This window comes from Phacochoerus africanus, chromosome 2, assembly GCF_016906955.1.
Source record: "Phacochoerus africanus isolate WHEZ1 chromosome 2, ROS_Pafr_v1, whole genome shotgun sequence".
NCBI classification, from domain to species: domain Eukaryota; kingdom Metazoa; phylum Chordata; class Mammalia; order Artiodactyla; family Suidae; genus Phacochoerus; species Phacochoerus africanus.
In genome coordinates, this window is record NC_062545.1 from 198,100,905 (window position 1) to 198,344,697 (window position 243,793).

The 243,793-nt window shown below is 38.7% G+C and overlaps 5 protein-coding genes across 8 annotated transcripts; 4 read left to right on the forward strand and 1 right to left on the reverse strand.

Annotated features, from left to right (window-relative positions):
- Window positions 1–28,277: 28,277 nt before the first annotated feature.
- LOC125120800 (spermatogenesis-associated protein 31A6-like) lies at window positions 28,278–34,825 on the forward strand. The gene is made up of 5 exons (XM_047769220.1): window positions 28,278–28,408; window positions 28,498–28,696; window positions 29,934–30,045; window positions 30,111–30,213; window positions 30,871–34,825. The coding sequence occupies exons 1-5, from the start codon at window positions 28,278–28,280 to the stop codon at window positions 34,823–34,825; spliced, it is 4,500 nt and encodes a 1,499-aa protein (XP_047625176.1).
- Window positions 34,826–59,305: 24,480 nt separating this feature from the next.
- Window positions 59,306–73,611, forward strand: EQTN (equatorin). The gene is given in 8 exon segments (XM_047769221.1): window positions 59,306–59,381; window positions 59,612–59,737; window positions 62,637–62,723; window positions 66,936–66,986; window positions 68,195–68,251; window positions 71,202–71,355; window positions 71,809–72,039; window positions 73,437–73,611. Coding segments are annotated over 8 exon segments (957 nt in total).
- Window positions 73,612–89,569: 15,958 nt separating this feature from the next.
- On the forward strand, window positions 89,570–107,407 carry LOC125120802 (RNA exonuclease 1 homolog). Its single transcript, XM_047769222.1, has 6 exons — window positions 89,570–89,581; window positions 91,865–91,961; window positions 94,684–94,746; window positions 96,350–96,499; window positions 97,897–98,100; window positions 107,256–107,407. The coding sequence occupies exons 1-6, from the start codon at window positions 89,570–89,572 to the stop codon at window positions 107,405–107,407; spliced, it is 678 nt and encodes a 225-aa protein (XP_047625178.1).
- A 3,979-nt stretch (window positions 107,408–111,386) lies between these two features.
- On the forward strand, window positions 111,387–116,255 carry LOC125119933 (putative exonuclease GOR). Its single transcript, XM_047767539.1, has 3 exons — window positions 111,387–111,625; window positions 113,855–113,975; window positions 116,169–116,255. Exons 1-3 carry the CDS (start codon window positions 111,461–111,463, stop codon window positions 116,249–116,251), a joined length of 369 nt encoding a protein of 122 aa, XP_047623495.1. The 5' UTR covers window positions 111,387–111,460; the 3' UTR covers window positions 116,252–116,255.
- Window positions 116,256–116,381: 126 nt separating this feature from the next.
- Window positions 116,382–234,482, reverse strand: TEK (TEK receptor tyrosine kinase). 4 transcript variants are annotated; one of them, XM_047767535.1, is made up of 23 exons: window positions 233,983–234,399; window positions 190,675–190,986; window positions 183,882–183,992; window positions 182,892–183,044; window positions 169,195–169,326; window positions 168,401–168,541; window positions 165,871–165,999; window positions 162,689–162,840; window positions 161,331–161,475; window positions 145,853–146,014; window positions 143,924–144,058; window positions 139,825–140,112; window positions 138,091–138,390; window positions 135,972–136,126; window positions 134,104–134,314; window positions 130,842–130,952; window positions 127,698–127,888; window positions 127,050–127,163; window positions 122,602–122,672; window positions 122,297–122,337; window positions 121,157–121,253; window positions 119,511–119,610; window positions 116,382–118,788 (listed from the first exon to the last, which is right to left on the reverse strand). In XM_047767535.1, exons 1-23 carry the CDS (start codon window positions 234,032–234,034, stop codon window positions 118,714–118,716), a joined length of 3,378 nt encoding a protein of 1,125 aa, XP_047623491.1. In that variant the 5' UTR covers window positions 234,035–234,399; the 3' UTR covers window positions 116,382–118,713. The 4 variants fall into 4 exon arrangements, with proteins under 4 accessions (XP_047623491.1, XP_047623492.1, XP_047623493.1 ...); XM_047767536.1 differs by having other exon boundaries at window positions 135,975–136,126; window positions 233,983–234,384; XM_047767537.1 differs by lacking the exon at window positions 165,871–165,999 and having other exon boundaries at window positions 233,983–234,482.
- Window positions 234,483–243,793: the final 9,311 nt, after the last annotated feature.

Below are 243,793 nucleotides of genomic sequence, written 5' to 3' on the forward strand. Positions count from 1 at the left end.
AAGCTGCGCCACCGTGGCTTGTGGGGTGGTTGCTGCCCAACCCGATGCTGAGGGAACCCCACCAGTCGCAGAAGATTAGAGAGCACTGCCCTATGCCCCTGCCCGATTGCGCGCTTGAAGGAAGGGGGAGACATGGAAGGAAAGACCACCCGTTGAGGGTCCGGAAGACTCTGGGCTGGAGTTGGCTCCAGGGGCACCGGTAGCCGGCGGGTGTGGCCTGAGCTGGAGCCACGGGCTGGGCTTCAGACACAGTAGCACCTCCCACCAACACCTAATGGTGGTTTTTTAATGCCTACAAGATACATAAATGATCCAAGCAAACCGCTGCAAACGTGTGGCAAAAGCAGCTCCTTACTGCAGAGGTGAGCTGGTCTGCTGTGCTGATGCCATGGGGTCAGGGAGCTGGGTGTGAATGTCTGGAAGGGTGTCCTTACAGTACGCTGCCAGACTGCAGTGCTGCTGGATGGAGAGCCCTTTCCCTCTGCCTTCCTGAGAGAGGCTGGTTGTGGACTTTAAAAAAAAAAAAAAAAAAAAAAAAAAAAAAAAAAAACTAAAAGTTGAGAGTTAAGTTTTATTTGGGGCAAAATGATGATTTAAGCCTGGCAGGCAGCATCTCAGGTAACCCTGAGAAACCCGTTCAAGAAGGTGAGGGGCAAGTTGGCATATACAGGAGTTTTTGTAACAAAGGGCAGATAGTAGCTTACTTCTAATAACAGAAAACCAGATATCTTAATTTAAAGAATTTAGTGCTTTTCTATGGGAAGATGCAAAGGTCTGGGCTCACTGAAATCAGCACCTCAGTTATCTGGGGCCAGTATCTTCTGTTTTCACAGCCTGAGTTTCCTCAGGTCTCTCTGTTAGGAGTGATTGCAGTCTGTTGGCTGCTAGATGGCAGGTATTCTTTGTTTCCTTCCTGAGTTCCCTCAGAGCTCACCAGCTCACCCTTGAGGTGGCAGCACTTGCTAATGACTGTGGCATCCTTTGTTAAAAACAAAAACAAAAAACCTCAGGTGCTATTATCAGATAGCCTCTGCCTTCTATAAAACTAGCTTAACTGTCGTGATAGTTTGATGAGAGTTAAAATTCAGAGTGGCCAGGCACTGCCTTGGTGATGTAAACAGGAGGTGTATTTTTTTAGGAAATGGGATACAATATTCTGTTGTGACATAATGTTGTGTCATGTAAAATATTAGTCTTAGAAATATTAATTGTTTTAGGTGCAGTGCATTTGTACAACCACATTTTTTAAAAAGAGTTGCTAAACTGAATGGACATTTGGGAAATTTAAAAATTAAATAAATCATTAGAAAAATTTGAAAAGTGTCAGTAATGCACCAAAAGTCCAAAATCAATGTAAAATTTAGTCTTCCTACTTAGGACAGATTTAAACGACATTTGTTAACTACTGTGGCGCTGCAATTTGTTAGGCACACTTAAATACTTAAAATATTAAGTATTTAAATACTTAAAATATTTAAGTATTTAAATACTTAAAATACTTAAGTTTTTAAATACTTAAAAACTCATGAACATAAAAAGTCTTTAAGCCAGAGATATTTTGTCTGTTGTAAAACTGTCTGGAATAAATTTTTAAATCTTCAGTTTTTAGAAAAATTCTTTATGCAAAAAAATCTAACATTGATAAGAGTTCCCTGGTGGCCTAGTAGTTGGTTCAGTATTGTCATTGCTGTGGTTTGGGTTCCTTCCTTGGCCTGGAAACTTCTTCAGGTCACAAGCACAGCCAAAAAAAAAAGAAAAAAGAAAGAAAAGGGAAAAGGAAATCTAACAGTGCTGGGCCTTGTAAGGTCTGCTGAAAGGACAAGATCCGAGTTCAGGCATAAAAGACTTTATTAGCAGGGTATACTGCCAGACCGACTCACAAAGGGAGGTCAGCAGCCAGCCATTCGAGGAAGCAGGTTATATGTGAGCACCAAGAAAGGGGGTTTCTGTGCAGAAGCTGATTGGCCATTTCTTATGTAAATAGGGTGAAAAGGAACAGACCAATCGGTTTGGGAGAATTGTTAGTAGGATATGAACAGAAGTTTAGACATTCTCCTGGGTAGTGCGGTAGTCTTTAAGATTGGGTCACATGGAGTTCCCGTCGTGGCGCAGTGGTTAACGAATCCGACTAGGAACCATGAGGTTGCGGGTTCGGTCCCTGCCCTTGCTCAGTGGGTTAATGATCCGGCGTTGCCGTGAGCTGTGGTGTAGGTTGCAGACGCAGCTCGGATCCCGCATTTCTGTGGCCCTGGCGTAGGCTGGTGGCTACAGCTCCGATTTGACCCCTAGCCTGGGAACCTCCATATGCCGTGGGAGCGGCCCAAGAAATGGCAAAAAGACAAAAAAAAAAAAAAAAGATTGGGTCACATGATTTGGGGGAAGACTTAGTCATGTCTTAGTCATGTGTCTGGAGACTAGTGAGAGCCTAGAGTTAAGTCTTGTTTCTCCCGGGACAAACCTAACATGTCTGTTCAGGCTAATCTTAATATTTTATAGTAAAATAATAGAATAACACAAATGAATAGAACTATAAAATCACTTCTTATACATAGGACAAAACATCCAAGAATTAAACTAGATTATGAAAACTGAGGGTAAAAGTTAGAAAAACAGATATATAGTTTTCTATTACCACTACAAAAGTATTAAGTGACAAGGCTAAACATTAATGGTGGGAGAGGCAATAAATTTAAGGTTTAAGAAAACCTGCCTCAACAACCAGCCCAATCAAAATCACAGATTTAGAACAAAACATTATATAATTATTTTCCTTAATGTTAGAAAAAAGAGCTAAGATAGAACTTCACAGTAAAAACAGTCAAAAATGTTAAAACCTTGCAACTAAAGATAGATGAATAAACAAATTCAATACTGTTAGGGCTGCATGGGGACTCATTGTTAAAATGGCTCATTATGCTGACCCATGAGACTGACCACCTTGCTCAAGAGACATCCTGTTTTCGCTGCTGGTGCTGACTTTCCCAAGACTACGAGACCGAGACCCTTCCCCCCTTCACCGTGGGACACCACACACCTCCAGCTTTCTCAAGATTACGAGACCATCCTACCATGAGACACCTCCGACTTTCTCATGACTACATGACCACCAGAGTTCAGGTGCAGGCGAAAGATGAACTAAACTCCCCCTGCCTCAGGGAATCCAATTTCCCACCCTCAGGTTATAAGAAGGCCCCTGGAGAAGGGGGCGGGGGGGGGGGGCTGGCTCTTCTCGAGGATCAGTCACCCTCTCTTTTTCCCTCTAATAAATTTTCTTCTCTTTGCCTGAACACCTGGGTCATTCTCTTTTTCTCTGCACTCACCTTAAAAATGCTAATGTCATTTTTAACATTTTACTTGCTAGAACCACAGCTAAAAACCTTTAGAAATCTATTGTTTGGTAACACCCTATCCAAAACCCACCCCTTTCTATCATTTTAGACAGAATGTTAAAACCTCTCATAGTATTATTTTTAAGTTTTCCTAGTAAGAATCATTATATCCTCTGCAATTCTAGAAGGCGCCTTCTTTCTGTAAGTCTAAGAATTCCATAAACAATACCTGTATGAGAACTCTTTTAAGGCATATACTGTCTGTAGTGATTATGGAGACATCTCGCATCTTGATGGAGTGTTTTTTACTCTCTCTGTTTTTTTTGTCTTTTGTCTTTTTAGGGCTGCACCCACGGCATATGAAGGTTCCCAGGCTAGGGGTCTAATCAGAGCTACAGCTGCCAGCCTACACCATAGCCACAGCAACACCATATCCAAGCCGCATCTGCAGCCTACACCACAGCTCATGGCAACGCCAGATCCTTAACCCACTGAGCGAGGCCAGGGATTGAACCAGCAATCTCATGTTTCCCAGTTGAATTCGTTTCCGCTGCACCACAATGGGAACTCCTACTCTCTCTTATTAAACCCAGCATGATTTGTCAAGGCAAGGCCCCACAAGAGAGTTATGGAAATTTCAGAACTACAACACTGAGTTTAAAATAAACTGTTTTTTAATTTAAATAGAAATACTAAAATATGAACACATCTTTCATCCAAAAAAATTAAAGGCAAAAAAATTTCTCAGCAATTTTCTCTTGCATTATTTCTGCCTTCTGCATTCATACCCTCTTTCATCTTCATTTTGTAAAATGATACATATTCTGATTTTTTTTTTTTTGGTGACAGCTAACGAGAATATTTTATGTTTGCATCATGCTTAGCAACCGAGAGAAGTGTATGAGATGAATTTCCTTTTTGTAAATTAGAGTCCAGTTTCATGACTCTGAAGTACTCTGAAGTACTTAGAACCAATTTAGCTGTATCACTAAGAAACCTTAGCTTTGCTCTTCTATGATTTATTGAGACATGATGCCAAGTGAGAAAACAGGTTGAAACATCATTTAAAAAAGTCCATGCTACTTTTCTCTACATCAAGATCATGAAAACACCCTCAAAACCATTAACCCATGTGCACTGATTAAAGTGGATATTTTAATAGCATTGATACACAATGAAAACTAGTTGTAATTTGGAGTTCCCATCATGGCTCAGTGGTTAATGAATCCGATTAGAAACCATGAGGTTTCAGATTCGATCCCTGGCCTTGCTCAGTGGGTTAAGGATCTGGCATTGCCATGAGCTGTGGAGTAGGTCACAGATGCAGGTCCCTTGTTGCTGTGGCTGTGGCCGGCGTCTACAGCTCCAATTAGACCCCTAGCCTGGGAATCTCCATAGGTCGAAGGAGCGGCCCTAGAAAAGGCCAAAAAAAAAAGACCAAAAAAAAAAAATCTAGTTGTAATTTAAAGACTCCCCATCATTACCATCTTAGTCATCATTCATCCAAGTCATGGCAAGACAAAGACATAAGTGAACTTCATTTAAAAAGTTTAAATATTTGCTTTATTTAACTACATATTTAGAAATGTTCTACAATTGCTCAACAAGATATTTTATAAAAATTGAAATTAAAATTCTATAAGTAAGAGAGCAACTAAGGATGTACTCTCATGTAAGAAAACAACAAAATTTTTAATTTACATGCAGAAATGAGGGAGTTCCTGCTTTGGCACAACAGGATAGGTGGTGTCTCTGCAATGCCAGGACTCAGGTTTGATCCCAGGCTCCCACAGTGGGTTAAATGATCTGCATTTCTACAGCTGCAGAGTAGGTCCCCACTATGGCTCAGAGCTGATCCCTGGCCTGGAAACTCCATATGCCACAGTATGCCAAAAACAAAAACAAAAAAGGAGAAATGAATCACTTATTTTATTTATTTTTATAGCTGTACCCATGGTATATAGAAGTTTCCAGGCTAGGGCTCAGAGCTGCAGCTAAGGCCTACACCACAACCATGGCAACACCAGATACAAGCCACCTCTATGACCTGCGTTGCAGCTTGCTGCAACACTTGATCCTGAACCCACAGAGCAAGGCCAGGAACCCACATCCTCTTTTAATCCTTTAATTTAGTGTTATAAGTTTATTTGACCTTGAAACCAGAGGAATTCATCTAAATCTGCAAGGCAAAATTTCTGACAAGCCTTTAACATGACTCCTAGAACTGAGAGGTCTTTAAAGCTCAGTGTGAAATTCCTTATAAAAGTTCTAGCAAAGCCAATTTTTTTTTCAGAAAATCCTATATGATCAATTATATTTATACAAATCATCAGGCCAAGCTTGTTGAGACCAGACTCAATTGGAAAATAAATTAGTCTTGGTTTGGCTATATTTGATAAAAATGAGAGTAATTTTAAAAGAAAGATGTTTCAATGGATACCTGTTAATCTGATTCTGTTAACTCTGGTCCGTATTTACTAAGACTTCCTAGGTAGTTCTTTGCTATTATGTTATATTGCTCCGAAGTTTAATTCAGCTCCTAAAAGGACATTCTAAACTTGTTTCAAAAATTTATTCCAATGATCTATTTTCAGATGAAGATCAGATGCCACAGACACTATAACCAGGGGATTATACATACTGGAAAAAACATAATTTAAAGGACTATTTCCAAGCTAGATGGAAAGGTCCTCATCAGGTATTCTTACCTAGCTCATGTGCAACAAAACTAAAGGGAATTGACTTTTGGATTCATATTTTCCTACTTAAAAAAGACCCCTGTACCAGACTGGCCTATGGAGAGGACTGATGGCCTCAAAATCATCTTAAAACAATCCTCACATGGAGAAGAAAACACACTAGGATAAGAAGACTACATCAGAAGAAGAGAGCTGACCCAACATGCTGGACCTTACCATATGATGACTTTAATGATTTATTGACTCCTTGAACTTTTACATATGAATCAAATGTTTTTCCATCAGGAGGATGATCCTGTGCTAATTTTAAAAATCAATCAAATTTTTAGATCTGTGACCACTTACCTGTGTCTAGTACTTCTGGGTTATCTTGGTGGATTTCTCCCTTCCAAAGTTCTGATTTGATAGCCATTAGGGAATTATTTTATTACTGGATGGGATTTTCTCAGCTGACCAATAAATGATCACTGCTCTGACCCTGACCATAACTATGAATTGTCTTTTAGGGTCACTCAAACTCAGAGCAATGAGCTAAGTCTCAATCAAAAACTGTAACCTCCTGCTTATTATGGGATGGATTTATATAGTTAACACCTGACTATGGCCATTAAAGTTTAAAGGCTTCCCTATGTTGGAAACAATTAAATTATACTAAAAGTGATCAGCCTAGCCTCCTAACATTAGGAAATTAGACTGGGCACCTTATGAAAAATGCCTACGTATTATTACCTTTAGAGATGGTGGCTGGTATGGAACAGACTGAGTCAGATGACCAGAGATTCACTGGGTCAGACCTAATGGAATTCAGTGGATTTGTGGCACAAATTTATGGCTTTGGGTTTCCACCAGGATAGATAGGAAAATGTACTTTAGGATTCCCTAGGACTCAAGGCTATATATGCAACATTCTAAAGATAACCCCAACCAATCTATCACTGATACAAGCCAAATGGGTTGAGAGATATGTATTAACTTAGTATGATAATTTACCAGCAATTTTTGTACTTTCAATAGGATTGGAATATCTATCAGTCATGTCAAAGCCTTAACAAAGTTTATGCAACAGATTTAAATGATAGTAACCAGGCTATTAGTATACTAAATTCTGAGGTCTATATACTGCTCTAAGTGACCCACTTCCTAGTCTTGATGACATCTTCAGAACTGGTTTGGTGTGAGATCCTCCTGGCTTAAATATTACTTACAACCCTATTAATATTATGAGCTATATTGTTTGTATTTTGTCTTTTTTTACCAGGTTATTGTTTTTTGTATTACCAAATGTATAACTGAGCCTCCAACAAAATAATCATGACTAAGAGATTTTAAACAGTTAACTATTCTTTACCAGACCAATGAGTGTAATAGAGTAACTCTAGATATGGAAAGATGTAACAAGAGGGAATATTTTCCTGCACCTTAACAAATTAGTAAGACAGATGATCCAGAAAATTTTAATGACTTTTCTTTTTTCCATTATAGCTTGTTTACAGTGTTCTGTCAATTTTCTACTATACAGCAAAATGACTCAGTCATACATACACATATACATACCTTTTCTCACATTATTATGCTCAATCATAAGTGACTATAGTTCCCAGTGCTATATAGCAGGATCTCATTGCTTATCCTTTCCGAAGGCAATGGTGTGCATCTATTAACCCAAGATTCCCAGTCCATCCCACTCCCTCCCCCTCCCCCTTGGCAACCATAAATCTGTTCTCCATGTCCACGATTTTCCTTTCTGTGGAAAGGTTCATTTGTGCCATATATTCGATTCCAGATATAAGTGATATCATATGGTATTTGTCTATCCCTTTCTGACTTATTTCACTTAGTATGAGAGTCTCTAGTTCCATCCGTGTTGCTGCAAATGGCATTATTTTGTTCTTTTCAGAGACTTGCAGCTACTGTTAATAAGGCCTAGTCCAGTGAAAACACATTGACTGGCCTACCAATGAAATCTTTGCCAGAACTGGAAATGAGCATTCCTAATACCATGGGATGAAATGGTGGTGAAATGCCTCCCAAAACTATGGTCAAATTTATGACCATGGGGGAGCACTGTGAATTGAAGTTTGGCACTTGCCATCACCTTCTACATGGATTAAATTATGAGCCACTGCAGCTGCTGACCCACAACACATCAGGGGTGAGGTACTCTGTGCTCTGGGAAAACTGGAAGAACAATTCTTCAGATACTCAGATATTTTTAGGAGATTTTATGTGCCCAATTCTTGTATATCCTCATATCTAGCAAAACACTAAAATCCTTCATGGTGATGCTCCTTGTGACTGGTGGTAACCTTCACAAGATCAGCAACAAATTTTGTAAAATGTGTGTATGCTACATGCACCTCCCCCTCACCTTTATCATATCCTGATGTTCCACATTTTCCTCCTTGTGTGGTATTTCAGCCCTGTCTATAGTTAAGGATGAAGAATGTTACCATCAATAGTGAATGCAGTCACATCCTAGAGTGAGAGCCAGTGAGTCCTGCAGGCTGTGAAAACTCAGGATTCTGGCCCTGATAGTGGAGGTGCAAATCAAAGGAATGATTTTGGTTAACCCAGGCTTCTTTTGTTCCAGCTCCCTGCCCTTTGATGCAAAAACTCATATATCCTAACTCCTCCCTCACTGCCTTGGAGCAGTTTCTCAGGGCTACCTGAAATTCTGTCTCCCAGGCTTCAGTCCTAATTTTGCCCCCAATAAAACTTAACTTTCAACTTTTAGGTTGTGCATTCTTTTTTAAGTCAACACTTGTGAATTGCCTGTGGGTTAAAGATTACTAGTACATGATGTTTTTCAGGAACTTTCCTAGTTCTAGTCTCTGACCAGTATGCTTTTTTTTTTTTTTTGTCTTCTTTTTTAGGCCCACACCCAGAGCATGTGGAAATTCTGAGGCTAGGGATCGAATTGGAGCTACAGCTGCTGGCCTATGCCATTGTCACAGCAACTCAGAATCTGAGCCATGTCTGCAACCTACACCATAGCTCATGGCAATGCCAGATATTTAACCCAGTGAGAGAGGCCAAGGATCGAACCCACATCCTCATGGATACTAGTTGGATTCTTAATCTGCTGAGCCACAAAGAGAACTCCAGAAATCAGCTTTTATATAGTTTTACACTAACATCCGCATCAGTGCTTCTCTACTTGGCTTAGAATGAGCAGAGACTATAAACTATATATCTTATTTCAAAACAAATTACAAGATAAATTTAATTATCAAGTGGTATTAAAGACATACTATCAGTAATAATAAGGACAATTTCATTTATAATCTGTAGATTTCTCAAACTAGTAATGGGAGAAAATCATCTTGCTTTCATCTAATATGAAATTAATGTAATCATACACAAAAATAAACTCAAAATGGATTAAATACCTAAATTTAAGACTACATACTATAAGACTCCTAGAGGAAAATATTAACACAGCACTCTTTGACATGAATCACAGCAATAATTTTTTGGATTTTTACCACTAAACATATAAACATATACTACAAGCCTTCACCAGGAGTGAGGCAGAATATTAACTCAGGTAGTCAATGTAGGAACATGGGCTTTGATGCATTTTTTTTCATATGGCTATTGACTAAAATTTATAGTTTAAGGGCTCCAGAAAATAATTCCCCACAGGCCTTGTTTACTACAGAAAATGTGCCTTCCTCCAGATAGACCTTAATCTCTAACCCACTCCTCAACTAGCAGAAAAGAAATAATAGGAATGGTGACTTAGTCTAAGGAAAGAGAAGGTCAAAGAAACCATAAAACTTACGGTACATTTTCATACCTAAAACCCCTTTTGGACTAGGACTGATGGAGGTAACCAGGCAAGGCCAATGGGAGAAAACCACATCTTCCTGGACCTCACATTGGCACGCCACCCCCCCACAACACCTTTAAGGAATTAAAAACCCCTCTACGACAATAGAGAAGGGGGCTCTTCTCCCCACTCCCAGGAGCCCTGGGAGCTATTTGCTTTCCTTTAACAAAGACTTTGTTTGCTTGCTGCCTATGTGTTCGCAGAGTTCATTCTTGAACTGCCATGAACAAGAACCCAGATTCTGGTAACATCTTTCTGGTATCAGGGCTTCTGCGTGTCATGTGATCTAGCTATGACATTAACACCCAAACGGTGATTACTTTCAAGATTAGAATTCTTTTTTTTTTTTTTGCAATTTCTTGGGCAAAAACAGAAAAAAAAAAAGATTAGAATTCTTTATTGAGAAAAAGTTAAGGAAGCCAAGACAAAAGCAGTGAGGCAGAGCAAAAGGAGATTGAGAGGTGATGATGGCTTAAACTAGAGGGCTGGCAGTGGAAATGGTGAGACATCATCAGATTCTGAATCATGTTGAAGTTAGAGCCAACAGAATTTACTGTGAATTGAATGTGAGATATGAGAGGAGGAGGAGATTCTGACACAACTACAGAGTTTTTGGTCTAACTGGCTAAGTAATAATTTTGAATAAGCCGATATAAGAAATAGCTCTGTTTGGGTTATGTCAAGTTTGAAACATAGTCTATCAGGCATCCAAGTACAGATTTGGAGAAGCAGTTAGATATATGACTCTGGAAGCCATATTATAGACTCTATCTCTCTTGCATATAACAGCAACAGTAACAACAACAATAAAATATCTGTGCTAATAGTGACCTCGGTAGAAAAAATACACACACACATATATATAAATATATATCTATATCTCTCTATAACTATATCATCTATATCTATATCTACATAAAATTGTTTTCCTCTTGTCCAACATCCAGTCCAGGATCACGCATTGCATTTATTTTTCAAGTCTTTTCAGTGTCCTTCATTTTGGAACAGACTGCTTCTGTCTTTTCTTGTCTTTCACGACTATGAGATTTTTGAATTAATTTTTAGTGGAGTTGTAAAATGTTCCTCTATTTAGATTTGTCTGATACTCTTCATTAGATTCATGCTATACTTTTTTTTTTGTCTTTTGTCTTTTTAGGGCTGCACCCACGGCATACGGAGGTTCCCAGGCTAGGGGTCTAATTGGAGCTGTTGCTGCCAGCCTACGCCAGAGCCACAGCAATGCCAGATTTGAGCCGCGTCTGCGACCTACACCACAGTTGACAGCAACACTGGATCCTTAACCCACTGAGTAAGGCCAGGGATTGAACCTGCAACCTCATGTTTCCTAGTAGAATTTGTTTCCGCAGCACCAAGACAGGAACTCCTGCATTTCTACCAAAAATACCACCATAGGTGTTCCTACCTGGCACAATGGGATTGACAGCATCTCAGGAGCACTGGGATGCAGGTTTGATTCCTGGCCCCACATAGTGGATCTGGCACTGCCACAGCTGTGGCATAGGTCACAACTGTGGCTCAGATCTGATCCCTGGCCTGGACCTCCATATGCCATGGGGTAGCCAACAAAGGAAAAAAAAAATACTACATCATATTAGGAGGTACATAGTGACGATTAGTCCCGTGGCTGGTCATGTTAAATCTGATTGCTTTGTGAAGTAGTGTACCTGGCTTTGTAAAGTGGCTTTTTTCACATGAAGCTATTATTTTTTTCTTTGTATTCCATACATATTTTGAGGGCAGGCCCTTTGGAGCTATGAAAACATAGCCTTACCCACTTTTTCAAAATTTAATCACTGGTTTTAGCACTCATTGGTGGTTCTTGACTGAATTGACAATGACAACGATGATGTTTGCCAAAGATAATATTCTTGTATCTGTCATTTCTTCTCCATCATTGGTTGATATTCCTCTCCCTCAGGAAGAGTGTTTCTCTTGACTATTTATTTTCCTGTGGTGTAGGCCGGCAGCCGCAGCTCTGATTCAACCCCTAGCCTGGGAATTTCCATATGCCGCGGGTGAGGCCTTGAAAAGACAAAAAAAAAAAAAATCATCCCGAGCAATCCTTTCATTTGGGGGGAAATGGGAAATGGAGAGCTCATGTGAAATGGAAGAGGGGAAATCATCTCAAGAAAAAAATCTGAAAAGAACAAAGTTCTTACATGCTTATGTTTGATATCAGAATCTCAACAGACAAAAAGAAAAATAAAGTTCAAATTTATAGGGGTTAATAGTCAATTGTGGGAATAATCTTAAACTCGTGAATACCAGATAATTTTAAAAAATAAATTATAAGAGATTTCATTTTATGTTATTTTTATTTTTTGGCTGCACCCATGGCATGGGGAAGTTCCTGGGCCAGGGATGGAACCTGTGCCACGGTGGCAACCCGAACCACAGCATTGGCAATTCCAGAGCTTTAACATGCTGAGCCACTGGAGAACTCCTATAAGAGATTTTAAAGATAAAATTAAAGAGACTCAAATGAGATAATCTCAGAAATAAAAGATAAATCAGAAATGTCTAGAAATTGAATAAATATAGTTTATATCAAGTAACTGACACTGAGGAAAAGCTTGAGGTAATCACACTAAAATGCAGAGAGGACTAAGAGATTAAAGCAAGGAGAGAAAAAATGTTAAATGTATGGAGGATGAAAGAAGACAAGTTAACATAAAGTCCTAGATGCAGAAAACCCAACAAATAAAACAAAAAATATCTTAAAAGCATTTTTTTTTCTTAAAAGAAGACAGAACTTAAGTTTTTAAAGGCAAATTTTGTTTTAGGAAAACTTAATGGAATGATTACAAACAGCGTATTCTGGACAGGTTTTAGAAACCTGAAGGTAAAACATCTGTTAAAAACTGCGAAGAGTCTAAAATATCGTCCTTCTTGCCAGCTGACAGTTTAGCTTGTCACAGTTTCTGAATGCTGATAGAAAACATTAGACTTGTAGGTCACAGTCGAAGGTCTCACAGCACAGCAAGCAACATAAGCATCAGCACGTTTGCCTTGGTTGCCTTCCCCACAAATCTCACTGGGTCATGCAATGGGCCCAAGTGGCTGCTACATACACAGTGGACATGCATCTCAGATGAGGAATGGAGGGACGAGAGACCAGATATTTTGAGCAAGCAGTAAACAAGCCAGCCCCCTCTCTGAGGAGTGAGCAGTCTGCGGTATTGATGTTGCACTGTCCTGGACCAACTTATTTGCTGTAGAAACTGCTGGGCACTAGGGATGAGGAGAACTTTCATTCTGCACACTCAGCAAGAACATGCAGGGATGAGCAAGGTACATGCTGGACTAACTTTCACCACAGAATTCTCAGAATACCAAGGTATAAAAGTCAATCAAAAAATTAAGTTTTGTCTCAGACTTCCCCATAGCAACATACTATGACAGTGTATAAAGAGTATCACAAAAATTTTCTCAAGGAAAGATTTTTATCAATTTTTTTCCATTATAATGATTTTTCTTTCTTCCATTATAGCTGGTTTACAGTGTTCTGTCAATTTTCTACTGTACAGCAAGGTGACCCAGTTACACATACATGTATACATTCTTTTTCTCACATTATCATGCTATGTCTAAGTGACTAGACATAGCTGCCAGTGCTATAAAGCAGGATCCCATTGCTTATCATTCCAAAGGCAATAGTTTGCATCTATTAACCCCAAATTCCCAGTCCCTCCCACTCCCTTCTGCTCCCCCTTGGCAACCACAATCTGTTCTCCACGTCCATGATTTTCTTTTCTGTGGAAGGGTTCATTTGTGCCATATATTAGATTCCAGATATAAGCGATATCATATGGTATTTGTCTTTTTCTGACTGACTTCACTTAGTATAAGAGTCTCTAGTTCCATCCATGTTGCTGCAAATGGCAATATTTAGTTCTTTTTATGGCTGAATATGATTCCATTGTGTATATATACCACGTCTTCTTAATCCATTCATCTGTCAATGGACATTTGGGTTGTTTCCATGTCTTGGCTATTGTGAATAGTGCTGCAATGAACATGTGGGTGCATATGTCTTTTTCAAGGAAAGTTTTGTCTGGATATATGCCCAAGAGTAGGATAGCTGGGTCATATGGTAATTCTATGTTTAATTTTTTGAGGTATGTCCATACTGTTTTCCATAGTGGTTGTACCAGCTTACATTCCCACCAACAGTGCAGGAGGGTTCCCTTTTCTCCACACCCTCTCCAGCATTTGTTGTTTGTTGACTTACTAATGATGGCCATTCTGACTGGTGTGAGGTGGTACCTCATGGTAGTTTTGATTTGCATTTCTCTAATAATCAGGGATGTTGAGCATTTTTTCATGTGCTTGTTGGCCATCTGTATATCTTCTTTGGAGAAATGTCTATTCAGGTCTTTTGCCCAATTTTCAATTGGGTTGTGGGGTTTTTTTGCTGTTGAGTTGTATAATCAAGGAAAGATTTTTATACCTAGCTTAGTTGATGTTCATGTACTAGGGCAACAGGTAGACCTTTGCAGACTTGAAAGGATGCTGCAAATTTAGTGTCACTAAGTCTGGGTGAGTGAGGGAAAGCTTGACCATGTAATTCACTCATGAATGAAAAAACTGCAGTAAAAAAGACCGCTATAATATACAATGCCAAGCCAAAGTATATACAAATATCAAGGGGAAAAAAGTGTGATCCAATAATTTTGTACTTATCAAATTATCCTGAGTGAGTATATGGACAATGAATAAATATTCCCAAACATTCATGAACTGAGAAAATATTGCACTTAAGGACAGTTTTAGAAGAAAAACAACAAACTGACAGTAGATCAGGCCATCATATAATCAGTTTTTCAAAGATAATCCATTCTATATAAATTGATGAAATACAGATCATCAGTACATAGTACTTTTACAATAACTGTTTTTTCTTATATAGATCTTAATCTCAACTGTCTATAATTTTCTTCCTGGCCAAAATAAGGGCACTTTGTCTATTCTTTTGCAACCAAAATGTATTATCATGAAAAGAAAGATTTTTTTTCTTACCATTATTTACTGTTCCACTGGGAAGAGCAGAGGCCCCAATATATAAGCTGCTTCAGAATGTAGTTGGCCTGGACCTGTCATCCCAGGTGGTCCTTATGAGAAAGAACTTCTATATTGCTGGCCCTAGAAAAGAACAACAAAAAGACTTAAAATTAATTAATTTACAGGCAGAATTAATTATGACCTCTTAAAGAACTTTGCTGAACACATGAATACATTTTTCAATATTTTGAGAGCACAGAGACTACTCTTAACCTAAATCAGGGATTAGCAAATCTTTTCTGTAGAGGGCCGTATTGTATATGATTTTAGCTTTAAAGACCATACAGCCTGTGTAGCAACTACTCAACTCTGCCACCATAGTTGGAAAGCAGCCACACATGGGCATGCCTGTGTTGTAGTAAAAATTTATGTGTTTTTTGGACATCTGTATGTCTTCTTTAAAGAAATGTCTGTAAAGATCTTCTGCCCATTTTTTTAATTGGTTTTTACATTTCTTTGATATAAAGCTCCATGAGATGTTTATGTATTTTGGAAATTAATCCCTTGTTAGTCACTTGGTTTACAAAGATTTTCTCCCATTCTGTGGGTTGTCTTTTTATTTATTTATTTATTTTAATGGATTCCTTTGCTGTGAAAAAGCTTTTAAGTTTAATTAGCTCCCATATACAGTGGAATATTATTCATCCATTAAAAAAGAATGAAACAATGTTATTTGCAACAACAAGGATATGTAGCAATTATTGTACTGAAGTAAGTCAGAGAAAGACAAATACATATCACTTATATGTGTAATCTAATAAAATGATACAAAATAACTTATTTAAAGAACAGAAACAAACACAAATTTCAAAACCAATCTTATAGTTACCATAGGCGAAACCATTGGTAAGGAAGAATTGGTATGGTGGGAATAACACATATATACAACCACATAAAGTAGGTGATTAACGAGAAACTACTGTACAGCACAAGAAAATATACTCAATAGTTCATAATAACCTATATGGAGGGAATGGATAAATTAATATGTATGACTGATTCACTTTGCTATACACCTGAAACTAATACAGTATTGGACATCAACTTAAAAAAGCAAAACCAAAAATAGGCTACTCGGCAATTGCATGTTTTTGCCACTAGAGGGTGCTCTCTAGAATTTTTTTTTTTTTTTTCATTTTTAGGCCAACCCCAAGGTAGTTTACATGTTTGAAAACATGAAACTCTAATGTTATTTCAAGTTAAAATGACCATGAGCTTTATTAATTTAAATGTATGGTAGAATAAACTTCATGTAATCTTAAATGTTCTCTTAGTAACTGGGGTATTCTCAGTGCTCTTGGCCTACTATTTTCAGCTTGATTTCTCTAAGTCTAGAATATGTATGTAGATGGAATAAAATAAAAGTCTGAAGACATACTCATTCCTTTGAAAAAATTACGGATAATGAAGTTTAAATTTCATGCAAATTCTATCCATCAGAAAAATATTCTTCTCTATTTTTTCAACATTTAAAAAATCCAAAAATCATTACTATTCATGTGCTGTACAAAAATCTGCATCAGGGAGTTCCTGCTGTGGTGCAGTGGGTTAAAAATCTGACTGAAGCACCTCTGGTCTCGCTGAAGATGTGAGGGTTCCATCCCTGGGCAGGCGCAATGGGTTAAAATTTCTGTTGTAGCTGCGGCTTTGGCTTGGATTCAATCCCTGGTAGGGGAACTTCCATGTCATGGGTGCAACCATAAAATTAAAAAAAAAAATCTGCAGCAGTCTGAATATGAACCATAAACCATAGTTTGCCAACTCCTGATCTAAATAACCACAGAGAAGAAAGAGACAAATTAAGAACAGGAGTAGTGATTTGTGCACGCATGAGACAGTATTTTCAAGATAATTAACCATGTAACTTCTTTTCTAAAATCAGTATCAGGATAATATTTAAATGATCATTAATACAAATATAAACAGTAACACAATATTTAGATATTCATTTCGCAGAATTTTATCATTAATTAAAAAAATCCTTTCATGGTATTTATTTCCTTGTTAACTTCATAAATTGAAAAACCACAGGTTCAAAATCAAAATAAAGGATATATTTTAATAGAATATCCTTATTAGTAATACAAGGACTGATGCCTGTGAAAGAGCCCTGTGTAATGCTGTCTTCAGTCAAGTAATGTTCACCTTTTTTTTTTTTTTTTTTTATTTTCTCACTGTACAGCAAGGGGGTCAGGTTATCCTTACATGTATACATTACAATTACATTTTTCCCCCAGCCTTTCTTCTGTTGCAACATGAGTATCTAGACAAAGTTCTCAATGCTATTCAGCAGGATCTCCTTCTAAATCTATTCTAAGTTGTGTCTGATAAGCCCAAGCTCCCGATCCCTCCCACTCCCTCCCCCTCCCATCAGGCAGCCGCAAGTCTCTTCTCCAAGTCCATGATTTTCTTTTCTGAGGAGATGTTCATTTGTGCAGGATATTAGATTCCAGTTATAAGTGATTTCATATGGTATTTGTCTTTGTCTTTCTGGCTCATTTCACTCAGTATGAGATTCTCTAGCTCCATCCATGTTGCTGCAAATGGCATGATGTCATTCCTTTTTATGGCTGAGTAGTATTCCATTGTGTATATCTACCACCTCTTCCGAATCCAATCATCTGTCGATGGACATTTGGGTTGTTTCCATGTCCTGGCTATTGTGAATAGTGCTGCAATGAACATGCAGGTGCATGTGTCTCTTTTAAGTAGAGTTTTGTCCGGATAGATGCCCAAGAGTGGGATTGTGGGGTCATATGGAAGTTCTATGTATAGATTTCTAAGGTCTCTCCAAACTGTTCTCCATAGTGGCTGTACCAGTTTACATTCCCACCAACAGTGTAGGAGGGTTCCCTTTTCTCCACAGCCCCTCCAGCACTTGTTATTTGTGGATTTACTAATGCTGGCCATTCTGACTGGTGTGAGGTGGTATCTCATGGTAGTTTTGATTTGCATTTCTCTTATAACCAGCGATGTTGAGCATTTTTTCATGTGTTTGCTGGCCATCTGTATATCTTCTTTGGAGAAATGTCTATTCAGGTCTTTTGCCCATTTTTCCATTGATTGATTGGCTTTTTTGCTGTTGGGTTGTATAAGTTGTTTATATATTCTAGAGATTAAGCCCTTGTCGGTTGCATCATTTGAAACTATTTTCTCCCATTCTGTAAGTTGTCTTTTTGTTTTCTTTTGGGTTTCCTTTGCTGTGCAAGAGCTTTTCAGTTTGATGAGGTCCTATGGGTTTATTTTTGCTCTAATTTCTATTGCTTTGGGAGACTGACCTGAGAAAATATTCATGATGTTGATGTCAGAGAGTGTTTTGCCTATGTTGTCTTCTAGGAGTTTGATGGTGTCCTGTCGTATATTGAAGTCTTTCAGCCATTTTGAGTTTATGTTTGTGCATGGTGTGAGGGTGTGTTCTAGTCTCATTGCTTTGCATGCAGCTGTCCAGGTTTCCCACCAATGCCTGCTGAATAGACTTTCTTCTTCCCATTTTATATTCTTGCCTCCCTTGTCAAAGATTAATTGACCCTAGGTGTCAGGGTTTATTTCCGGGTTCTCTCTTCTGTTCCATTGGTCTGTCTGTCTGTTTTGATACGAGTACCACACTGTTTTGATGACTAGGGCTTTGTAGTATTTCTTGAAGTCTGGGAGAGTTATGCCTCCTGCTTGGTTTTTGTTTCTCAGGATTGCTTTGGCGATTCTGGGTCTTTTGTTGTTCCATAGAAATGTTTGGATTGTTTGTTCTAGTTCTGTGAACAATGTCATGGGTCATTGGATAGGGATTGCCTTGAATCTGCAGATTGCTTTGGGTAGTATGGCCATTTTTACAATATTGATTTTCCCAATCCAGGAACATGGAATATCTTTACATTTCTTTACATCTTCTTTGATTTCTTTGATTAAAGTTTTATAGTTCTCAGCATATAGGTCCTTTACCTCCTTGGTCAGGTGTATTCCGAGGTATTTGATTTTGTGAGGTGCAATTTTAAAAGGTATCGTGTTTTTGTATCCCTTTTCTAATATTTCATTGCTGGTATACATAAATGCAACTGACTTCTGAATGTTAATCTTATATCCTGCTACTTTGCTGAATTTATTAATCAGTTCAAGTAATTTTGGGGTTGAGTCCTTAGGGTTTTCTATGTATAGTATCATGTCATCTGCATACAGTGACAGTTGGATCTCTTCTCTTCCTATATGGATGCCTTTTATTTCTTTGGTTTGTCTAATTGCTGTGGCTAGGACTTCCAAAACCATGTTGAAGAGCAGTGGTGAGAGTGGGCATCCCTGTCTTGTTCCAGATTTGAGGGAGAAGGCTTTCAGTTTTTCCCCATTGAGTATTATATTTGCTGTGGGTTTATCATAAATGGCTTTGATTATATTCAGGAATGTTCCCTCTATACCCACTTTGGCGAGGGTCTTGATCATGAATGGATGTTGGACTTTGTCAAATGCTTTTCCTGCGTCTATTGAGATGATCATATGATTTTTGACTTTATTTTTGTTAATGTGGTGTATGATGCTGATTGATTTGCGTATGTTGAACCATCCTTGTAAACCTGGGATGAACCCAACCTGGTCATGGTGTATAATTTTTTTGGTATGTTGTTGGATTCGGTTGGCTAAGATTTTGTTGAGAATTTTTGCATCTCTATTCATCAATGATATTGGGCGATAGTTTCCTTTTTTGGTGGTATCTCGGTCTGGTTTTGGAATGAGGGTGATGGTAGCATCATAGAATGTCTTTGGGAGTATTCCTTCTTCTTCAACCTTTTGAAAGAGTTTCAGGAGGATGGGCACCAATTCCTCTTTATAGGTTTGATAAAATTCACCTGTGAAGCCATCTGGTCCTGGACTTTTATTTGTAGGGAGTGATTTTATGACCTCTTCCATTTCATTTCTAGTGATCGGTCTGTTCAGTTGGTCTGTTTCTTCTTGATTCAGTTTTGGCAGGCTGTAAGATTCTAGAAAATTGTCCATTTCTTCCAGATTGTCAACCTTGTTGCCATAGAGTTGTTCATAGTATTCTCTTATGGTTTTTTGTATTTCTGCTGTATCCGTTGTGATTTCCCCTTTTTCATTTATAATTTTGGTTATTTGGGTTCTTTCTCTCCTCTTTTTAGTGAGTCTGGCCAGAGGTTTGTCAATTTTGTTGACCTTTTCAAAGAACCAGCTCTTGGTTTTATTAATTTTCTCTATTGTTTTTTGAGTCTCTATTTTTATTGATTTCTTCTTTGATCTTTATAATTTCCTTCCTTCTGCTACATTAGGACTTTTTTGTTCTTCTTTTTCTAATTCATTTAGGTGGAGGGTTAAGTTGTCCATTTGGGATCTTTCTTCTTTTTTGAGAAAGGCCTGTATTGCCATAAATTTCCCTCTGAGCACTGCTTTCGCAGCATCCCATAGATTTTGAGCGGTTGTGTCTTCATTATCATTTGTGTCAAGGTAGTTTTTAATTTCCTTCTTGATTTCCTCATTGACCCATTGGTTTTTTAGTAGCATGTTGTTTAGTCTCCATGCAGTAGGTTTTTTCTCTTTCCTTTTCCGATGGTTGATTTCTAATTTCATGGCATTGTGATCAGAGAAGATACTTGAGATAATTTCTATGCTCCTAAATTTATTGAGATTCGCTTTGTGTCCCAATATGTGGTCGATTCTTGAGAGTGTTCCATGAGCATTTGAGAAGAATGTGTATTCTGCTTTTTTTTGGATGTAGTGTCCTGAAAATATCAATGAAGTGTAACTTTTCTATTGTTTCCTTTAGGATCTCTGTTGCTTTATTGGTTTTCTGTCTAGAGGATCTGTCCATTGATGTGAGGGGGGTATTAAGGTCTCCTACTATGATTGCATTCTCATCAATATCTCCCTTTATGTCTGTTAATATTTGTTGTATGTATCTGGGTGCTCCTGTATTTGGGGCATATATGTTGACAATAGTAACATCCTCTCCTTGGATGGATCCCTTAATCATTAAGTAGTGTCCTTCTTTGTCTTTCTTTATGTCTTTTGTTTTAAAGTCTATTTTGTCTGATATGAGCATTGCGACTCCTGCTTTTCTGTCATGTCTATTGGCGTGAAATATTTTTCCCCACCCTTTCACTTTCAATCTATATGTATCTTTTGTCCTAAGGTGAGTTTCCTGTAGGCAGCATATTGAAGGTTTTTGCCTTTTTATCCACTCAGCCATTCTGTGTCTTTTGATTGGGGCGTTCAGCCCATTGACATTTAAGGTGATAATTGATAGATGATTATTTATTGCCATTTGAACCTCGTGTTCCAGTTGATTCTATGGTTCTCCATTCTTCATTTCTTTCTGTTTTTTTTTTTTTTTTTTGGTTGGATGGTCTCCTGTTATTATCTGCTTGAGTGTATTTTTTTTTTCATTTTTTGCAAATGCAATATTTGGTTTTGGCTTGTGGTTGCCCTGTTTTTTAAGTATGCTAACCCCTTCCCATAATTGTGTGTTTTAGCCTGATGGTCCTGTAAGTTCAAACACTTCATTACTATATTAAAATTAAGAAGAGAAACATACAAACAAACAAACAAAAAGGGTTATTTATTTCCTAACATCCCTTGCCCACATTTTATGGTTTTGATGACTTTTTTATTTTTTTCTTTTTAATTTTATTTTGTTTGAGGCCTGTTCATGATTAAATCTGTATGCTGGCTTATTTGAGTGACTGCTCTCTGATTGCCATTTCCTCAGTCCTAGTTCTTCCTCTTCTTCTTTTTTTTTTTTCTTTTCTTTTTTCTTCCCTTTCCTTCCTTTCTTTTTGGTTTAGAGAAGCCCTTTCAATATTTCCTTTAACCTGGGTTTTGTGTTGCAGTATTCTTTAAGTTTTTGTTTGTTGGAAAAAATTTTTATTTCCCCTTCTATTTTAAATGATATTCTTGCTGGATAGAGTATTCTAGGTTGCAGATTTTTTCCTTTTAGCACTTTAAATATCTCCTGCCATTCCCTCCTGGCCTGTAGTGTTTCTGTAGAGAAGTCAGCTGATATTCTTATGGGGGTTCCCTTGTAGGTAACATTCTGTTTTTCTCTTGCTGCCTTTAGGATCCTCTCTTTATCACTAACTTTTGCCATTTTTATTATGATGTGTCTTGCTGTGGGTCTGTTTGGGTTCAGTTTGTTTGGGGCCCTCTGTGCTTCTTGTATCTTGAACCCAGTATCCTTTAGATGTGGGAAGTTTCCATCGATAATTTGTTCAAATATATTTTCCATCCCCTTATCTTTTTCTACTCCTTCTGGAATTCCTATTCAGCGTAGATTGGCCCGCTTTATATTATCCCATAGGTCTCTTAGCTTGCTTTCCAGTTTTTTGATTCGGTTTTCTGTCTGTTGACCGGATTGAGTGATTTCCATTATTCTATCTTCCATATCACTGATTCGTTCTTCTGCATTATTCATTCTGGTTTTTACTGCCCTTAGTTCAGTTTGCATCTCTGCAAATGAATGTTCTAGTTTTTCTTGGCTCCTCCTTATCTTTTCTAGTTCCTTTCTGAGGGTATCAGCATTACTGTTCATATCTTCTCTTAATTCCTTCAGTATTTTCACTACTTCTCTTTTGAACTCCAGGTCTGTCAGACTGCAGAGATCTGTTTCATTGTTGACTGTTTTAGGTGAGTTCTCCTGTTGGTTTGACTGGGGGTGGTTTCTCAGCTTCTTCATCTTGCTTGTTGTTTTCTTTCTCCTGAGGGAGTTGTACTCTCCGTTATCGGGCAGTGTTTGCCTTGTCACTGCTGTGGAATATTTCCTGAGGGCTGGCATTGTTGGCCAATCTTTGTTGAGGCAGTGTGGCTTTTCTGGAGTGTTTATGGGGCTAACAGTGTTTCTTTGAAGCAAAGGAGGACTTCCTGAGGGCAGACAGGACTGGGAGGTCCACACCACGATGGTAGCAGATTTCACTTGGTCATGCAGAGCTTGCTCTGGTGTTTTTAGGCTGTGGGGTTCTTGCAGGGGGTTGGTGGTGTTGGGCAGCTGTTCCTCAGGAGTGCAGCAACCCCTGGGGGCTGGAGCAGCTATCTGGGTCACTGAGAACCTAAGAGGCTCTTCCCTAGGGCAGCCCAACTCAGAAGGCTGGCCTGCGAATGTAGGCAGATCTTTTCACAGTCTGGCCAAGCTTGTTGCAGCTTTTCTGGGCTGCAGGGGCTCTTCTAGGGGGCTGGTGGTGCTGAGCAGCTATTCCGTGGGAGTGGGGCACCCCCTAGGGGCTTGGGCGGGTAGCAGGGCCACTAGAAACCCAAGAGGCTCCTCCCCAGGGCAGCCCGACTCAGAAAGACCATCTGAGTTCTCTTCCTGGCTTGGCCAGGCTTGTTGCAACTTTTCTGGGCTGTAGGGGGTCCTGCCTGGAGCTGGCAGTCCTATACAGCTGATCCACTAGGGCACCCCCTGGGGGCTTGGGCAGGTAGAAGGGCCGTTGGAAACCGAAGAGGCTCCTCCCCGGGGCAGCCTGACTCAGAAAAACCGTCCGGGAATTAGGCAGATCTATTCACTGCCTGGCTAGGCTTGTTCTAGTTTTTCTGGGCTGCAGGCCTTTTCTCGGGGGCTGGTGGTGTTTGGTGCTACTCTGCAGAAGGGTAGCCCCTCCAAAGGCAAGCAGGCCTGTGCAGGGACAGCCCCTGCAGTGGTAGGCTTCAGGCAATTGTTGAGGCCAGCCCTCCTGGATGGCAGGCAGCCCCAGGTTCGGTGAGAGCGTAGGGGGTGGCGGGGGTGGGGTGAGGGGATGCACTGGGAAGCACAGCTTTCATCTAGCTAGCAGGCCTGTAAGCTTGCTGTGGCGTGGGGGGTATTCTATGGGGACCCACCCCTTCTTCTCTCCCCTCCCCAGCACGGGCGCAGACCAGGCTCTTTTCCCAGGTTCCCTCTAATGCGGCTTTCCACTTCCCCGCCCCTAGAGTATTGCTCCCTTCCTCTGCGACAGCTTTGTTTTCTAGTCTCCCAGGCAGTCTCTGCCCCGTCAAATGGTTTCTAGACCTCCCAAGCAGTTTCCGCTCCGCCCCGCCCCCCCAGCCTGGGGACTAACCTCTGGAGCCTAGGTCTCGGTGCCCAGCCCCCACCCAGGCATCCCCCAGCCCTTTCTCGGGGACCAACCTTTGGAGGTGACGTCTTGGTGCCCAGCCCCCACCCAGGCGTCCCCCCGGCCCTTTCTCGGGGACTAACCTCTGGAGCCGAGGATTCGGTGCCCAGCCCCCACCCAGGCGTCTCAGTTTTTGGTGACTATGCCCGTAGTTTGGATGGTCCCTTCGGTTCTTGATCGGCTTTTCCGTACTCCAACTTACTGCTACACTCTTCTCTGCATCTGGAGATTCCTCCGGTTCGTTTGATCTTTCCCCCGTGTAGGTGACTTTCCAGGGTACGGGATCCCTTTCTCCTCCGCAGTTCCCTTTTGGGAGGGCCGTCCCGCTCGGATTCACCTTCTCTCACTCTCCTCTTTTCTCCCGTTCTGCCCCGTAATGTCACGAACTTCTTGCCATTATTGGAGTTTAGGTTCTTCTGCCAGCGATTGGTTGCTGTTCTGTGCGAGTCATTTATTCTGTAGATGTGCTTTTTTTTGTTGTGTTTGTGGGAGAGGGTGAGCGTGTCCCCCTACTCCTCCGCCATCTTGTCCTCTCCTCCACCTTCCTTTTCACAGGTGCTGTGCTGGGCATTTGGGACACAGAGTAAAAAAATGTAGCAACCTACTGAATAATAGTTATTAATGTTGTCTTTATTGCCAACACTAGCAACTACGTTCCACATATGAGTGTGAAAAATTTATATCTCTGGGTCCAATATAAAAAGGCTTAGAGGAGAAGCCAGGAAACCTGGGTCTTGGTTCTAGCTGTGTCACTAATTTCCTCTTCTACCAACATAAAGGCATTTTCTACTATTTTCAATTTGCTATTTTTATTGTACTATACTCATCAATAGCATATGTATTTCTGGTTTATAGGCAAAACATTCAATCTAGTGTCTGCTTCTGGTATAATGAATCTCTATAGAGTCTAGTAAATACTACTGTAATTTGATTGCTAAATTCCCAGACTTTTCTTTGTATGGATTTGCAGCAAAAGATATGAATGACTAATATTAGGCATCACAATCCTACAGCGTTTGAAAAATAAAATTTTCTGAATTTTTTTTTTAAAATGCAGGTATCAAAGTTTGAAACTTGAAAAGATAAAACTAAAATAAAATGGCTAAGAATGTCATTCTTTAAAAAAAAAAGAAGAAACCTGTAATGGATATAAGAAGATACAAATTAACATGAATTAAATAATCTGGAAAATAAGATGAAAGATTATATCTAAAATTTGGGACTGAAATCCCACTGCCGTACCTAATTAAGACTCCTTTTGGAAAGATCAGAGCATGAGTTCTCTAAAGGCAGCAGGGTAGACAAGCTATAAATATCCCCCTAGGGAATAGGATAAATCACTTGGGGGATTTTTTTGTTGTTGTTAATGTGTTAGGCACCAAAAACACCACTACAACTTCTGTGATTGTTATTTTGGCAAGAAAGTTTAGTAGGGAAAATGTCATTTTATTAGTTATTCATAGGACACACTTGAATTTTAAAGAAACATTTTGCAGAAAGCTGCCAGTCTCATTCCATTTTTTAACACTGATAGTGTGTGCAAAATGCTGAGAATGAATAAGGGGAAATAAGAGCTCATTTCAATTGCATTAGGGCAGCTACTATACTAAAATGTCTTTTTCTTTCATTTGTTTTGGAAAGCACAGTGTTCCTAATCTGAGGGTAAGGATGGCCAATATTTTCCTCTAATTTCTTAGTAGCATAGGCAGATCCCAACTTTTGCAGATTTATGTAGAATACCAAAGGTCTGCTATAGTTACAAGATTCCTCAAATTTTTCTAATTAATAGGGACATCTTTTTTTTCCCTCTTCTCCTTGTTTTTTTTTTTTTCTGAACTTTATACCATAGTCTAAATTTGGAAATAGAACTTTTTTAGTTGCAATCATTTCTGACAGCAATCTTAAAAAATTCAGTAAGAGAACTTACAAAGACTTTTTGCTTAAAAGTTCTTATTACTCTAGAAGTTATACTTTCCTAAAAACTGTGATATCTGAAAGCTACAACTCACTGTTTGCCAGAGGACTTTATTTGAAACACAGTAGAGCTATAGGAGTTCCCATTGTGGCACAGCAGAAACCAATCCAACTAGCATCCATGAGGATGTGGGTCAATCCCCGGCCTTGCTCATTGGGTTGGGGATCCGGCATTGCCTTGAGCTATGGTGTAGTTCACAGACACGGCTCAGATCCCACGTTGCAGTGGCTGTAGTGTAGGCCAGCAGCTATATCTCTGATTCGACCCCTAGCCTGGGAACATCCACAGTGCAGCCCTAAAAAAGCAAAAAAATAAAATAAAATAAAATAAAATAAAATAGTAGAGCTATAAATCTTTGAAATTGTTAAGAAAGCTAAAAGGGAAAAATGTGGAGTCACCTTTAACTTTTAATCACTGTGGGGAGTAGGTCAGTTATTACCTAATCATTAACCCATTGAAATGATTTCTATGCTATTTCTGTTTAATCTGTGTACCTGTCTATTGCTTGGCCAATTCAACCTACATTAATTACATCAATACAATACCTTTATACTTTGTTTTTTCCATCTTTAAAATTGTCTTGATTATTTCACACTTAGTTTCCATAAAAATTTTAAAATCAGCTTGTCCCAAAACATGCAAATAAATAAAACACTTGTCATTTGTTTGGAATGTCCTATTTATAGACTTTATTTGAAGAGAATTATATCTTTAAAAGAGGATTCCTTAACAGCAGCACTTTAGATATTTTGAACTGGATTTTTTTTATAATCTAAGTATAGTTTTGACCTATAATATTATTTTCAGGTGTATAGTATAGTGATTTGAATTTTTTATAGATATTACCCCATATAAAGTCATCATAAAACATTAGCTGCTCTATACATTACATTCTTATATCTTATTTATTTTGTACCTAGTAGGTTTGTACATTTTAATCCCCATTCCCTATACTGCCCCTCCACTTACCTCCAGGAGATAGGTGGGCTCCAGGCTAGACATGTTCAACTAGCCTTCAGTTTATACTTCGAGATAGAAATAACAAAGGAACAGAGTAAATAGCTGGACTTTGTCTCCTGTGGACACTTAAAATAATGATAATAGCAGGGGCAGAGAGCGGCTAAGCCCTCCTTGGGTAAAAGATCAGGAGATCACATATTTATCATCCTTGGGGTCAAGGAGACCTCCACTACACATGCGCAGAAAGGCTACTCCATGGTGGGGGGTCAAAAAGAGAGGGAGTGCTACCCCATAACAGGTGTTGTCACTATTCCCATAAATCCCCACACTGGAATCCATTATGCACACGTGTTTTGGGGAGGACCCTAGGTTTGCTCAGGTGTGATAAATAAAGCAAGATAGTTGGCCAGAGGAAAACAAAGACCTGGAAGAATTGCCCCCATATAAGCGATTTAACTCACCCGTTGGAATCCTCCTCACTAGTGGGGACATACACATGCCTTTCTGATTGTGCTGTTTTACTGCTAAACTGCTTCCCTGTGTGTCCTCCCACATGTACTATGTTTACAATAATAAACTTTGTGCCTATTTTTACAATTTTTGCCTCCTGGGAACAGTCTTGCTTTTAACAGAGGCAAGAATGAAGGCAACTCTTCTTTTAGACTCTAGCTCCTGGTGGTCTAACAACTAAGATTCCTGGTTTTCACTCAGGCTGCCCAAGTTTAATTCCTGAGAAGGAAATTAAGATCTCACTTCAAGCCTTTACTCACTTCTGTCTCCCCCAAATCAGAAGAATGGGAGTGTGTGTGTGTGTGTGTGTGTGTGTGTGTGTCTGTCTGTCTGTCTGTCTCTCTGTGTCTATGTTTAGTATGTCTCAAAAGTCTTCCTACAGTTTAAACTTTACTAACTCCAGAATTATATATGCTACAAATGTACAAAAATGCCATTTGAAATTTTTATTACATATAATTCTTTCATAGTTAATTTTGAAAAATAATTTTGCTTTGTGTGTAGGTCCCTCTGAGAGAAGATGGGACAAAATACACACTATTCAAATTTTACAAAACTAAGTAAGTGTAAAAGAAATTTAAATTTTTTGCCTAGCTTGACACAAACATGACATGCAGAAGTTGGAGTTAAGGACAAAGGAAATCTTGAGTGTAAAAATCCCTGGGAAACAGCCAACTTCTAGAGTCAACTTCAGATTTTCAAAAGTTATAAAATAAGTGGGCCTTGGGTCGAGATCTCTAATAACAAAGGAGCCGGGTAACATCCAGGCTCCAGATGGAATGAACAGAAAATTGGCTAGTATCTCTCTACAGCATGAGAGTAGTTGGAAGGAGGGATCTAGAAGCCCAGGAGGGTGCAGGGACCTGGGGGCTGGATGGTGGGGAATGGACAGTGGTTCAGCCTATTCCTCTTCTCGCCCCTCCCCCCACCCTTCGGCGCCCTTTGTGAGGCCACAGCTCTGTGATGTAGGCCTGTGATGTAGGCCTGGGTTCTACCTGTAAGTGATCTCCAGTACTCTGTTGTTTGAGTGCAGCAGTGCAGTTCAGATGATGGAGAATCTCTTTGATTTGAAAAGCGTTATTGAGACTTGGCTGACATCCAGCCAGACTTCCTGGGTGGTTGACACCATCCTCGCATTCCTGTGTGGACTGGGGATCTTCCTCCTGTTACTTCCTTGCTTCCAGAGTAATCCATCCTTACCACCACCTAGAAAACTTAGAAACAGCAGGAAGGTAAGAAACATTTGGCTCAGTCTCAACAGAGATTATTTAGTTTTATCTTTTTTTTTTTTTTTTGTCTTTTTGCTATTTCTTGGGCCACTTGGGCCCAAGGCTAGGGGTTCCCAGGCTAGGGGTCAAATCGGAGCTGTAGCCGCAGGCCTACACCAGGCTAGGGGTCAAATCGGAGCTGTAGCCGCAGGCCTACACCAGAGCCACAGCAATGCAGGATCCGAGCTGTGTCTGCAACCTACACCACAGCTCACGGCAACGCCGGATCGTTAACCCACTGAGTAAGGGCAGGGACCGAACCCGCAACCTCATGGTTCCTAGTCGGATTCGTTAACCACTACGCCATGAACGGGAACTCCTTCTCTTATTCTTATTTCAAGTTTTCTAAATTTCCTGGAGAGACTCCTGAGACAGGAACTCTCAGGAAAGCATAGAATATCATCCTTCTAGAGACAACCCAGGAGAAACAGGGGTTAAAGTGGGCCTGAGGATTTCTAGCCCAAGATCTCAGACCAGGAGTCCAAGTATGATGGAAGGCCCCAGGAAAAGACTAGTGGCCAAGGACTGGATTACTAAGAGTTCAATTTCTGCCGGAAGACTGACCCAGGAGCACTGGTTCACCAGCCACCTTCTCATGGCAGGTGTCTCAAGAGAGTCTTTCTTCTGTGTTGAACTGAGAGCAGTGCTGAGCCCCTGAGAGCAACAGAGCAGTGGTTAGCACGGTGTTCTGGCCTTGGGAGGAAGAATGCTATCTGACAAATCTCACATGGACATTTAGGTCTGAGAATGTGTGTGTTTCTTGATCAGAGGAACAGTGACATAAGAAATCTGTGGTTGGAGTTCCCACCATGGTACAGCAGAGTAGAAACCTGACTAGTATCCATAAGGGTATGGGTTTGATTACTGCCTGGCTCACTAGCATTTCTGTGAGCTGAGGTGTAAGTCACAGCTGTGGCTCAGATCTGGCATTGCTGTGACTGTGGTGTAAGCTGGCATCTGTTGTTCTGATTCAACCCATAGCCTGAGAACTTACATATGCTGTGGGTACAGCTCTAAAAAAAAAGAAAGAAATCCATGGTGAATGTCACTTAGAAAAGCCTTTTTTGCATTCTTCAAAGAAGAAAAACTGAAAATATTGTTATTCATTTTACAAATAAGTAAAATTACAAACAAAATCACAGAGGTCCAATAGTAGAAATTCATTTTGTTCATGAACACTGAGCATCTGCAGTCTGTTTAGAAAGAGAAGAGTGAGAATCGGGTGCCAGACCCTCATTCTTTTCTCATCTGTCAGCATCAGGTGGAGCCAAGGGGGAGGAGCCGGAGTAGGAAGAAAAGTGGAGCTTTAAAAGGTAAGGCCCTGCCATTCAGCCCTGCATGCCCCTGAGAGTTAGCTTCTATTGCATCTGTCCCTCAGGCCCAGCTCCACAGTCTCTGAGGAGGCCCATTCCTCAGAGGCAGAGCCCAGTCTTCAAGAAACAGAACTTTGGGGAGGCCCCTGGGAAGGAGATCAGAGCCCAGTAATTTGTGCTCAGAATTAAGCCATGAAGAGCCTTGAAATGGAGTGTATGGGCTGTAGTGGACTCTCCTGAGTTGGGAGATAGGAACTTCAGGTTATTTAACTTTACTCCAATTGCAGTTTTAAGGGCCACAAGGGGTAATGACAGTGGAAGCACTTTGCAAAGGACAAACCCTTGTAAAGTGAGCCTTGCCATCACTGTCAGGGACACATGTCCTTTGACACTGATGCTTGGGCTCCAGAGTCTACTCCCCCAAAGTTTTCCCTTAAAGGGACATTGCACTCAGCCTCCTAAAAGACTCTTAGGCCTCTGCATTCACTGCCATGACCCAGTCTCTCCTATTTCCAGCTTGCAGAGATTGCCTGAAAGAACTGGAGGAGACTCATAGCCTGGTTTCACTTCTGCAAAGGTAAAGAATCTTTCCCCTTCTCTCCTGGGACCTCTTTTTCCCAGAGCTTCTGAGGCAACCCCACCATGGGACTGGGAGCCATGGAAGGGTGTGGCTAACGCCCAAGGGTGAGGGACAGCAGGAGCATTAAGTCAGTGTGGGGGCAGAGGAGGGATCCTGTGCCTCAGGTGCCCACCCCTGTCTGGCCTGCCCAGCCCTCCTGGCCTCATCCACTCCTGGCTGCAGCTTCTTTCTCCCATCTCCTACAGCCACCTGGGGAGGCTCCCTGACAAGGGCAGTTTTCATCCGCTCTCATGTCAAGAACCCCCTGGTGAGACGTGTGAAGCAGTGCCTGCTGGAGTCTGCCAGCCTTGTGGGGAGCCTGTAGAAGATGCTGCTCCTGCCATGCCCCCATTGGCTCCTCTGAGCAAGCACCCTCCACCACTGGCCTCCACCCTTTTACCAGGCCCGACGACCTCCTCAGCATCTGTTCATTCACACACATCCCTGAATGCCTCTCAGCCACCAGAGCCTTCTGTTCCCCTGACCAGCCTTTCACCCTGGCCACTTGATCTTTCCTCTCCCCCACCATGTCCACCTGATTCAGAGGCTTGCCCTCCACCTCCAACAGCCTCCTCTGCCCCCACACCACAAGATTCTACTCCAACTCTTACTCAGGGTGATCCCTCAATGGAACTACCGCTGGGCACTGTTCCACAGAACTTATCTCCACACAACCCTGGGTCAACATCTCTCGCCCCAGCCATCTCAGGCTTTGGTCGCTCAGGTTGTCCCCCTTCAGCTCTGTCCCGGTGGCAGGCAGCAGCCAAAGCCTTGTGCCTCTCAAGATCATCACAGGGAAAGTCCCAGGAAAAGCACCTTTCTTACCACCCACCAGATGCCTCATTCTCAGTAGGCCCCTCAGACAGAGAGATGGAGGCTAGTAGCCCCTCTTTGCTCAGCTCTGATGACCAGAAGCTCCTAGAGATACAAATGACAAAGACAGTCGAGATCAAGATTTGGAAGGAGAAAGAAAAAGATGGATCAAATCTAAAACAAATGAGCCCAGACTGCCACCTGGATTCCTTGGGGAATATGTTGAAAGCACTGGGTGCTGATCAAAACACCACGACTGCCCAAATTTTCTGGAACACAAAAGACAAACCAGAGCAGCTGCCTTGTCCTCAGCAGCTCTCATATCCCAACCATCTACAGCAGGAATATAACCAGCTTTTCTGGGGTCTCCCTTCTTTGCACAGTGAATCCTTGGTGGCTACTGCCTGGATCTCTGAGAGCCCTTCAGCACCCCAATCTCCTTCTTTCTTATTCAACAGAATTCCAAACGCCAGCCCAGTTCAAATGCAAGCTAAAATATCTCCACTGCTTTCCCAGTTCCAGCCCCTATCCCATCTGGAGTTCCAATCTCAACCTTTTATTCCAACAATACCTCAATTCCAGCTCACACCTCTGGCTCAGGTCCAAACACAGGCCCCGCTCAAACCTTCTCTCCCAATTGAAACACCTTCTTCTCCACCCCAGATTAGAGCCTGTGGAATACGTTGCCCTTTAGCCCCGAATAAGCCACAATCTCTCACTCCAACTGAGATTCCACATTCAGAACAGTCCTTCTTGCTGAAGCAACTAGAAAATGCATGGGATTTATCCTCTGAGGTCAAAAGATCTCAGGAAGTCTCTAGTGTCTTCACGTCCAAATTTCCTGAGGACAGCTGGGTAGGCTCCATCCTTCCTGAGAATTTTCCAATCAGTCCTGAGCTCCGGAAACAACTGGAACAACATCTCCAAAAATGGCTCATCCAACACCGGTGGGAGCTTCCCCAAAGGATCCAAGAGTCTTTAGAGATAAGTCAGCTTCAAGAAGAATTTCCAAGGACACGGCAAGCAAAGGCCAAGCATGGACCCTCACGGCCCTCTTCATTTACAGGTGAAAGCAGCAAGGATGCACAGAAGGTGGGGTTCCGGCTAAGCCAGGACCTGGGTAAGGGCCTGGGGCATATTCTGGGGAAGGTCCCAAAAGATCTGTTTGGGAGCTCAGAAAGCTCCCTAGTGAGGTTTCAGGAGGAGGATCCTGAGGAGTCAGAAAGTGACTTGAGTCTCCTGAGGAATGATTTAGGAATTAATTCACTAAGGAGCTTAGACAAGGATCTAGAAAAAATCCTGAAAGGCCATTTGGTCAGGAAGCTGGGACAGGTTGCCAAGGATTTGATTCCTAGAGATGTGAATCAATCCCGGCTCACTGTCAGTCATGCTTCTCTCAAGTCTGACACTCACATGGAAACCAGGAATCTGGGAATCCTGAAGAGTTGGGCACCCTGTGTGAACACCTCCCATAGGGTTTCCTTCCTTGATCCAGACACTCGAGATAGGCTAGAAGCACATATCATAAGGTTTCGGGTAAAGCATAGGTGGGGCTTACCCCTCAAGGTCCTCAAGCCCATAAATCTCTTTAAGTTGAAAAAAGCTCAACCCTCACCCATTCAGCAGTTTTCCTTTTGCCCCTCAGCCACCTATGTATCTGGGGCCCGTTCAACAGTCAGATTTGCAGAGTTCCTTGGAAAGCCCCCTCAGGCCCATTCAAGGGAGAGGGTGATAACAAAAGAGTCAGCTCCCACCCTGGTGAGGCCTCTCCTTGGCCCCTCACCTGTGAGTGAGGAAGCCCAGAGGGTCCTGGGAAGGATCCCAGCTGGTGAGTACCATGGGCCCTCCAAGGCTTCTCTGACTGGACAGGAGGCCAGGCCACCTTCTCGGTCCCTCACAGTCAGCCTTATGGGCAGAACCTGGAAGAGCGAGACTGTGGAGTGGGCCAAGAGGGACAGCCTAGAGCCACATTCAAGTTCAACATTGGCCTGGAATGAGCCAAGAGAAGAGAGGGATTGCCAGGCTTCACAAGACACCAGCCAGGGGATACCAATTCTGGAAGTGAACTTAGGAATGCAGTCTTTGAGAGCTGAAGAGGCCAGGGAGGCAGTGGAGCCTAAGGAGTCCTCTGCTCTTAAACCACAGTCTAGAGTTATCTTGGGAACCAAAATGCTGACAAAATGCCAAACCACAAATGTACACATGACGAGTTTAAGGGCTCCAGGAACCAGTAAAATCTCCCTGCTCCCTAGAATGTCTGCTTTCCAACATCCAGGTGAGCCATGCCTTAACACAGAGGTCGCTCATGAGTTTAAGTCCAAAGTGAAGCTACAGTCAGATAACCAGCTTCAAGGCTGTCCCAAACACATGTTTCTTGCTGCAAGAAACTTGTCTTCTCGGGTGTCCCAATACCCTCCCCCAAAAGTGCCCACTGGAGATAGGTTAGCTTCCCAGGCATTAAGCGGACCCATGGCAGCCCCAAGGAGCAGGCTAGGGCAGCAGGAGCCCCAAACTTCAAAACTTCAGGACTCATGGAAGAGCCAGAGCAAGATGATTGCCACTATTTCTAAGAGAAGGGACTGTAGGGGACCTAAACCAGGAGAACATGAAGAAAGTTTTAATGAATTAGGGACTTCTCAAGCTGGAAATATGAGCCACCCTTCCCAAGGCAGGGGAATAATAGGCTCTGTTGGGAGCAAATGTCCCCATCCCATGCCGGAGAAGAAACAGGGTCCTCCAGAAAGCCCCTTCCGAAAAAGAATGAGGCTATTGTTTGAGTGGATTTTCCCCAGTAAAAAAGTCAAAAGTCAGGACGCTTTGCAAAAAGGCAAGCCTGCCTCAGCTATTACCGAAAGCCAAGGACCAATCAAAAGCAAATCTATCTTGAAGAGTGAGACTGCTGAGGCTCGGGCACTCATGACAGCTGTTGGTCATATTCTAGAAGAAAAAATGGCAATTCACCATGGACATCATGCCACAAAGTTAAATGACCACAGACAGGAATTCCAAGCTTCAGTATGTGGGTGTTCCTGCTACCACAGGTTTCTCTTCTACCCAGAGCAAGGGAGAATGATGGGTTATAGAGCCTGTAGTCACCAAGCCAACTTCAAGGACCAGAGTTGTTCTTTCAGGGAAAGGGAAGTCAGACATCAACAGTCCTCAAAAAGTGTAAGATTCAACGATGAGCTGACAGGCCTTAGGCAACCCCCCACCTTATCACCCAAGAAGACTTTGTCTCCAGTCAGTCCCTGCCAGCATGGGTCAAGGATGCCAGGTGCCCTAGCCCGCCATCAACACTGTCCAAGGCACTGTTGTCTTCGGGGAGGTGTCTTGCCTAGCAAACCATAAATTGCTTCTCTAGTCTTTGCTTTAGTAGGAAAACATGTCTCCAAGAAAAAATTTAGTTCATGTAAAGAAAATGTTTTTCTCATTAATTCATACAAGGTGTGTAATGTTTCCCAATACATATACATTTTTCCCCCTCATAAAACATAGTATAATGGCTTTCGTGTGCTGTGTGCTTTGTCTTCTAGAATGTGGGGGGGGGCATGGAAGGAGGCTGACATTATAAGCTCTTTCCTTATCTTGAGTCCCTACATTGTACCTTATAATACTGTTATTATACAAATAAAAACTACTCCAAAAACGAGATGGGAAATATCTATGAAGACCACACCCCAGGATCTGGTTTAATCAGTCTTTCTTCTGCTTCTACCCCATTTTGAAGCTTGAGAGTTTACAGAGCTATATGGTTTACAGAGGCATGGTAGGGCTGAGCTTTCCAACTCGGGCTCCAGAAAGTGTTAGAGCCAAGTGGATGGAAGATTGTGGGGAATGGGGTACTGGGCCCTGAGTTCAGAAACAGGAGAAACCTGCCCCTGGATCTCTCAGTAGGGGATATAAAATATCTGCCCTTTAAGAGCTCCTTCTCTCCCTGATGAAGGGTGAAACTGAGATGTGCCCTTGTGAACCCCTTAGCTTAGCCTTAAAAAAATGTACATCATCATCCTTCCCACCTGTTTTTCCCACACTTTAGAGCAGCAAGGATGGCACTTCCACCTCCGTGTGTGTATATGGGGGAGTGTCAGGGAGGTTGCTGTGGGCTGTGTGGACCCCTGCCCCAAATACATGAATGTCTATGTTCATGGGTCGCCTACCTTCCCCTTTCTGTTAACCCCAGAGGAGGAGTGCTGGATGAATGGAACAGGGGTGTGATGGTGTGTATTAACTTATCTGATGGCCAAACACTGAATCTAGGGTGGATATAAGTGAAGAAAAAAGGATTGGATCCAAGGAAGGAGGCAAATTGGCACCAGGTGACCATAAATGTGCGGGAATCCCCTGACATACCACTACCATCTAAAGGCCCAGAGGGGAGGAAAAGTTAAGAGTTCAATAGCTCAACATAGCCTCACCCCAGGACTCTCCCTTGTTCCTACTCTAAGAACACACACAGACCTAGAGAAGCCACCTCCTAGGTCAACAGAAGGTCAAACTTGTAGAAGTAAAGCAAATTAGGAAGGTTAATCTCTTAATACAAAATTTATTAAGTTTACACAGGATCACCACTTGAATACTAGAAAGGATGATTTAACAATGAGTCTAAAAATCCAGGACTAGGGAACTTAGGGTGTGACTCCCAGACTGGTGACCCTCACATAAACACATGTCCCAAGGACTGCTCCGGGGGGAAGTGGGGACTTAGGCAGAGAGACTGGCTTGCCATTCCACAGTAAGCTCTACCTGGCTCCCAGTCCTTGCTAACCCCAGAGCCTGGTGGGAGAAAAAGTAATCAGACAGAATTTGTCACAGAATGGTGGTGGTGATCCAACCAAAGTAGGGAGATGGGTACAATCCAAGAGTGTTTCAATTCTCTGCTTTTTGCACAAATGTCCTTGTCCCCTGGCCCCATACATATGGGAAAGCAGGGAGATGAGGAACTATTTGTCTAGAATGATCTCATGCCTGCTGCCACGTGTAGGGTACACAGTGGGCACAGCGCCAGGGGGCATCTCTCCCATTGTGGAGCCCTGCTCTAGCTAATGCCCCTGATCCAGATGACAACAGAAATGGACCCCATCCCCCATACCACCAGGCCCCTCAACAGGCAAAACACAAAAATGCTCACACCCCTGCTTTCTCCCTGGAGTCAGGTCTTGCCTCTGGGCCTCAATTCTCAAGGCAGCCTGCAGAGTAGGCAGAGCCCTAAGAGGGGAGCCAGGACTTGTGGCTACGACCCTGAGCCTGGCTGCTGCTCTGTCCTCTCAGGGATACCCAGAAGTGAGTGCTGGCAGGATGGTGGAACCTCCAGTGTTCCTGCCAGGAGAAGTGACACAGGCAAGCGAGGCTGATGGAACAGCCAGGAAACAGAAAGAAGCAAGTCCCTGTGCCCTTCTTTCACTGCTCAGTCTTCCATAAGGTACAATAAGACCAGAAATGGGGACAACCACACAAAGACAATATACAAAGACTTCACAGAGACACCTCTCAGGAGAGACTTCACACACAGTCACCCTCCACAGAGATCACATACTGAGACCTTACACTGCATCTTAGACCCTCAGACAGAAACCTAGCGCAGATTTAACAAAGACTTCCCAGAGATACCTTCCAAAGGGACTTCATACAGAGACTTCACACAGAGACTTTACCCAGACACCTCATATAGAAACCTCACTGAGTGTTCATTTAGAGACAGTACACAGATAGGTCCTCTGCCCCCAAGATACTTCTCACCACACCCTTACACAGATAACCCACAGACACCCTCTTCAGAACCCTGAGAAGTCACCTATTGACAAGTCCTTCTTAGCGAATACGAATCTACTTAGCAAACTGGAAGCATGAGAAGGGCATTATCAGTTGCGTCCTCCTTGAGATCCACCAGACAAGTCAGAGATTATCAGCATTACTCTAAGTGGGGTTCTCTACTTGGGGAAATGCTTAGGAAGTTCTGTTTTTTGGTAATGCCATTGCCACTGAACAAAATAATTGCACATTCCACATGTAGATTTGCAAAATTAATTCACAGGAGTTCATTCACTTGAAAGTCACCAAGTTTAAACAAAACAAAACATGGTCAGTCTCCAATGAGAGAAAGTATTGGTTCAATTTTAGTTATTATTCAGTTAAATGTATCTATCGCATTTTTTATTGTACTGGGAACAAGACCTGAACCTGAGATGACTTACTTGCTTTCTTTGAAAACCTAAGAAAAACCTGCAACAAATGGACTCTCAGAATGAAATAAACCAAGAAAGAAGCACCAGGACTCACATTCACTTCCTAGAGGGCTGTGTAACTAACACATTATTTTTCGCATAATAATAATGTTTGCTTTAGATTTGTGGGATTTGCTTTATTTTTTTAATTTTTCAATGATTTTTATTTTTTCCACTATATTTGGTTTACAGTGTTCTGTCAATTTTCTACCGTACAGCAAAGTGACCCAGTCACACATACATATATACATTCTTTTTCTCACATTATCCTCCATCATGCTCCATCACAAGTGACTAGATATAGTTCCCAGTGGGTTTGCTTTATTTTTTAACAAGCCAATAATTGAGGATTTTTTACAAGTAAAATTCTTAGTTATTAATATTCTTAGTATATAATCTGACAAGATTATGCTTCTTAATATTATTTATTTTTTAAAATGTAGCAATACTCTAAAATTACACAATCCTAGAGTTCAGCTAACATACTTTAAAGGATTGATTATTAAGGATTTATTTTTAAATCTATGAAATGCAAATTTTCAAAGACAGGCAGTTGGTATCCATTTTATATTCATTATAGTGTTAAAAACACATTGTTTTAAAAAATTTTTGAAGTATTATAAAATACATTACTTAGCCTATGCATAAGATTATATATGTGGCCTAATGCAATTACTAGGAAAGGGATACCTTCATATTTGAATTAAAGATAGTGTACATTTAATCAGCATTTGGTTTATAATAAAGAATAGTGAGAATCTTCATTTATTATATATCCCTTCCCTGATTAGCAATTGTTTGAACTCAGGGAAGATCAAGGAGGCTGAATGAGGCCTATTTCCTAGAAATCTATGTGGGGCATAGGCTTTTGTGCCCAGAAGCCCCACAGGGCCCTGCTCAGTTATATCACTGGTTAAGTTTCTCAGACCATCCACTGATATTACAGCATCACAGTCCTGTCTCTAAGAGGAATAGAGTTGACATGAGGGCTCTTTTGACTTTCTCTCTCTCTCTTTTTTTTTTTTTGGTCTTTTTAGGGCCACACCTGGAGGTTCCCAGGCTAGGGGTCGAAATGGAGCTGCAGCTGCAAGCCACAGCCACAGCCACAGCAACGTGGGATACAGCTCACAGCAATGCCAGATCCTTAATCCATGGATCAAGGCCAGGCATTGGAACTTGTGTCCTCATGGATGCTAGTCAGATTTGTTTCTGCTGAGCCACGACGGGAACTCCCTGACATTTATTTCAACAAGAAATTTAGTTTTTCTATTCTCTTAATTTAAAAATGTATAATTATTATGCCAGAAAGAAATTAATTAAAATGTATAATTATTAGTGTTTCTACTATACTCTTTTATGATATCACTGAATCAGAAAACAATGGAATATGGTCATGTATGTCATCTAATATGCTATCAGATCATTTTTTTAAATACTGCCATTTATGCAGGTAAGTTCACTGATCAGAACAAAATGGAATCAATTAGGAACAATTTTATAAAGGAAAATTTCCTTTTCAAGTTTCAGTTTTAACATGGTTAAGATAAGTGATTATTCTTTAATCCTCTGAGCTAAAGTTGCTCGGGGTGACCAAAAAATTCTGAAACATGAAAAATGTCCATAAAAGCAGTTTACTGCTATAACATATTGAATGTGTTGTCCTTCAATATTAATTCATACTTTATTAAGTTGCGCAAAATTATCATGACCAATGTGCATTGCAGCCAATATTACCATCAATCATTTGCCACATTGCCTCAGATGATTTGTATGTCCAATTTTTATGGGACAAATTGTACTTTTATCCCAGAATAAGAAATTGAGGGGGCTCAATCTATTAAAAAGATATGAATATTCCCAGGCTCTGTGGCCATCTCTATTTTGTTTTTAGTAAGATTCACCTAGTGCAAATCATATAAATATTTTTACCAATTTATATGCCCAGACAAAATGGATACAAAAATTTGATAACAGAGAAAACAACAAAAACAGATCCACTTTATTTTCAAAAACTTTTACATCAAAACATTTTGCTGAAAATGAAGTGATTTTTTTTAATCTACACTTAAAAGGTGCTCTATAATGATATTTAATACATATTACAAATTTGGATTTTACATATAGATTTTCATTCAAAATGGGTCTTACACTGATTTCAATAAGCCAGGTATTCTAGAATAAATGTTGAGGGAGGGCAATTATGTAATGATTTCATAATTCTCCATGGCATAAAGATTTTTTCCAAATTAGTTCATCTGCAATGTTAACCCTTAAGATAGTTTATGTTGACAGGTTTCAATATTATTTTCTGTTTCACACACTTTTTATAACTAATTCCACCATGAAGATATTTCCGAAAATGTTCCCAGATTCACAGAGTCACACTTTCTGTAATGGTCACATTATGGACACAGTAGGGAACATCCAGATCCTGAGGCTTCATAATCTGATGATCCAGAGGCTTCATAACCACCTCTTTGAGGCCGGTCAGAATCAGAATCATTCTCAGAACAGGATCATTTTCTACAGATGTGCCCCTAGCCATGCAAATTGCTGCATTTCTCAAACAGAGGCAAGTCGTCTTCCTAACTCAGATGTACTGAGGCGCCACTCAACTGTGGTAACCAGAAGAGCCCGCTGCCCTCCAGGACGCACAATCCATGCTCTCCACAGACACATCGTACTATGGATATACAAGTGGTGCTGATGAAACTGCCAGAAACCTGTAAAATAAATAATGCACAGTAGACATGATAGATGAGGATTTAGAAAATGCTAGTATCTATTGTAGGAAATATAAGAATGAAATAAATATGATTTTATAAAATTTGTATAGCTAGGCAACTGAAAAAAAATTCAACGGTGAAGATACCATTTTTGTTTATTTTTTTCATTTGTGTACTTACTTTTATAATAAACCCTTATTATTGCACAGGAAAAAAAGAAATTTTGTTCCTTGGAAAACCTCAGCCTTAAGAATTTACTAAGTTAAAGCTTAGCACATTAGAGCTGAGGGTAACCTTATCTTTTTTTAATGATGATTTTCCTGATACGGGTTAAAAAAAAAAAAGCTTAGGAACAGAAGCAAATTGAAAATTAAAATCCAAAAAATTGACATGAAGTTTGTGGGAACAGTTTCTGTGTGGAGAGGACGGCTTCTAGGCACCTCAGAGAAACCAGCAGGACAGCATTGAGAATAGCCAGCACCTTGATGGGCTTCTCATAGAAATGCTTTAATGCAAAGAAGTGACCTGATTTCACAGGGAGACCAGGGAGAGGATGCAGAGATGATTAAATCACATTCAAGCATCTGATTACCTGAATGGTGAGTTCCTTGTGGATCAGATACTGTTTGAGGGGACACTGTTGAAGGAGCAGGTATTGGGAGGATAAACTCTTTCCTGAGTAATTTTCAACCATAAAAGTTTATCCCAACAGGGAGATTAAAAAAAAAATTTCTCCTGGTAGGGCATGTCCAATATGATCTTTTGGGACAAAAATATGTATTTGGAAAAATATTTTCACGAAAGAGCAGTACAGAGGAAATTATTCATCTGGACCTGGCTAGTAATATTCTGCCCTCATAGTTTTGTTGTGGGCTCCCCAGGCTTGGTGTGACTGCTTAGGGACCTGGTCTCCAAGCCATGGCCCTCTTTGTCATGCTCATAGCAACCCAGGAAGCTACTTGTCTGAAGGCAGACAAGGTACTTCCTCCCATTCTTGTCCCTTTGCTGTCCAGATGGAACATGGCAGCATCTACACTTGAGAGCTGTTTGTTAACTAGCTTTGGTTCAAAGGACATAATTCATATACTCTATAGTAATATTTATCACTGCCTTTTATAATCTCAAGGCAAGAAATAATCAGAGTTAAAAGCATTCTACTTGAGGGAGTTCCCGTAGTGGCTCAGTGGTTAACGAAGCCAACTAGCAACTGTGAGGACTCAGGTTCGATTCCTGGTCTCTCTCTCAGTGGGTTGGGGAATCTGGTGTTGCCATGAGCTGTGGTGCCATGAGTCGTGGTGTGCTACAGACGCGGCTCAGATCCTGCCGTGGCTATGGCATAGACCAGTGGCTACAGCTCCGATTGGACCCCTAGCCTGGGAACCTCCACATGTCACAGGAGTGGCCCCAGAAAGACAAAAAATTTAAAAAATTTTTAAAAATCGGAGTTTCTGTCATGGCACAACGGAAACAAATCCAACTAGGAACAATGAGGTTGCTGGTTCTGTTCCTGGCCTCGCTCAGTGGGTTAAGGATCCAGTGTTGCTCTGAGCTGTGGTGTAGGTCACAGACGCGGCTCAGATCTGGTGTTGCTATTGCTGTGGCTGTGGTGTAGACAAGCTGCTTCAGCTCAGATAGGACCCCCAGCCTGGGAGCCTCCATATGCTGCAGGTGAGGCCCTGAAAAGACAAAAGACAAAAAAAGAAAAAAAATCATTCTACTTGAATAACAAAGCACATGATTTCCAACCCCCACCTCCACCCCATCCCCATTAGTGGTTATTTTAGTTTGCTAGGGCTGCCATAACAAAATACTACACTAGCCACTAGGTGGCTTAAATAACAGACATGTATTTTCTCATAGTTCAGGAGGCTAGAAGTCTAAGATCAAAGTATTAGGTGTAGTTTCTTTGAGGCCTCTCTCTATTGCTTGCAAATGGTGACCTTCTTGCTGTGTCCTTACATAGGCGACCCTCAGTCCATGTCTGTCTGTGTCCTAACATTCTCCTCTTATAAGAACACCAGTCATATTAGATTAGGGTCCATCCATATGATCATTTCACATTAATTCTTTCAAGGTCTTATTTTCAAATACAAGTTAGGCTTATTTTGCAACAATCAAGTATTCAATACAAGGCATTTCTATGGAGACAAAAAACAATGGTTAATAACTGGAACAAATTTTAAATCAGTTTTTGATTTCTGAGGGCAGTTAATAAGATTTCTAAATTTCATCATTGAGAACATCTTTTGTAGTTCGAATATCTCTGATCATGTTTAGGTAAACTTTCTAAGTTCTATATAGGAGTTCCCATTATGGCTCAGCAGTAATGAACCTGAACTAGTATCCATGAGGATGCAGGTTTGATCCCTGGCCTTTCTCAGTGGGTTAAGGATCTGGTGTTGTCATAAGCTGGGATGTAGGTTGCAGATGTGGCTTGGATTTCATATGCCGTGGGTGCAGCCCTAGTTTGGGGTTTGCGGGGACAGGCACAAGCCATCTATCTCCTTGCATGGCCCTGCAATAAACCCTTTTTTGCTCCAAACGCATTTCAGTTTTGTTTTGTCTTACTGTATGTTGCACTAACCCCCAAAGCCAAGTTTAGATATCATGCAGAATAGATATCATGGTACTCACTTGTAGTAACGTTTAAATTGGAAAAATGTCTAGTGCTACATGTAGCTAATGTACATTGTTCAGCAAGTATCAGTTCCCATCCTCTTCTGTTCCTCTTGATTATTAGCCTGCACAGGAACCAAGAGGGAGTTGCCCATTTGCATTGTAATCACATGTTCTACAATGAATTCAGAGCTGGCTACTAAATAAGAATTACTTGTGAAGAATTTTTTAAATAGAGATACATGTTTCCCACTTTAGCAATTACAATTTATAATCTGGAAAGGCAGTCAGGAATATCTGTTTTTAAATGTCTCCCTGTTCAGGTGATTGTGCTACACTCTTGGGATCAGGAATTACTGCTCTGATAATACTAGATATTACCAATATTCACTCTAATTTAAGTGTTTTTTGACATCTATTTGGGGAAGAGTTGAATAAAGACTGTTAATGCAGAAAATGATTAAAAAGTGCCATATATTCTGGATTAGTTTAGTTAAATTGAAAAAAATCATGAATTTTAGTGTCTTATTTTCCCTTCAGAGTCATATGGAACTTAGAGATACTTTTGGAAGTTGCATGCTTAAATGCAATCTCTTGATTCACTGCTTAGTCTTTAAATATTTAAAATCTGTTCAGACAAATCCTGATCCTATCCTTCATATAAATCGTTGCTACTATGGACTGTTATCTCTTTCAAACACCACGGGGTATGTTATGATCATTAATGGGGATACAGACAACTCAAATGGATGGACACAAGGATAAGAGTTAATAAAGAAAATGGTGCAATAATCATTTAATGAAGTTTTTGTGTTTGATTTCCCAGACTATCATTATTAAATGCATCTTAATGCTAAAATACACACAGACACACCAGACAAATATATTAATATTCATTACTTTTTAAAGTCCTCTGACCCCATAACTATTAATAACTTAGGAGCGTATAACAAAGGAAAAAGAAAAGGCACCATTTATTGAAAGCCTGCTACTTTCCAGGCAATATGCAAATAAATTTATGTATGTTATATCTAATGCAAGAAACAAATGTGGGAGGTAGGAACTACTATTTATATTTTACCAAAAAAATATACAATGTATAGCAGGCTTGGAAAAGTTAACTCACTTGCCCGAGATGTGTCTAGTAAGTAGCATTCATATGAAGATCTGACTCCTAAAGAATCTGAACCAATAAAAGATGAAGAGTAAAGTGAATTCTGCCACAAGCCTAGGGAATTTTAAACTATTGACAAGACTCTCTCCATGACAGATGACAAGGAGATATATGGAAGCCATCCATGCAGTAAAAAGGAAACGTGAGTAGAAAGGAATTAAAAAACAAGATATCTTTTAGTTAGGGCCCTTTAGTTAAAAGGAACAGACACTGACTGACTAACCAGAGTAGGAAGAAGGATTTATTAGAAATTAGGTAACATTAGTGTCAAATGATGAGTCTGCATTTATATCAATTGGGATAGGGTTGGGCTTGGGGATAACAGATTGACAAACTCACCAGAACCCCAATAACTGAGAGGAGGGAAGTTCTCCCAGAGAGGAAAGCTGTGCAAAAGGAGGGGGGAAAGGAATACTGATTCTCAAAAACAATACAAGAAGGGAAATATTTCTAGAAGTAAAAAAAAAAAAAAAAAGAAGAAGAAGAAGAAGAAGAATATTGGATAGCCTGAACTAGCTGCCTGTCTGTTCAACTCAAGGGAAAAACGTGGTTTATTATTTTGGAGAGGAAAATAAAATAAGGAGAATGTACCAGGAAATGTAAGTGAAATAAATCAAACCAAATGAATGTATTCTTGAATCTACTTAGGTCTCCTCCCCCACCTTAGGTGCCCAGGCACCTGTTCTCAGGATCTGAAATAGGAGATAAGACCCCTAAACCCAAAGCGCTCCCAGTCCAGCAATGCAGTGTGGAACATCCCTCTTCTGGTTCCTCACTGGGTGCCGAGCTTCTTGCTGAGGGTTTTAAAAGCATTATCTTGTTTAATTCTCCAAGTGCACTTTGAGGCAAGTCTTACTGTGACCTCCACTGTGTAATGCCACTAAGAGAAGCAAGAGAACCAATCTCTAGCTAGGAGCAGGTGAGACAGAGCAGGCTTCAGCTCTGCTCGGTTTGGCTGCAGAGCCTGGACTCCAGTTACTGGTCTGTATTGCCTGTCTTAGTAAATAGAAGAGGAGAAAGAAAACGGAGTCAGGCAGAAGGGAAGTAAGCTCAGCTCTTTGGTGTCTCCCATTATTGACTAGTTCACTGAGCACTTTAATGTTTAGGAAATTGACTCACATTCACTCCCTATTGAAACCTACAATAAGTTATTAAGGACAGCCATGGACAGTCTGTGCCCAAGAGCAGGCTGGCCACGACTCCAAAGCAGGACAGAACCTGCCTCTCACTCTGGGGCAGGCCAATGGATCAATGGTCTTTCTGTGCTGAGCTTCTACAAGATGGTATCCTGACTTACATGACTCCACAGATGAGTCAGTAAGTTTCAATGCAAAACACCCAAAGTTCAGATTTCAAGTCTAAAATATCCTTAGTCAGACTAAAAATGTTATTGTCCCTTCTGGGCCTGAACTTGTTTATCGGCAGTGACTAGGCAGTGATGATACTTCCAGGGATTGTTTGGGTTTGACAAAATAGCAGTGGTGATAGGGCTAGAGTAGGCACAGGTGGCTGTAGAACTCCCAATAGGGGATCATAGATAAAAAGGGAAACCTGGGGGATGCCGGGAGATCACTGTAAGTTCAAGAAAAGGCAGGCTTTCTTAACTAGTGGAGGTTCGAGATTTGCCTCAGGTCATTGGGTGGATGGCATGAGGCCTGCATTCAGATTCAGACCTAGGGCAGGAGTTTGAGGACCACCCTTCTGCGGATTTGAATACACACCTTACCAGATACTAAGGAGGAACTACTACTCCCAGAAAGGAAGAGGTGGGCCTTTCCAACCCCCACTCCCCTAGTATGATAAACTGTGGCCCATTGGATCCTCAGTCAGATCTTCCTTTCCTGCCTGTTTGCACCTCTTACAGGAGTCCTGTCCTAATAATTTGCTTCTCGATGAATTCCTTCTGCACAGAAGCATAAAGAATCTGAGGCTTGGTGAGTCTAGACACTGGGTGAGTAAGTCAAATTTAAAACCATGGGTTTAAGTCCCAATCTGGCTTAGGTTGGGTTCGAGTCCCAGCACGTGTGTTCAAGTCGCAATCTTTGTTCTGGCTAGGTTCAGGCCATTAGTGCTGTCAGTTTCAGCTGGTGGAGAGAAGTAGTTAAGAATGTAGTAGTGCATTTTGTTGTTGTTTCTCAGTAGAAAAAAATAATAATAATGTATTGGGGAAGTAGTGCATTTTAATGTAATAGTGATGAAAGAATAAATCAACAACTCTGATTCCAGTTCATTATACATAATGTGTTATAGCCATTTGGGGCTGCCACGGGAGGCATGAAATCTTTCTTGGTCCAAACTAAGAAAGGGCCTACTGTCTAGGCACCATGACTTTCTGTGTTGATCTAATCCAGCCAAACAATGCTTGCTTTGTATTTTGTCAATGTGTCCCAGAGTTCTTTTGTAGTGCAGCAGGTTAAGGATCCAGTATTGTCACTGCAGCGGCTCAGGTCATTGCTGTGATGTTGGTTCAATCCCTGGCCTGGCCACATGCTGCAGATGTGGGGGAAAAAAAAAAAAAGTTGTCGCACGGAATCCAAATGCTGCAACCACTCTCCATATTGTTGTGCTTTGATCGACAACAAACATAACTTTTTTTTTTCCTTCCTAAGTAATGTTGAGAGGACAAGATACACAAATATTTTTCTCAGCATGACTTTTGGCTGAAAGAATATCTGATTGTCCTAAGAATCCAGAGAACAGAAAAATGAGCCCCTCTTCCCAACTTATGCAATATGCAGTGAATGCCACATGGAAGTGCTGAACAGTGGGACAGAGAAGTGACAGCACAGAGCCCAGGCCTGGGAGGAACTCTGAATCTCTGCACAATGGAAAACACAGGAGTTTTGCATTAAAAAGTTGACTGTGTTCCTGCATTTCGACAATGAAATGGATGAAATTTCCTTTGCATGGTTTCTGGGCTCTGAAGACTCCTGTTATGAATTCTTTCGAAGGTTATTTTCTAGTAACTGTGCATATAAAATTCCCACTGAATTAAAAAATTCAGATTTTTTTTAAACTTCTTAGAACAGTTTCCTCCTGGTTATATTGCTCACTGCACTGCACTAATCAGCCCTTCTAGGATATGTGCTGGCAGATCACTCATTTTTTAATTATAGGTTGTTCCTATTCCTGCAGAACTTTAGCAAATTCTAAAGAAAATCATTATGGTGACTTTTTATCTCTTTAGCCTGAATTACATCCTAAGTCCATGTCCTGGCAGCCCTCAGGCATCTCCTGTGCTCTGGGTCTGAGATTGCTCCTTGCTTCTTCCTTCTAACCTGGCTGGCTCTCCCTCATTTCCCACTATTTTTTTTAATTGAGTAATAAATGTATCCATGAATTTTTGGGGGGAAACATCAAATTATAAATTTCAAAACAAAATTACAATGAGCATCCATATACCTTAGTTGTCATTCTCTGTAGTTAATGGATTACAGTCCTTCTTTTATGTATGCATGATTGGGGTGTGTGTGTGTGTGTGTCTTTCATGACACTGACATTAAAGAGTTTAGACTAGTTTGTCTATAGAATGTCCCACAATCTGCAATTTTTTTTTCTGATTGTTTCCTCATTATTAGATTCAGGTTAAACTTTTTTTTACAAGAATCCTACATAGGTGATGTTTCTTTCCTTTGCATCACACCAGGAAGCATGTAATGTCTAGTTGTCTCTTTTTATGATAAATAGGAAGCTTGATTAGTGGGTTGAGGTGTTATCTGCCTAATTCATTCATTAGAAAATTCCATAATTCATTATAAAGCTCTTAAATTTAGTCTGCATACATTTTATAGAGTATGAGGTTGTGCATATGTGCTTTCCTTTCTTAATATCCTCAGAGAGTTTCAGGATCTCTAAAAGATTACAGCCATTGCAGTAAGATGATACAGCAATGACAAACAATTCATCTCTTCCCATTTAACAGAGGGAAGGGGAAGCAAGAAGTTTCCCTCTGCAGTCAATGCATGAGTATGCTGGCTAGTGAGAATTTTTATGGTTTCCCTGAAGCCAGAGTAAAAATACATAATTTTTTCTCCCACCCTCATGACCTCCCATTCAGACCAATGGTTTATTTTAGAGAGCACAAATTTTTATTAAAGACGATTGCCCAAGGGTGCAAAAATTGATTTGCATGTAGAAGAAATCTTAGATATAACACTGGGCCATGGCCTTCCCAAGGACCACAATACATGAATAGATAAAAAGCATGCATGTAGTACTGAAATTCCATGGGGGTAGGGATATGATTAGGAATAAAATGTCTAAAAAGACTCTTTCAGAGGATGATAATGAAAAAAATAGTTTGATAAATACTCATCTGGAGTGAGTTTCTGTTTCTGAGATTGTTCATTTTCTCTTTCTGAGATGTTTTCTCATTTCTGAGGGCCAGGAACAACTGTGAGAGATTTCTTAAGCTATTCCTTCTACTCTCCCAAACCATATAAGTAACATTCATTCCATGTGATAAACCAATTCTCTCCTCAACAATCATCAGGCAAAGAAATTCTGCAGGATCCTCTGATATTACTCACTGACCTGTTTGCATCTGAAATCCTTTCACTCAGCTTGCATGAAACTAATATCTTTGAGTTTCAGCTCACCTTTTCTAGTACCACACATTAAGAAAGATCCAAAAACTATGTAAGCAAAAATATACTAAATGAGATTTTTCCCCCCTGGGGCGGTATATAGAGGTTCCCAGGCTAGGGGTCAAATCGGAGCTGTAGCTGCCGGCCTAGCCACAGCCAAAGTAACGTGTGATCCAACCTGTGCCTGCAACCTACACCACAGCTCAGGACAACACCTGATTCTTAACCTACTGAGCAAGGGCAGGGATTGAACCAGTGTCCTTGTGGATGCTAGTCAGATCTGTTTCTGCTGAGCCACAATGGGAACTCGCTAAATGAGATTTTTATTTGCATATCCATTAACTAGTTGAAAACTGTTGCCGTTGTCCTTCAGCCTTCCAGCACTCATCGTCTCCCATTGTCAGAATTCCCTTGGAAGTCTTGTTGCCATATTGGTAACATTTCTGTACTTCAACCTGAGACCTTCCCAAATCTCTCCCTCTCACTGTGTACTGTGGAAGTAAACAGCAGTGAACACGTAAGAAATCATTGCAAGCTTTCTCCAAACTATATTGTGTCTTTGCCAAATCTTGGCTTGATTCTATACATTAATAAATTTTCTTTTCTATTACATTAATTCACTCTCAGTCCTTATAAATAATTCTATTCCAACCTTTTATCTTCTTGAGCTTCCTTCCTTTCTACATTTACCATTCCTCATGAAATTATACTGTGTTGTTTTGTTTTAATCACCTCTTTAATTGGCAAAGCATTAGGTGACTTGGATAGAGTTTCTCTCATCTCTTGTGGAGATCATGCTCATTTGTCATTTCAGTCTCTGAAGAAAGCACATTTCCAGTGGTCTCTAATGTTATATCCCCTCCACATCCCCATGGGTATCACACTGTGAGAAAAAGAAATATTATAGGAAAAGTACAGCTGTGTCTTCAGTACATATGTACAAAGGTAAAATCACTGAAAGGAGTTTGATGTGTCATTTAGTTAATACTGTTTTCCTTTGTGCTTGGATCATTTTAGTCCTTGAAAAAATAAGTGATGCTCTCCTAGAATCAGCCAAACAAAACACGTTTTGGAAATAATTGGGGTTTTTTTTCCTTGCTTTAAAAAACATAACAAAAAAAATTTATAACAGGCTATTTCCCCCTGCGCAGTTATTAATTCTGGATAAGAATTTTTCAATGATTAATAAGGATTTTTGCAACTTTCAGAAGGAGTCCATTTCTAATTTGACAATTAAGTTATTTTACTAGCTTTTAGGGTTCTAATTTCAAAGTTTCTCAGTATCTTTCCCCCTTTTTTTTAGAGTATAGTTGATTTACAGTATTGTGTCAGTTTCTGCTGTATAGCACAGCGGCAGTCATATATATATATATATATATATATATATATATATTCTCAGTATCTTTTCTAATTGCATCAGAAAAAAGATTTAGCATATTTTTTAGTTCTATTTGAGATTAAATTAATGGTTTGTTATAAGAACAGATTAATTAAAAACAATTAAAAATGCAAGATAAAAGTAAAGGATATTTATGAAATTCTGTGTGAACTTCAGGATTTAAATAATATAAGTGAAAGACATATAACCATCATCTATTATGGCTTCTTTTGTCTTCTGTTTTTTGTTTGTTTGTTTTATTTTTAGTGCCTAACTGCAGCATTCCAAGTTAGGAATCAAATTGGAGCTATAGCTGCTAGCCTATGCTATAACCACAGCCATACTACTCAGGATCCCAGGCACGTCTGCAAATACCACAGCTCAGGGCAATGCCGGATCCTTAACCCACTGAGCAAAGCCAGAGATGGAATTTACGTCCTCATGGATACTAGTTGGGTTCGTTAACCACTGAGCCACAGCAGGAACTCCATATTCTGTCTTTTTATGTGTTCAATTTATTTCTTTAACAAGTATATTCTTCATCTTGCAATGATCCTGGAAGAGATAAATAAAAAGAAAGGTTAATTCTACAAAAAACTAATTCAAAATTTATTTTAGAACATATGCACATGTTTGTGTTTTAGCAGAAATTCCTTTATTCTATTACAGATATTCCCAGGAGGATGTCATACATATTGGGTAGTTTATCAACAGATTAGTATTGAACACCTTTTCTCCTGCAGTAGGGGTCAGTATTAAGTCTGGTAATAGCCTGGCATATAACGGTAATAAGTCCAGATAGAAAGCTCATCAATCAGAGTAAACTTGAGGCTTAATCTCAGGTTTGCCATTACCACATTTGTGTGACCTTGAGTAGTATATTTAATTGTACTGCATCTCAGATTTCAGAACTGCAGCTGGGCTTACAGATTTGTTCCTATGTAACATTATTATTATTATTATTATTATTGTTATTATTACTGTCATTTGACACTAATATAAGATTAAAATATTAACATATTTCAAGTTCCCATTGTGGCTAAGCAGAAATGAACCTGACCAGTATCCATGAGGATGCAGGTTTGATCCCTGGCCCCTCTCAGTGGGTTAAGGATCTGACATTACCGTGAGTATGGTGTAGGTCACAGATGGGGCTCTGATCTGGCATTCCTATGGCTGTGGCATAGGCTGGCAGCTGCAGCTATGATTCGACCCCTAGCCTGGAGAACTTCCATATGCCACACCTGCAGCCCTAAAAATATTTTATTAAAATAATAAAAAATATTAACATATTTGAAAAAGTATCAATATGTAAATTCTGTATACTTAGGTATTATTAATACATTTACAGTCACTATGTAATAATTATAAATGACTCCCACCTGTTCCTAATAGCAACACTAGAATACTATGTCTGACAAAAACTATTTGTCATGAGGTGATTTTTAGACACAGAGTGGTGAGGAATGAGACTTCTTGCACTCAATCACAAATATGAAGAGTTCCTTTGAGTCTCAGTTCCATTGTCTGAAGTGTACATCAAGATGTGACAAAGAGGTAGGCTATGGACTGACTTTGTCCTGGAGGCATGTTTTGTTGAAACTACATCAATAAGTGTTGTTGTTTAACAGGCTAGCAACATTTTTAAAAATGGAAAATTTGACAGATAACAGTCAGAATTTCTGGCTTCTCTTTCTGAATCAGAAGATCTGGCAACACGAGGCTTTTGTTTTTTAAGTGGCAGGAATTGGCTGAGAAGGGGTTGACACATTTAGATGGATTGCCTCTCCAGGTTACCACAGTTCTCACCACTCCCTGTTGCTGCCCAGATGTGGCTGGTTATCAATTACTATTGTCCTCTTAGCTGGGATGTTTCACTCATGTACATTTCTTGTCATTCCTCAGAAGGCATATCAGGTCACAACCCCTGCTCTGCCATGTCTAGAGAGGCCACTAAGGAAACCACTGTTTTAATTTTCAAACTAATCCCCATGCACATGGAGTATCTGCTGTATTATTATATTCTCTCTAGTAACCTACATCGTATTAATGATAATAATGGAAAATAATCTTAGAAGACAATAAATTCAAACAGGATGCCTTTAGTCCTTTCTCCCAACAGCAGCAAAAATTGATACTCCCATAAGAAACTTACTTCCCATGGAAGCTAAGCTGATCATTAAATCTATTCAACTTTTCAATATTCTAAATTCTTAAGTTTCACCTCTCCTTCTAAGAAGACTACATTGATCAAAATGATTAAGAACGGTCACTGGGAAGTTCCCGTCATGGGAACTTTATGAGAACATGGGTTTGATCCCTGGCCTTGCTCAGTGGGTTAAGGATCCTGCATTGCTTTGAGCTGTGGTGTAGGTGGCAGACACAGCTCAGATCCTGCATTGCTGTGGCTGCGGTGCAGGCCAGCAGCTACAGCTTCGATTTGACCCCTAGCCTGAGAATTTCCATATGCCACAGGTGCAGCCCTAAAAAGACACACACACGCACAAAACCTATCAATGGAAAGAAATCATAGTGTCATATATAATAATTATAATTTTATCTGATTTTTCTTCTATTTCATTGTGAAGTAGATGTTAACAGAACAAATTATTTTAACAGAAACTTCTCCTTGTATGAGTGCACCATTCATCATCTGAGTTTTCATGAAGACAAAAATCCGCAGTACTTAATAAATTAAAACCTAAATGAATAAATCCAGTTCAATATAATTAAACATGATTGAGCTTATAATATATTACTACATATTAGATTTAGTTGAATATCTGCTCCATAAGAAATCACATCACATAATTGAGATGTGACTTCATCTATAAGCAAATCAGCAAAGGATAAGAGTTAGTCTAGACATTTTTTCAAGAAACACATAAAACAAGGGGGAAAAGGCATCAACAGATTCCTGTATTTATCAACCCAGAAGCAATACCATGGATACCTATTTCTCCATAATTGTGCATATAATATCTCTACAATGATGTATTTAGTACTGAAAACTACATGCTGACATCTATAAGAAGTAGAAGCATTTAGAAAAGTAATTCTGACTTTATCTAAAGGCTAATTATTTCACTCAGGGCTTGTCTTAATCAGACATATAGTCACTTGAAGGTACAGTTGAGATCTTTGGCTCACATGTCTGTGGTTAAGGCAAAACCTTGATAAAGATGCTAATGCCTTTTAGACAAGATGCAGTGTGATGGGAGAAGTTCACGCTGGCAGCTCATGAAAAGCCCTTTTCCTCCATTTGCTTGGCCTCTGGGTCTCTTTCCTCCAGATCATCTCTCCCTTCCCACTCTTCACAAACTGAAGCCAGGCTGCTCTATCAGGTCCAGACCTGGCTGCGCCCCCTGTCCCCACTGCTCAGAACCCTTCCCTGGTAGCCCACCCCCACCTGTGTGAACCAAACTCTCTTTAGCGAGGGCCCAGGGTAGGCTTCTCACAGGTTAGAAAGAATGGCCAGAAGGCCTGGCATTTTCTTGGCCTAGAAAGTTTAAAGTTAAAAAATCAAGTGTGATTTACAGATGGTCTCATCACCATCACTCCTCACCTTTATTTCATGGAAGAAAGGACCTTTCAACACCAAAAGAGTAGAAAGAGTAGATCTCAAAATAGAAGCCTGTCCTTCAGGGTCCCCCGGAGTAATTAAAAGCATCTACACCTACAGCAACACACTGGATGATGCACCTGCGTCGTAATGCAGGTGTCTGAAAGAGCCACATGCTGTTTTGATGACTTTGGTGCTGGTGGTGGCAGGTTTTCCTGGGGAGCCTTGTACGCCTAGAGGCACTTGACTGCTTGGTCAGTATAGCTTTTCAATACCTGCTAACTCCTTGTGATGCTGCCTGCCTGATCATCTGTAAAAGGGAGGGCGGGGAGTCCACTCTCCAGGACAGCCTAGGGGAACAAGAACACACTCTGCCTGAGCAACTGTCACTGTCTCCATGTGATCTGAAGACAGAACTGCTGGGACCACCACTAGGGTAAGAAATGACTCCCTCTTGATTCCCTCAAAATTAGTGATATTTCTCCACCCTCCCTTCTCTCATTCTCTGTTACTAGCCCAACCTGGCCTAGAGGACTGAGAACTAGACTCACCAAACCTCCTCTTTGGCTAAGGACCCACCCCCACCTCCTCCAGCTTCCTCCAGCTAGGTGGTCTCAGCTGGAAGGTAGGCAGCAATAAAGAGAGCTTGCCTGCTAGCCAGGATCTGTGTTTCTGTCTAAAGTTTCCTAGGGGAACAGATATTTTGCTCCATCCCTGGAACTAGATAAGGAGACCTTAGTCAGAATAATATTCATAGGATCGAAGCTGGATATAGAAGTTAAGAGAGGAGGGAGCAGCTGGATGGGAATAAACTGAGAGGAATGGGAATGAGATCCCCATTTGGCAGAAGAACAAGGATGGCAGGAGATTTTGAATTAGAGAGCTGCCAGGGGAGAAGATTGTGCTCAGAGAGTAATCTCTTTAAATTTAAGACTCCAATTTTATTTATTGCTGCCTAAGGATATACACCAAAACTTAGGAATTTAAAACAACACTTATCAGATCTCATGACTTTTCGGGTCATGAATTCAGGCAAGCCTCAGCTGGGTGATTTCTTCTGCCTCACATGATGGCAGTTATTTGATGAGGTTCAGCTGGTGGCTGGGTTGCTGGATGGGGCCAGGATAGTGTCAATCACATGCCTGGTGTTTCACAGGATTGGCCAGAAGACTGGGCTCGGCTGGCTCCTTTTTCCTCTCCATGTAGTCCCTCTCCATGAGCAGTCACCAATAAGGTACCCTTTCTACGGCATGTTAGGTCTTACAAGCTAGTATATTCCAAGAGACAGGGGTGAAGCTGTCATTGCAATACATAGTGTTATGTGTTCCCTTTTCATGGCCACTTTATGAGACTTCACTAAAGGCACATCTTATCTTACAAATTTCTATTAAGACATCAGATGTCAGAGTTCCCATCGTGGCTCAGCAGAAATGAATATGACTAGCATCTATGAGGATGCAGGTTCGATCCCTGGCCTTGCTCAATGGGTTAAAGATCCGGTGTTGCCATGAGCTGTGGTGTAGGTCGCAGATGTGGCTCAGATCTGGAGTTTCTCTGGCTGTGGTGTAGGCCAGTGGCTACAGCTCTGATTCAACCCCTACCCTGGGAACCTCCATATGCCACGGGTGCACATTATTCTGTAGTGTTGATCTGGAGGGGCATTTCTTACATTGGAAGAAGGGAGTACATTAATGTTAGTAGGAATTTTTGTTCTTGATTTTGTGCTGACATTTAATTGATTTACAATGTTGTGTTAGGTTCATGTGTATAGCAAAGTGAGTCAGTTTATATATATGTATGTACATGTGTATTCTTTCAGATTAATTTTTATTATAGGTTATTACAAGATACGATGCTATACAGTAGGTCCTTGTTGATTATATATTTTATATTTAGTAACTCCTGATTTATCTCTTCCTCCTTCTCCTTTGATAATCATAAGTTCATCTTCTATGTCTGTGAGTCTATTTCTGTTATGTAAGTTAATTTGCCTCATTTTTTAAGAATCCACATATTATTAATCTCCTATGATATTTGCTTTTCTCTGACTTATTTCACTTACTATGATAATCTCTTGGTCCATCCATGTTTCTGTAAATGGCATTATTTCATTCTTTTTTTTGGCTGAGTAGTATTCCATTATAGATATGTATATACCATATCTTCTTTATCAGTTTCTCTGCTGATGGACATTTATGTTGCCTCCATGTCTTGGTTATTGTAAGTAATGCTTCAGTGAATATTGGGGTGCATATATCTTTTTGAATTAGAGTTTTCTTCAGATATATGCCCAGGAGAGGGATAACTGGATCAAATGATACTTAGTAGAAATTTATAAAGTAAATTAATTCAGAGGCATGAGTATTTGTCATCAGAGAACAGAAAAAAAAAAGACAGGGAGACTATAGAATATTAACTTCCTTGCAAACCCACAAGTGAGGAGAGCCAAGAGTAAATGGGTATCTGAAGTCTCAGTAGAGCCAGAACTGAGCAAGCACTGTCCTTTGTTGCTCTGACAATGGGACACCTTTCCATTATAATATTATTATCATGTGGAATAGTATTCAGTAAATCAGTGCAGAGCAAAAGTATCAGAGAGGGGGTTGGGGGAGGTTCAGAGGATCAGACCATAAAGGAAAGAATTTTATTTATGTTTTGAAAAGTTGATGTTTTTAGGATATTTTGAGTTCTGCAGACCTGTCATGTAGGATTCTCTCAGTAATAAACTATGATAAATTTATACACCTGTGGTTTTATGTTTCATCACCTCTCCTGCCTGATGCCCTCACTGCATAGAAAGACAACCCCCAAAAGCAGAGTGGGCAGGTCTATATGAGCTATGTACAAATGTCCATTTGCAGGCTCTTTGTTCCATTGGTGGGATAGTGCTGGGAGATAGAGAAAAGATGGGCCAGCATAATCCTGCCAGGTCTTTAATGTGTTCCCCATGAGTTCATATTAGGTTGGTCTTTTGACAACACCCACTATTTAGTCTCCAAATTGCTCAGGCCTTTAGCTTATAAAATGGGTTGCTATAAGAAACAGTCCTGGAGTTCTCATCGTGGCTCAGTGGTTAACGAACTCGACCAGTATCCACGAGAACGTGGGTTCAATCTGTGGCCTTAGTGGGTTAAGGATCTGGTGTTGCCGTGAGCTGTGGTGTAGGTCGAAGATGCAGCTCAGATCCCAAGTTGCTGTGGCTGTGGCATAGGCTGGCAGCTGCAGCTCCAATTCAACCCCTAGCCTGGAAACGTCCATATGCCATGGCTGCAGCCCTCCCCCCCCAAAAAAATAGATGTGAACAAGGCATTACTTCAAGTTGAAAGAGCAGATATAAGATAGGAGAGAAAGGAAATAGAACAGGATTTGGGGCAAAGAGATCAAACATCTCACTTAAGGTCAAGCTAGTAATTAGTGAAAGAACAGAAATGCAAACCTATATCACCAGATCACAGTACTAAGACAAAAGGAGAATTGGACACAGACACACATATAGACACAAACACACAGAGAATGCCATGTGAAGTTGAAAGCAGAGATGGAGATGATGGAGAGGAAATCAAAGAACAACAAATGTCCTATTGGCAGTACTCAGAAGTTCTGAATGTTCCTGAGTCCACTAAATTTGAAAATAATGACATTGTCACTTCCCACTTCATTTTCCTGAAAATTCCCTTCCCAAAACTTTAGGTAGGGTCAGTCACAGTAGACATCTGTGCAATGGTTGGGGGAAGAGAGCCATATGGCCCAGGGTGGGGTGTCAGAGCTCAAGCAGGATGATAAGGAATTTTGAGTAGGAGGAGTGATACTGGATACAGTATCAGAGCCAAGGCAGGATCATCCATGATGTAGCAGAGTGGGAGGAGTGGCTTGGCATGGGTATTGGAGCCCAAGAGAAATGAGGAGGGCATCTGTGTAGGAGGGCTGCCTACATGAGGTGGCAGAGGCCAATAGGACATTTGCTGTTCTTTGATTTCCGCTCCATCATCTCCATCTCTGCTTTCAACTTCACATGGCATTCTCTGTGTGTTTGTGTCTATATGTGTGTCTGTGTCCAATTCTCCTTTTGTTTATAAGAATAGCAGTCATGCACAAAAAATAAACTTATGGTTACCAAAAGGGATAGCAGGGTTTTGTGGAGAGATACATCAGGAGTTTGGGATTATCATACCTACACTACTATATATAAAATAGGTAAACAACAAGGACCAACTGTATAGCACAGGGAACTATACTCAATATCTTGTAATTACCTATAAAGGAAAAGAATTTGAAAAAGTATATAAATATATATGTGTGTTATGTGTATATAACTGAATCACTTTGCTGTACACTTGAAGCTAACGGCATTGCATAATAACTATGCTTCGAACTACTTTGAATAGCAGTCGTGTTATATTAGGGACCCACACTATTTTTGTATTGCTCCATCTTAACTAATTTTGTCTGTAATGACCCCGTCTCAGAGTCACATTCTGAGTGAGGTACTAGGGGGTTAGCTGTGCAGTGGTTCAGGGCAGCCAGGGGCACGCTTTCCTCTCCTCTTCTATGTTGCCCTCTGTGAGGGAAATGCCAAAGTAAAGCACTCCAGAGGCCTGCTAGTTCTTAATCACATCTCCTCTCCACCTCCCAGCACTTGGCAGAAGAACGGGCAGGAGGGTCTGATAGAAAAACTGTGCTATGCACAGAGCCACTTCCCTTTGGTTGAGCAGGGATGTGATCCTGACTCTGTTTTCCTTTAGGATAAGTCCTCTCTGCTTCCTCTCACCCTCTTACACAATTAGACTCCTGCCAAGTTCACTCTTTAGTTTCTCAGATATGCCCAGCTGAAACCACACTGGCTGGACTTCATCTGTGAGTCGTCATTACATTGAAAAAAAAAAAAAAACCTTCTTTTTAAATGCATATGCTTTTTTTCCTGATGCTTATGTCATTTTAATACAAATATTCTCCAGAGCTGAGAGGCTATCTGTCAATATTAAAATGGATGGAGAGCAGGTTAGGTGATCCTTTAATATGAAGAGCAATATTGGTGGCATTGTCCATTTGATTTCTTGCCTTTATTATTATATGAGTCATCATAGGATAAACACATAGATAATTTTATATGCCTAAGTCCTATTCTGACTTAGTTTTAGATAATTTTCTATATCTGTATGTGAGGTAAAAGACCAGTTTCACTGATAAAAATGTTTTTAGTAAAACAAAAGTTTGTATTTCATAAAGCAAATGCATCCTAAAACCCCTGCTCTCATTTTTCTATCAACAATTGTAATATTTCTTTAAAATACAGGGACTAATATTTTACATTATTTCATGAAAACATACCTCTTAATTTTGAAAGAAAATCTTATGATAGTTTATTTGAAAAAAACAAAAACTAAAAACTAAAAACCATCACAGGACCAAAGATAAAGACAGCAGACTAAGTCACAAAGCTTTTAGAAATTCCTCCCTGGCATTCTGACCTCCATCTGGCAGTGACATCATAATGTCCCAGCTGGTTATAGGACCTGCTGGGCAACAGACACAGTAGATCACTGGATAAATCACGTCATTTTCACAATGAATTTTATATTGTTTATTGTTTTATATGGGGTGTTTTCCCCAGAGATTAGTGGTATGGATCCCACTTATGAAGGTGAGAAAGCATTTAAAACTTTCACTGAAATAGCAGATAAGGGGTCCCCTTATCCCAGAAAACTGGTCCATGGCAATTTTCTGTAGGGTTATATAGTTTATTGGTGGAAATATGGCATAACATATTTTAATCTCTGCCTCAAATCCTTTGTGAAAAAAAAATAAGTTAGGAAAAGAAAGTAGTCCAAAAAATCAACATATTTTTGATCTGTGGTCATCTTTTTTTTTCAGGGCCTTATATAACACCTGTAGATGAACAGCCAAAGACTGAACAACCACATACAAAGGAAGAAGAAATTAAGGAGAATATCCCTGCTAATGACAAAACTGACGATTATTATAAAAATACAAAACAATGTAAGATTTTAAAGTTAATAGCAATATATATACAGAAGCTAATTATACTAGTTTGATTTAACTCTTTCTAAAACTCCTATAATAATTTTATCTCCTACTTGAAATTTAATTTACCTTGTAGATGTCTCAGTGTATAAAATGAAATTCTTATTTCCTACAACTTTTTTCATGATATGTTATGAAGTTTAAGATTCTTTTGGTATTTATCTATAATTAATACAGGGCTTATCATAGAAGTATGGTTATTCACATTAGTAACAATTGACCTAATTTTACGGTGAGTTAATTGAAATTTATTTAGAGGTGTGTTTCAGTTTCCTCTAGGGCTTCTTGAAACAAACTTCCACAGATTGGAGGGCTCAAAGCAAAGTATTTCTTCTCTCACAGTTCTCATAGAAGCCAGAAACCCAAAATCAAAGTTTTGGCCACTCCCTGCTGTGGCTAAAGCCTCTAGGGGACTTAACTTCCCTGCTCTTCTAGCTTCCAGTATCCCCAGACATCCTTGGCTTGTAGCAGCAGAACCCCAGTCTCTGTCTTCACAAGTTCTTCCTGTGTCTCCATATCCAAATTTCCCTCTTCTTAATGAGGACACCATTTTGGATAAGGAGCCCACCGACTCCATTGTGACTTCATTCTAACTAATTAAATATTTATGACCCTATTTCCAAATTGGGCCACATTTTAAGGTACTGAGGGTTAGGACTTCACATATGTTTTTTGAGGTGAAGAAAATTCAACCCATAACAAGACGATTTTGATATGTTTGGAAGGTCCACTAAACTTCAGTTTATTCACCATCTCTCTTAAGGGCTTTCTTTACATGTCCTTATAAAGTCTACCATTCTAAAATGTGAAAAAGTCCTAAGAAACTCTTGTTAAAATTCAAAAATAATTAAATCTAATTATTGTGGAATCTTTAATAATATTAATCAAAGAAAAATAGAAATACAACAAACAAAGATATATATCAACATGTATGTACACACACACACACACACACACACACACACACACACACACGCACACACACCCTATGCAGGTACTTTGAAAACTATAATACATAAGTTGTATTTTTTTTTTCATGAATCACTACCCTCTTTTGTAGGTTAAAAAAAATCCCTGATGCTCTGAGAGGTCAATTGCCAGGTTTCATAGCTACAAGGAAGCAGTGCCAGAAGTGGTGTCTTATCTATCCACCACAGGTTGCCTCTACTGTATGCAAAATGATGCACTCATTTCCTTTCCAGGATGTACCTCTATTTTTAATTAACCAGAGGGTAAATAAGTCATGAATCTGATTATTATTTTGATTAAAGAAAAAAACTTTCTTAAACACACACACATACAAAAAACATAAATGGTGCTACACTAAAGAATCTCATTATGACTTGCTTTACTGATTTAACAACTCCTAAGCTCTTTTCACAACTACCTCATTATTTTTATGGATGTAGAGTACCATAAAATGATGTCCCATAATTTATCTACTACCTTATTAAAAATTAGATTATGTGCAATTTTTCCCCTTGTGCATTCTTCTCATATACACTTGGGTATATGTTTCTTTGGATAGATACCTGGTATTGGGATTTCTGAATCAAGGATAAATCTTTTAAAAAATTTATAAATACCGCCAAATTACCCTCTAAATTGTGTCTACCAATTTACCTCCCCAAAGAATGCTTTACAATATCACATACAATGAATATTATTTATCATATTTTGTGAATAAGTGAGAATTTTTCATTACTGTTTAATTTGCACTCTGATTACCTGTGAGGCTGAGAATTTTTTCTGAGTTTACTGGGCATTTTAATGTGTACTGTGATTTACCTGTTCATATCCTTGGCCCATTTTTCCATTATGTTGTATTTTCATTTATTTGTAGGGGTTCTTTTTACACTTAAGTCTTTTCTCTAGGGTAAAAGTAACAAATATTTTCTCCCAGGCTGTTGCTTATCTTTAAACCTGTTTGATTATCAAATTCATAGAAATTTCAGAGAAAATTTACAATTTTATAACATAAATTCTTAATTATAATTTCTTCATTTTTATCTTGTTTAGAAAGGCCCTATCCAATCTAAGACATTAAATTATTTTCCAATTATTTAAATAATTTCATAGTTTTTAACTCGGGTCTAAACACAGTTTTGTATATAGTGTAAAATAGGCATAAAATGTTATATTTTTCAATGAAGATTGTCAATTGTCTAGAACTAATTCCTCACTGTTATGAAGTTCACATTTAATATAATCTAAATTCCACTTGAAATTAGTTCAATTGCTACCTTTGTATTGTTTCTTTGATCTGTCTTTCCTTGCAAAAATACCACAGTATTTTAATTTTATACTTTCATAACTCATAAAATGAATATTGGGTTGTGATTCCTTTTATTTCTCCATATTTCTAGCTCAGAAATTCTTCAAAATTATGATACATTGATGGCACTGTGTGTGTGTGTGTCCCCAACTCTCCCTTTTTTATAAGAATAGCAGTCATGCATAGAAAACAAACTTCTGATTACAAGGGCAAATGAATGCTTCTTAGTTGGCTAAAATTTGACAATGCTTATAAAATAGGGATAATATTACATATCTAAAAATCTATTTCAGTACCGATTATGCACTTACTTTTTTTTTGTATTTCTTTGATCATTTCTCTTCAGAAAGAGTCATTTAGCATAAGGATACTAGTTTGGCTTTTTCCCCATGAATTTTATTTTTGACCCTTGCCCCATTCATTATCTTGTAGATGAAGAATATCTCAAATACTTTATTATTCTTTTCTTGGAATTAGTCAATGCATATGTTTTAAGGGAAAAAATCAGGCAAGGAATGATGTAAAGGAATAAGAAATAACTTAGCTAGCTGCTGAAAAGTTTTGATCTTATGTTTTCAGATGTGTTCACAACACAAAATCCAAATGGCACTCAGTCTGAAATAACTGTGAGAGCAACAACTGACCTGAATTTTTCTCTGAGAAACTGTAAGTACTGAAAGGTACCATTGAAAATATGAAGAACCCTTAAAGTGAGATTTCAAAACAGCACCAGAGAGTATTGTATAGGAAAATGGTGTTGGTGGAGTTAATGTCATCAGGGAGTCTTAGTTCCTAAAATGAGCTTCTACTATGCCATTGCACTGATAAATTCATAATGCAAGGAGGTTCTTACATTTCTTAATCCCTCCCCCCTCCTTTTTTTTTTTTTTTTTTGCTTTGCAGGGAACAAAAAATAAAATAACTAAATTTAGGACTCAAGAAAATTGTTTTTTCTTAAACTCATATTTTTACTTCTTTCTGCTTTAAATTTTCAACTTCAAATGTTCTTATTTCCTTTTTGCATTTTCCCACCATGTGTAACTACTGATAGAAAAAAACTGTTGCCAGCATGTGACTTTGGAGGGCATTACAAATCTCTAAACTATGTATACCACATCTTTCACCTGAAGTATCAACAGCTCATATTTTTGAAACACAAAAATAAAACAGAATACAAAGAAAAGAGGACGAAAGTAAATAGGCAAAAGAGAATGTTTCTGGCTATGACAATATTCAATACAGGGAAAAGCTAGACTCAGTAATTCCTAGTTATTAATAAAGCAACTTCATAATAATGAACTATTTTGAGCAGTTCCAAACCTTGGGACATAAATGAGATAGGGATACTTCAAGGGAATACAATAATAGGACAAATCACTCATGGGAATTTTGCTGTACACAGCAGACAACATCTTGAGTTGTTTGGGACAAGACACACAGAGGCAATTCTTAAACCAACCAGGTATCTGAAATTCCCTTAGGAGATGGATTATTGAGGACCACAGGACCCACGGAAGAAATTCCAAAACTGTACCTTCTCTTCCCACAATTCAGGTCCCCAAGGGATTGTCAAAGTTGAGTTGGGATAGGAAATTTTGCCATTTTCTAACAGAAGGAGAAATGTTGACATAGTAAACATCTTAGAGGAGCAAGCTCCCCAAGGAGATGGAAATCTTCAGGATAATTTTGACTAACAATTCTTTTAGTCCCTAAAACTACCAGGGCAAGGCAGTAGTTAGGCAATCCAGATATTTTTCTCCAAAGTCAAGTATGAGGGTTTCATAACAGAGTTTAAGGATTACTTACCAGTTGTTCCAGTCTTGCCTGAATCAGTGTCAACTCTGGTAACATATTCTTTTTTCCATTCTTGTCAATAAGATCCCTATAAAAGTGCTGATTGTAGGCTCCATAGAAATATTCCTATAGTAGGATTGCTTCTACTTCATATGGGACTTTATTGACTCTTGTATTAAGCAAATTAACTGAAATAGTCAACCTCATGGGCTGGCAGGGATCAGGGGGTGGGGAGGAATGGTCCTCCAATCAAAGTTGTTCCCAGATACACTCCAGACAGACACAATGTAGACCGAGATGTGTACTAAATCAGGCCTGAAAATCCTTGATTTGTAGCCCCAAATCTTCATGGCCAAAGCTCTATTTTGAGTAGTTAACATGCATATATATTTTCAGTTTACAAGGACATTGATGTTAACTCCCTCTTTCATGTCATTACACTGAGCAACGAAGTTGTCCTGGGCCAGTGTCACTTCAAGGCCTAAACTGGGAACCATGTGAAGCCAATGTTCCTCACCCCATAGATCTTCCTAACCACCAGAGGAGGCCTGTGGGCCCATACTCTCAGTTTTTCCTCCTGCTTGCACATTATAGGCATATTAATCCCACCTCAGGCAACCCATTATCACACAAATTTTATTTTTCAATGCCTTCTTCTTTCCCTTCTTTGAAGGTATCTCAGGAAAATGTCAACATCCTTCTCTTCACTTTTTTATTCTGTTTTTTAAGCTGGGAAAAAATGTATAATTACAAATGTTGAGTCAACATTTTTATCTGCTGATAATCCATTATCCTTTTTTCTAGATAAACTCATCAATGAAACAACTACATTGCCACCTCCTGAAAGAACTGAAAATGAAGAAGAAAGTAAAGAATCTATTGAAAAAAATATTCACAGTATTAAAGCTACAACACTGTAGTCAGACCTGGAGCATATCATTATATGACTGAAAACTTTAACTTTCATTACTCTGAGTATTTCATAAAGTAATAGCATGCTTAAAGACTTTGTACTACTATAATTTAAAGTCGCTCTAAAATCTTTTACATGGTGAAAAACCAAAAACCAATTTTGAGATTTACTTGAAAAGGAACAGGAAGTGAGGTCTTTTTAAGATACAGTTTTAGGACTTCCCACTGTGGCAGAGTGGGATTAGCAGCGTCTCTGCAGTGCCAGGATGCAGGTTTGCTCCCCAGCCTGACACTGTGGGTTAAATGATCTGGTGTTGCTGCAGCATAGTTAGCAACTGTGGCTTGAATCTGATCCCTGACTGGGGAATTCCATGTGCTGTGGGGCAACCAAAAAAAAAAAGATTCATTTTAGTAAAATGTGTTGCATTTATATTTATATAAAGTATTTTATATAAAATATATACACATGCATATACTTTATATAATATACTTAATATATTAATATAATTTTAAAATAATGTAACAATCACATGCTTGAGAAATAAACTTGTCTCTGCTCAGAGTTAATCATTAGTGTTTCCTACGACTACTAGGCAGGGAAAGTTCAGAGTGAGGGTTTGCAAAATTAAAATCATCATTTGAGTTTTCTGACAAGAATATATATTTTTTCATTTCCAAAGAGTTTTGCTTTTTATTAAGATTTTTATTTTTTCTATTATAGTTGATTTACAATGTTCTGTCAATTTCTGCTGTACAGGAAAGTGACCCAGTCATACATATATATCTATATATGTACATTCATTTTCTCACATTATTCTCCATCGTGTTCCATCACAAGTGACTAGACACAGTTCCCTGTGCTATATAGCAGGATCTCATTGCTTACCTACTCCAAATGCAATAGTTTTCATCTACTAACCCCAAACTCACAGTCCATCCCACTCCCTCCCAATCCACCTTGACCACCACAAGTTTGTTCTCCAAGCCCATGAGTTCATATCTTTTCTGTAGATAGGTTCATTTGTGCCATACATTGAATATTGATTTTTTATAAATTACTTATTAAAATATAATGACCCAGTATGGTTCTCCATTTTTTTTTTTTTTTTAGGGCTGCACCTCAGCGTAGAGAGTTCCCAGGCTAGAAGTTATATCAGAGCTGCAGCTGCTTCCAGCCTATATCACAACCACAGCAATGTGGGATCCAAGTCGTGTCTGTGAAATACACCACAGCTCAAGGCAATGCCAGATCCTTTACCTAGTGAGGGAGGCCAGGGATCAAATCTGCATCCTCATGGGTACTGGTTGCACTCATTACCACTGAGCCACAAGGGGAGCTCCCTGATCTCCTTCATCTTAAATGATAAGTGGTCTAAATGAAGACAGTGGCCCTGTCCTTACATGAACCCTATATTCTCCAGTTCATGCACTCCAAGTATGTTTCTAATGTGATTACTCTGAGTTAGTTTGCATCATTATCACTACTAAGAAAAAAAAAAACTTTTTTGATACATTTAAAAATAGAGATATGATCATAGTGGTATACCCCTTCTTAAATATCTTCAGTAATTTACTAGTAGGTTTGGGGTCATGTTCTAAATTCTTAAGGAGGTTTTCAAGTGTGAAATGAACTGATCATTAAAGAACTTTCCAGTCTCTTCTCTGGTCACATTCCCCACCCACATTCTTCACTCCAGACTTCCTAAAGCTCTCAGAGCTTACCGAATGTGCTCATGACAACCTGAGTTTACTCACAATGGAATGGCCTCTCTCTCACCTAGTTTGCCTGGCAAACAATTTCTGGTTCTTTGAGCCTATACTGGAACCTCAGCTCCCTCTGGAAGTGTTTCCGGCCCTTGCATGTTGAATTAGATCCCTCTGTGCATAACACCTGTGCATTGCTATTAAAGCCCTCATTACCCTGCAACACAAATAACAGTGATTCTTGTCAGCTTCCAAAGTTGAGAGTGTGTTCCTTGAGCTAATAAAGCCTGTGTCTTGTTCATTTCTGTAGCTTTAATGCCAACCACAGGGTTTGGCACATGATACAAGCTCAAGGTATAACTGCTAAGTGAATAAACCAACAAACAAGTGAATGACTGTTCTATCAAAATTTTACTAATGCCAAATGACCTTATTTTGTTATCCTGTTATATTTTGTTTTTTAAACAGAAACAACCCAGGGTCCAAATGAGCCTGCATTTTGGACAATGTTAGCTAAAGGTAAACTCATAATAGTTAGGTAGCTTGGAAAATGTTTCAGTTTTCTAAAGTCTTCTGTAAGAAACCCAAGATCAAAGTAAATACTTCTAATACTAAGAATTACTAAGTCAATATTTTTCTGCCATCCTCACAGGTAATAGCAATTACAAAACACATTTTCTGATTCTCCCCACAAAAGATTTATCCTCCTACAAATGTTGCAATCTAGTCATTTAATTTATGATTAAAATTTTTAAATAAGGCTCTTGCTCAATATAAGCCCTCTTTGTATTTGGGATAATATGCACATAAGCACATGGAGATGCCTGAATGAATGCAAAGTATATAGCAAAATGTATGCATGCATAAAAGTATATAGCACAAATGTACAAGCATGCATGTATAAATGTAACATGCATATCATCTATAGATGCATACATGTATAAATGTAATTCATGTATCACACATATATGCATGTTATTTTTATAAATGTGAAATATATACCATATTAAATAGATCCTCATTTACAGATTCTATATTTGTGAATTTACCTACATTTAAAATTTATTTGGAAACCTCCAAATCAATTCTTGCAGAATTTTCCTCGTCATTTGCAGATATGTGCAAAGTAGCAAAAAAAAAAAAAAATTGCCTGATGCTCTTGTTCCTAGCTGAGGTAAAACAAAGGCCTTCTTTTTTTGAGCTCTCATACTGTAAATTGTCTTTCTTGTGGTCTATTCAGTGCTAGGTGTTTTGCATTTTTGTGCTTTCCATTGGTGATTTTGCTCTTTTAAGTGGCTCCCACGTATATAGTATTACAGTGCTGTTTAGTGTTGCTAAACTCAAGAAGCTGTGATGTATCTTAGGAAGAAAAATGTATTAGATAAGCTTCATATAGCTGTAAGTTATAATGCCATTTACCATGAGCCTGATGTTAATCAGCAATATATAAAAAATGAAGTGTCTGTAAACAGAAACACACATAAAACAAGGTTATATATGGATTGGTTGATAAAAATGTTGTGACCAGAGGCTCACAGGAAACTAACACTGTATTTCCATTAGGGACAATGGTGGTTCAGTATTCACAACTTCAATGCTCACATAATGTAGAGCATAACTACCCTAAACAGTGAGAATAAACTCTGTACAGTATACACATACATACATACACACAATTTTAGTAAATGAATTTTATTTACCATAACACCAATTTATTGTTTTAACAGCTATAAATGCAACCACTGAGGACAACCAACGAGATCAATTTTTTCACCCAATTCCAAGTAAGAACAAAATACTTCAATTAAATGCATACATAAATACTTGCATACATTTAAGTGTCTGCATGGTGATACTGTTTTCGCCAGTAAGGTGTAGTATAGGTAAGAGGGTAGCATGGTGGCTGACATCATACCAGAGAAGACATTTACTGTTTTAGGAAAGTTGCAGTTCCTGAACAGTGTTCTTCAATGACCGTATTGCAGATGGCTGTTTTCATTTTCCTGTTTTGTAACTTCTATTCCTGAAACAGTAAGCTAAATGGAGGAGTAAGCAAGTGAACAAGACATATGATGCAGTTTTTTTTTTAATTGATAGACTTTAATTTTAGAGCACTAAAAAATATTTTTAGGCTTATAGAAAAATTGAATAGAAAGTACAGAGTTGTCATATATTCCCTCTGCTCAATATCCTGTTATTAACATCTTCCATTGGTGTGGTGTGTTTTTTTTTAATAATTATAATATTGATACACTATTAATTAAACTTCGTAGTTTACATTAGTGTCCTCTCTTTGTGTCATACAATTCTATGTATTTTGACAAATGCATAATATCTTGTGTCCACCATTACAATCATACAGTGTAGCCTCACTGCCCTAAAAATCCCGTGATTTGATTTAGCCATCCTTTCCTTCCCCAATTCTTGGTAATTACTGATCTTTTCACTGTCTTTAGAGTTTTGCCTTTTTCAGAATGTCAGAGTTGGAAACATACAGTATGTAGCCTTTTCTGATGGGTTTCTTTTGCTTAGTACTATGCATTTAAGAATCCTACATGTCTTTTTGTGGCTTGATAATTTCTTTTCATCACTGAATAATATTCCCTTGTGTGGATGGACCAGTTTATTTATCCACTCACCTACTGAAGGGCATCTTGGTTTTTTCCACATTTTGGCAATTATAAATAAAGCTGCTACAAACATTCATTTGTAGGTTTTTGTGTAGACATAAGTTTTCAACTAATTTAGGTAAATACAAGGATTGTGATTGCTGGATCATATGGTAAGACCATATTTAGATTTGTAAGAAACTACAAACTGTCTTCCAAAGTGGTTTTGCTTTCCCACCAGCAATGAATGAGAGAATTCCAGCTGCTGAATATAGTTTTCATTAATGGATTAATTTTATTTATATAACTTGATGGAAAATTCCACAAGGCAATATATTAATTTCTTCCAAACCTCTTTCCCACAAAAAAATACATTGAAAAAGAAATAGTATCTGGCAATACGTCTAAGGCCTGTCACCTCAACTCTTTACTGAATAATTTGACAGGTACATCCACTTGCCTTTCAGTGCTTCAAGAAAATGGAGTCAGTCTTCTTTGTTTAGAAAAATGTTATATAGGAATGACAAATGATTTAGAAATATTTTGTCTTGGAGTTCCCATAGTGGCTCAATGGTTAACGAATCCGACTAGGAACCATGAGGTTGCGAGTTCGATCCCTGGCGTTGCCGTGAGCTGTGGTGTAGGTTGCAGATGTGGCTTGGATCCCACATTGCTGTGGCTCTGGCGTAGGCTGGCAGCTACAGCTCCGATTAGACCCCTAGCCTGGGAACCTCCATATGCCGCGGGAGCGACCCTAAAAATGGCAAAAAGACAAAAAGACAAAAAAAAATTGTCTTTTCAAGTAATTACATTGAGAATTATCTTCTATTATGTATTGAGCACATCCTACACTTTACATGCATTATTACATCAGCCCACACAGCAACTCCTTCATGGGGTTCAACCGACTTTCATAGTTGGTATTATCTCCATTACACCAATTAGGAAACCGAGGCTGAGGGGGGGGAAAAAAAAAAACACTGTCCAAACTTGTAATTAGCTTTTCTATAATTTTGACCATCACCTTGATGAAATGTACTACAAGCACACCTCTTTACAAACACCCTTTTAAGGAGTAGCAAAGCAATTCAGGAGCACAGCCCATTTTAACGTAATTTGATTATTCCCAAAGTAATCTGCCTCAAAGTCAACATATCAGTCATTGACAACTGCACACATTTTATTCCACTTACTCTAGCCTTGCACTTTGAAAATTACAATTTTTTAAATATCAGAGGGTATAGACATGGGAGCTTGTCATTGCCTATTACCAAAACATCATTACATAGAGAATAATGAAAACCCTTGGAACTTTTGGGTGAGAGGAGGTTGGGGGAAAGGGGAGAAATATCAACATGGTCATTTAAAGTCACTATTTAAATGTCTGTTAAGTCAGACATATATTCAGCAAGATATAAAATTTGGCAGTAAAGATATATTTTCATTATTTTAGTAAAAAGACTTTTGGCATTTCTGTATCCTGGAATGATTTTTATTACATAATTTATTTTAGAAAGTTAACTAAGTTCCGTATCTTTAACATCAAGATGCTGCTAGATTTGATCACAGTAATAAAATGGCAAATTCAGTTCTTATGCCATGGAGAAAGCATCATCATCCTTTTAGCTTAAAAGAAAAACTAATGCATGTCCCAATGGTAGAATTGCATCTTTCTTTCCTGAAGGACTAACCCCTCGTATATAATTTCACTACATTTTTAATAGTAATCTCTTCAGAGTCTTGAAATGGTTTTTATTTTGCTGGGGGGTTGGCTGATACATATGCATTTTAACATTTGGTAACCTGGGTTTGATACCAGATTTTGACACTACGAGACAAGGGCAAACCCATAAACTGTGGTCCTGGAAAATGGAGTGAATGAAGTGAAGGATAGCTCCTCCAAGATTATTGTGAAGGTGAAAGGTAAAAAATTTAAGAGTACTTAGCCATAGGGTGTGGCCTCAAGCCTTCTTTGCATTGTGTGGGGGTAGAGGTGTGAGAGCAGTGAAGAAGGCTTCCAGATGATGAAGGCTTCTCTTCAGTTGCTTTGTTATTTTTATTCTTCTGTGAAAACAAGCAGAACAGTGTCACTCTTTTCCATTGCATTTTCTTTCTTTCCTCTCAGGTTCTGATTTAAACCCTGCAAATGAAGACAACCTGGCAAAACTACGGGAAGCCAAATTAAAATTAATGCTGGGCATCTCGTTGATGACCCTATTTCTTTTTGTCATCATTTTGGCAGTCTCTAGTGCCATGCTGTACAAAATGAAGACAATGAAGTAAGTCTACAGTCATCCAGAGTCTTTATAACATGCGTGGCTGGAAACTCTTTAGTTGATTGCTAGGAAAACATAACTCCCAAATTTATAAGATATTCAGTTTGGCTCCATTTTCCTTATAGGGGTTGTCTCTCAAGAAATATCCCACCTGAGCTTTTTCCCAATATTTTAAATTGTCATCTAGAGATAGAAAATACCCTAGTCAATTGGAAAGGGTATAGAGAACCTAGAAATGCATTCTTTTTAAATAGCCTTAAAACAAAAGTGTTATGAATTCTCTTTGAAATAGCACATCTGTATAGGGCCTGATGTTTTTCATTGATTTATACAGCATTATAATAACCAATATATTGGACAGAATTCACATAACATTTTAAGATGCCTTTCTAAGTTAGGTTGAACTGCAGATGTACACAATTAAAAACAAGTCTTGATGTATGTTTTCTTTTTCAGATATGAAAAATCATGTGAGAGTGGTGAATACTCTGTCAACCCAGAGCTGGCAACTCTGTCTTACTTTCATCCATCAGAAGGTGTATCAGACACATCTTTTTCTAAGAGTGCTGAAAGCAGCACATTTTGGGGCACCACTTCTTCAGAATTAAAGAACTCAGACACTAAGTCAAAGTCTAGGACAACAGATGTGATTTCCACAGTCTCAGATGAGACAGGCATGAATGAAGAGTCAGACTTAATTCAGAGTGAGGAACCGAGCGAGGAACTGGAGGAACTGAGCGAGGAACCCACTGATGAATAGACACTTTTTTTGTCATAAAAAAAAAAATCTTTGTGACATTCCTATAATGGTTTGGAAACTGCTGCGACCTTCACATTTTCTGGTGTCTTAAAGGGCCAACGTATTCAATAAAATTCTTTCATCTACAAAAATTACTTAACGGAAAAAATACCATGAAATAAGGTGTGGAAATCTTCATCAAGTAAAAACGATCCTGGAAAGTGACTGATGGAAAGTATTCACTCTAGGCTGGCTGATTTTTAAATGAGAACATTTAGACATTTACCTTACTTGGGGGCATTTTGAGGGCTTTCAAGGTAATCAACACTAACTACACCCCTCCCCACCACCAAAGCAAAAAGAACACACCTGTTCATGTTTTACTGGCAAAACAGCTGTGCTGTATCAAGAGACAAAACTAGTACTAGAGACTCCTAGCGTTCTTAAATTGTTTCAAAGTCATCTACAGGGCTGCTCTCACAGGACAGTAAGAATTAGAAAAAAAATATTTCCATCTCTAAGGTATCCACAATCATTTGAAATATCATGATGTTCCAGAAGAAGAGAAAGGAAGAAGGGATCCCATCATGTAATTTCCTAGAGGGGGATTCACACACCCTTCCTTCTCTCTTCCTCCAAGCACCCAGCTCAGTATGCATTATTAGAAGAAAAGCAAAGATCTCAAACACTAATTCAATTTATTAGTGACTTATGAAGCCATCTATCCTAGGAGTATTTCTGTTTACAAAGACCAATAGAATAGGAATACTATTTCCCTTTTAGGAATCAGTTTCAACTGGAAGGATTTTAGGGACATGTATTGGGTCCTATGTGGTCATGTATGTATGACAGGGATGGGAAGAACTTAGGACAGGTTTTATCGTCCTTTTAAATTCTCACCTACTTTATTCTGGGCACTCTGATACATTATAGAACACTGAACCCTATGAAAGCCAAGTTTCCTTTACAGATCAAGAAATGAGAACTCATGTTGTTAGATACCTTGCCTAAGATTGCCTGCCCAAGAGAGGCAAAGTTCAGATGTGCTTTGACACTGAAGTTCTCTCCATGATCCATGACGGTAAACAGTCAAGCTTACAACAAAAGTCAAAGGGTTTTGTTTAGGAGCAAGGTAGGCATCTTAAGGCAGGAGATTCCTTAATCCAAAGGCTCTATCAGCTCTTGTGGAATTGTTTTGCCTATGTGTAGCTTAGGTCTTCATGGGCCTTCTTTCCCTTGGAGCGCAGACACACACATTACACTCACTACATTACACTCACCTGTCACAGGCCTACCATCCAATCAGAGTCATTCCCTCACATCCCATTTTCTCCGCTGACGCCAGCTTCAGCCTCCCTATTGGCTGGGAAAGCTACGAAGCTCCACCTTCCAGTAGCAAGGACTATATAAGGCGTTACCCTGCCGGGGAAAGTGGTAGCAGGGCTACTGTTTATATCTGCCTGGTGTTGTCAGTAGTACCCGCAGTTTTGGAGCCAGAGGAGGTGGTCTTGAGCAGTTAGCCCATGCTACCCTCTGCAGGTTACTTTTGCCATTTTCCGTGCCCTTTTGACAGCCCCGAGAGTCCGTGCCAGCGTTTATACTGCCAGTTCAAGCACCAGGAAATGCGGCGGGAACTGAGTGAGTCAAGTGATTGCAGCAGCTTGGAGGTGCTCCGGGTGCAGAGGAGCCACGTCGAATCCATAGGTGAGAAAGGGCTTGTGGGAAGAATGTCAGGTGGGTTTGGGGAGGGGTTAGCTATCAATTACTCCAGCCTTTATCCTCCACCTACCCTTGGAAAGGACCACAAATTTTCTTGATTGGAAATAGGTGTAAGGGTTATTTTTGAGTCACACAACTTGTCTCCAGTCCTGAAGTACTGTGGTGTGAGAAAGTTAATGTAGCATTACTTGACGAAAACGGCCAAAAGAGATGATGTCAATTATATTTTAAAATTTTGGTTTCTTATCCTCAGTTGGCATAACTTGCAGATACCACTGTAGATATCATTGTAAATTGCAGTCAAGTTTTCCGGGAGGAGCAAGCAGAGTATTAAATAGTTCTTACTGATGTCCACTTTCTTCTACCCCTTCTCCCAGTCTAGAAGTCAGGAGAGGGTCTTAGAGCCCAGGCTGGTGTGTATGTGTGTTGGGAGGGGGAATGTCTTCACACTTGTCCCCTGCTGATCCTGCATGTCATCACTAAACTTGGATTTCCTAAACAGGTTGTCTGGACCTCTGATCTGTTTCCTCTGAAAGGAAGTAATAAAACCATTTCCTTTTTAACTTGTCTCTCTCCCATTCCAAAACACCCTCGCATTTCCTTTCTCTGAAGCCTATAATCTTCCTCTTCTCCAGTCCTCAGAGAGGACTGTTTACCCTCACCTTAGCTACTTCAGGACAGTTCCTATAGAGTGGATGTTCTTGGCAAGAGAAAAACAAGCATTGGCCTTCAAGGAGAAACCAAGTTGTTAGAGACCCCAAGAATAAATCTTCCCAGCATTGCATACCTAGGATCAGGAAAATTAAATTGCTTGTTTATCTCTCCTACATAAAGTATGTTCGAGATATACCAAGCAATGAGGGTGCTATGGAAATTTTGAGCGTGTTTTTCATGTGGTCACACAGTTCCTGAAACTGGGGTTGAGGGCATCTTAGTGACATTCGGGAAGATAGTTGGCGTGGGCTGGTCATTTGAAAAGAACCTGCCCCGGTGACCGAAGGCTCAGCTTGCGGCCCCACTCTACACCCGCCGCCCGGCTTTATAGACCGCACCAGCTGCTCCGGTGGGTGGGTGGGGCGGGGCCAAGGTCATGTGGTCAAGACGGTAGTGGGCGGGGCGAGGAGCACGCAGTGGGCAGGCGTGTGAAGGCTGGTGGTTGCCAGCTGGTGGGGACGTTGGATCCTAGAAAGGAACGTACAGGTTTGCTGGTTTTCAGAGGCTTGTGAGTGTTCCTTGCTCCCTGACCGCCGTCCCCAATGTGAAATTACTCTAAGGAGTTTCTTATGCTCTGGTGAAAGGCAGTGGGTAGGAAGGGGCTCCGGTTGTGGCTAGGAGTATTTACAAATCAGAAGGAGCTGTTCCCATCACGTCTAACCTGATTAAAGATTAAGTTTGCCTCAAAGTGTTTAAGTTTGCCTTCCAAATCTAGTTTCTGATGGAGGAAAAAAAAAAAATTTAACTTGTGACATAGAGAGTATAATCTCTTTCTTTCTCTCTTTTTTTAAGCCCCCTCAACGCACTGCTTAAACAGCCTTTCCTGAATCATGGCAACCGAATAAAACCCAGCTTATGCCAGAATGCTGTTCTAGTTGGTAACCCAGAGTTTACTCCCCTTGACAAGTTTACTTAAAGAGAAATCAGAGTGGTTTATGTTTGTAGAATAATTCTCGTTCTTGTGCCTGCCCTTCGCCTTTTTTCTTCTCCATCAAAACGTCATACACCTTTATCACACATGTTGTTTTGGATTTCAATAGAGTTAATTTCTTAATAGAAAATGAATGGTAAATTGAAAGGCTAGTGAGCCAAGAGAAAGTTCATTGTGTAAAGAGGAAGCATGTGTGTCTTACCAAAACATTTAGTTTATCTAAAGTAAATTCAGAGATTTAAAAAGTATAATTTGGATGGTATTTCATATCTGAAATCTCTTGTTTGGAGAAAGGAGAAGTGTGTAAACTATCTCATAACTGACATAGGAAAGCATATCTTGGAAAGAGGGAGGGGTTGTGATTTCCTTAGTAAAAAATCAGGAAGGAGCTGCCAGGTGTTGGGAACAGCCATGACTGCCAAGCCTTATCTTTTGTCACTGTCCTGGGTTTCCTCAGGAGTGTGGATCCAGCTGCTCTCGAGTTTTGTTTGGTTTATTTTTTTTTAATGGATGTTCATGGAAGGGTATGTTTTTCTTAACTTTGTGTTTGAGGCATTTTGTAGAACACCAGGGACCCTACTGAGAATGTTAAGAACCACTAAATTAAGACTAGCATTTTAAATACTTCTTACTCATGGCAGAGGATATGTATTGGAGTATAAGACTAAGTACAGTTCTGTGTAAGTGGCGTTCAACTATTTAAACTGTTTCCAAATTATCACTTGTTGGTAAATAATAAGACAAATAGAGTATGTCCAAACCATGTCATGTTTGACACCTTAATAATTGTGTATAAACGTGGCCTGTCCCACCGATGTAGTCACTCTAGTAAGAAGACATGAATGTACTTTAATCAGTCATGTGAATGAACTACACATTTGAAGGACTGAATCAGTGATAGTCATTGACTTCTCATTCTCATTCCAAGAACTGACTGGTTACTCCACAATTCCTTGTTTTTAAGGCTGGGTTTGGAAGAGTTAATGTCCTTGTGATAGGAAACTGCTTGTTCAGGATGTTATGGAGTCTGTATCTTATATTAAGTGATTTTAAAGGTAAAATAAACTCCTCTTCCATTAACACTAGGCACAACTATGGAAGAACTGGAAAGAATCAACAAAGAAATTGAATCAGTCAAGAGTGAAGTTGAAGAAAATCAGAAGAGACTCTCCAGGTTTACTTTAGCACTTGAAGAGCTGTCACAAAGCCCTGTGGCCTCCTTGAGTGACACAAATGTGAGACAAGATTTTCCTGAAAATAGCCTGATTTCAAAAGAGAAGTGGAATGAACCATCAAAGAACAGAGAGAATCAGCCTAGAAAATATGTGTTGGACAACAAATGTCCAGCAACTGACCTTGAATATGACCCATTGCTCAATTATTCTGCAGGGCTGCTTGGGTCATCTAGAGCAAGACAGAGTGAGACTGATATTCAGCACTCCTGCTACTGGAAGAAATCTGTGGGTGGAAATTACCACAAGTCCCTGGAGAGTCCATATGTTTCACCAATAAGAATTAAAATAAATCTTCAAGATTCCGATGAAGATGATCTTGTAATGGATGTACCTCCAATCGTTCCTTCTTCTAAGAAATCTAAACCATTTAGAGGCTTTAAATATCAGAATATGGCTGAAAAGTTACAAGTAATACCCCCAAAGGAAAGAAATCTTCAAATCAGAGGCATAGAAGAGGGAAAAGTAGACAAGACCCAGCTAACCACACAAAGAGATGGTGACAGTAACAGATCAGAACCACCAAAATCACTTACGAAAACCTCACTAGATAATAAAACTAACATAAACTTGTGTGGTGTTAAAAACCACGTTTCTAAGATGGGAAGCTTCAACAGTGAGAAAAAGTATGTCTATATTTCAGAAGAAAGTACATCTTGTGCACTTCTCAGTGACAAAGAAATACAGAAGGAGCATCATAATGAAAGTTATCCAAATAGCAGGAGACATGTAAAAACATGTTATGATACTCAAAACATGGAATGGCGATATTCACCAAGTCAACCCCAATTCTCATATTCAGATGATCACATACAAGAAAAGGTTTTGAGAGTACAAAATGATAGTCAAGACTTAAATACTTTTGAAAACAGAAAATTAATTGAATTTGATTTTGATAAGGAATGTACTGAAGACGACACACTCTCTGATTCTGATAAGACTATGAAGGAATGTCTTCAAATTTTCAGTGAGTTCACACAAACCAAAGCTCATAAGAGAGAAATGACTAAGCAGGTTAGTCAGTTCCCTTTTTTTTAATCCTTATTTTCCAAAATCTAAAGGAGTTTCCCTTAAATAACATTCTCTATATCATAAACTTTATATAATATCTGTAATATGTATTTCTAATATTTATGATTATTAGCATATTAGAATGACAAGGCAAAAACCTTGATAATTGGCCAGCCATGATGTTTTGCAGACTTGACAGTTTCCAGAGGCCATGGTATTAGATGTAGTAACTTATAGTTGATCTCTCAAATTAGAGGAATCTTTTATAGGAACTATGCATGTCAGATTATCCAAATTAATTATTTTGTGAATTATTTTAAATAATTTGCCCACTATTTTGTAGTTTTACTCCTGTGGCTCTTCAGGAAACATGATAAATTTGCCACTACCACACTGAAATTGGATGATTCTTATCTTTTTCCATCTAGGTTTCAGAAGAGCAAATGGAATTAGATATGTTATATTACCAAAATATTTCCAAACCAAAAAAGAGAATTGCACACACTGCCAAGTTTGATGTGAGTCATTTTGATTCTCTTACCCTCACGCCCTCCTTCTGTCCCCCCTACCCCCACCCCTTCAGCAGACACATTATGAAGTACATACCATTTAGAGCTTCAAGTATGTTCTAGTAGTTATTGTCTTGTTATCCACCAGGGGGCACAAGTGGTAAGTCAGTAAATTGATTCTTTTTAAGCATTTTCCAAATCCTTCATTTTTCCCTCATTATCTAACATTTCCATTAAAAACAGGTATGTTGTATAAACTTTTAATGATAAATTAATATAGGTAGTCCTCATTATTTGCAGATTCTGTATTCGCAAACCCTATTCAGTAAACTTAATTTATAACAAAATCAAGACATGCTTTTTTTGGTCCTCTTGTAGACATGTGCTACGGCAAAAAAATAAATAAATAAATAAGGGAATTGCCTGACATGCACATGCACATTCCCAGCTAAGGTGCGGCTTTGTAGGGCCGCACCTGCTGCATGTGGAGGTTCCCAGGATAGGGGTTGGATCAGAGCTATAGCTACTGGCCAGTGCCACAGCCACAGCAATGCCAGATCCGAGCCATGTCTGTGACCTACACCACAACTCACAGCAAAGCCGGATCCTTAACCCACTGAGTGAGGCCAGGGATTGAGCCCAAGTCCTCATGGGTACTAGTCAGGTTCGTTACCACTGAGCCATGATGGGAACTACCACAACACTGCTTTCTTGTTCACTGTCACACTGTTGACCAGTGTACTTATCTCAGTCTATTTAGTGCCATGTTTTCTGCATTTTTGTGTGTTTTCTTAATGAATCTGTTAATTTAAAATGGTCCCCAAGTATAGTGCTGTCTGGTGTTTCTTGAAGCAAGCAGGCTGTGATGTGCCTACAGAGAAAATATGTGTGTTAACTTTGTTCAGGCATGACTTATAGTGCTGGTGACTAAAAATTCATTGTTAATGAATGAGCAGTATATACTAAATAAAGCATCTTTAAATGGAAACACACATAAAACAAGGTTATGTGTTGATTGGTTGATGAAACTGCTGAAACCAGATGCTCACCTGTGCCTAGGAGCATGGTTCAGTATTCACTAATTCATTGTGGGACTCTATAAGACTTAACTAGTGGGAATAAGGAGAATGGACTGTAGTTTTTCAAAGTAGTTTGAACCTCTTGTAAATATATTATAAATGCTGAAGATCTCTTGCAACATATAAAGAAGCTGAAGACTCATTGCAGCAAATAGTATTCCTTTAACACTTTGTGTTTAAAAAATGCTATTGGAAGTTCCCATCATGGCTCAGCAGAAATGAGTCTGACTAGTATCCATGAGGACACAGGTTCAATCCCTAGCCTTGCTCAGAGGGTTAAGGATCCAATGTTGCCATGAGCTGTGGTATAGGTTGCAGACACGTCTCGGATCCGGTGTGGCTGTGGCTGTGGCGTAGGCCAGCAGCTGTTGTTCTAATTCAACCCCTAGCCTGGAACCTCGATATGAAAAAGAAAGTATTATTGAACAAAAACAGTTAGTTCTCTGCTCTAGTCTTTACATTATTTGTACGTGGTATGAACTGACAGCAGAATCTTCTGCATGGCTCGGAGTTCCCGTAGTGGCTCAGTGGTTAATGAATCCGACTAGGAACCATGAGGTTGTGGGTTCTATCCCTGGCTTGCTCAGTGGGTTAAGGATCTGGCGTTGCCGTGAGCTGTGGTGTAGGTCGCAGACGCAGCTTGGATCCCGTGTTGCTGTGGCGTAGGCTGGTGGCTACAGCTCCGATTCGACCCCCTAGCCTGGGAACCATATGCCTCGGGAGCAGCCCAAGAAAATGGCAGAAAGACCAAAAAAAAAAAAAAAGAATCTTCTGCAGGGCATAAAAAGAGTTTATGCTCCCAAGTCATACATAACAGCCTGAATTCCAGTTCTTCACAGGATGGTTGAATGTTCTTGAGCAAATTATTTAATTTCTCTCTTTCATTTTCCATGTTTGTGAAATGGAGATAGTGAAATGCCTGCCTATCCCAGGGTCAGATATTATAGATATTTACTAAACTAGTTCTCTCCCCTTTTCTCTTTCTTATGAAAAAAAATTTTTGGAGGCTAACTTTATATTCCTTTAATTGCAAATGCTGTGGTGTTCATAGTTTTCATTTTACTATGCTATGTATTTTCTCCCCAAATTCTTTTTTTTAGGGTGCACCCGTGGCATAAGGAGGTTCCCAGGCTAGGGGTGCAACTGGAACTATAGCCACCGTCCTGTGCCAGAGCCACAGCAACGCGGGATCCAATCCACATCTGCGACCTACACCACAGCTCATGGCAATACGAGATCCTTAACCCACTGAGCGAGGCCAAGGATAGAACCCGAATCCACATCATGGATGCTAGTCGGGTTCACTAACTGCTGAGCCATGACAGGAACTCCCCCAAATTCGTATATTTAAATAAGTGTTGGTATCGTCAGCAATTTTTTCCTTAAAATAAATTCTCACAAATGGAAGTAACTGGACAAAAGATAGGTAAAAATTTATTATGATTTTAAAAATATGACACATTGCCTTCCAAAAAGATTGTGGTAATTTATAGTCTTACACAGTGTTTCAGGGTTCCCTTCTCACAAACCTTACAAAAAATGGGTATTACAATTTTTTTAACCTGTAAATTTGAGTGAAATTCTGTTTCCTTGTTTTATATTATATTTGTTTGGTTACTAGTGAAGCTGAACATTTTTTCATATGTTCCCTTCTCTTCTAGTAGTGAATATTGCTGTGGAGAAGTCAGCTGCTAGCCTATTTCTCCCTGTGTGGGTCACCTGATACTTTTGCCTCATTACCTAAAGGATTCTTTCCTTAAATTTGAATTCTGGTGACTTTAGTAGGATATGTCTTATTAACATTTTAACTGCAAATAAAGTGTCAGTTTCATATAAAATTTAATTTCCTCATATTTCAAGAAAATTTTCTTAAATTATATGCTGAAATTGTTGTTTGGTTTTATTGTCTCAGTTTATTTCAGGAGTACTCCAATTATGTGTACTGGATCAATTATGTGTGTATTTGGATCTCATGTAGTCAATTCTGAGGAGCTTTTGTGCAAAAGGAAAGTGAAATTATCCATCTTAACAATTTTTAAAATCATCTATGTTTTATACTGATGCTTTATAGGTTCCAACCAGTAAAGAGATGATTAGCCCATTCAGGGGACCAGGCCCACCACTGGTTAGTCACACTAGACTCCTCCAGGCCCAGAAACAGGCAGTGCAGATAATGGCTGCCATTAAGGGTGGGCAGGCTTTTGTTAGTCTCACTTCAGAAGAGAAGAAAAATACAGTTGCATGTCCAGCCTCTCAGATCCAAAGGAAAGCCTCAGGAGGTATGAGGAAAATCTTTTTTTTAGTTACTTATTTAATAAATGGGGTTATACTTTGTTTTTAAAAATGTTTCCTATGAAACCCATATATTCCCAGTTATCATTAAGTCAATTACATAAAGCTTTACATGAAATAATAAGATTAGCATATTTACATCATTTATCCCCTATATGGTAGCAATAAATGGTAGTATTTTGCACACATTCTTACATGGAGCAAATTGCTTTATAAATTACTTAATTTTGTTCTTCTAGGTTATACTGGAATTGGTTATTGGGATTCTTTTGTGTTTGCATTTTGTTTTCTTCAAGAAAAAATATGTATTTTTTAATCAAGCTTATAAATAAAGTGTTGTAAAATTTTGAATTAATGATGGAAATAAACTCAAATCATCTGAGACTAATGACATTAACATTTACCTTTTCCTTTTTCTCTTGTTCTCTGAAATGTCTTAGAAAATTCACGTACATCAAACAGCCTTCACATGGATATAGTTCTTTCGAAGGAAAGTCCAACTGCAAAGCCAAACAGAGCACATGTTCCTGTGAAAAGTATTCCTTATTTTCCTGTGAAGGTACTATGAACTCAATCTGAAGACCAGAATTTTATTCCTAATAACCATCATGTTCTAACGACATTAGGGCCCCTTGGAGAGTGACTATGTTTTTCTCTCTCTGAAGACCCCTTATTCAGAAAAATGCCAAACCTACTGCTGAGATATATTGTCAAGCTTTTTTTGGTTACTATTAGATAGTTATTTTCATTTTATCATGGGATTTGTGTGTGTCACTTTCAGTTAATTTGTTTTTCTTATTATTGGAAATATTAGGCATTTTTTCAGACCTAAAACATCTGTGGCTATAATTAATTTAAGCCTCATCAGTTTTTTCAGAGAAAAGTTGTACATTATGTCTTTCAGGCCATATCTGGTGAGGGGTATATCTGTTTAAGTATGTGAGAGACAGAGAGACCATGAGGAAATAACGGCCATGAGTAATGTGATAGTACAACCTTCTTCAGTCATTTTTCCCCTCCTTGTGTCAATGATTTTTTTTTCTCTTTACCATGTATTCTTTGACAGAAAACAACCTGTCAGTGTTAAGTCTTTATCCCTCCCTAAAAGTAGGGAGATTAACTCATCCTAGAATTGTCTTTTTTAAGCCCTTCAAAAGGAATGCTAAACTTGTTTCTAGCTCAGATCATTTAAATATTGAATATGCACAGATCTGTCATAAATTTTATTTAAGCCTAAGGCTTTTTCTTAGTCAAATGATAACCAAAAGGCATTGGTAAGCCCAAGGCTTTTTCTTAGTCAAATGATAACTGAAAGGCATTGGGACATATATTTGTTTTAAGAATTGTTTTGAGAAACTTTGCTATATGCTGATCAGAGGACCAAGTCATGGCTCTTTGAATCTGGATGTGGAAACAGTTGAGTGATTAGACAGGTAATCAAATCAGCCTTGATAATGGCAGACATAAGGCAGCAGTCTCATTTCTCCCTTTTGTGAGTGTAGATAATTTTATTTCTCACATTTTTTCTACTCTTAATGAATCTAATACTTGAAATTATTTTTAATTTAATTTTTGTATCAACTTACCTAAGATAGTTTTACTGCTTTCATACACATAGTAAGAATGTTAAACAGAAAATGCATGTATTCTCTTTTCTAATCAATGATCTTATGTTTAACAAGATGTTGAAATATAAAGTGGCTCATCAGAAGCGGGCTGTAGGAACATCAGAATCCTTGTCCAAAGTACCTGATGAAGTAAGACAACGCTATGTCAACCTCTTTTTTGAGAAATATTTGAGATTTTGCAAAACAGATGATGATGCTTTTAACAAGGTCAGTACTAAATAATGTAATTTACCGTAAAACACACACACACACACAATAACCATTACAATGAATATAGAACTCATGCGGCACAATTAGCAAACAATTTTGTTCAGTTTTTCTCCTCTGTTTTTTTTTGAAACCAGGCAATGGGCCTGTTTTTTTTCTCCCTATCCAATCACTTTTCTGGTCTTAAGTTGGAAAGTACTCTGATTACTTTTAGAAAAGTACTCTGATTACTTTTAAAAACTGTCTTAAGGGTGTTCCCATTGTGGTGCAACAGATAACGAATCCAACTAGTGTCCATGAGGATACGGGTTTGATCCCTGGCCTCGCTCAGTGGGTTAAGGATCTGGTGTTGCCATGTGCTGTGGTGTAGGTCACAGATGTGGCTCGGATCTGGTATGGCTGTAGCATAGGCTGGCAGCTACAGCTCCGATTGGACACCTAGCCTGGGAACCTCCACACATTGCAAGTGCAGCCCTGAAAAAGACAAATATATCTTAGGCCTGTGATTTCATATCCAGGCCAGGAGTATATTAATCTGAGTAGTGTCTTCCCCTTTATATACTGTCTAGTGAGCCACTGTCTCCACCGCTCCCTATTACACACATCTACTATGCTCATTTATAAGCCATGTCTTGTCCTTTGGCAGCACCTGTGTATGCAGGTTCTACTCAAAACTTTTTTTTCCAAATTGCAATCTTTCAAATCAGTGGCAATAACTTTAGCTCCCACCCCATGAATATCTTCAAAATCCAGTGTGGAATGGTGATGACTGTGGCTTATTTGACAGGCTAGGTCCCACCTGAAAGCCGACAGACTCTTCTCAGCTCTGATTATTGCAGTTTGGAAATTCAAGTCTAAGATTTAAAACTCTATCAGACAAACACATGTCTAAGTACTAGATTTGGGTTTTGTGCTTCTCTTCCTCTGATTAAGGCTAATTCAGGTGACTCTGAAGGTTATTATAAAAGACCACAGGTGGATTCAGCAAGAGGCAGATTTCAGATCACTATGAAAAAGACCTTTGTAATTAATAAGCTGTCCATAAAGCAGCTATTCACAAAACAGTAAACTGCCAGTTGCTGAAAGTGTTTGACTAAAAGCTAGATTATCATCATAACAGGAGATTCATGCATCAGCTGTGAGGAAGAGCCAATTTAAGGATTCTTTATACCACACAGTTTTATTGAGATGTAATTCACAAACCCTGCAATTCTTCCATTTAATGTATATAGTTTAGAAGCTAGCATATTCATAGTTGTGCAACCGCTACCACAATCAATTTTAAAACATTTTCAGCATCCCCAAAAGACACCCTCTACACTTCATCTGTCACTCCCCCACTCCTCCATATCTCTCAGCCCTAGGAAACCACTAATTTACTTTCCATTTCTATTGATCTGCCTATTTCATACATTTAATAAAAATGGAATCATGTGCTTTTTTGTGACTGGCTTAAAGTTTCCCTTAGCATAGTGTCAGGGTTCATCCATGTTATAGCATGTATCATTACTGCATTTCCTTTTTTTTTTTTTTTTGTCTTTTTAGGGCCGCATCTGTGGCATATGGAGATTCCCAGGCTAGGGGTTCAGTCGGAGCTGTAGATGCCGGTCTATGCCACAGCCACGGCAATGCAGGATCCAAGCCATGTTTGTGACTTACACCATAGCTCACAGCAAAGCCGGATCCTTAACCCACTGAGTGAGGCCAGGAATTGAACCTGCATCCTCATGGATACTAGTCGGGTTTGTTAACCGCTTAGCCACAATTGGAACTCCTGCATTTCTTTTTATTGCTGAATAATATTCTGCAAAAATAATATTCTAAAAAATACACTTTTTTTTATTCATTAGTTGATGGACATTTGGATTATTTCCATTTGGGGACTATTATAAATAATGAACACTTGTACACAATGTTTATTTGTGCACAACTTTTTGTGTGGACTGATGGTTACATTTCCATTGAGCATATTTCCAGGGTTATATGCTAATTCTATATTTATCTTTTTGTGAAATTACAAAACAGCTTTACAAAGTGACTGTACCACTTTACATTCCCACCAGCAACTTACAGGGGTTCCAATTTCTCCACATCTTCACCAACAGTTGTTATTTTCTGTCTTTTTATAGGGCCATCTTAATGGGTATGAAGTTGTGGCTCACTTGTAGCTTTGATATGCATTTCCCTAACAACTCATGATATAGAACATATTTTCATGTACCTGTTGGTCATTTGTATATCTTCTTGAAGAAATATCTGTTCAAATCCTTGGCCCATATTTTGAGTTACTTGCCCTTTTTTTTTTTTTTTTCTCCTGAGTTGTAGGGGTTCTTTACATATTCTGGATACAAGTCTCTTAGCAGATAAAACATAATTTTTTTCTGTGGGTTGTTGTCTCATTTCTTGATTGTATAAGTTGCAGCACAATGTTTTTTATCTTGATGTAGTCACAATTTATTTTGTTGTTGTTGCCTGTGCTCTTGGTATCATATCTAATAAAATTAGGTCACAAAGATTTATTCCTATGTTTTTTTCTAATAGTTTTAACAGTTTTCATTCTTATATTTAGGTATATGATCTGGTTTGAGTTGAGTTTTGCATAAGGTGTGAGGTAGGGGTCAAGTTTAATTCTTTTGAATGTGGATATCCAGCTGCTGTAGCACCATTTGTTGAAAAGATTATTTTTTTTCCTTTCATTATCTCACCATTTTTTGTCAAGAATCAGTTGTAAATATAAGTGACCATAAATTCTGGGCTCTGATTCTATTCCATTGATCTCTATTTCTGTCCTTATGCCAGAACTACACAGTCTTAATTACTGTACCTTTGTAGTAAGTACTGAAATTTGAAATATGACTTTTTCAAATTTGTTCTTTTTCAAGACTGTTTTAGTCCCTGCTATATCCGTATAACTTTTAAGATCAGCTTATATTTTCTGCAAAAATATCCAGTTAGGATTTTGGTAGAGATTGTTTTGAATCTATAGGTCAATTTGTGGAGTACTGGAACTTCTGCTGTGGCACGATGGGATCAGCGGTGTCTCTGGAGCTCTGGCACACAGTTTTGATCCTCTGCCAGGAGCAGTGGGTTAAGGATGTGGAGTTGCCATAGCTGTGAAGTAGGTTTCAGCTGTAGCTCAGATCTGATCCCTGCCCAGGAGCTCTGTATGCCATGGGACAGCTGAAAAAGAAAAAGAAATTTTTGTGGCGTATTACCATTTTTAAGTCTTGTGAACCACGAACATCTATTTATTTAGATCATCGTTAATGCCTTTTAACAGTTTTGTCATTTTCAGTGTACAAGTCTTAAACTTCTTTTGTTAAATTTATTCCTAGGTATTTTAATCATTTTAATGCTATTGTAAGTGGAATTGCTTTTATAATTTCATTTTCAAATTGGTGTAAGTATATAAAAATTGATTTTTTAGCTTATATCTTGCAATCTTGCTAAACTTGTTTATTCTAATAGTTTTTAGTGAATTCCTTGGGATTTGCTTTATAAAAGATTATGTAATCTGAAATAGATATGACTTTACTTCTTTTTTTCCAATCAGAATACTTTTAATGTAATTTTTTTCCTAATTTCTCTAGGCACAAGCCTCCAGTGCAATAGAAGTGATGTTAGAGTGATATGAGGAGACATGCTTATCTTGTTCCTCTCTTTTTCGCTTTTTTTTTTAGGGCAGCACCCATGGCATATGGAGATTCCCAGGCTAGGGGTCGAATCAGAGCTACAGCTGCTGGCCTACAACACAGCCACAGCAACACAGGATCCGAGCTGCATCTGTAACTTAAACCAAAGCTCACAGCAGTTCCTTAACCCAATGAGCAAGGGCAGGGAAAGAACCTGCAACCTCATGGTTCCTAGTCAGATTCATTTCTGCTGTGCCACGACAGGAATTTCATCTTGTTCCTCTTATTAGAGGGAAAGCTTTGTCTTTCTTCATTAAGTACAATAGTAACTGTGGATTTTTTGTACATTTCTCTGTTTCATCTAAATTTTCTACTTTGGGCATATAGTTGCTCACAGTACTTCTTTATAATTTTTTTATTTCTGTAAGTTACGTGGTAATGTCTTTTTTATTATTTAATAATTTGAGCCTTCTCTCTTCTTGGTCAATCCAGAAAAACTTTTTATCAATTTTGTTGATCTTTTCAAGGAATCAACTTTTAGTTTTGTTGATTATCTCAGTTTTTAATTCTTTATTTCAGTTATTTCCACTCTAGTCTTTATTATTTTATTCCTTTCACTTTATTTTGATTTAGTTTCCTATTAAAATTCTAGTTTCTTAAGGTGGAAGGCAAAGTTATTGACTTGAAATCTTTGTAATACAGCCATTTACAATATGAATTTTACTCAGCACTGCTTTAGTTGGATCCTATAAGCTATGTGTGCTTCCATTTTCATTCATCTCCAAGAATTTTTAAATGTCCCTTCTGTTTCTTCTTTGACCCATTGGTTATTTAGGAATGTGTGATTTAATTTACATATTTGTGAATTTCTCAAATAACCTGTTGTTGATTTATAATGTAATACCATTATAGTCAGAGAACATCCTTTTGTGATTTGTCATTTCAAATTTATTGAAAATTGTTTTATGACCTAACATAGAATCTTTCCAAGAAAATGTTCCATGTGTACTTGCAAAGTATATGTATTCTGCTCTTGTGTGGAGTGTTCCATCAATGTCTATTAGGTATAATTGTTTCTTAGTTTTGTTGAAGTACTCCATTTTCTTCTTGATCTTCTGACTTGTATCCATTATTTGACATGTAATATTGAAGTCACCAGTTCATTTCTGAGTTGTTATTTCCCCAATTCTGTCAGTTTTTGCTTTGTGTATTTTGGTACTCAGATATAAGATACTTATTTCTTTATAATCGTTATGTCTTCCTGATGGATTGACCCTCTTCTCATTATAAAATATCTTTCTTTGTCAATAGTAACAACTTTTGTTTTAAAGACTATATTTTCTGATACTAATGTAGCTACTCCACTGTCTTTTGGTTAGTGCTTATGAAGTTCCTCTCTTTTCTTCCCTTGAATTTAGTATATGTCTTGAAGACAGCACTCACTTGACTCACACTTCCCCCCAAATGTTTAATCCATTTACATATAATGCAATGAATAATAACTAATAAAATAGAATTTATGTCATTTTGCTATCTGATTTTTATATCTTGTCTTTTTATTTCCTTTATGATTGCTTTTTTTGTGTTAAATATTTTCCAGTATAGCATTTAAATGCCTATGTCATTTCTTTGATTATGTATTTCAATTGTTTTCTTACTGTTTGCCCTGGGATTACAATTACCATCTTAATTTGTGCCAATCTAATTCAGGTTAAAGCTACCTTAATTTCAATAGTATACGAAACAATTATTCCAGTATACCTGCCTTGCTAACCCCGCCTTTCTAGCATTACTGTCGTATAATCATTATGTTTATAAACCCATAGTTAACTTTTATAATTCTTGCTTCATGCTATTATCTCTTAAAATAGAAGAAGTAGATTACAAATGAGAACATATTTATTATCTTTTTCTTATGAAGTTATATTTACCAGTGTTCTCTATTTGTTCATGTGGATTCAAACTAGCATCTAATGTCCTTTTCAGACTGAAGGAATCCCTTTAGCATTTCTTGCAGGATAGATCTGCTAGTAACAGATTCCCTTGGAGTTTATCTGGGAATGTTTTAATTTATCCTTCATTTTAAAGAAGATTTTAGCTGTATATAGAATTCTTGGTTAACAGTCTTTTTCTCTCAACACTTTGAGATGTCAGTCCACTGTTTCCATGGTTTCTGGTGAAAAATTAACTTTTAATCTTATTAAAGGTATTTTATAAATGATGTCATTTTTCTCTTACTACTTTCAAGGTTCTTTATCTTTGACTCTCATCAGTTTGTGACATGTCCAGGTATGACTTTTGGTGAATAAATTCTACTTAGAGTTTATTGAATTTCATGGATTATAGATTAATATTTTACACACTATTTGGGAAATTTTGGCAATTCTTTCTTTTTTTAATGATTTTTATGTTTTCTGTTATAGTTGGTTTAGATTGTTGTGGCTCACAGCATAACTACTCAGCAATTATTTCTTTAATATTTTTTTCTGCTTTCTATTTCTCCTTTTCCTGTGAAACTCACATTATGCGTATGTTGGTATGTATGACGGTGTTCTGCAGGTCTGAGGCTCTGACCATTTTTCCTTGTTCTTTTTTCTCCTCTTCAAACTGAATAATCTCTGCTGATCTTCATGCTCACTAATTAGTTATGTGCTATCTCATATCTGTTGGGCCTGTACAGTGAATTTTTCATAAAATTTTTGTGCTTTTTAAACTCCAGAACCTCTATTCTGTTTTTACAGTTTCTCTTTATTGATAGTATCAAGTTGATGAAATATAAAATAATGCCTCCTTTAATTCTCTAGATATTGTTCCATTAATTTTTTAAACATATTTACAGGGAGTTCCCATTGTGGCTCAGTGGTAAGGAAACTGACTAGTATCCATGAGGATGCAGGTTTGATCCCTGGCCTTGTTCAGTGGGTTAAGTATCTGGCATTACCATGAGCTGTGGTATAGGTTGCAGATGTGGCTCAGATCCTGCATTGCTGTGGCTGTGGCATAGGCTGGCAGCTGCAGCTCCGACTTGACCCCTAGCCTGGGAACTTCCATAGCCACATGAGTGGCAAAGAAAAAAAAACAAAAACATACTTTTACAATAGGTGATTTAAAGTTTGTGTCTACTAAGTCCCAAATCGGGACTTTCTCAGGAGCATTTTCTCTTGGTTACTTTTTACTGTTTGTGGTATGCTTTGCCATTTCTTTACAGGTCTCATGACTTTTTGTAGACAACTATATAGTTAAATAATACATTGTAGCAACTCTTTTGTCATATTTATGTTTTGTTGCTAGGTTTTTTTCATTTTTCTGAACTAATTCTATAGATTCTGTATTGCTTCCAGTGTATGCCTGCTGAGTTCTCTGGTGACATTTTTAAAGTTATTTTTTATTTTAAGGATGACTTCATAGGAGTCACCCTGTGTTAGTGCAATTTAGTAGTCAGCCAGTGAATGATTAGAAAGGTTTCTAACCTTGTCTGTCCATCTCCCACCCCTTTCCTCCCTTCCACAAAGGATCTATATGAGAAGGCATGCCTTCAAACTTATTCCAGTTTATAAGACAGCTTTAGCTTTGACTTTCTGTTTGTGCAGTGTTTCAAGGTCAACCACTAGTGAGTTAATGGGATCTTAATATCTTAACTCACCATTTATCCGCTAAGAATGTCAGAGCTTTTCAGAGTTCCTTGTGGTCATCTAGTTCTCCAGATTTCTCTTTTAAATTCCTAGCCAAATTCTTGTTTACCCAACTGAAATCATAGCCTTAGGTAGCTGCCATATTGCCACTGAGTTGCTATTGCTTTGATAATGCTATGGGGATAGGTTTTCCCATGAGCTGAGCTCTAAGTCAAATCAAATACTCACTGCACCCTAGAGAGTTTCCAGGGAGCTGCTCTTTCAGATAAAATATTGATGGTGCTCTGGGGATGATGTTTTTAATGGAGCTCTGAAAGAAGTCTGTCCTTTGAGTTGTCGACCAGGCTGCCAATATTTTGCAGCTATAATGTCACTAAACTGGGGAGGAAGAGGGCATGGGGATAGCCTCAAAATAAAATGGTATAGACCTCCACTGTATTACCATGGTTCAGTAGTTTGTCCTGGACAATTTTCAGTTTTTTCTGTGACTTTGGTTAATTTTCATAGGTTTTAGATAGTTGGTTTTTGTTGTTTTGTCAGTATTTTTGTTTTTGTGGGATAGTTCATGAAGGTTCTTCTCCTGCCATTCCAGAATTCTGTCTCTTCTAGGACTCTGTACAAGTTAAAGAATAATGACAAAGCAAAGAGAAACAAAAAATGAACCTCTTAGAAAGAAATGTTACCCATTTTCTTCCAGCTTTGTCTTTTTCAGCATCTCTGTCTTGTCTTCTGCACTCTCTCCCAACCCCTCATGGCGTTCTCTCTGTGATGGTTTAGTGTAGTGAGGAGAGTCTTGGCTTTGGCATTTAGGCACAGCTGGATTCAATGATTTGCTTTACAACAGTAAGCACAATGCTGACTTTTCTTGAGCCTCAGTGTCCTCATGTAAATTGGAGGCTTTCTACTGTGCACTCTCTACAAACATAAGTGGTCTTTAGTTTGTGAAGATAAGTGTCTAGTTCTTGGGTTAGATTCCCAGGATTAAGTTTACTTTTTCTTTCTTTCTTTCTCAAAAAGCATAAACACAAAATGTAAAATAAGTTGCTTTTTATTTTGTGGCACCAATTTCATCCCATCCCTTGAGATAGATAAATGTTTTGCCATGTTTCCATTATGTTGCAAATGTTGTTTATTATTCATAGACTTTAGACCTAATATTTTCTTTAATTATGCATTTTGTGATCTAGGCTAAAATAGAAGAAAAGGCCATTTATGAACGCTGTGGAAATCGAAATATGTATGTGAACATAGCAATAAATACTCTTAAGATGTTGAGAGACCAAGGTAATTTCTTTTCAATTAATGAAGTGATGAAGTGATAAGATAAACTTGATTAACACCTGAAATTGAATATGTTTTCTTCAGTAGCAGGGTTGTTTTTATTCTATTCTATTCTATTCTATTCTATTTTAGTCTTTTTAGGGCTGAACCCATGGCATACAGAGGTTCCTAGACTAGAAGTCAAGTCAGTTCTTTAGCCATTGGCCTGTTACAACCACAGCAACAGCAGATCCGAGCCGCATCTGCGACCTACACCGCAGCTCATGGCAATGCCAGATCCTTAACCCACTGAGCAAGGGCAAGGATCGAACCTACGTCCTCATGGGTACTAGTCAGATTTGTTTGCACTGAGACACGACAGGAACTCCAGTAAGGTTGTTTTTAGATATGCAATAAAATGTGTGTTTTAAAATATTCTCTTGAATAAAATATGTAAGTGGCAATTTTTGTTGTTGAAAATAAATTGAAATTGGACATACAAATATAACCTCATGGGGAGAGGTTATCACTGATATATTTAAATTTGATTTCTGATTGTAAAAGTAACTTAGCTCCTTGTAGAATAGTACTTATTAATTTTTTAAAAAGTGATTTTTATCCCCTAGGAAATCTTTTTAGACACTGTTTTTTCTACCTCCCCCCTCCCAATAAAATTAAGTACTAAAGGATAATGTTTTGTCAGGTAAGGTTGAGTTATGGAAAGTCACACGCCTCTGTAATATCTTAAATTTTTTTTTATTAAGACCCAGCTTTGCTCCCTTGAGGGCAATACCATGCCCATTGAGAGTACATGGCATGAATTCAAATAATACAGAAAAACATTTTTTAAAAAAGCAGCTAAAGACAATTCACTTCCACATCTCTTTCATAGACCCTTCCTTACATGCAAATGTGTATTTAATATTAATAAATAGAATCATTATATATAGTGTGTCTAACTTTTTTCAGTTAATAAAGTATCATAGAAGTCATTAGTCGGTTAATCTAGAATCTATATTAATGTCTAGTTCTATAACATACTTTTTAATGACTATTGTATGGAATCTATAATATAGATGAAACAAAAGCATTTGAGTATTTAGATCACTCATATTTTTTCAAATATAAATTCTGTGATAAATGTTAACTCCTGTTACATTTCCTTAAACTTGAACATATGTATTATTTCCATAAATTCCTGTACACAGATAAGTTAGCAGAAGGGGTATGCTTGTTTAAAATTGGTCAGTATTAACTGGCCCTGCAAAGAGTCCATTTATGTCTCCCACTGGTAATGTAGGCATGTATATGCTTTTTCTCACACCTTGCCAAACTTTATCATTTACCCTCTTTCAGGGTATGATGGTATATATAAGAACTAAGGTTATTTTAGGATTTTTGGTGGGGTTTTTTTGTTTTCTGCTATGAAGTTGTAGATCTTTCTTTTTTCTCTTTTTGAACTCCCTGTTTGCATCTTTCTGCCCCTTTTAAAATTGACCTGTTCATTTGGGACAGCCTTTTCCATATATCCTCTTAATATACTGCAAGTATTTCCTTCAGTTTGTCACTTGTGCCTCAATATTATTTATAAGATTATTATATTTTTTTGTCTTTTTAGAGACACACCGGGGCACATGGATGTTCCCAGGGTAAAAGTTGAATCCCACAGCAACATGGGATCCAAGCCACATCTGCAACCTACACCATACATAGCTCACATCAATGCCAGGTCCCTAACCCACTGAGCGAGGCCAGAGATCAAACCCATGTCCTCATGGGTACTAGTTGGGTTTGTTAACTGCTGAGCCACAACGGGAACTCCAATAGTTTTTTTGTTTTTTTTTTTAATAATATAGAAGTTATTTTCGAAATACAATATTTTCTTTATAGTTTTTTTGTTTTGTTGTTGTTGTTGTTTGTTTTTGCTTTTTAGGGCTGCACCCACAGCATATGAAAGTTCCCAGGCTAGGGGTCAAATCAGAGCTGTAGCTGCTGGCCTATGCCAAAGCCACAGCAACAGTGGATTCGAGCTGCATCTGTGATTTACACCACAGCTCATGGCAACGCCAGATCCTTAATCCATTGAGGAAGACCAGGGATTGAACACGCATCCTCACGGATTCTGGTCAAGATTGTTAACTGCTAAACCACGAAGGGAACTCTCTCTTTGTAGTTTCTGAGTTTTTTTGTCATGCTTTGAAAGGCTGTTCCATTTTCAGGAATATAAAAAAATCATCTGTAATTTCTTTATGGCATTTTTTATGTATAACACTTTAAGTAGACTTAAATACATGTAATAAAATATATGAGATCTCTTGGGTTAGTATTTTCATAGTATTCTAGTTTTCTTCTCTTTTGCTCATATTAGATATAGCACATAGAATAGAGCATGTAGGTCTAAGTATATATTTTAAACATTCTCAGTGAAAATAGAAATGGTTTGCAAGCTGTTAGAGTTGTGGTAAATGATAAAAACCCACTGATTCAAATTTAAACACACCGTATCCAATAGTCAAAGTGTATTAGTTTTAGCAAATATGAAATCTTGATGTTTTTTGTAGTTCAATAGGTTTACCTTTTTCCCAACTTGGAGTTGGTTATGAAGATGTTTGCCCTTACAGGTTGGGTAGCTGTTTTAAAATAAAAAATATTTTGCCATGTTAATAGACCTTTTTATGTTCTACATGTTTTTATGAAGTAGTGAAAAAATAATTCATCTCAGAAGAAAATTTCTTGTATGTTTTAGATGTGTCTGGAATCAGTAATGATGATGAGACAACTGAATTGAAAAAGAATGAAAAGAAAAATGGTAAGCTTACTGTAATATTGATAGGCCCTTGTAACTGTGACTTAAAGGAGAAATAAATTTGGTAGAATGAAACCATAAAAACTGTTGTGTTTGTGAAGGATCAGCTGCATACTTTGTACATGTGATAGCCTTTTCAAAATTACTATAAATTGGATATGAAGAAATGGACTTCAAGTAATATTTGTATTGAATTATCAACATCTATCTAGTCAACAAGAGTAGAGCTGCTCAAACTTTCAAACTTTACATGCATTGGAATTACCTGGAAATCTTGTTTTAAAATAAAGATTCTGATTCCATAGGTCTTGGAATAGCCTCAAAGTCTGAATTTATAACAAGAAAGAAGGTAAAGAAAAGGAGTTATTTGAATTTTGTTGTATTTGAATAAAGGTGGATGATTGTAGCGATGCTTTGGGAATCTCCTAATACTTCCCATAACAAATTCTTTCTATTTACAAAAGGATTTGTTAAAGAGTGTCCAGAAAATTCTGCTAGAGTTCTTAATAATACATTAGAGAAACTTTCTTAGAATTTCATTAGAATGAGGAGATCTGGGACTGGGTTGCTGAGGTTGAAAATGATCCTTGAACTTGAGCTCTTCTGCCCTTGTAAAATCATCGTTTCCCATCGTTCCCTGCTTGTAAGCTTTTATATGATTCTTATCTGAGTGTTAAACATTGTTAAGAAATATTTGGAACCAGAAGTCTTGGGTCTCTGTATCAACTGCTGTGCAGCTTTGGTCATGGGATGCTTACTTTTCTGATCCTCATTTTCCTCATCTTTAAAATGAAGTCAGTTCTCTTATCATTCTGGATTAATGTAAAGTTTATTCTTTAATTTTATTGGAGTATTGTTGATTTACAAGGTTGGTTTAGCTTCAGATGTACAACAAAGTGAATCAGTTATAAATATATTATTTTTCAGATTCTTTTCCTATGGGGGCCACCAGAGAGTATTGAAAAAAAATGCTTCTACTTTTTAAAATTTTTTATTAGAGTATAGTTGATTTATAGTGTTGGGTCAATTTTTGCTGCACAGCAAATTTATTTTTTTATTTCATTTTTATTGCATTTTCTATTGCATTTTATTTATTTATTTGTCTTTTTGTCCTTTTACGGCCATACCTGCAGCATACGGAGGTTCCCAGGCTAAGGGTCTAATCAAAGCTGTAGCCGCCAGCCTACACCAGAGCCACAGCAACGCCAGATACGAGCCACATCTGTGACCCACACCACAGGTCACAGCAATGCCGGATCCCTAACCCACTGAGCAAGGCCAGGGATCAAACCTACAACCAACATCCTTAGAACAGTTTGTGGCATGCTTACTATGTACCTACCAGCTATTTCCAATAGAATCCTTACTTTCTCTTTTTTCACTCAAAGCGCAAGATGTCATGTGGTCCAGGGAATAATACTGATTTTTTTGTTGCTGTTGTTGAAGGATATGAAGAGTTGGATTCTTTTAGGATACTGTCTTACTTAACGTTGATCGAAATCCTAGCATTTCATATCTAGGGTTAGTAGACTAACTTTACCACTGCTTTAAAAAGGAAAAAATGCTATTTGAATGTTATTGAACAGCTTTTCTTTTTTTCTTTTAGCGCTCACCGGGATTATTCTTTACAGACATCTTAAAGACTACCTTCTAACTGAAGAACAGTTACATGAAAATAACTACCCCCAACCTAACCCTGACAAACCAGGAAGTGTTCTTTTAAACCCAGGCACAACAACCACACTTGTAAATGATCGTAAGTATATAGGACTGAAAATGTTCATTTCTACGTGCTAAGACTGGTGCCCTAGAAGGCCCAGTGTTCTGATATTTTCTAACAGAAACAAGATTTGTGGCCAGCATAATTAGACTACAAATAAAAGCATTACTGCATTTCATGTGATTTCCCTTTCTATTTCATTTGTAGTATCTAAGTGCTTTTTTTACATCATCAATTTTATTAAATCTTGTGAGCACCTATTTCAGGTAAGTACTGTTACCACCTCCATGTACACAGATGAGGAAACTAAGGCTCAGACAGGTCAAATAATTTATCAAAGATCACTCAGAAAATAGACAGTAGAGCCAGGATTTGAACCCAGGGAGTCTGACTCTGGAGCTCCAACTCTGACCACTGTTACAGACATAGGCAATGGCATGTTTTGTATATTTCCCCTTTCAATAGGAATTCTTATAAAAAGACTTAGAGTTGGTCTTATTTTGCATTTTCTCCAAATACTGGGCATAGTTGGTTAATATCTTTATCTCCTCCCCCTAAAAAAGAGACAGAAAGCAAGAGAGTGTTTAACTGTCAAATCTTAGATCCATCAGAGTTTAAACTATAGTTACAGAAGGACTAGAAAATATTTATCTTTTGCATCTTTATACCTACTTTCTGAGGATTATATTCACTATTTGCTTTACCTTTTTTTTTAAATGCTCCTAGTGGAAGGCAGTACACTTAGCAGTTAAGAACATGAGCTCTGAGGGAGAAAATCGGGCAAATCTGGGTTGAGATGCTGGATCAGTCATTTACTCCTTCCAGCCTAGGTTTTCCCACTCTGAATAATGAGGCGATGGTAGCTATCCCATCAGGTTGTTATGAGAACCAGTTAAAATAGTGCTTATGAAGTGATTGACACAATGCCTGCCTCAGAATCTTATAACAGACACTTAAATGAGAGTTGTTACCATTATCATCCTCAGAATCAGTTTGAGGATTATTCATAAAAAAGCAAGTATTCATAAATGGGTCTAGTGAAAAGCCCAGATATAATCTCAACGGCTTAATAAACAGAACACTCTATATCTAAAAAGACATGGGTTCTAATTCAGAATTTACTATGTACTAGAGCAGGTGACTAATCAAGTAGCTGTCAAATTGTAGTGCTAAAGCTTCAGTTACCTGGCACTGGTCTGACTCAGGTGGCAGGCTGGGGAATGCCTGATTGAGCAGTGACAGCCCTGATGCAAAAGCAGCCCCTTCATGTCCTCCTTTGCTTAATTGTGTTCTTTTTCCTGTTACTTGGTGATCACACTGGGTACATGCTTGCAACAGGATCAGGAATGCAAAGGCAAGTCCCTGCATCCAGGTCTTCATTCCCCCCTCCCCTTATCTGTTCAGGAATAATTCTACTTTCTGTTCTGTTTCAGCTTCTAAGAAGATGTGCTGTCGATGTGGGAAAATCTATGGTGTGACTCCGGAAGGCAAACACAGTAGCGTAGAGGAGTGTAACTACCACTTTGGTCGATTGTTGAGTCAAAAAGGCACGTATCTGGTAGTTCTGTTTCATTTATTTGATGAGCCAGTACCAAAGCAGTTGAGAGAGGAGTGGAATAAAATATGTAGTTCAATGTGTATTTGTTAAATACAGTCCAGGAAAGAGAAACTGTGGATTCAAAAATTTCCGTTACAAACCTCATCACTTTTTTAAATTATATATTTTTATGTTTATTCTTTTTATTTCCCCAATAAATTTTTTTTTTTTTGGAGCTTGCTGGCTTAAGAGGTATGTCTGTGAAAACCCTTCTGCCTTGTTAAGACTTCAGATCAGTCAGTTACCTCCTGACTTCCCTGCTTTTTATATAGGCCAGCATCATAATAATTTCTTTGATAGCTTCAGTTTCTTGCCCCCTGCCCTGCACTGAGTGAGGATGACAACATTTGCTTCCTCACCCCCACCCCATTCCAGCACCCATTTATTCTTCAGCACAGTAAATTCCTTACAGTCCACTCACATGGGTTTTTTTTTTTTTCCTACTCAAACCAAAATACCTAGGTACCACCGTCATCGTCTCTCTTTGGTGCACCCAGTGGTTCTACCTCAAAAGTATATCCCAAACTTGTCCCTGCTCCTCTGATGCCACCAGCGGAGCCATACCACTCTAAACTACTGAAGCTCCTCCCAGTCTCACTGCTTCTACTCTGCCTTTTCCTCTCTCCATCCCCCAAACCTATTTCTCACCGCTAGAATAATTTTAAAGTCAGATTTCCTTTTATATCACTTCTCTGCTTTAATTAAAACTCTTCACTTACTTTGTGGACCCTGCCAAATTTGGCCTCTCCCCACCCCAGCTGTCTTGTAGCCTTTCCATAGTTAACTTCATACTACACTAGCCATGTTTCTGATAGCCTTCTTACCTGCTGCTCTGTCTCCTTTATGCTTGGCTGGTTCTTTCTCATCCATTAGGGGTCTGCTTAAATATGACCTCAAGGTTCTCTCCTGACCCCATGATCTAAATAGTTCCTCCCTATTCTATTGTAGCTGAGCTTTGACAGCATCTAACTTACATAATGATTTAGTAGTTTAACTGCCACCTCCAAAAGAATGCAACCTTTTGGAGGGATCATCCATATTTTTCTCCCCAGTGTCTCTCCAGCACTTATCATGATACCTAATACATTCAGGCTGCCAAAATCTGCTTGAATAGATGAGTGAACATGTGACTTATTTATATAGATGTGGGCATAAAGATGAATGATATAGTAATAAATGCTATGAAGAAAATAGAGGGGCAGAGGAAGTAGAGAAGATATGGATATGATTGAATTACAGAATAAATACATAAATTGGACAACTTTTACCTGAGTGTTTAAAGCATGGAGGGATTAATTTTGCAGGAGCAGCTATAAATTGCAAAAGAAAAGAAAAATAGGAAGAGACTGAAGAAAAATAAGACTAGCAGACTAACTATTGTGTGGAATAACTAGACCATACAGCATAACAAATAGAATGGGACTTTGGAGGCAGCAGACCTGTGATTTGGGGCTGTTTCACCACTTACTTTCTCTGAGATCATGGGCAAGTTTCTTAAGCTCTCTAAGCTTTTGTTTCCATATTCATGGAATGAGCCCTATGTGCCATTTAGTGAGCTATTGTGTTCAGTTCTTGGCTTATAACAGATGCTCTGTTAATGCTGGTTCTCAACCTCCCTTTCCCATCACAAGTGAAAGTAAGGTAAAGCCATTAGATGTCAAGATTGGATGTGCCCATATATACCACATCTTCCTAATCCAATCATCTATCAATGGACATTTGGGTTGTTGCCATGTCTTAGCTATTGTGAATAGTGCTGCAATGAACATGCAGGTGCATGTGTCTTTTTTAAGGAAAGTTTTGTCCACACATATGCCCAAGAGTGGGATTGCTGGGCCAGGTGGTAGTTCTATGTATAGTTTTCTAAGGCACCTCCATACTGTTCTCCATAGTGTTGTACCAGCTTACATTCCCACCAACAGTGAAGGAGGGTTCCCTTTTCTCCATACCCTGTCCAGCATTTGTTATTTGTGGACTTATTAATGATGGCCTTTCCTTATATCTGGAATCTAATATATGGCACAAATGAAATTTCCACAGAAAAGAAAATCATGGACTTGGAGAATAGACTTGTGGTTGCCAAGGGGCAGGGGGATGGAGTGGGATGGAGTGGGATGGATTGGGAGCTTGGGGCTAATAGATGCAAACTATTGCTTTTGGAATAGATTAGCAATGGGATCCTGCTTTGCAGCACTGCGAACAATGTCTAGTCACTTATGATGGAGCATGATGATGGTAGAAAAAAATGTATAGATATATATGTAACTAGGTCACCATGCTGTACTGTAGAAAAAAAAATGTATTGAGGAAATAACAATAAAAAATTTAAAAATAAAATATGCACCCATGTTTCTCTAACAAAAAATCAAAGATTGGATGTGTAATATAAGGTTGGTCAAGCAAGAACCTTCAGTGCCAGCCTGATAAATTTGCATTTGATTAGTCATGCACAGGTAAAGCATTTGAGGAATGTGACCTAATGAAAATGTGCTTGTGGAAGATTAATCTAACCACATCTTACAGGAGAACTGATGCAGAAACCACTGTAGGCAGAGAGATTTGTAGGAAACATTTGGGAGAACATTACCTTGGGGCAGAGGGAAGAAGGGCTTAGAGTGGATAAGTGTACAGATGAGATGGAAGATGGGAGTGAAAAAAGAAAAGAGAGATGAAGGCTTGGGATTGTTGCTGTGAAAATGTAACAAGTGTCTGGCCAAGGATGTGGAAGAAGAGGGTGTTGGGATTTTGAAGGTCCAGCCAAGACTGGGGACATCATCTGTGTTAATAGTCTCAGTCTCTGTAACTGGTAACTGAGTAACATTCTTATTTTTTTATAATTACTCAAATGAATTTCTCACATCTGTAGTTGTATAATGATCATGACAATCTGATTTCAGAGGATTTCCATCCCACAGCCCAAGCACATCCCCCCACCCCCCAAACTGTCTCCTCCGGAAACCATAAGTTTTTCAATGTCTGTGAGTCAGCATCTGTTCTGCAAAGAAGTTCCGTCTATCCTTTTTTCAGATTCCACATGTCAGTGAAAGCATTTGATGTTGGTGTCTCATTGTATGGCTGACTTCATTTAGCATGATAGTTTCTAGGTCCATCCATGTTGCAAAAAATTCTGGTATTTCGTTCTTTTAATGGCTGAGTAATATTCCATTATGTATATGTACCACATCTTCTTGATCCACTCCTCTGTCGATGGACATTTAGATTGTTTCCATGTCTTGGCTATTGTAAATAGTGCTGCAATGAACATTGGAGTACATGTGTCTTTGTGAGTCGTGGTTTTCTCTGGATAGATGCCCAGGAGTGGGGTTGCTGGATCAAATGGTAGTTCTATGTTTAGTTCTCTGAGGAATCTCCATCTTGTTTTCCACAGTGGTTGCACCACTTTACAATCCCACCAACAGTGTACTAGGGTTCCTTTTTCTCCACACCCTCTGCAGTGCTTATTGTGTGTAGACTTTTGGATGATGGCCATTCTGGCTGGTATAAGGTGGTACCTCATAGTGGTTTTGATTTGCATCTCTCTAATAATGAGTGAGGTTAAACATCTTTTCATGCATTTCTTGGCCATCTGTATGTCTTCTTATAGAACTGTCTGTTTAGATCTTCTGCCCATTTTTTGATGGTGTTGTTTGTTTTTTTTGGTATGGAACTGTAGAAGGTGTTTGTAAATTTTGGAGATTAATCCCTTGTCCATCGATTCACTTGCAAAGATTTTCTCCCATTCTGTGGGTTGTCTTTTTGTGTTGTTTAGGGTTTCCTTTGCTGGGCAGAAACTTTTATGTTTAATTAAGTCCCATTTGTTTATTTTTGTTTTTGTTGTCAATACTCTGAGAGGGGGATCTGAGAGGATGTTGCTGTCGATTATGCCAGAGAGTGTCTGGCCTATATTTTCCTCCAAGAGTTTTATAGTGTCTGGACTTATATCTAGGTCTTGAATCCATTTGGAGTTTATTTTTGTGTATGGTGTTAGGGAGTGTTCTAATTTCATTCTTTGACATGTGGCTGTCCAGTTTTCTCAGCACCACTTATTGAACAGGTTGTCCTTTCTCCATTGTATAGTCTTGCCTCCTTTGTCATAGATTAGTTGGCTATAGGTGCGTGGGCTTAATTCTGGGCTTTCTATCCTGTTCCACTGATCTATATTTCTGTCTTTGTGCCAGTACCTTGTGGTTTTGATGATTGTTGCTTTGTAGTATAGTCTGAAGTCAGGGAGCCTGATTCCTCCAGCTCTGTTTTTCTTTTTCAGGATGTCTTTGGCGATTCTGGGTCTTTTGTGCTTCCAAACAAACTTTAAAATATTTTGTTCGAGTTCTGTGAAAATGTCCTTGGTAGTTTGATAGGGATTGCATTGAATCTGTAGATTGTCTTAGGTAGCATAGTCATTTTGATAATATTAAATCTTCCAATCCATGAGCATGGTATGACTTTCCATCTATTTGTGTCGTCTTTGATTTCTTTCATCAGTGGCTTATAGTTTTCAGAGTACAGGTCTTTTGTCTCTTTAGGTAGGTTGACTCCCAGGTATTTTATTCATTTGGATGTGATGGTAAATGGGATTGCTTCCCTAATTTGTTTTTCTGCTCTTTCATTGTTAGTGTATAGAAATGCCATTGATTTCTGTGTATTAATTTTGTATCCTGTGACTTTGCCAAATTCATGGATGAGCTCTACCAGTTTTCTGGTAGAGTCTTTAGGATTCTCTAGGTATAGTATCATGTCATCTGCAAATAGTGATAGTTTTATGTCTTCCATTATGATTTGGATTCCGTTAATTTCCTTTACTTCTCTGATTGCTGTGGCTAGGACTTCCAGAACTATGTTGAAGAGTAGTGGCGAGAGTGGACACCCTTGTCTTGTTCCTGATCTCAGCGGGAATTCTTTCAGCTTTTCACCATTGAGAATGATGTTCGCTGTGGGTTTGTCATATATGGCCTTTATCATGTTGAGGTAGGTTCCCGTTATGCCCGCTTTCTGAAGGGTTTTTATCAGAAATGGGTGTTGGATTTTGTCAAAGGCTTTTTCCGCGTCTATTGAGAGGATCATATGGTTTTTATTCTTCAGTTTGTTAATGTGGTATATCACACTGATTGATTTGTGGATATTGAAGAACCCTTGCATCCCTGAGATAAATCCCACTTGATGATGATGTACAATCCTTTTAATGTATTGTTGGATGCGGTTTGCTAGTATTTTGTTGAGGATTTTTGCATCGATGTTCATCAGTGAAATTGGCCTGTCGTTTTCTCTTTTTGTGGCATCTTTGTCTGGTTTTGGTACCAGGGTGATCGTGGCCTCATAGAATGAGTTTGGGAATATCCCTTCCTCAGCAATTTTTTGAAATAGTTTCGGAGGATAGGTGTTAGCTCTTCTCTAAATGTTTGGTAGAATTCGCCTGTGAAGCCATCTGGTTCTGGATTTTTGTTTGTTGGATGTTTTTTAATCACAGTTTCAATTTCAGTTCTTGTGATTGGTCCATTCTTCTTTTCTCTTTCATCTTGGATTAGTCTTGAAAGATTGTATTTTCCTAAGAATTTGTCCATTTCTTCTAGGTTTTCCACTTTCTTGGCATATAGTTGCATATAATAGTCTCTTATGATCCTTTGTATTTCTATGTTGTCTGTTGTTACTTCTCCTTTTTCATTTCTAATGTTATTGATTTGAGTCCTCTCTCTTTTTTTCTTGATAAGTCTGGCTAGGGGTTTATCAATTTTGTTGATCTTTTCAAAGAACCAGCTTTTTGTTTCATGGATCTTTTCTATGGTATTCTTCATTTCTATTTCATTGATTTCTGCTCTGATCTTTATAATTTCTTTCCTTCTACTAACTTTAGGTCTTGTTTGTTCTTCTCTCTCGAGCTGCTTTAGATGTAAAGTTAGCTTGTTTATTTGAGCTTTTTCTTGTTTCCTGAGGTGGGCTTGTACTGCTATAAACTTTCCTCTTAGAATGGCTTTTGCTGCATCCCATAGGTTTTGGAGTGTCGTATCTTCATTGTCATTTGCTGCCAGGTATTTTTTAATTTCCTCTTTGATTTCTTCAGTGATCCATTGGTTGTTTAGTAGCATGTTGTTTAGTCTCCACATGTTTGTGTTTTCTGCAGTTTTTTTCTTCTTGTTGATTTCCAGTCATATAGCGTTGTGGTCAGAAAGATGCTTGATATGATTTCAATTTTCTTAAAGTTACCAAGGTTGGCTTTGTAGCCCAGGATATGATCAATCTTAGAGAATATTCCAAGTGCACTTGAGAAGAATGTGTATTCTGCTGCTTTTGGATGGATGTCCTATAAATATCTATTAAGTCCATCTGGTTTAATGCATCATTCAGGGCCTCTGTTTCCTTATTGATTTTCTGTCTGGTTATTCTGTCCATTGCTGTAAGTGGGGTGTTAAAGTCCCCCACTATGATTGTGTTATTGTCAATTTTCCTTTTAAGATTGTTATCAGTTGCCTTATATATTGTGGTGAATCTGTGTTGGGTGCGTAGATATTTAAAATTGTTATATCATCTTCTTGGATTGATCCTTTGATCATTATGTAATGTCCTTCTTTGTCCCTTAAAATATTCTTCATTTTAAAGTCTATTTTGTCTGATATGAGTATTGCTACTCCAGCTTTCTTTTGATCCCCATTTGCATGAAATATTTTCTTCCATCCTCTCACTTTCTATATGTATGTGTCCCTAGAAGTGAAGTGGGTCTGTTGAAGACAGCATATATATGGGTCTTGTTTTTGCATCCATTCAGCCATCCTGTGTCTTTTGGTTGGGGCATTTAGTCCATTAACATTTAAGGTAATTATTGATATGTATGTTTTATTTATTGCTTTGGATTTGTTTTTGCTGCTCTTTTTTCTTCTTCTCTTGTTCTTTTCTGCCTATAGAAGTTCCTTCAGTATTTGTTGTAAGGCTGGTTTAGTGTTGCTGAATTCTCTCAGCTTTTGCTTATCTCTGAAGGTTTTGATTTCTCCTTCAAATCTGAGAGCCTTGCTGGGTAGAGTAATCCTGGTTGGAGGTTTTTTCCTTTCATCACGTTAAGTATATCATGCCACTCCCTTCTGGCCTGCAGAGTTTCTGCTGAAAAATCTTCCAATAACCTTATTGGGGTTCCCTTGTATGTTACTTGTTTCTTTTCCCTAGCTGTTTTCAAGATTTTCTCTTGTCTTTAATTTTGGTCAGTTTGATTAATATGTGTCTTGGGGTTTCCTCCTTGGGTTTATTTTATATGGTACTCGTTGTGCTTCCTGGATTTGAGTGAGTGATTCCTTCCCCATGTGAGGGAAGTTCTCAGCTATTATCTCTTGGAATATTTTTCCTGTCTCCTTCTCTCTCTCTTCTCCTTCTGGCACCCCTATAATATGGATGTTGGTGTGTTTGACGTTGTCCCAGAGTTCTCTGAGAATCTCTTCATTTGCTTTCAATCTTTTTTCTCTTTTCTGTTCTGCATCCATAATTTCCACTAATCTGTCCTCCACCTCGCTTATTCATTCTTCTGCCTCCTGTATTCTGCTGTTAGCTGCTTCTAGTGAATTTTTTATTTCAGTTATTGTATTTTGCATCTCTTCTTATTTAAGTTTTATATCTTGTATCTCTTTGCTCAGTGTTTCCTGTATGTTATCCATCTTTGCCTCCAGTTTATTTCCAATGTCTTGCACCATCTTCAGCATCAACAATCTAAAGTCTTTTTCCTGGAAGCTAAGAATCTCCTTGCTTAGCTGATTTTCTGGGGTTTTTCCTTTCTCCCTCATCTGAGTTATAGTTCTCTGTCTTTTTATTTTTATAGGTTTTTAGTGTTGTGACCTTTTTACAGATAATAGAGTTGTAGCCTCTCTTACTTCTGATGTCTGCCCCCCTTGTGGCTGAAGTCAGTATGGGGGCTTGGTGTAGGCTTTCTGCTAGGAGGGGCTGATGCCTGCCCCTTGGTAGGTGGAGCCGATTCTAATCCCTCTGGTGGGTGGGGCTTAGTCTCTGGATGGGATTAGAGGCAGCTGTGTGCATGAGGGGTCTTTAGGTAACCTGTTTACTGAGGGGTGGGGCTGTGATCCCACCTGGATTGTTGTTTGCCCTGGGGCTTCTCAGCAGCTGACTGATGGGTGGGGCCAGATTTTCCCAAAATGGCCACCTCCAGAGAAAGGCAGGGCTGCTGAATGTTCCTGAGAGATTTCCTTTCAATGTCCTTCCCTCACAACAAGCCATGTTCATCCCTTTTTTCCCAGGATGTCCTCCAAGAACTGCAGTCAGGTTTGATCCAGATTCCCATGGAGACTTTGCTTTGCCCTGGGATCCAGTGTACATGAAAGTCTGTGTGCGCCTTTTAAGAATGGGGTCTCTGTTTCCCCCAGTCCTGTGGAGCTCCTTCACACAAGCCCCACTGGCCTTCAATGCCAGATGCTCCGGGGCTCTTTCTCCCCATGCCAGATCCCCACACGTGAGAGTTTGATGTGTGGCTCAGAACTCTCACCCCTGTAGGTGAGTCTCTGTGAACCAGTTAGTTTCCAGTCTGTGGAGTTTCCCACCCAGGAGGTATGGGGTTGTTTATATCACAAAATCGCCCCTCCTACCTCTTGATGTGTCCTCCTCTTTTTCTTCTGGAGTAGGGTAACTTTTTTAAGGTTTCCAGTCCATTTGAGTGAAGAATGCTCAGTCTTTAGTTGTGCAGTTTGTTTTTAGGAGAGAAGTTGAGCTCCAGTCCTTCTATTCTGCCATCTTAATCTCGTCTTCCTGGGTAACATTCTTGAGTCAGATCAACAACTCAGATTCAAGAAAGGAGAAGGTGGTAGTGGTTGGAGCCAGTCATCTAGGGTACTCCAACAAAGATCAGGGAATAAGAGGAGATGTTGAGAGGATGACTGAGGTAGAGTCAAAGCAGGATAAGGAAATGATACCAGGAGGGGAGCTGAGGACAAAGGATGAGAAAGAGAGAGGAGAAGAAGGGGGGAAAGGTGTTCAGGACATTGGCAATTATAATTCACCTTCAAAATGTAACCCATGAGAACTCTGCTTCTAGGTGTTGGGTTTTTCCTGTTGGTTACATAATAGTTAGAAAAGTAACTGCAAAGTTGTAAATATTAGATCATTTGCATGGTACGGTCTTAAAGGTCTTTGAGGGTAAGATGTTCTGGGAGTTAGCTACTCTACCTTGTCAAGCTTGCTTGTTTTGATTTTTGTTTTTTATGTGGTTTTCAGTCCTTGGTGGCTTAGAAACATGGTACAGCTGTTGTGAAGGTGTCATTGGATCCCCTGGATGTCAGGTCGCCAAGGTAGGGCTTGTCTTCCAGAACACTGCTTGTTTCAGAACCAGAGTTGCTACCCCCAGCACAGACCTTGGGTGTCAATAAGCCTTTCATATCATTAATTCACTTATTTTCAGTTGATAAAATTTTTATGAGCTTAATTTGTCTTGCCAAAATACACAGTAACTTATTTGACAGTGTTCGTTGCAGCTTCATGTTCATGACCAAAAAGAAAACCTAGAGGGCTTTGTGAAGACTTTTGTTAAGTTCCCACCCCCTGATGGAAATCACAGGGTATTTGCTCTGAATTGTCAGATGGTATGTTGCTTGTATATTTTGCCTTATTTTTATGTGTGTAAGGAACTTTGCCAGGCTTTCTCACTCAATCCCAAGTAACTCTGGACTGTTGCTCACATATTTTCAGATGAAGCACCTAAAGCTCAAAAGACTTAAGTGACTTAGTGGAGTTCCTGCACTTAATGATGGAGCCAGGAATTGGCCTGTGACCCTCTTTCAATTATTTATTAATTTTCTTTATATATAATCACTGGTCATCCTGCTCATCACATTGCTAAAATTTACATGGGTGGGAAATGTTATGAATACTACTGTTGTCCCCCAAATCAGCATAAAGGCTTAAATAATTTTTTTAATTCCTATTTATAGAGACAGTAAAATATTTATAGGAATTTATCTTCTTTCATATGAGAATCAATATTAAACAGTAGGGGAAAAAAAGAGAACTTGGAATCATGAGACCTGGGAAGCTCCACTGCTTATCAGAAAAGCCTCCTGGATGCTCTAATCTGTATATTATGAGGTTAATAATAACTGCACAGTGATGGTGAGAATCAGATACACTAATATATGGAAAAGTGCTCTGTATGTGTCAAACATTGTGAGAACAGTCATCTTTAACAACATAAAATTTTTTTATTCACTGTGGCATATTTGGAAAGCAGATTTGTAGAGTTTGATTATAATAAATTTAGAAGGGAAGTGTTCAGTTTTCAAGCTTAGCTCTTTAATTGGAAACAATAAAAGCTGCTTCTGGCTTAGAAATCACATATCATTGCCATGTTTTCCTCTATGGTGCCATGTTTATATAACTATAGTATGGATTTTTTTTATTCAACAAAGTTTGTAACTGTGTCATCCAGTATGGTGTCCACTAACAAACACATTGATGCAGAGAACAGAGTAGTTGTTATTAGAGGGAAGAGGGGGGAGCAGGCAAAATGGGTAAATGGGGTTAACTGTATGGTAATGAGAAAACTAAATTTTTGGTGGTAAAGCACACTGTAGTGTATATAGAAGTCAAATATAATATTGTACAGTGAAACTTTTAAACTCATGCTACCTCAATAAAAAATTTAATAAAATTAAGTTAAAAATTCAACTCCTCAGTCCTACTAGCCGTATTTCAGATACTCAGTGTCTACATGTGGCTAGTGGCTACCATGTTGGACAGGACAGAAACAGAACATTTTATTTTTATATAAGGTTCTTTTGGATAGCACTGATATCTAATATAAATAATTATAAAGTCTAGGCCAAGAAAATAAAATTATTTTTATTAGCAGAAATATTACTAACATTAGAGAAAAACTAAAGCCTGGAACATCTTTTACAGCTCCACTCACTGGCTTTTGTTAGTAAAACTGAATGATATGTTTAAATTGTATAGTCTAGTTAGAGATATTCCTTTAAGAAAAATCTGTTAAAATATCTTTACTCAATATGGTATGTATATTTAATATCTCTGTCTTTATAGTGCTATACAGCCAAAGGTTTAGAACTCACTCGCGTGACAGTGGTAGACCCCAGCCTCCAGGTGGTCTATGACACATTTGTGAAACCAGATGAAGAGATCATTGACTATAACACTAGGTATGTATTACACAGAGAGGTTTGTTTTAGAGGCCATGGAACATTCAACATGTAGTTTGTGAGTTTTAGCCTAGGTACTTTTACTGGAGTCAACTTTAGAGCATGAGTTACACTATTTTAACCAATTCATTTATTCAAAAATATTCATATTCTATTGAGTACCTTGCTGAAATTATGCAGACACTATATTAGGTCCTGGGCAACAACCCTAAGTAAGAAAGAAAGGCCTTAGCCCTCATGGTGTTTACATGTTGGCGTGAGAGGTAGGAGGCTAGAAAGACAGGCAAAACTATTGAATAGATTATTTTATTCATTCATTTACTTATAAAATCATTAACAGCTCTTTTTTAAAATACCGCCCTATTCCCATTAGATGAAAATTTCTGTAATCCTGTGCACGTATCACTAAGTATACATAGCTTTGGTATGGCATGCAGGATACCAAAGCAGGATGGTCTAGTGCAATTTCTATTTTATTAATATTATTAAAAGTATGACAGTTTTGATCCAAATTCAATGCTAATTTGAAATGGTACACTTTAATTTTTGAAAATCTCACATGAAACACCCAATAATGTCATTGATAAGTTGAATTGGATTTCCTAAAGGCATATAAGCCATATGACATGACATATTTATGTTTATTTAAATATAAAATAGAAGACATTGATCTTATTCTGAAATGAAAATTTAGAAGTGTTAATTACAGATATGATTGTTTCCATCCAATTTTCTTTGACGAATTCTACAATAGAATATATATTCCATTGGAATATATATATATAATATATACACACACATGCATATATGAACAAATGACTTGATATCATCTCTAATATATGCATTTTATACTGTTGTACATAGTTTATATTATAGTATATATTATGCATAATATACATTAATTACTATATATTATGTATAATATATACTATACATAATACATAATCAATATGCTATATATGTAAAACATAATATATGTGTATGTCCACAATTCTGGAGCAAAGTAAAGCAAGGTGATCAAGTATTAAAAGTTATGATTCATTTTGAGAATAATTATAGAAAATTCTGCTGAGTCATTTTATAACCTAAATTCCTCCCCAGTTCATAAAAATAACTGTATACATAATTGTAATAAAAGTTGCTGTTATCAGAAAATGCATTTTGTTACTAATTTCTCTCCTGACCTCATTTGATTTTTTTTTTTCTACTCATTTTGGCCATATCCTAATAGCCCCATCTATTTTAATTACTCTTTTTTAAAAAGTTGTTGAGCTGTAATTGACAAATAAAATTGTACTATATTTAAAGGTATCATATTCTTATTCCGATTCTTCCACAGGTTTAAGGGAATCTTTCCTTTTTAAAACAAGCCAGGAAATGCTTTTGTTATAGCAGCAAAATGAGTACTGAAGGGCTTGCATTAAAATTTTTTAAAAAAACCTTTGAATCCTAAAAGAAAAAAATCATAAGTATTCAGTGCATTGCATTCTTTAAAAGCTGCTTTAACATGAACCCAAGTACTCTATCCTCTTATTCCAAATATTTGATTATGCATTACATTCTGTAACTAAGCCAGATGATGGGGCCGGGCATGTTTTGTTCCTTATAGGAGACAATAATATCAACATATCATTTAAGTTGAAAATACCTTTGCAATATTTTTATCTCTTTTCCTGCTGAATTGCAGTAAAGCACAGCAGTAGCCACATTTCTGAACATTTATTTATTATGTCTTCATTAGAAACTAATAGGATAGTCAGTTTTCTGCATGTATTTTCACTGAATGCATGTGTTTTCATTGGCTCCTTATAAGCCATTAAGATTTGTTATTAACCCTCTTTATAGATGAGAAGACTTAAACTGTGAGATTAACTTTTTGAAAATTAAATGTGGTGGGTCACAGTATAAATATAGTAAGTGAGTCAAAGCAGGTTGTCTAGACTGCTTTTTCATGCTTCCCACATTTCATGTCTAGGTTTACCTTAATGGGAGGTAGGCCATTTAACTAAATTGTCATTGATAGAACTCAAATTATACAAAGATGTGAGTTCACAAAGGATCTTTGTGAACTTGTGATAGTGTCCCCCTACCCCCAGTGTTAGATTAATCCAAATGAATAATTTTACTAGGTTATATCAATATAACCTAGTAAAAGGGTAGTTGACAGTGATAAAATAAGATCTTTGTTCTGTTCAGTAGATATTTATCACATTGAGTCAGTAATGTGTTCTAACTGATGAAATCTGTTAAGTTGCATTTGTTACTTCCATGTGTTGTGTGTCTTATCGGAGTAGGTTTTCTGGTGTGGTTGAAAATGACTTGAAGAACACTAAAACCTCAATCTGTGATGTCCAAGCCATCTTGTTGAACCTGTTCAGTGCTGACACTATACTAATTGGACATAGCTTTGAACACAGTTTGTATGCTCTTAAGGTAAAGAGTTACAGATTCATATTTTTACAAAACCGTATGTTACTATGATAGTCATTATCATAGTATAATTATTGGTGCTTGATTTGCCCTTTTAAACAAGACAGAGAAGACAGTCGCTGTCTGTACTGATGACATTGTCTAACTGTTGTAAACCAGAAGCAGTGTAAGATAGCTGAAGTCATTTGGCTAATCTAGATCAGAAAGAAAGTCCATCATCAACTGTGATAAAACCAACATCATTGTTTGTTCTGACATTACCTTTGATCATTGTCTTTAATATTCAAATGTTAAGACTAAGTTTATCTAACAGGTTATTTTAGTCACATACTTGAAGATACTTCTTTGTATTAAGTCAGGTTGACTTTATAGGTAGGCTTAAAATCAAATGGAATGTTTACTTTTCTTGGCATGACAGACTTAACATACTCCAGGTTAAAATGGTCTGTTCTTTGCTCTCTATTCTAAAACAGGAATCAACACACTGTGACCCATGTCATCCACCTCTTTTTGCAGACATTTTTATTAGAACAGAGCTGCCACACCCATTCATTTATGTATTTTCTATAGCTGCTTTCACACTACAGCAGCATTGCCGAGTACTTAGAGATGGTGTTTCCTGCAAGCCTTAAATACTTATAATTTGGCACTTGAAGAAAGTGTTTGGTGGTCACTCCAGTTCTAGAACAGTGCTCTACAATAGAACTTTCCATTCTATATTTTCACTATCCAGTATGGTCAACACTAGCTATATGTGGCTATCAAGCACTTAAAATGTGTCTAATGTAACTGAGAAGATGATTTTGCATTTTGTTTACTTAATTTAAATGTAAATAGCCACATGTGGCTGGTGGCTACCATACTACACAGCACAGCTCTAGCACTTTGGGGACCTTGCCTGAGTATTTGCTTCAGCCACCCCTAGGACTTACCTTCATGCAGAGAAGAGCTGCTGCTTCTTTAGGGTAAGAATACAAGTAAGGCCATTTGACTTTACTAAGTCAATGTCCACCTCTTCTTCTGTAAAGCTGGAATCCATGGTTGTTTTAAACAGCACTGTTTTCTCTGCATATGACAGATGAGACTGAAATGTGCTTTCACCCAGAGCCCTCCAAAAGTGTGGGCAAAGAGAGCTGGGGACATAAGTTTTCTGTAAGAAAACTCTTCACAGAGATGTCCTTCTGTCACCTCAGACATTGCCTCTGAAAATCAATTTCTCACCATGACTTTCCTGTCTCTCATTTCTCAGGAACCATTCTATTTCATCTGTCTCCCAGACCAGAAAATTTCAAACCATTTCACTTTTTATTTCTCATGATCAATCTGTTTCTCCTGTCCAGATACTTGCAGATTTGTCTATTTTTATCTATTTCTATCACCACCTTCTTTCATTTGCTCAATACTCTGCAGCCAGGAACCAGTACCTAGGAGGTGGCTGCTAAGTGAGAATTTATAAAGTGTTTATGGACATGGCATAATAGGTGCTAAACATTGCATTTCCACCCCCTCTCTTCTCCATCAGTCTTTAAATTACTCTTGTCCTCAGGCTATTCTTAAATGCTTTTTGTAAGTACAGCTCTTCTCATAAGGAATCCAAACTGGTGTCTGACTGTATAGGCTTTTCATTTATGTTGACCCTTCCCTGTACTCATCTTGTGTATCCCGCTTTACTTAAATGCCAGTAAAATGTATTCACCGTTTTCCATGTGTAAACACGGGATGTGGACCTAGATGGGGCTAATCCTTGTCCATGTTCCCTCCCCAGAGACACTGAAATGGGACATGTACTGGTTTGCAGTTTGTCCCCATCAGCTGAGTCACAATGCGGAAGGAGCCTTGCTCACCCTTTATCACCCCCCACCCCACCCCCAACTAATTATTAGAATATGTCTGAACTCATGCTGGCCCCTGGTGGTAGGAAAATAGACTTGAAAGTCAGTGGCCTAGATTAGATTTCCTTCCATTTTATTAACTCAGCTTAGCCAACTTTCTTAACCCCTCGAAGCCTCCATTCCTTGACTGTAAAAAGGGACAATAAAATGCCCACATTAGATTACCCTGCAAGTTGTAGTGAGATAATCCATGTAAGTTCTCAGTGACGGACCTGTTGTAACTGCTCGTGTTACTTGTTTTTGTTGAGCAGGTAGCATTAACAGTTTTTATAGCACAGTTACTGTTGCTACAGTTACTTTAGAACAAACTTCTAAAAAATTTTTCTCTTTCATTTGACAGTTAATTCATACTTCAGTTGTGGACACGACGGTTATGTTTCCACATCGGCTAGGCTTGCCTCACAAAAGATCCCTTAAGAGTCTAGTGGCTGACTACCTACAGAGAATCATTCAGGATGATGGTAAGAGCTTGCTTGTTCATGATAAATATCAGGATCCTAAGTCGGACTTGACTGAATAAATCATGAGGTTCATGGTAAAGATCTATTCTTTGAAATGTTTCCCTGTAGGTTCTTTCCTGGGTAAAGAATCCTAAACTTTTGCTTAAGTAAAATGTGTTTTATGCCTATGACCTGGTATCATTTTAGATGTTCCAGAGGCATCAAAAGAGCAATTAAACTGAGAATGGTGACCAGATCATGGTTTGGCAAGTGGCCTGGCCTTTGAATTTATGCATGAAATCTTTGTTGGTGTGGAGATCTAATTCCATTCTAAATTTTGCTGTGTACTTCTTTTCATATGTGATTTTTCACTAAATGTAAATGAGATTTTTTAATTGATTGGGCCAAAGTTATTTCACCCAGGGTAAATAGTGTATGTGTACTATAAGAAGTATAACTCAAATTCAGTCGGTTCATTATGCATGCACTTGCTCTGTCCTAGATTGGTAGATCTTGCTTTCAGAACTTTTTTGTTTTTGGTTTTTCTGATGAAAAATAACCCAACATTAAACAAATTACTCAGATACAACAAGCACAGCCTCCAGCTACCCTGTTAGTGGCATTGCTAAACGCACAGTTTAGCAGAGCCTGGCTTGGAATGGAGGTTAGTTACTCCATGCATTTGTGCATGTCCACATAGACCCCTCTTTCGCACAAGATAGAAAAGAACATTAATTTAGATGATGTTAAAATTATATTATAATGCTATATGTTCTACAGATATTTAAGCTATGGGATGTTCCTTGGATCAGTGTACAATTTATTGTACAAAATACAGACTTTATCTTAGTCTTTATTTTTCATTCCATGTTTATTAGATACTAACCGATATGGTCTTTATTCTTGGATTCCCTGTCTATTAGATCCATCTTGCAGAGGATCTTTTTTTTTAACACCTGCTTTGTTTTTTAAAAAATCGTATCTCAAATTCCCACAAAACTCTGTTATAAAATTTGTAATGTGTTCTACTGAAAATCTTTAACCACGGACATAAAAATATTTCACCTAACAACAAAAATACCCTATAGAAAACAAAGTCTTCTAAAAATAATACCACAGTTCTCAGAATGACAGAAAGAAACAAAAATATTACACCATTTTAGAAGTGTGGGTCCTTCTCACTTAATCTCAGACATCATTTATTTTTTTCACCAGAACTGTGGGCTTGATATTTTGGGTAAATTTTATCTACTTTTTAAAACCATGTCATCTTGTATCTAAAGTCACTCTTGGGAGTTCCCGTCGTGGCGCAGTGGTTAATGAATCCGACTAGGAACCATGAGGTTGCGGGTTTGGTCCCTGCCCTTGCTCAGTGGGTTAACGATCCGGCGTTGCCGTGAGCTGTGGTGTAGGTCGCAGGCGCGGCTCGGATCCTGCGTTGCTGTCGCTCTGGCGTAGGCCGGTGTCTCCAGCTCCGATTCAACCCCTAGCCTGGGAACCTCCATATGCCGCGGGAGCAGCCCAAGAAATAGCAAAAAGACAAAAAAATAAAATAAAAAATAAAAAAATAAAGTCACTCTTTGTCTAGAAAGTTACTTTTTCTAGCATCTCTTATTTCTGGCTTCTTGTCAGATCTCTGTTATTCAGTGGTATCTGTCATTTTGGGTTTTGTTGTTTTGTTTGTTTGTTTGCACCCGTGGCATATGGAGGTTCCCAGGCTAGGGGTCGAATCAGAGCTGTAGCCACTGGCCTACAGCACAGCCACAGCAACGCCAGATCCGAGGTGCGTTTGCGACCTACACCACAGCTTATGGCAACACCAGATTTTTAACCCACTGAGAGAGACCAGGGATCAAACCTGCATACCCATAGATGCTAGTCAGATTCTTTTCCACTGAGCCACAAAGGGAACTCCTGTCATTTTGTTGTTATATTTCCCTTAAAAAGAGATTCGAGTCTAGCCAGTCATAGTGTAATGACCTTGTGACTGAGGACAGGCTATGTAGAACAGGGAGGTAATTGTTCATCTAGATTATGTAAAACATTTTAAAGCAACCAGTAGGAGTTGTTCTAGATACAAAATAATGATATTTTGTTAAGTGACCAGTGTTAATTTTGTTACAAACTCGTAGCTTCATTTTGAGACCATCCATTGGGTAACAATGCAGATAGAGTTATGTCTAATGTGTTATTTTTATTCTATATGTTTTGGAGGTCACAATTCAAGTGAAAATGCAACTGCCTGCATGGAGCTTGTCCTCTGGAAGGTAAAAGATGACCTGAAAGGAAAGAAGTAATCATTTTACCCAAGAATATCTTAAATCTCCACATTGCTTCTGTGACTCCTTGTCCACTGATGGCAGTAGAGTTTGGTCTATAATTACATGAGGTTTCTTGACACTTTACTTTCAAAGAGAAGAGGAGAAGGAAAAGCATTGTTGAGGTTTATTTATACATTTTAAAGGTTAAATTTCCACAGTATGGCTGGGAAGGGGTATGGGAAGGAATTAGGTTGTTTGGAATTTGACTCATCTTTGTAGATAGTGTGTGAATAACAGTGGAAAATGGTTTAAAGTTGAAGTAATGGGTCCAGGACTTTGGAAAAAAGTCATTTCTCCAGTTACCTAAATTTCTTTTTCTCTCTAAATACCTAGAACCATTATACTTCTTGGGGTTAAAAACATCTTTATCTAAAAAATTGTAGCAGTTTTCTTTAGCTAACTATTTAGAAGCAGGGATTTTCCTCACAATATATGGAAGTAAATGTAAACTTTTCAGTGTGTTATAAAAGTTTTGATCATTTGGCTATTGTGTGATGTGTTTTTTATGCATATATGGCTACTTTGATTCATATCAACAACTCACCAATTTTTTTAAGACATTGTTCTATGGATCTGCCAATTCCAATACTAGAATTGTCTAATTCCTTTTAAGTGGTTGGTTCTTTCTTTCTTAATTGCTTGTTGATAATGTGGAAATGGCCTATGGAAACAATATGACGATTTGGTTTAACTATTGACCTTTGAGTAAGTGATCTTTAATGTTAAGGCTGTTAACATGCTACAAAACTACACAGGTTTCTTTGACCATATTATGGATGAGTCAGAGAGATGAGTTATCATGTGGTCTCCATGCCAGGAATAAATTGGTGGCCTTCTGACAGTTGTGATGTGTCCTCAGCAATCACACCTCAAGTTTTGTCGCCTTGGTATTTTGAATTTGTAAGTGAATCTTAAGTATCACTGAATACCTTTTTCTTGCTACCACAAGGACTTCTTCAGCCATCTCTCTCTTGTACTCGACATGAAGGAAATTCATAATGATGTAAGTTTAAATTATTTTAAATAGGTATAATCAAGAAGGTTAAGCTATTATAGAAAAAGCAGCTGTTGTTGTATATTCCAAAGACACATGCAAAATTTGAATACATAATCTAAATTTTCAGATCATCCATGTTCAGTTCTGTGTACATGCAAACCAGGAGTGGTCAGGAGTATCACCACAACATCTGGATGAAAGGCAAAAAGGAATTAATATACAGAAAGTGTTTGGGAGAAATACAGTTTCCTGGTCATTGTTGATATGCATAAATTTGAGCAGACGGCAGGAATATGGAATTTTATGCAATATGTTGAACTATTAACATTGCAACACAGTTAAAAGGGATTCTAGTTCTTAAGCCTAATGTCAGTGATGCAAGAAAGTGAGTTAGACAGTAGAATATTTCTGGAAGATGTTTCTAATCTTGTGAGCTTAAGATACTTTCTCGAAGGTATAACCCAGACATTTGGCAATATCTGAGACACATTCCTGGACCAAAAGTGAGTAGGCAAGACATTTATTTACTTACTGTATGATCTCAGTGCAACATGTGCCTACAGTATAAATGGTAAACTCATAACTGATGAAAACAAACTTTTTACAATGTGCAATACATGTAGGGATGTTAATTTGATAGGATAAATGTCACATGTCTCCCAAAATATAACTCCAAGATTCCCATTTTAATTTCTTAATAAACACATCAATGTTATCAGAGAAACTAAAACTAAATCCTATTAATTTATGGAACTTATACTTCTCTATAAGCTCTAAGGCTTCCATGGAATGAGATTTAAGTCTGTTTTTCAGTGTTAGCATTCTGGACCAACTTGTGGGCTCAGAAAACACATGACAAAGATGTCAGATTACCAAATGAAATTGAGATGGCTTCTACAGGTGAGGGAAGAAGTTTAGAGAGAGAAGAATCTCTTTGATACCACTTAGGTGAACTTTTAAGTGACTTAAATCCATGTCCTGTTAGAACTCATTCACTTCCCCTACTTTTCTCACCTGTGCTGTCAAGGTCAGCATTAGGTTTCTTAACAAAATTTTCTTCTACCTTCATTATATAGGTAAATATCAAAAATATCCAGGCTAACAATGTTATGTACTACATTAATTGTACTCTCACACCTTCCTATAAAGTCCATGTTTTAGAAAAATATATTATTGCATATGAAACCACGAACAGGCATTCTGAGTCCAGCACATTCTTACTCAAAACAGTATATACAGTCCTAGTAGAGTCAGAGTGTACTATAGATTCACACACAGAGGTCTTATGGAGAAAGTCCCAGACAGACAGCAATCTATATACATGTCCATATTCTATGTCACCTCTCTGGGCAGAGGCTGGCTGGCTTGGCATCCAGGTATCACGGGTCTCTCATGCCAGTGAAAGGGAGACAGAATATATATAGATAAAAGATGGGCTGTCCTAGGCTGCTTCTTCAGCAGAACAGTCAATTCCTGCGTAGGTAAACTTCTCATAAAGCGTGGTATTCACGTAGGTCTGGAAGAACAAGAGTGGTTCAGAGACACAGGCAGCCTCCCTCCTGCCTCCTTGGGGTGGGGTGGGGGGGCAGTTACAGCAATACTTAATAATACTAGTTTCCTTAGCTTTTTTTACCCAGGGGGATGTTATTCTGTCCTCAGTCTCTCTGCTCTGTTTGACAGTTTTCTTCTACAAGTAAGATTGCTTGCTCTCACTTTATCATTCCCCTGGTTTCTCCTTCTCAAAGTCTCACATTGGTCTGTCCTGTACCCAACATCCGCCATGGCCCCTTCCTCTGGCTGCTTCTCATCCTCACCACCCCCCACTGTTGATCTCATCCACATCTCTGGTTTAATTACCAACTAGGTTTTGATGACTTTCAAAATCTATGTCCCTAGCCTAGATCTGTATAGTCAACTACTTTCTAGAAATTTTTTATAGAATTCCTGACCCTCCCCTTAGTAACCTCTAGACCCTACTCTGTTGTCTTTTGGGCATGGCACTTTCTCCTCTCTTAAATCTCTTTCTTATTTTAATTTCTATAAAATTAAAGGGCCAGGCTATATGACCGATGAGATTTAAGATTCCTTCTAGCTCAAATAAGCCAGTTCAATATGTTGTTCTACTCTATGTGACTATACCTTATGTAAAAATCAATACGCCCTCCAAAATTGTAACAGCCACAGTGGACACATGAGCAATTCCACTTAAAGAATCCCTGCTTTGGCCTCCATACTCACCTTTCGTTCTTCTAACATCCTGTTCAAGGACACCAAGATCTGGGCAAATGAGGGCCTTTCATAAGGCTTCTCCCGCCAGCATTGTCTCATAAGATCATACCTTTGAAAATAAAGAGTGGAAGGGTTAACTCTATGACTGTGCTTCAGTCCTGGGCATGGTCTGGTATAGGGTATATAGAATAAAGAGAAAGTAGCCACCCAATGCATGGTCATCATCTTAGCCAGCAGAAGACTAAGATACACTCCTAGGAAGTTTCTATCAGGCCTCCCACCTCCTCATCCAAGTCTCCTTTCTTCTCCCAGTAGATCTAGCACCTACTCTGGGTGCCATTCCCAAGGGATCTTGGTCTCAGCTATTCTGATCATCAAGAAAGAACTGAGTTATGTGTCTAGGGACGCATATCCCTCAGAATACCATACCTCTTAAAATGCTAGGGTTTCATTTTTTAAAAAATGGCTCCATGCTCAAATAAATTTGCACAATGCCACCTATTGCATTTCCTTCTTATCAGCATAGTAAAATCTCAATATGTCATTCCATTAAAAACAAACAACTTCCTTAACTGAGCTTAGCATAAGCTTCCATAACATAACTGACTGCATAACTCTTTACACTTGTATCATTCATTTACATCTTGATGTTCCGTGAACATGGTTCAGGAAGTGCTGATCTAAAGTGGTACTTTCTCAAACATGGCCAGAATGACTTGTATTATTAAGATGTGGATTCCTGGGACCCACCATAGACCTACAGAATCATTATGTCTCAGAGTGGGGCTCAAGATTTTATCTGCTGAACAAGGGCCTCAGGGGAGACTTATGTGCACAGCAGCCTCTCAACCATCAATCAGTCTGAGGTGTTAGAGAGTCTAGAACTGTCTGTACTTTAACAGGAGTTTTATAATGGCTGAAAATACCATTCCCTATGGAATGAATCTCAAAAGGTAGGTCAAATATGTCCAGTTTCCCCAGGATGGTCTCTTCTACCATATGGTACATACATCTCTTGTACTATAACATAATGGCACCCTCTTTCCCTCTTAGAAGTGGCTTGGATTGGACGATAAGTGACTTACTTGGCCTGGATCATTGCACTCTTCATATCATGTCAGTTAGCAACAATATCAGCTAGTTCTAGAAAGGGCAGTATGGTTGAAGATACACCTTCTTCCTCTGGGGAGAACACTTATTCTTGGAAAATAATCCTCATAGAAGCAAGATTTTTATGAAGAAAAATCTATTTTCCTTAGTGTAACTGCTCTGTACCTCTATCCCCAAAGTTATTCTTAAAGTTTCATACATTTCCTCTAGGATAATTTCATGAATTTATTTCAGCTCTTTTCTGCTTGTGTTGCCCTTATTCATTTCAACCTTAAGAGTCAACCAAGGATCATGACCTTAAATTCCTCCTGGATTTCTATGCCTCGAACTCTTAGTCCCTGCCCATCGCCTAACAGTTTAGTTTCAAGAACCCCCTTGTTTCTGACTTTTAGGGATCTCATGTGTGTGTGTGTACATTTAGGTAGATGTGTGTGTCATATATGTGCACATGTCAGAAAGCTCCTTCATTAGTGTCAGTCCAAGAAATGTATGGGGTGGGGTTGGGGAGGTTAAGAAAAAATGGCCCTCAGTGAGGCCTGACTTACACCTCATCATCACAGTTCAGGGGCTTCTCCAGTCTGTAGCCCTGGGGCAGCTTTTCATAGAGTTCTGCACACGTCATCCCACAGTAAGGGGTGCCACCTGGAAGACAGGAAACAGTGGGCCCTAAGCACTGTTTGTAATCACCAAATGGTGTTGATTATTCTCTGTGCCCTGCCTCCTTGGCCCTCTAAAACACACCAAGGCAGAAGGCAGTGTCCCCTGCCCTGGGGCTCTAAGGCTGAGAGTCTGGGGGGAAGATGGGGGAGGATCACAGGACTCTGAGCATCCAGTGTGCTCTTCCTCTGGAGCAAAGCCACCACACATCAAAGCTGGACTTAGCTGCAGACAGCACTCCCATGGGGCCACTGCTTCAGTGCAATGACCCACTACAGGCTCCTTCCTTGCAGTGCTAATCCTCGCCCCCACGTCTGTCCACACACAGCACATCTGTTGTACCAATGACATTACCTTTTTGTTATTATAGTTGATTTACAATGTTTCTTCAAGTTCTGTTACACAGCAAAGTGACACAATCACATACATTTCCCTGTGCTGTACGTTTTTCCTAATTGAAAGTCTATATGGATGTTATGTAATTTCTATTTTACCTACAATAGTTATTGTCCCAATTTTAATTATAAAAGCAATACATGTTTATTGTGAAAAATACAAAAAAGCATGAAGAAAAAAACTTTTTTTTTTACCCTCTGTGTAATGTGTGCTTTTTATAAAACCGAGATTATAGTTAGTATACATGAAATCTTTCTGGGTTTTGGCATACACATTTTCACATGCTATTAAATGGCCTTTGAAAATGTGAGCTTTCCTGGTAGCATAATATACGAAAAGTTGCAGAAGTAAACTTGTGACAGCTCTGTGACATCTGCACACAAGCAGACACAACTGAGAATGAAGTTCACGACTACTAGGGGATTAGTATTAAATATGACATTAGATATAGGGCTTTCAAAAAAAAAAGACCTATGGGAATAAATACACTCATACATGGAAACCCTAAGGTTCTTCTTCCCAGTGACATCTGGTGACACTGAGTACAAATGGACGTATACAGTGAAGGAGCACAGGAGCAGCCCACCCCCTTTGCCTAGAGCCTAACCTGGCAGGTAAACATGGGTACTCACCTAAGCTAACAATTTCCCACAGTAATACTCCATAGGACCATCTGCAGAAGGGACAAAAGAGAAACCATTGTTAGCCAGTCAACTTTCTGCCCCAAAAGCCAGGACACAGGAATCATCAGTTCCCTCCCCATCCCTAAGCCCTTTCCTCACACCCTAAGCAGGTAGCAAGGTAAGACAGTCCCCACTGCCTAGTCTTCCTTCTATCCCTGACACCTCTGACCCCCAGAGGCTATTCTGGGTCACCTTTGTCAAATATATACTTTCCTGGGAAAAAAGAAACCCTCAGCAGTAAGAGGCTTACTTACACGTCGCTGTTGGTTGTATACACGCTGTAATTTAGTGACTCGATCGCCATCCAGCGCACAGGGAGCCTTCCCTGGAGAAAACAGAGTAAGAAGCTGCTTACACATGGGTGGGACCCCTTCGCAAAGCTGGGCTTGGCCTGAGGCTGGGGCCCACTTCTGTCCATGGGAGGGCCCCAGACAGAAGGCATGGCAGACTCAGGAATGGTTTTGTGCACGTGTGCTTTCAAATTCCAAGACCTGCACACAGTGTCAGCACCACTTACCTGAAAGGGTCCCCACCACAGTTTTCACATAAAAATAATAATGATGTGTGTGTGTGTGTGTCCATTCGGTAGTCATTCGGTGGTCCTCAGCTCTCACAGGCATGCAGAGCTTTGAAAGGAGAGACAAGCATAGGTACAAAGAATTAAATGTGATTTTGGACAGGCTGAGGTGGTGTGAGGAGACCTGGTGCCTGGAGGAGATGGCAGAAGCCACTTGGGTTTGGTTCTAGAAGATGTGTAGGTACTATCAGGTTTGGTGTGGGAGGAAAGAGCATTTCAGGCCAAAGGGAGGAGTGTGCATATGTATCAGTAGAGAAGGCAGTAACTTCTAGCGGACACCATGTACCCGTGGTCAGGAGACAGGACGAAAGACACCCATCTTTGGGTGCCTGGCCCCTGACTTCCTCCATGTCATCCTCATTGCTTAGTTTACTGAGCCTAGGCTGGGAAAAATGGACTGGAAAATGTGAGTTTTGACTTCTGGATTTTATTCATAGTTTCCTCACATTCATTATGAATTTGTGCTCTCTTCCTCTCGACCCAGCCCAGGAATATATAAACCCTCTTAAGACATGGATCCCTCCCTCCTAGGGACTTGTCCATGATCTAACAGTGGCATTTCAACCCACTGGGTTATTTGGGTGGGACAAGATCAGAAGTTTTTAGGGGATCTTCCTGAGCCCTGCCTCAAAATAGGTCAGGCATTCTCCCAGACCACCCTTCCATGAGACCAGCCCTGACCCAGACCCCAAGGATGATTCCTGAAGGTGCATTTCTCTCCCACTTCTTTGTTAACTGGTGGTATTTTGAAGCTCTTTTTGACCATAAATCCCAAATGGCCATCCTGTACCTTAAGGTTCAAGTATAAAAGTATCCTTTCTCAAGTCTACATCTTCAGTGTTCTCAACATGTACACCCCCTTCCTCTCTCTGTCCACCCCACCCTCATTTCCCACATATTAGTCTCTCTTCCCCTTCATAGCTCTTGTGCACCCCATCCCCATTTCTTACCTATTATTCTTTCTTTCCTTTCACGGCTACATTTCCTACTTAGTCTTTGCTCTTTTACTCCCAACCTACTGGCTTCTGACCTCATACCGCCTACCTACTAATTTCCATGTGCACTTTTTTATGTTCTTCTGATCTGACCTCTTTTGAGTCTGTCACTTCTGTTTGTTCCTACTGTTATCACCTTGGTGCAGACCACCACCATCTCCTGCCTGATGACAACCTCTCCACTGATCTCCCTGACTCTAGTTTCACTCCTTAATGACCTGGTCACCAGAAAATCAGAAAATCACTCTAAATGGCAAATCCAATCATGTGGTGCCTTTCCTTAAACTTCTTTAAGGTCCCTGTTGTCACACGATCCCAAATCCTTGGCTGAGTCCTCATATAGCTGGCATCCAAAGCTCTTCAAGATCTAACCCCCATTTCTTCCTCCAACCTTGAATTTTTAACCTCTTCTTTTCTGCATCACTCTCCAGCCACATTGTATTCCTTAATCCCCCAAAGTCCCATGCTTTCCTTTGCCTCTCAGTTTTTATATATACTGCATTTCTCCACGTTATCTAATGCATTCTCACATTGCCAATATCTATTTAACATTTAACATTGTGAAGTTTCAGTATTCTTCCTCTGAGTTCCCATGGCTCCTGCACTTTCCTCATTCTCAGCACTTATCAACCATTACAATTATTCAGCACGTCTATGAATTCTTTGAAAAAGACTGTTTCCGAATTATATCATCCTAAAGCTTAGCACAAACATGAGACATTGTGGTAATAAATAAATTGATGCTGAGGGGGATCAATCTATTAATCAATGATAGTATAACCCCAAATCACTTATGTCAGTGTGAAACACTTCCAGTATTAGAAGTGCCTAGGGGACTTTAAAAAAACTGATGCAGGTTCCCATGCCCAGAATAAGTAAATCAGAATTTCTAAGGAGTAGGAGTCAGTATCTGCATGTTTTAAAAGTTTCCCATGTGATTCTGAGGCACAATGAAATTAGAAAATCTCTCTTTATAGGCCAGGGAACATAGCCATTCTGCCCTCTGGTGGTATCTTGCTACACTGCACCCATCTTGCAAGGAGCTTGCTCCTCTCCCATCCCTTCCTTTTCTTCCCCTACCTTCACCCTGTCCTTTTGCTCCCAGACACTGTACTGCCACTGAACACTTATCTCTTCCACTGGAGACACACTTGAGCCCTAACTAGTGCTCTTCCTCTCTAAGCATCCCTCCTATGCTCCCCAAGATACAGAAATTCCTGCCCATTATGAAATGCCAAATAAACCAAACTTAGCCTTGGGGTACTAAGGGAAACATCCAACTAAAACACATGGATCATTGGGCTAAACTGTGTTAACCTCTCCCCACCCCATCCAAGGCACTCCATCCCCCAAACATCAGAGTGAAGGAAGGTGAGGGATTCCGGGATGAAGATTAGATGATTCCAGGTGGTCCAGAGGAGTGGGAAAGCTGGAGGAGATGGGTGAGTGGTGGGTCCTGCTTCTTTGAGACCAGCCCAGCCCCTTCCCAGAGAAAGATCTACTTTGAGTTGGGGCAAATCTGAAAAGCTTAGGGGAAAAAAGTATTGCCTGGAACCCAGCCCTCAGGAAAGCACCTCTGGCTTCCAAAGGTGTCGATGTTGATAAGTACCCAGGACCAGGGGCATGGTAGTCTCTAAGAAGCAAAGGAGACCCACTTCAGACCCTCCTCCAAAAAAGGGAGTGGAAAGTTCCAAAATGGTTAAGTTCACTGTGATTGTAACTATGTAAAAGCATGTATGCTTATGGAAGGCAATAAGTAAAAAATTGTTTTTAAAATTGTGTCAAGGTAGTGAATTACAGGTAATTTCCTCTTGAAAGTGTTGTTGTTGTTGTTGTTGTTGTTGTTGTTGTTTCAGGGCTGCACCTGTGGCATATGGAAGTTCCCAGGCTAGGGGTCGAATTTGAGCTGCAACTGCTGGCCTACACCACAGCCACAGCAACACAGGATCCGAGCTACATCTCAACCTACAACACAGCTCACAGCAATGCTGGATCCTTAATCTACTTAGCGAGGCCAGGGATCAAACCCACATTCCCATGGATACTAGTCATGTTTGTTACCACTGAGCCACAATGGGAACTCCTGAAAGTGTTCTTAAATTTTTTTCTGTGTTATCTTGTCAGTAACTAAAATAAGTATATTGAAAAGAAAAGGAAACCTGAGCTTGAGAATAAATGCAGAAGCCTGAGCCTTGCTAGAAGGCAATCTGGTAACCACAAAAGTAAAAGGACCCTCTATATGTTATAGGAACTGGAGTAGTCCCAAGAAAGCTGAGCCCAAGTAATGTTCATCCAACCTAGATGGGGGAGTCATGCCAGTGGAATGGACCTACCCGACATGTGCCAAGACTACAGAGTATGTCACCCCCATGGCCCTGCACTGCCCACCGTTCAGGGAGAGCAGAGAGTGTTGGCAAGTTGTCAGCACAGCACTAATGTCCAGGGATGTGGCATTTCCAGGGCTTTATGATTCCAGGGTGGACAATAGTAGAATGAGTCCAGTTTCACTTTTCTAACATTGTGGTGAGGTTTGTCCAGGATCTTATACTTGAAAATAAAATATTACTGTTTAGAAGTAATGAAGGCTAAGTATAATTAAGTTAAAATGGACTAGATTGGGGCTTGAAGAGTAAGTAGAGAATTTTTAGCAAAGAGGGAAATCTTATATGAGCCTTTAGAAGTTATGAGTGTCTCTCTGGAGCATCCTTGTAATTTAGAAACCTCATTAATTTATTTCCTTGATGTTTTAGAAAGTGTGTTAAATGTCTTTTTTCCCCTCCTATGTTTGCTGTGGCATGAAAGGAAACTGTGGGAGCTCCCTGGAGGCTTCTGAGACCAGACCTCAGAATCTAGGCTGGATGCAGACCTGAGTCCCTACATCACTAGGTTTACATGTTCAGTTACTTGGCCACATGTGACAAAGCCTTCATTGGTAAACATGGATGCCCCACCCCCACCCCCACCCCCCGCCAGCCCCAGTCTTTTTAGGAATCAAAATTTGGTATGTTTGCTGGGCTGGGGCGTCTACTGGGGTAACTGGTCAGATGCCCCAGTCACCACAGACTGATGGAATTCAGGAGACGGAGGGGTGCCCTGGAAAGGATCTTGCCAGTGTTTGTTCTGAACTTACCATTGTCTTTTTCACATACACTTCTTGACCTCGGGACAATCCAAAGTCTGCTATTTTGGCTACATAGTTTTCACCAACTAAAATGTTCCTGGCGGCCAGGTCCCTGTGGATAAACTGAAATTTTTAAAAATATCATGTATTTTCAGCATCATATTTGCTTTTTTAACTTCATTTTGTTAGCACAAAGCCCTTGGGAAAGAGCTTTGGGAAATAGGATAGTATGAGAAGGGGTTTTAAAAAGTCACCAGAATCCAGTTCCTTTAAAGTTCCTCTCCTAAATGCCCAGTTAGTGGTTTCTGCAAAATCACCCACAAGTTCCTGGAGAAGCATTTCAGGAAGAAAAATCAGGTCGTGAAAAGCCTCTGCTATTGCAAATTATTTGGAGACAAAGCTAAGATCAGTGAAGGCACCTCACCAAATACATATGATGAGATTCATAGGCAAGTATATTGTCAGTGTTGTGCATTAAACTTGTATATAATAGGTAGACTATTAACAAAGAAATTAAAGTTAGGGAGATTGTAAGAAGGAATTAAGGAAGAAAGGTGGACTGAAAAAAATAAATAAAAGTCATACAAACTTATCTAAACTCTGATTCCAGAGAGAAGTGCAGAGGAAAGATGTCCAAAACAAGTCCTCAGAACAAACCTGTTTTTGGCTCAAGTAGTCCATTCCACGGGCCACATCTGCTGCAAAATGGAGAAGCTGCTGGGAGGACAGCGTGGAGGCGGTGCTGTTGGCGATGGCGAACGCGGGGTCCGTCTCTAGCACTCGGCTCTTGCGCAGGAAGTCCAGGAGATTCCCATGGGGGGCGTACTCAATGGCCAGGTACAAGTAGCCTGTGGAGGAAGGGAGAAAGCATCACATTATCAGTGGCCCTGAACTGCTGGGATATTTCTGAGATGTGCTCTGGTCCTGGGGAATTCCTTCTAAAACTCCATTTTATCTAAAAGTAACACAGCAAGTGGGCCCAGCCTCAGTAACGATGGGGACAGGAGGAGGACAAGTGACCTCCTATGGTAATACTTGAGGAGGCCATGCTTGCACTCAGCATTCCCCTCCCCATCCCTCCCAAATGAGGACAAACAGAGAGAGCTTCCTAAATGTTTTCGCCTACTGCGTATTACTAGTAGAATGAAAGCAAAGCGTTCGCTTCTGGGTGATCTAAGACAGCTAGCCACATCATATTTTATTTTTTATTTAATGTAGATCAAAAATCCAATATGTTGGTATCTAGCTTTTATTGAAGTTAGTTTTGATACTAGCCATGTTAGTATCTAGCTTTTATTGAAGTTAATTTTTGAAATAACTTTTTAAAAATGATTAAATATCCGTACCAGAAGGAACCATACCAGCTAACTTTCATTCTCCTGCCTTTTACTCCTCCCTAAAATCCATACTAAGCCACCATATTGCTGAGTAGGTCATTTGGTCAGCAGAGTCTAGTGTCAGGGCAATCATTTAACAGAAACCAGACAACTCGACCTTTTCAGAAAAAAAATAAAACTTCCTAGAAGAAATTATGGTCCATTGTCTTATTTTTATTTCAAATTACTTTATTTTTCTTTTTTAATAAAATATATATAATCTGCTTTGATAAAAAATATATTGATCTCTAGAGTCAATGAAAAGTGAAGTGGTCTTACTGTCTTTTTTTTTTTTAGGGCCACACCTGCAGCATATGGAAGTTTCAGGGCTAGGGGTAGAATTGGAGCTGTAGCCGGCCTATGCCACAGTCACAGCAACACAGAATCCAAGCCTCATCTGTAACCCACACCATAGTTCAGGGCAGCACTGGATACTTAAACCACTGGGCAAGGTCAGGGATCAAACTTGAATCTTCATGGATGCTAGTCAGGTTCATTACTGAGCCACAATGGAAACTCCATGGTGCTACTGTCTTTTAATGATGAATTATTATTATTATTACTTTTTTTTGTTTTGTTTTGTTTTTAGGGCTGCACTTACAGCATATGGAGGTTCCCATGCTAGGGGTCTAATCAGAGCTACAGTTGCTGGCCACAGCCACAGATATAGCAACACCAGATCTGAGCTGAGTCTGTGACCTACACCATAGCTCACAGCAATGCTGGATACTCAACCCATTGAGTGAAGCCAGGGATCAACCCCACAACCTCATGGTTCCTAGTCAGATTTGTTTCTGCTGCACCATGACAGGAACTCCTAAATTTGAATTATTTAATACACATTTTTAGGTCAAATGAAATTAAACTGCAGATATTCTAAGAAAATGAAATTCTTTTTTTTTTGTCTTTTTTTGCCTTTTCTAGGGCCGCTCCCATGGCATATGGAGGTTCCCAGCCTAGGGGCCGAATCGGAGCTGTAGCTGCCGGCCTTACACCACAACCGCAGCAACTCGGGATCCAAGCCACGTCTGCAACCTACGCCATAGCTCATAGCAACGCCAGATCCTTAACCCACTGAGCAAGGCCAGGGATCGAACCCACAACCTCATGGTTCCTAGTCGGATTCGTTAACCACTGAGCCACAATGGGAACTCCGAAGAAAATGAAATTCTTGCAAAAATTTTTTTGCCAGCACTGACTCCTATTGTACTATATAAGGAAAGATATACTTCAATTCTGGTATGAATGTGCTTTCTCACTTCTTTACTGAATTATAAATTTTAATAGCCAACCAAAAAATGTGACAATACAGCAAAATTTAAAAGATATATGTTTTCTCTTGTTGAGGGGTTCTTTGTTTTGTTTTGTTTTTTGTTTTTTTTAAACTTTCATTTACCGCTGTCCCATGCTGATTACTGTTCTCAGGAAATAGCTCAAAAATAAATGTCATTTACTTTATTATTTAATCTAAGAGACATGATCTGGCTTTCATAATTACACCCTTATTGGATCACAGGATGATAGATTGTTTGAAATACCAGTATTTTTAGTTTAATAAATTGAGGAAAAGGAAATAGTCTCTTTTCCATTGTTGGTATTTGTGCTACAAAGTCAACAAGAGGTTGTCAAGTTTGTAAATAATTACTGTGTGGAGCTTTTTGGCTAGAGCAAATTTTTCCATGAGAAATGAAGTTTAAGCATAGATTTAGAATTACAAACCCAGGTAGCATGCATAGATGAACTCCTAGAAGATTTCTTGTTACCTACTTACTTACAGCTAATTATACACATTACAACAAGAAATTCTCAATAAATATTTGAACTAATAATATAAGCTGAACCTTAAGAGTACGTATGACATAAGATAGCTGTAAGGCTTCAGCGTAATTGTACATGATATTGTTTTGTTTGGGATAAAAAACAAAATACTCTTAGATATAAGTTTATTATTATTTTAACCTAAGCATTATCAGTGCTTTCACATTATAGTAGGTCATCTGCACTCACAGATTTAACACTTATCAGTCACTTGAATCTGGAGGGAAAATTAAAAGGTAGGCAATGAAGAAGAACTGATGCACCACACTCTTCCAGGTGCTGAGGGCTCCCCCAATCCATCTAGTGGTAGCTGAGAAAACCTCTAGATTAGCAAGGGTCTGGGCAGGTAGGAGCCATGGTTATCTTTGGGCAGTAATAGGTGAACCACATCAGAGGCCACATGATTGAGCCATGAGACCTACCTTCAAAAAAATGCCAAATCTCAGCACAATCTATTAATGGGACCAGACATTCAGGCTGAAACTGCAACTTAAAAAAATAGGTAAGATTCTTAGATGACTATCTTTCCTAATTTTAATATGGAATGTGCCTGTTTTAAGAAAAAAATAAAACTCTGGCAGAAAAAGACAGGAAAATCACATCTTACCACGATGTTCACACGCTCCCAAGAGATTGATGATGTTTGGGTGGTGTCCAAGTTTACAAAGAACCTCTAGTTCCCCCGCAAAATCCCTGTGGTCGTCCTTGGAAGCATATTCTGGGAAAAAAGTCAAGAGTAATAATCCCTTTCTATTATGCCTCTTCAGAAACAAATGTCCCCTCCCACTCTCCAGAACCTTCAGGTACACTCAGCCACAATTAGGTCTGGAAACCTCATAGAAATCAAAGAGATTATTTGAATGCAGAGTGCTTGGCACTTGGGCCGATACTTCTTTGCTGTTGGGGGCTGTCCTGTATATAGTAGGATCTTTAGCAGTATCTCTAATCTGACCCACTACATACCAATAGCCCAACCAAAAGTATATCTGGACATTGCCAAAAGTTCCCCAAGGGGCAAAAAAATCACCCCTAGTTGAGAATCACTGCTCTCAAGTTTTCTTTTTTAAGCTTTCAAATATCCAGGAAAATGGTTTGATGAAAGATGGAGCTGCCTCCCCTCTTAGACTCTGGCTCTCCCAACTAACTCTACCACTCAGAGACAAACATGCTAAGGAATAAAACCAGAGTTTTAATGAAACATTGCCAGTGTACACACCTTGCTTTGTTATAATTTTATTTTGCTATTTCATAAACCAGTCCTGCTAAAAAACTCATATCCCAATGACATTTTTATATAAGTTGCTTTATAGTTAGAAAACAGTTGCATTTCTTTCTGTTCTCCCCACTACCTCCCCACTGTTCTCCCCACTAGTACTTTGATCAGAGGGAAATCCACTAATCAGGCTGATAGGAAGGCTCTTTGGTTGATGCACAACTGGCTGATCATCCCTAAGTCAGTGATAATGTGCTATGAGTGTTTTTTTAAAGAAATAACAGTGTGGGGAAAGGATGGGAGAGGGGAGCTGGTAGCTTGTGCATGCCTGAATATGCTTAGAAATTATGCAACAGTTCATTTGGGCTAAGAGTATCTGTAAGGCTGACTAGGAGGCAATTCCAAATAGAGTACTCTAATCATACCACAGGAGCCTAAGGATCAATGCCTTGAGAGAATTTTTAAAACAATGCTCTTTATAATTAAGGTGCCCCCTTATATCAGTAAACTGCCCTCCTATGCAAGTATAACTCTTCCTGCAAAAATTTTCTGCCCTGGTGCCATGTTAAGCTATTTTACCTCTTCATACAGACCTGAGATAGATAACCAGCTCAAGTCAGATCCCAATAAAAACTGATGCTACAAAGTTCTATACTCTCTTTCCTCTCAATGTTTTTACTCCTCCATAAAACTCCCTGTGACTAAAGTAGCAAAATGAAAAAGAGATTTCTGGATGCTAAGCAATGGGTATGAGCATGCATATACGTGTGTTTTGAAACATTACTATCTCTAAGCATAAATAATATTGTGTTTGTTTTGTTTTTTGACACAGTGTTTTCTAGCGATGTAGAAAGAAGCAATAGTTTAACAAGACTTAGGGTTAATTATCACCTTCAGCTCAATATGGCAGTCAAAAAGAAGAAAAACCCATCAGCAACCTCACAAAGTCCTATTATATTGCTGCCCAATATTTGTCATAATTACATTGCTGGCTCTAATACACCACTTTTCAAGCCTGTGTGCTGTAAAAATAATAATGCAGGATCATATGATAGTTCTATTTTTAGTTTTTGGAGGAAACTCCATACTGTTTTCCATAGTGGTTTGGGCACCTATTCAGAGAAAACCATACTTTTTTTTTTGTTTTTTTGTTTTTTTTGAAAACCATACTTTGAAAAGATACATGCATCTCAATGTTCATTGCATCACTATTTACAATAGCCAAGACATGGAAACAACCTAAATGTCCATTAACAGAGGAATGGACATACTGGAATATTACTATATTCATATATATATATATATATATATATATATATATATATATATAAAATATATAATATAATATATACACAATGGAATATTACTCGTCCATAAAAAAGAAATAATGCCATCTGCAGCAACATGAATGGACCTAGAAACTATCATGCTAAGTGAAGTTAGAGAGCAAAAGACAAACATCATATGATATCACTTATATGAGGAAAGGATACAAATGAACTTATCTGCAGAACAGAAGTGTCTCAGACTTTGAAAAACTTTTGGCTACCAAAGGGGACAGGTGAGAGGGTGGACGGGATGGACTGGGGGTTTGGGATTGGCATATGCACACTGAGGTATATGGAATGATTGGCCAACAGAGACCTGCTCTATAGCACAGAGAACTCTACCCGGTATTCTGTGATAATCTATGTGAGAAAAGAATCTGAAAGAGAATGGATATGTATATATGTATTACTGGATCACTTTGCTGTATAGCTGAAATCATCATGGCCTTGTAAATTAACTTACTGTAATAAAACTTTTTTAAAAAGTAAAATAGTGCAGCTTCACAGTCAAGCCATGGACAAATTTCCGTTTCACACAGAAGAGGAGATAGCTGGTATGCCAGAGAACTAGTCATTCTGCTCTCTCAGAAGGTCTTATTAAATGAGGAGGCACCAAACAGTCTTGAACACAACCAGAAAACATCTAGTTTTGTGGTTAGATCAATGATTTTCAAACTTGAGTGTACAGAAGAATTACTGAGAAAGTTTAAGAATGAAGATTTTCCCATACCACCCCCAGAAATTTGAATATAGTATAATTTGGGGTGGGAGAAACTCAAGTGCATGCATTTCTAACAATACATCCAGGAATATTGATGAAGATAATCCATGAAGATAGTGGTTTGCAAAGTGTGATTTCCAAATCCTCAGAATCAGTGCCACTTGGGAACTAATTAGAAATGCAAGTTCTCTGGCCCTGTGCCAGATTAACTCGAACAAAAACTGTAGGGTGGGACCCAAGCATCTGTTGTTTAACAAGCCTTCCAGGTGATTCAGATGCCTGCTCAATTTTGAGAACCCCTGCATTAAGAGAAACAATAATGCTCCCCAAAGTTAGCAGTGGATGGTAGAGAATCTGTATTCTCCCATCCCAAGGAATCGAGACAGTGGTGTTTAAATCGCTCATGCTTTCATGTTTACACCCTGACCCTATCACAGTTGCCCTCAAAGGAAACACCACCTTCAGTTGCACTTAACAGCTGTCTCTGACACTGAGCCAATTTTTTGTTTGATGAATATAAGACCTTAGAGGAAATATTCAACAGGAAGTCAAGTTATCCCACCCCCCACCCTAGTGAAATGCAGACTCAATCTGGCCAAGCACTGACCTTTCATCCTCTTGATGGCAGCGTCCATCCTTAACCCATCCTTCTTGATGCGAGCCTTAAGGACCTGGCCAAAATTACCCTCCCCAATCACATCTTGAAATTTGATGTCATTCCAGTCAAGCACTGGATAAATTGTAGGATCTGGGTTGTTTTTGGCCTTCCTGTTCAGGGCCAGAGTTCCTGAGTTGAACTGCACAGCTGGTTCTTCCCTCTAGAGAAATAGCAGGTTTGTGTTAGTTAGGATTTTTCATAATTTTAAGGTACATAATACCTCCTTGTTTATACTCACAATAGGTGGGGAAAAAAAGAAATATTATATCCAATTCTAGAATGAAGAAAGAGATAGGGTTCATCCAACAGGCCCCCTCAAATGAAGTGGCTGCCTTTAGAGCTGCATGGGCACAATTCTGGACTTCACTGGGAAAGCATGCCACAATCGATTAACTATGTCTGCAGAGGTGAGGGAGGGGAGAATAACAGCACGTATGCCACAATATAGCATGTCCCTGACTTAGTCATACTTGAGTTTCCACTCTGCTGTGGAATGAGCAGGTGTTAGTTTTGGTTTGGAAAAGAACTCAGAGATCCATCTGGACCAGTCAACAACATGCCTCTGTAAGAGCTTCCCTAACATCATCTTAGAATATTCTTGGCTCTTACTCAGTTTCTTCTACTTGTTCTAAAGCTCAGAATCTCTCAAGCCCATGCTGGTGAAGACCTTGGCCCCAGGATGACTAATGTTGAGAGCATAGCTCAACACAGTACCTGCTTTTCTCCTGAGTTTAAGTGGCTACTTATGGTATCATGACAAAGCACCAGTACCATGACCAGCTCCAGAACTCTCAACCCCCTTGTCTCTCCAGTGACAGCCTGAATTGAGCCACTTCTGTCAAAGAGTTAGATTACACTTTCCTTGTCCTCCACTGGAGGTAATCTCAGGGACTCATGTAGATGAAGTTATATACCTCACTTGGAATATGTAATTGTACTCACTGTTTTATATACTTAATAAAGCTGGGTATAGATTAATTTTACAGAGCTTGAAACCACAAACAAGAGGAATATTCAGGCTATAGTATATCAAAGGGCTCAGATGGTGTGGCTATAGGTAAAGTATGAATTTGTAAACCTTTGTTACTGGCCAAAGTTCCTAGATGAAAGAAGGAGGCAGTTCCAAGTGCCATGAACTATGGTTGCAGACTGAAGGTACACAGGAATGGAGATATACATGAATATATATATATATATATATATATATATATATATATATATATATATATATAATTCACATGTAACTGAGGGATAATAGGGTTGACCTAACACTAGGATGACTATTCTCTTTTTGATGGGCAGTAGTCCTGCTTTAGGCTTGGTTTCCTGCATAATTTTTTTTTTTTTTTAGGGTCACACCTGCGGTACGTGGAGGTTCTCAGGCTAGGGGTCCAATCGGAGCTACAACTGCCAACCTACACCAGAGCCACAGCAATACCAGATCCAAGCTATGTCTGCGACCTACACCACAGCTAATGGCAATGCCAGATCCTTAAGTGAGCGAGGTCAGGGATCGAACCTGCATCCACATGGATCCTAGTCAGGTTCGTTAACTGCTGGGCCATGACAGGAACTCCTCCTGCATAATTGTTAAGAGCAACTTCTTCACTCTCAGAATTGTTCCAATTTGGACAAGAAATTGTATTATAGTCATGCTAGTTGTCTCCCACTTCATAATGAAAGACAAAGAAAAGATGAAACTTGCCTAAGCGAAGTATCTGCTTTACAAGTAAATTTTCTGGCCCACATCTTTAAAATGAAGATACAGCAAATATGCGGACTTGCATTTAGTAGCTACTAGGAAGATGAGACACTACCACATTTTGGAAGGCTTGGGCCATTCTCCTTTGGACATTTGCCCTCTTCAACTGCAACATGATCAGAAAGGCCAAGAGCACTGTCAGGCAGGTCATTCCCGCTGAGCCAAGGATGGCTATAAGTAGCATCTTCCCACCTCCAAGGTCTGCTGGTACTGTGCAGGAGAACATGAGAGAAGGTTAGTCTAGGTAGAGAGACAGGCCAAGACTATCTGCAGGAGAAGTCACAGTGTAATGGCAATGTAACGGCAGCCTGAGCCCTGCCACCTAACGGCTAGGTGACTGTGGGCTACTCATTCAATTTTAGGAAGTCAGTGAAGATGAGTCGGATTCACAGGGCTGTTATAAGTTCAAGGAAATGTGCAAAGGGGCTTTTCAAATGGCAACATGCTAATCATTTGTTGTTCTTTGTTCAACTTTCACTTCCAAGTAGAGGCCCAAGCAGAAGAATATTACCAAATAACAGTGAGAATGACTAACTACATCTATGATTTTGGGAAAGTGACTAAACCTTCCTGAACAATTTCTCTACCTAGAAAAGCTTTAAAGTTTATGCTACTAAGAGCATAGAGTCTGTAGGATATTTTGTTTTGCTTTTTTCCTGTTTTAAAGAGCTGATGGATAAAAACTGAGAATCTCATTGGGAGAAGGAAGGAAAGAAGAGAAAGAATAGAAAAATCATTAAATTTAGGACTCAGTTAAATCAACTATTAAAGACAGTGGTATAATCCTTCCACTTCTTTCCCTTTTTTAAATTCAAATAAAATTAAATTCAATTATTTTTATGAAAAACAGCATGTATAGCAATCATCCCAGACATGGGATCAATAAAGAGATGTCTGAAATAGAATGGTAAGGGTTTTTTAGTTTTGTTACATCTTATTTTTTAATTTTTCTCTTTGTATTTTATTAAGAGCTTGTATTTAGGACTTGTATATGTTTACCAAAACATAAGTAACTATAGAAATGATGCATTTATTAAGAATGTCATCTGAAACCTATGATTCTCTATAATTGACAGACATTTCTCAGACATTTCAAAAATGTTCCAAAGAATTAGTATTGAAAACAGAGTTAATTCGATTTTAATTTGTAAGCCCTACCTATCCTTCAAGAGGACCAAGAAATTTTTAGTGCTATAAGATTTTCTGTAAAAATGCCCTGGTCTGAATTAAAAATTTGCAAAAATCACTGTTTCCCTCTAATGTTTCTCTGTCTCCATTCCCTTGTATAAGCTGTACAGTGCAGAGGGCCAGGCGGTACAATTTCAGACACATCTCGAAGGATAGGAGCTATCCCAGGGTCCTTGTTCTCTAATTATGTTCAACAGGTTTTATCAAGCCCAACTGCTAGAGAAGTCTAAGAGGTACAGCCCTCCAGTTATGAAATAAATAAACCCCTGGGACATAATAAACAACATAAGGAATATGGTCAATAATATTGTAATAACTTTGTGTGGAGAAAGATGATTACTAGTGGTAATCATTTCATAATATATGCAAATGTCAAATCACTACGTAGATACCTGAAACTAATAATATTGTACATCAACTATATTTCAGTTTTTAAAAATCACAAACATTTGGCCCAGTGCAAGGTGCTTGGCACTTTGAGGGATCTCCACCTCAAAGAGCTAATTCTCCCTGGGGTGGGGGTTGGTGGTGGATGTGGAGACATCATGACCTGGATCTGAAAAGTAAAAGAAAACTAGGGATATCACAGTGTCATCTAAGCTAAAAAACAAGTTCATGTTGAGAAATAATGGAGCTTGGTTCCTGGCATCTCCCACTAAAGCACCTTGCAGACCTGCCTCCACTAAGCAGGTTCCATATTCTTCTTTCTCCACAGGATCAAATTCAGATGCCTCAGAGCTTCAACTGCTGGATGGGGAGTTCTGATGGGCTAGACTCATCTACAGTTTAATGATAGAAAATGGATCAGCAGAGTATCCCTCCAAGGGATATTTTCATTTCAAGGACATCTTAGAGATGGTGACATCTATTAGGATAAGCTGATTATGTCACATGATACTAATATGGGATAAATATCTTAAAACAGTGAGGCTTTTCTGATAATCTCCAGAAATAATTCTATGTAAACATCTGTCCACTCTACCAACCTTGAGATTCAGAAAGAGTCATCAGTTCAAGAGAAGAGGTTGGATTGCTTGACCCTATGTTGTTCTCTGCAAAGATGTCCACTTGGTAAGCTGTTTCAGGCTCTAGACCCTTGAGCTGATACTGGGTAATGGTGGCATTCTTGATCTTCACATCAATGTGCTGGTCTTCATTTTTGCCCTGTACCTTGTAACGGATGATGACAGAAGAAATGGAATAGCCATCCAAGATTGTCCAAGAGATCACGGCCGAGGAGTCTGTGACATTGGAAATCTTGATGTTTTCTGGTTGAGGAGGGAGAACTAGAAATTGTAAGACAAACAGGCAATATTTTATTTAAGGTATATTACCATCGCTCAGGTTATTATGTTTTTTTACTTTTTTTTTTTTTTTTTTTTTTTTTAGGGCCGCACTCGTGGCACATGGAGGTTCCCAGGCTAGGAGTCGATTAGAGCTGCAGCTGCCAGCCTACACCACAGCAACAGAAATACCAGATCCAAGCCATGATTTACAATGTTGGGCCAATTCAGGATTTTTTTTAAATGATTAAGTCATCCCTAAACACTGACAAAACACTTGAGACTTCCACATATTTTTGATCAAGAAGAGAGTGGCTGGAGAAACACTAAGCCAGCTGCACACCTGTTCCTGGGGAATTGGAGTCCCAGCTGCCGAGAGAATCTCAGACTTTGGAGACTGACAAGAGAGCAGGATCCCAGCAGATGTGATACTGGTGTGACCCAGAAATACCTAGTTTTTCCAAGGACTCCCAAATGCATAGACATGGTTCAAATGCAGTGAATAAAATAGAGCTCTCAGAGTTCCTGTTGTAGCTCAGCAGTTAAGGAACCCAAGCAGTATACATGAGGATGTGGGTTCGATCCCTGGCCTCATTCAGTGGGTTAAGGATCTGGCCTTACCCTGAGCTGTGGTGTAGGTTGCAGATGCAGCTCGGATCCCATGTTGCTATGGCTGTAGTGTAGGCCAGCAGCTACTGCTCTGATTTGACCCCTAGCCTGGCAACATCCATATGCCACAGATGCAGCTCTAAAAAGACAAAAAAAAAAAATAGATCTCTCTGGTTCAGGATGAAAAAGCTTTCAATGCTACATAGAAACCCAAGTAGTTCCAACTAATTTTTAATGAACAATATGAAATTTTTTTAAAAAGCCTGAACTGAAGAATGTTTTGAAAGAAACATTGTTTTATTAATCTCCAGTATAGATTGTTACTCCAAGAATTGTCTGTTTTGAAGATTTTTCAAAGTTCTTTGGCTTTTAAGATTTTTTGAGATAATTGAATAGGCTTTTTAAAGATAATTAGATAGCCATTTTAAGACCTCTCTAATTAATCATCATCTTTGTGCATATAGATACATGACAATCCTGAAAACAGTCCTATAACACATTCAACAAGCCCTAGAAAACTTTATTCATGCTATTCATTTATATAATAAATAACTCTATGGAAACCATTATACTCTAACTTAAAAAAGAAAGGAAAGGTAATTTTTACCCAGTCCTGCATGAATTATAAACCCAAATTCGTGGAACTTCCGTATATATTATAGGTCACTAAAATGATTTGATGTGTTGGTGGGGGAGGCATTAATGGGCCTCTATTCACAAGTGCCTTTTATGATTTCTAAGAAACACTCTTGAAGTGATGAGAGCTAAGTCCAAATGGCAGCAGCCACCTGTCATTCAGGCAAAGCTGGGACAGCAAGAGTTACTCACTGTCACTAAGGGTCCAAGCGACGAGATCTTCACTCCACTCCCCCTGGGCCTTGGTGTTGACTCTGGCTCGGACAATGTACTTTTCCCTAGGGTGCAAATTGTTCAGTAACACTGAAGTCAAGTTGCCTGGCACTTTAATATTCTGCTGATCACTATTCACTTGTACAGACCTCCTCTCAACTTCAACATAAAAGTCATCTTCCGAGATTGGAAATATTGGTTGCCAGGTCAAATTTAGAGTGGTCTGACTTTTTGGTAGGAGACTGAGACCTCTTGGAGGAGGAAGACCTAGGAGAAACCAGAAAGATCATTATTTTTATGTAGATAACAACAATCCGAAAGGACAGCTTTATAGAATAACCTTGGCTTCTAGAATAATATACATTTCACAAGCTATCAAAAAAATACGTGCTAGCTGCCATATAATAATTTTTTTCCTACCAAAACAGCAAAGCTTTAAAATATTCTAGTATGTAGTTTGAGTAACTGTAATAGAGGAATACAACCCCTTTGAATGGTAAGTTGGAAATATTTTTCAAGAGCCCTAGAAATGACTCTATACTTCAGCCATGTAATCTGACTACCAGGGATTTATCCAGAAGAAATAACCTAAAGGAAGAGAAAAAGGGTAAGTGCATGAAGATATCCATTACAACATTATTTATAATAACAAACAATCATAAGAAACCTAAGTGCTCAAAATAAGGAAACACTTTAATAAACTATGATGTAGCCATCCAAGGGATTGGGATAGATAATTGGGAAAAGTACAGAAGTCCCTCCCTCGAAAAATGATAAGACATGAGAAAAAATTCTGAAACTTTGTAAAAATCATGTCTACAATTGGTGAAATAAGAAAGAAACTGATAAAAAATAGAAACACTGGATTCATCACGGTTGTGGGCTTGTAAGTGAATATTTGGTGTTTCTGTTCCCATTTTGTGCAATACATTTTAAAGTAATTTTAGAGTTACTTCCCCTTAGCAAGAACAATTGCAGACATTATAACACTATGATGGCAGGGCCAGGCCTAGAACTGCTCACATTAAGGTTTGGCTATGACCACATGCTGTCTGGCCATAAGTATCCACAAGAACCTGGGCTACCAGAGAGGTAACTGAATGGAAACAATATAGGTTTTGAAATCAAAGATGCAGGAGCATGCCTCTTTAGTTTTGTGACCTTGGGAAATTTTTATAACCTCTCCAATTTACATGTAACGTGAAATGAAAATACTCAACTTCTAGACTCAGAAGGAGAAATGAGATAATGCAGGTGAAATTGCCTGGAAGGGGTTAGGGGCTTTAATGTCTTCCAGGCATTTTCTAGGAAATGCTGAATTTCCTCCCTTCCTCCATTCCTTCCTTCCTTCCTACCTTCCTTATTCCTTCCTTCCTAAGCTGTTTTATCTTGTGTCAGTGGACAGTGGAGGAATCTATAAGTTTTCAACTAATAATAGTACATTGGTATTTTAAACTCCAGATATAAAGTATTTTCAAAACATAGACTAAGGACCCTCTACTCATGCATTCTCAGGAGGGATATTATTGCCAATAATGGGGCAAAAACTGGTTCTTGGGGTGTGAGAAAATTTTAGATAGTATAGTGTTTTTTGAAGAGCTGCAGTATATACACAGATCTTTGATTATTACAATTCATGTCAGAAGATTTCTTCTTAAAGATAAAATATCTAAAAAATCTCTTTGGGGTGATAATTTAAAAATGAAAAGGAACTTGGTTAGAAGTGAGTGGAAGGATCTGTTTCTACCCATCTCACTGGCCAGTTCTGGATGCTCTGAGACCAAGGAGAACCAGAAGTCAGGACCTGCCACCAGCCTGGAATTATGCTAAATGTCTTACTGGTCTTTTGTCCAGTAAGACATTTAGAGATGTGGTAAATTTAGAGATGTGGTATCACTTCGTTTTGCTCTTCTCGAAAGTTTAATTTCCAAAATAGGCCACCTGGAATTGGTAGACAGGCTTACAATGGCACAGCAGAATGGAGGGTTGATGGTTTGGAGCAATTGTGTGAACCTTATAAGCCTGTGCCTGGTACAGAGGAGTAACCCCCTAAATGATAATTTCCCTTCTTCCTTCCTTTTGGGAACATGACTTTCCCTTCTCCCTTCCCTACCTGCCCTCTTTCTGCCATGTGTTCAGAGTGTGTTCTCTTCCCTCCTCTCCTGGCCTCCCTGGCCTTTACCACTCAATCAACACACTTATACTGTTGTGCAGCTGCCAAGTGAATTTAAAAACAAACATCAGCAAAATTCAAATGATGGGAAAAGATGAACCTTCAAGAATTCCCTTCCCACCCACCTCTGAGAACTACTTTGAAATATTCCAAGAGACCTCTAAACACATCCTGGTTGGAACATATTCCGAGGGCTGAAGAGAGCACACCGTGGGTCTGTAAAGTGTTTTATGTTCTGTTCCATAAATACTTTCCAGCTGAGTCAGATTATAGCCTTCCCCTTTTGATTCATCAGCACTGATCTAAGAGAGAATTAACTACCATTTGCCTTTTAGCAGCAACTTGGATGATAGTCATGCAGATTCCTTTATCCTCTCATATTCAGTTTCTAGTGTTATTCTTTGTATTTACTACCTGGTGGGTTTCCAGGAAGCCCTTTTTTACTTGTGCAATGCTTCTACAAGCATCAGAAGAGCTTCTGAGTTTTATTTGGCTCTTTAAAGATGCTACTGGTGAGATGAACACTAGGTGGAGGGTATAGAGGGGAGAGTCTCTGTTAGGGATGCAGAGCTCCTGAGGAAGAGCTTGATACTCTTCCTAGTTTCTCACTAAATCATTCCATTTCCTTCTGCCTTTAGTAAATGGACTAAAAATAGGAAAATTCATCAATTCAGATAAGGATATGGTGGCTTTGAGCTCCCAGGTAAATATAATAAATGGAGAAACAATAATATCAAGTGGGAAGATCTGGTATGGTGATGTACCTGATCCATTAAGTACTTGTAACTCTACTTTTCAATCTATAAAATGGGGATGATGATAATTCTAAGAATTAAATAGACATGAACTTCAAACTATAAAGTTTCAAGGAGACAGTAACAGAATGGTTATATACAGTGAACACCAGAACACCAAAAAGAAATTTACAAGGGATCCAAGTGTTTCAGAGGAGGGGACCCTGGTAGTAGAAAGCTGGAGCCCAGTCAGCACTAAGAAAATTTCACACATTCAAAGGCTCATCGAGTAACACGGTAAAAGACAAATAGCTATTGATTAACATTGATCCATCAAGAAATATTGCTACATATATTACTTAGAATGTGTTGACCCAGGACCAGCAGCATCAAGCATATCTTGGGAACTTATTAGAAATGCAGATTCTTGAGCCCCCACCCTTACCATAAATCTACTGAATCTAAAGCTCTGGAGTTGGGGCCAAAAATCCAGTTTTAACAGGTGATGCAGGCAATTCTGATGGACACTAATGTTTGAGAACCACTGATTTAGAAACATGGAAGTATATATTAAACGGCTCAAGGAGGTAAAAGCAGCTGTCTGGAGGAAGCAGATAGGGAGGTGGAGGAATAAAGCAGAGGACATCTATTCTTTAGGTAAAAGCCTTTCATTTCTATTTGATGTTTTCACTATGTGTGTGAATTACTTTGAAAAAATAGAAATTATTTTTTAAAATAAATAAACTGGGATTTCTGAAATACATATGGACAAGAGCCTGGCCTGGGCCGTTGAGATGGAAACAGGAAGCTGGTGGTAAGAGTCAGGAGCCAAGCAAGATTGAGAACAGTTTGCTACTAAGTTAATCCCACTCCTAAGGGATGTCCTGGACTTCCTGAAGGCTCATCTGCTTCCTTCTCTGTCCCTGTGGATTGCTGCAGATCCCCTCCCTCCAGGGAGACAGACAAGGAGTACAGCCCAAATAAAGGACCAGTTTGGCTCCCAGTTGCTAGCTTTCCTGTCACTTTCCCACCCATTCAAAAGCCAACTCCTTCCACCACAATCCCAACCCACCCACTCACCCACCACCACCCTTCCTGGTCTTCCTTCCTCTTTCCCCTTCCTCCCCCACCCACCCAGCTTCTGAATAAATGCCTGTTTGCTTCAACTGACCGATAGAAGCTGTTGTGAACCGCCTTACGGGTCCAGGATGCCCTTCTCCGCCCTCTCCACGCCGGACCAGCTGCACGCAGAGCTCATATTCTGTTCGAGGTTCCAAATAGTTGAGGGTAACAATCTCACTTGTCACTGAGAAGAGAGAAAGTCCAGGAAACTTAAGTTGGCAATATTTTACATTCTTTAAACTGGAATGTTGTTATTGTGATGTGAATGAATGTTTGGTTTTAAAAATACAACGTCTGAGTGAAACAGAGAGACAAATCCATCCTCAGGGACCTCAGTGTTCCTAACATAAGGAAAATAAGGCTTTTCATGTAAGTATCACTGTGGCATTTATACATTTCTACTAGTGTTTTTGTCTTTTCAGTTGTAGAGTAAAACCACACAAATCTTCAACTATATAGAATACCCATCAGATTAAGGGGGGAAAATTCAATTAAAATAATAGAATTTAACTTCTACTTTCAAGAAGTACACACAGTGATTGCAATCTCACAAGAGATGAGACTCCTTTAAAAGTTTGCTTGCAATGACCAGACAAGAAATTTGTAATAGTCATGTCATAACAAATTAAGGGTTCTGAAGTCCTTGAAAATAGATCCCATGCTTCTTTTCTCCTTAGCTATTTGCTTTGCTAGATTCTGTTTTTTTCCAGAATCTGTTTGTGTGATTATTTAATGTCAGATATTAAAAATATACAAAAGCATATTTTTGCCTTACCATAAGATAAATTCCCAGCTGGTAAGAAAAAATATTGGGCTGTGTTTAATAGTTCTTAGAAGACCACTTTTGTGGATGTCCACAAAGAAATAATGTATATTTTTTTAAATCTGCTTTTAAAAAAGACCTAGCCATTGATGCTGGAAACAGCAATCCAGCAATTCAGGCTTAATGTTGCTGAAATTCTGAATTTTAGCTGAGTCTTCAAAAGAAAATGAAGAACTCAGTAATAATACTATGACTTTATTCAATGTACCCAGGTCAGCTAGTGTTATTAAGCCCAATCCCCTCCTTTTCTTCTTTTCTGTAACTTCCTTGATTGTCTGCATCTCGTGGGAAAAGGGTCCTTTATAAGAAATCACAGGCACAGTGAGACTAAAGTCCTGGTGAAAGGATACCTGTTCCCTACAAGCATGACAGTATAGATCTCACTACAAGATGGCATAATTAACTCAGGATGGCCAACTGATGGTACTCAGCTTTCTTTTTAAAAACTGTGATTTTATATCGTCATCTAAGAAACAGAACTGTAATTTATGTTTCAAAATAAATTTAACTAACAAATAAATAAATTTAACTATTTTCATGAACTTCTGACATTTTATCACATTTGGGTTTTTTCCTTCCAAAAAGTTAAGGGAGGAGCATGTAACTCTGTTTGCCTATACCTTCTCCTCCCTCTCCCTCAGTTCAGTCTGCCACAGCCCAAACTTTCAGGACCAAATTCCTCTTAAAATCTCTAAGTTAAGAGCTTGAAGGCAGGGCAAGACTCAAATGAGGAAAAGAATAAACAACCTGATACAGTAGCAACAATCACCTCTCAGATGTAAGCAGATTAAGTCTCTGCCTTTCCAGAGGACTTTGGACTTTCCTTCCTTTTGCCATATTCATGACATAAATGTGTATCTTTCACCATGACCAAGCAAGATAGAGTAAGACCATGATTGGAGAGCCAGGGAAGCCTGGAAAGGAAATATTAATGTAGATAGCAACTGCTAACACAGACTGGCTCTGTGTCCATATTATGTCATCCCTTCCAGAAAGGTAGCCCCAGAGCTCAGAGGACCTCCCCACTCTCTCCTGAATACTCTGAAATCCACCACTACAGCCCCCACCTTGGGAGAGAAGATTTCTATATTAGGGAAAAAAGTTTTTTTCCTGGTTCCCCACATGCAGCTGGTGCCATTCCTTTCCAAATCTTACCTTGAATATGCCGCCAAGCCTCATAATGATTAACAGGTTTGTATAGAAGCTTCTTGGATTTGATTGGTCCATCCCCAAAGTAAGGCTCAGAGCTTATGTTGATGACAGCAAAGTTATGTCCAGTGTCAATCACATTTGGGGCATTCAAGGGCTTTGGAAGAACTAAATAAAAGGTCAAGAATCAGATCAGTCCTTACACTCTGGGATTTTACTTCCCCAGATGAGGGTAAAGGATTAGTGCCTTTACACTTCCAACAAAGCCCTCTTCAGTTCTCTGCTCAGATTCAATGAAGTTACCTGCTCTGTGCACTCTTGGCTTTGCTATTGCCCTTCCAACCCACCATTCACAAGAAACTCTCATAAAATATGAGCACTCTTCTGTTCACAACATTTTAATGGGTTCCCATTACATTTAGAATAAAATCTAAAATTCATACCATGATTTGCCAAGCCTTGCATGAGAGAGACACTACCTTCTCTTCAGCTTCCTCTTCCCCTCTCCCAATACCCACCCTAGTCCCAGTGACTGTTCTGTTTATTCAACTAACAATGCACCAAACTCCTTTTCATCTCAGGTTCTTTGTTGATGATGCTGTTATTCTTCAAAGATTGCTCCAGACCTTCCACTACTCTGCAGTTAACACTTACTCATCATTCAGCTTTCAACTCTGATGTGACTTCTTCGCAGGGGTTATCCCAGAACCTTGGTTAGGCTCTTATGTTATACGCTTTCACAGAACTTTTTTCCTTCACTGCAAGTTCTGGTTTTAAAGAAAAGTGTGTCTTGTCAGGCTGTCCATGGCCCTATTCACTCAATTATGGAAGTAGCCCAACTTGCTCTTTGCTTGCTTTGAGTCTTATTGAACTACCATGAATCACAGATCCACCAGAATCCTGTGCTTATGGGGCATTGAGAACACTTATGAGAATGAGGTGGCCAAGAAAAGAGGCAGATATATATTTATTGAATCTATCTCTTCTGTTCATGCACACTGTGTCACTGGACTTTACTTCCAAATTTCAAAGATAAAATTTCAAATTGAAGACAAGAAAACCTTAATATAAGTGCAGGGCCTTGTGTGAATAGGTCATAAGCCCATTAAGCCAGCCCTGCCCATCACTCTTGCTCTATTAGAGGAGAGTTGCTGGGTCCAGCTCACACTCAAGGGCAAGGGATTACACAAGGACATGAATTCCATTAGGCAAAGGTCATTAAGGACCATGTGAAATACTTACTACCTCATTTAATATCATTTTTATCTTTTGACTTATTCCTTCCTCTCCTGCACTCTATAAATAGTACCTGTATTTGGAGATAGGGTCTTTAAAGAGGTACTTAAGTTACAATGAGGTCTACAGTCATTCCTAATCCAATATGACTGTTGTCCAATAAGAAGTTTACATTAGGACACACACACAGAGGGAAGAGCATGTGAAGATACAGAGAAAAGACAGTTATCTGTAAGCCAAAGATCAAGGCCTTAGAGGAAATTAACTCTGCTTCATCATCTAGACTCCAGAACACTGATAAAATTAATTTCTCTTGTTTAACCATTCAGTCTTTGCCATAGCAGAGTACCTAGCAAATCATTACATATGAATATAACACAATTTACTTATCATGTCTAATGCTGATAGATATTTGGACTAATAGAAATACAGCTGCTCTGAACATTACTGAAGATTATTTTTTTTAACATATGCACTCATTTCTTTTGAGCATAAACCTGGGTATAGAAATGCCAGTTCACAGGGTAAGTGTATGTTTAGCTTTATTATAAGTTGTGAGTTTTCCAAAGTGATTGTACCAATTTTTACTCTGGTAGTAAAGTCTAGTACAGTCAGCCCTCTGTATGTGCATTCTGCATTTGTAGATTCAAACAAGGACAGGTCAAAAATATTTAGAAAAAAAATTCCAAAATGTTATAAAAAGCAAAACTTGAATTTACATGTGCATTTACATTGTATTTACAACAATATAAATAGTATTTACATTGTATTAGGTGTTAAAATAGTGCACCCTTGTCTGCAGGGGATACCTTCCAAGACCCTAGTGAATGCGTGAAACTGAAGATAGTACCAAACCCCATATAAACTATGTGTCTTCCTATACATACCTATTTATGATAAAGTTTAACATAAATTAGGCAAGTAAAGTAATATCCAAATTTTCAGCATCAGTACTCTTATGCTTTAGGGCCATTATTAAACAAAATAAGGGTTATTTGACAGCAAGTATGCAGTACAATGACAGAGAAAATGATAATGAAGAGTGTAAGTGACTAATGGGTGGGATACACTGGACAAAGGGAGGATTTCTGTCCCAGCAGGATGGAGTGGAACAGCATGAGATTTCATCATGCTACTCAGAACATTACACAATTTAAAACTTATGAATTGTTTATTTCTAGAAATTTCCATTTAATATTTTGGGCTGCAGTTGACCACGGGTAAATGAAACTATGGTAAGTGAAACCATAAATGGTGCAGGGGACTATCATATAAGTAATCTAGAGATGGTTCAAAGTATATAGGATGGGACTCTGAGAAAAGATTGCAGAGTAGAACTTGGGCTTACTTCCTCTCACCAAAATACCAAAATTACAACTAACTGCTGAACAACCATCAAGAAATAGACTGGAACCTATCAAAAAAATATATCCTACACCCAAAGGCAATGAATAAGCCACAACAAGAGGGTAAAACAGGACAGTAGGAGGGGCCCTGTCACAATATAAGCAATCCCATACCAGTTGATGTGCAATCCACAGATTGGAAAATAAGTATATCACAGAGGCTCTCCCACAGGAGTGAGAGTTCCAAAGCCCACGTTAGGTTCCCCATCCTGGGGACCTGGCATTGGGAGGAGGAGCACCTGGAGCATTTGTTGTTGAAGGCCAACAGGGCTTTAGCACATGACCTCCACAGGACTGGAAGAGAGAGACTCCATTCTTGGAGGATACATATATGGTTTCATGTGCACTGGGTCCTAGGGAAAGCAGGGACTCCTTAAGAATCTGAGTCACACCTACCTGTGGGTATTGGCAGGGGGCATCTCTTGGGAAAGCAGGGGGCAGCTGTGGCTCACTGTGGGGGCAGGACATTGGAGAAGGAGGACAATCATAAGCATGAACTCTCTTGGAGGCTGCCATTTTGAAATAATCTGGCCACACCCAACATCCTACAGGCATGAGTGCTAAGAAGCCCCAGGGCAAACAAAAACAGTGTGGGAATACAGCCCCACTCATCAGCAAACAAGCTGCCAAAAGTCTTCCCAGGCACAGAGCCACTTCTTATCACACACAGCAACAAATCCCCATACACCAGAGGGACAAGAATCAGCACTTCCTACTAGTGGGCAGGCACCAGTCCCTCTCATCAGGATTCCTGCAACAAGCCACTGCAGCAATTTCAACCACTTGGGGGCCAACACCAAAGGCAAGAGAGGCTACAAACCTGTAGCCTGCAGAAAGGAGACCACACAGAAAAATGAAAATGAAAAGGAAGAGAAATATGACCCAGATGAAGGAACAAGACAAAATCCTAGAAGAAGGGCTAAGTAGAGATAAGCAACCTTCATGAAGAAGACTTTACAGTAATAATAGTGAAGATGATCCAAGATCTCTGAAGAAAATAAAACTAGAGGAAAATATTGAGATATTATGAGAAATGTTTAATAAAGAAATAGAAGATTAAAAAACAAGTAGAGATGAATAACACAATAACTGAAATGAAAAATTCACTAGAAGTAATCAGTAGCAGAGTATAGGAGGCAGAAGAATGAATAAGCAAGGTGGAAGACAGACTGGTAGAAATCTTAACTCAGGACAGAATAAAGAAAAAAGATTAAAAAGAAATGAAGACAGTCTCAGAGAACTCTGGGACAGCTTTAATGCACCAACATTCACATTATAGGGGTCTCATCTGCCAGAAGGAAAAGAGACAGAGAAAGGGCTGGAGAAAATATTGGAAGAGATAATAGCCAAAAACTTCCCTAACATAGGAAAGGAATCACTCACTCAAACACAGGAAGCACAACAAGTACCATAAAGAATAAATTCAAGGAGGAATACAAGACACATATTCATCAAAATGACCAGAATTAAAGACAAATAAAATGCTGAAAGCACCTACAGAAAAGCAACAAATAATGTACAAGGGAACCCTGAAAAGGTTATCAGCTGATTTTCCAGCAGAAAATCTACAGGCCAGAAGGGAGTAGAAATACATGCTTAAAGATATGAAAGGGAAAAACCCAATCAAGAATACCCTACCCAGCAAGTCTCTCATTCAGATCTGAGGAAGCAATCAAAGACTTTACACATAAGCAGAAGCTAAAAGAATTTGGCACCACCAAACCAGCTTTACTACAAATACTAAAGGAACCTCTCTATGCAGAAAAGAGAAGGCCACAGCTAGAAACAAGAAAATTGCAAATGAGAAGGCTCATCAGTAAAGGCAAACATATGGTAAAAGTAGGAAATCATTCACCTACAAATATAGTATCAAAATCACAATCATGAGAAGAGGAGCATAAAAAGGTAGGATACTGGAAATGCATTTGCAACTAAGAGAACAGAAACTTGAAACAATCTTAACCATATAAAGATTCCCATATCAAAACCCTATGGTAACTGCAAACCAAAATAGATACAAACAAAAAAGAAAAAGCAATATAAACACAACACTAAAGATAATCATCAAATAGCAAGAGTATAGAACAAGAGAAGAAGGAAGAAAAAAGACCAACAAAAACAAATCCAAAACAATTAACAAAATGGCAATAAGAACATACATATAAATAATGACCTTAAATGTAAATGGATTAAATAAATGCTCCAACCAAAAGATATAATCTGACTGAATGGATACAGAAACAAAACCCATATGTAGAAATCAACCATGGGAAAAGAAATGAGAAAAAGCTTACTAAATGGAGACTAAACAACATGCTACTAAAAACCCATGGGTCAATGAGGAAATCAAGAAGGAAATTAAAAAATATCTCGAGACAAATGATAATGAAGACAAAACTAGACCAAAAAAAAAAAAAGTTAAGGGGAGTTCCCGTCATGGCTCAGTGGTTAACGAATCTGATTAGTAACCATGACTTTGCAGGTTCGATCCCTGGCCTTGCTCAGTGGGTTAAGGATCTGGCATTGCTGTGAGCTGTGGTGAAGGTTGCAGACTCGGCTCGGATCCCACATTGCTGTGGCTCTGGCGCAGGCCGGTAGCAATAGCTCCGATTAGACTCCTAGCCTGGAAACCTCCTAGAAAAGGCAAAAAGACAAAAAAAAAAAAGACACAACGACTCAAAATCTACGGGATGCCACAAAAGCAGTGCTCAGAGAAAAATTCATAGCAACACAGGCTTTCCTCAAAAAAGAAGAAGTGTCTCAAATCAACAACTTAAATCACCACCTAAATGAATTAGACAAAGAAGAAGAAACTCTTAAGTCAGCAAAAGGAAGGAAATCATAAAGATCAGAGAAGAAATCAATAAAATAGAGATTAAAGAAAAGTACGAAAAATCAATAAAATCAAGAGCTGGTTCTTTGGAAAGGTAAACAAAATTGACAAACCTCTGGCCAGACTCTTCAAGAAGAGGAGAGAAAGGACCCAATAAACAAAATTAGAAATGAAAAAGGAAAATCGCAACGGACACTGCAGAAATACGAAAAAACCATAAGAGAATACTATGAACAACTATATGCCAACAAATTTGACAGTCTGCAAGAAATGGACAACTTTCTAGATCTTACATCCTACCAAAACTGAACCAAGAAGAAAGAGACCAACTGAACAGACTGATCACTAGAAATGAAATTGAATATGTCATAAAAACACCCCCTACAAATAAAAGCCCAGGACCGGATGGCCTTACAGGCAAATTCTACCAAACATACAAAGAGAATACGGTGCCCATACTCCTTAAATTTTTTCAAAAGGTTGAGGAAGAAGGAACACTCCCAAAGACATTCTATGATGCCACCATCACCCTAATTCCAAAAACAGGCAAAGATACCACCAAAAAAGAAAACTATCAGCCAATATCTTTGATGAATATAGACACAAAAATTCTCAACAAAATTTTATCCAACTGAGTCCAACAACATATCAAAAAGATCATACAACATGACCAGGTGGGGTTCATTCCAGGTTCAAAAGGATGGTTCAACAGGATGGTTCAACATACGCAGGTCAAGCAATGTCAAACACCACATTAACAAAAGAAAAGTCAAAAACCATATGATCATCTCAATAGATGCAGAAAAAGCATTTGACAAAGTCCAACATCCATTCATGATAAAAACTCTCACCAAAGTGGGTATAGAGGGAACATTCCTGAACATAATCAAAGCCATTTATGACAAACCCACAGCAAATATAACACTCAGTGGAGAAAAACTGAAAGCCTTCTCACTCAAATCTGAAACAAGACAGGGATGCCCACTCTCACCACTGCTCTTCAACATAGTATTGGAAGTCCTAGCCACAGCAATCAGACAAACAAAAGAAATAAAAGGCATCTAGATAGGAAGAGAAAAGGTAAAATTGTCACTGTATGCAGATGACATGATACTATACATAGAAAACCCTAAGGACTCGACCTCAAAACTACTTGAACTGATCAACAAATTCAGCAAAGTAGCAGGATATAAGATTAACATTCAGAAATCAGTCACATGTCTGTATACTAACAATGAAATATTAGAAAAGGAATACAAAAATACAATACCTTTTAAAATTGAAGCTCGAAAAATCAAATACCTGGGATTAAACCTGACCAAGGAGGTAAAGGACTTATATGTCAAGAACTATAAAATAGTAATCAAGGAAATTAAAGAAGATGTAAAGAAATGGAAAGATATTCCTTGCTCCTGGGTTAGAAAAATCAATATTGTAAAAATGGCTACACTACCCAAAGCAATGTACAGATTCAATGCAATCCCTATCAAATTGCCGATGACATTTTTCACAGAACTAGAAAAAAACAATCCAAAAATTTATATGGAACCACAAAAAGACCCAGAATTGCCAAAGCAATCCTGAGAAACAAAAACCAAGCAAGAGGCATAACCCTCCCAGACTTTAAGCAATATTACAAAACCAGTGTGGTACTGGTATCAAAACAGACAGACAGACCAATGGAACAGAATAGAGAACCCAGAAATAAACCCAGATACCTTATGGTCAATTAATCTTTGACAAGGGAGGCAAGAGCATAAAATGTGAAAAAGACAGTCTTTTCAGCAAGAAATGCTGGGAAACCTGGACAGCTGCATGCAAAGCAATGAAACTAGAACACACCCTCACACCATGCACAAAAATAAACTCAAAATGGCTTAACAACTTAAATGTAAGACAAGACACTGACAAACTCTTGGAAGAGAACATAGGCAAAACATTCTCTGACATCAACTTCATGATTATTTTCTCAGGTCATTCTCCCAAGGCAACAGAAATAAGAGCAAAAATAAACCAGTGGGACCTAATTAAACTGACAAGCTTTTGTGCAGCAAATTAAACCCAAAGGAAAACAAAAACACAACTTACAGAGTGGGAGAAAATAGTTTCGAATGATGCAACTGACAAGGGCTTAATCTCTAAAATATATAAACAACTTATACAACTCAACAACAAAAAAGCCAACAACCGAATGGAAAAATGGGCAAAAGAGCTGAATAGACATTTCTCCAAGGAAGATATACAGATGGCCAATAAACACATGAAAAAATGCTCAATATAACTCATTATTATAGAATTGCAACTCAAAACTACCATGAGATACCACTTCACAGCAGTCAGAATGGCCCTCATTAATAAGTCCACAAATAAGTGCTGGAGGGGTTGTGGAGAAAAGGGAACCCTCCTGCACTGTTGGTGGGAATGTAAGTTTGTATAACCATTATGGCAAACAGTATGGAGGTACCTTAGAAAGCTATACATGGAACTACCATATGACCCAGCAATTCTACTTTTGGTCATATATCTGGACAAAACCTTCCTTAAAAAAGACACATGCACCTGCATGTTCATTGCAGCACTATTCGCAATAGCCAAGACATGGAAACAACCCAAAGGTCCATCAACAGATGACTGGATCAGGAAGAAGTGGTATATATACACAATGGAATACTACTCAGCCATAAAAAGAAAAACATAATGCCATTTGCAGCAACATGGATGGAACTAGAGAATCTCATACTAAGTGAAATAAGTCAGAAAGACGAAGACAAATACCATATGATATCACTTACATCTGGAATCTAATATACAACACAAATGAACATTTACACAGAAAAGAAAATCATGGACTTAGGGAATAGACTTGTGGCTGCCCATGAGGAGAGGGGGGAGTGGGAGGGATTGGGAGCTTGGGTTTACCGGATGCAAACTATTGCTCTTGGAATGGATAAGCAATGAGATCCTGCTGTGTAGCACTGGGAACTATATCTAGTCACTTATGATGGAGCATGATGATGTGGGAAAAAAGCATGTATACATGTATGTGTAACTGGGTCACCATGATGTACAGTAGAAAATTGACACAACACTGTAAACCAGCTGTAATGAAAAAAATAAAAATCATTATATAAAAAAATAAAAACTTCTGAAAAGTCTACCACCATATGATTTCACAGGCAAATTCTATCAAACATTTAGAGAAGAGTTACCACCTATTGTTCTGAAACTCTTCCAGAAATTTGCAAATGAATGAACACCCCCAAACTCATAGTATGAGACTTATCATCACCCTGATACCAAAACCAGACAAAGATATCACAAAAAAGATAAATGCATGCCAATATCACTGATGAATATAGATGCAAAAATCCTCAACAAAATACTAGCAAACTGAGTCCAGAAATACAATAAAAGGATCATACACCATGATCACATGGTATTTATCCCAGGGATAAAAGGATTCTTCAATACCCGGAAATCTATCTGTGTAATATACCACATCAACAAATTGAATAATAAAAACCATATGATCATCTCAATAGATGAAGAAAAAAGCTTCTGACAAAACCCAGCTCCCATTCAGGATAAAAACTCTCCAGAAAGTGGGACTAGAGAGAACCTACCTCAACATAATAAAGCCTATGTGTGGTAAACCCACAGCTAACATCATTCTCAATGTTGAAAAGCTGAAAGTGTTTCCAGTAAGATCAGGAACAAGACAAGGATCTCCCTTCTTGCCACCTCTATTCAATATAGTTCCAGAAGTCATAGCCATGGCAATCAGAGAAGAAAGAGAAATAAAAGGAATCCAAATTAGAAAAGAAGTAAAACTGTCATTGTTTGCATATGACATGATACTACACATAGAAAATCCTAAAGACATTGTCATAAAATTACTGATAATTATGGATAATAAATAGGAATTTCCATTGTGGATCAGCAGGTTAAGGACCCAATGTTGTCTCTGTGAGTATGGGGGTTTGATCCCTGGCCTCCCTCAGTGTGTTAAGAATCTGGCATGATTGTAAGCTGTGGCATAGGTCATAGATGTGGCTCAGGTCTGGTATTGCTGTGATTGTGGAATTGGCTTTAGCGGCAGCTCCAGTTTAACCCCTAGCCCAGGAACTTCCATATGCCACAGGTATGGCCATAAAAAAAAAAAAAAAGAAGAGTTCCCGTCGTGGCACAGTGGTTAACGAATCCAACTAGGAACCATGAGGTTGCAGGTTTGATCCCTGACCTTGCTCAGTGGGTTAAGGATCCAGTGTTGCCGTGAGCTGTGGTGTAGGTCGCAGATGCAGCTCAGATCCCACGTTGCTGTGGCTCTGGTGTAGGCTAGCAGCTACAGCTCCAACTAGTGCCCTAGCCTGGGAACCTCCATGTGCCATGGGAGTGGCCCAAGAAATGGCAAAAAAGACAAAAAAAGAAAAAAAAAAGAAAGAGAGAAAGAAAGAAAAGAAAAGAAAGAAAACTATTAGAACTTGTCAATGAATTTGGTAAAGTTGCAGGATACAAAATTAATATACAGAAATCTCTTGCATTTCTATACATGAACAATAAAAGATCAGAAAGAGAAATTAGGGGAACAATACCATTTACCATCACATCAAAAAAGATAAAATGTCTAGGAGTAAATCTACCTAGGAGAGAAAGGACTTGTGTTGTGAAAACTATAAGATGCTCTTGACAGAAATCAAAGATGACATAAACAGATGTAAATTATACCATGCTCTTGGACTGGAAGAATCAATATTGTCAAAATGACTATATTACCCAAGGCAATCTATAAACACAATGCAATCTCTATCAAATTACCAATGACATTTTTCATAGAATGAGAAATTTTTTTAATTTGTATGGAAACACAAAAGACCCAGAATAGGCAAAGCAACCATAAAAAAATAAAAATAGAGCTGGAGGAATCAGGTTCCCTGGCTTTAGGACTATACTAAAAAGCTATAGTCATCAAAACAGTTTGGCACTGGCCCCCAAAAAATTGAAATATAGATCAATGGAACAGGATAGAAAGCCCAGAAATCAACCCACGCACCTATGGTCAACTAATCTACAACAAAGGAGGCAAAAATACACAATGGAGAAGAGAAAAATCTCTTCAATAAGTGGTGCTGGGGAAACTGGAGAGCTGCATGTAAAAGAATGAAATTTAGAACACTCTCTAACACCATATTTCAAAATAAAATAAAAATGAATTAAAGACCTAAAAATGGAAGTTCCTGTCGTGGCGCAGTGGTTAACGGATCCAACTAGGAACCATGAGGTTGCGGGTTCGGTCCCTGCCCTTGCTCAGTGGGTTAACGATCTGGCGTTGCCGTGAGCTGTGGTGTAGGTTGCAGATGCGGCTTGGATCCCACGTTGCTGTGGCTCTGGTGTAGGCTGGTGGCTACAGCTCTGATTCGACCCCTAGCCTGGGAACCTCCATATGCCATGGGAGCGGCCCAAGAAATAGCAAAAAGACAAAAAAAAAAAGACCTAAAAATAAGACTAGATACTATAAACCTCTTAGAGGAAAACAGGCCAAAGAGTCTTTCACATAAACTGCAGCAGTATCTTCTCAGATCTACCTCCCAGAGGTGAATGAAATTAAAAACAAAAATAAAAAAATGAAACCTAATTAAACTTAAAAGTTCATGCACAGCAAAGGAAACCATCAACAAAACAAAAAGACAACCCAAAGAAAGGGAGAAATGCAAATGAAGCAACCGACAAGGGATTAATTTTCAAAATATACAAACAACTTACACAGCTCAATATCATTTTAAAAAACCACCAACAACAACCCAATCAAAAAATGGGCAGAAAATCTAAATAGACATTTCTCTAAAGGAGACATCCAAATGACCAATAGGAACATGAAAAGTTGCTAAACATTGCTAATTTTTAGAGAAATGCAAATGAAAACTACTATAAGGTACCACCTTACACCAGCCAGAATGGCCATCATCAAAAAGTCCACAAACAATAAATGCTGGAGAGGGTGTGGAGAAAAGGGAACCCTCTTACACTGTTGGTGGGAATGTGAGCTGGTGCAACCATTATGGAAAACAGTGTGGAGTTTCCTTGAAAACTGAAAAATAGAATTACCATATGATACAGCAATCCCACTCCTGGGTATCTATTCAGAGAAAACCATGATTTGAAAAGATACTTGCACCTTAATGTTCATGACAGCACTATTTACAACATCCAAGACATGGAAGTGATCTAAATGTTAATTGGCAGACGAATGGATAAAGAAGATGTGGTACATATATACAATGCAATACTACTTACCCATAAAAAAGAATAGAATAATGCCATTTGCAGCAACATTGATGCACCTAGAGATTATCATACTAAGTGAAGTTAGTGAAAAATAAGCATAATATGATATCACTTATATGTGGAATCTTAAAAAGGGGGGGGAGGGATACAAATGAACTTACTTGTAGAACAAAACAAACTCACAAACTTTGAAATAAAACTTATGGTTACCAAATGGGACAGCTACGGGTGGGGAGGGATGGACTGGGGGTTTGGATTTGGCATATGCACACTGTAGTACATGTAATGACTGGCCAGTGGGAACCTTCTGTATAGTAAGGGAGCTTTAAATAATATGCTGTGATGGTCTATGTGTGGGAAAAGAATGGATATGTATATGTGTAACTGAACCACTTTGTTGTGCATTAGAAATTATCACATTGTAAATGAATTATACTTCAACAAAACTAAAAAATAATTTCCATATAAGTTTGGCTGCTATGATTGTTGTACACATATAAATGTAATAAAAATTCATTAAGTAATTAAAAAAATAAATAATAAACTGTTAAAAAAACAGACTAAAAGTATATAGGAGGGTGTTCATAGATTGCATGCAAATATTATACCATTTTATATAAGAGACTTGAACATCCATGGAGTTGTGTGTCCATGGAGCTTCCAGAACGAATCCCAATACCCTACAGATACTGAAGAATGACTATATCTATTATTTTTAATACTATGAAAAAGATACTGTTTAATTTACCTAGTGGCTATTTCCATTTTATGGATATCAGTCAACATGAGAGTAACGAGGCACTAGAGACTTAGAACTAGAGACTTAGAACTAGTTTCTATGCACTGATGTTGCATGCTGTCTTCTATTTAAAAATTAAAATTAGAATCGATGACTCGAATCTTAGTAACATGGTTTGCTTTTTGGTTATTACTATTTATTTTCCATGGGCAGCAAACATTCCAAGGAGCTTAAAAATAACATAATTTTTCTTGCCTGAACATCATTTCCTTTCCTCCAAGAACATGTATGATTGAAGAAATTATTTTTATTGTGTTAATGTTCTACTGAATAAAATAGTCTCAGGCTTTTTCAGTAATCAAAAAAATATATTAAGGATGCTGAGATGTTTTATGTGAATTCTCAGGGCAGAGAATCCAAATCTATGAGGCTGTACTTATGTTATTATTGCTATTTACCTTTTAGAAAAAAAATTATATTCCAGGTGTTTAAATATTAAATCGTGTCTGGCATAGGTGTCCGTCCAATTTTGATTATATTTCATAAAAAGTTTAACTTCATCCATGTTGTAACTTCCTTTTTACTGTGGAGAATTTTCATTTTGAAGACTATTCACTTAAAATGAAGTCTAGGCTCTGCTATACAATTAACATGAATGATTCTCTCACATATTCAGAATTCTGAATATTCTTCCTACTATGAAAGAAGTTCATTTATAGAAATTACCTCTGGTATCACACAAATATTCCTAAACAATTAATGAAGTAGGTTGCATAAAAATAAGCTTCAGTAATCTTGTTTCCTTATCTATAGCACAAGAGACTCAGAAAGCAAAATGATATAGAAAAGATGGCAAGGTTTGGAGTCAAGAGACCAGGTTTAAAACTAACATTAGCTGTTTACCAGATGTGCTACCTTAGACAAGTTACCTAAATCTTCTGAACCTGTTTCCTGACTAACCAAGTGGAGATAACAATAGTATTGCACATGGTCCTTGTAAAATTAAACGAGGTGAATGAAGTATGTGAAGCACTTAGCCCAGTGTCTTTCTAGAATATAGACCACCGTTATTAGGTGTTTTGTCTAAATAAATTAAGAGTAACTCCAAATTTATAATTTCTTGTTGTGTCTCTGTACACGAGCCAACTAGCTTGGCTTTACCCCTAATTTCTTCCCCTCAAGCTACAAAGTTACATACATCCACTTAGATTGATTTTGAATTTTGAAATAATTCATTGCAGGAAGAATATTCAGAATTCTGAATATGTGAAAGAATAATTCATGTTAACTGAATAGCATAGCCTGGGCTTCATATTAAAAGAGCAGTCTTTGAAAATGAAAATTCTTCAACTATTCTCCGGAGTAAATGAAGTCACAACATTGATGAAGTTAAATTTTAAGAGATATAATCACAATCAGACACCTTTTGCCAGACACAATTCCAATATTTAACAAATCTTCACAATAACCTTGAGTGACAGATAAACTAAGCTTTATTTACAAATAAAGGAAGGTTGAGAGAAGAAGGACATGGAAAAAAAATGCTCAACATCACCAATTATTAGAGAAATATGACTCAAAACGACAATGAGAAGTTTCCGTCATGGCTCAGTGGCTAACTGATCTGACTAGGAGCCATGAGGTTGCAGGTTTGATCCCTGGCCTTGCTCAGTGGGTTAAGGATCTGTCATTGCCGTGAGCTGTGGTGTAGGTCGCAGACATGGCTTGGATCCCACGTTGCTGTGGCTGTGGCGTAGGCTGGCAGCTACAGCTCCAACTGGATTCCTAACCTGGGAACCTCCATATGCCGTGGGAGTGGCCCTAGAAATGGCAAAAAGACCAAAAAAAAAAAAAACTACAATGAGATACCACCTCGCACTGATCAGAATGGCCATCATTAAATAAATTTACAAATAACAAATCCTGGAGAGGGTGTAGAGAAAAGGGAACACTCCTACACTATTGGTAGGAATGTAAATTGGTATAACTACTATGGAAAACAGTATGGAGTTTCCTCAGAAAACTAAATATAGAAATACTATATGATCCAATCCCACTCCTGGGCATTTATCTGGATGACTACAATTCAAAAAATACATGCACCTCTATGTTCATAGCAGCACTATTCATAGTATCCAAGACATGGAAACAACCTAAAGGTCCATCAACAGATGAGTGGATTAAGAACATGCGGTACATATACGCAATAGACTACTACTCAGCCATAAAAAAGAATGAAATAATGCCATCTGCAGCAACACGGATCCAACTAGAGATTATCACACTGAGTGAAATAAATCAGAAGGAGAAAGACAAATACTATATGATGTCACTTATATGTGGAATCTAAAATATGACACAAATGAACTTATCTATAAAACAGAAACAGACTCAGAGACTAGAGAAAAGACTTATGACTATCAAATGTGAAGGTGAAGGGAATGGGATGGACTGGGGTCAGTATATGCAAACGATTACATTTAGAATGGACAAGCAATGAGGTCCTACTGTATAGCACATGAAATTATATCTAATCTCTTCAGACAGATCACGATGGAAGATAATGTAATAAAAGGAATGTATATGTGTGTGTGTGTGTGTGTGTGTGTGTGTGTGTATGAGACTGGGTCACTTTGCTATAGAGTAGAAATTGGCACATTGTAAATCAACTATACTTTAATTAAGAAAAAAATCTTTCTATATATATAGAAAGATTCAGAGAGGTTAAATTGATTTGCTCAGAGCCACACCCAAGGTTAATAGCTACTTGAATAAAAACAAATCCAGGGCTATGTGACCCCCAAAATCATAAACTTATTCCCTCCTTTCCACTTTAATGCACATATTTTATAAAGTTTTATATCCCAGAGAACACCCAAAAGGCATTTTAGAGGTCAGATGGCATTTCTATCTAGAAGCAGCACCTAGTGATACATAAATATAGTACCATCAAGGATACAAGTTCTTCCCCTGGAAAATGGAGCTTACCTTTAACAGAAATGTTGAAAGGCTTCTCCACCATCCCAGCCACAGTGTTCACACTGCAGACCCAGACTCCTGAGTCAGGGGGCAGGATCCGGTGGATAGTGAAGGTGGCCACTGAGAGACGACCCGTATGGTTAAAGTCATTTGGCTGGAAAGGTCAAATACAAAAAAAAAAAAAAAAGCTTCCAGAGAGGTATAAACACAAAGGTCCATGACACTGACCCCATCTCATTGTTAAATAAAAAGTTTTCTAGGAGAGATTAAGAAGTTCAGGGCAATGTTTGTATAAGCACTGGCTTATTTCCAAAGCTATTGTAGTAGCCCTGAAAGTTTATGTTGGATTGACGCCCTTGCAGATCCTGCTGTTGTGTTTATGTGTTTGGGAGTGTGGGGTAAACACTTAACAAGCAAAAAGTCTAATTCCTCCTCAAGTGCTTATGGTAACATTTGTTCCTTTCTGGTCCAAAAGTCTGGGTGAAAAGACAAAATGGCGTCCTACAGTGTTTGAGGGGCTGCCAAGTATGGTTTTAGGGAAAAGGCCAGGACTCTGAAGACACATGGACTTGAGTTCCCATCCCAGCTCTGCCACTTTTGAACAATCCCTTAGTTATTTAACCCAGCCAGTTTCCACTTCTGCAATAAGGGGATGGTAATGTTAAGTAAGACATGTAGAGTATGTCTTACTAGAAGGTAGCTGTTACTTCAACAAACTCATGGAAGGGCCAACACAATTTTGGAAGCTATCTATTGGTTTCAACTACCTAATGGATTGTTTGAATAGAATCAGGAACATTCAAGATCTGAACATTCTACATATCCTTCCCCCAAGAAGTCACTTGAATCTGCCTTCCAGTCAAATGGATTTTCAGTCATCTTCAAGAGAAATATATCATAACTCTTTCCAAATCTTTAGATAAGAAAATGCATCTGTTTCCTTAGGATCAAGTGTGACACAGAGAAATTTGAGGTGGCTCCTCTCTCTGCTACACAGGTGGTTGGGAGAAGGTAGGGAAACATATTGAAAAAGCAGCTTGGTCCTTTCCAGCAAAGAAGAATGCTGTGATGGTATCCTATGCAGTGACCACCGGCAATGATGACAAAGTGCAGAGGCAGAGAGACCCAAGCTATGTGTCCAGACCTAAGGGCTTCTGTGGATCATAGTTTCTGAATTGGAGATGTGGGTTTGCGTCTGCCTAGAGTCAAATGGATTATGCTAAATTTTCCTCTTCTTTTTGTCAAAGCTAACAACACCCTAGCCTAGTAGAATGCAAGTCTTGAATGGAATCTAGCTTTTAGTAGGGTAACTACTATATCAAAATCATTTAGTGCTGTCAGAAGGGAAGATTAAGAATAACTCTTACATGGAGCACTGTCCCATCTGGCTTAACCAGGGTCATTTCTTCATTAGCAGGTAGTGGCCAGCCAGATGCTTTGCAGATGGGGTTAAATTTACCACTGTTTACTTCTATGTGATCTGGCATATCCTCTATCTTTGGAGTCATCCTTGGAATGCCTGAATGAAAGAAACAGCACTGTGAGGTCTAATCTTTAACACAACATAAAAACAAGTAATTTAGCAAGTCATGCACTGGACAAGAACTTAGCAAATACTATATTGTTTTATCATCACATAGTAAACTTTTGGGGTGGGTGCTAATGTGGTTCCCATGTTATAGATGAGGAGACTGAGGCTAGGAGTCCAGGTTCAAGGTCATATCTTTATGAATCCAGAACTCACACTTTGCCATAATGATGCACTTTTTCAGTAAACCTAGAAGATAGGTCTCAGTGTTGGAATGAGCATCACTACCACATCTCTGCAGATCTTGCTATTAGGTTCTGCTCTTGATTTTTTAAGAGAATTTTTTAAAAAAACAAAAGCACGAAATTATTTCTTTCTATTCTGCAAGTTTCTGATACTACTGATCAACAGTATGATCATTAGTTTTGATATCTGAGAGATGTCTTATCAATTAGAAAGTCTGCAAATGGCAGACAATTCATTACATACACATTTCCATCCAAGAAGGAAGATGGAATAAAACTCCACCAAGTTAATTTCTAGTCAACAGCAAAATTTAAAATGTTGCTGCCAATATGGAGAGAAAAAGAATATCTGTGATATCAACTAAGGTATCAGGATTCCTTACTATGCATAGTAATATATGCATAGTAAAGAATGAATAATCCTGGAGTTGCCATCGTGGCTCAGCAGTTAACGAACCTGACTAGCATCCATGAGGACATCAGCTCAATCCCTGGCCTTGCTCAGTGGGTTAAGGATCTGGCGTTGCCGTGAGCTGTGGTGTAGGTCGCAGATGTGGCTCCGATTCCACATTGCTATGGATGTAGCATAGGCCGGAAGCTCCAAATGGACCACTAGCCTGGGAACCTCCATAGCTGCAAGTGCAGCCCTAAAAAAAGACAAAAAGACAAAAATAAAAGAATGAATAATCCTGAAATACAACAATTTTACTCCAAACTGTAGGGTCATAGAGAATTTCAGATCATTTGTTACTAAATGTTGGACATGATTGAAAACAGCCCAACACTTAGTAAAAAAGATAGGAGGTAGAGATGCACTTAAAGCATCTAAGGGAAACATTGGGGAAATTGCTTAGTTCTTTCCAGCAAAAAAAGAACAGCAGTCACTTATGTGCTGTTCCATATCAGTGGTAGGAAGAGGCAGTCAAGGCAAACAAATCAATATAGATATTTTTTATTGATATCCTATTTCCCAGGCCTAACATGAAACAGGTAAAGTGTAGGAGTAGGAGGGAAAGAGGTCTAATAACCACAAAGGTAATTTCTTGATATATCTGCAGACTTGGAGAGATTGTGATTAGAAAATATGCCAAATTGCTCAGCCACAAAAGTTATTGACATTGGAGTTCAAAGTGTTTAACACCATGTCTTTCCTTCATTATCCCCCTGTATTTTCTGCGGTTGGATGGAGGTAAAGGTGGATGTATAGGTGGAAAAGGGTATGAGGGAAAGGGGGCTGCTCCCTGAAAGCCTGGGGCCTGGATCTGAGTCTGAGATTCTCACACCTTTTATAACATCAGCCTTTGAAGATAAAGGAGGTGGAGCAATAAATTCAAATCATTAAACTTGTCCTTTGCCCATTTTCAATCCATCCTCTGGTAGCTGCACAGCATTTCCTTCCTTCCTAAGCCCTCCCAGATTCCCTCCCTGTAGCAAAGTCCAAACACCGGGGAAGAAGAGAAAGTATAAAGCTGACAAGCTAAAGCCTTTGAGAAAACAAGTTTTGGCATTTCCCACCATTTTGTTTTGATTTTTAGAACTCACAGAGAAAAACTATAAATGTCTTACTATTCTTACTGTAGATTTCACTGGATGTACATTATTTATATTTGATTGAAAATGTAATATATGCTTTTTATTTTTAAGTTTTGAAAATTTGCTTCTTAATGTATATAACTTGATCCCCTTGCTGTACAGTGGGAAAATAAAATTTAAAAAAATAAAATAAAATAAATAAAGGATTCATCTCAGAAAAAAAATATATATTCTAGGGCAGGGGTCAGTGAACTCTCTTTACAGGACTGTAGATGATAAATATTTTCAGCTTTGTAAGCCCTGTGTTCTCTGTGTTAACTATTCAACCCTGTTGTCACAGAGTGAGAGCAGCCCTACATGATACATTGTAAACAAATGGGCGTGGCTCAGTTCCAACAAATTTTTTTGTGACAACAGATTGTGAGGCAATAAAAAGGAATGAGGTGGGTAATGATATGTGCTATAATATAAATAAACCTCAAAAATGGTATGGTAAGTAAAAAAAAAAAATCCAGCCACAAAAGACTACTGTATTTTATGATCCCATTTATAGAATATGAAATGTCAAGAATAATTAAATTTGTACACATATAAAGTAAATTAATGGTTGCCAAGGGCTGAGAAGAGTGAAGAATGAGTGCTAATAGACACACAATTTCTTTTGGTAAGATGAAAATATTCTAAAATTATATTGTGTTAATGGTTGCACAACTCTATAAAGCATTGAACTGTACTTTTTAAAGGGATGAACCTCATGATATAAAATTATATCTCAATAAAACTTTTTATTTTTTTAAGTAGGCTTGATTTGGACTGTGGGTCAGAGTTTGCTGACCTCTGCTCTATGGTAATTCTAAACCAGAATTATTTAAAATTTTGTTTTGAAGATTATTTTTTCTTTTTTATTTTTTGAAAAAAAATCTTTTATCCAAATTCCTACAAAGTAATTCTTTCCCTCTTGTGCCTATCCAGGGAACAGGCTGGTCCTAGAGAAGGGAGCAGAAAACGTAGGCAGAGCCCTCAGTTGGCCAATTATCACTTGATATGCTACAAAGAGCATATCGTTTATTTCTAGTGGAAAGGCCATAGAAAAGAATCAGAAAGCTGTCCTTTAGAACATGTGCTATACTCTTCCCTACTTCTGGACAGAAACAGAAAGAGTTTGAGAATCTTGGGCTATTGGGGCAAGAATAATGCCAGCAAAGCTGAACATGGCCCTGACTACAGTGTTACCTTGCTTTACCTTCTTTCTCACACTGGAGCCCTTGGCGTCCTGGAGAGCAGAGGCATCCCTGGAACCGATCACACATCTCCCCATTGGTGCACCTGCAGCTAAGCTTACAGTCTGGCCCATAATAACCAGGCAGGCATGCTGTAAACGAAGGCATCAAAAACCAGTGTTAATCTAGGGAAAGGATGAAAACTCAGGCTATAGTTGAAGCCTATAGTTTTAGTTTTCTTTCCAAGCTATTAACTTCATTGATTCATAAAAGGTAGTGGATGATTTATTTGCATTATCTGAATTACCAGGAAGTTAAAGGGTTGAGGAATACTGTTTCCAGGAGAGTTGAAAAGGCTCCTACCAAACCATCCTTCTCAAAAACAACAACTCTATTTAAAAAGCAACTACCTGAAATCACTGATGAGCGGTACAGGGTGGGTTCAGGGGTAAACAGGCAAGTTTTGAGGGGAATTTAAATTTAATGTAGGAATGATGTTCTCCCTACTTTTCAGCTTTTAGTCTAACAGCTAGTACAGTTGCCACTATGTGGGGAAACTAAAACTCCAAAGAAAATCTCTAGTCTTACTGACCCAAAGAACTAGAGGACAGAGTCAGGGCAATTGCAGGCACTGGAAAGTGAGAGGGAAAATCTAGAAAGGGAAAGCCATAAAGAGGAAGTCCCAAATTTTTGGCTGGCCCCTGAGCCACACATCTTAAGTGCAGACTTATCCAGTCAAGGACAAAAGGAATGAACTGAGTTTGAGTTGATGCCTAGGAGTCAGTTTGCAGTTTGAGTCATACCAAACTGATTACCTGATAGGACATAACAAAACAAAATAAATGCTTCTCAAAGGTATGTATCATACTCCAGAGTCTACTCAGTGTAACATTTGCAATGTCCAAAATTCAATAAACCCAAGAAGAAATGAAAAATTCTGACCCATTCTCAAGAGAAAAGAAAATCAACAAAGACCAAGCTTGAAGACCCAGATGTTGGAAATAGTAACTGTAATAACTATGCTCAGTAATAAAGGAAAATATGCTCACAACAAATGAAATAATGAGAAACCTTAGCAGAGAAATTTAAACTATAAAAAATAGTCAAAAAGATATTCCAGAAGTGAAAAATACAATTTTTGAAATAAAGACAGCACTGCGTGGACTTAGCAAGAGAATGTAGAGGACAGAAGAATGAATGAACTTAAAGCTACATCAATAGATATCCAGTATGAAGAACACAGATAAGGAAAAAATTATTAGAGCCTCACAGGCCTAAGAGACAATATCAAAGGGTCTAACATATATGTAATTGGAGGTCCAAGAACGGAGTCTGTGAGGACACTAAAATATTTCAATTCATAAAGTTTTAGTGATTTCTTGAGCCAGGCATGGGCTGGGATAAATTAATAAAGATAACCCTGTAAATTGGGTCTAGAGACATATTCACTGTGAAGCTAATGAAGTTTATGTTTTAGCCTCCTCACATTCATGCCTCCCTTCTGGGCTCTAGCAAAGTGTTCACATCTATACATTTTTTTTTAAAGTTTGCATATGACTTTGTAAATTTTTTGTCTTTTTTTGTCTTTTTAGCACCACACTCTTGGCATATGGAGAGTCCCAGGCTAGGAGTCAAATCAGAGCTGTAGTCGTTGGCCTATACCACAGCAACACCAGATCCAAGCCACATCTGTGACCTACACCACAGCTCACGGCCACACCAGATCCTTAACCCACTGAGCGAGGCCAGGGATTGAACCTGCATCCTCATGGATACTAGCCAGATTTGTTTCCAATGAGCCACGACAGGGACTCCTTTAATTTTTTTTTTAAAGAGTACCTGGATCTGCTCCTAATCAGATTCACCTTTTATTTTAAGGGGTACATTTCTGACAGCATGTGGGATTCCTTCACTTCTGTAGCTCCTTCAGTGTTCCATGGGGCCAGATACAGCATTTAGATGGAACTGAGTGAGGTTTTACAGGTAGCCAAAGCTTACTTTTGTTTAATTCTCCTCTTTGTCCTCATACTCTAAGCCCCTAGAGTTGTGCTTTCCAGTATAGTAGCTGCTAGCCATGGATGGCTACAGAGCACTTAAAATCTAGCTGGTCCAAATTGAGATATCAAAGACCTAGTATGAAAAAAAGGAATGAAACACATTTCATTAATACTTTTTTCTATTGATTACATGTTGAAAGGATAATAGTTTCTATATATTTGGTTAACTGAAGTATTTAAATTATTTCACCCACATCTTTTAACTCTGCAGTGTGACAATTAGAAATTTTTAAATTATATATGTGACTTGTTTATACTGCTACTGAAATGCTCTGCCCTAGAGCATTGTTATCAAGTTGCCAGGATCCCATCACAGATCCCAATGGTGCCAGACATGGAAAACGCATAGTTAACTTTGGATAAAAATATCAAAACCCTTTAGCTCAGCAATAGATAGTTGACTGAGCAGTCCCGGTAAGTCTTAGACTCTTATTTCCAGATCTCCTTGGAATACCTGATAGAACCTCTTCTCTTCAAGGGAGGCACTGGTTCATACCTTCATTGCACTGCAGACCTTTCCAGCCTGTAGCACAGGAACACCCATAGGGGTCTGGGAGACAGAACACGTAGGACTTGCATCCCTCTGGTCCACTACATCTTTCTTTACAAGTTCTGCCAAATGTATGCAGTTCACAAGCTTTGGGGTGAGAAAAAGAGGATTCAGGATCAAATATGCAACCTTTTGAAATGCATGCATCTTCTTTTAAAGCATTTCTCTTAGACCAGTGACGATGGAAGATAATCCAATCTCAGTTTGGCACCCTTATGACCCATTTTGCAGATAATGAAACTGCTTCACAGAGAGGATATCAGAGCCATAACCCCCAGTTATGTGGGTTGTGTACAGCTAGGGAGTGACATTCACATTATAGATGTTATATATTTGTACACTTATAACAACTTTCCAGTTGACAATAAAGAGTATTTAAGAAAGGGCACTTTTTTTTATGGCTGCACCCACAACATATAGAAGTTCCTGGACTAGGGATTGAATTTAAGCCACAGATGTGACCTATGCCACAGCTGTGGCAATGTCAGATCCTTTAACCCACTAAACCAGGCCAGGGATTGAACCTGCACCTTTGCAACAATCCCAGTTGCTGCAGTCAAGTTGTTAGCCCACTGCACCACAGCGGGAATTCTCCAACAGGGCACTTTTAAAAAACTCACACCAAAGTACCAAACGGCTTCACAGAGGCCATTCTCAACTGTGTCCAGATCTAAAATTCTAGATCCAGCAACTATGGTTCTTTTAATCCACAAGTTATTCATCAAGTACTCTTGACTTACCCTTCTCACATGTTCGCCCCATAAACCCAGGAGGGCAAATGCATTCTCCAGTATCTTCATGGCAGATCCCATTGTTCATGCAAGCTGTGCACACACGGTTACATTCAGGTCCCCACTTCTGAGCTTCACACCCTTTTATTAAGGAAAATAAGACTATGGTGAGTAGAGTACATTCATTCAACAAAGCTTTATTGAGCCCTGGCTACATGTTAGTCATGATGAATCATATTAGTGGACACTGGTGAACAAGGATAAATAAAATACAGCTCAGAGGCAGTTGGTGCTGATCCTGTAACCAAAAATAGGAAATTGCTGGCTGAGCTCAGCCTTAGTGCTGGATCATCTGCCATAAAATAATGGAATTTTAGGATGTCAGAGTGGGAAGAGACCTTAACAACAGGTAACAAGTTTACAGAGGAGCCCTTTATTTAAACATTTAATTTAACATCTAAAACAATGCTGCTCTGAGTGGAGGAGGAGACAAGATGGCAAAGTAGAAGGACTTGAGCTCACTTCATCTCACAAAAACACAAAAATCACAACTAACTACTTAATAATCACTGCAAAACACCAGAACCTATCCCAAAAAAAGATATTCTACATCCAAAGACAAATAAGAAGCCACGGTGAGAGGGTAGGAGGGGCACTTTCATGATATAATCCAATCCTATACACACAAGTTGGTCAACCAACAAAGGAAAATAATTAAAATTGCAGTTCTCCCACAGGAGTGAGAGTTCTGAGCTCCACATGAAGCACCCTAGCCTGGATGTCTAGCAACATGAGGAGGAACACTCAGAGCATTTGGCATTGAAGGCCAGCAGGGTTGAGCACAGGAGCTCCACAGGACTGGGGGAATAGAGAGTCCATTCTTGGAGGACACAGGTTTCAGGTATACTGGACCCAGGACAAAGCAGTGATTCCATAAGAATCTGGGCCAGACCTACCTGCAGGACTTTCACTTGAAGAAACAGAAGTCAGCTGTGGCTTGCTGTGAGGTCAAAGAAACTGACAGTGGAGGTCCCAGGGAATACTGGCATGACCTTTTACCATTTTGGCACCAAGATCAGGTCCCACCCAACAGCCTTCAGGCCCCAGTGCTGGGATGCCTCAGGGCAAACAATGAACAGAGTGGGAACAAAACCAACCCATCAGCAGATATGCTGCCTAAAGTTGCTGAGCCCACAACTGCCTCTAAATACACCCCTTAATATGGCCTTGCTCACTAGAGGGACATAATCCAGCTCCATTCACCAATGGCAGACACCAGACCCTCCCACCAGGAAGCCTGCACAAGCCCTTGGACCAAACTTGCCCACCGGAGAGGAAGACACCAGAAGAGAGAAGAATTACAATTGTGCAGCCTTCAGAAAGAAGACCACAAATACAGAAAATTAGACAAAATGAGATGGCAGAGAAATATGTTCCAGATAAAGGAATAAGATGAAACCCTAGAATGACAACCAAGAGAAGTGGAGATAGGTAAACTACCTGAAAAAGAATTCAGAGTGATGACAATAATGATCTAAGATCTCAGAAGAAGAATGGAGGAACAGACCAAGAAGATACAAGGAATGTTTAATGAAGAGCAGAAATTTAAATAAAAAATAAACAAAGATGAACAATACAATAACTAAAAGAAAAAAATACACTAGAAGGAATCAATAGGAGAATAAATGAGGCAAAAGAATAAATAAATTAGGTAGAAGACAGACTGATGGAAATCACTGATGCAGAAAAGAATGAAGAAAAAAATGAAAAGAAATGAGGACAGTCTAATAGAACTCTGGGACAACTTTAAACACATCAACATTTGCATTTTAAGAGTCTGAGAAGAAGAGAGAAAGTGCCTGAGAAAATATTTGAAAAAATGACAGCTGAGAACTTCCCTAGCATGGGGAAGGAAATACTCACTTAAGTGCAGGAAGTACAGTGAGTCCCATACAGGATAAACACATGGAGGAACAACCTGCGACACATATTAATAAAACTGACAAAAAATAAAGACAAAGAAAAATATTAAAAGCAACAAATGTTATCAGATGATTTTTCAGCATAAATTCTATACACCAGAAAGGAGAGGCAAAATATATTGAAAGTGATGAAACCTACAAACAATAATACTCTACCCAGCAAGACTCTAATTCAATTTAATGGAGAAATCAAAAGCTTTACAGACAAGCAAAATCTAAGAGAATTCAGCACCACCAAATCAGCTTTATAGCAAATGCTAAAGGAACTTCTCTAAGTGGAAAAGAAAAGATCACAAATAGAAACAAGAAAATTATGAATGGGTAAGGTCACTGGTAAATGCAAACATATAGTAAAGGTAGGAAATTATCCACACAAAACTGTGGTATCAAAACAAGCAATTATGAGAAGAGGAGAGTACAAATGAAATATGGAAAGGCATTGAAAATTAAGGGACCAGCAACTTGAAACAATAGCATATATCAAAACCTCATAAGAATCACAAAGCAAAACTCTACAACAGACACACAACACACACAAAAAAAGGAATACCTATAAACACTGAAGATAGGCATCAAACCTCAAGATTAGAAACAAAAGAGGAAGGGGAAAAAAAGATCTACAAAAATAAATTCAGAAGAATTAACAAAATAGCAATAAGAACATACCTATCAATGATTACCTTAAATGTAAATGGATTAAATGCTCCAACCAAAATACAGAGACTGGCTGAATGCATACAAAAACAAGGCTCATTATATGTTATATACAAGATAACCACTTCAGATCTAGAGACACATACAGACTAAAAGTGAAGGGGTGGAAAAAGTTATTCCATGCAAATGGAAATCAAAAGAAGGCTGGAATAGCAATACTCATATCAGACAAAATAGACTTTAAAATAAAGACTGTTGCAAGAGACAAAGAAGGACACTACCCTGTGATCAAAGGATCAATGTAAAAAGAAGATATAATAATTGTAAATACATAGGCACCCAACACAAGCACTTCAATATATAAGGTATATGCTAACAGCCATAAAAGGAGAAATAATAGTGGGGAACTTTAACACCCCATTTGTATCAAAAACCTTTGGGATGCAGCAAAAGCAATTTTAAGACAGAAGGTGACAGCAATAGAATCTCACCTCAGGAAACAAGAAAAACCTAAAATAAACAAATGACTTAGTCTTACACCTAAAGCAACTAGGAAAAGAAGAACAAACAAAACCTAAAGTTAGTAGAAGGAAAGAAATTAATATCATAAATATCAGAGCATAAATAAATGAAATAGAAACAAAGAAAACAATAGAAAATATCAATGAAACTAAAAGTTAATTCTTTCAAAAGATAAACAAAATTGATAAACCTTTAGGCAGACTCATCAAGAAAAAAAGTGAGAGGGCTCAAATCAATAAAATTAGAAATTATAAAGGAGAAGTTACAATGGACACCACAGAAATACAAAGGATCATAAGAGACTACCACAAGGAACTATATGCCAATAAAACGGACAACCTAAAAGAAATGGACAAATTCTTAGAAAGGTACAATCTTCCAAGACTGACCATGGAAGAAATAGAAAATATGAACAGACAAATCATAAGTATTAAAATTAAAACTATGTTTTAAAAACTCCCAACAAACAAAAGTCCAGGACAAGATGGACTTTTTTTTCCTCTCTGTGTGTTTTTTGGTTTTTTTAATGGCCACACCAACTGATATAAAAGTTTTTGGGCCAGGGATTGAATCTGAGCTGCAGGTGTGACCTTCATGCAGCTGCAGAAATGCTGGATCTTTCGACCCACTGTGTTGGGCCAGGGTTCAAACCCACACCTCTGCAGCAACCCGAGCCTCTGTAGTCAGATTCTTAACCCACTGCAACACAGCAGGAACTCCTTTTTATTTTAATTTTTTAATTGTATGGTCTCACTCATGGCATATGAAAGGTCCTAGGCCAGGGACTGAATCCAAGCCACAGCTGGGAACTACACCACAGCTGTGGCAATTCTGGACCCACTAAGCTGGGCTTGGGATCAAACCCATGCCTCTGCAGTGACCTGAGTCACTAGATGCAGTTGAATTCTTAACCTGCTGTGCCACAGCAGAAACAGGAGAATTCTATCAAACATTTAGAAAAGATTTAACACACATTCTTCTGAAACTCAAAAAATTGCAGAGTTTAAGGAGGATGGGCACCGATTCCACTTTATATGTTTGATAGAATTCACCTGTGAAGCCATCTGGTCCTGGACTTTGATTTGTAGGGAGTGATTTTATGACCTCTTCCATTTCATTTCTAGTGATCGGTCTGTTCAGTTGGTGTGTTTCTACTTGATTCAGTTTTGGCAGGCTGTAAGATTCTAGAAAATTGTCCATTTTTCCAGATTGTCAAACTTGTTGCCATATAGTTGTTCATAGTATTCTCTTATGGTTTTTTGTATTTCTGCTGTATCCGTTGTGATTTCTCCTTTTTCATTTATAATTTTGGTTATTTGAGTTCTTTCTCTCCTCTTTTTAGTGAGTCTGGCCAGGGGTTTGTCAATTTTGTTGACCTTTTCAAAGAACCAGCTCTTGGTTTTATTAATTTTCTCTATTGTTTTTTGAGTCTCTATTTTATTGATTTCTTCTTTGATCTTTATAATTTCCATCCTTCTGCTGACTTTAGGACTTTTTTGTTCTTCTTTTTCTACTTCATTTAGGTGGAGGGTTAAGTTGTCAATTTGGGATCTTTCTTCTTTTTTGAGAAAGGCCTGTATTGCTATAAATTTCCCTCTGAGCACTGCTTTCGCAGCATCCCATAGATTTTGAGCGGTTGTGTCTTCATTATCATTTGTGTCAAGGTAGTTTTTAATTTCCTTCTTGATTTCCTCATTGACCCATTGGTTTTTTAGTAGCATGTTGTTTAGTCTCCATGCAGTAGGTTTTTTCTCTTTCCTTTTCCCATGGTTGATTTCTAATTTCATGGCATTGTGGTCAGAGAAGATACTTGAGATAATTTCTATGCTCCTAAATTTATTGAGATTCGCTTTGTGTCCCAATATGTGGTCGATTCTTGAGAATGTTCCATGAGCATTTGAGAAGAATGTGTATTCTGCTTTTTTTGGATGTAGTGTCCTGAAGATATCAATGAAGTCTAACTTTTCTATTGTTTCCTTTAGGATCTCTGTTGCTTTATTGGTTTTTCTGTCTAGAGGATCTGTCCATTGATGTGAGGGGGGTATTAAGGCCTCCTACTATGATTGTATTCTCATCAATATCTCCCTTTATGTCTGTTAATATTTGTTGTATGTATCTGGGTGCTCCTGTATTTGGGGCATATATGTTGACAATAGTAACATCCTCTCCTTGGATGGATCCCTTAATCATTAAGTAGTGTCCTTCTTTGTCTTTCTTTATGTCTTTTGTTTTAAAGTCTATTTTGTCTGATATAAGCATTGAGACTCCTGCTTTTCTGTCATGTCTATTGGCGTGAAATATTTTTCCCCACCCTTTCACTTTCAATCTATATGTATCTTTTGTCCTAAGGTGAGTTTCCTGTAGGCAGCATATTGAAGGTTTTTGCCTTTTTATCCACTCAGCCACTCTGTGTCTTTTGATTGCTTTGAACAAGACAGGGATGCCCACTCTCACCACTGCTCTTCAACATAGTTTTGGAAGTCCTAGCCACAGCAATCAGACAAACCAAAGAAATAAAAGGCATCCATATAGGAAGAGAAGAGATAAAACTGTCACTGTATGCAGATGACATGATACTATACATAGAAAACCCTAAGGACTCAACCCCAAAACTCCTTGAACTGATCAATAAATTCAGCAAAGTAGCAGGATATAAGATTAACATTCAGAAGTCAGTTGCATTTCTGTATACCAGCAATGAAATATTAGAAAAGGAATACAAAAATATAATACCTTTTAAAATTGCACCTCACAAAATCAAATACCTCGGAATATACCTGACCCAGGAGGTAAAGGACCTATATGCCGAGAACTATAAAACTTTAATCAAAGAAATCAAAGAAGATGTAAAGAAATGGAAAGATATTCCATGTTCCTGGATTGGGAAAATCAATATTGTAAAAATGGCCATACTACCCAAAGCAATCTGCAGATTCAATGCAATCCCTATCCAATGACCCATGACATTGTTCACAGAACTAGAACAAACAATCCAAACATTTCTATGGAACAACAAAAGACCCAGAATCGCCAAAGCAATCCTGAGAAACAAAAACCAAGCAGGAGGCATAACTCTCCCAGACTTCAAGAAATACTACAAAGCCACAGTCATCAAAACAGTGTGGCACTGGTATCAAAACAGACAGACAGACCAATGGAACAGAATAGAGAATCCGGAAATAAACCCTGACACCTATGGTCAATTAATCTTTGACAAGGGAGGCAAGAACATCAAATGGGAAAAAGAAAGTCTATTCAGCAAGCATTGCTGGGAAACCTGGACAGCTGCATGCAAAGCAATGAAACTAGAACACACCCTCACACCATGCACAAAAATAAACTCCAAATGGCTGAACGACTTCAATACACGACAGGACACCATCAAACTCCTAGAAGAAAACATAGGCAAAACACTCTCGGACATCAACATCATGAATATTTTCTCAGGTCAGTCTCCCAAGGCAATAGAAATGAGAGCAAAAATAAACCCATGGGACCTCATCAAACTGAAAAGCTTTTGCACAGCAAAGGAAACCCAAAAGAAAACAAAAAGACAACTTACAGAATGGGAGAAAATAGTTTCAAATGATGCAACCGACAAGGGCTTAATCTCTAGAATATATAAACAACTTATACAACCCAACAGCAAAAAAGCCAATCAATCAATGGAAAAATGGGCAAAAGACCTGAATAGACATTTCTCCAAAGAAGATATACAGATGGCCAACAAACACATGAAAAAATGCTCCACATCGCTGGTTATAAGAGAAATGCAAATCAAAACTACCATGAGATACCACCTCACACCAGTCAGAATGGCCATCATTAGTAAATCCACAAATAACAAGTGCTCAAGGGGGTGTGGAGAAAAGGGAACCCTCCTGCACTGTTGGTGGGAATGTACAACCACTATGGAGAACAGTCTGGAGATACCTTAGAAATCTATACATAGAACTTCCATATGACCCCACAATCCCACTCTTGGGCATCTATCCGGACAAAACTCTACTTAAAAGAGACATATGCACCCACGTGTTCATTGCAGCACTATTCACAATAGCCAGGACATGGAAACAACCCAAATGTCCATCGACAGATGATTGGATTGGGAAGAAGTGGTATATATACACAATGGAATACTACTCAGCCATAAAAAAGAATGACATCATGCCATTTGCAGCAACATGGATGGAGCTAGAGAATCTCATACTGAGTGAAATGAGCCAGAAAGACAAAGACAAATACCATACGATATCACTTATAACTGGAATCTAATATCCAGCACAAATGAACATCTCCTCAGAAAAGAAAATCATGGACTTGGAGAAGAGACTTGCGGCTGCCTGATGGGAGGGGGAGGGAGTGGGAGGGATCGGGAGCTTGGGCTTATCAGACACAACTTAGAATAGATTTACAAGGAGATCCTGCTGAATAGCATTGAGAACTTTGTCTAGATACTCATGTTGCAACAGAAGAAAGGCTGGGGGAAAAATGTAATTGTAATGTATACATGTAAGGATAACCTGACCCCCTTGCTGTACAGTGGGAAAATTTAAAAAAAAAAATGACAAAAAAAATTGCAGAGGAAGGAACACTCCAAACTCATTCTATGAGGCCACCATCATCCTAATATCAAAACCAGACAAAGACAGCACATAAAAAAAGAACAAATCAGGCCAACATCACTGATGAACACGGATGCAAAAATCCTCAACAAAATACTAGCATACCAAACCCAACAATGCATTAAAAGGATCATACACCATGATCAAGTGGTATTTATCCCAGGAATGCAAGGATTCTTCAATATCTGCAAATCAATCTGTGTGATTATGATAATCTCAAAAGATGCAGAAAACCTTTTGACCAAATTCAACACCCACCTGGGATAAAGTTCTCTAGAAATTGGGCATAGAGGGAACATACCTCAACATAATAAAGGCCATATATGACAAACACACAGTTAACATCATACTCAACAGTGAAAAGCTTAAAGCATTTCCTATAACATCAGGAATAAGACAAGGATGTCCACTCTTGCTACCTCTATTCAACATGGTTTTGGAAGTCCTAGCCATGGTAATCAGAGAAAAAAGCAAACAAAGCAAATCCAAATTGGAAAAGAAGAAAAATTATTGGTTTGCAGATGACATAATACTATACATAGGAAATCCCAAAGATGCTATCAAAATACTGCTAGAGGTTATCGATGAAATCAGTAAAGTTGCAGGATACAAAATTAATGCACAGAAATATCTTGCATTCCTATTCACTAACAATGAAAAACACAAAGAAAAATTAAGGAAATAATTCCATTTACCATTGCATCAGAAAGAATAAATCATCCAGAAATAAAACTATCTAAAGAGTCAAAAGACCTATATTCTGAAAGCTACAAGACACTGATATAAGATATCAGAGATGATACAAACAGATGGAAAAATATACCACACTCCCAGATTGGAAGAATCAATATTGTCAAAATGACTATACTACCCAAGGCAATCTATAGATTCAATGTAATCTTATCAAATTACCAATGGCATACTTCATGGAACTGGAAAAAAAAGTTTTAATTTGTATGGAAACACAAAAGACCCCAATAGGCAAAGCAATCCTGAGAAAGAAAAACAGAATTGGAGGAATCAGGATTCTTAACTTACTTCATACTATACTACAAAGCTACAGTCATCAAGACAACATGGTACTGGCACAAAACCAGACATATAGATCAATGGAACAGGGTAGAAAGCCCAGAAATAATCCCAAGCACCTGTGGCCAATTAATCTACCACAAAGGAGGCAAGAATATACAATGGAGAAAAGAAAGTTTCTTCAATAGTGGTGCTGGGGAAACAGGACAGCTACATGTAAAAGGATAAAATTAGAACACTCTCTAATACCATATACAGAAATAAACTCAAAATGATGGAAGATCTAAATATAAGTCCAGATACCATAAAACTCTTTGAGGAAAACATAGGCAGAATAGTCTTTGACATAAATTTCAGCAATATCTCTATGATCTACCTCCTGGAGTAATGAAAATAGAAACAAAAATAAACAAATGGGACCTAATCAAACTTATAAGCATTTGCACAGTAAAGAAAATCATAAACAAATGAAAAGATAGCTCACAGAATGGGAGAAAATATTTGCAAATGAATTGACTGACAAGGGATTATTCTCCAAAATATAGAAACAACTCATGCAATTCAACATCGAAAAAACAAACAAACAACCCAATCAAAAAATGGGCAAAAGGAGTTCCCATCATGGCTCAGTGGAAACGAATCCGACTAGGAACCATGAGGTTGCGGGTTTGATCCCTGGCCTTGCTCAGTGGGTTAAGGATCTGGCGTTGCCATAAGCTGCAGTGTAGGGTGCAGACACAGCTCGGATCTGGCATTGCTATGGCTGTGGTGTAGGCTAGCCGCTACAGCTCCGATTAGACACCTAGCCTTGGAACCTCCATATGCCATGGGTGCAGCCCTAAAAAGACAAAAAAGACAAGAGAAATGGGCAGAAGATCTAAATAAACATTTCTCCAAATAATAACATATGATGGCCAATAGGCATAAGAAAAGATGCTAAATATTGCTAATTATTACAGAAAGGTAAATCAAAGCAACAATGAAGTATTACCTCACACCAGTCAGAATGGCCATAATCAAAAAGTTTACAAACAATAAATGCTGGAGAGGATGTGGAGAAAGGGGAACCCTCTTAAACTGTTCATATGACTATAGATTGGTACAACAACTATGGAGAACATGATGGAGATTTCTTTAAAAAGCTAAATATAGAACTATGTATGACTCAATGATCCCACTCTTGGGCATATATCCAGAGAAAATCACAATTTGAAAATATACATGCACCCCAATGTTCATTGTAGCACTATTTACAATAGCTAAATGTCTATCAACAGAGGAATAGGTAAAGAAGATGTGGCACATACACACAACAAAATATTACTCAGCCATAAATAATGAAATAATGCCATTATCAGCAACATGGATGGATTTAGAAATTATCATAAGTGAAGTAAATCAGACAGAGAAAGACAAATATTATATGAGATCACTAGTAAGTATAATCTAATAAAAATGATATGAAACAACTTACAAAATATAAACAGACTCACAGACTTCAAAACCAAATTTATAGTTATCAGTGGAAACACTGTGGGTAGGTAGGGTATAAAATGGGAGGTTGGGATTCACATATACACACTACGATAGATAGAATGGATGAGTAACAATGACCTACTGTATAGTACAAGGAAAAATACTTAATATTCTGTAGTGACTTATGGGAAAATCAGAAAAGGAAAGGATATACGTATCTGTATAACTGTTTCACTTTGCTGTATACCTGAAACTAACATAAAACTGTAAATCAACCATACTCCAAGGTAAAATAAAAATTAAATTAAAAAAATATAAATACAATCTCTGTTCCCTAAAAGCGGAATCCAGTGTGGAAAACAGACATCTAATAGAAAATAATGATAAAGATTATTTTCTGTTAGATGTCTGTTTTCCACATTGGATTCCGCTTTTAGGGAACGGAGATCATATTTATCTTTTTTTTTTTTTTTTACGTTTGGAAGAGGGCCTAAAGGAGTCTTCCAGAGGAGGTAGTATGTGAGCTAAATCTTTAGGACCACCTTAAGTGACAAAGAAGATAAGGCTGGAGAGTGTGTTTTACGCAAAGGCAAGGTCAGGAGGAAAACAGGATGTGTTTGGGAAGCTGCAGGTATCATTAGTCCAGAGCAATGGTCATCAAAGTGTGACCCCTGACCTGTAGCATCTCCACTGCCTGGGAATCTGTTAGAAATTCAAATCCCAGACTTCTGTTCATAACCTACTGGATAAGAAACTCTGGAGGTAGCCTAGCAACCTCCACTCCAAGTGTTTCTGATAATTCTGAGGCATGCCAGAGTTTGGGAACCTCCGGTCCATGTGTATGGAGAAGGGATACAACTAAAAGAGGAAGCAGGAGCTTCTAGCACCCAAATATTTTTCAGGTAGAAAACATATAAGAAATGAAACAAAGTACACAAAACCTAAAGTATAAGTAGGTAAAATGCTTCTAGATTCATATTTCCTGGCTCATTCTCTTCAGCACTTGGTGATTTTAGACTGTTGATTAATCCCAAGGATAACATCCTGATATAAGGAAAACTCAAGAGGAGTATGGTGGTGTGATCTTTTGTGGTCAGGAATTTAGTTTAACTTTTCTTCTGAAAGGAACTAATGTCTTTGTCCCTGAATATTGGTCTCACGGTCATAAACTTGGACCTGTGCCTTCAGCTTATAATATTTTTGGCAAGAACTCCTGGTTATCAGTATTTTCTCTAAAATAATCAGGAAGGCTGTCAACACAGACCAGGTCTTACAGGCAACCACTTAATAGATAAAGCTACAAAATGTCTAAGCTAATATTTACATGCCTTAATACATAAAGGGAAAAAAATACTTCTGCACGATTAGTAAATTCTTGAGAACCAGACCAGGGATTATCTGCACATGTTGAAAACTAAGGATGGCAGACACTGAAGAGAAAAGTGAGCTTACTGTTACATTAAAGTATGTCTCTAGCCCTGTACCTATCTGTATACCTGTCCCAGCTCCACTCTTAATCCTGGGAAGGTGGAAAAGATTAAGTTCAAGTAAATAATTGGGGTGATCTCTTAGGGATACAGAGGTCAGGAAAAGAATTCATGGATAGGCAACACTTTGCAGTTAGGCTTCTATTATTTTCTTCAAAAGCCTTGTGGTTTTGTATTTTAGGAAACCATATATGGCACACAGAGAGAAATCTTATAAACATAATGCTTTTGAGAAATTTTTTGTCATGGAGAGAATTTATCCTTAAAACAAATACTATAAATAGAACCAGTTTGATTTAAATACACTGACTATTCCTAGGATTCAATTCTTTCTGGAGAGATACCCTACAATTATGAGAAATGGACAAATGCCTTCAACTGTACTTCACTTCTTATTAATAAACATCAGAGAGGTCCAAGTGGAGAAAATAATTTTAAATGAGATCATTGTGCCCCACTCAAACTTTCTTCGAATGATTTTAGGTGTTAGCAGTGCTCTTCAGACAGTTTTACTGAAATAAGAACAAAAGAGAAAAAAAATGTGCTTATGGCAATCTGAAAAGAAGACAACTTAGAGATCAAAATGTTTTTGAAGTCTTTTGCTTTATCTTAAAAGTTCAGGGGAATTTTAAATTTTAGTCTATGCTAAATCATGTTTGTTCTAACATTTATAAAAGGCTTTAAACTTTTTACCTATAACATATAACAAATATCTGATGTTTCTGCTATTTCTAGAAACTCTACCAATTTAGCCCAGACTATGAGGACTCCTGTTACATGGTGCTATGTGACACCAGAGAGACCATCTTAATGAAATGAATTGCCATTCAGACTCTCTGTGAGTGCAGAAGAATGGAAGGGGTTTACGTGCCCTGGTTCAAAGTAGAGCAACAACACTTTTCATACATCTATTGTCATGCTGAAATATCTATTTATCTATTTATGTGTGTACCTGTTCTGCTTGGGAATTAACAAAGAGAGAGAGATCCGTCTTATTATCCTTGTATTTTCAACACCAAGACAATGCCTGGCAGAGACTTATAATCAACACATTTGTTGAATGAATGGATGCATAAATGCATGCCTGAATATAATGCAAAGCAAAACAAGCTCTCTTCATGAGTTAGGGATGCTAATCATCAGAGGAATGACAGAGCATTCTAAGTACTTAGACCTGAAAGCCTGAACATTTAATTTTGTGAATACCTGGCATAACTAGGGAAAATTCAGGGCAAATTTTTTACTTTCTATAGATCAGTTTTAACGATGGTTACTCCCCACTTTGATAGTTACAGTGAGGGGAAAAGTTTTCACTAGTTCTAACCCTTGCATTTTTTTAAACCTCAAAACAGAAATCACATTTAAGACTTAATCTAGAAAATGTGGGGTTCACAAGATATTTAATGTTTAACTAGATATTACTTCCACCCAGATGGCCCGATTCATCCCCCTATAGCAGATACCTTCCAGGGAGACTGTCCAGCTCAGTGTCATTCCCCCTCTGTATGGGGATGCTGCTGCTTAGCAAGTGTGAGGTCCTAGGCCAACGTTGTAGTATGTGGCTCCAGCCTTGTCTATAGCTCATTGGTCTAGGCAAGTAGACATCTGACATATGTTATGCCAATCTGATTATTGATCCTGAGAGTTCAACATTTAGAAGTAAAAAAAATATCGTAGAAGCTAAGTTAGTGTAATGGTAACATCCTAGAGAGAAAGTCCATCCTCCCTTCATAGAGCTGAGCCCTAGATCTTCCCTGGAAGATCTTTTCTGGAACTTGCTTGTCAGCTTTGCTATCATTATTTAACAGTCCTTAGTATACTTCCAACTAATTCCTAGTTTTTACTTAAGGAGTCAGAGTCAGTTTCTGTTCCTTGCAACTAAAAATCCTAGTAACTACTCCATCCCAGCTGGTGGCCTCTCCATCACTTACGCCGGACTATCAGCCTGGTGAAGGCCGAGGTGAAGAGGTTTCCTCCTATGTACCTGGCCGAGTACACTCCAGCATCCTGGGGCTGAGCATGAGGCAGATGCACTTCTAAAATATCAGGTACTTCGTGCCGGGGCACCGAATGGATGAAGGAACCTATAAGGGAGAAGAGCATAGAACCACAGGTAACATTCAAACACTCCTGTTTCCTTATCTGGCCCCTCCATTTCATCAGCTTGCCCTGAGCTGATATAGAAAATGTTCTCTAGCATATTGGATATAGAAGAGTGAAAAGGCTGAGCTATTCCATGCGCTCCCCAAAGGTGAGAAAATTATGGTGTCAGAGCAGATATGCTAGTCTATGGGATCTACCTCCAAACACAGGAAGATGAGGGTAGCATAACATTCTTATCTTCTGTAAACAAGTAGAAGGAAAACAGGTAAAACTGGGAAAAATGTCAAGTAACCTTGTCAACTAATTGATTAGGAGATATTTAGACTCACTACTCCAAATTTATCCATGCAGAGAACTCAGAACAGTCCCCATCAATATTTCAGCTGGATCTGGCAATGGCCACCAGGTGGTGCCAAGCCATAATTGGACCTAGATGGATTTGGGTTGCACCATTGGCTTTCCGGGCTCACTCTGGTCATGCCCTTAGCCTTGCACTCAGCCTTACATTTTACACAGCAGAATTTGGGGCCCCACATATTGCATCATGGTGTATTTCATTGTACATTCATAGCTCATATTGTATGTTCATAAATGTACGATGTAGGTGCATTCATATACGTATATAAGTCTCTGCTTTAATTTGCTTAACTAACCAAACACGTTGCCTGATATCTTCTATCATAGAATTTGATTAGCTTGCATCATAGCAGCTTTACTTTAAATACCTGCCCCCAAGACTGCAATAAGATTATGACCCAATATGTGTTGTGCTCTCTGATGCCTCCCACAACAGTGCTGGAATCAAAACACATACTCACCATTTTTGTAAATCACTGCATCTTCTTCTTTAATCAAGACCTTTTTGAAGGATATGTTCACATTATCTCCCCTGTCCACAGTCATAGTTAAAGTAGCTGGTAGGAAGGAAGCTTTTTAAAGAGAGAGAAAAAAACAAATGAGAAAATAAGGTTACAAATCTTCTCCAGGAACAACTGAACTTTGAATCAGAAGATGAGGCTTGGCACTTGACAGGAGTCAGCTGGTTTTCATGATAGCTTAGAGAGCCACCCTATGAGGGCAGAAGATGCCTCTGACTCATGCTCAGAAGGATTTGGGTTTTAGTCATATCTGCTTGTATCCTCCGTACCTGCTAACCCAAGCATGATGCCCTGGGAGAGTCCCACATGGATGCAGGGCACAGATAGCGATGGGGTCGGGGGACAGACCCAGAGGGAGAATGGTGTGAGTCAAAGAGCACTGTGAGTTCTGGAATTAGACAGTCCTTGGCTTCAGGCCACCCACTGCTGCTTACTGAACCTCTTTGAGTGAGTTAATGTCACCTCTGGACATCCCAGCTTCCTCATCTGTAAATTGGAAGTAAAAGTATTTATCTTAAAGGGTCATTAGAAATATTACATGATGTATGCCAAACCCTGGATGCTCAAAAGAGGTCAGTGTGCTTCCCCAATGTAAACAAAGGCCACGTTGCTGTGCTGACAAGTGCAATATGGCCAGGAACAGCAGACTTCTCAACTGTACTGAAGTGGACCAACTGTGCAGGAAAGCAGGCAGGGGACTGGAGGGGCCACTTTCTGAGGCTCCCTCTCACCTTGACTGGGTGCTTCATTTAGCAATATAATGTGTCTCAACAATCTACAGCTCTTGCTCACTGTGACATGCTCCTGGGCTCCTGTGAGAACTTTTGCTGACCATTTTATGCTGTGGTTCCTTTCTATGTGGTTTGTTTATATTTTCTGCTCCTTTGTATTAAGATTGTTTAGTTGACCGTGGGACTTCTCACTCAGCATTGTATTCTGAAAAGGAACCGAGATTCCCCTCTAGGCTCAGCTCCAGCAAGGCTTTTCTTTTTCTCTGTTTTATGGTTCTTTATTATTTCAGACTTCGTAACTTTTAAGCTCCCTATTTTCTGGGGTTGGAACGCAGTCATACTAGCATTCCACTGCTGCCCAGCCTGCCACCTCCTACATTCGTGGTTCTAGGTGGACTATTCTCTGCTGAGGACTAATAAGGGCATCCACAAGCCAGCATTGCACTTGGACTTCCCGATGACACAAGAGTCTGGCTGGTACACAGAGATTGATGTCATATGATTTGACTGGCTCATGAAAATAATAAGCACCTATGGACCAGGCATTGTTCTGAGTACTTTACATATATTTAATGTTCATAATATCTCTATGAGGTAGGTAATACAATTATCTTAATTTTACAAGTGAGAATCAAGGTACAGAGAGGTCAAGTAACCTGTTGAAAATTACACAGCAAGTTCATGGGAGAGAAGGATTTGAAGCAGATAGCTTGGCTCCAGAGGACTTTCATAGGTTATGTAACACTTTTTTTGTAAGTAAGTTTGCTGAGGCCTAGGTTAGAAGATGACAAGCTCGACATCATTTTGGATTGGTTAATTAATTCACAGACCTCAACTAAGAACACAAATCACTTATTCCTTAAGGGATGGGGAAGACGCTAGAAAGTAGTAAAAGTTATAACAAAGATGTTTCTCGTGGCTGAAAAATAATTGAGCTAAATATCAGTTGTCTCCTTTAATTTAATAAGAACTAAGAGTAGGAATTTCCCATTGTGGCTCAGCAGTAATGAGCCTGACTAATACCCATGAGGATGCAGGTTCGATCTCTGGCCTCACTCAGTGAGTTAAGGATCTGGCGTTGCTGTGAGCTATGGTGTAGGTTGCAGATGCAGCTCAGATCCCATGTTCCTGTGGCTGTGGTGTAGGCCGTCAGCCGTAACTCCGATTGAACCCCTAGTCTGGGAACTTTCATTATTACTTTGTATAATTTCATAACAGTCTTGTAAAGACAAGATATCCAGTGTATCAATGTGGGGGATGGCATTACGGTTGATTAAGTGCTTTCCCCAAGGCCACCTGATACCAAGTGTGAGAATTAAAACTCAAATTCAGACCTCCAGACTTATTCCAGACATCCATCCTCCAGACGTCTCCAAATCCTTAGCTCTGACTTCCAGACATTCTGAACTGTAGTCAGTGCCTCAAACAAATCACATGATCACTCATATCCAAGTCTGGAACTTTCTCCCTTCTTTTCTGCTCCTTCCTTCCCCCTATGTCTCACCAAGTTCTACATATTCATCAGTCCCCATTTACACATCATTTCTCTAGGGGCCTTACACAAACCTGGAAACCAGATTAAGGGCCCTCATGCTGCCCTCCAAATACCCTGTACTTCCCCATGACTGCCCCACTCATAGTATAACTCCCCTAGTAGACTGAACGTTCCAGGAGGGCAGGCTTGGAACAATGATTTTGAAAGGCAGCACAGGTGGGGGTTGGGTCCTGGCCTGTGAGATCAGGTCCAAGTTCACTGTCCCACACGGAACCAGGTACATGAATGCATCTAAGTTACAGTAGGTATGAGACTTATCTATTGATATGTGATCATAACAGTCCTCACCAGATATGCATTTGGTAAAGACTTAATTGTGCAACAATGTGTATAAAGTTGCTAGGGAGATATCGCACATAATGAGTATCCGGAAATTGTAAACATCATTATGTCTCCCATGTGTGGCACAAATAGAGGCTTAAGAATACTTGTGGAATGAAAGAATAAATGAATAAATCTGATTTCAAATTTTCCTATTTTCTTTATAATTTTGATATACTCATTTGAGTTATCTAGGTACAAATGGCTCCTCTCTGTCAATTTCACAAATCATGTTTGGGAAATTGGGTGTTCTTAAAGCTATTTCTCAAATGAAAAAAGGAAAAAAATAACCTAGGTTTCGTCTGATGGAACATTATGAAAGAGATCTTTGGATATGAAAATATTTCAAACTTCATGTATAATACTTCCCTACCTCCAAATGCAATCTGCAGTGAGATTTGAACTAATGCTTTTGACTTTTTTGAATGATGCCATTGATAAAAAGCCCTTTGGCCATTTGGAGTATGTGAGCCAATTTAAGCCATGTTTTGGCACATCTCAAATGGATTTTCCACTTCCTCCCCTGATGCACGAGTCAGCAGCAAGCAGGAATATAGTCATGTTTATCCTATCCTCTGTGTGTGTCCCTAGGTGCTGAGTTCCCACATTGTTTTACTAGGGAATCAATGGTGTCATGAGGACATAGCGTTGGAGGTTTTCTTGACTCACCATAAAGGATATCACTTTCCTTGTACCATATTTCAGCCAGTGGATGGTCAACAAAAGAAAAAGAACCAGTTCAACAGCCTGAGATGTTGCTGTTATTAAAACACAAAAGAGAAAGTTCCGCCTATTTTTTTTATGTTGTCTAGACCTCCACAATTATGTTAATAGACTACATTAAAATTTTCCACAATTGAGTAGGAAAATTAATAGTCCCACTAAATTACTGCTTATTCCAAGGTACTAAATAATGATAATGATTGAACATTTACCATGATCCAGATAATGCTGGTGATCTCATTTGACTCTCAAACGTATATGGTAAAATCTCTATCCCCATTTATTTGTTTCAAATGAGCAAACAATGATTTCAGTTAGGTGACTTGCCTTGGTCATACCATTCAGTTGCAGAGCTATTCTCAAACCCATGTCTGCCTGATTTCCATTCCCATATCTCTATACTGTGCCCTAGGTTTTTCAGGTTTGAATTAAAGTCATTGTTATAAAACAAATTATAAAACATTTTGCTCAGAATTGGGGAGGGTGGTTAACATTAAGTGAGCATAGTATACAAAGTGTAGTGCAATAAATACAAGCTCTGAGGCCAAACCACTTGGCATCAAATCCCATCCCCATCATTTACAGACTGCTATTGTAATTCTGTAACTTGTTCTGCAATGTCTCGCTTCACACAAGTTTTCAAGAACACATCTACCATATAAATCAAATCCAACTTTAAATAAACTTATGAGAACTGGCTTCTTGCATATACCACCTTATTAAAATTTAAGATACTTCTGCTGGTATTATTATACCCACTTCACAGATGATGAAAAATGAGACCAATAGAAGTTGAATACCTGCCTATGGCCACAGAGCTGGTAAGTAAGTGGTGAAAAAGAATTAAAACTCAGGTGAATGTGAGTCTAAAAGCTTTATTCTCTCCATTGTTTCTCACTATCCAAGCTTGGCTTAGCCTCGTCTAACTGAATCTAAACCATCTTTTACCTGGGCTGACCTGGACTCTCGCTTTGGAGGAATCATTACAGTTGGGTTTTGACTCCCAGTGTTCTAGTTTAATATGCTCTATGCATTCTTATTTATATATTTTCAAGGACAACCCCAAGCCAGTCCTAAAAAGGCACTTATCATTTCATTGCTGTGAGGGGACAAATCTCAGATCATTTTCATTCAGAATGTGGACATATCAGCATAAGGACATAACTCTTTATTCAACTCAAATCCCAAGTGACACATGTGAAAAATAGCAGAGCTGACTTTTCAGCCACGATAGCTTTGGCACACCTCACATCCCTTTGTTCAACCTCTCTTCTCTCACCAGAGAGCTACATTCCTGGGAATTTCTGTTGTGTACTTTTCCCACTTGTCTGGCGTCATTTAAAGGTGAACATTACAGTTTTGTTAAGGAAACCTTTTCCTTCATTTGCAATGAATAATGATTTCAGCACTTTTGACCTTAAAATGAGCTTGCCACCTTCAAATCTTTTAATCACTGTCACTAGTAAATTCAAAGAAATATTTCCAGGTGGACCCCAGATAGGCCCTGACTCAAAAAAAAAAAACCCTTGCTACTCATGTGGTTCTCAGCCCAATGGCACTTGATCACTTGGAACTTTATTAGAAATGCAGAATCTCAGGACTCTCCCCAAGGCCCTATTGAATCAGAGTTTGCATTTTAACAAGACCCACAGATGATATTATAACCATTTTTAACTCTGAGAAGCACTGATCTCAAAAACTACAGATTCCTGACAATCAGAGAAGTGTGCCAAGGTGTATTATTTATCTGGATTAGTTTTACAATTAAAATCAAATCCTAAAGAGCTCACAATGTCATTATTTCATGATATAACACATTCTCAATTCACAGCCCCATGTGGTTATGATTATTCAATTTGGCAAGGATGCCTCAATTTTAGGTTATGATCAACCCAGAGAAAGGGACTGATGGGTGAGGGGCCAGATCATTCCAGTCAGAACAAGGAGAGATCATTTCTGTTGGAATCTGTACCCTCCTCTCAGCAGATAATATCCAAGGTACCAACAGTATACCTGCCTGTCCAAACCTGGGATCCTTAGGGAAGAACAGAGTCTTTAGATAATGTTTATAATGACAGATCCTCCAATTGCCAAACGGTTGGTGGACCGGCCTGAAGATTTAGCTTAGGACTCCCTTCTATTTTGGGAGAAAAGCTCCATCACATCACTGCCTCATGAGGCAGTAGTAAGGAGTAATACTCCTCTTCTGCAGAAAGCTCTCAATAGCCTCCTTTGGAGTTCATGGATCCTGTGAGCTGGGCCTGGGTGCTCAGCTGCTAAATTAAATCATGATCTCCTTCCAAGAATGGCAGCCTGAAAAAAAGACCCCAGTTCTTCATTATTTCCTGTATCCATACTCTGTGCCATTTAATCATGTGATACCCTCACATTCTGACTCTAGGCTCAGCTGTTTGACTTGCTCTGGGCAATAAAAATGAGGCAGAAGTGATAAAATACAGTACTGGGGCTAGGTTTCAAGAAGCCTCCTCTTATTCTCTTACACCTCTGCCATCTCCATGAGAACATACCTAGGTTAGCCTGCTAATGGTTATAGTCACATGAAACAGCCAAGGTGGCCCAACAAAGGCCAGCCTATTAAGCCTACAGCCAGACAATATCCGTACACGTGAGAAAGCCCAAGCAAGATCAGCAAAGCCGCCTCATCAATCTCATTTATAGCAGACTCACAAGCTATGCTTATCATTGCATGCCTCTGTAGTTTTGGTTGTGTGTTACACAGCATTATTGTAACCAAAATAGAAGATAACTAATTAAATTGAGTTATTGATAGATATCTATTTCTCTTTTTAATTTTTTATTTCTATCCTCTGAAAACAATAACTCCTATTAAGAATACTCAGGGGCAAAAAAATAAATAAATTATAAAAAATCAGTAAGGAGTTCTCTTACTGATGCGGCTCAGTACGTAAAGGATCTGCCGTGGTTGTGGTTGCAATCCCTGGCCCAGGAAATTCTACATGATGCAGGCATAGCCAAAATGATAATAATCATAACAATAACAATAATTTTTTAAAATAAACATAAAAAGTGAAAAATCAATGAGAAATCTCAAAATAGCATAGATTGTCAATGGACAGTTGTCTTCATTGAATCATGTTACATACAGGTAACATGTCCTTCTCTCCATCAGGACCATGAAGCCCTTAGTAGAACATGTTATATATTTCATTTCATCTCACGAATTCAAGTTCTAGTGAAAGGGTTGTATGTGAATGAGTTGGACTGGATGCCTCTTATCTCTGATGCTTTGTGTAAAAGAGACAGTGATATTTGGAAAAAGGCAGAAATGTTATCAGCAAGTCTCTACCAAGTCTCAGGGAGCAGCTGCCAAGACAAGAGGACTCAGTGGACCTCACCTCCCCAAATCTAAAGAGCATGTTACCTTGTTGGCGCATCTTCATGGTCCGTATCCTTATTGCTTCTCCTCGAACTCGCCCTTCACAGAAATAAGCACCATTGATTTTACTAGCCTTTTCTCTCTTCCAGACAACTTTTTTAGCCCATTCTCTGGTCATATCTTGAGTAACTTCTAGTGGATCTTGGTGCTGGTTCATTAAGGCTTCAAAGTCCCTTCCTATGATTATGGGCTCATGGGGGTGCCATCCAGAAGCAATGCAGGTGAGAGATGTTTCAGCATCAGACACAAGAGGTAGGGAATTGATCAAGATCAGGTCCATGGCACAGTCCACTGTTCCTAAAAAGAAAGAGGGAACATAATGTATGAAGATAAGTTAGTATTTACAAAGACTTGTCTAAAAATAACTGTGAGCAGTCTTTCTAAAATGCCATTCTGATCATGTGCCTATCTTCCATATAATAAGATTCAAAACTCTTTACCATGGCATCAAGATTCTTCATCACCTAGACCCTACCAACCACTCCTGCACTACTGTATACCCTAGCTGTAAAGGACTATTATTCTCCACTCCCAAGGCAAGAAGTACACTAGGTATCTTAACCCACTATAGCGCCTGAGACAGGCATTCAGTAAATGTTTCTTGAGTTGAGACAAATTCATGGTAATAATATTATTATCACTATTAACTGAAATTCATTATTTATCATCATTAATTATCAATTAAAGACAATGTGTTCTATCCCAATAATAAAGTATTCTAAAGAAATACATCAATTACTTACACTGTATGCTAACTTTACAGACTCTCATAATTATCAGATAATTTCATGATTCCATATTAAATTCCACAAGATAATACAGGGACTGAATGAAGTTTGCATTTCCCTCTGAGCTTCATCTTTAAAATTAAGACCTGTCTTATAGGATTCTTGCAAAGATTAAATGAGATAAAATGCATAAACTGGCAAGTGCCATGTCTACAACATATGGGGTACTCAATGACCATTACGGTGCTTCTCTCTTTTTTTGTTTTCTGAACACTTATCCCCAAATCCCAAATCTTTGCAAATGTAAAAACAAAATCCAAGCTAATTTTTAAGATTCATTCAATAAGGGAATTCCCACTGTGGCTCAGCAGTAACAAGCCCAACTAGTATCCATGAAGATGAGGGTTCGATCCCTAGCCTCGCTCAGTGAGTCAAGAATCCGGCATTGGGACTTCCCATCGTGGCTCAGTGGTTAATGAACCCGACTAATAACCATGAGGTTGCGGATTCGATCCCTGGCCTCGCTCAGTGACTTAAGGATCTGGCGTTGCCATAAGCTCTGGTGTAGGTCGAAAACTCGGCTCAGATCCTGAGTTGCAGTGGCTGTGGTGTAGCCCAGCCGCTGCAGCTCCGATTCGACCCCGAGCCTGGGAACCTCCACATGCCATGGGTGCAGCCCTAAAAGAGAAAAAAAAAAAAAAGAATCCAGCATTGCCATGAGCTGTGGTGTAGGTCGCAGTCACAGCTCAGATCCTGAGTTGCTACGGCTATGGTAGAGGCCAGCAGCTGTAGCTCTGATTCGACCTCTAGCCTGGGAACTTTCATATGCTGCAGGGAAGCAAAAAAAAAAAAAAAAAAAGAGGAGAGACATTTATTCAATAGTGACAAAAGCACATTTACAAAAACAGAACCCACTCATTTCACTTTTTCTATTTCCCTTTCTATATTTCTAGAATTTCTGAGGTGAGCAAATGGAATCTGTGTCTAATTCTCTCTTCTTGTTGAATGTGGAAATACCAGGAATGAAGGATATTTTCTGGCTCCAGTGAAGGCTGACTCTCAAGTCCACATAAAATTATCAGGAGGCTAGACAGGTCAAGCACATTGGGTAATGAGTCTCAGAGACCTTTCTGTAGATAAAAAGTAGTTCAAGTAGACTGCATATTATCTCGTTTAATATTCATCAAATTACCCAACAACCCTCTGAAGTATATGCCATTATCTCACTTTTATGTATAAGAGAATGAGGGCTCAAAAATTTGAGTAGCTTATTCTATCTTCCACAGCTATTGTGGTCAGAGTTGAATTCAAATTCTCACTGGTCTTTCAGTTCCTTAGATATGCCATGCCCTTTCCTACCTCAAAGCCTTTGTACATGCTGATCCCTGTGCCTGGAGTTCTCTTTTTCACTCTTCACATAGCTAACTTCTCTCATCCTTTGGGTCTCAGCTTAAATGCCTTTCTCATGGATGGCCTCTCTAGCTACCTTTTCTGCAATATCCACATAGCTTCATCCCATTATCCTCTGATTCAGTCTTCTATTTGTTTCCTTCATAAAGATTACCACAATCTGTGATTATTTTTTTATCTCTCTTCTCCTAGATAATAAATACCATTAGAATGAGAACTGAAGCTGTTTTATTCACATTGATTTATATAGGAGTATCCTACCTAGTTTCAGCATATAGAGGACTTAATAAGTATCTGTTGGATAGATGGATGGATAGATAAACAAATTTTATCACAGATCTGCCTGATTCAGTTTCACCAAGTCACTTAGCTCCCACTTCCAGAACAACGAGATTAAAAATGAAAGTGCCCTTCTGAGTCTAAACTGACCTCCTTGCCCATATTTAAAATATTGTTTTGAGGGCTTAATCTCCAAAAATATACAAACAGCTCAACAACAAAAAAACAAATAACCCCGATGAAAAATGGGCAGAAGACCTAAACAGATATTTATCCAAAGAAGACATACAGATGACCAGTAAGCACATGGCAAAAAGTTCATCACCAATTGTTAGAGAAATGCAAATCAAAACTACACAAAACTACTACAATAAGGTACCAGCTTACCTCAGTCAGAATGGCCATCATTAATAAGTCTACAAATAACAAATGATGAATAGGGTGTGGAGAAAAGGGAACCTTCCTACACTGTTGGTGGGAATGTAAATTGGTAAAAACACTGTGGAGAACAGTGTGGAGGTTCCTCAAAAAACTAAATATAGAACTATCATATGTTCCAGCAATGCCACTCCTGGGCATATATCTGGACAAAACTACAATTCAAGAAAATACATGCACCCATATTTTCATAGCAGTATTATTCACAATAGCTAAGACATAGAAACAACATAAATGTCCATTGACAGATGAGAGGATTAAGAAGATGTGGTACATATATACAGTGGAATACTATTCTGCCATAAAAAAGAATGAAATAGTCACATTTGCAGCAACATGGATGCAACTAGAGATACTCATACTAAGTGAAGTAAGTCAGCAAAAGACAAATACCATATGATATCACTTATAAGTGGAATCTAAAATACGGCACAAATCAGCCTATCTACAAAACAGAAACATACTCAGACATAGAGAAGAGACTTGTGGTTGCCAAGAGGGAGTGGGGAAGGAGTGGAATGGACTGGGAGTTTGGGATTAGTAGATGCAAACTATTACATTTAGAATGCACAAGAAATGAAGTCATACTGTATAGCACAGGGAACTATATTCAGTCTCTTGTGATAGACCATGATAGAAGATAAGAAAGGGAATGTACATATGTATGACTGGGACACTTTGCTGTACAGCAGAAAGTGACACAATACTATAAATCAACTACACTTCAATAAAACTTTTAAAAATGAAAAAAAGACTGTTTTGATAGTTACTGAGTTTACGGGGTGAAAGTAACTGTTATTGTTTTTACAAAATGCCACAAAAAGGTGAAAAATGGTTGCCGAGCATTTGGAGCTGAGGGGTATTAATTTACTGGACCTATTTATGCCAAGCACTGTGCCTGCCATGAAGCTCTCATACAATTTGTTTTCAAAGGCATTTACCAATGTCTGAAGTATGCAGTAATGTTTTGAGGATGATTGACTAGGAGCTACATTTTCACCTGATTAACTAGGAAGAATTTCAAAGTCAAGTCTTAATATAAGTAGGAATTGGTGTTGCTTTTTTTTTTTTTTCTTGTAAGGTTAACTCAGTACACTGAGGGAAGAAATCTTGGGTTCCAACCAATTCCAGAATGGGTTCCAAGTCTGACCCACAAGCATCTAAGTTCTAAGCCTCATAGGTTTAAATTTAAGATTTCAAGGGAGGGAACAGAGGTTAGGATAAGAAAAGTGTCATAAGAGATGATGAGCTGGGAAAGCTAGTAATGGAATTACAGCCTCCAAAAATAATACCAGGGCACAACTCCCCTTCCATATACACCTCCAGTTCTGCCTCCAAGTAAAGGCCACTTCATCTCCCACACTCACTCATTCCAGGCATGTTCCCAGAGAGAGTCACCATGAGGAAGGAAACACAGTAATTCTTTCAGCTCTAGTGCAGTCCAGCCCCATTTCTAGGGTCAGTTGAGTGATTTGCCAAAACCAAGGCTTCTGCTCTGAACTACAGAACTGCACTGGCACTGGTCATGGTTTATTCAATGACTTTAGGAAATAATAGAAAAAGCAGTTGATTTGAAAAAAAAAAAAGCCACACCGCATCTGTAAATTGTATCTAGATATGGATCTAGTTTCTTTTGCTGTTTGTTCCTCCCAGCTCTCTCCCTTTGCTTTGAGGAATAGACAGGGAGACTGTGTATTCTGAGAGTTTGGAGTTGCCTACACTTTGCTACCCTTATTCAGCATGTCAGTGACAGGAAGTCCTCTTCTACCTGTGAGTTCTCTGTCCTTTGTACTGTTATTTGCAATAACATATCAGAAGGATTTTGTATATGAATTTTGGATATTGAAAGAAATATCTCCCAGTTTCCTGGATGGATCTTAAAAATCACTAGCTTAGTATTCCTAAAACAAGAATCCATTTTTGTCCTTGTTTATATGTATGTAGTGTGTGTGTGTGTGTGTGTGTGTCTGCGTGTGTGTGTGTGTGTGTGTGTGTGTGTATGCCTGAAGAATTCCTAGAGAAGGTGAAGGTGATATATGAAACTAAGAACAAAAGTGACACATTAGGGGAGAGTAAGGTCGTTGGGGGAAAATGAAGGAAGGAAGGCTTCTCATTCTACTGATGTATAACTGGCTTTTGAGCCATTTGAATATTACCTACACATAAAAATTAAATGTAAAAAAAGTAAATGTTATTGCTCTTTCCTTAAAATGTTATATTTTTAAGGGAACAAAGAGCCAGAGAGATATGTATGGCTCTCATAATTTATCCTTACATTCACTCAAAATCTCTTTTGGACTGCATCCAAATAATGCATTTTCTCTTTCTCTCAAATTTGGATGAGTAATAGGAAATCTGATGTCATTCCACAGTGCTGAAATAAAATTGATTAAAATAAAGTTTCAGAAAATGGAGGATTGTGGCCAAATTTTGCCAAAAGAGAAGAAAGCAGAGGCCCCACTACAACGAGCACAGTCGTAGCCTGTGGCTTCTTGAAAGGGTTCTTCTACTGACACCACATCATGAAATGTATAAATGCCAATGCATGACTGGTGCCACCCAGGAATCTGCTATTGGCGATGTTTTCCCGAGAATAATTGCCAAGAGACAGAGGACCACTGGGCTCACAGGAATATCAGTTCCCATGCCAACACCTTTTCTTACATTACAATTCAATCCTCTCCGAGTCTTGTTGGAAACTAGTTTTGAGTTGTTTCACCACATCCATAGCCTGAAGGGCTCTGATAAAATTCATTATTTCAATTTACACTTCTAACATCAAGGATAAGAGTTTGTAAGATGCATCCAAAAATTGCATGTTTTGGAGATTGATGTTATTTTTCCCCAGCAAAGATCTCACAAACAAATTTCAATATTTGCACAAAAGTGTGTCTTGTTTATAAGGAAGTACTTGTCATCATTATAGCCTGGCATCCTCTGAGTTAACATGTGATTGTTCATCACAATTGAAGCATAACATTATTCTACAATGCTGTTTTGCTCATTCTGTTTTCTGTGTGCTATACTGAACAGCATCTAACCTTTCAGAGTAACATTTCCTCATTAAAATGTTAATGAGAAATTAAATGTGGTGAACTCAAAATGCTGCTGAAATCTTATTTTTGTGTATAGATTTTCTTGTATTCAATATTTCTTTTGTAAAAATAAAATAACATCCCCTAAGGAAAACTAAGAGAAATCCCCCAAGAAAGAACATAGGAAATGGACCAGGTGTGGCTGGCATGGACCAAAACTAAAACAGAGCCAGGCAGTCACAACAGACCTGGGGTTCAGTCACACACATTTTCTTGGAAAAAGCACCAAAAAAAACTTTTAAAACTTCTGATTCTGCCAAGGGTTCTACCTGAAAAAGCCTCTAATGACAAGCTTCAATAACAGCCAATCATCTAAAACTTGTGGTCAAGCTACAAGTGCCATCCATTTCCCTCACGAGTCTCCCAAAATCTTCTGTGGTATCCCTGGTTTTCAAACCTTGCAAACAACAGAGCTGTGCTTTTGCTTCAAGATAACCCTGATTCTTTTCTAAGATTTATTTCTAATTTAGGAAGACACTTTGAATAATGACCTATTATCTAAGACATGGAAATATTTTTCTTTAAAAACATAGAAAGAATTGTGGACCTAAATCTACACCCATATGATAGAACTAAACTGAATTAGAAATGACAAAGTCATGCTTTTCAAACCATGTTTCGAGGAGTATCTAAAAAAGGGTATTCCAGAATTTAAGAGCAATAGAGGTGAAATCAACAGAGTGCATTCCAGATATCCCCACAGACATACATTCTCACTGAGCAGCTCAGCTTTCATCCATTGTCTTACATTTGGGAAAAAAAGAATTTGCTTAAATAAAACATAAAACACCCCAAAGGTCATAACTTTTAACAACTTGATTTTTACAGATGAAGAAAATGAAATATGAAATGTGCATATCAATGAAAATACATTCCCCTACATCACAATGTGATTGCTCCAACTAGCCTGCTCTCACCCTCCGCCCACATTCAAGTTCGGCACAGCTGTACAGAGTGAGTTCTGATTAAACCAGTTCCCTGAGTTTTGACACACTTGCCAGCTAAGAGGAAAAACAACAGGTTAAATTATTACATAGTGAGGCTTTGTGCTTCTTACTACCTCAGAATTGTGGTGTTGGGTAGAGTTTCATTAATATGTGTTCGGAATGAGATATCATATCTTCAGAACAACTGCCTATATGATTTCTTGGAAGTTTGGTACTGACTATGTTTAAAATATTTCTGTGTCCTTGGCTATCTCATTTTCAAAACTTAGATATCTTTAAGTTCTAAATATTTAAAAAGTCAGTGAGCACTACCTTGGCCAAAAGGTAGTGCTTCAGAACAACTGCCTATATGATTTCTTGGAAGTTTGGTACTGACTATGTTTAAAATATTTCTGTGTCCTTGGCTATCTCATTTTCAAAACTTAGATATCTTTAAGTTCTAAATATTTAAAAAGTCAGTGAGCACTACCTTGGCCAAAAGTATTTGTGAAATCAGGGGATTAGCAATGAACTGACAAGGTCATGGCCAAACCATGTCTGAAATCAAGGCCCTGGCAATGAGCCAAAGAAGCAAAGCCAACCCAAAAGCTACTCAGGATTAGTTGGTGGAATTGTTTGGATTTTTTTTCCTTTATGGCATCCAGAAAAGGAAAATTGTCTTCAGTTTTAAAAAACATTAAGTTATTTTTGTATCTATTCATCTATTTACTGAACAAATTTATTTGGTACCTCTCACCTGCTAAGGTTATGCACTTGTGTAAAAGACACAGCAAGGAATAAAACAGATCTGTTCTCAACTTGTATATAATTTACAGGAAAATGTGGAGGACAGACATGACAAAACATTCATGTAAATAAACACGGGAACCATGATAGGTACCATGTGAGAGAATTCAAGGTGCATAACATTGTAAATTTAATCAACTTAACCTGTGTGGAGGAAGGGTTTGTGAATCAAGTAAGGCTCCTTGAGGAAGTACCATTTGGCCTGAAAGAAAGCAGGAATTACCAGGACAAAGCAAAAGAGTCTGTTCTCCATGTCAGTGACTTGTGGTTGCCAAGGCTGGGAGTTCGGGGAGTGGGATGGATTGAAGTTTGGGGTCAGTAGATGCAAACTATTACATTTAGAATGGATAAGCAATGAGGTCCTGCAATGTAGGAGGACCTCAATCACTATATCCAATCACTCGTAATGGAACATGATGGAAGATAATATGAGAAAAAGAATGTATATGTATGTATGAATGGATCACTTTGCTGTATTGCAGAAATTGACAGAACATTATAAACCAACTATAATAAAAAAATTCAATATTATTTTTTTTTAAATTAAATAACCCCACAAAGAGAGATATAAGAAGAGAGTCGGAAAAATCTCCCCCCAAAGGCTAACTACTGAGCAGGATTTTGAAGGATGAATAAGTGTTTAATAAGACATACTTGAAACAAAGATCAACATTTTAAAATGTTGAAGCTTAAATATATCTGCCTAGTTGATCAAGGAGCTATGGAACAGCTTAAGGAGATTTTCAGACCTGAAAACACATTTATGTGGCCTGGTTATTCAAATTTTGTGCAATTGTTGGGTTGTCTCTCCAAATATATCTTAATGTCTGGCATTTAAAATGACTTTACCTAAACCTAAATATTAAAGCATATATGCACCCCAAAAATAGGACATACTACTAGGATGTTCTTTCTTAAATCTATCCTAAAGTTAACATTAATTTCTTTTTATCAAATTCTAAGAATTACTTGTGCCATCTTTATGTGTCAGCTTGATGTTAAAGAATTTTTAGCACTTTCTCTGTCTTCTTGTGTCCCCTGAAGGAATCCAGTTCCCAGACAAGCTTCCAACACTTTAATCTTTTTGTTCTCTGTGATCTTTTTATGTACATAGTATGTCCGTGAGCAGTAACTTCTCTCCAAGGTGCCTTCCAAGAAGATATTGTGCAATTAACGAGAAGATACCAAAATGCGCAAGAATGGAAAAAACTAAAGGAAGTTGCTAACTCTTTAATTGCATAGTTGGGAGTTGAAAGTTAGACAAGGACATCCTTGATATGACTAAACTGTGTCTAACAACAAACTCTTCTCACTCAGGGGTTGTGCCGAGCCCGTTTACCCAAAGGGCATGCCCGTTTCCTATCCCCGCCTCCTAGACAAATAGGACCCTCGTCTGCCTGCTGGAGGAAATAGCATCTCTCCCCACCTATGAACGCCAGAAATTTTCCATCCTGAACAAACACTGTATGCTCTAGTTAGAACAGTAGAATTAGCTTAGCCAGCCATCCAGCAGCATTTTATTTTATATGAGGAACAGACAGAGCAACCACACTATGAGACCTCACTAAATGTCTTGCATACATGCAACTACATGCATACATGCAACTATATGTAACTCCATTCTGTAAGGTGGAGCTGGAGAAGTCATGGAACCATCAAATCAAGTATTATTTAAACTGGAAAAGACTTTAAAGATTACCTTGTCCAAAGACTCACACTTTATAAAAGGCAAAATTAGACACATGGAAAAGAAACTGCTCAGTGGTCACACAAAGGCTAATGGCAGAGCTACCCCCTCAAAGTGTGAATTTCTCTCTGAGACCCTTTCTGTCATCCCAGAATAGCAGAACAAATGGACAAACCTCTAAGGTGAGGGAATTTGGAATGTTTACAAATTTGGCGGGATAGTACCTAAAGAATCCTGGAGCTTGGTAGAAAGTGGGCCAAGGGAAGAAAGACAGTGAGGGCAGACAGCCAAAAAGCTGGGATGGGTACAGGACAGAGAGTGGGTATTCCTAGAAATGAGATTGCCCTCCTCATGAATTTCCCCATACTTTACAACACTGCCTTATAATCTTTCCTATCAAGAAAGGGATGCTCTCTAATTGAATCATATTTATCCACTGCCAGGAAATTTATCCGGCATGAGAGGAATCCATCTTTGGGGCCAGGCCTCCTCTTTCTGGGCTCTTCTCCTGCTTTAGTCAACTGCCAAGTTCCCTTCTCCCCTTCTGCTGCCAAAACATGTGCAAGGATGTGCATATCCACTCCCACAACCAAATATCTCCATCATCCAAGACATAGTTCATCAAACTCTTTAATTCCTAAGTGCCCTGTTCTCCAGATCCCAATAAAGAAGGCAATTTGCTTGATTTTCTTGCACAAAAAAGATGATGATCAAGAATAGCTTAAGGTCAGAATGGCTATCATTAGTAAGTCTACAAATAACAAATGCTGGAGAGAGTGTGAAGAAAAGGAAACCCTCCTACACTATTCGTGGGAATGTAAATTGGTACAACAACTGTGGAAAACAGTATGGAGGTACCTCAGAAAACTAAACATAGAACTACCATATGATCCAGAAATCCCACTCTTGGGCATATATCTGGACAAAACTTTCCTTGAAAAAGATACACGCACCCGTATGTTCATTGCAGCACTATTCACAACAGCCAAGACATGGAAACAACCTAAATATCACAGATGAATGGATTAAGAAGATGTGGTATATATACACAATGGAATACTAAGTCATAAAAAAGAACAAAATAATGCCATTTGCAGCAACATAGATGGAACTAGAGACTCTCATACTAAGTGAAGTAATTAAGAAAGAGAAAGACAAATGCCATATGATATCACTTATATCTGGAATCTAATACATGGCACAAATGAACTTTCCACAGAAAAGAAACTCATGGACTTGGATAACAGACTTGTGGTTTCCAAGGGGGAGGGGGAGGGAGTGGGATGGACTGGATTCTGGGGTTAACAGATGCAAACTATTGCATTTGGAATGGATAAGCATTGATATCCTGCTGTATAGCACAGGGAACTAGATCTAGTTACTTATGATGGAAAATGATGGAGAATAATGTGAGAAAAAGAATGCATATATATATATATATATAGGACTGGATCACTATGCTGTACAGTAGAAATTGACAGAACACTGTAAACCAACTATAACGGAAAAAATAAAAATCATTAAAAAAATAGCTTAAAGTGACGGCCTACTGAGAACTATCAGAAGAGCAAAGCAAAGCAATGAGTCTATAATGGAAGAAGTTCAAGATCGTGATGGTTTCTAAGAGAAGACTGAAAAGAAAGGAGGCTGGCATTCTCAGCAGGCTTCAAATTATACCAGATAGGGAAGAAAGCTAACACTGTTTATTATATACTACATAGGAGGTACTGTGCTGAGCACTTTGCAAATTTACACAATTGAATTCCTGAAGCAAGGTATTTATATTCCATTCTATAGGTTAAAAAAAGAAACAAAGTTATTCAGTAATATGCCAAGCAACACACAAATAGAAAAGACAGAATCCCAACCCATGTCTCACTGATACCAACCACAATGCTTCACTTTAAGTACCATGAGCAAAGTCTCTTTTGCCCTTTGTCCATCATTATATCTCTAACAATTAGCGCAGTCCTGGCATATAAAATAGGCATTCAGTAAGCACTGTTGGGTGAATAAATGGATAAATAAATAAGTGAATTCATTCAATTAGCATTTACTTAATAAGTATTATGAACTGGGCCCTATGCTGTCTTCTGTGGGTGAAGAAAAGAATGAAATACAGTTTATGCCTTCGAGAAGCTTGCACTCTTGTCATCCAAAGGCATGAATATATGCAAATCCATAAAGAAAAACATTAATAGATTTCACTATAGAAAACTCCAAAAACTTTTACACAGCAGATTACATAAATGAAGTTAAATGACAAAATGGAGAAAATATTGTTTTGTAAAACATAAAACTTAAAGAGTTAATCTGCAATATATAAATAATTTCTATAAATCAATAAATCAGTGGTAATTTACAGAAGAAGAAAACTAAATAGCCAACTTCAGTAAACAGGGAAAAAAAATGACCACAGTAATTAGCATTTTCTTCCATTGAGAAGTGAAGTCTACTTCTCTGCCCCTTGAATCTAGGTTTGACCATGACACTATCCTTAATCAGTGAAACATTAGCAAATGTGACACAAAAAGTGGCTTTGAAAGTGCTTTTCTCTTGGGCTTGCCCTCTCCTACTGCTCTATGGAACCCTGAGACCACCATGAGGAAAAGCCCAGAGTAATCTACTGGAGGATGAGGACCACATGGAATAGACATGAGCCATTCCAGCTGAAGTCCAATAGACCAACTGCCAGATATGTGAGCCATCTCTCCTAGACCATCCAGCCCCAGGCAAGTGACCACAGAGATCGACCAGTCCAGCCTGATCAAAGAAATTTTCCAGCTGACCTACAGAATCTAAGATGTAGTAAACGTCTGTTGCTTCACCATTACATTTTCAGGTGATGTGTTACTCAAGAAAAGCAATTGATAACACCAATTACCATATGATAAGATAAATAATCTTACTACAAATCCCAAAATACAAGTGAAAAGAATATCTCATTACCTGTATAATTAACAAAGAATAGAGCAGGTCATAATATTTAGTGCTAGCAGATAACAGGAACGTCTCCACTGTTATTGTAACCGATAAAACAGCCAAATGGGGGAAATATTATCACATAAAAATGTAGAGTTAATATGTGTAATATAGAGATAAATTCTATAAAGCAATAAATCAGCAATTCACAGAGGAAGATACAAAATAGTCAGCTGAAGAAAACTGGAAAAAATGGTCACAATATTTTGCATTTCCTTGGAAATGCATTTATGGAACATGCTTGCAATATCTACAATTGTAAAGGTACATAAAAGCTAAACCTTGGAGTTCCTGGCATGGCTCAGAAGTAACAAACCCAACTAGTATCCATGAGGACAGAGATTTGTTCCCTGGCTCTGTTCAGTGGGTTAAGGATCCAAGTTGCCATAAACTGTGGTGTAGGTCACAGACGTGGCTTGGATCCCACGATGCTGTGGCTGTGATGTAGGCTGGCAACCAGACCTCTGATTCAACCCCTAGCCTGGAAACTAGATTTGACCTCCATATGCCACTAGTGTGGCCATAAAAAGACAAAAAAAAAAAACCTAACATATATCAGGCACTGTTTCTTATATATCAGGGACTGTTCCACGTGTGTAACATGTAATAACTTACATATTCTTCATTGAATCTTATGGCATAGATACTATGATCATCTTCATTTAACAGAAGACTAAGACAAAAAGAGGTTAAATACCTCTCTTGGTCATTATCACACAAGTAATTAATGATAGAACTGAGATTCAAATTTAGACAGACTGGCTTCAAAATCCTTTCAACAATTAAACTATAGTCATACCAGTTCATATCAAAAATGTATATTCCAGTAATTTACTGAAAAAAGTTATTCTTTTCAACAAATAATGCAGGAAGAATTGGATATACATACGCAAAAAAAAGTCCTAAAATAAAACCTCACACTTCAAATAAAAATTAAATGAAAATGGGTCATGTAAAATGTAAAAACATAAAACTTTGGGGATATGGGAGAAAAATCTTCATGATGTTAGAGTTAGACAATGACTTGTTAGCTGCATCATCAAAAGTGTGATCTATAAAGAAAAAATTGATAAATTGGATTTTATCAAAATTTCAAACTTTGATCTACAGAAAGCGCTCTTAAAATCAAAATTCAAACTATAGGCTGGGTGAAAATATGTGCAAATCACATATCTGACAAATAGCTTACATCAAGAGTATATTTTAAAATTCTCAAAACTTAACAGTAAGAAAAGAAACATTTCAGTTTTTTTAATGGGTAAAAGATTTGAGATACTTCACCAAAGAAGATATATGGATGGCAAATAAGTACCAGAAAGATGTTCAATGTCATTAGCCACTAGGAAAATGCTGATTAAAACCATGTGAGACACCACTAAACCCTATTAGAAAGGCCCAAAAAAAGAAAAAAAAAAAAGCAAACAAGCAAACGACAACAACAAAAACCTGATAATACCAAGTGCTAGCTAGAGTGTATAGTAGTTGTAACTCAGTCACTGCTGGTGTTAATGTATAATGGATAGTCCAGTCACTGTGGACAGTGGTTTAATTGTTTTTTATAAAGTTAAATGTACATTTACCACACCACAAAGCAACTCAACTTCTATGTATTTACCCACAGAAATGAAATTTTATGTTCATACAGTGAATGTTTATAGCAGCTCCATTTATTTATAGTCTCCCCAAAATGCAGAAGCCCAAATGTCCTCCAATAGACAAAGACTTAAACAAGTTGTGGTACATCCAAACATTGGAATACTACTCAGAAATAAAAAACAATGAATACTTTCAACAACATGGCATTATGCTGAGTAAAAGAAACCAACATAAAAGGGCCACATACTATATGAGTGCATTTATAAAATATTCTGTAAAATGTAAGTCTACAAGGATGAAGAGCCAGGGATTAGGAGTGGGAAAGATTTGGCTACAAAAGGGCAGCACAAAAAAGATTTTAGAGGACAATGGAATTGTTCTATATTCTAATGTGGTGGCAGATGTATAAAATATTTATTCATTAAAACTTATAAAGCCATACACATACCAAAAATTAACTATATATTAATTTTTTAAATTACGATAAAAATGTACCTTCTATAATTACCAGTAAAAATACACAAAGATGTGGCAAGGGTATTCATTGCAGCCTACAGCCCCAATGGCAATCAAAACAAATGAATAGAAGGCTAAAAAAATGATGATTGATACATTTAATTGAATATAAGTTTGCATAGAGATATATCATGGATATATTAAGTGAAGAAAACAAGATACAGAACAGTATGTTTAATCCCATTTTTGTCAAAATATTGAGAAACAACTAGAAGTCATGCACAAACCTGTTAATAGTGGTACTTCTGGCTAAAGAAATTGCCATGCTTTGGAATCAGGGGAGGGGTGAGGAAGAGAGAGGATAATCACTTATTCCTTTACATATTTAGTATTGTATTTCTTTTGTCATTTATTTTTTGTTTTGATTTCTTTTTCCTTTTTAAATTTTGTTTGTTTTTTAATTTTTTGTTCTTTTGCAATTTTCAAAAGGATTTTTCTTTATTACAAAAGCACACACAACTAATCAATCTAATGGCAATGTTCTAATTAATTATTGACATGTCTATCTCCTTCATTGGACTGTGAGCTCTCTGAAGAAAGGGAGTCTGTTTTGTATATTTTCAGCTCCCAGTACCAAGCACTGTGTTTGAGAGACTGAATATTTTTAATACATTTAAGTTGAATTGGAAGAATTTAACAGTAATTAATCTTAAACCTAGGTGCTAATTTCTGTGAATTATTAATTGCCTGCCACTATCAAGAGGATAGAAGAATAGTTACGAGCTTTGGTCTTAAAGCTCTCTCATTTTCCTTGTCTGTAAAATGGGAGACTAACATCTAAATCATTGACCTTCGTGTAAGGGCTAGTTGTATTAGCCTGGCACAAAGCCAATTTGATCAAGTGAAGCTGTATGAAATGATGGTCTGTGTTATCTCCAGATGAAGGGATTTTATTTATTTATTTTTTTAACTTTAAGTCATCTTGGACTGAAGTCACCCACAGAAGGAAGAACCGCTAATGGCTTTGTGTCCTGCTGTGTGACTACCCTCCCACACACTTCAAACCCCAGGAGCAGGAAACAGGCTGATCATGAGCCAGAGAAGATTCTCCGTGTTTTCTTCAAACAATCCTTTGATTCTTGCCCCTTTTCTTACAGGACTGACCTTAACAGGAAACCCATTCCCTGCACATGCAAGTGATTCTAGAAAAGCAGTTTCACAACCAGCTTGGTGGTATGGAGGTAGCCTTGGAGAGGTCAAGCACTCCTCAGAGATGGACACAAGCCATCAATCCATGCGCTGTGCCTGCTGACCCTGGAGAAGACCACTGACCTAAACCAAAAGCCTCCCTGCTGTGTCCCTGAACCACAGAACTCTCCGTTACTTTCTTCATTGTCTTTAAAACTGAGTCTGTGTAGAGCCTATTAAAAATACAGTTCCTCAAATGGGTAATTTGGTCCTAACTGTACAGCACAGGGAACTGTGTACAGTCTCTTCAGTTAGAACATGATAGAAGATATAGGGAAAAAGAGAATGTATGTGTGTGTGTATATATATATAGAGAGAGAGAGAGAGAGAAAGAGAGCTGGGTTTCTTCTCTGTACAGCAGAAATTGAAGGAATATTGTAAATCAACTACAGCTTAATAAAGAAAATTTTAAGTACAGTTCCTATACTTTCCTTCTCTTTACTATAGGGCAGGGCAGTAGCTCTACATTCTGCAGCATCAGCTCTCTCTGGGACTTACTAATGGTGTCATGATCTTAACTCAGTAGTGAAAGAGAGCTCAGGGACCCTCTAGCCTCCCTTCATTTAGTTTGGGAATTCCTTTTGTACAATTCTGGAATCTATTGTCCTCCAGGTATTACACGAACTATTTATTTCTGTGACTGGAAGTCTTCTATTTGGGAAGCAGTTTGTCTGGTTATATTCCCTCCCCTCCATCCAACAACAACAACATAAAATCCTGTATACTTCTGACCTGTAGATACATTTTCCAGGTGGAATTCCAACTACACGTGTCAGTTTTCCCCTTATCAAACTGCAGGCCTAAATGTCTTAAGAGGTGCTAATCTACGTGTCTTCATGAAAAGAGGGTTCCTGAGTGTCATAGTTAGTTAGTATCATCTCCTTGGGCCCCTGGAAGCCCTCACATTTATTCCAGTGGCAGTGACTTCATTCCAAACACACTAGGAACTCCTCGGAAGGAATCATCCTTGGAATTTTTGCATGAGCCATACTCCTTACCTATATTGATGAGCCTCCTCCTGTGCTTCTTTTATTTCCACGTTCAGCTGACTAACTCTTGCTTAGCCTCCAAGGCTTAGCTCATGCTCTCCCACACCCTGGGAAGCCTCTCAGATGCCACAGGGAGGGGGCTGTGTCTTTCAGACTGCATGGATACAGTGTCTGTAGGCATGGCAGTGTGACAGGCCAGGATCCTATACACAGCAGCTGCCTGGGAGTTTATCACTAACGGCTTAGGAAAACAGCTCCTCCTTTATCTTCCCAAGCAGACAATCTAAGTTCTACTTAGACTTCTGGCAGCAAGAAGACTGTCTGTGCACTAACTTGAGTGAAAGCAGTCCGAAAACATAAAAGCCAAGAGGTATTCTCATTAAGTATTTGAGTAAGATACTCTGGGCATGGGCTGGGTCCATTTTCAAATCAAATTTAGTACCAGATGTAAATGTCATGGAGTAAGAGTCTCATTTTCTATGTCCAAGCCATGCTTTGGTTCTTCTCTTCATTTTGACAAGGGATGCCCCTCCTCCAGCTGCTCCCCAACTCCTTCCATCCATCTCTGGAGCAACGGAGGCCACCCATGTCCCACTGGGTTCAGCTACCCAGGGGCTTCAGAGGATATAGGAGAGTGGAAGGCAAGTGTGATCAGAGTATTTATGATGCCAGCTCCCTCTCCACCAAGCTATCTCCAGAAGCCGCAGCTTGGTGGACACTCTTCTCTTTCCATGGCTCTATCTGCTTACAAGAGCCACTCCATTTCCTTGCACCTTCAGGTCTACACATGTTTCAGGCATCTCTCATGTTTTAGTTGTTCCCTTTATATAAATGAAAAATTCTTACTGTACAGCACAGGGAACTATATCCAGTCTCTTGGGATAGAACATGATGAAGGATAATATGAGAAAAAGAATGTATGTGTATATGTGACTGGGTCACTTGCTGTATAGCAGAAATTGGCACAACATTGTAAATCAACTATACTTTTACAAAAATTAAAAATAAATAAATGAAATTTCCTGCTGATATCTGAGAACTAAAACAGATAAAAAGCCATGCTTTGTGAGCCCTGGCAGGGAGACAGGAGCCCAGCTTTGTACCTGCTCCCCCAACCTTGAAGCAGTCTCTTAGGCACCTCCCTAGAGCTGCTATTTCTTTAAGGAGCACAGTTTGCAAATCACTGTTATCAAGTATTTGTTTGTTCTTACAAAACAGAAAGAGACTCAAAGATTTTGAAACCAAACTTATTCACCAAAGGGGAAATGTGGTAGTGCTGAGAGATGAATTACAGGGTTGGGATTGATATATACAAACTATTATATATGGAATAGTTGGGTAACGGGGACCTACTATATAGCACAGGGAAATTTAATCAGTACTGTGTGGTAATATGAGAAAAAAATCTGAAAAGGAATGGATATGAGTTACATATAACTGATTTATTTTGTTGTATGCCTGAGACTAACACAACTTTGTGAGTCAACTATATTCCAATAAATGTTTTTAAAGTATTTGCTAGTTGTGTTTATCAATAGCAGTGTGTCAACAACACATAAATAATTCCCAAAATTATTAACCATTACCTAAGAGCTATAACACATTAAGTACCTTAGACCTTTCAGATTCTTTAAATGCATTGTTTTACTTCATTCTCACAATGACCATATGAATTAGTCATTTATATCTCATATCACAGATGAGGAAACTGACTTAGACAAAATAAGCAACAATGATGACTAAATGAGATCCTAAATGTAAAACATCCGGAGCAGTGTTAGAACTATGTCTTCCTTTTTCCCAAGAGAGAACATGATTTTTCATATGTCCTGTTTGACTGAATATCCATTTGCCTTATTACCTTGATCAATCTAGTGGGAAATGGCTAAGTTATGAATCTATGTCCAAATCTAGGTCTCTTGTTCCAACCTCTTCCCAGCTGTAAAACATGTTATGAAAAGGCCTCCTGGTCATCTAGGTAGGCATCTCAAGTGCTATATGTCTAGAATGAACTCAGCTTCTTCTCTCTTCACCTTCTCTCTCTCTTTATCTCTTAAGCTTCCACCTTTCCAATCACAAAAGCTTGAAAACTCTGAGTTATTGTCAACTGCCGCTCCTTCACTAATTATATCCAATCACCATATTCTGCCCATTCCAGCTCAGTATTATCTCTCACATTCAATCACATTCGACTACTTTTCACAATCTCATTCTCTCTCACTTGAACTATAGCAAAATTTTAGTGCCATTGTCTGTCTCTTTAGCCCCAGACACTACAGGCTTTCCTTTCCTAGCCATTGATGATATTGTTCCTTCTGCAGAGGATGCCCTTCCCTACATATATTTATCTGTTCAAGTCCAATTTCTTACAAGATTCAGCTCAATAGTACTAAGAATTCATGTTCTATTATTTTGCACAATTCAAAAAATAAAGTTCAAATTTGAAGACTGTTGTAACTGAAATGAATTAAAGAAAATAAAAGAATTTAAGATACTCCAAATGTGAGGGGGTAACTTAATTAACAATATCATGAAATAGAAATATATATATATATTTGCTTTTTAGGGACACACCTGCAGCTTATGGAGGTTCACAGCCTAGGGATCAAATTAGAGCTGCTGCTACTAGCCTACACCACAGCCACATAAGATCCAAGCTGCGTCTGCGACCTATATCATAGCTCATGGCAACACCAGATCCTTAACCCACTGAGCAAGGCCAGGCATCGAATCTGCAGCCTCATGGTTCCTAGTCAGATTCCTTTTCCCCTGTGCCACGACAGGAACTCCAAAATATATATCTTAATAATGAAGTCTGGATCTCAGATTTAAAGTGACATCTGATAGCACCTTTGATGTACCTTCTCCATGTTTCCCACTAAAGACAACAACAACAAAAAAGAAGAATTGCAACTATACAGTGCTAATCTAGATTGTCAACTTATTGTCAGCCACAAAGGCCAATGGAGTTAGACTGAAAAAAAAAAAAAAAGGATTTTCATTATTAAAATATTTTAATGTCAAAAAATGCCTCTTAAAAATATATACTATGGGGGTTCCTGTCATGGCTCAGTGGTTAAGGAATCCGACTAGGAACCAAGAGGTTGCAGGTTCAATCCCTGTCCTTGCTCAGTGGGTTAAGGACCCGGCGTTGCCGTGAGCTGTGGTGTAGGTTGCAGACACGGCTTGGATCTTGTGTTGCTGTGGCTCTGGCATAGGCCAGTGGCTACAGCTCCAATTCAACCCCTAGCCTGGGAACCTCCATATGCCACGGGAGCGGCCCTCAAAAAGGCAAAAAGACAAAAAAAATATATATATATATATACACACTGTGAAAAGTAACTTGGATATTAAATTCAATATTAAGGTAGCAAAAGGAAAAGGAAGGAGGGAGAAAGTTAGCATGTGCTGAGCTCCTCACTGATACACTGATGTTCAAAATGTGGTTTCACTATTTATTATTATAAATACAGAAGTGTGTCTTTGAAAAATGTAAAGGTAACTACTTAAAAAATAGGATGTATACATCAAAATGACTAGAGAAGATAAATGTAAACAATATGTAGGCTAAGTAAGCAAAATACAGGAAAAAATAAAAGACGAAAAGGAAACAGCAAGAAAGTATAAAAAAGCAAAGCATAAAACAGTAGTCAGAAGCTAAGATTAAACATATCATTTGTGATTTAAAGAAAATGTTTAAAATCACCTATACTCTCAAAAATAAATGAAATTTTCCAAGCTGATGCTTAAAACAAAATCTTGAAAACAGATGTATAGGCAAAGAACTTATCAATGAAAAGGAAAAAAAAAAAGAATGGTGAAAAAGAAGAAAACAAAGGTAATAATATTAGTTTCAGATAAGTGGAATTCAAGATAGAAGGCATGAAATGGGACAAAAATCTATCATATATGTTGACAGAAAGTAAAGTCCATAATGAAAGCATAGTGGTCATGCACCATTGCACTCTAAATCACATAGAATCAAATAGATAAAGAAAAAACTGGTAAAAGCAAAAGGAATGTGAGGGAAGTACAATAGTTCTGGGAGACAGTATCATACGCTCTCATGTTTACTGATGAAGTAGATTAAAATCAACTACAATTCAAGAATAATTAGGCATATATGTAGTGATATATGTATTTTTCAGGTATATTAACTCTGTACATTAAAATACAGAATTTGCTTTCTTTTTTTTCCCCAATCATTCACACAGTACTTACCAAAACTGAGTAGATCCCAAGGAGCAACGCATTTAAAGGAGAGTTCTAAAAGATGAGTTGGCAAGGTAAAAATTCTGTATACATGAAACAACTCTTGACAAGCCTTTAAATCAGCCATGAAGGATAATATGGAAGAATATCATCTATCCATAAATATAATAGCTAGATTTTCCTCCAGCACTGGAATGGATCACTGTTGTTTTGGATGAGAACCAGACAAAGCAGTTGGCTGGTATTCAGGAACCAGATGGCACAAAGAGTGTTTACCTCCAATAACAGGGGTTGCAACTAGAGCATGAGAAGCCACCGAACAGGGACCTAGCTGTCTATAAAGTGGAAGGGGAAGTGAAATTACCTGCACTATTTTATATTTGTAGGTCTTTTAGACCAAGCACATGTAGTTGAACTTGCCTGACTTAAATAAGCTTGGCAGGCTCAGAGGTGATATTCAAAATATTTAGCAACCTGGGCCAATGAAATTAATATTGACACTGGTCTGAGTACCTGAAAAGGTTCGGAAAGACCCTGATGGACCAGACCTTAACCCTTTAGTTGCTGAATTGTTGAGCAGTCTAGAGATCCTGAGGGAGGGACCTGGGCAACCTAGGTAGAAGTTCAAGAGGAATTTAAGGGATTCAAGCAGCAGTTATTTACCAAGTAACACAGAATTATCTCACTCTTCTGACAGTCAGGCCAGAGGAATAAGTACAACACAGTGGAATAACAGCCCTGCCATAACTTATGCTATCCTAAACATACACACACACACACACACACACACTTAAGTGAAGTCCAACAAAAGAAAAGTGCCTGTACAAGAATCCTTAATCACACAACAGTCCCACACTACACACAAAAAATCAAGTTTAACAACACAGCACTTGAACAATAAAAAAAGAAAATCCCTTAAAGATCATAAAACAGTCTTCTAAAAATTACTAATTCTCAAAAAAAAACCCCATAACTAAAAAAGACATGATTTGTAGAAAACAAAAGATAAAAACCCTACTTGCGAAACCACTACAATGAGTCCAAAACTGCTTTTGGAGATAAATATATAGATTTAAATACTTTTATTTTTAATGAATAGTTTTTTAAAAAAACCCAAGAACTCTACTCAGGAAACATTTGCAGAAGAACTAATAAGACTTAAGAAAGTTAAGGAGAAAGAAAAAAAGCTAAATAAGAGTATTAATAAACTTAAAAATAGAAAAATGAGAATTCCAAGAGCTGGTCCTTGGTGTGGGTAAAATTTAAAATAGAAAGCCTCTGAAATCTATTTAGAAACTAAAACCAAGAGTAAAACAAGAGGTATAACAGGTCTTGTGGAAAAGATGCTTTAGATAATAACAAAATCCCATGTATAATTTTTTGCTAATAAATTTGAAAAAATATATTAAATGATTAGGAAATACAGATTCCTGAAGTTAAACTTTAAAAGTATAAAACCTGGATTATCTCATCAAAAATTCACAGGGCTAGATGGCTTTGCTAATGAGTTTATGTATTATAAAAATTTTTTTAGTAAGAAAGCTACCAATTCTTTTAAGTTAGTATAATCCTCTTACCTAACATAAAATAAATAGCTGAGAAAAGATAACTACTTCTTATCTCACTTGTGAAAAAGTAAAAAAATCCCAAATAAAATATTAGCAAATCAGTTCAATAGTTTTTATTAAAGGAATCATCTTCTAGAGATACTATGGGTTTATCCCCAGAAGGCAAACATAGTTTATTATATCTCAATTGAACTAGTGTATCACTTAATTAATATTTAACAGCCCAGCAAGAAATGCATAGGACCTATATGAAAATATCTATGAGATTTTTCTAAGAGATAAAAAAGATTTAAAGACATGGAAAGATGTTCTATCACCTTCAGTAGAAAAACAGAATGTTGGAAAGATGATAACTCTTTCTAAATTAATTCATAAATTCAACAAAAACCCATCTGGTAATAGAAAATTAAAGAAGAAAAGAGAAAGGCCAAGCAGTACAGGCAGCTGAGAGGACTTTAAAAAACAGCTATGTCTGATACTCAATACCCCTGGTGAAGCTGTTCACATTGCCACAGTATAAACCCCATCTTTGTCTTGGCTCAGGAGTTAAGTACATTGTACCCACAAATGCATTATCTGTGTGCTTCTGTGATTGAGTCTATGTGTCTATCTCTACTTATGTGTCTGTTTGCCTGCAGAAAAAAAAATGTTGCCATTCTTATTTTTAATTAAAGTACAAGGCTGAGGGACTTGGCAAGGTTGACACCAAGTTCAACAGAGACCACACAGGCAGAAGTGAGAAAGGGAGGGAACACATTAAATTAAATCAAAACCAAAGCCAGAACTCAGTGTAGGAGGTAACGATGTGATGTACGTGCACTGGGAATTCACAGAAGAAACTTGGAGGAGAGAGTTTGAATTCTCCAGGGAGAGATATCAGATTCAGTCTTATCTAGAAAATGTTAACAGTGGCTATCTCTGGATGGTGGTATTGTATACACAAAATTAAAAGATAAATATTTTAAAAATTGAATTCTTTGGAAGGAAAGTAAGTGGCTTGTGCTGTACACACTAAGCCTTGGGTTTACAGTAGTGTCCATCAATGTGGTGAGGTGTCAAAGCTGTCTTCCATGCCTCCAGGTGCCCTGTGCAGGGCTATACCCATCTCAGAACAGATCACAGTGCAGCAGAGGGCCAGAAAGTTTAGCTTGGCTGAGCAGCAGAGTGATGCAGTGTGAAGTCATAGGCCAGGGAATCAAGCCACCTTGTGTTTGAACCCCAGATCTGCCACATACCACTTATGCAACACAGGGCCATATACAAGTTTCAATAGCTTTGTGGCTGGGCTGGCCATCTGTAAGGTGGAGGTCATGAAAATTACCTCTAAGCATTTCACTGAGGATGGGTAAATGTATGTACCTAAATAGCTAGGGGAAAACTTTTGGAAATTTTATGAATGATTTATGTGGCTAATAGTGGAACAGTCAATAAATGGTGATGATGATGATGATGATGATTTATGATTCTCTAAAGCTCTGAGACTAATGAAGAGAAAATGGGGTTTGCTCCCCTGCAAAGTAGTTACAACTTTACCCCCTGGAGTGTGACCTTGCTTGCAGGGCTGATCAAAGGGACACGCTAATATTTTTAGTATCATTTTCATCTTAAACCTAGAGGAAATGAGGTCCAGAGAGTTAGCTGAGTGCTACCCAGGACAATAAAAATGCAGTAGGATAATGATCCTTTTAAAAATGTACTTCACATCCTTTTTGACCCTTTCTTCTATGTAGAAAACCAGAGAAGCAATACAAACATGGGCGAGAAATAAGCTCAGCATAATCTGTCTCTGGAAACTTGGAACTGCATCCCTTCCAAATTCTGGCCTTCTAGGCTCAACAAAAGCTAAAGCTTCCATTCTCTTAATTTGTTAGCTCTTCCAGTGGACTTGACTTCAAGTAGAGGCCATAAAGTTTTATTTATTTACTACTTTTTAGGGCCACACTGCAGCATACGGAGGTTCCCAGGCTAGGGGTCCAATCGGAGCTACAGCTGCCAGCCTATGCGACATGAGATCCTAGCCACATGTGCGACCTACACCACAGCTCACAGCAACGCCAGATCCTTAACCCATGGAGAGATCAGGGATCGAACCCACAACCTCATGGTTCCTAGTCAGATTCATTTCCACTATGCCACAACAGGAATTCCAGAGGCCATAAAATTTTAAATTGTATCTTCTTTAATATGAAATCTGACTCCTAAGAATGAGACATACATGTGTTCTACAATCTGAAGTCCAAAATCCAGGGGGATTCACAATTTTAAAATGTGACTAATCTGCCAAAGCCCAAGTTTCAAAGAGAATTTTTGACTCTCCTACTTTTAGCTTCTAAAGCACTGTTAAATTGATTTTAGGTCTCCAATTATATAATGTAGAGTGTATTCAAAGGAAGCCAGAATATTTGTTCCTTTGCGTGTATTTGAAATTAAAATTTGATTGCCAAGGTCTGTGGAGCTAATTTCAAAATTTTAACATTTGAAAGGGAACAATACTTAAATGTCAACTTAGAAGAAAATAACTTCACACATTTAATAGTTTCCCCAGCACTTGAAGAACTTCAGGTTTAAAGGCAGTAAATCTCACAGATGATGATACTCCGACTCAAGCATATATAATATTAATATCAATAGAATAACAGTTCACATTGAAAATCAGCTATACTTTAATTTTAAAAAGTACAGTAATAGTTCATTCACCCAAACCTCTGCTCTCCAGCAAACAAGCTTCACCACATCCCAGACAAAAATCAATGTCATAAAGTTCATTACTTCAGATGCATCCCCTTTACTCCAAGGGAATTTCTCAAACCTACAATTAATGCCTTACCAGCCTTTACATACAGTCATGATTATCTGGTTTCCAGTCCAGCAAATAAGAGCAGCAAATCAGCTTTTCACAGCTCATACTTCAATTTAAAAAACTGTATTGATCACTCTGGTGTACAGCAGAAATTGACAGAACACTGTAAATCAACTATAATAGAAAAAATAAAAATCTTAAAAAAAAATGAGAAAACAAATAACTGTACTTGAAACCACTATTGGCTTAGCCAATAATTCCTCATACAGGATACCCATCTATTACTCTCAGATCTGGGCTGTCTTTGCCAGAGGAAATCATACAATTTATGGCAGTGGTTCCCTAACGTGCTTTTGTATAAACATAGACACCTTTTTAGCAAATGTAATATTACATAGAAGATGATGTGTTAACTAAATAAAGTTGCTCTGATTGAAGTTGGGATGAGGGGAGGCATAGGGCCCAGAGACCATCAGGCAGTCTACACCCTCATGAGCCTATGCATGGTCTCTCCATGGAGCCCCCAGAGCTTTATAACACAAGTGTGAAAGCAACCAGCCTCTAGTCTAATGGGAGGTTCACAGAATATTGGGTATACTCAGGTAATTAGTTTGGATACAAATACTAAAGAGCAGCAATAAGCTGAGGACACAGGCTCTCAGGTTTGAACATGCCACAGAGCCACTAAATAACAAAGGAAGCCCAAGAGAAAGATTGTAGGGGGCAGTGGTGGGCCGCAGCCCTCAGTCTATTCAATTTCAGTTGACTGTGGCTCTTGAGGTCGATAAGGAAGATGGTGACAGGAAAGCCTAAGACACAGAGCGAGAAGTCACACCATGTTGAAAGACGCCTTTTGATACAGAGCATTCTTGGACATTCCCACTATTTCATGACTCTAAAGAAAAGCCATGCCTCTTTTCTTTATTAATAATAGCTTTTCTTTACTAACAATGAGTGTGTGTATGTCACTCTAACCCCATTTCTGATACTTACACTCATCCCTCACACTTCTCTGAATCCTCAGGGTTAAGACTAAGTGATGAGAGGAGATCCAAGGATAAGAGGAAAGCATTTGTTTTGGATATAACTAGATTATAATATGGCAGCATCAGAAGACCTGAATTAGCTCCTCTATCTCACTTTCCATGAGGTCCCTTCTGGTTTACAGTCAATGATCCTGTGACTGAAACCATTATTTTTTTTCTTTCAGTTCCCACAATAAAAGGGAACTTGCACAACTGAGTTTATGTTTAAAGACAATAACTAGCAGATGTTAAAACCAAAAAACCAAATCTCTCTCTGTGTGTATATACACACACACACACACACACACACACATTCACACACAGATAAAATATATGGTATATCATTAAGAAGCATCTCTAGTTAACTCTAGTGGCTGTATCTTTTTAAATGTTTTTATGAGTATCCAAATTTTTTCACATGAATATGAGTTATTTTTGTAATAAGAAAAATATACATTTTAAGGAAGCTAAAGCAAATGCCATAATTTGAAACTACTCAGAATTTTAATCTGTAGTTTTTATTCTCAAACTTTAAAAATCAACTGAATACAGTGAAAGAAAACATTTCTCACTGTCTAGCCTGGTCTTATTTCAATAAGCCATTTGCATGTCCCAATAAAAATGTCCAAGGAAGGCACTGTCTCTGCAATCTCTTTTCACACATTAACTAATATCTTTACAGTAATAAATATTTTATGTGCTAAAAATAGATAGCAGTCTTGATAAATATAGGTCCTTTTATATTTATTTTTATCCTGATAGGTGATAATGATTTAAGAATAAAAACATCAACAAAGAGTATCTCTAAAATTACAAAACTAATATGTAATGGTCCTTTTAGAACATTCAGAATATAAATTATTTTAAAATATATCTCCTCATCATGAAATCCTTCTTTAAACACCAGATCAGGCCTATCCGAACACAGTGAGAAGGGGGAAATTGCTAGAAAGGAACATTATTACTCTTGTTAACATTTTGATGTATATCCTTTTTTTCCCCAGAACACACATAGAGAGAAACTATAGAAACCAACATAAACATAATTTTTCCCGACTATAAAAACCAAATACAATTTCATATCTTGACTTTTTACTTAATCTTATAATATTTCATATCTTATAACATTGATTTATATTGCCAAATTTCTATCTAAAAACTTACAGTGTATGAGAATGAACGTTTCACCAACCCCAGTCATGTATAATTAAGTATTCTCACTTGCCTTTTAATCTTTGCTAATATGCTAATTTGATAAAGAAAAAATAGTATCTTATTTTTTGCTCTTTTGTGTTTTTGTTTGTTTGTTGTTGTTCTCTTTAGTGCTGGATCTGTGGCATATGCTTCCCAGACTAGGGGTCAAATCAGAGCTGCAACTGCCGGCCTACAGCACAGCTACAGCAAAATGGGGTTGAGCCACATCTGCGACCTACATCACAGCTCACAGCAATGATGGATCCCCAACGCACTGAGAGAGACCAGGAATCAAACCAGCATTCTCATGGATACTAGTCAGGTTTGTAACCTGCTAAGAAGAAAAATGGTATCTTATTTTGATTTAATCTCAGTTTAGAGGGCAAACTTTTCTACATGCTTATTAGCCATTTGTATTCCCTCCTTTTATGAATTATTTCTTCCTCTTTTATATTGATGTTTTGATATTTTTCTATGAATTTCAATGAGCTTCTTTTATGGAAATACTTTAATCTCTTATATGCCATATTTGTTGCATGTATTTGCATTTTGCTCTTTGCCTTTTAATTTTGCTTATTGTTAGATTAATAGTTTACATATTTATGTGGCTACATTGTTGATTTTTATTCTTATGGTTTCTTCCATTGTTTTTAAACCTAAAAAGGCCTTTTCCATATGAAAATTCAATCCTTCATTTCTATCCTCTTTTGATGGCTTGATTTTTTTAACATTTACTATTTAATCCATTTGTAATTTACTTTGGTGTATAGTAACAGATGGGCTTTTTAAACAGTTCTTTTTTCCAAACCAAAAACTAATTTTCCCAGAACTATTATTTCTTTCCCCACTGATTTGTGTCCTTTATAGGATATTAAAGTTTTATATAAACACAGGTCTGGTTCTGACCTTCCGAGTCTGTTGATGTGTGTCCATACTCTTGGACTGTATCCCACCATTATTACATTATTATATTCTATCTTTACATTTCATAGAACTATTCCCAAGACATTACTCTTTTTTTACAGAACCTTCTCAACCATTCTTCCTGCTCATTCTTCAAGATAAAATCTGTAATTATTTTGTTAAGTTTTGAAAACAATATCTTTGGGGATTTTAATGAGAACTATTAGGAAGAAATGTTTAGAAATGTGATGAAAACTACAAAATTTTGCTCTGAAATACATAAAACTACAATAATTAAAATTATGTATTAATCTTGTAGAAGAAAACATTACAAAAATTTATCCTTTCCCCAAATCATCAGATTAGCAGAAATCTATTCATTTTTTCACTGTCTACTGTGGCTAGAGTCTGGACTAGGCTCTTTAAAAACTGCAGAAACCATGGATCACGTGTCCAAGATGAGAAAATTCTTCATGAGGAATAAGCAGGAGAGGCAATAGTAACTCATCTGGGTCTTTGTACATCTTTAGTGCTTACCCAAAACATGGAGGAAATATTTTACTGGGTGAATATTTGGAAAAGCCCCTTGAAGTGGATAATGGTGGGTAGAGTGGAAACTCCTGAAGTGGTACTCTAACAATACAGAACCTCTGCTAAGACTCCACAAGGGGCTGGATATCTAGCTGGCTTTTGTCTTGCCAAGTGGTATATGCAAAGAATAGTGAAAGTAGAATTGTCTGGAGTAGCAGAGGCAATGGGAGGCAGAGAAGAAAAATAAGGTAGCTGGGAGCTGGAGAGGAATTTAGCTAGAGCAACAGAGAGACATCTATTGCGAATTTAAGTTTTGCACACTATACCATACAATCAACTTCTTTGACCCACCAAAAACTGTTACTTGCTGACACTACAGAGCTGGATTATTTTACCTTTGTTTGACATCTCAGAGTGCTAAGTCTTGCTTCAAAATGGATGTTGGTAAAAAGAGGCTGGCTGAAGACCACGCAGTCCAATCTGGGCTCTATAGTACAGTGCTGGAGGCAGAAATCCCTCCCACAACTAGCCCCAAATTGGCTGATCTGGCAGCACCTAACCACATGCTTTCATCTTGCCATGATTTCATCTCTGCTGCCTGCTGTCAGAAACATCTCTCTGCATTTGAAAATCTAATTCCAGTCAGAGGACCCTGATTGCTCCAGACTGAATCCGTCACTCTCCCCTGTGCCTTGCCCCTACTCCTATGGAAACTTTATTGCAGTTGAGTAGTTTAATCATGTGTATAAATAGTCTATACTCATTATACGTTGATTCCATATCCATGAATTTGCGAACACTTTATTTATAACCTCAAAATCATTATTCACATTGCTTCCAGGTCATTTGAACACCTGCACAGAGCAGGGGAAACCCTAAGTAATCTGGTCCCAACTGAGGTGAAACAAGGTATCACTCTACTTGGCTTTCATACTGTTAAGCAGTGTCCTTTGGTATATTTGATGCCACTTTTTCACCTCTTTGTGTGCTTTTGGTTGACAATTTCACCATTTAAAATGCCCCACAAACATAGTGTTGAAATGCTATCTGGTGTTCTAAGCACAAGGAAGTTTATGGAGAAAATATGTATTAGAAGAGCTCTGTTCAGGCAGAAAGTTATAGTGCTGTTGGCCACAAGTCCCATGTAAATGAACCAGCCAAATACATTAAATGATTTATCTTTAAACAGAAACACACCCAAAACTGGGTTATATATTGATCAGTTGACAAAAATTTTGCAGCTTGCAGAAATCTAACCCCTTGTTTGTGGTTCATAGAACACAACTACTGTGAATAACAAGTATCTTACTATCTGTTGATCCGCAGCTCACACCCCAACAGTAACCTCCATAGCAGCACAGATTTTATTTTATTCATCTTTATGTTTGCTGGCCCAGTAATAGGCACAGAGTAGGAGCTCAAAAATATTTATAAAATAGAATGGGCTAGAAGGAATGAGATATGTTAAAATGGGATGGAACTGAGCACAGTGGTACTTATACAGCTTATTAGAGACGGGGTTCTCATAGGAGCCATAGCTAGTGGTGTAAGGATATAGAAGAGATAATGGGAGTTCCCGTCGTGGCGCAGTGGTTAATGAATCTGACTAGGAACCATGAGGTTGCAGGTTCGATCCCTGGCCTTGCTCAGCAGGTTAACGATATGGCGTTGCCGTGAGCTGTGGTGTAGGTCGCAGACGCGGCTCGGATCCTGCGTTGCTGTGGCTCTGGCGTAGGCTGGCGTCAACAGCTGCGATTAGACCCCTAGCCTGGGAGCCTCCATATGCCGCGGGAGCAGCCCGACAAATGGCAAAAGCCCAAAAAAAAAAAAAAGAAGAAGACGAAGAGATAATGATTGCTAATATTTTGCAGTATTTTTTATGAACCTACACTTTGATAAGCATTCAACCTACTTACATCATGTAACAACTCTCTATTGTAGGTAACATTATTATCCCCAGGAGTTCCCTGGTGACTCAGCGGGTTAAAGATCTGGCATTGTCACTATTGTGGCTGTGGTCACTCCTGTGGCAGATGTTTGATCTCTGGCCCGAAAAATTCTACATGCACACAAGCACAGTCAAAGAATAAATAAATAAATAAACAAACAAACAAATAAAATAAAAAATAAAAAAGCTTTCCTATAAAAAAAATTATTACCCCCATTTTGTAAGAAGGTGAAATGATTTGCCCAAGGTCACACAGCTATCACATTGCTGACTTGGGATCCAGCTCAGTTTCATCCACCCCCAGAGTCTGTGCTGATAACACTACCTGGTTAGGGTGGAAGGTAGGCTTCGTGGGGGGCCATGAGTTCCAAAAGCCATGAGTTCCATTAGAAAGTGACCTCTAAGAGAGGAAGAGGGCCTCTAGCCGAAGTTAGCCTGAGTCACTGGCTCTCCCCAGCCTTAATGGGAAGACAGTGATGCAATTAATGGTGATTTTTTTTTTCCCAGCTGGCAACAACACTGCTTTTTGTTTGATTCCAGAAGCAGCTGGCAGAATTTATATATTAGTCACATTGGAATCACACTCTGCTGACGGTTTATGTACTCTACAGTCACTCAGTGGTCAGAGCTGTGTCTAGGACTGTCGTGAGATTACTACAGGCCTCCGAATATGGCCAAGCTTCTATAGCTGTCTTCTATTTCTGGCTCCAGTTCCACACCTCTTGGCAGATGGTTTGTGTGAAAAGCACTGCTGACTCTGGGTATGAGATATACAGCAGGAAGGGGGCTGGGAGAACCAGGCAGCATAAAGCCAGCCCATGCTGCCAAAGGCCTTAGAAGCGCTTATAAGAGAAAGAAAGGAATTTATAAATGAGCAATTTGGGGGATCTTCAGAAGGTCTCTCCTTTGAGCCCTTCTGCTGGTGGAGAACAGCTGATCAACAGCCAATTGGTAAAGTCAACCCTAACTCTTCCATAGCCTCTCTAGGGCCAAAGACCCCAAATATCCTCACTCATGCATGGGTGGCAATGAGTGGGTAGAGAAAATTAGTAACAATATTAACATTTACCTGGGGTTTTCTAAATTCAAGTGTTGTTCTAAATGGTTTACATTAACTAATTCATTTACTACCCATCCCCCAAAAAAGCCCCAAGAAGTAGGCGCCATTATGATGCCTATTTAACAGATGAAGTCAAGTAAGTTGCACCACAGCACAAGTGGATGTAGTAGATCAAATTGTTGGCCCCAACTCTTCAAGCTTCCTTGCATCAACACCCTCACTTTGGGCTCATCATTGGCAGAGCATAGTTAGTTGCCAGACCTTGACATTGGGAGTAGCAGTGTACTAGTTCAGACTTAGGCCTTAAAAAGACTCACTTGTTTATTTGTTTCTACTTAGTTCTCCTGTGTTTCTAACATCACCATTAGTATAACACCCTCTGGGTAATCTGCTGATCCAAGAAGAATGAGATACATGTGAGCAGAGTCACCCAAACAACCCACACACTGGCAGTAAGAAGCCCTGCTGTGCCAGGTGCTGCAAACTGCAGCAGAACCTCAGGGCTGTGTTCAGCACAGATCAGCCAAGACACAAATCACACAAAGACATGTGAGGAATAATAAATGTTGGTTTAGCCATTGGGTGTTGGGAGTGGTTTGTTACATAGCAACAACTAACCAACAAAATGGTAAGACTGGAATGCAAGTCCAGGAAACCTGACCAAATTAAGCTCTAATTTATATTCACTTCTGCACTTTCTATTAGAGTGAAGAAACAGCCTCCAATGATCTGAGCGAGTCTGAGCAAAGTGCTGAACTCCCTAGGCCTAGGTGTCAGTATCTGTTAAATATGCAAGTTGAATCAAATCAGCATTTGAAGTAGTGAACATTAACTCCACATGATACTCAATTAAAAAAAAGGATTTGATGATTCTCCTAGATTAATATTCTGTGAAGACAATTCCAAAACACTGGACTAGATAATTTTTTAGCCTTTGACCATTCTAATATTCCTTACTCCAGGTAACAGTGTGTGACTCCTCTGTCTACCTCTATTATCATGTATTGTGAAACAAAAATAATTCTCTAATTCAGGCAATTTGGGGACAACGTCCATGAGAAGGGGACAGTGTCTGTGATGGAAGTGGTCCTTCCCTACTTCCTTCAAATATCATCCTAGCACCTGGAGCCAAGAACGGCAGAGAGGACCTTACCCCTTCTACCAGATCACCCTATAATCAAGCCTACAGAAAAGCACATGGAGACAGGAACCTTCCATGACATGGGACATCACTTAGAAAGGAATCTATGCTTACTTAATCTACTTCCTCACCTCCCCCTTACTCTTCAAACCAAGCCTTGCCCATCCACTAAAAGTGCTTTGCAATAATGTCTAATTGCCAGCCTCTCTGCTGCCTGACTCTATAAATTTTGATGACGTTGAAACTCTCTCCTTCTTTGGATTGTCTCTGAATGCCTTCAGTTTCCTCTTCCTCTACCCATATCACCCCTTGACACAGGTGCTCCCAGATCTACCCTCTATCCTCTTCTTGGGCAATCACCTTTCGTCACACAGCTTCATCCCTTATCCCATCAGCTCTCACAGTTCTCTATCCCTGCCCACTCAGCCAACCTCAAACCAAGACATCTTCTTCCCAGCCCATCCTCCCAGTTTTATTCCCTGTACCCTAGAGTGTAGTCACACAAACTACTGCACAAACATTTCTTAAACTCCTCATGTCTTATTTTTCATGCTTTTCCCTCTGCCTAGAATGTCTCTCCTCCTCACTTTGGTTCCCAATTTTCCACAAAGTATAATCCTACTACTCCTTTTCAAATATACCCCTCTTGGTGAGACCCCTATTTTCTTCCAGGATGTCTCCCTCCAGCCTTGATGCTCCCAATGTCCACTGTCTGCCTCTAACAGAGCAGAGCTGCTCATCTACCAGACTAAAAGCCACATGAGGTCAGATTCCTCCCTTAACCATGCTTGTACCTCCAATGCCTAGCAGATTCCCAGAACATACAAAGGGGTCCATAAATGTTATCTTGAATGACAGCATAGAACTAACCTATCTGTCCCTCCACTGGTAGGCATTGCCCACTAGTTTGCTGGATGACAGCTGTGCCTTTTTTGAGGAATGTTCAATATGCCCAAGAGGTAAATGTATTAATTACATGCCCAAATTACTTGTCTAATTTTCATTTGAATGCACAAAACACAGGGTTCTAAAAAGGATTAGCTCCTTCAGTCTATTAGAACAGTGTCTCTCAAACTGAATTTATACATCATTTTCATGATTCTTGCTGAGTGTACATGAGACCTGTACAATTATGCTATTAACCATTCTCTTTGAATTAACACTCATTTATATAATGCCAGAATATTCATGAAATTACATGATTGATATACACATATATGATATACACATATATCTCTATACACAATATAGAGATAATATAACAATTAAAAACATTCTTCCAAGCCCCACATAGAACCATCTTTCAGGCTAGCAGGATTATATGTCACACACTTAGGGAAGCACTGGGTCAGAACATTTAATCCAATACAAAACCATTTATTTAAATTTATTAAAGTGTTTCTCTGCCTGCAAGCATAGTATGTCTGGCGCTGAGAATATGAATTGCCAAATACAGCCCATAGCCTAGTGGACAAACCATCAAGTAAACTATAAACTATAATTTAATATTCTAAGTGTGACGGCAAACACAAGCACAAGGGTGCCTGTATCCAACACCTCTTGGGCACCAATACAAATCTTCCCCATTCCAGTGCTTTTTTTTGGGGGGGGGCTCTTTTTGCCATTTCTTGGGCTGCTCCCGCGGCATATGGAGTTTCCCAGGCTAGGGGTCTAATCGGAGCTATAGCTGCCAGCCCACGCCAGAGCCACAGCAACGCAGGATCCAAGCCACGTCCGCGACCCACACCACAGCTCATGGCAATGCCGGATCATTAACCCGCTGAGCAAGGGCAGGGATCGAACCCGCAACCTCATAGTTCCTAGTCGGATTCATTAACCACTGCACCATGACGAGAACTCCTCCAGTGCTTTTCTACCTGCATCCTCAGCCACTTCTGAGCAGGCCTCCAGCAGCCCTGAACGGGCGTAGCCTCACAGTAGCTCACCCAGAGCCCAAGGGAGGAGATCTTACTTTCTCCCTGGGACTTTCTCTGGCACAACAGCATAGGACACCAGCAGTAACTTATTAGCTTCTTACATCTCTATGACCCTTGAATGAAGGGGAGGAGAGCAATGGATGAAAGCTTCTCCTTTTCCTTCCTAGGTGAATAGTTCTGAGTCTCATTTTATAAGGCTCCTCAGATGGTCTGAAGCATCAGGTGTTTGTAGCAGCAGCCAACGCAATAATACATGCTGTGGGCTTCTGTACCCCTAGTCCCTCACTCTTGCTGCCTGGGATCATTTCCCAAACAGTCTAATTGCACACATGCCTTTGCCTCAGGCCACATTTTTTTGGTGGAATTCAGGTGAAAGCAGGGCCCTAATCCACACAAGAAGGTCTGCGAAGAATTCTTGGAAGAAATGACACTTCAGCTAAACCTCAAAGCGCAAAGTCAAATAGGTGAAGAAGAGAAAGTGAAGAGGGCATTCTGGGCAGCAGAAGAGACAGCATACACAAATGCTTGGAGGCTTGAGGGTGTAGGTTTGGGGACCAAAAAGAGCCTAGTATGACTGGAATATACCCGTGATGTACTGTGAGGGACTGGGAAGAGCCTGGTGAGGTAGGCAAAGCCCAGCCCTGAAAACCTGCTGGCCACAACTAACTACGACCACCAACCTGCACTTTGATTCCAGTGGTAACAATGAATAGTGAAATAGGTGGGTATTTAAGTGACACCAGAAAATTAAAAAGTGCTTTCCAGATTCAAGAAGCGCTAGACACAAAGAGGAAGTGAGACTAAGAGCAGGAGGACTTACAGGAAAGATGGTGGTAAAAGGGGGCAGAGCTATTGTCACACACACCTGCATACACATATACTCCAGGATGGGTCCAAAAATCCAGTAATGAGCTTGGTCTGAAGTGAAGCATGCTGCACTTTGAGTTGACAATTCCACAGTAAATGTTCAAGAACTATGAATTAATAGATTTGGGAAAGATAAGGTAGAAACAATCTAGGGCAAAGCAACTCAGAGTCTGAATGGTCAAGACCTATGAAAAGAAATTGGGAGATGGTAGGAGAAAAATCAGGAGCATCATCCTGCCAGCTGGTAGGGCCATGGGAAGGAATTCCTCCAACAGACACTCCAGATTTTTAGCAAAATTCCAAGAATGCACAGCTCTCAGTTTTTTCTCTCCTTGTCCTTAAGACAAGGTCAGGCTTAGGGCACCAATGTTGAGTTATACCAATAGAAGTTGGGGAGCTCCATCTGCATGGAATATGAGTTGCCATCCCTCATGGTTGGAGATGTGCTTTGAAAAGACTGGCATAAAGAGACATAAGTGCCCCAAAATTTATATATAAGGAAACAGTTTGGAACATCTGATTTTTATTGAGTGCTCATCATGTACTCACACCACACTAAGTACTTTTAAGTAGTATCTTTTAAAAATCTTTCCCCCAAACTACGTGAAAAAGTATTGTTATCTGTTTCATTTTCTGGGAACCAACCTGAGGTGACCATGAAACATCTGTTGGAAGACAGCACACTGAAGCATTTTTTAAAGAGCCCAGGATTTGGGTTCAATTAATTCTCAGTTTAACTCTTGCCTCCATCATTCCTACTGAGATTGTGTGGTCACTCAGGACTATTCATTTTCAAGAGACAGAAAACAACTCAAAATAGAACAAACGAAGTGGATCCCATAACAGGGAGGGGTCTCTCATATAAAACCATTGGACCCAGGGCTCAAACAACTTCACAGTACCTGTCTGGGTTCTGTTCCATCTGTCACGGTCCTCATTCTCTCCTACCAAAGATCAACTTCCTTCAAGTGCCCAAGGAAGCTGGTAGCTCCAGGTATACAGCAACCTCACTAAAGAAAGAGGACATCTTGCTCATCAATTCCCAGAGAGGAGTCTACCTGGCCCTGCTCCTTCACCTGAACCAAGTGTTGTCATCAGATGAACATGTGCTCTGACCAGTGACAGACAGTCCCACAGTGGACAGAACATAGAGGCTTTTGAAAAATAGGCATGTCGGGTAGTCCAAAATAATTAATATCCACTATATTTTAACCTTAGGTTACTCAACTTCTGTGAGCCTCAATTTCACCATCTATTAAAAAGAACAAACAATAATGGTACAAGATCATTGTGAGGTAGTACAAATCATGTTAAACACTTGGCACATAGAGACATGTTCAGCCTATGGCAGTCATTTTTGTTATTACTGGTACTATTATTGTTTTGCAGTTGTTTTTGACACAGGGATCAGAATTCAAAGCCCATCCCAGATTCCCAGATGTCTGAAGTACTCCTGTCCCCAGGGTGGAGTCCTCTTTGGCTCTGGAGCCAGACGCCTTGCACAACCCAGGCGCTATGTGCCAAGGTTAAGCTGGTTCACCATCTGATCACTGGAGCAGTGAGTACCCCCCTGGCCCGGCAATGTCAATACTGCCTTCCTGACTCCGCCCACTGTATCTGAAGGCAAGTGGCCCGGCATTGTCTTCCAGCGCTCCCCCCAGGAAGCATGATATCACCCTCTAACAAAAGCGGGAAAGCTGACAGATCTGCTGAGATGGGTGTGACTGCCATATACACCTCACTGGTCAAGCCCCAGGCAGGGGGCTGTGACCAGCAGAGAGCCAACAGTGCCTCCAACAGTGCCCCTCAGCTTGCTGCCTGATGGGCTCCTTTGGCTCATCTTCAGGTTTGTTCTCTTTGCTCCATGTGTTCCATGGTAGACATAGCACAGCAAGGCGAGAATGTCCCCGCTCTCACAACCAGCTGTGTTAAAAAGAGTCAGGACTCTGCTCATCTGGCAGATCCCTGTCTCCACACCTGCCCCTGCAGGCTTTGGGAAGGGATAGCAGGAGGAGGATGGTCAGGACAAAGGAGGCCTTGGGGGAGGGATGTAGAGGCAAGCAGGCAAGGCTCGGTCTGAAAAAACCTCTGCATGTGTAATGCAAGTAAGGAATACGCTGGCTAGACCGGTGGGAATTGGGTTATCAGTTTAAAATTCAGAAATAAGGGAGGCAACTTTAGACATTCCCTTTCCTGAAGGCTGGGAGTGATGCCAGCTGATCCTCTGACATCCCTTCCAGCTCTGGCTTCATAAAGCTATCAGTGCAGCTGGCTCTCTGTAAAACAACACACCTGTAGTCTGGGCCCCCACACTAAGCCCAGAGGCTGTCACTCTGCTGTCCCCATCTTACCTTCTTTAAACTCTCTCCCTCCTTAGCTACCACAACACTGATACTCTGATATCCTAGGAGAGGAATCTGATTGGATTTGCTTCTCATACCAACTCCCTGACTGCTTCTTCATAGAACTTTTGGCTATGTGATTTTCCTCATCCTCTCACTTAAATCTTGGTAGACATCCATGCCCATGGCTTAGTTTACCATCAACAGAGATTTCTATGTCTCAATCCCTTGTTCAATTCTTTTCCTCTGAGTCCCAGAGAGCAAAATTTTGCTAACTATCCCCCTTTAACGTGAAACTCAAAATCAATATTTACAAAATAATGATTTGCTTCATCCTAGCCCATCACCAACCTGTTCCTTGTGCCATGATTCACCACTACCCAAGCCAGAAGCCTGGAGCAATGCTTATCCTCTCCCCTTTCTCACAACCTCCAATATACAACCAATCACCAAAGCCCTACAGTTTCACCTCCTAAACACTTCCAATTCCTCTCTTCAACCAGGCCTTCCTGGAGTGTTGGGAAGTCAAATTGGTCCAGGCCTACAGTCTCTGGCACATCAATCCATGCTCTACACCATTATCAGAGTGGATTTTCCAAGTCATAAATCAGAAATGATAGAATAAACACCATACTAAGTTCCTACATCGTACACAAAGAGGTACAAATAACTTAAGATAGCCTATGGGGCCCTTCCTGATCTGAACCCAACCTAAATTCAATACCTCCCCCCACATTCCAGACTTATTCAACCTCCCAGAGCTTGCCCCGCTGTTTCATACCCCCTGCTCCCTCTGATGGGAAGTTCTTTCTTCCCTTTTCCTTTTCATCTTCTTAGTGTTAAAATCATTTGGCCATGAGTAACTCATCAACTGCACAAGTCGTTATTTTTGGCAATAATCATTACTATTTAGTAGTTCTTGCAAAGTGAGGAAAATTTAACCTACAGATTATTTTCAAATACTAAATTTTATTCATACTAAATTTAGCAATTAATGAAATTGACATTATGTTTTTAGACATTTACATTTATTTTGATTTTTAAATTCTATTTTTTACTGTTGGAGTAAATAATATAATACAGATTATATAAAACCTTGCTTTTTCCTTTAGGTGTGAAACACAAAAGATATACTCATGAAAGTGGGTTTAATCAGGTCTTTACCTAATATTAAGTATTACAGTGGTCCTCAGAATAACACTTCTCTTTTGATTACATCAGCTTCGTTTACTAAGAGTTCTTACTGGCTGGCTACTTTCTTTACCTGCAATTATCACACTTGATGCTTATACTATCTCTGGGCAAAAAGCATTCTCATAGGTAAAAGATGAGAAAACCATGCTTTAGAGGAACAAAATAACTTGCCTATGGTCCTATGGTCACCTAACTTGAGCTTCACAATCTATACTCCTAACTCCTCCCACCTTCTTGATGAGCTCCACCTCATAGAGCAGTGGCTTCAAAAGAGAGTCATCATAGCACAAGGGTGTGTGCTTTTTCTTCTCCTAAGGCATGTTGATTATGTTATAATTCAGTGTAAAGTGACTACTTCTGGGTCCACATTCAGAAAACACATCCAGTTTGATTTCAGTGAGCAAAGATCTTGGGGGCTTTTCTGAACCCTTCCCCTTACCTGCTAAGTAATCAGTAAGGATCCACAAATGGTAGAAAAGGATCCTCTTTTCACATTCCTAAAGACTATGGATCACCCAACCTATGCCTGAACCCTCCCCAGTGTGGGAGCTCACTTCTTATAGGGACAGTGATCCAGTTTTCAGAAGGTTTCATCACTAAAGCCAAAATTTTCTTTTGTGCAACTCCCTCCACCCCTGGATGCTAGATCTGGCAAAATACTATGTCAACCTCTGGTGTCTTCTATACGAAAACCCATAAAAACATTGCTCCTTCACCTCTCCTTCCCTAAGACAAGGTTTCTAAAGCACTTACCTTCCTGCTTGCCCACTATATTTGCTGTCAAATTTCTTAATGTCTTCAGCGTTCAATGTTTGTGCTCTGAGCAGTAGATTAAAGTGATTACCATCTCTAATTTGGACTTTTAAGTTTTTACTAATGCAAACTGTTACAGCTTATGTATTACCTTTTTAACAAGTAAAGCACATGTTGGCTCTTGTGAATTTTGTGAATCACCAAAACTTGGACATCATTCACTAGAACTGTCAACAAACAAGGTCTCTCTCACATTAAACATACATAGTCTATTTACTGAACCCCAAAGCATAACTTGACATTTATCTGTTTTGAAATGGTATCTTTTGGATTTGGTCCACCCTTTCAGCCTAGAAAAATCTATTTTAATCTTGATTTTAAACTCTAATCAGTAAATCATCTACAAGGGATAAGCTGGTGACACAATCACACACATATTTTTTTTAGGAATAGAGCCTCAGGAGATGGACCAATAGTGTCAGAAAAATTGGGAGTCTACTCCTCTGAATGTCTCAGAGGATAGAGTATAGCCTTCTGTGATGAACTTGGAACAATCCTTCTCTCCTGGAGGGATGTCTTAGAAGCATTAGACTCTTGCAGGAAGTTCTCCCAGGGTAGGGCCGAAAGGGAAATGCTGAGACCTCCCAACAAAGACAATGCTTAGGAGGGAGCAACTGTGAAGAAACCAAAACTCCTTCCCTCTGAGAATAATTTTCAGGTATGTCTCTGATCCCAGCTTCTAGACCTCCACCCTTGATTACTCAGATTTGACATTAGCCCTCCAAGATCAAGCCTAATTAGGAGGTCCATCTGGGACCACTCCCCTGACCTTATAACTGAATTTCCTCTGCCACACTAGGCAAGATATCTTTGAATACAGGTTGTTACTTAAAATGTCAAATGAGACAGGAAGGAGGCATGAAGGCATGCTGCTAGAGACTTCCCACTGGATCAGTGATGCGCACAAAGGATGTACTCTATCAGAGTATCAAAGCAAAAAGAGTGGTTTGTTTTGTTTTACTGTATGTACAACAGTTTAGAGAGAGAGGCCTGGTTTGAAGAGAATGGGAGAGTAGGGAAAATCTCGTATGGTTATCAGAACTTGTTTGTGAGCTGGTATTACCCATGATTCTCAATTGGGAGAGAAATGTACCAGAATCTAGGTGGATGTGAGGGAAGCCTTCTAAAAACTATATCCTTTCTCTAACCCTGTTATGGGTTAGCATCTGCCATCCAGAGTTACCTTCAATGAGGAAAATGTGACATCTTCGCAGTTCTATTTGTTCATAAAAAAGTAATGAGGAACAACCCACTGGACTAGAGAGAAAGACTTAAGTCATGGGCCCCTTGCCCCTTTACTGAGTCTATAAACAGAGTTTGATTTGAAGAATGGGATCCTATGCCATAGACATAAACATGCTGGATTCTTGTTGTTGCAGTTATCAACCTTTGGTGTTCATGTTCACACAGGCTTAGATGGCAAATGTAAGTTAGGACTTAGTATAACAGACCTACTCCAGAAACCAGCTTTACTGGGTTACCCTTTCTTTTGAACAAGAGCATGAAAATTCTCTCCGTGGGCCTCTCCCTGCTGAAATTAGCACTCTGCTTTCAGGGAACTAAGGTTTAGATACAGAGTAACTATTTTGTTACAGATTTTTTTTTTTTTAATTTTAGGACAGCTTTTCTAAACCTGTATTGCAAAGTGCTACAATATAGTCACTATGCGGAAAAAAGATGAATTAAAATTCTGTGTATGTTTATTATGTAACCTAAAAAGTATGCAACTGTAGGTCCCTGGGTTTGCATTACTATAATCCTTGGTATAGAATCAGTTCCAGATTTCACATCACTGATAAATGTCACACAGAAAAAAAGCTAATTGAAAATTGAATTATGATAATTATTTGGTCTAAAGGTGCATATTGTTGGAGAAATCAACACAATTTCTACATTAATATAATCAATTTCTATGTAAGTACTGAAAGTATCTCATATGATCTTTCATTTTCAGCAGCTTATATTACATATTCTTAGTCTTAAAAAATATTGTTAAATCCTCAATATAATTGATTGTTGAAAACAAACTGAAGAGCTATAAACAAATTGCAAGTCTGTTATCTTATTGGATTAATTTTTCAGTGTTTAATAATAACTACAAAATATAAAAATATCAAATAATAAAAAGTAGATACTTATGCATACTTGAATCAAATTCCATTAATATAGCCCATACCACCAAGTTCAGTAGATTTTCTCAAATTCATTTCTTATATCAATTCTACTCATTACAATAATTAGAATGCTTTCAAACTGAAGTGGGGGAGATTGATGGCCATTATAATTGTGATTTGTATTTCATGTTTCAGTATCACCATAGGCATCCCGTAGGGTGAGGGAACTACGAGACACGCCGCCATCTAGAGAATCTGAGCAACAGAAACCCCAAATAAAAAACATTCAGGCCAACCATTCCTTAAACCCACAAGTTTTGATATTCTCCTTTGCCCAGTGATCTGGGTAACTGCCTAAACTTTTCTTCATTGAGCCAATAAAGACTGTATGAAGTAATATAGGCCAAATATATTTTTTTAAATAAGACAAAAATTATATAGTGCTATTCTACCTGACCCCAACTATAAGAAAAAAAAAGTCTAGCATTTGCCTGCTTTAATTAAAATAGAATGCAAATACAAAATCCTTATAGAAAAGCATTTCATTCTTAAAAATGACAATCTGTAAAATGCCTTAAGTGGGCTCCCATAATTCCCAGCATAAATTTTTTTTTTAATGACCGAAGATTTTCTTTGAAGCAGGTAAAGCCAGGTTTCTCATTTTTTATAGAATAAGAAACAATCCAGAATGAGGAACAGTAAAATAATGTACCAGAGCAAGCACAGCTCTTCAAATAAGGTGACCCACTCAGTGCTCACAGAGTCATGGTAACACAGGGGGCAATAACCCAGAAGAGGAACCCTAGAAAAATCAGTTCACACCACAAGGACTTTTCAGGTCAGTCTTTACGTATGTTAAATGGAGAATCGAAGAGAAACAGCGCTTGTGTCACAGCTGCCTCTTGTTAACCAGCACTAAGCCTTGGTGAGAGAGCCCAGAATTATTAACTCTCTAAAAAAAAAAAAGGAAAGAAGGAAAGGAAATAATAAAACCAAACCTTACCAGAAAGGAGCAAGCTGACTCCATAGAGAACTAAGCCGACTATAGAGTCCATGTTTCCCCAAATCTCTCCATCCAGTTTCCACAGATGTGCATGAGGTCCCAAGGATCTTTCAAACACGCAGAGTTTTCTGACTTTCCATCCGCATGTTCTCCTAGATCTTGTTTACAAGTCAGAGGCAAGAAGGAACAGCACAGAAGCGGCTGTCACAGTCTCATTTCTGTATGAGCACAGGGAGTTTTAAGTTCCTTTTTCCTGTTTCCTTTGTAGATTAGGATGGGAAAGGCTGTATCTTAAAGGCATTTGGTATCAGCAGGACTGGGGGCACTGTAAGCCCTATCCATCTTGCAATTCATCAAAACACTTATCTATTGCCGTTTCTTCTGCTGCTGCTTTTGCTGCTGTTGCAGGGGTAGAGGAATTTTGTTGGAAGTGTGGGTCCTGGTCAGCACTTTCAGAAACAATAGGGGTATCCTCTCTTAGGCGGGAAACTGAGAATAACAAGCCCTCCACCTATGTATGGTATGCACTGATGACCGGCCCTTCTCGGCCCTCTAACAGCTCTCCCGGGTTTACTTAGGAGCCCTGACAGAAGGGGCTTTTGGGTGTGGGGAGCAGTTTTGGCTTTTGTTTTCTTGCTTTAACCACATGGTTTGAATTGGGAAGAGAAGTTTTCATGATGAGAGAACATAACCCAAAAAGCAATTAATTTGGGTAATTACCAGTGAGGTCAATGCTCAACGCGGCCACAAAGACCAGATTCCAAAGCTGTTGGCCTGTTTTCTTTCACACAGATGGCTTATTCGTTGGCCACGAGCCCAAACATATCCATGCTACTGGCTATAGAGTTAATTTTGTGTTAACAATTCATCTGAAGATGATCTAATTTCTTAAAGAACTTGGCAAAGACGGGTTTTAGTAATACTAAGAGGGATTCCATGGTTACTGGCCAACTCAATTTTAGAAGAAAATTACACCTCCAATTTTAAAATAACCTGTGTGAAAACCAAGTACTATAAGTGATTAGATTGGGATAAAAATATTATCCATAAGAGCAGAGAGAGTACATAGGCCAAAATCATACCTACAATGAGACTGGAGATCCTAAATTTATCCAGATTTTAATTTCACCAAAATACAGATAATGACTTTAGCATAGAGACCGATACTCCAGTTATCATCCACCTTCGTGCCTGAGGTAAGACTTGTCTGCTCCTCTTCCTACTCACCACAGGAAAAGGCAGCTGCTGCTAGTGTTGCCTAATTTCTATCTCAGGTTTTATCACATCAGCAATGATGTCGCGAACCAATTGATGTTTCCAGGCAGCTGGGGTAGAAGAGACCAGGCTGTTTTTTCAAGCAAAACTAGGTTCAAATCCTGACTAACTCAGCCATGTATGTGGCCTAGAATGACTTACTGAAACTTTGAGTCTCAGCCTTAGCAGCTGTAAAATGGCAATAATATCTCCATCAAGAGGATTTCTGAGAGGATTAATGACATTTTAAAAATTACATTGAAAATATCTGGCACTATGTTTAATTCATAGAAGGATTTCGTTAATTGTTAACATATTCATTTCCTTTTTTATTTCCATTCTATCTCCGATTTCCATCCTAAGTGCTTCTGCCAGAAAGCCATGCTCCATTCCTATGAAATGGCTTCCAGTCTGGCATCATAAAGAACCAGTCTAGGAGTCAGGGATTCTGGCGTCTAGTCCCAGCTCCCCTGTGATTTTCCTGTGAATCCTTGGACTATTCACTTCCCATCTCTAGGCCTCATTTTCCTCAACTGTAGAGTGAAGGATTTTCACTGGATGTGACTAATTTCCCTTCTAATTGTAACACCACATAGACGAAATGACTGAATTGTCCCACTCTCAGCATCCCCTAGTTATTCCTAGGTTCTTTCATCTGGGCAGTTCAAAGAAGATGCTGGCTTTTTATGTCTGTCACTATGAAAGCCTGAGAGGGTCAAAAAAGTGCTCTATTTAAGCACATAGTATCTGAGATTTTGTGAGGTCCACTGGCCCTAGGCCAAGTGGAGCAGCAATGGAAGGCTTTGTGCTAGATGGACATACAAGGAAGCCATCACAGCTGTGGGCTGACAGTGTTACTACTTTGCTTCCTTTGCTGGGCCACCTGCCTCTATTATCCAGAAAAGCAGTCTTGCTTCATCCTTCCCCATTATCCAGAGTGATGCCCCTGCACAGAACTGTGAGGCATGTTCTTCCTCCCTCTATTATCTGGAATAGTGCCTCAGTTTCATTCTTCTCTCTGTAATCCAGAAATGTTGCTCAGTTTATTTCTTCATTATCCAAGAATTATGTAGTTTAACTTCATCCTCCGGGATCCAGAAAGATTATTCCATGTAATCTTTTCCACTGTTATCCAGAATGTTGACTCCATTTAATAAATATTGCTGGATTTCCTGAATCTATGCTGATACAGCTAGTCAAAAGACTAAGTAAATTTTTTTGAGATGTCTCAATCTTTAGCATGTAAATTCTAAGTGAAAGTCAAGCCAACTTGTGGACAAAAGCACCCAGACATGCTCTGCACCAGCTTTCTGCCCGATGGATCTTAGATCATGGAGAACTTGTTGAGGAAAAATAATATGAGCTTCCTTATGAAGTGTGGGGCCAATAGGTCAGGAGAGCTGACTGGCAACAGGTTGGGAAGTTGCAAAACTGGATGGCATGCCAGGATTTCTAAGGGAAGGGAGAGGCCATTTCCATGTCTGGACAGGACTTTCCCCAATACACAACGTATTAAGGAAATACCACATACTTGGACATGACCACAACCCTTCTCTAGAAAGCTGACTGTGGCCGTCATCAGGGCACCTCCATTCCCTGAAGAGACTTGATGATGACCAGCTGGATCAGCTCTCTATCCTCAGCAGCTCCATCCACATGGACACATTGACATGCTCTTCTCATCCTTGCCTGATTGATTAACACCTACCAGTCTTCTGGGTCTCAGTTTCAGAAAGGTCTTCCCTGACCTATTCAATCCAAAACATGTCTTCCATGGTATTCCCTCCTAACCCCCATCATTTTGCCTCATAATACCAATCACAATTGGCAATCAAATATTTGTATCTTCATCTTTTTAAAGTCTCTTTTCCCCCAGCTGACTGATATCTTCACGAGGCAGGAAACATATCTAATTTACTCACCGCTGAATTCCCAGACCTGAGCACAGTGGCTGGTATATAGTAGGTCTTAAATGAACTAATAAATTAATGAAAAGATCCCCATCCTTTCTTACATACTCATACCTTGAAAAGGCTTTGAGTCAGGTAAACCTAGATTACATTGTATAGCTATAATTTACTCTCTGTATGACTTGGGCAATATAATTCACATCTCAGAACCTCAGATTTCTCATCTTTGAAATGGAAGAAAATAATGCCTGATTCAAGTGATAACATATCCATAGCATCTGGCACAAATACCTACTTAATAAAAGCTTTCTATAGGTTTCTTCCTCATCCACAAACACTACACCACCCCTGGATTGCTATATAGAGCTATTTGCAAGGAGGAAATGAGGTTCCACACAGGCTAAGTAACTTGCTCAGCTGTGAGTAGTGGAAGGAATATTCAAATCCTGGCCTCTTGGCCTCCAATTTTTGCAAAGTTTAATATATTTTTCGTTTTTTCACAGTTCATCTTTAGACTACAATGTGCAGAAAAGTAGATAAAGAGAAATGCAGCAAACATCACAAACACTATCACGGTATACCCAGATCTTAGGAAAGTATTTGAAATGAAACTTTGACAGATAATGGAAAAGTTTGAAGACACTGATAAATGTAGACATTTATCATTGTGCTTCCAGAATAGTAATAACTAATATCAGGATCTGTGGGCCCTCCACTGTCATGCTCCTGGGAAGTGAAAGGAGCTAGCCTGTTAGTCAAGCTTACTCAGCTTAATTTGATTTTTCCAGATACATTTATAGCTGAACAAAAAAGAAAACAAATTAATGCCCGAGCAAGTAAAATAAACAAAGAAACAAGGCACTTGGCTGGTATTTCATTTTCTATTCTCTGCCTTTTGCACTTACCATGTGAAAAACAATTATTGAAAACAATAAAGGTCTTTGAGATGTATTAACAAAAATAGCAATGGATAAATTATTTTTTTATTTTATTTATTTATTTTTTTGTCTTTTTGCTATTTTCTTGGGCCGTTCCCGCAGCATGTGGAGGTTCCCAGGCTAGGGGTCCAATCAGAGATGTAGCCACTGGCCTACGCCAGAGCCACAGCAACGTGGGATCCTTAACCCACTGAGCAAGGGCAGGGATTGAACCCGCAACCTCATGGTTCGTAGTCAGATTCGTTAACCACTGCACCACGACGGAACTCCAGCAAAGGATAAATTAAAAATGTGAGAAGTGTGGAAAATAACTTATACAATGTTCCTATAAGCTGATGTCACATGTCTAGATGCCACTATCACAAATGGGTAGCAAAAGTCTTAGATGCATCTCCTCTGGCCTAGAAAATCTACTTTTATGATAAAACCCAAGCCCAAATAAAAAGTGTGCCTCAACATATATGTATGGAGGCAACGTAGTATTGTTGATACTGAAAGAAACCTGGAAACAATCTAAATAGCCAACAAAAATGGATTATTAATATAAATCATGATACACAGTGAAATACCAAATGTCAAAATGTTGTTATGGAAACATCTGACTTGGAAAGATGTAATGATGTTTATGGTATACTGTTGATTGGAGAAAACCTAGTTTGGATGGCAAGAAATTTATACCATGTACACACGTTTTCTCTCTCTCTCTCATTCTCTCTCTCTCTCTGTATAATTTCATATATTTTATAAAATATACAACAAAATTTAAAAGTTAAAATTTCTGAGTTACTGTAAAAATGATCATTTTTATTTTCTTTATAATTTTCTATAATTTCAACATTAAAAATAATATATATGTACAAATGAAGATGATTGGGGAGAAATCCTTGAGACAGTTGACCCAGTAGGATGCACCTTAAAACATCCATTGGTAAATAAGACAAAATCCAAGTGAACCTCTGCTTCCAGGAGATGAGCAAACAGTGGGGTGTCGACTTTCCTCAGGCCAGCCCTAACATTCTGCCTTTGGCAGGGCTGTGAGCACTGAAGCTCCAGAGCTATCACATCTGGATTCTTAACGGCTGTCACGAACTTTTCTGTGAGGCCACTGTATTTAACAGTGGCTAGCAGAAACGGAAGGGTCATCAACAATTAAGTCTTGGTCTTCGGCCAGCACAACACAGTTAAAGTGGCAACACCTACCCTGGTCTGGAGTGGAGCTGATGATTATGGAAAATACCTGACCCTCTCTGAACCCCATTTACTCTAAACCTTCTTTTTTTAGCATATAAATGGCAACCACTTTGCTAGTTGTTGTAGGAAGAGATAGAGATATGGAAGATGTGGTCTCTGCTTTTGAAGCTGACAATTACACAATCCCTGCAGAGTCACATTACATCAAAACAGGAAAAGTTAAATAACAAAATCAGGCATTGTGTGGTTAAATACCAGTGGGTGGGACTGGCAGTAAAAGTTGTAGTAGTCTTTGCTTTGGTATCCTTTAGGCCATGAGGCCAATTCTCATGCCTTATTTTTCTTCTCCTGACATTTCCTTGGCACACATGGCACCTTTCCAGATAGACTGTAAGTCCCTTAGGCACGGAGTCATTTCTTTTAAAGTTGTTTATGTTTGTTTTATGACCCAGAATACAGTGTATTTGGTGTAAGTTTCATGTGCACTTGAAAAGAATATGTATTCTGCTCTCGGTGGCTGGAATGTTCCAAAAAATTAGTCAGGTCCAGTTGGTTCATAGTGTTATTTAGGTCCTCTATATGCTTACTGATTTCTTTTCTACCTGTTCTATCAGTTTTGGAAAGCAGAGTGTTAAAAGTTCCACCTACAATTTTGGATTTGTGTTTATGGATTCAATCTCATCAATTTTTCTTCATTTATTTTGAAGGTCGTTTGTTAGGTTCATTCATATTTAGGATTGTTATATGTCCTTGTAAACTGACTCACTTTAATTAATATCTATCTTTATCTCTAATAATATTTGTTATTCTGAAGTCACTTTGATATTGTGGTAGTTATTCTATTTTTCATAATTATTATTCATACCTCTACTCTTTATTTTTTTTGCTTTGCTTTTTAGGGCTGTACCAGCAGCATATGGAAGTTCCCAGGCTAGGGGTTGAATCAGAGCTACAGCGGCTGGCCTATACCACAGCCACAGCAACGCCAGATCTGAGCAGAGTCTGTGAACTACACCACAGCACATGGCAACATCGGATCCTTAACCCACTGAGCGAGGCCAGGGATCGAACCTGCATCTTCATGAGTACTAGTCAGATTTTGTTTCCGATGTGCCACAATGGGAACTCCTCATATCTCTCCTCTTAAAGGCCCATTTAGAAGAAGGAAATCTTGAGTGAGGTGCTGAAAGCTAAGGAGGTGAATCATGACAATGGCAAGGAGGGAGGCAGGACAGACATTTCTGACAAATGGACTATGAAGGTATGAAACAGTATACGATGTTAGGGGAAGTGTAAGTGATTGAGCCAGGCTGAACTAATAGTGAGAAAAGACTTAGTTTGAGACAAGGTGCATTAAATAAACTGGGTATAGGTTTGGTATACCCTACTAAAGTCTATAAAAATGTGAAATAAAAGGTTTTAATCAGGGAGCGTCACGATTAAATTTTTATGATCACTATGAGAGCAATAGACATGTTATATCTATAGAGATTAAAACCTGGAAAACTGATGATAGGTGAATATTGCAATGTGGGTCTGAACTAAGGCTATAATCACATCAGAGGTGAAGAGAATAAGTGTTAAAGTGATAGAAATATTCATTTTAATGAATGTTTAGGGTTGACACAGAGGGAGGAGGTTCAGCTAGTCCAAGGTTGCTGCTTTGCATAACAGTATGAACATGTGTATAACATATCACTGTGAAATGACCACAGGACATGGAGCTCTTTTGTGGGCAATACAAAAAAAACTCAGTATAAAATTCTATTATAGATTTATGGGCTTGGATGTGGTATGAGATAGTCAAGCCCCAATAGATGCTTAGTTAGCAGTGGCTACATCAGTATAAAACTCAGGAGAGGGATCTGTGCATCGCCGTGGGGACTGAGCTCATCCAGATGGCATGCAGAACAGCTCAGACTGTAAAGAGTAGATTGAAGAAGAAGAGCAAGCAGACGTGTGAAAGGCATGACTCCAAGAGGCAGGAAGATAGATTTTTGCAATGACTCTGAGTATTTGTCATTCTGTATTACAATTTCTTGTTTCCCTTCTAGGCTATGAGTTCTTCAAGGGCAAGGACCAGGTCTTAGTCATCTTTGTATCTCCAATATTGAGCACAGCACTTCACTTACAACACTCAGTGCAGTTTTGGTAAATGAATATGGAAGAGCCTGAATTTTAGATAATGATTGACCATTCAAAACAAAACCAGGGCATGTATCCTTAGAGGGTTGGTGATAAAATAGTTACCAAATTGTCTCTGATGCAGTCCAGATAAACATCCCAACACCAGTTACTAAGGAGTTAGTTTGCAGAAAGGCAAGAAGTGTGGAGCTTCAGAATCGCTGGTCTGGGAATCTCACAGACCCCACTCCCTAGCAATTTCACTTTGGCCTAACTCAGCTCTTTGAAGTTTAGTTTCCTCATCTGCTAAATGGGGAAAAGGGGAGGGGGTCTCTTTGGAAATAACATTAAATTTGTGTAAAGCTCCTAGCATAAAGCCTGAAGATGATGACAGTTATCATCATCGTCAGATACAATCCACAATTTTACCAGCTTTAAAACATAAATTAACCACCTGTAACAAATGCAGGAAAAGCTGAATCAGGCCTCCACTGGAAAATAAACCTACCACGCTTCATTGTAGAAAACTGTCTGCCCATCTTTCTCTCCTACTAGATGGCAGACTCCATGATAGCAGGAATCATGTCATATGTACCTCCAGCTGCTATTTCTACAAAGGTTTATAGAGCTGAAACATGAAATACAGAGCCTTTAAACATTCTGATTTAGAGGACTTATTTTGTCCTTTTAGGGCCGTACCTGTGGCACATGGAGGTTCCCAGGCTAGGGGTCAAATCGGATCTGTAGCTGCCGGCCTACGCCACAGCCACAGCAACATTGGATCCAAGCTACATCTGTGACCTTCTCCATAGCTTGTAGCAACACTGGATCCTCAACCCCCTGAGCAAGGCCAGGGATTGAACTTGCATTCCCGTGGACACTATGTCAGGTTCTTAACCTGCTGAGCCACCAAGGGAAATCCTAAAGAACTTAATTTTAATACCTTGGAAAATCAAATCAAGGCAGTTTAACTAGTTCCTATATAAGCAGGAGTTTGCTCAAATGCTGTTAGTGCTGATGGGTTAAACTTCCCTGAAAAGGCTGTTTCTTTGCACGTAAGTTTATAATGTCCATATATAGGTTTCCACCAATGAAATTGAAGCTACCCTCACCAGGCTAGTCAGGATATAGGCATCTCATTCTAAAATAACTAAACAATAATTATTTGACTTCTAAAACTGCCTGAAAAGCTGCTAGACACTGATGCCCAAATCTCTCCCTATTTCCTTGGTAGTAAAATAGTAGGGTCAAAGATACTGTCTTATACCTGGCATTGACCCCACAGAAGGTCCCTGCCCTTGTGACTCATGGCTACTCATCAGCTCTGTATTGTGAACTCTTGGTGTGGCCTGCAGTGCCTCACAGGAGCTGTCCTGGCAACCTCTCCAGCATTATCTGGCGCCGCCCTCCCCTTGCCCTCTGCACTTAGGCACAGTGGCCTCCTCACTGTTACTGGAACATTCTAAACTCATAGCTCCATAAGTCATTCCTCCCCTAGGGCCTCGAAAATAAATTTTACCTTTGTTCTTAAAGCTCTTGCTGTTAATCCCTTCAGTGAAGTGAGGAAGAGATTGAGAAAGAGAACAAAATTAACCTGGAAAGAACTTAGATTGTGTAACATCTCTTCAGCCACACCCACCCACTGAGATAGCAATCATAGTCCTTCTTGTCAGATACAGAAACAAACAAAAAGCAATTGTAATGAGGAATTTAACAAAACAACTCAAAATAGAAACTATTTTTTTTTAATAAGGAGGTATTTTTTTCTCCTGAATTTGGCAAAATACTCTAAATCAGGGTCATGGGGTCTGTCTGTGTTGCAAATTTCTTGGCACTGGAAAGCCCATATATGAAATGACTTCTGGAATTGGCATTCTACCATCACTTTAAATTAATAATGTTAATTGATAATAATTGTCTATATTTTAACCCATATTAAAGGACAGAAAATTCATAAACAGGAAAAACATATAATTAAAAACTTGTTTAATCATATATGTGCATTTAATTTAAAATGTATAATCAAGATACATATCAATTATACCTACAAACCCATGCACAACTCATGCAATGGCAGATTTAACTAACCTAGACTATCTTAAGTGGAACAAGTGAGGTTCTCCTCCTGTACAGCACAGCACATTGTTCAGAGAACAAGCCTCAGGATCAGAAAAGCAAGTATAAAAGCCTAAGCCCACCATTTCCTAGATTGTTATACTAGATATTTAAACCTCTGCTTCTTTTTCTATAATAGCAGTTAAGATTATATGAGATAATGTATGTATAATGCTTAACAGTCTCTGAGATGTAGTATGTATAAAATAAATATTACTATTAATATCATTAAAGCTTTAAAAGGGAAGTTGATAGCCATCATTTGTATGAAGCTTGAAA

Coding starts and splice junctions, on each gene's coding strand:
- LOC125120802 (XM_047769222.1), top strand. Junction 91,962..94,683: donor TAAGATGTTGAGAGACCAAG/GTAATTTCTTTT, acceptor TGTATGTTTTAG/ATGTGTCTGGAATCAGTAAT. Junction 96,500..97,896: donor AACCACACTTGTAAATGATC/GTAAGTATATAG, acceptor GTTCTGTTTCAG/CTTCTAAGAAGATGTGCTGT.
- LOC125119933 (XM_047767539.1), top strand. CDS start 111,461: ATGTGTTGTGTGTCTTATCGGAGTAGGTTTTCTGGTGTGGTTGAAAAT. Junction 111,626..113,854: donor ACAGTTTGTATGCTCTTAAG/GTAAAGAGTTAC, acceptor TTCATTTGACAG/TTAATTCATACTTCAGTTGT. Junction 113,976..116,168: donor GAGAATCATTCAGGATGATG/GTAAGAGCTTGC, acceptor TATGTTTTGGAG/GTCACAATTCAAGTGAAAAT.
- TEK (XM_047767535.1), bottom strand. CDS start 234,034: ATGGACTCTATAGTCGGCTTAGTTCTCTATGGAGTCAGCTTGCTCCTT. Junction 183,993..190,674: donor CATGAAGATGCGCCAACAAG/GTAACATGCTCT, acceptor CTCTTTAAAAAG/CTTCCTTCCTACCAGCTACT. Junction 183,045..183,881: donor TGCAGTGATTTACAAAAATG/GTGAGTATGTGT, acceptor TCTCCCTTATAG/GTTCCTTCATCCATTCGGTG.
- LOC125120800 (XM_047769220.1), top strand. CDS start 28,278: ATGAGAGTAGTTGGAAGGAGGGATCTAGAAGCCCAGGAGGGTGCAGGG. Junction 30,046..30,110: donor GAAAAGTGGAGCTTTAAAAG/GTAAGGCCCTGC, acceptor TCTGTCCCTCAG/GCCCAGCTCCACAGTCTCTG. Junction 30,214..30,870: donor GGGAAGGAGATCAGAGCCCA/GTAATTTGTGCT, acceptor CATCTCCTACAG/CCACCTGGGGAGGCTCCCTG.